Source organism: Epinephelus fuscoguttatus, linkage group LG6 (assembly GCF_011397635.1).
Source record: "Epinephelus fuscoguttatus linkage group LG6, E.fuscoguttatus.final_Chr_v1".
Lineage (NCBI taxonomy): Eukaryota > Metazoa > Chordata > Actinopteri > Perciformes > Serranidae > Epinephelus > Epinephelus fuscoguttatus.
Window position 1 is genome coordinate 39,551,441 of NC_064757.1, and position 252,662 is coordinate 39,804,102.

Sequence of the window (252,662 nt, forward strand, 5' to 3'; positions counted from 1 at the left end):
ACCATCTCACTGTGTGACTGCTGTTACCACCTACGTCTACTAACCAACCGATAGAAATGCAGCATGAAATGATGCACTGGTGCTAAACCCAAACAAACAGATGGATAGCAGCTTGACATGGAGGCAAAACGTGCTAAAAGAAATGTGTGGGATTCCAGCAAAGGGGAAAACATTGTGGAGTTGTGGCGGCACAAGCCATGCCTGTATGATGTGTCCTCCAGCTCTTACCATGATTGCATAAAGGACAATGCATAGATGGAGGAGTTGCAGTTTATTAGATTCATGTCGCACAGTGTAGCTGCACTAAACTTATAAGATTGCTAAATCTCACAAATCTACTTTGTTTAATTCTTATATTTCTTGTTTTTTCTCTCATATTTAAAGCGCTTTGTAACTACTGTTTTTAAGAAATCAACTTACTCACTGTCATACAGGCTCAGATTAATGACAGGAAACAATTTCCAAAAGACTGATGTATAATGAGATCTGATTAGAAGATTAAAAATCACATCATTGTCATTCTCTTGTCGTGTCTCTTGTCTGGCTCTTTTGCTGTAAACATAAAAATGAAGCATATATGCGTTAGATAAAATACCCTGATCATCATCTCTGAGCAGTCTGTCTGCTCAACTGATGTAAGGCTAGTTTGATCTCCTTTCATGTTTCCCTCCATGTATGCTGGTGCCTTTAAGCAAAGCCTCTAAACTTTGAACAAAGGCGCCTCTCACCACAGCTGCATAAAAGACAGTGAAGTACAACTAAATCTTTGGTTTAATGTTAAGAAACCAGAGAGATTTCTTAAAGAGTGGAGGTCAACTCTGTCCATTTTCAGCTTCAGTTATTGACAGGGAAGAGTTCAGATCAGAAACAAGCATCTACAGTACGAAGTGCAAAGGGCAAAGGTGAAAATGCACTGACAGCGAGGAGCATCTCTTTATATGATGTACTTTACGGGGCCTCCAGAGAGGTCAGTACTGTTATAACCCTCAGGTGAGGGCACAGGGTCAGCTGGACCACTGCAGGAACTGGTGTTACATTTTGCTCAAGGGTATCACAGAAGCAGGGGTGGAAAGCAACTGAGTATATTAACTTGAGTAAACTACCCTACCTTACCTTTCATACTGTGCTTCCTTATGCCTCTATATTTTGTTTAAATATTGCACTTTTTATACTCCTCTACATTTATAGCTGCTTGTTACTTTTATATTTGACATTAACTTATAAAACTCATCAGACAACATTGAACAAATTATCCAACTTTAGTTCAGTTAACTCGCATTTCACCTCTGAACATCTGGATTCATTTGAATAATTATTCAAGGCCAAAAGAGGTAAAATTATTTTCTATTAACAACAAAAATCAATACACATATTTATCCACTTAACTATCTGATAAATCATCTTACCACACCTCAAATTGTTCTTGTGATCCTCTGATGGGGGCCTGACTCTGAGTTTGGGAACCTCTGGACAAAACTAAGTGTATACACTTAGACTCACAAGTCAGTCTTTAGACGCTTTGCTTAACTAAAGACTGATGTCTTTCTCCCTGATTTTGTGTTTAGATGGGCGGATACAATTTCAGAGTTTAAAAAAACTCCCTACGTCGCAGAACCAATAGTAAATCCGCAGGGCGGTCCTTCGGTGGCTCGCTGAACTCTTGTGCTCGTAAACACAGTCCGACTGCGTTAAAAGTTTTAAACAAAGTCGCTGTAAGTCCTTCATTTCCACAATCTTGTGGACTGAGCACACATTTGATAAAACAGAGTTAAATCTCTCGGCATCCATTTTCAAGCTCTCTGTGTGTTTGTTTCCTTGCGGACAAGAAAAGCGGGAGCGCACATTTCCAGAAGGGTGTGTCCTTTTAAAAAATGCAAGAGGCGTTACTTTGTTGCCAGCCGTTTTCTCCGGTGTATTAAACACACTTTAGAAAGGAGTGTCCCCAGACTATCAGAAGGCGGAGATCTCTGATTGTCTGGTGGCAAGACTAGTATACACTAGACATGTCCCGAACTCTTGTTAAAAAATACCTGCTTGCATTGGTCTCTATCGGTGGGCTGCTGCTGTCTGCTGCTTGGCAACCGGTTCGCCATAGTTTCACACTCTCCAACATCCCATCCTCCTCCTGATGAAAAACTCAGCTTATGTACATGCACAGTATGAAACAGACAAATGTAACATATCTGTGACTTGTGACATGGGCACAGACATTTCCAGTTGCCTCTCTGTTGGCTCAGCTAAATTTGTGCTGACTTAATGCTCTTATGTCTGTATTTGAAGTGTTGGTAGTGCTTTTTGTGGTTGGCTTTTTACGACAGAGGCGTAAGGCTGCGAGTCACAGGATGAGGAAATCAACTCACCAGTCTGTAAACTGTCCTCTCATGCAATTCTGCTAGCTGGACAGGTCACGGATTTCAAGTGTAAACATCAGTAACATGGAGAAAAAGATGGAGAAGATGGACATCAACTAAAATCCCAACCACATGGACAAGCAAGACCATCTCTGCATTCATATCTACATTAGAGGCACAGGAATCAAACACTGACTGTGATCCAGATTGCGTTCATCTTTCTGCCAAACTAGCATCCTGCTAGCCATTGTGCAGGCGTTAAGACATTAAATTGGATGACCTCAGTGCCCACATCATTTTCCAACAAGATATCTGTGCTTTATGGTGAATAAGGACTGATGTGAAGGTGGGAATGTGAGGTGCTGTCCTGTTCCTGCCCTGGACCACTGCTACATACCGTTCAGAGGCAGCTGCAGAGAGGAGTCGGGAGGATCTACCATGCTGCCTTTATGTTGCAGTCAACAAAGTACGACATGCTTGCAGTGATGCGAGAGACAGAGCAAACCAGAGACTGGAACGTGCTCCCAAGACACAACTATGAGACTTCATCAATGACATCAGTGAACACACTGAGTCTGTGGTACATCTGTACAGGCAATGAGGAATAAACTGACGATCTCCGTGTGGCATCACTTTCCAACGGTATATCAGGAGCTGTAATATCCTTTGATTGGCCAAAACTTGGCCTCATCCTGGACAGTGCCATTTAACCAGGCGAGCAGAGGACTCTGGTGAGAGATGGAAAGGAGGCGTGTGATTTACGGTGAATAAGGACTGGTGTGACTGTGGGAAGGAGGTGCTGTCCTGTTCCTGCTGTGGATCACTGCCATTCAGAGACAGTTGCAGAACAGTGCTGTCCATTCTCATAGGGAACGACCACGCAGCCGTCTTGTTGGGGTCAGATTGTGTGGACAGTTCATTCATTCCACAACCAGACACCATAGCCTACCAGAACCATTCGGAAACAGGGGCAGTTATAAAGCAGCAGCCAACAATGACTGTGTTTACAAGGTCTTTAGTATCCCGGTTTTGATTGGGTTTTTTAAGTATCCCGTTTTTGTGTTTGTGCATGTAAACACCATATCCCGAATTCAGAAACCGGGTTATGCCCTTTTCCCGGTTTCAAGAAACCCGGTTTTGCCACCTGGAGTACTCCGATAGAAGCCGGGATACTGGAGCATGTATACGCCTTATCTCGGTCTGTGACGGCTGCCTGATGTGTGCGCAGGCGCCAGAATGACGCACCAGATATACAAGCAACATGGCAGCAACGAGAGCTTCCCATTTTTGGAGCGACAAAGCCTGAAAATGATGAAAGAACTCAACATAACTACGTGTTTAGACGGCAGAAGACAGGTGGCAGTGACAGCCGAATACCTATCAAAGTTGGTGACATATTCAATATTTGTTGTCGCTCTCTCCTCCCATTGCTGAAGATGAAGTGGATGAGCCATAGCTGTAATGTGACGTGAGTATTTACTAACACGAAGCCTGCTAGAAGCCACAGAGGTCTCATTTATGTCTTACTTCTAAATATAATAAATATATCATATTTCCTGCTCAATCTGTTGTAAACAAAAGACGTAAAAGACGTAACACACACCTGCGCAGATAGGATGCAGTGATCAGAAAATGGGTTACTGGTATTTATCATGTATACAGGGATATGAATAACCGGGTTTCTCTGTGTTCCATGTAAACATCATATCCCGGATATGCTCAAAGCCAGGATAAGCCTCAAAACCAGGATACTAAAGACCTTGTAAACACAGTCAATATAAGAACACACAAGATACGACTAAATTGCAATGCTCACGTTGAAGGAGCTGCAGGATCTGTGTGATTTGTGATCTAAGACAACAAATAAATGATTGATTGATTTGCAGAAACATACAGTACAATATCAACATTTTAGTCTGGTGACTGCTCTGCTATAATAACATATCTAAAAATAAGTCAGTCTCAGCAGCCAATTTTCTGCAGAACAAGTTGATTGATATTTGTAGAGGAGTCTTTTTCGATTGTTTTTCTTTTATTTGAAGGACCCGAGTACTTCCTCTCAGTAGTTACCTGCTGCTGGGAAATCAAACTGGATCACTCCACACCTTCCTGCTGCCGTCTGAATTCCACTCTGCAGGTAGGAGGTGTTTAAACTTCACGTGTTTGTGTGAAGGCACCAGTATTTATAAATGTCATTGCTATTTAGAAAGTGTGGGCTTCAGCCATTTGCCTGCTTGTGAAGTCGGCATCCAATGGAGACATTTACGCTAATGTATTCCCCCCCAAAGGTTTACACATCTCTCTGCTGCTCTGGTCAGAGGTGTCCCCGAGTTGTATGTATTAATATTCAAACACTCCCTCTGAGCCATTCTTGTGAAGTCAGTGCATTTCTACCTGGGAGAACCCTGACATGAAAAACAGAGAGGGAGAAGCAGAGACTGTGCAGTCAGTAATGAGGCAGAGTAAAGTTCATATCATCGCAGATTGCTACACCCCCTCCTAACCTGGTTCTACATGCAGCTCTCGCCCTCTGCAGCTTTCAAGTCAGCTGAGAGGGGAACTCTGCTGCTCTCACACAAATGGTTCATATGAGATGTATCCAGATGTTGGAATATTTTAAGACTCACAGTCAGATACATGAGAAATGTAGCTGAAGAGAAAACTTAAACTATTAAAATAATAATCTGTTACGAAACAAAAGTAACTTCTGCCAAACAGACACAAAAGTTTCCACCAAAATTCAAAGTATGTTTTACTTATTGTCAGTGTATAACTGTCTGGATTTAATAATGATTCATGTATATTTCATAGAGTGCATGTTTTGCCTCCTTACCATCAGTATATGCTCCTCTTACTCTCATCAGTTTGGGTGGTGGAAGTTGAGTGCTTCTCCTTGTTCTCCTGTCCCACCATGTGTTCAGATGAGGAAGGGTAGGCATTAGAAATATTATCACCAGCAGTACTGATAGAGGGTTGAGACCTTACCCAGGGGTTACAAGACCGATAAAGTCATCTTGGAAAATTATGATTTATACAAAATTGTGTTTATTTTTTCCTCATTTTTCTTCATTTTTTTTTTAGCATTTAACTGGTTAAACATTAAATCCATCTTCAGGCCTATAAAACCCATCAAATGAAACAATCTAAGGTTGGTTGAACAATTAATCTCACAACTAGAAGGCAATAACCTGTGATGATGATGCGTTCTGAGGCAACTTTAAGGCATACCAAACCCGAACACTTTGACAGTGATGACACCAGAGGCTCAAACTAATGGCCATCAGAGAAAGAGGAGTATTGGTCAGAGTGCTCATTTCAAGTTTTTCGATTCAAGTGTGTTTCAGCCCCTAATCTCTGTTCCTCTTCTCTTTAATAATGTCAGGACAGTGAGGCTCCACATCTATACAATAATAATTATGAGGGTGATGGGAAAGGAGAGGACATTCAGATTTGTTTTTTGAAGATTTGACAATTGAAATACAAGTGAAAACATAATATTTGTTCTTCCAAATTATAGGAATGAAAAAGAGATAAATTGACAGAAATTTGATTTGGTTTTTTATATTTGTTTGCACAGTTAAAACCCTCAAAGCAAATGGACTGTTGATGTTTTCATCAGCACTGTTACACTGTGCGAGATGAACCTAATAAACTTGGGTACAACATTAAATTTGATGTATGCAGACTGTACGATGACAGCGCCTCCTGAATTACAGGCTACGACGTTATGCCACAGGTGTGTGCAGTTTAGTTGCCTCTGTATTCAGCACTTATAAGCAATGATTCAGAACACACCATAAGGAAATTGTTAGCTAATTTAGAATACATTCAGGTGTACATGTATTTATCCACAACTGGTGTAGATTGATTATACATGCTTAATCATATATAATAAGATAGGGTACATTGCTGTTAAAAGATACAGTCACACGTACAGTTCCTGCATCTTTACAGTCTACACACACACACACACACACACACACACACACACACACACACACACACAAAGCTGTGGCTATTCACAATCCCACACACTCAGTACCTACAGTGGTGCATGTACAGACTGCAATCAGCCAACAAACTGCACGCTATACCCTCCTGTCAGTGGTTTGCTCTTGTGTACGGTCAATAAATGTGTTGTTCCAAACAGGCTGTGCGGCTTTGTTCATGTCTGTAATCTTTGGTGTGATTAAAGCAATAAGATTAAAGCTACACTGTCTTATCAACTATTTATTTATTGTTTGTTCTTTGTAAATTAAAGATGCTTCACAGGAAGAGGTGGAGTCTTACATTTAAATCTTTACTCAATTGAAAGTACAGAAGTCTTAGCACCAACATGCACTTAAAGTACCAAAAGTAAAAGTACTCATTATGCAGAATGGCCCATTTCATGATAATGCAAATTATATTATTTGATTAGAATTAATGTGTGTGTGTGTGTGTGTGTGTGTGTGTGTGTGTGTGTGTGTGAAGCTGGTAAATGTGGAGCTCATTTTAACTACTTGATGTACTGCTGGGTAGTGTGTGAATGTCACAAAGGGATCAATAAAGTTTTATCTTAATGTATAATATCAGGTTACATCAAAATTTATCAGCTGGTTATATTCTGTATGATAGATTTAAACATTCAATTTAACTAAAGGTATAAAGTAAATGTAGTGGAGTAAAAGTACAATATTTCCTTCTGAAATGTAGTGAAGTATGAAGTAGCAGTTAAGTAAAGTAAAAGTACTCGAGTAAATGTACTGTGTTACTTTCCACCACTGCTTATGAATGGTTTAATAAAGTTGCACTAATGCTCTGTCTGATCCTGTCCTGTCTGGGATGAGGTTTTGGGGAGAGGGGGTTCTTCCTCCTCCTCCTCCTCCTCCTCAGTCCCTCCATGTGTTTGGGACTCGAAGACAGGGCGGAGTGACGTCACGCAGGGCTGGTCTATGCCGTTTATTAGCCAGGGGAGCCAAGTGCCAGGTTGCAAGAGCTTCACACTGCAGCTCTGTCCGGCCAGCGGCAGAGGGGATGTCCTTCTAACTTCCACCAAAAAACTTTCTAGAAACTTTCAGTCAAACAGAAAAACAAGCACTGACTGACTAAGTGTCGCAACTCGCCTCACTCCTGTTTTAATGAAACTTTGAATGTGTTTCAGTCTTTGAGCTGAAACAGAGGCTGCACATCCACTCTGATCACTTCTGAATGAGCCGCTTCCCGACTTCTTTTTTGGTGCTTATTTTAATTTGACGTTTGGATAAAGTTTTTTTTTTTCTTTATCACTTAAAGACTCGTGATGGCTGTCCTGTCACTAGCGTTACTACTTGTAGGATTTGTAATGACTTCAGCTGACAAGGTAAGTGTCCGCACCGCTTCACAGTCGCCTCATTTTTACTCTCAAGTGTGCGCAATGTTTGCCTCCGCCGTTCAGATGAAATAAAGCGGAGAAGCGGTGCCCGGCTCTGCAACAGGTTTTAAACAGTGTCTGCAAACTCTCTGCCTGTGTGAATGCGCACACTGCGTCCTCTGTGAAATGCATGTTGACACTGCACACGCATGGGTTTAGCCTGTTACATAAGACGCGTGAAATAAAGGCATTTTTGTTAAAATTTACAAGCAGCTTGCAGTAAACTTTCTGCTGCTGGACATCTCACTCTGTCAATTTCCTTCTGGCTTCTACCGCAATTTAACGAGCTTCTTTCTCTCTCCTCTTACAGGCTGGTGGAGTAGATAAAGAGGGTAAGTCCTGTTTATTTTCGCTTCATCTTGTTATTAATTAGATGTAAGTTGTGTGAAAGTAGAAGAGAAACTCAGGAGAGCAGCCCTGGTGCAGTGAGATCAAAGTGGGAGGGGAGTTTGTGTGTGAGGAGCTCTGTAATACACCCTCCCCTTATACCCTCTGCTACCATTCCCCCCACACATACACACACACACACACACACACACTGTCCTCCACACACACTTATACTGCATGAGCAAACTGCTTCAAGGGCTTTGTTATACAGGAAAGAAAATTCCACTTCTAAATCCCGCACATCTGTTATCCATTCTGAGGTTAAGAAACAAGTGAGCTGCAACAGCGTCCACGTAGGATCCTTTTACACCCGCCGTTATCTTCTGAGCACCTCAAGGGCCCTCACACAGCAAGATGACAGCTGCCAGTTGGACAGCGGCGGAGCGCTTCGCTTGTAGTCTGCCACCGTTGGCCTGTCTCTGGGCCCATTATCAGCCTTGTAAAGCAGTTATTTCACCCATGTAGTGTGGTTTCTCTTAAATTTTCCACCTCCGTCTTTCCCTCTTTTTACAAGTTAGAGTCAACGGGCCTCATGCAAGAACCACTTGTAGGAGCAGATTTTGTTCCCAAGTGGTTTATGAGGACTTGTTGCGAGTTCTCTTTTGGAAAAAGGACAAAATGCATGTCATGAACAAATACTCTACCTTTCTCCACACTAATCTGATGATGTAATGATTCAGATGTGCACATTTTGTTGGCATATTTAGGCACGAGAATTTACATATATGGTCAGATAGTTGTCCAACAACTTATAGGTCTTTATGTAAGTTGCGGTGTACCATCAGTTAGCGTATTATACTCTCTTAGGGCAGCTGTGGCTCAGAGGTAGAGTGGGTCGTCCACTAAGATCTCGTGAGATCAGCGGTTCAGGCGAGATACTGAACCCCAAATTGCTCCCGATGGCTGTTCCGAGCTTGTGAATGGTTACTGGGTAGCGGGTGGCGCCTTGTATGGTCGCCTTGGCCACCAGTGTGTGAATGTGTGCGAAAATGGGTGAATGTGACAAAGTGTAAAGGCGCTTTGGAAGGACTTGAAAGGCGCTATACAAGTGCAGCCCATTTATCATCTTACCTATTTCACCTTAGCAGCAGGTGTTTATTTTAGCTTCATGTCAAAGCATTTGCTCTTTATTTCAGTCAGCGCTGCTGCTCTGATGACACGTTGACACCTCTATTAACATTTCAAATGTTCTTATTCTTTACAGTCTCCTAATACAACCACTGACGCTGCTAATTTTGTTGTGATGTTGTGTGCTAAGAGAAGGTCTTGAAGCTCTTCCTTCTCCTCATATTTGTGAGCTAAACCTTCCCACACATGGAGGAGGCAGGAGGAGCCCTTATATAGCCGTTTCAGGGGAGTTAACTGTTTGTGCTGATGATCACATCCCATGAGCACACACCTCCTCATGAACAGGGGGCAGTCATCAGTTTGAAATGAGCACTTAACATTGAGGTTGAATTGTAAAAAGAGTTTGATGAGTCAGACTGGGAAATCTCATAGGAGCAAGAAAAAATAAGTAATTTGGGAAAAGTGTATGAAATAGTTTGGGTTAAAATGACCCTTTAAATTGTAAATTTCTGTCATAGTCTTAACTGTTATCTGAACGTCAGAGAATCCAGTAATCATGCCCATTTTGTGTAGCAATTGGTCAGGTGTGTACAGGCATGAGAGAATGTTAGAAACACACATGAGAGTTCTCCTTTCATGTAACTTCAGCATCTTCATCCACCCCGGTGGTCAGCTGGTCATTGATGTAAGCCTTTGTGGTTTATTCAAGTTCACAAGCTTTTAAGTTGTGGTGATGCATCACTCAGTCATATGCTGTGTTCAAGCGACTAGTTCGAGAGAAACAGAGTAGATGATCGATGTGAACCGCTGCAGTTTTGCTTAAGTGCTCATTGACGTAGTTCTGTGGTCATGGGCTTGTGTGTGTCCACTACTTGCAACAAAGCACCGTGACTGAACATCATCTAAAGTTTGTGTTTGGGCAAAAACAAAGAAAAGGTTATCTTCTTTTGATCAATGTTTGATCTACATTTTAACATCACATTTCACCGCCCCAGTTAGAAACAAACACATATGATTTGCATCATTGGAGAGCTGTAAAAAGTTGAAGACAGCTCAACTTTAATTTGTAGCGCATCACGTCCATCACACAGCGACGAGTGTCGGGTGTCATTGTTTGGCTTTATGTCACCAGCTTGTTGCTTTGTCACTCGTAGTGTAATCACAGCTGTAGTCAGCGCTAGTCTTTTTAAGGCAGCTGGGTATGTCAGGCGGTGCAGTGGTGCAGTGGTTAGCATTATTGCTTCAGAGCAAGAGGGTTTCTGGTGAGAACCCAGGGTGGGGGTTCGAAACCCGGGGGTGGGGGAGCCCTTCTATGCAGAGTTTACATGTCAGACAGGTTAGGTTAACTGGTGATTCTAAATGTCCCACAGGTGTGAATGTGAGCATGAATGGTTGTCTGACCTGTGCAGGGTGGACCCCACCTCTCGCCCAACGTCAGCTGGGATAGGCTCCACCCCCGCACAACCCCTAACAGAATAAGGGGTTATGGAAAATGAATGAATGAATGAACAGGTATGTCAGGGGTCTAAAGCTGTCACTATGCTTCAGCTGAAGTGCTTGATGGATGCTTGAATATAACTGGGTGTATTATCCAGCCTACCCCACTTCCTTTTGACATTTTTTTGCAACCTTCTGAAACAGGCAATCTGCAAATCATGCCCACTTTGACTAGCCACGTGTACTGAGGTGTGAACGTATACACAAAGCTGCTTCCATCACTTATGCATCATACAGACTAGTTTCTTGGAAACATTTTGACTCTTAAGCATATGATGAGCCTGTGTGGTCATATTCATGGTGGCGTGAAGTTGGTTTGTTGGTTTTGTCTTCCCCCATTGGTCTAAAAAGTCTCTTCAGTGTGTTCAAGGTCACAAGTTTTCAGGTTGAGGTGAAGTATCAGTCAGTTTTTGTCAGGGCTGGTTCTTTGAGGTGTCCGCACAGATTGGCAACAAACTAAAGGAACGACTCTCTTCGAGGGATGAACAACATTCTCCCATAAAATATTCCCCCATTTGGTGTTTTGATGAAGGTGGTGGAGAGTTGCGTTGCATATCGCTCCAGAATAGCCCACTGGGATGAGATGTGGTGATTGTGAAAGCCACAACATATGATTCAAATCATTCTTTCCTCATCAAACCATTTAGGTACCCTTCATTCTCTATATGGAAACATACTTAAGTTTCTCCACCCAGGCTATTCTGTTACTTGTCAATATGTTCTTCATCATCATGCATGAAGAAGGTAAACACAGTTTAAAACCTGTTGAGTAAATGTGAGGTTGTAGTCTCAGACCCTCACAATCAAAGAAGCGCATCTTTGGAGAGCTGCTCTGTTGGCATCGATGTTCACCAATCATGTGGATGGAGAAATCCATCACAGCAGAGGCAGAGAGGCCAATTTCTTCTCTCACAGGATCAGAAAATAAACCCTAAGGGGCTGCACTTGTAGTAACGGATGCCACTTGTGCATTTGCTCTTTGTCTGCACACTGGCTCTGCAATCATGTACTCTATGATTTTCACACACCTTTGATACTGTGTTACCACTTGATCTCAAGCAAGGAAAAATATTCATAGGCCAGTGCACTGTTTATATAAAAGAACTGGGGAAAAAAAGTTTATGAGGATTCATCACTGACATTTAGCTCCAGCACAACCTCCTGATCTTTGATCATATTGTCTACCTTGCAAACTCCTGTACTAATGTACAAAATTACCTGCAATTACCACCCACTTCGCCCACTGACAGCTTCACTGTGCTCAAATAACATCAGGCAAACAAGAGCATCTACCAGAGGACTGTAGTGCAGCACAGGTCCATATATATATATATATATATATATAATAAATAATAAATATTATATTTATATAATAAATATAATATATATATATATATATATATATATATATATATATATATATATATATATATATATATATATATATATATATATATATATATATATATATATATATATATATATATATATATATATATATATATATATATATATATATATATATACATATACATATATATATATATATATACATATATATACATATATATATATATATTGGGCGGCACGGTGGTGTGGTGGTTAGCACTCTCGCCTCACAGCAAGAGGGTTGCCGGTTTGATCCCGGGCGTGGGAGCCCTTCTGTGCGGAGTTTGCATGTTCTCCCCGTGTCAGCGTGGGTTCTCTCCGGGCACTCCGGCTTCCTCCCACAGTCCAAAGACATGCAGATTGGGGACTAGGTTAACTGGTGACTCTAAATTGTCCGTAGGTGTGAATGTGAGTGTGAATGGTTGTCTGTCTCTATGTGTCAGCCCTGCAATAGTCTGGCAACCTGTCCAGGGTGTACCCTGCCTCTCGCCCGATGTCAGCTGGGATAGGCTCCAGCCCCCCCGCGACCCTCAAGAGGATGAAGCAGTTAGAAGATGAATGAATGAATGAATATATATATATATATATATATATATGGTATTCAGTTCCATCATTTGTATGGAGCAGTATATCAAATGGAAAGTTCTTTTAGCTTTGGCCAAGGCAGTGATTAGTCTCTGTTCCCCTGTCTGAATTAGTACATTTGAGACTACTTTTTTTTTTTTTTGTTGGACAGTGAATTAAAGTTCGCTATCTAGCTGACTCTTGGACAGTCAGTGACCAACTATTGTCCCTCTTGAATAAACAAATGATTAGGGAGAAGGCTGAAATGACCTGTAACACCCTTAAAATAAGCTATATAACCAATATAAGGAAGCATTTCACTTTCCATAGTTGACCAAAAATAACAAATAATAGTTATAAGAACACAAGATTAATCACCTCATTAGTCTGAGGCCCCTCAGTGAGCACTGCTCGTGTGGACCCAGACCCAGGATGCATCCCAGGCAGACGGAGGCAGCTTCCCAGAGGAAGAGAGGCTTTGCCCAGTCAGGCTCTGAGATAACATTATTGATCTGCCTTCTGCTTAGAGATGGTGAATTTACAGCTCACAACGACTTAATACGATTAGTCTCTGGATTTGTGTTTTAAATATAGTGTTGGCAAAAAAATTGCATATTTGTGATTCGTCGGTCACATAGTAAGCCTGAATTAGCTCAGTGGGCTAACTTTGGTTGTTTACTATGTTACATGAACGTCGCGGTCACCCTAAACATCCCACTGAACCCTGTTCAAACTCAAATTAAATTGTCTACAGATAAAAAATGATGAGTAGTTGAATGTCCATATTGAACAGCCAAAGCTGATTCCACTGAGGTAATTGTGAGTCTGGCACAGTTTTACAAACTGAGACTTGCATTGAGTTACATACAGAAATAGACAATAACCCTAATTAGTTGTAATAGCAATGAGTCCTGGAGAAACCCTAAATTAAATCTGGGGACATAAAATCCAAATAAGGCGGATTAATTATGCCGCAATTTCAAATTAGTCAGAATGAATGACTGCTGTCTACCCCATGACACTGCACAGTTCATGAAGGAGTTATATCAGTTTATGTTTCATAGGAAACCTCTGCAATAATTTGATTAATTCATAGGAAATGAAATGGTGTATTTAATTTGGGCATGCCGAAAATAGGTCAAGTGAAACATATTCATCCCACCAGGGGACATTTGGTTGCAGCCAGGTATACAAACACATTCATCCTTAAAAAACATAATCATGTAACGCAACACTCTAGACACATAACAAGGACAAACAGTGCAAATTAGAGATCAGTTTAAATGAAGACAGTACAAGACACAGCTAAGTGTTGAACACATGAAGTGCTTAGGTGCAATTTGGGTCTACTAATTGTTGCGCAAACAAAATAAGTTTTGAATCTCTTTGTCCTCTGAGCAGGAACTCTGAATATACGGCCTGAAGGTGAGAGGTCAAACTCCCTCTGCAGAGGGCGATCAGGACAGTCCAATATGGCCTGGGCCTTCCTCAGGACCTGCCTACACTAAAGGGCAGAGAGCTGCAGCTGACTCATCCCGATAACTTTGCTGGCCACTTTGAAAGTTGGATAAGCCTATTCTTATTAGCCAGACTCAGGTTCCCAAACCATGGCACAATACAGAAGAACAGAAGAGACTCTGAAACGTCTATAAAACAGAGTCATCATTGCAGTGAGCACACAAGTTTTTCTCAAGAGGTACTGATGTAGTTGGACCTTTTTAGAAATCTGCATTTGGTTGGAAGCTCAACTTGTTGCCAAACATTGTACCTTGTTCCACCAGTGTCATTCAGTTTCAGGTGAAGTTTGTAGGAATGTTGAGAATGAAAAATGGCACAGGATCCGTTCAGGTGAGCAGTGCCTTTGTCTTTTACCGAAGAATCCAGGAAGGTGTTCAGGAGTCATGAGCTCACGTTCTTTATAAATGACCACATGGTGGAGCTGTCTGCTCCAACTAGTAATCACGTGTTCTTTGGCCAAATTTTGCAAAAATCTCTCCCAACAAACAAATGAACTTACAGGACTGATGACTGTGGTGGAGATAGATATGACTCCATATCTGTAGCCAGTTTCTTTTGAGGGTGTGTTGTGTTGAGGCTGCAGCAATGAAATGGGTACCTTGATAAAGTAGAGATGTGTCGTTCTAAAGTATCTCAGACACAATCTACCATTTTAGCCCTTTCATTGTGAATTACAAATGTTCCTCTCAGTGCACACATTCAGTTTTTTCCAACGTGGATCAAGACATAGGTAAAAAAAAAAACATGAAATGTCAAGATAAAACCAATCATTTGCAAACTGTTCAGACGGTACTTTCATTGAATTATTATGCAACTCGTGTTATAATACGCTGTCTATCATTTAAAAATGTGTCTTTAGTGTTTGACATTTGAATGATTATGGTTTTAAATGGTTTGAGGTGGTAGAAGTTATTAACTTCTGTAACCATGAAAGTCAAAGGAGAAAGTAAACAACCTTTCAGAGAAACTTTTCTAGCCTTGTCCTTTGATTTTGACACAATGCATCTATCTGAATAGAGAGAGAGAGAAAGATACTGTAAGCGCATTATCTAAAATTATGAAATAACTTTGTAGCACTGGAGTGTACTTTTTCAGCTTAAGAGTTTTATGTGTACAACTACAGATCAGACTCTGTGAAGCGTTAGCTTTTGCTCTTTTTAAATAAAAGGGTTTAAAAACATATTCCATACAGAGAAAATCATATGCATTGTGCTGCAAACCCAAGTCTGCTCCAAGCCACCTCAAGTCCAAGGTCTATTCATAAATGTTCCTTTAGCTGTCAGGCGTCCTTTTCAGGTTTCATACCCTTAAACACTAAATGGGTAAGTGGGATATTTTTCCACCTGGACCTTGTTTTCCCATGTTTAAGTGTCTAACAACATTATGGAAAGGATCCTTATGGAGATAGATCTTTCTAATAAAGAGTAGCATCCTTTTTATTTAAACAAAAAAAGCCCCAAAATCACCATCGTCAATCCCACCAGACATCATTTATAAAACAATAATTTTGTCATTGTGAAATACACTTCCAATAGAAGCAAGGTAAAACTCACAAAAAATGTCTTGGTTTGAAATCTGATTACCAATTTAAAAAAATCTTGTCTTTGTTGTTAAATAGACAAAAGCATGAGAAAATAGGGTCCATGTTGAAAAATACTTAGGTAAAGCTTTCAATAAACAGCAGAGCAAATGAGTTTAAGGCAGAAATTTTTCTCTAAATTTGCTTTCTTCCCATTTTATTTGCGAAATCCGGCCCAAAATTTCAAGGATCAGTCTGTCGTAAAAGATTTTAGAACATATTTCTTAAATCAGCTTTTTAGTCTGACACGACCACACAATCATCTTCCAAAGTTAGATTGTTTTATTTTACGTGAGAGATTTCTAGATTCTTGTTTTTGGTCAGCGCTCTTCTTACTGGTTTGGCATGAGCAAGGCTCCAGTTAAAAACATCCACCTATCAGGATTTAGCAGCATTTAAATCAAATGTGATGACAGTTGCCTCCATCAGCCCACACCCACACAGTCCTGATGAAGCAATCAGATGAGGAGTTAAATTCTTGGCAACACCAATAGGTATAGCTTTTGGGGGCGACATCAGGGACATGTCCCCCTCCTTATTTAGAGCATGTGCATTTGTCCCCCAACAATAAACACTTAAAAGTAGCAGAGGATTTTTATTTTGATGAAATTAAAGACATTTTTACTGGAAATTGGTGCATGAAAGGTGCAAATTGGTGTGTGAAGATTCACCAGAATGCAGGGATTTTAGTGTTTGATGCTCAACATTTCCTGGAGAAGGAATGGTAAATGTAAAGCGCCTTTCTAGTCATCTGACCACTCCAAGTGCTTTTTCCACTACGAGTCACATTTGGCCATTCACACACAAAGGTGGCCGAGGCTACCATACAAGGTGCCACCTGCTGCTCAGATTTTAACACACTCACACCGATGGAACAACCATCAGGAGCAATTTGGGGTTCAGTGTCTTGCTCAAGGGTACTTTGATATGCAGACTGGGGATCGAACTGCTGAGCTTGCGATTAGTGGACCACATGCTCTACTTCTGAGCCACAGCCACCACAGAGGACCACCAAACTATGCCCTTGGCGATATGTGTGGTTACCATGGCAACAACAAGTGCCATTTGATGCTACAGAAAACAGTCCTGCAGCAGCTACTTTGTCAGAAATACAACAGAACAAGTTTACAGAGCAAACAAACTCACTCTGTCTTAATAAAGAGAATTAGTGTAGACGCGATCTGACTTCATGCTGCACACAATGCAAAATAGTTTCACAACTGCTGCCAATAAAAAGAGAGACATAATCATGATTTGATTTGAATTTGAGGGTTTAGAAGCTTTAAGAAAAGATTAAACTGCACCTGTGTTGTAGGTCTGAATAAAGAACTAGAACGCACAAAGTTCTGCTTTTTTTTCCCTTCCTCTAAGTAGAAGACATGGCTCTAGAGATTAGACCCGGGCCTCCCGAGGATTAGGCAGTGAAACCCCACTCCTTCAAATACTCACTAATGAACAGAGCTAATTCTTGGCTACTCTTTGACCCATGGCTCTATAACTTCTTCATCCCTTCAAGATTTGTCACACCAGCTTTTACTGCAAGAACAAACTGTGGGGGTAATGTGTAATACTTTTTCTAAACTTACATCAGTGCTGCACATGTTGCACAGGCTTTTGTGTATCCCTATCAAACAACAAACACTGTGTCATCCATGTTTGCAGAGAGTAAAGTTAGCGTGATGTAACTGTTAGGTATTTGCCCCATAAAGACGGCCTTTGATGTTTTTTTGCCCGTTAAAAATCAGACACGTGTGCTGCCTGTAGTTTACTTTAGTTGTGGAGATGTGATGAAGGTGCTCTGTGTGTCCTGATCTGTTTTAACTGTGATGAAGCTGCTTCCAAAACCCACAGCTTAACGTGCATCACTCTGTCAGTATCATTATCATTTTGTCTGTGTGATATCTGCATGTTTTTTTTCTCTAAAGCTCATCAAATGCACGGTTGTTACATCACATGCAGAGCGTGCACACTATGATTTGTAAAGTATGGCATTTCCTCAGACGTGTAATTTGAGTTCCACCACTGACACCTGTTTGAACGTCTTCTAGTCAAAACCTACAAGATAATTACAAGGTTTCAATATTCATGTTACATTTTTTTCCAACCAAAACCGACCAAAGATTTTTGAATGTGTCTGCCATCACACACATTTGGAAAAGCAAACTTAGCCTGGGTGGAAATTTCCTTTTAAACTGAATGTTCTCAAGGCCCACAGATTTCCTTGTACAATTGAGTTAGCCACAAATTAGCAAAGGAACAAGAGCCTGAGGGTGGATGGAGTACCATGCCAAGATGATATTGAATATTGATATGTGTGTGTGTGTGTGTGTGCTAGGTATTTACTTTGGACATACTGAAGGCAGCAACAGGTTATCAAGAACTTATAGAGGGAAGGTTTTCTTCTCCACAGTCTCTCACTGAAAGGCTTCAGCCTGTAGATGCATTTCCAGATCTAAAAGCAGTGTGTCTTAAAAGAGACATTGGCATCAGAGTTGATGAAATTCTGCCCATCTGTGATGGAGAACAAGGCCATGTATAGAACAGTGATAGCAGAGAATATCACAGCCTCCTCATTTCACAGACAAATGCTTCAGCACAACGCTGGTTCAAGAAACGGCAATCAAATACATGCAAGTTCAAACTCCAGGCAGAATACCTTGTACTGTTTATATGTGTGCTTCTCCAATGGTTTACCTCTCAGTATCGAGACAAAGCAAACTGTTGTTATTACAGCTTTCCAGCTTTGTAAAATATGCCTCAAGGGAGGATTAACGCTCGTGTAGAGTCTTTGCATCTTGAAGTCTTTAAAATGGACTTCCTGTTTTGTTATATAATCTTCTCACCTGTGCCTGTGGAAATATGCCCACTTTGAAAGACTTTATTTATTGTTCTTTAACAATGATAATGGTAGTAATGTTCATAACTGTAATAACACGTAAAGAGGAAGGACAGATCTGATGGTAAATGTGCTGAAGAGTTTTGTTGATTAATAAATAAAAACGGAAGAAATAGTTAATAGAGAAATAGATAGAAAAGCTTTGTTTTTCTCACATGCCTCCACAGTGAACAAAGAATCCAAAAAAAGGTGGACATTCTTCCTGAGTTAAAGTCACGTTTAACAACAGCAAAACCATGTTAAAACATCAGTTTACAAACTCACATACAAAGTGTGCAGTATAATCCAAGTCTCATTTATCCAGTCGTGTGCTCAGGTCTTTCAAAATACAAGCATTTCTGCTAAAACATCAACAATACAAACACTTCCACCAAAGAGTAGCATGCCCTGAGCGTGCCTAGGCACACGAGTGCTGCTTGAGCAGAGTTCAAACGCACAAGTGTGCCCAGGCACGCTGCCCGGCCGTGCATGACACTGTAATAATGTGTTTATATTGTTACATTGTGGTGAAAATGCATGTGTTTGGGAAGAACTGAGCACATGACTGGATAAATGAGACGTGGATTATACTGCAGGAGTTGTGTGAGAGTTTGTAAAGTGATGTTTTCATGTAGTTTTGCCGTTGTTAAACATGGTCCTTGTTCACTAGTTCATGAAGAAGGTTTGCCTTTTTTTAAATAATCATTGCTTTAGACTCTGGAAACTTGTGATGGGTTTTTTTTTTAACTATTTTGAAATGTTTCATTTGAAAAACCAGAGGATTGGTTAATAATGAAAATAATTATCACCTGTCACCCTGGTCAGATCCAGCCAAAAATAATGTGGGGCCCTGCTGCATCGAGCCACAGAGTTCTCAGCTTTATAATTTCTTCACATCACATGAACATTTGGACTGAAAAAGAAATGTTATTTTACAAACGTGCAGAAATGTTTTGTTAATTCTTCTCCCTGCTGCCTTAAATAAAACATCTCATTGTCACTGTGTTGTCTTACAGAGCGTCTGAGGAGCCGTCTGAAGGAATACGGCCTCGTCACTCCCTTCAGCACCGACTCTCATGGACACTACCTGTCACACCTGCTCTCTGCCACCCACAAGCAGCGTGTCAAGAGAGAGGTGTCTTCCTCTGGTGAGGCTGAGCAGAAACTTTTCTTCAACATCTCCGCCTTTGGTAAGGAGTTCCACCTCCGTCTGCGCCCCAACGACAAGCTGGTGGCACCGGGCGCGATGGTTGAGTGGCATGACGAGGTCCACGGCTTCGGGAATGTCAGCAACAGCACTGGTGACGATGCCAGTATGGGCGCCAACCAGACTGAAGTCACAGGCGGGACGGAGAGGATACTGCAACGTGAGCTGCTAAAGACAGACTGCACCTTTATCGGTGACATCACAGACGTGCCCGGGGCCTCGGTTGCCATTAACAACTGTGACGGACTGGTAAGTCCTCCTCAGCCATAAAGCTTCTCACTCCTCCACCCCCTCAAATCCTGTCTTTTCATTACAAAAGTGCCATGACCTTATCAACCCTACACTACTGCATTTTAGACATCCGTAACTCCTGAGTGTAGCCTTTCTTTACGTCAGCACTCGGCATTTTTACAGCACATTGTTCTTAGAGATATTCTTCAGGCGGAATAGGTTTTTGTACAGATGTTTGTCACGGCTGAGTGGCCATCCATTGTACCCACAAAACCCAACGGATTTTCTCCCAACCTCTTCCAAACATAAAACACGAGTTCTCTTTGTGCTCCACAATAGTCTGCAGTCCTGTCCTCCATCACCTCTCATAAAACACTTGAACAGTAATTGGGGAATGACCTGGGACAAAATCTGTGAGAGCAGGCCAGCGAGACTTCTCTGCTTTCAACAAAGAGACTCAGTTAGTCCAAAGACCTTCAAATGAAGTTCTCTGCTGAAATGCTGCAGACTTTTTTAACACAAAGGATGTACCTCATGACGCCTGATGGGCATTTACAATCTGGTAAAAGATAAAGCTGGTGTTATTTTATCATTTCATCATAAACCGCAGTTCTGCCGAGGAAACTGAACCAACAATGAATGTATTGTGCTAACATGTATCCTACTGTAACACTATCTGTAGCCAGATATCAGTCTAGTATACTTTATTTCATAAGAGGGAATTTCTCTAGAAGTACTATGTGTTTGTTTTCCCCAAAACAGACTCAGGAAAAAGGTCTGGATTTGGTGTTAATTTCAAATAAGGAACTGAAGCTGTTCTATCGCTCTCTCGGACCAGATCAAATGCCTTGTGTGAGAAAGCCGCTTTTGATTGGTCGGAATTTCCATGTGGGAAAAATCCAGGAAGTAAAGCAAACGTTGAAGAAGAGTACACTTGCAAGATAAATGTGACACTTTCTAATGTCACAATGGAGGGACAACTACACAGGTTGATTTTAGCGCTGCTCATCGTGGACTATATTGCTGTCATTGTTCATTTTAGTCAAACCATACAGTTTGAAAACGAGGCGCGGCTCCAACTAGAAAACAATGTTTTGATGCATTGGATGTGCTGAATGTGCATATTAAGGCAGTACAGGAGGAGGTGCACATTAATAATCCTCCAGGACTGTAACATGCTCATGTTTAACCCAAACAATGTGTCATGTGACTGCAGCTGGTTCACATCCAGGTCAGAACCACGAACGAACCGCACCAGAGTTTGTTTGTAACCGTACTGAGACCAGCTCTTCAAGAGGGTCTCAGTCCAGTTGTTTTGGTGCACACCCGAGTGTGATTGCTGTGTTCACACCTGCCCAAACAAACTGCGCTTAGAGGGCAAGCATACTTGAGTTGATGAACTGAACCAAACAGGGCAGGTGTGGAAGCACCTTTTAAAATGTTATAGCACCACTCTGACTACACAGCTTTAAAGAACTGTAACTTACTTACTTAAATGTATTGTTGGTTTCAGTGTCTGCAGGGGAATCTTTGATTAAAGTAAAAAGAGAAAGTAACACCAACCTTATTCTTTAAATGACTTGTCCTCTCTGGTATTCATCACACCTCAGTGTGCCATGACATTTAATCTGTCTGACTACAGACTACTAGAGTTTAAGATTGCACTCTTGCTGCTTTCATGAGGGTGTATTATGCTCATACCTGGCTGCAACATCAAGTGCAGCCGTCACTACTGCATATCAAAAGGCAGGACTTGTAAAAGAAATTCCATTGAAAAGACTGACGCATGCATAATGATAGTGAGAGCCTAAGGGACTTGGATCACGGTGAAACATGAATGAAAAACCTGGTGGTCTGCTTTTCTTAGTTTTTAGATGTGTGTGTGCATGTGTGTGTTTGTATGTGTGTGTGTGTGTGCCTCCTGAGTATTTGATTCTCAGCGGATGGCCACAGGGTGCACTGCAGGGGTTCAGTTTATTCTCTCCACATTACAACACTTGTAACAAGGCAGCACATGCAGAGAGAGATTCTCACTCGCAGGCATGGGAGTGTGATTGCTGCGTTTCTCTTTTTAAGGTGGTGGGAGGAGATTTCTGTGATATACAGGCTGACTTGCCTGGAAAAATTAAGCAGGTTGATTCACAAGAGGAATGCTGAAAGGTGTTGTTTGGTATGAAACCTGAGTCAACCACTATGTGACATGAAGGCTAAAATCTTAACAGTAAGCAGACTAAAAGATAAGACAGACAGCTGTCATACAAAAACAAAGGTTATAAAGTGCTTTAACACATACAAGACCAATCAATCTTAGTTAAACTAAGAGACAGGATGTCATTTTCAGCTAATTGGACCAAATGCACATAAAAAGTACATACTGTATTTAATACTAAAAGGAGTTCTTTAAGATTGTAACGATGGTGCTCACTTGAGGAAGCTCTATCCATGATTCAGGGAACCTAAAAGTAAAATTCAGGTCCACTCTGGTTGCAAAGATTGATCTGGAAATATCTGGGGACCCTTTTTGTTGCCACAATCCAAAACAAAATATAAAATCTAGATCTGAAAAACTATTTTAAAACTCACCGGAAAGCTTCAGCATTTTTTTTTTTTTGGTGTGAAAACATTCTTGGAGTGAGACAGGAATATAGAAAGTGGCGTCAGTTCAAATGAGAGATGACTGCAATGATGAATTAGACTTTTCCTGTCTTTAAAGATCTCATTGAACAGACTCTTGAACTTCCTGGAAAACACATCTTCAGTGTAGACTTCCTGCTGCACAAGAGGATGTAAACACACTGGAACAAATAAAGCCATCGCTATTTTTTTTCCGTAGAGCTCCAAGTTTAATAATCACCTTTTTTGTCAGCTCAAACTTTATAATAATCCCATATTTCTGCTGGTGTGAAATTAAACAGATTTTCTGTCTTTAACTAATTGTAAATTTTTGATTTACTCTTAAGATTGAAACCTTTTTAACTGCTGTCCCACCCTGATCTATTTAAACATTACATTATGGATGTAACAACACTATTTTATGAGCCTTAAAATCCAAACCTGGAAACAACCTAAACCCACTGAGCAGAGTTTAAAGGAAGACTATGCAGGGTTTGTAAACAAAACAACGAACTTGGCCCCTCCTTCTCGGCTCAACGATACTCAGAGAGCAGCGGTGACCAAGCTAGCTAGAGACTGAATGAAGAAGGGGAGCGGCGTTAACGAGAATAAAGCAGTAGATCTGAGAATTAAAACATTATTTCACACGGTTACATTCTGAAGTACAAGTTAACACACCCACACCTCTGCACAGAGCTGCAGGAAGGTGCTGCATTGTCACATTTTGTGTGAATTCAGCTGAAGGGCATGATCCCGTCCGCTTAATTGGCTTCTCTGCTCTGTGTGTGTGTGTGCTCAACCTTGCCCTCAATCAGTCAGACACAGAGACCTGCAGCTTGCATCCACAGACCAGAGGACAGAGATGGCTGGTCACTGCGTTTTGAGAGTCCCAACCTCACGCTGCTAGTGGCTGTTGGCTAACACCACTACCCAAAGGTTGACACCCAGAAACATCCCGAACAAACCAAAATAAGGAGGACATAGATGCAGATACAGACACTGCTACACACACCCTGGGATCATAACTGATGATTCAGAGGGATTACTTTTGCATGAGTCGATACCATTGGCAGCTGCTGGTGTTTCAAACAGGGGAAGCTCACTGTAAGGTTACATCATAAAATCTGTCATATTGTAGCGAGGCAGTAACTTATGAAAGGCACATTTAATTGAAGCCATTTTTCTGCCACACTCAGAACCACAGCAACACACACCTCAAAGATTTTCAGATGGGTTTAAACACCTGAACTGTGTACAAACGGCGAAAATGAGCTATATGGCTTATGGAAATAAGGAACTCTGGACGGCACTCTGTCAGAAGACTCCACTCGCAAATATTCGCATAGGACTGAGCTCGAAATGCGACAATGCTGGTGTGTATTTCCAAAGCACTGTCAATCACAAAGGGGTTCAGCCTTTTAGACAAAAAAACCCTGCTCAGTGCTGTATCATAGAAATGCTTGGAGGCTCCGCGTCCACCGTGCTGACACGAGAATGTCGTGTTTGAAAACTGGTGATTAACAGCTGACGTTTGAACATAGTCATGATGTTAAACGCATCCTAGCGCACGTTTAATGCAATGTAAATTCTTATTTTAATGTAAATTCAATAGTGCGTATTTGACCATTTCATCTATGAAATTTTAGGGGAAGTTCAGCCTCCTTTGTTGTCTCAGAGCAGTCGCCCCTGGTCTATACATTGTTTGCATAGCCTGCCTTTAGGTTAAAGTAAACTCTACCCAAAAATAACATCCAAGTTCCTGGCAGGAACTGAGTGATGCAGAGAGTGATGCAGAAGTATAAGTAATAATTCTGACTTCCTGTCCTTCATCTGAAAAAAGTCCTTGACATTTAAGTGCTGACTCTCAACAAGCAGCTCTCTAAGGAAGCAATTAAAGGACATTTTGTATTTCCAAGTAATATGACCTGAGCTAAGGGAGGGGGGGTATTTTTAGATCTGTAAATGTATGTGACAGACAAAAGACTCGAGTATTAATTAAACTTCACTGAATGCCTAATGTAATGTACTTTTTGCCTTCAGTGGCCTCAGCTCCGCCTTTAAGAACTGTTGATGTGTTCAATCACTTATATAAAGTAAGAGAGCCAGGATCACCACAGTACATTTCATACTAAACTGAATATGAATCAGGATATTCACTTTTGTCTTTGGACCCCAAACTTAAAGGAGCTCCTGTTTCTGTTATTGTTATATCAAACTCACATTAGATTAACTGAGCCAAATGTAGCCGCAGGAAACTCACTGACAGTAATATTATATCACTGTCAAACTTAAAGGTGAATTATCTTCACTGTCGGACAAGATAGTTACACGTAAACATGCTGGCCTGTGAAAGTGAAATTGAAAGTGAAAGCCAACCTCACACTGACTCTCGTTTGGTGTTTTGCCTTGTTGTGTTACCATTTTTCAGGGCTGTGTGTTTTGGATGGCTGCTTATGGTCTGGCAGGTGGTTGCCTCCTTTTTAAAAGCCCCAATGTCACCTGAGAGCTGTGGGAGTAAACGCCCATAAACTCATTACTCCCTGCCAACAGCAATTTGCTACACTACTTGTTATATTGCTTTCCCGTTACACCCCATGCAACTGGTAATTGTGTTTCTCTCCAAAATTCAGTTGTGTCAGAGTAATCACTGGTGAGTGTAGCTAAGATTAAATCACGTGAAAATGATTTTTTTTTTTTTTTCCTGGAGGTCTTCAGTCTCTAGTGACTGGTATTTTCCCAAGGCTCTGTCTGAAAGACGAAGAGTCACACAAGCTTCTTTACTTCATTACTTCTTTGTAGCTGCAGCTGCCCACTTTTAAAATCCAGTTTTGGTTGTTTAGCCAGTGCAGGGCTACAGCTAATGTCTGTGGCCGAGGAGGGCTAACCTTTGGTGGGGTGTATTTCCTGGAGCTTCACATTGTTGTGCTGTAGGTCGTAGCAGGTGTTTCAGAGTGGAGGTTTGACGACGTGTTTTTCTCAGTGGAAAGAGTTTTAGTCTGGCTTCCTGCAGAGACAGTGTTCTAGTCATTTTCCTTCTGGCAAAATTGGAGTAGTGGGAATATTTACAGCTGCTAAGGTAAGCGTTCCCTCTTCCTTATTAGCTTGCTGCTTTGTGACATGCCAGCACAGTGCAATGATCACAAAATGAGTCTGCTGATGTGATACGGGGGCCGGCTCAGAGGGTAGAGCAGGTCCTTTACTAGTTGGAAGATCAGTGGTTCAATATCCCTGCTACTCCGTTCGCATGTTGAAGTATCCTCGGGCAAGAAACCAAACTCCAAATTTCCCCTGATGGCCGTTCAACTGGTGTGTGAGTGCATGTGAATCGTTACTGATCAGCAAGTGGCATCATGTGTGGTACCCTCAGCGTCCAGCATGTGAATGTGTGTGTGAATCAGTGAACGTGGTGTGTAGTGTAAAAGTACTTTGAGTGGTCGGAAGACTAGAAAAGAGTTATAGTGTGTTAATGTGTGGTTCATTACCATCTGTAACTTCCTGTTGAAAGTAATGAGTCAAAGTGTCAGTTTTTGCGACAGTCACAATGAGTTTCTGTCTGTTTGGAAAATATCCTGGCTGGCTAACACTTGTCAGTCACAGTAACTCTCAGAGTTTTTCTGCTGGACTGTTTACTGCCCTTAACTTAATGGTTTCAAGATCACCATCATTTAATTGAACAGAGTTTTATTGAAGAGGGTTAAAGCTCCTTCTTATCTTCGTCGCTCATTGGACTATATCCTTATGATTCTTTGTTGAAGATGTAGTTTCATTTATTCCCTGAGATATTTCAGCTGTGTTCAAGCACAACTCTGTTTCCTGTTTCTCTCTCTTTGTTGTGCTGCATGTCTTTTATTATGCAGCAATATCCGAATGTCAAAGCTGCTGACCGTAAACTGAAAACATCAGTCTAACAACTTCATTCTCTCTGAACTGAACCACTGCAGTGTCTCCCTGTGAACTCCTAATATAATCTCCTAAACAAAGATAATGCCAGTGTGACCTTTAAGTGAGTCCTCTGCACTGCAGGATTTGGCCATTTCCTTTGATTTGAGCAGGAGGAAGCAGTTCATCACTTGATCAGATTCAGTGTCTCCAAGACATTTATAGTTGAACCTGGCCGGAGATACAGGGCTGAGAGGGGGCCACACAGGATGTGAGAGTTTTGCTTTGTAAATACTGTTGTGGCAGGATGTCACTTTGAAGACGCCAACAGCCATCAAAGGTCTGTCGCTCTGCCCAGTGGAAGAGTGATGTGAGAGGGCTGCTGCATGCAAACACTGTGTGATATCACTCTACACTTTACCATAACGTCAGTGTTTTTATTAATCAAAAAAAAAAAATAGTCTGACAAAATGCTGTCAGAAAACTAAATCTAATTTTAATTTTGTTGGTTTTTGAAGCTCAAGTACTTACTGATTTTATTATTTTTGGAAGGGACTCTGGCAGACACTCTTCACTTTCTGTTACCAGAAGCATTTTCTAACCTGTCAACATCACAAGAGGACTTATTGTACTGTGAACTGCAGTGACAAGTGCTCTGTTCCAACAGGAAACAACAAATCTAGGATATAATAGGGTATAAATATTAAGCACTGAAATAAAATCTGTGTTGGAAAAAAGTCCTGTCTTTCAAAATAGATTATTTTTGTTTAAAAATCAGAAAAAAAACCAAAAGGATTTTACCATACTGTACAAATACAAACACTTTTTATGAATATTGTATAGTCTTTTTGGTTTTCACAGATCTTTAACCAAACATAACCCACTTTCTTTAAAATACTTATCCTTTTTTGAAAAAAAAATGACGCCGCACATGCGAGCCACTGGTGGTGGATAAACAGGAAACAGCTGATAGCAGGAATGAGCAGCTAGTAGCAAGAGGGAAACACAAACCTGACAGACACTGTAAAGATGAGCAACTGGGGAGACAAGGAATTGTGCGCCCTCCTTGCCCTCGCAAACGAAGAGGCCATTAACCGTCAAATGATGATGGGGACGGTGAAGGACGGGCCAATTTTCGAGAGAATTGCCAAAGGACTGACCAGCCACGGCTTCCCTCCCACGTCACTGTTTACGTCACACGCTGAGCTACACGTTTTGTTACTTGCTCACGCCCCCCATTGCCCCGAAAAAGGTGCATTCTGTATAAACAAAAGTAGGCAGGTGCCATTTTGCTGCACTCCCTGATTTTGTTTTTGTACTGCTAATGCTGAAAAAGACTGATTGGGCTTTCCTGCAAATTTGCACAATTCCTATCTAAAAAGGGCTAGTGGGGAAAAGTCTCTTTGGGCCCAATAGCATCACAGGACAGACCCTGAAGTTGTAATTCCACTGTTTGGCCACTATGTCAAATTGTCTTCAAAGCCCAACACACTTCCTGAAGGGCTGATCTAAAGCCATGGTTTGTCTGTTGTGGGCTACTGTAGAACAACGTGGCAGACTCCAAGGAAGAGGATCCACTCCGTATGTAGATATAAATGGCTCATTCTAAGGTAACAAAAATACAAGTCTTATTTTCAGGTGATATTTGACGCATATAAACGGAGTTCTGAATTTTAAACGCTTTCTGCCAAAAGATGTCCCTAAATCCTACACACTGGACTTTGAATACTCATAAAATCCAGGAATTTATCAATGCAGTTACATTTTAAAACATAAACGGGGTCAAAATCTGACAAATGAACTAGTAATAATACAAAATGATGATAAAGTCTGCAGTTGGAAGCTAACTGACAATTACCCAGATGTCTCCTCCTCATTCTTGTAATGTTGACAGCTCAGAAAATACCTACATTAACAGAGGGTAAAGAAATACATGCTTAGAGTTCTTTTTAAAAATGATGTGCCTTTTAAAGGGCTATATGGTTAAAATGTGAAAACCAGAAGGGCTGTACAATACTCAGTGATGTGAAATGTCATTTTGAATCTACTGTTGGCACCTCAGACAAATTTCAGTGTGACCAGTTAATGTTTTCGGGCACTCAGTCAGCTCATAGGTGCTTTTGCTCCCCAATTTTTCTCTTCACTCTCTATGTGGAGGCAAACACGAGCTGTCAACATCACAAGAGGACCTCATTTACTGTAATGTGTCCTGCCAAGTGTCATGATCATGACTCTGTTACAGCTGGAAACAAAGTAGATTTTTTAATGTTTTGGGACATGAAATTAGGCACAAATCCGTTTAACCTGCTCTGCCTTTCTATAAAAAAAAGTGATTGTTTTTGAAAGTGAAAACCAAAAATGAATAACCCTACCAGATACTATAATACTAAACATTCTAAAGATACTATGCTTCTCTCTGCATCTTTACTCTTCTGTGTTCTGGCTGCTCGAATGCAAAACATGATCATCTTTTTTCCTCACATTGTTTGCAGCCTAAATGCAAAGCATGCAGTGCACTGCATAACTGGAGATCAAACACTCACCAAACCAGTGGTTGCTGATGAAAAAGCCTGTCGTTGAGGGCCAGTGGTCTTTGATCTCAAGTGGTAGCCTTAGCCCTTGCTAGGTGTGTGTTTTACTGTTTCTTAATTATAGCCAGGCTGCTGTCTGGAAGTCTTTACTGCAGCAGGCAGGCAGGCAGGCAGGCAGGCAGGCAGGCAGGCAGGCAGGCAGCCTGACTGCTAAATGCTTATGAGGCAGATCCTCCCTGTGCTTCAGCAGCAGCAGCAGCAGCAGCAGCAGCAGCAGCAGCAGCAGCAGCGTGGGGGTGAGGTGAGGGTGATGTTCGCTGGCCTGAGTGGGAGACAGCTTTCATGTTTCATGCATGTCAGAGAAAACAGGCAGAGGGGTGATTTTTTTATAAAAGCATGGAAAACATGTCGATGCTGACCCCTGTTTTCTGCCTCTTTTAGTCTCGTGTGGAGCAGAAACAAATCTGTCAGGGTCACAGCAGAGGCTACGTTCAAATATGGTGCAAAGCTGAGTCTGTTAGCCCCATGTCACATGTTCACTTCAGTGATTCAAGATTACTGCTACAAGACCTGAATCTTCTTCACCTCATTTCCAGAGTTCTGGATTTAGAGCTATTTTATAGCTATTAGAAAGTCAAAATCTCACGGATTATTTTATTTCACCAACTGGAATCCAGGTCCTATTACTCTATTACTTATCCTTTAACTCGTATTAAGCCCTTTGGGTGGTTTTCCTACATGACAGACACATTTATGCTATTTGATCATTAGACCCTTGCTGTTAATTTGTACATAAAGATCCCAAAGAATTTTTCAAACACTTGTACACACTACTTCTGTTTATGACATTTAGGTCAGTTTGTGTTTATGATCTGACACATTCGTCTGGAGTGCAGGAACTTTGTAGCGGATGAACTGATGTGCTAGTGGACAGACATCTTTAAGTTGTATGGCATGATGACTGATTTTAAGCACTGTGCATAATTGCACTTGAAAAATATTTAAGGCAGGGACGTTTTATTCAAAAGACCACAGTGATGGTAAAGATTAGACTTGAATCTATCGATACAAGTACAGCTTCGCTAATAAATTGCTTAAGCTATGTCATCTGATGTTAGCTTGTTGCAGGCATTTCACTATCAGTAAACATGTTGGCTGAGAAGTAACAAAGGATTGCAGCATAAAAGAATTAGACATGAGGTAATTAAAACACAGTGTCAACATCTTTCGTCCACTAAAGGACGAGAAAGAGTTTCATTCCCAGATCGTCACCTGCCAACGCCTTGTCACGCCCCTCGGCGTCTCATAGTGATGCACAGTTGAAATACTTGCATGTGTTAGGGGTGGGGAAAAAATGGATACAGTTTACTATCGCGATATTTTTGTGTGGCAATTGTATCGTCACACAGTGCCAAGTATAGATTTTTTTTAATTGCAGAAATTATTGCTATTACTAATAGAAATTAAATCTTAGGTATCCTACTAGAATGATATAATCAATTGCTTTTTCAGTCCACTACATACGTTTTGCTGCAACAAAAATAGCTGAGGTGAGATGAGCAGACTGAAAACTGTATCTTATTAGATATTTGCAGTTGACAAAAGGTCATTAATTGCAATATATCGCAGTATATTTTATCTCAATACTCGATATGTGACTTATCGTGCCATGGTGCCTCTGGTGATTCCCACCTTTAGTATGTATATCGTATATAATGTGGTTAACGGTCACAGGTATTGGCAACCAAACTGCTTGGTTAGGTTTTTAAAAAAGATCATATTTTGGTCTTTACTAAGTATGTTTCTTATGTAACAATAACGAAACGTGAGTGACGTCAGTGTGTCATGTCATTGCGTGATGCTCATGTATAAATGACATCACATGACATTAAACAAAGGCCATCTTTGTTTGATTAGTCCACCTCCCCTGCCTCATGCTTTCCACGGACATTCTCACTCTTTATACTACATCAGCACTCTCACCATCAAATGTTACCGTGAATGGGTTTACAACGTTTGAGTTAGTTGAAAGCCTGGTGCGTCTCACAGAGATGCTAAAGGATGCCTTTGGCATCAGTATCTCACGGCGAGCGGCGTGACAAAGCATCTTTATCTGACGATCTGGGGACGAGGATGGGCTGGTTCAGGTTGTATTTGAAAAAAAAAATAGTCTTAGGAATCCATATCAAAATTGATGTTGATGCCATGTGTTTTTGTTTTGAAACTTTACTATCAGCTGAAATATCTTAATCAGATTTTTTTGCGACTTCAATATCAGCCTCAAAAATCCAGTATCGGCTGGGTTTTAATCACAAGTTCATATTCATGTAACTTTTCTGGCAGTCTAGGAAAGTTTTTTGAAAAGCGATGTCAGTGAGGTTACAGCTCTGCTAAAATAATCATTAAAAAACACAACTTCCTGAATGCTGCCACATTCACTTGAACACATGTCTTTCCTAGTGGCTTCCTTTGAATTATCTCTGCATGGAAAGGAGGGACGCTGGTGCTCAGGTCTTGGATGAAATGAAAGTCTTGATGTCAGTGATTTTGCAGCAGCAGCAGCAGACTGGCTTGTTTGTGACACGCTGCAGCCTCTTGTGGTTCAGAAACTCACTGTGACACTATTTGAGATTTTAAGGTTAATTTTAAACCGTGAAGATCAATGAGACAGATAAAGATCCAAACACATAAAATGCCTGTACCCATGGTCTGTATGGTGTGCATGTAAAGATCAAAGAGCAGACATATAAGCTGGTGAAATCTTTAAAGCATGGGCATGTATTCAACTTTTACACAGTTTTTTGGAAATATGAGCTCCATGAAGGCATTTGCTTCCGTTTACAGGACATAATGACAGTGTTTGATCCCTGAAACACACCTGGTCTGTTATAGAGGTTTTTTTGTGAAAGGACGGTGGTTTTACGAGGACAGCACGTCCGTCGTAAACAGTCAGAGGGGGCCACTCAGCTGAGGATGGCTGCTTGTGTTGGTCTTGTTTCTTTTTCACATAGATGAAACATACAGAACACGTCTCAAGAAAACAGTGAAGGAATGTGACTGACCTTGACATGTCAAAGGGGTGTATACTGTATCATTCCCATCCTCCTCCTCCTACTCCTCCTCCTCCCACAACATGACTCCTAAGTTCATGTGCGGCCTCTCCTCGTGTACACTCATGTGCTTGGAGGGTTCCTCTGTCACGGAGTTGATGGTTCACATACTGCAGATGTTTTATTGTGGAGCCCTGAAAGGCAAAGAGGGGAAGCTTCTCATATCTAATGTATTTTTGGACTTGAGGAATCAGGACGTAATCTGTGTGTCTGTTTTTCGTCCAGCTATACAGAGAGAGGAAGATGATGGCAAAGGAAAAAAAAATAATGATCTGTTAGTGATGAGTAACTCCTTCAAGCTGCAATAGATGACATTAATGGTAACAGAGCCCCAGGCCTTTTTCTCTCAGCCTTCAGAGACAAATATCGAAGTATGTTAAGCCACCACTGAGCTTGAGTTTAGTATCGTACTCATGCATGGCTATTGCTCAATTACTATTTTAGATGAGTCTTAATATATCCTCTAACGTAAAACATGCACGATGCCAGTGTTTACTCACAGCGATGTTGAAATTTAGGACCTCCATTGCAAAACTCATCTGACATATGGTGTGAGTTATGTTAAGATGTGTCCCAAATACCATTTAAAGGAAGTCTTCACCCCCAAATGACCTTGTGTATATCAGTTACTCACCCGGTCTTAAATACTGCTTAATACTTTTCTAACAGTCAGCCCTCTCTGATGGGGAACTGAACTAAAAATGAAACTTACCTAAGCTCTCTTCTAAGCCAGTAATTTTACCTTGATGACCTCAGGAGCTACTGGCCTACCTCGATCAGTTAGTTTGTCTGTTATTGTGTGACTTTGGTGAGCCTGTGATACTTATTTAAAACACCAAAGTTACTCAACAACATAAAAAACAACTAACTGATCGAGGCATTTGCAAACCAGCAGCTCTCCTGTTCAGTGAGCTAAAATCCCAGTTTTTGTCAATGGAGTCTGGCTTTCAAGAAAGCGTCGGTAAGTTTCACTTTCAGTTCAGTTCCCCAATGGAAAGTCTGTTTGTTTGGAAAGCACTGAGCATACTACTGGATAAATGAGCGTTGGATAATACTGCACGAGTCGCCCATGACTTCAGTTCATCAATATTTTTTTCAGTTTTTGGATTCTTCATTCATCGCGGACACTTGCGTATTTTCTTTACAAATTCAGCGTGACTTGGGGTGAGTAACAGATATATAACTGGTCATTCGTGGGGTTAAATATTTCTTCTTGTCATCTGCTTACCTTTCTGTATGTTTTTAAGGAATGCTAGTGGTGTGACTCAAAGGATGGCAATGGTGGTCTACTCTTTTGATCCAGATTACTATATCTACACAACTGTTTGATGGGTTACTATAAGTACTGGTTCAGACATCTTCGTTTCCCATGACTCTTCATGACTGTGGTGACTTTCTTTCCTTTAGCGCCACACTGAGGTTGATGTAATATCTCCACAAGTTTTGGATGATTAACATGAAGTTTGGTACACACATCATATTAATCTTTATTTATAAAAACGCTTTTCAAAACAAAACTTTACATGTCAATAATTTAAACGGACAAGACATGAAAACAACATTTAAAAGAACTGATAAAAACACTTAAGTATATAAAAACTGAGGAAATATAAAAGTCTAAATAAACTTAAAACTCAAGTAAAATCAGGGAAGGCTCGATTTAAGTATGTTTTAAGTTTTATGTCCCCCTCAGGATGAGTGCGTCCAAATGACATTTCTGTGAGTTTCAACTGTACTTTGTGTTTAGTGCTAAGAGAATGTTAGCATGCTAACACCCTAAAGTAAGATGGTGAACATGAGCATGTTGGCATTGTCACTGTGAGGAGCATATTAGCATTTAGCTCAAAGTACCTCTAAATACAGCCTCACATAGCTGCAAGCAGACTTGGTCTTGTTATCTAATGCTTTTATACTAGTGTTTGCTGGACTTGTTGGAATGATAAGTATTCTTAAACGAATAATGCAATTTGTTTTACTCATTGTTTATTTGTGGCTATATTGAAGACTTTGTTCACTGGCTAGGTATCGGCTGTGGATATTTGTTGTAAGTCATTGTTTATTGTAAATCATTGTGTTGTGAGTATGTCAGCCTTTAGGAATACTCCATGAATACTGTAGAACCAGAGTTTGGTGGCATTTGGTTTGGTGATAAAAGATATTCGTTAACATGTAGAGGTTTTGTCATATCACTGTAGCTATACCTTTAATAACTCTGTTTGTATAGGGTGTGATGAAGTACATTAATATGGCAAAGACCAAACAATGCCTTTGACAGCTTAGAGAAAAGCTTGTGAGTAGAACTTTGAGTGAAGCCACCCAGTTGGCAGAAAAAATGTTCACACTTCACAATGCTGTTGTGGACGTGGAAAAGATCATATTTAGTTTTTTAGTACCCACTTTCCGTGGCACTATCCCAGCAGGAAATGCGATGTTGTGGTAAAAGATCACCTGTTTTTAGTGGTGTCATACCTGGTGGATAAACAACAAGAGTTCTCTTTAAACACACCAATCAATCAATCATTCTTTTGTCACATGGAATTATTCAAGCAACAACTCCAGTCAGATGTGTTTCCATCGGCTTCTTTAACTTGTGCACTGTAATTTAGTCCTTTTAGTCCCTTTTTCCCGTCTTCTGGCATTGTTGGCTGCTGCTTTATAATTGTCCACATTTCCGGATGGTTTTGGTAACCCATGGTTTTGGGTTGTGGAATGATATACCGGTCCACACATCCCGACCACAACAAGACGGCCGCATGGTCGCTCCTCCCGAACATGGGCAGCGCCGCACTGCAGCCGCCTCTGAACAGATGCAGTGATCCACAGCAGGACTGGATCATTTCCACTGTCACACCAGTCCGTATGCATCGTAAAAGCACTCAGCTCTTCTCCGTCTCTCACCAGAGTCCTCTGCTCTGTCGGATGAATAGAAAAAGAGCCACCTGGTTGAATCGTGCTGTCCAGGATTCAACGAATATTTGCTGGGTGAAAAGCCACTGGTAACGCAGCAATGACTCGCTAAAAAGCAACTGGTTTTGTTGTTTGTGGTCTTCAACAGTGGTCTCCAGTGGTCTGCAGCTTGGTATATCCATGAAATATATAATGCAGTTTTATTTTATACAGTGTATTGTGATCACGATATAAATGAAAATACATACCTTGATAAAAGGTTTATTCATACAGCTGATGCTTTAGGTCAGAAAGACTAATTTTATTGGCTAAACCACACACTGCTGCTTTCAAAGGTGAAAAACTGCACTTAAACTGAAGAAAGTTTGCCGGAATTTTGTCCAAAACAGATTCACTTTGATCTGCAGTGATATTACACAAAATACAGAAGAAAACAACACAAAGGATTGCAGGACGAAATACAAACCACCACAGAAAAGCCATGACGGAAACGTGTTCTTATAATTCAGAGCTGTTCAGGAATCGAACAATGTAGACGTGATTGGCTTTACAGTCACATATAGGCATGAATAAAGGCCTTTCAACACATGCTACAGCTGTGTGATTTAGGAAAATATGCAGCAATTATCATAGTAAAGGACTCAAAATAGGGACAAGAAATGCAAAGTGACATCCGTCCTTAGTGTTGTTGCATCACTGACGGATTGTGATTTGAGTGTTCAAAAAGAAATCTGTTTGATTTGGTGCCATATTTATCTGTGTGGCTCAGAGCTGACATCCAGGTTTTTCCAATTCCCCTGATTAGGGAACATTGTGTCACATGTGAGAGGGGACAAAAATCATCAGACTTTTGTGTACTTTCAGCCTGAAGCGCATGCATGCACAAAGTACCAGCCTTTTTTTCAGCATGACAAACAAAATGTAAGCTTCCTGGAAATGCCTTAAAGCGACCATGAAATACAGCTTCAGCCTCACTCGTTTGTTTCCATGAAGCAGGACAGCTGGAACAAAAAGCTCCTCTTACTCTGCGTTGCATGAAGGAGAATTTTCTTTCTTTCTTTCTTTTAAGCAGGCCTTGGCAGACGCACCGACCGATCGACTGACAGATACAGACAGACCGAGCTGACCTCAGACCAGCACCGACTGGATGTCTGACTGTTGATATTAACCTTAACCTCGCCAGCGGCTCTGTAAAACTTGGCCACCTCTTAATGTGTGTCATGTTGCATAATCGGCTCTGCCAGCCAAAAGGGTGAGGCACTTCTGTGTCTGTGGTGTGTGTGAGACTCGCGAGTGTAAACACTGCAGGCCTGATGGGTAATGCATCAGTTGGAATATCCTTTTCAGAGCACAAGCCTGCCTGTCGGAGGACATTTAACCAAAACTCTCTCCTGATGCTTCACTGTCACTCCCATCCGGGGAGTTTTTGGCGCCTCCTCCACCTCAGACTCCTCCGGCAAAACTTCGCCTCGGAGGAAACGCTTACAACGCTGAGATTCATGAAGAGTGACAAAATGAGCAAATAAGATACGCTAATGTTTTGCTAAGAGCTACGTGTGTTCAGTAGCCTAAACTTTTGGCCTTGGAGACATAAAAGGGCTCTCTGGACGTGCACAGCTCCTGACATATCTGGAGCTGCTCTGGATGGGAGGAGGGAAAAAAAGCAAAGAAAATATCCTATTTGATTAGAAAAAGAAAGTGAGCCAGTTCCTCTTTGCAGTGAACTGTAGTCGGGCACAAGAGTTTTATTCACTAATAGTTCTTAATGTTCTCTGTTGACTTAGCCAAGGCTTGTTGCAGAGGCTTGACCCCAGAGCTGTTTGGGTATATGGTTTGAGGTACAGGAGGGGAGGCACACCAAGATATGCAAAGCCAAGCTATTTCTTCCAAGTTTTCTCCTCCAGCAGCCGAGGCTTCAGTCCAGTGTGTGCTGCCGGGGTGCTTTTATTGATATTTATGTGTTTAAACATTTTTAATCATGACCTATATAAACTTAAGAGGAGCCCACATTTTCTGTTGTCGTAACAGTCGGACATTGAGAGCCATTCACCGGCGCAAGGTTTTATTTTAAGTTTTCAAGTGTGGACGCTTCACCGCCTCCTCAAAGCCGTCTGTAAATGTTTGCTCTGTTTGGCAGAGCAGCACAAAAAGACAGAACTAAGATAAATTCTTATATTGTTTCTCAAAGTGAAGCTAAGTTTTTATGAAAAGTTCTTTCTGTACTCTTTGTTTTTGACTTTTTAATATTTCAGAAACACTTAAAAAAGAAACTAAATCTGCTTAAAAACATCTGAACTTCAAACGCAGACAAGATAAAATGTCTTGAGGATATGGATAAGAGGATTTATGTTCATGTTAATTATTCTGAGCAAGCTTCTGATATATATTTATACATTTCTGTTTATTATTGCTGAGCATTCTCAAAAATAGTTTCTACATCTCCTGCAAGACTTTTAGTGCCCCCCTGCAAATCACAAGAAATTAACTTGTGTATTTTTTCCCCTCGGAGTTGCTTTAAAGGCTGGGGATGAAAATGGCAGGTAATGATGACGAAGGTTTGCTCACATTTTTGAAAGCAAACACACCTTTGAACAACACCGAGGGTGAAAGGTGGCAGTGTCCTGGCTGAATTCAGACCTTTTTTCAACGTTGCAGTACCTCAACTTTTTTTTTTTTTTTTTTTTTTTTTTTTTTTTTTAAACGAAAGCACGTTCATACCGACCTCCTTAAGAAGTTTAGACTGAAAGAGACTGTTTTTGAAAAACTGGAGCCCTTCAGCTGAATCCCATATGTTTTTTTTGGCAGACGAGTGCTGTCTGCTTGGCCGGGGCTGATGTTGGGGATATTAAACTGATGGAACACAGGACTCTTGATCCCCTTTTTTGAGGGTTGTGTTTAGGTACCAACTGGCTGAGCCTCTGTCAGACACCTGCCATTGTCTCCTCTGATATTGGATAACACTGAATACTGGGTGGCAAAAAATGTGCCACGAGAAACCTTCCTGCTGTCGAGCCAAACCTGAGATGGCAGAGAGGAGTTTTTTAGACAGTCTTGCGTAATGTTAAAGTTTTTAAAGCCAGTTGTTGCACCACTTTTTTACACTAATTATGGGATTGTTGCCAAATAATCATCCACAAGGCATTTTATCTTGCAGACTTTTCCTCCCAGAGACACAACTTCCAGCTGGAGATGTATTTTCCTGATGTGTTTTGTTTGTAAAAGAGATTCCTACGTGATAAATGTAAGTAGTTTGGATGGGGGTGACGTGATGCGTGAATACTGTGTGCGCTGGTGTCTTCAGATAATCACATGCATGCTTTGGTCCTCGCATCAGTTCACCTGAAGGTGACCTCGCTGATATTTGGCAGATTAAATTAAATCTTTAGTCATTAGAAAAACAGACTGGTTTGAGGTTATGTAGAGCAATGATTCCCAACTGGTCCAACCATGGGGTCCAGATTTCTACTTAGTCATTAGTTCACTGTCATACTTGTGTTTGGCTATGTTGTCGAGCTAGTTTGCTGTCTCTGTCATGTAGCTGTCCATTAGTCGCTCACTCTACAGCAGGAAACTGCACTTCAAAGTAAAAGCTTTGTGCTGGAAAGTTACTGTACGTAAAAATAATGTTTTTTACAAATGTGACGCGAGTCACTTGAGGTCCATTCAGAATGGTCCCGCAAGCCACTCTTGGTCCACGACCCACCAGTTGGGAACCACTGATGTAAAGTATCTTCTGTTTTCTTTTCTTTTTGAAATACAGCCTTATTAAAGTGGCAGTATGTCTGATTTGTACAGCCTTGTAGCAGAATGTGACCTTATCTTTGTAGGTTCCATCACTTCTATGATTATTTTCATCAATGAGTCCAGCAGTTTTTTGGTTTGTGACCTTTAAAACTAAGCCATCTCTTCTCAGGCCCGAGGCTCAGCAGGTAGAGGGAGTTGTCCATTAATCACATGGGTTTGTGGTTTGATTTCCAGCTCCCCCTATCCACATGTCAAATTGTCCTTGAGCTGGGGTGCCCAGTAGCTCAGTGGGTAGAGCTGGCGTCCTGTGTACAAAGATAGTGTCCTTGCTGCAGCAGCCATGGGTTAGATTCCAGCCCATGGCCCCTTGCTGCATGTCATCCCCCTCTCTCATGCCCAAACTGTCCTGTCATATAAATGTATAAAAAAGCCCAAAAACATATCTTTAAAAAGTGTCCCTGAGCAAGATACTGAGCCCAAACTGATGACTCCACTGCCATTGAGTTGTGGATGGGTGAGTGAGAGTCAAATTGTTTGTCTGTTAGAGCTATGTGAGAGCAGTTTATTGAACATTTCAGCTGACTGCACTTATTTCCAAAGGTTTTTGTCGTGAATTTTTATGTAGGTATTTTTCTGCTTTCCTGTCTTGTTAATCATCTCGTGACCCTTGTTTGAACACTAAATGTTTTGGGGGCACAGTCCTACCTTTAAAGTAGCACCAGTTTGGTTAAAAGCAACCATTTTTCTTTCTTCTATCGTCGCTGGAAAAACAGCACCTACACATCCACATTTGGTGCCTAAAAGGCCTCAAGAAAGAAGCAATGACTTGCTAAAAACAGCAGTTTTTGTTGTTTGTTGGTCTCAAACAGTAGTCTGCAGCTCAGCAGGGATCTCACAACATCCACCATTCCCTCCTCTTCTCGACGACAAGGTCCACTCATATACTTTGGCACTTAAACATACAAATGTAACACATTTGTGGTTTCCAGAAATGTACAATGCCAACTCTTTCTCCTGGCATTAGAGCTGGTTTTATTGGGTTATAGGGACTGGGTGTAGATCCAGTTGAGGAGACCATGGTCATGTGCTTGGTGTTGTCTCTGAGGGTTTAGGTGAGAGATGGATCTGACAGTGATAACATGGTGTAATCTTTGGCCTGCTCAGTGGGGAATGTTCTTAGCAAACCAGGCAGGAGTGCTGATAATCCAAAAATGATATAATAAATGAAAGAAATGAAGTTTATGGAAATGGAGTAGGGATTGTTTTGTGAAACAGCTGTTTGGATGAAATTATAACAGCCACTTCACTACAAATAGTGTTTTCGTGATACTGACATTTCTAACTTTGATTAAATACCTTAAAAAAACATTGGTATTCAATAGCAGTTTCGATACCATTGACAGCGACGACTTTTCTTTTCTCGGTCAGTAGAAGAGAACAGCAAGATGACTGCAGGCAACATTAACAAGAAGGGAGAGTGAGAAAGCACAGCTGGTATGGGTGTATTGATACTGCGGAAAATGAGTATTGAAACCGTTTCAAATATTCATAATCGATATTTTTAAAAACACTAATGTCAACAGATTCATCTCCTCAACAACAGCTCTATCCACTGATGTTAACCATGTGACCCAGTTGAAAAGTTACAGGAGTCAGTGGACCCTGAGTTGGGATTGTTTCGTCAAATTCTTTTTTGTCGCTTTTGTGAGAAACGTTTTCTTATTCCATTTCATGTCCTGCTGCAGTTTTCATTCAGCTGATCCAGAGTCTGTTGATTGGGTTCAATAGTTTAATGAGCCATAAAACAGTCCTGAGTGATTGTACGGTGGTTAAATGTCCTTTAAGTGCATCGAAATCTAATGACTAATGACAGGAGCTCTGGAGATTCGCTCTCAGGGGATTTGGAACCCATGACAGAGGCATTGTTGCTGTTTGAAGCTTTCGACTTTATCATCAGGAGCAGACAGGAGTGTTGGGAAACAACAGCTAATGAATAGCTGGTGTGCCAGCTCATCAGTTAGGCTGATGAACTAGTTGGAATAACACAAAGCCAGCTCTCTCAGTCAACCCCAAAGCTTGAAACTGCAACAATGCCTCCGTGCTGTATTTTTAGAGCAGCTCTACTCGTCCATGTTTTGAATATTTTAGAGGATCTCCTGTTTTTAGTTTCTTTAAAAATCCTGCGGGTGAGGAAGACCGTTGTATTTTATGTGCATGGATCGTTCACTTGATTTGTCACTTCCTGTGAGCCTTTTCGCTGTGAGGCAACAGCGCTAACTGAGAGCCTGAAAGAGTCACGCTGCACAGCTCTCTTATTTATAGATAATTACACTATGTTACGCCAGGTAGAGTAATCACTCAAGTATGTCCTTCAATTATTCATCCAGCAGCCATCCAAATGACTTATACATCAGCTCATATGTCTTTGTGAGTGAGAGATATTCACGATGCAGAAAGTGCAGGATCCTATTTTTTAATTTCATCCTCTATTTATTACTTTTCTTGTTGCGTTAATTGTTTGTCTGCTGCAGAAAGGTAACACACAGATGTTAAGACTTGTTGAGATTAAGATTCATCTGGGCTGCAATGATGCTACCTTTGAATATCTCTGAGTCACAGTCACTATTAAAGGAGCATACGTGTCTTTAGATTAGATGGGACACTTATCAGTCTGGTTGTGCGTACAGCAGTGGTGGAAGTACATTTAATCAGATACTGTGTCTAAAGGTCCAGTGTATGGGATATATTGACAGAAATGGAATGTAATATAATAAGGATGTTTTCATGAGTGTATAATCACCTGAGAAAAAGAATTGTAGTGTTATTGTTAATGTAGAATGAGCCGTTTATATCTACATCAGGAGCGGGTCCTTGTCTACAGAGATCGCCATGTTTCTACAATAGCCCAGAATGGTCAATCCAAACACTGGCTCCAGATATGGCTATTTATGTTTGAGCTGTGTCAGAGAAGCACTGATTTTATAACATAAACTTCTTTATTCAGTATTTTTACTGGTCCAAGTTACCAGGGTTATTTATTTTGGAGAGGAGGAGACCTCTGCAGATAATTCAGCTCCTGCTAAAAACCTGCTGAACCCCAGGGCCCGTATTCACAAAGATTCTGAGAGTCCTCTCAGAGAGCTCCTAACTTAGCCTAAAAATTCCTAGCAAGGAATCTTAGCTTAAGAGTGATTCGGATAGTTTCTGAGAGCAACTCTGAGCAAAGAGGGGACAGAAACTTTTATCTTAGTGAGGAGGTGAGGTTGACCCCGTTGCTAGGTATGAAGATTCAATTAATTGATACACAGCTTCAAAATGTTTGAACGTACCTCATTCACATGCTGATTATTATGTTGATTTGCTTATTGTTATGTTTACTCGCCATGCTGGTAATTTTACTACTTAATCTATTTGATATTAAGGGTGGACGCTAGGGCTGCCATGATTAGTCGACTAATCGATGACTAATCGACTATTAAAATAATCAGTGACTATTTTAGTAGTCGACTAATCGGTTTGAGTCATTTTTCATAGAAAAGTACTATAAAAGTATCCCAAAATACTCTTACTGCAGCTTCTCACGTTCAGATATTGGCAGCTTTACACACTCTCCCGTGACAGTGAAATAAAACCCTTTGGCGTGAGTATGAAACAAGACATTAGATGACGTAATTTTGGGGTTTGGGAGAGACAGGCCGACATTTTTCAACATTTTAATACATTTTTCGATGAAATGATTAGTCGACTAATCGAAGAAATAATCGACAGATTAGTCGACAATGAAAATAATCCTTAGTGGCAGCCCTAGTGGACGCAGACTCAGCAATTACTGTGATTGCTGGCCTCCTTGTAAAAAGCGGTTTGATTTGGCAGAATGACCAAAACAACGAACGAAATGGAGAAAAAAGAACGAGAAAGCTGAACTGGACAGAAGAGCAGTGCCTGCTGTTGGCACAGCTCGTGGAGGAGAACAAAGGAGTTTTAAGAGGGAAATTCGGTCCCGGGATTACGGCCAAAGAGGTAGACTTGGGAGCGCATTGCCCGACAAATCAATGCGTCATTCCCTCTCCTTTTACGCACAAGCGATGAGTGTGAGAAGCGCTGGTACGTGCTGCAATCCAAAGCGGGCGTTATTGCGTTACTACACTGGGTGGGAAAAGTAATCTCATCCCTGATGAGGTCAACCACAAACATTATCCCTGCACAATCAAGCTGGTAGCGTCTTATTAAATCACTGTCGTTCAATATACAGAGAATATCTCTCCTTCCTCTCTGTCTTTCCGTCATCTTCTCTGTTTAAGACACTCTTAGGCTTCTTAAAAGTCCTCTTCCCTCCTCTTAACAGTTTTTCACCTTAGGAGCTCTCTTAAGGCCTAAGGTGCTTTGTGAATAACTTTTATCTTACCAAGAGAAAATTCTAAGAAAAATCTTAGAATTCGAGGAATTCTAAGATTTTTCTTAGAATGACGTCACTAAGAGCTACTTTTAGTCTTAGGATGCTTTGTGAATACGGGCCCTGGATCTTAAGTTATCATAGCAATAAAGTGAGCACAAATTAGCATGTTTTGGGTGAGTGGCCCATTACCGACATGCCAAACAATGTTGGAGAAACACTGATTTGTAACATGGAACTGTTTTATTCAGTGTTTTTGCTGGTTTTAGTCTCATTTATAAAACAATGTGTATGATCCATACTAAAAATGCACAAATGGACAAAAGTCAAAAATGGTAGGTATATGCCAAAAAAGTTTTGACAGTTTCTACAATCAGGCTTCCACCTCACCACCTCACCATCTGTGTTGCGAATTTCTCATCTCCAAAATGTTCATAAGCATGGGTCAAAGTTTCTCCCATCAAGTCTGTCTTTATAGATTGCAACTTTTGCGTGGGAAGTGGCGTATGTCTCGTTCAGGCTGCGTTCAGGGTTAATGTTTATAAAAGAGACCCCAGGTCTGTTTGTTTTAGAGGACGTGACCGAAGGAGTTCTAGCTAAGAGAAGTTTAGCTGGTGTGGTCACTAGCAATCTGCAGGCTTCACTGAAGTTATTCCATTTTATTTGCTTCTTACTTCTGTTCAACATTACATGTATTTGATTAATTAGAGGTAGAGGGTCATGGGAGGATGTGAATGAAGCAATATTACATCAGTTGGCCAAAGGGGGGCGCTATAGCAACCGATTGAAATTGCAAACTTTGAATGGGCATATCTCATGCCCCGTATGTCGTAGAGACATGAAACTTTGCACAGAGATGCCTCTCCTCATGAGGAACACATTTGCCTAACTTCCGCTTATATAGATTTTCCGCCATTTTGAATTTTTTGAAAAACACTTCAAATGGATCTCTTCCTAAGAAGTTTGAGCAATCTGCATGAAACTGGGTGAACATAATCTAGGGACCAATATCTAAAGTTCCCTCTTGGCAAAAGTTGGAAAACTTACTAAAACTGAGCTTCTATAAGGCAATGAATATTGCGGAGGGCGTGGCTCATCACATAAAGGTGTATAACATCTCAAGGGTTTCACCCATCACCACGCAACTTTGTAGGCATATGACCACACATAATCTGAGGGGACCCCTCCATTATTGACCCCATCAAACAAAATGGGGGCGCTAGAGAGCTCATTTCTTATCTAGGCCTAACCGCCATATGGATTTTTACTAAACTTGGTAGATATGTAGAACAGGACGCCTCAAGGTGACTGGAGAAATTTAACTCTAATTGGCAACTGGGTGGCGCTATAACAACAGAAAAATGCTTCAAAATGGCTAAAATGCGACCAATCGCTGTGGCTCCCCCTGTGGACCAATGTTGGGGTTTTTTTTTTTTCATGGTATGGTATGCTGTACTCAATGGGTATGGACTAGTATAAAGTATTTAATATGAGCTTCACTCCTATCATCTGCAGAATTAATGTGATGGACATATAAATGTATCAGTAATTATAATCCAACATTTCAATCCACTGCACATTATTTTTGACAGTTTTGCACAGTGAGTATTTTCATTTTTGGGACTTTAAGTGTACGTTGATGCTAATATTTTTTAACTTTTACATAAGCAAGAGTTAAAGTTTAGTACTTTAACTTGTTCATTCATTCATTTTCTATAACCGCTTATCCTGCTGGGAGTTGCAGGGGGATGAATACTATCCCAGCTGATATTGGGCGAGAGGCGGGATACACCCTAACACATGAAGAGACAGACAATTTTTATTTGGAGCAGGGTATTTCCACACTGTAGTATTGCTACTGTGAGCAGCTTTATTAGCCTGATTACTAAAATAGAAAAATACAGAAAAGCTATTTTCACAAAATACTAAAGCAACCTAAAAAATGAACTCTCTGACAGCACACAGTTTAGTCTCAGAAACATTCATGGGTATCGTCCTAATGGCCAAATGCTATCACTGGTTATCTACAGTGTATAACTATAACTGTATCATGGAGCCAAGGCCACTGTGATCCGTCCACTACTGACAAATGTGTGATCGATGTTATTAAACCCAGAGGTCTCCGTTTCTGTTTACTGCAAAAACAACATGCTTCAGACACAGGATTCTTACATAAGGGCTGCTGACCTAAAAATATCTTATAATATTTCTACATTGAAAAACCCACAACATTAAATGTAACATTGCTGCTATGGTTGTCAGGTTTTTATAATCCACCATGAAACACTGCTTTCAGTTGCTTTTCTTGCATGTCTGAGTGAATTTGTTTAGTTTTCATGAAGTATCCAGTCATTCTTACTAATTGTTGGATGTGCGGCCGTGGTAATTTTAGTTGGCATATTTGGACTGAATATTGTGTTTTATGTCCCGAGGCTTACATGGAAAATCCTTCCAAACATGTACAGCCAAGTTGTTCATGAATCACCACAAACACAATTTATTTAAATAAAGAGCAGGGCAAAGTCAAGTTCCTTTATGTTGAACTAATAATTGAACAGTTTCATCTGCAGCAGCTGTGTGGCTTAAGGGATGTCTGTCTGTCCATTCATTGGCGTGTCAGTTGGTCGATCCAGACTAAAATATCTCAGCAGCTTTTTCAAAGATTGCTGTGAGACGTAGCGCAGACTTTCATGGTCTCCAGATGATGAATACTTATGGTTAAGTATAAATACCGTTTTATTTTGCATCTCTGGTCCTCCCCTTCATTGCCTTTCTCTACCTGTCCACCAGAGGCCCTCAGACTTTCCCACCTGACTCACATCCAGCCACTCCCTCTTGCACCTGCAGTTACTGGCTGCATCCAAATGTCCGCCCTCTGGACATGCGCACTGAGCCCTTGCGGACTGGCCAACTCCTTTGGATACATTTACTTGTTGCCCAGACTTCCTGTCTGAGGCCTGCACTACAAAGCAGGATTTGGTTTAGTGAGGTAATGTCATTAACTCTGGGTTTTAAGTACCATGAAGCTGGGTCACTTTTTCGTGTTTATGTTAGGTTGAACAGCTAACCTGCTCGGGAGCAGCTTGTGTTCAAAGTATCGGATCACACCTTGTCAGCACTCCAACAACTGGCCAATCATTGCATTGTTTCAGGGTTTGAGTTTTACTTTTAAAACGGGACTTTCAACAAACGGAGAGATCAGTTACAGTCTTAATATGATGATGATTTTAGCTGCATTCATACGCATGCAAATTTATTTTATCCTTGGATTAACAGCTGACAGCATGGCCATTTTGCACTCTGATTCCATCACTGCACCTCAAAATAACACGAGACACCTGTTTGATGAGAAGCAAAGATTATATTCATTAGAAAAAGTAAGCACCACGCCATCAATTGGCTCCTGTTGTTATAAATGCTAAATGTTGGTCAGATGGACCTAATCAACCCTTAACTAACTTCTTTTTCACCTTTTACTTTGGTAACAGACACGATCTGGCATTACTTTATTTAGGGTTGTTTTTTTATTTCATTTTCCAAATAAATGGCAAAAATACTCTCCTACTTATTTCATATAAATAATACCTTTATCACTCCTTGGCCTAATTTGAATATTTGGAAATAATTTCGAGTGTTTCTACATCTGTTGTATTCTGTTGTAAGATTATAGGCTAGTCCATCCAGATAACGATATGATATCCTCTGTATGTTGTACTGGCTGCAGGCCTCAGGTTTTGACCCTTACCTTATGATTCAGAATGTTTATAATTCTTCATGTTGGTCAATGAATCACTGACCTCCTCCTGTTTGCCTGGACTGTCTGCATTTGGGGCCTTCACTCGTTGATGTCGGTGGTCCCCCCGACTTCTCCAGTAGCACCACCAGGAGGTAAAAATGACCACACAATAAAGTTTATGTCAAGATATTAAGCTTGTTCAAGGCTACAAAGAGTTCAGACTGAAAATAATGCTTTGTTAAAGAAAAGATCAGTAGAACTATGGCAATCATATAACAAAGTCATCTCCCAGGAATAAGTGCACTTGCAAAAATTTGTCTATGCGTGCACCTTCCTACACATCACAGAGAATGTCACTGTACATTGCACATAAGCTGAACCGACAGAAAAAGGCTGACATTTTGCGTTTTGGTGTCCCCCTGGTGCCAATGCAGTGATCTTATTGAAACAAATGAGTGCACTAATGTCTGTCTAAACACAGCCGTAAAGGTCCCATTAAATGGTTTAATTGCTTTTTGTAATGTGGTCAGTGCAGGAGGACTCTTTACTGACCATGTGGTGTTTTCCAGCAAGATTAACGAAGCATACTGATGTGCTAAACGTTTATTCCTTTAGGTAACGACATGTGCTTTCCTCCGCGACACTCTTAGGTCATGAATGTAACTTTTTTTACCCTACGCCTGGTAATGATACCTGCATAATGAAGTCCCCCCTGGCCTTTATTATCCATTTGAAGGTGTTGTTTTCTTGTGTGTAGTGAGCGCAACAGCCTCGTTTGTCCACGAGGGTGACTGTGGGCTTTACGTCACGTTAGGATGTGTGAGTTCTTTCCTCTGCTTAAGTTGGAAGCATGAAAGGAGATAGCCTCCCTGTTGTGTTGTGCTTTTAGAGGGAAAATGTGAGGAAATGCAGACAGACACCTGCTGCAGTTTTGTTTAAGTATAGGGTTTAATCAGTCGTGATTGCGCCTCACCTGAAAGCAGTTTCAGCTCGTCACATAAAATTTGCAGTAAGCTGAAGTTTGTTTCTTTACCATGTCTTTTGAAGTGTTGAAAGAAGAAGAGAAAATTAGGCTTTTTTATGCAATGTCTCTGTTCAAGGATAGATGAAAAAATAATTTCAGGACAGTTGTATCCAATTGCTTATGTCTCTGTTCATTCATTCAAAGTAGAGACACTTCCTCTGGGCGACGCAGATTACTGAAACGCCTTGCTCATTGAGATGGGTGAGGATTTCTGCTTTGTTAAGAGACAGCGAGCGTGCTTCCGCTAGATATTCACATAATGAGCTCTTCTCTTGTCAATACTTTTTTTCATTATAGACATGCTCAGATAAAGGAGGGTTAAAAACTATGCAAACAACCACTATTGACTGAACTGATTAGATCTTTGCTGCACTCGTCCAGTTCTTATCCTCGAGTGCTGCAGGAAAAACTTAAAAAACAGCATCAGTAGGTGGCAATGCAGATAGTTAATTGATGTCTTACACAAAGAAAAGATCTTTGATATCTCTAGTGGTGCGTCATGCTGTGGAGCAGCGTTTGATCAATAATAAAATGTCAGCTTCGCATCTCATTACAGACACTCTTGCATGACATTGGTTTTTAAAGTTGGACTGTTTGCCTCAACACTGTGTTAACAAGACGGTGGCATTTTCAGCTCCTCAGATGGCTCAGAAACAGCACCACTGGACAGAATCACAACTTTCTATCCAATTATCTAGCCGTCAGTTTGTTCGCACAGCCTCAGAATCCCACCTCTGCCCGAAGAGAGGGGTTTTTAACACGCCTGCACTCTAATTGATGATGTGCGTGAGAGCAGAGATTCAGATCTTGTGTCTGCACTGCTGCTCGTTTTATCCTGAAAGAAGTCCTTCAGCTTAAAAGATGCTAAATTGAAGCCTGACCTGTTGAAGGCTCGGATCTCGAGATTTTTTACCAGCCTCTGATGGAGATGTTTTTCTTATTTCCTCTTGCTTACATGAAATCAATGAATGTGAGAGATGCTGAACTCATGTCAGTTTAATCCAAAATATGTCTCCAAACGCCTCCGGTGTCAGCGTGCCAGTCTTAAGGTGAATTTGTGTAGCTGCGAGTCAGTTTAGATGGGAGATGAGCTCATAGTTAGTGAAGGAAAAAAGATAGGATGTGGTTACGGGTGTAATGCCAGGATTAATTTAGGCTAGATAAGCCGCGCCCTTGTTTTTGAATACTAGTGCATGAGAGGAACTGGTAATTGGCACATCACGAAACAAACTGCATAACAGCCTGACAATGTATGCTGATATACAGAAGGTAGTTAATCTGTATCTGTGAGAGATGCCTGCAGGTGTAAGATAAATAAAACAGTAAGCAGAAAACACCTGCTGCAAAAAAGTCCCACTCGGGTCTTCTACCAGGGGTCTGGGAGTTTGAGGGTTCTGCGCAGTATCTCAGCTGTTCCTAGGACTGCATTCTACTGGACAGAGACCTCAGATGTTGTACCTGGAATCTGCTGGAGCCACTCTCCCAGTTTGGGGGTCACAGCCCCGAGTGCTCTGATCACCACTGGCACCACTGCTGCCTTTACTCCCCTCATCTTTTCCAGCTCCTCATTCAGCCCTTGGTATTTTTCAAGCCTCTCGTGTTCCTTCTTCCTGATGTTGCTGTCCCTCGGGGGTGCTACGTCTATCACCACTGCCTTCCTCTGTTGGTTGACGATCAACACGATGTCCAGTTGGTCAGCCATCACCAGTTTGTCAGACTGGACCTAGAAGTACCACAGGATCTTAGCTTGGTCATTCTCAATCACCTTAGGAGGTGTCTTCCATTGTGACCATGGGACTTCCAGCCCCTACTCAGTGCAGATGTTCCTGTACACGATGACAGCCACTGTAATGGCGTTCTTTGTATGCTCTTCCTGCCTGCATCTTACACCCTGCTGTTATGTACTGAACTGTCTCAGGAGCATCTTTGCACAGCCGAGAAACAGCCAAGATACTGAGCAGACCCCTCAACCTCCCAGGGCTCTGGTACAGGACCTGAGCTTGAGGAAGACACACCACCTCATTTTTTAATTTTTTAAATTTATACATATATATTTAACTGATGGAGAGTTTTATGGCAGCGGTATGTCATTTTTAAGCCACTGCGCCAGCAAGAGCCATTTATTTTCGGCCATCCGTACATTTGTACCATTCGGCACAAACGTCCACTTGGACTGACGTTTGAAGCATTGTCTACTGTCATGGCTACACACAACCACAAGGTTGTTATTCTAGTTACAGTCTGTTTTGCATTTGTGATACTGTGTGAAGATTTTTATGACAGCAGTGTGGCATTTTTTTAAAAAAAATACGAATCATCTTGATGCAGCTTTTTGTACCTTATAGTCCAGACTTTCTTTTGTATCCCTTTCTGACTGTAATCACGGAGATGCTGTTCCTTTTGATAAGGAAGAAGGGTCAAAGATCACCATATCTCTCTTTTTCTGTATTCATTACATCCATTCAGGCTCTGATAACCTCTAGCTGTCATCATAGCTGTCAAATCCAAATTTTGTTTCATATAATATGAACAGAATATCCTGCAGTAAACTGTCCCCAAAATTCAGGTTCTTTCCTTCTTTCCTCTCTGCTGTGCTATGAGTGTGCTGGCAACATGCTACAGACATTCAAAACAGTCAGCTGCACAAGCAACCTTTATTGAATGTTGCTGCGGCGAGGAGATATGGGACAGCATTATCTCCTCTCCTTTTGTAAAGGATGCTCCAGTGAATCCTATGCTTAAAGAGATAAGACAGGAAGCACTGAAGAACCTTTTCTTAGCATATAGAGAATTCGACCAGTGCTTACTGTGGCTGCCACTAAGATAGTTTCAGGTAATTTCACTCGGTTAGAAACATTCGTAAGCATAAAGACTATTTTGCAGCAGCCCTGGTCGTGATGCCATAAGAAATCTGGCCCTGTTGAACTGGAACAAATCAGACTAACACAGCACTGTGGTCACAAAGTAGCAATAAGCAGTACTGATTTGGGGGATGATCATGTCTTTTCTCCTGCTACAAAGAGCAGCAAAGGTCATTTTGATGCCGAAACCTTTAGTTTACTTTTACTGGCAGGCTGTTCATCTATGTGCAGCACACCTCGGGACATGAATATTCTGTTAATGTGTTCAAAGTTAATATAAACTTGAGTAAGAAGGTAAATTGGAATCCAGCCAGTTGTGCATGTAAATAGGAGGAGAGAGGGGGAAGTGTTTGGTTGACTGGGGACTATGGGAGTTGGAAACGAGTTCAGTGTGCATGTTGGTTGCAAAGCACCATATGTGCACAGGCCAACAGAGTGTTAGTGGTGAGGCCAGAGCGAGGTGAGGCCTGCCGAGGTGCAGCAGCGGAGGCCGGACCGACCGGCTGACAGAGAGCTGGAACAAATTTCTCTGGAGCTCTGTGAGAGGTGGCTCTGTCTGCGCACAGGTGCACAGTAGAAGCATTTTTGTTTACTGCCAAGAAAACTGGCTCTCGAAAGGTTGAACGTTACTGTTGAACATTAATTCATTATGTGTTCCTCTTGTCTCTCCGGATGCCGATGTTGTTCGCAGTAGAGTGACACGTGTTTTAGCACCGTACATATTTGCATTTTACACGTATGCCCTTGATGAATCAAAGCATCACTCAGAGCTCAGACTTCATTAGCATTCTGAGTTTATTAGCGGTGCACTTGTGATATTTGTGTAGGGAAAATGTTCAGTAATTTTCAAAAGTGTCTATAGTGGGTTAAACAAGATGCAATGCAAATTCACTTATCATGCTAACACTTCAACTTCATTTTGTCCCTACACTTTTCAGCCTTTCACATGTATGTCACCTACTTCAGCACCTAGATTTAATGAGCTGTGCATTCAGTTTGTGTGTGCATCATCATCATCATCATCATCATCATGTTTGCCGCACAGTTTGACCCTTTAATATCCGCCCTAAACAATGGGCATGACTGCCGTCTTATTGCAGAAATCTGAGACCAGCAGGTAGCGATCACAAAGCAATTTCACCCCAATGTGTTTCTAATGATGTGGAGCTTTGTGATCACCACCTGCAGCCGTCAAGGAACCTGCTGATCATTGCAAATTGATTGTAAGTCACTGGAACAGAATCAAAACAACATGGAAAAAATGCCCCATGGAAAGACCCAAATACATCTAAGCAGGCAGATAGTTCTTAGGAACATTCTCTCTTGAATACATTTCTAAATATTATATTAGCACATCTGTCTTTTTCACACCATAAACAAACGACAGCTGGCTCACCCCGACAGTGTGCACATGGTTGCTGGTGATTTTAATCAGGCAAACTTAAAGTGTCCGACCAGAGGGAATAACACATTATACAGCTCCCACACGTAGACCAGTCAGACCACCTATCTCTGCTCCTTACACACCTCTCAGAAGAAGGGCAACTCGGCTGATAAAGAGCATCACAACATGGCCTGAGGATGCACTTCTTCAGCTTCAAGACTGTTACGCTCACACCCAGTGGAATGTTTTTGAACATCAGGACCTGGCTGTACACACGGAGGTTGTACTATCTTACATCAATTTCTGTATGGGGAATGTCACGGTGGGCAAACGCACTGGGTGTTCCCCAACCAGAAGCCCTGGATGAGCAACCAGGTCAAGACACTCCTCAAGGACCGCAACACCACCTTCAGGTCAGGTAACAAAGATCTGTACAGTGCTGCTAGAGCTGACCTGAAGAGAGAAATTAGGAAAGCCAAGTTTGACTACAGGAGGGAAATAGAAAACCACCTTACAAACAACAACCCACGACAGGTGTGGCAGGGTTTCCAGCAGATCACCAACTTCAGGTAAGCACAGCAGAGGACTCAAGCATTGCACTAGCAGAAGAGCTGAACACGTTCTTCACACACTTTGAGGTCCCAACCCAACAGTCTGCAGCCACACCATCCAGCCCCAACCAGCTCCCAATCACTGACTGTGCAGGTTCAGGATGTGAAATGGATGCTAAGCAAGGTGAACCCGACAGTGTTCCTGGAAAGGTACTCAGAGCCTGTGCCGACCAGCTCTCCCAGGTCTTCACCACAATCTTCAGTCCCTCCCTGACACCTGCCACACCTGTTTGTCCTGCTGCCCTCTGGCAGGTGTTACAGGGCCATCAGAACCAGGACAAACGGGCTCAGAGAGAGCTTCTCTCCACAAGCCATCACTACATTTAACACACACACACACACACACACACACACACACACACATACACACACACACGCACATACACACACACACACTAACCCATTCAACCCATCACAAAAGGACATTGTGCAATACTGCAGTTCTGGTCTCTGTAAATCCACTCAACAATGCATATGGATGCAAACGCAATTATTACCTGTATTTCCTGTCTGCACCTTAGTAGTAGCCCCCACAACTTTGTTGTATAGGTAGCATCCTTGTGAATGTGCAATGACAATAAAGGCTTTCTATTCTATTCTATTTTTGTTGCGTATATATCTTCTTCATCTTTGCACATCTGCACAAGTGCATTATGAGGTCAGACATTACGCTGTCGTCTGTTTGTCTGTGTAATGTCCATGAAATAGATTTAATTTCCACCACAGGATAAAGATGTTGTCCCATTATATTTCTGAGAACCTTGCTGCATAAATTTACATAAACAAACAGATTTTCTTGAAGATACTGTCACAGCTCAATGCAATAGTTATCTTGGTTTGTGACCTCATTGACAGATGAATAAATGAATAAAACTGTTACTGTTACCTTACTTGTGTCATGCAAACACTTATTCCCAGCCCACACGGGCTTATAGAACACCATTAAATCAAACACGCCAGGACCAGAATGCAGCGTACAAATTGTCAGACAACAAAGAAACTGGAGGAAAAAATGATGACAGCATATTTTATAATCAAAACATCACTGAGTAGAACAGAATTCATCAATCACTCACAGAGACATTTACTATATTCTCGTAATATCATGGCCTCTTTTTTTCTAGGATTTTGAGACAAAATTAGAAAACTTACACATGTCAAAATGAATTGCCTTAGCATAACTGTGTGAATGCGTGTTTTTCCCGTGTCAGCGTGGGTTTCCTCCAGGTGCTCCGGCTTCCTCCCAAAGTCCAAACAGGTTAATAGGTGACTCTGAATTGTCCGTAGGTGGGAATGTGAGTGTGAATGATTGTCTGTCTCTACTGTATGTGTTAGTCTGGCGACCTGTCCAGGATGTACCCAGCCTCTCACCTAATGTCAGCTGGGATAGGCTCCAGCTCTACAAGACCCCCAACCGGATAAGTTGGTTATGATAGGTCGCTCTTTTTAGCAGTGTCCAGAACGGTCCATGCTTCGTACTCTTTCCTCTCAGTCCAGCAGCAGGTCCACTTGTTGTATGAGTACCGTAGTTCCACACACTCACTGGCCTGGTGTTGTGTTGCAGGCCGGGATGATCCGCACCGACTCAGACGAGTACTTCATCGAGCCACTGGAGAGAGGCACCCAGGAGCTGGAGGACCAGGGTCGGGTCCACGTGGTTTACCGCAGGTCGGCCCTGCTGCAGCCCCCCTCCGACATTTCAGTGGACTACCAAGGTAGGACGCAAAGCCACTGTGTTTACCGCTACTGGGAGAGATCGCAGACCAGTGGGTGTTATTAGCACTGCTGCTAATTCTGTGACCATGATGACTCTACTTTTGTAATTCCAATGGCCACTGTGCTGGAATTTGTTGTGGTTTAATCTAGGTAATCAATGATACCATGGCTATATGTGAAAAAAATCCTACTGACTTTGCTCAAACTGTTCAGAGAGGAAATAAAAAATCAATTGTCAAAATGGTGTCACAACCACAAGCTCCGTAAAAGAAATGAAATCAATAAAAAAAAAGATACGATAAAATAACTGCTGAAGGCCCTGCTGCTCAGATCACATTTTACACAAGTAATTTTAAGTACAGTATGTATATGTGACAAATGAATCCTTGGTGGGCGGGTGTAGGTGGAGCTACATAAACCTGACCGAAAATGCCACCAATCATATTGACTGCACACAACAACAACAAGGGCTCCTTTTATTCCGCCCCCATAGGAAATAAAAACTGTCCCGGCAAGTAGTTTCTCAAGCCAGACAAGTTCCTGATACTTTTACAAACTTCTAATGGAACAAAGGTTTTTTTATGAAAACTGGGTGTTTATGTCCGTGGGACGTGGCAGTCTGGTCCCACACCAGAATAAAAGACCAAATACTTTTGCATTGATTCATTCATTTCATTGATAGGTTTGGTGTTTATGGCTTTGTTTGTGAGATGAGGAATGGGGACATTGTCTTCCTGTGCCAGAGCTGGAATAAAAGCGACATTCATGAGAAGTAGAGTCAGAAAATTGTGACATTTTTGCCATGAGATTGATGCAGCTGCACAGGTTGTGGCAGAACTTTTAAGATTGATCATTATGGAAAACATTAAGTGCTCATAACCCACTGTAGCAGCTTCTATGGTCACTGAAAATGGCTGCAATGGAGTGTCAAACATAAATCAGCTCACATGAAAACATCAGGCTGGATATGGAATTATACTGCAACTTCTTCTGTGGTGGCTACAGAACTGTTGGTGATGATAAAGCAACTTCTTTTACTGCTAAAGTTCTTCTATAAGTGGTGTTACTTGCGATAATACCACTGCTACTGTAGCCACCATCACTGTGATTAACTTACCACTACTTGTACAGTGGCATGTTTAGTACATACACGCTTTCAGCCATGCTTGTTGTTGCCATGGGTAACAGTACGATATCAGTATGTCAGTAAGCTGAAATATTGCGAGTATCACGACATGTATTTTTAAAAATTAATAATATTAAAAATTGTTCAGGTACTATTGGGAATGAGATTATATGACACACCTGTACTTTGAACGAGAGCTGCAACGATAATATGAATGTTCGATTAGTTGTCAAGTATTAAATCAAATTTGATAATCGATCGAGTTTGAGTACATTTTTCAGGAAAAAAAAAGTCAAAATTCTCTAAATTTGGCTTCTTAATTGTGAATCTTTTGTGGTTTCTCACAGTAAACTGAAAATCTTTGGACAAAACAACACATTCAATGACACCATCTTGGGCTTTGAGAAATACTGATCAACATTTTTCACCATTTTTTTATATTTCATTGATCAAACAAATAAACGGCAGATAAACTGACAATGTAAATACCTATTAGTTGCAGCCCTACTTTCAACCACATCTCATGTTCTTGATTAGCCAGTAGGATTGGTTCAAGAGACCCTCGCTCCACACTTCAAAATGGACCCAGTTCCATTTCCCAGTGATGACTGAGACGTAGCTTAAAGCTCAGAAAAAGCCAGTGTGGAAATTTAAGTGTCTTTTTTTTGTCACACAAAGTACTGCTTTTACTACTTTCATCACTGATGCTGTCATTGTTAACAGCTGTCACTGCTCACACTAAATACCCAGCTTGCTCTCTGTTTATACCAAACAAATGTCACTTTTACTGCTGATGAAAACATGTAATGGGTCACATCCACTGTGAATCACTGTGTTTTAAGGACAACAAATGTTAGATATTCCATGAGTCGTTCTCTTTTATCAATAAGGTTTTAGGAGTCGTGAAAATGGAAATATATTCATATTAAAAGGTCTCATAGTATTGCTTTTCTTTCAATTTGAATGTGAAAGAAAACAATTAAAAACATACAATACAAGGAGAGGAAATATGTAATGAACCTTCCATTCTGTTGGTAATTGTACTTGGCTGTGTTGCGGTATGTTTGGATTCAGCTGTGGTGTAAACAGAGCTGAAATACTGGCCTTAATGGATGCGTAGTAGTGTGTGAACTTTGTCACAGCAGCTTCTGACAGACTCACTAAATGTTGCAGTTCCTTCGACATTTCTACATCATTATTGTCCGCCAGCAGAGAGATTTACCCTGATTGCTGTTATGTCTACCTTTTTCACGCCATCGCAGAGCTGAAACTTAAAGGAAAGGCAATCAGCTGTTCAATTTATCATTCCAAAACTACATTTAAGCATCTGGGGTTTTTTTTCCTGGTACACAAGCTGTGAAAATTTCTGTATTAATATTTATGTCCCCGGCAGTTTAGAGCAATCCCAAAGAAAGTTTTGGGTCAGTGTTGGCAGAAGTTGTAATCACATGTTGTTTGTTTGATACATTAAAGGGAAATTTCGGTTTATTTCAACCCGTCTCCTATCGTCCTAAATTTGTTTCAAGTCACTAGTGACATAGAAATAATAGTTAGCATGTTAGCTGTTAGCCTAGATACAGCCGTAGCGTCAGACCTGTTAAAACTTAATTGAATGGGCATCCTTTCAAGTGCAAAGTTAGTCCACTAAACAAGCTTTTTCTCCACAAAGACCGCCTCATATTGTTAGGATAAATGTCAGAGAACATATAGAAAATGACATGTAAACGTGTTGTCTTACCTTACCGGTGTGGTGCCATGTTTGTTGTTTACCAGTTAGCTAAGGCTGCAACCGGTCCCATTCCTTGCAACAGAGGTATTCCTCTTCTGTGGGCACTGGGGCACAGCATTCACAGGTACACCACCGATCTCCAGAGCTAAAGCCTTCCAGCAGTCATTCCTCCTCTGTCATCCTCTACCTGTTGTGCCTCTCTCTCTCTCCTCCTCCGTTCTTCAATTTCAGGAAGCTCTTCGTCAGTGTATTCTGGCTCAAATAAATAAGGGCGGCCATAAATCTCTGCAAAATCAAATTCCTCCTCCACAAAGTCGAAGTCTGGCAAAAAGTCAGCCATTATTCTATAAATCTTTCATAAAATAAATGAATGAACCTTTCAGGCTACTGTCCGGTTCTGCCTTGCAGCTGCTGTGGCTTGTTCTCGCGAGATTTCAGACACGGTATGAGATCGCTGCTTGTTCTCTCGATATTTCGGCCGCGCTTTGGGAAGCAGAGGTAAACGGTAAACACACGGTAAGGTAAGACAACAACTCTGAAGACCACCTAAATGTGGAATGTTAGTATATAGGCTTTCCACATCGAGAGGCGATGGCTTTTCTATATGTTCTCTGACATTTATCCTAATGATATGAGGCGGTCTTTGTGGAGAAAAAACTTGTTTAGTGGACTAACTTTGCACTTGAAGTATGCCCATTCACTTATGTTTTAACAGGTCTGACGCTACGGCTGTATCTAGGCTAACGGCTAACATGCTAACTATTATTTCTATGTCACTAGTGACTTGAAACAAATTTAGGACGATAGGAGACGGGTTGAAATAAACCGAAATTTCCCTTTAAGGAGCATCTGAATTCATGAGTAGAGATTGAGGGGGAAAGGATACATTTGGTTCCCAAAATAATCTCCAAGGAAGATCGGGAGCAGACGTTAGTGCTCATGTATGGAAGCCCAGAGTGTTAAACGACATTATGAAGTAAATAATCATATAAATCAATCGTTGAAATAAGTGAAGAACTTATTAAAACCCAACTCGTTTTCATCATTCATTGTTATACCTTGTGTTTTGGGTTGTCCGTTCGTTGCATTCTCGTGAACGGGATATCTCAAGAATGCTTTGATGGAATTTCTTAGAATTTGGCACGAACATCCACTTGGACTCAAGAATTAGAATTTGGTGGTCAAAGGTCAAGGTCACTGTGACCTCAACAAACATACTTTTGACCATAACTGTAGAATTCATACGCTCATATTGACAAAATCTCACACAAAAGTCTAGTAGAAGAAAATAATGAAGTGATGTAGAAGGTCAAAGGTAGACTGTGGCCAAAGCCCTGTTTTCACCGTGCTGTAAAGTACGATTCCGTTCTGAGCATTTTTTTTTTCGTTTCCACCGTGAAAAGTTGTGGATGGTACCGATGGAACTGTTACTAACTGTCCCCATGTTTGGTCCCCCCTCTGTTGGGGTACCTAGCACACAGATCTGGTGCTAAAAGGTGGAGCTGTGAACACTGCAGTCTGATTGGTCAGTAGAGGACGGTCACTCTGCTCAGGGCTGAGCTGTGTCTGGTTTTGAGGCTCATGTAACCACTGTTCATACTGTGGAGAGTTTTTTAGTTACGTAAACTGTAACTATAAAATGAAAGGATGTTTTGCTGCCTCTTGCAGCAGCTGGAGACTGAGAAGAAAATATTTTAATTAACTGGGCTGACTACCGGCGAGTTTTAAGGTGGAACGTTAACTTGTAATGTTACTCAGTGCATGAGATGACAAGGTGAATCCATCAACACACCTGAAATTTCACTTTGACCATCACTTTAGTTTTTATATGACATACACTTTTAGTAATGAGTGGATCTTCAAGCGTTTATATATATATATTAATTTCAACTAGATTATGTAAACTGCATATATTTCAGTCCTCAATCTGAGGAAAAAAAAAACGTTGCAGAGTGTCGTTCCTGTGGGCAGCCTGTTCTATTTTGCTCTGGAAATGTCGGCGTGCAGCCTCGTTCTGTGGACGATTAACAGACTGATACAAGAGGAAATACAATGAGTGTTGGACTGAGCCGTGAGGGGCAACAACCCCGCCCACATTTAAGAGTTTGCAGTGGAACAGCTAGGGTCTAGGTACCATGTCTGAAGGGTTACTTTTGGTTCCAGAGGTACCATATCGAAAGTGTTGGAAACAAGCTTTAATGTTCCGCAAAAAACACTTCTCTGTCCATTATTCATTGCAGTAACTCAGGAGCAGATGGAGAGACATTTGGTCAGATACTGAATTGGTGACACTGATCTTGTGTGCTCACCTTGAAGCTGTGTTGATTGTTTAGATCGTCTGTGCTGCCTGATTGAAGTTGAGTGTGAAGCATTGTCAACTGTCATGGCTACATATGAGTCTGGGTGGGTATGGATGGAAACTGCAACTTCACTAGTTCAACGACGCATACGACTGCAAGGTGATAATCCTAGTTTGAAACAGTCTTTTGTATGAGACGTCATGTCAATGCATGTCTTAATATCACTTTTTATAGCAACACATTTTATTTCACTGCCTCTCTTCAGCTGCTCTCAAATTGAGCAACCTCAGCTCCTGTTGGTTAGTGCCAGAGATGGGACCAAGTCACACATGTGCAAGTCTCAAGTAAGTCTCAAGTCTTAACCTTCAAGTCTCAAGTAAGTCCCAAGTCATTTTTTCTTGGGCAAGTCAAGTCAAGTCACAGGTTATGTCAAGTCAAGTCAAGTCAAGTCAAGTCAAGTCAAGTCAAGTCCTGTAATAGGTCAAGTAAAGTCCAAGTCAAGTCACCTTATTATTGTAATTTTACCTGTAGAATCTGATTTTAATAAAGTGAAAAGACAAGATATAAGTAACTGTCAGTAAACATTGACTTCATCGCTGCATTGTTTACTTTGCAGGGATGACCCACACACACACACACACACACACACACACACTAACCAAGGCAGCGGCCAAAATCACCCATTTAGCTCATTTAACCCTGTGTTGCTCGTTCATAAAACGTACAGCCGGTCTTGTGATGAACCGGTTGGAATGTTCGCCCACGTTTTCCGGGGTTAATGTTAGCAAATAAATTAAAAAACAGGTTCCACCAAACCGACCCACCCCCGTATCGTATCAAGCTAACGTTAGCTAACTACCGACTAACCAGATAATATTAGCTAATTGACAAGCACTTACTGGGCAGAATGGCTCTTCAAATGACGAACAAAGTTTGAAGTTGTCGCCTGGCTGTCTGAGATGTTTATGCCGCATGTCTTGCACTGTGCTGTTCGTCTTTTTTGTCGTAATAATGGTAATTCCGAAAGCCGAAGACGATGACTCTCGGTACCCCTCCCGCTGACATGTTGATGCCTATCTGATATAAGAGGGCCTGTTTCTCCAATAAACACGTAAGGTACGTAGAGAGGGCATGACTGATTGACAGGGTAGTGATCCAATCATGACAGCGCCATTCTCAGCCTGCGCTCCTACCGGGTAGTCAACATTATTTTTTAAATTAATTTATTAATTTTATATTCTAACCGAAAACATGATGTGAATAACACTCAAGTCATTCAAGTCATCGTGTCTCAAGTCAAGTCAAGTCCCGAGTCTTTAACTTCCAAGTCCGAGTCAAGTCTCAAGTCTTTTATTTTTTGTCAAGTCAAGTCACAAGTCATCAAAACAGCGACTCGAGTCGACTCGAGTCCAAGTCACAATGACTCGAGTCCCCATCTCTGGTTAGTGCAACAGTTTGTTGAGTGCTCTTTTCTTTTCCTGTATTTGTTTGTATTTTGGCAAATTAGCACCATTAAAAGTACGCCAAATCAGCTACTGGCCCTTCCTGCTTGCAATGTACCCATGGATGTGCATATGACTACCTCTGGATTACTTTGATACTGGAGAAAACTTAAAAACATGATGGTGCTCAGGCAAGTTCTGGACTTAAAAAGAAGGTCTTTTTTCTGATTTCTTAGCAGCTGTAATCCAAAGAGAGTCACACACTGAATCTAAAAATATGTGCATCATATCTGTGAATTAAGAGTTCTGCCTCTCAGAAGAGAGAGTATGATTTTGACTCAGATTCACCTAACACAGCCTCTCCTTCAACTCTCCCTCTGTGGATGCTTTCCTGAGTAATGTCCATGTCTAACAGACCACATCCTGTAATTTCCTGGTGGTTAAACTGCTACAGAATGAGGAGTTAATTTACCGCGGAGCATATGCTATGATTTTTATCCTGTCTGAATGTGGTTTAAGTTAGTTAAGTTAGTGGTGATGTGGGAGGCTCTGACTTGGCTCTGTGTCTGCTCTGAAGCAGACAAGGTTCTCTCTTCATTAATAAAATGTGCCAGACTCTCTGTCTATGAGAGTGCTGATAAGCCTGAGTGCTTCTCAGATTTTCAGGTCATTTATTCTCCAAAAATCTCCAAGAGCAGAGAGCAAGACAGGGGAACGTTTGTCCGAGTGAGGTGGATAATGGAATTATCATGACACCAAATCAAACTCTGTCATCATTAAAATGAAATGACATTTCATGAGTTCAGTTGGACTTATCTCTCCAACTATTTTACTAATTCATTTGTCCACTATATTTACCACAATTAATTCATGTGATTTATTGTATAATGTTTTTTTTCCTGGGTTATTGAACACTTGTGGGTTCCATCTACTCACAGTATTTCTTAGTCAAATTTCACTTGGATACACATTTTTTTAACTGTAATTGACTGAAGTGTCATCCTCATTTAAATGTAGATTGTCGGCTATGTTGGCCATTTATGATCATCTCAGCAGGGACGCAAGCTTTTAATTTGATCAACTGGAGATGACAGGACTCCAACAGGGAGGACTGAGCAGAATCCTGGTGGAAATAAACACAACGAGAGCTGTCACATGTGACAAGAGACAGTCTTGTGCTCTGTGAATGTTTCTGCATTTGAATTATTGATGGGAAAAGATTCAGTGTGAAGCTGCACTGATTGCAGTGATCACAGGAGGTTGTTAGTGTGAGCAGTGTTGTCATCAGATTCTGTTGAATGTATATATGTAAATGGAAAGGAATGATTTTAACAACCGCAATCAAGATGCTGCGATGTAGAGAAGCTTTCCATCGTCATAACTGATGGGCAGGGGATCAGCTGATTAGTGTGAATGGGGTGGATCTGATTCATAGACTGCAGCGATGCCTCGCAGACAGCCTGTCACTCAAAGCAGCACCACCCTTAAATATGCGTAACTTTAAGCCTCAATAAAATATGAATAGATAAATTATATAAAGATTCAACCCTTGTGCAGTTGTCATGAATGTTAAATTAGCTATAGAGGCCACAACCATGTTAATTTCTGCTGTTAAGTTGAGCATTTTAACATGATGGTCTATTACGATTGATCACTTTTGCAGCCACCCCCAAGTGGCCATTTTCGAAACTGCAGTTTTTGGCACTTAAACGTTGGCTTCATTTTTCAGCCCCAGAGGTTGCCACTTGGCTTACACCATTAAGAGAAAGCTGGACTCCCTGCTGTCACTTCCTCCCCTTCTCTCATGTCTTTGACATGCAGCAGCACAGCACAGCCGGGGGTGGTAAACAAGGTGTGCAGTGATAAACAACATGTGACACCCATAGATTAATTCACTCTTTCACTCTGTTAAAGGATAACTTCAGTATTTTTCAACCTGGGCCCTATTTCCCCATGTGTATGTGTGCGTATGATTCATAGGTACAACTAGGTACGTTTTAAAATTGTTTCAGTATTGAGGGAGGCGGATGCAGCCGGGAGCTCCACCACCACAGAAATGCTTAGTAAAGCCTAGACTTCACTGTCTGTTCTTTTTTTTTTGTTATGAGATGTTCGTCTTGTGTTGTCTGTTGTTTACATGGCTGAAAGCTTTCAAAATATGCGTATTGCTGATGCTGCATTGGCTGTGATAGACAAATCCATGTACACTTCCTTTTGGACCAATCACCGTACATTCACATCACTCAAGGTTCCTTTTGTAAATGGTCCTGCACTTGCATAGCACCTTTCTATTCTTCCGACCACTCAAACTGCTTTCTACACTCAAGTCAAATTCACCTATTCACCCACACACTTATACACTGGCGGCTTAGGCTGCCATACAGGGCGCCACCAGCACTCACTCACACACCGATGGAACAGCCATCCAGAATAATTTGGGGTTCAGTGTCTTGCTCACGAATACTTCGACATGCGGACTGGAGGAGCCATTGATGGAACCACGATTTTCCGATTAGTGGACAACCCACGCAACTTTCTGGTTTACACTGACATGATGAACTGTAGTGGAGCCAGCCGCCCCTCTGTGCTGGGAGTGTAGCAACCACAAAATAGGGAAAGAGGGTGTTTCTAAGAACTACGATTGAGCCTGGTTCTTGAAGTGCCAAAATGTTCCTCTAGTCTGAAAGAGCCTAATGTCACCCTGTGTATCTAAAAATGTGTTTTTTTTAAGTTGTAGTTGATATGATATGTAGTATGATTTTAATTGTTCTATTTGGCTACCACCTGGCAATGTTAGCCAATTTTGAAAAGCTTCCCCGCAGACACAGGGAAGGCCAGAGGAGAGTAATGTGGCTCAGACTCACTTGTCGTCACAGTATCTTGCACTCCATGAGACCATGATGGCATGCTGCTTGTGTCAAAGCAGCAAAACTGGGAAAACCAGCAGCAGGTAGTGAAGATGCTGTGGTAAACTCTAATTTTGTTTTTTCACAGCCAGCAACATTGCAGGAGTCAGGCACCACGAGCAGTGTGAAGTATGTCCCAGCAGCAGTGTATGAATGAACCACACAGCACAAAGAATAATGCAAAAGAATCCTGTTAATACATAAAACAACAGTCTATTTAAAAGTGGTTCAAACACATTTTCAGAATCTAGGTCAGTTTCGGATGAATTGAGCAACAATTTCACAGTGTTTTGTTCCTGACTGCATTGAAGTCAACATTCTGAAGAATGCTACCGCTCAGATTTGTGCTTCTGGCTGGCGCCCTCACCGTAGCAATCGCTGCTGAGGCTCATGGATATCATGGTGTTCGGAGCAATTCACCACATCAGACTGATGTAAAACATGAGAAATCTCAGATGTAAACTATTATTTTTTAACCAGTTGCAATAGTGAGGTTGTGGTGTAAAATAATCAAGGCAAGTCCTCTGTTTATATGATAATGTTCAGATAGTTTAGATATAAATTTACATTAGAGAAAATACTTCAATTACTGACTTAGCTGTTGTGTTTATATCAAGTGGGAACCTCTGGGGCTTAAAAAGAAAAGCCAATACGGAAGTGCCAAAAACTGCCGTTCTTTGAACGGCCACTTGAGGCTGGCTCCAGATACCAGTCAATCCCCACAGTTACCCATGTTACCAACTTTACAGCTGAAGCATGTTTACAGTCTGGTCTTTCAACAATTTTGGTCTCTGAATTTTCAAAGAATCGACCTGTTTACATTTTATTAGGGCCAGCTGTGATGCCAAACTTGAGGCTTCAACACGGTAGTCTCCAAACCAGTGGGTGACATCGTACCAGCTACGTCCACAATTTTTACAGTCTATTGTTAACATTGACATGAACTGTAGTGGAGCCAGAGCTGGTGGGATATTCCCTGGGTTCAGACCTTTAAATCTGCCCACTCCACTGAGATAAGGTAGACTGATACGACTGTCAGTGTGACACGAAACAGCAGTTTGTCTGCTAAAATAAAAAACAACAAATGAGCACAGTGGGAGTTCTAACGATTAGCCAATCAGTGCCACAGGACTGTTGCTGATGTCAGCAATGGCTACTGCCAAAATAGATGCTGCTATAGAGGCTGTGCTAAACCAACGAGTCTTCTTAGTATATCCTGACATTGTAGTTTGTTTTACTTTGCTCCACTACATTTTTAAAACCCCAGGAAAACAGGTATGTTGGCATGGCTACGCCTCAGTGTGGACTTTAAATGACGTTAGATCCAGGCAGATGCGTTGGTCTCTCGTGATTGGTCGGGGAGTGGACCCAATTTTAGACTGAGGATGGAGACAGCATGTGACGCATTGACAGTTCTGTCTGATATGAGGCATGGAAGCAGAGTGAACATTTTCGTAGATGTAGAGCACAGTTTCAGTATTAAACATGAATATAGACCAGCAGTATGTAACAAAGAAAGCCATCTGTGGCTTGTGCAGCTTCACCTTCAGAGGATATTGAATGAAATATTACATTCAAACAAACAATGAAAAAAATATTGCACCCTCTCCTTCTCTCTCTAATAAAGGGTTAACATCGATCTTGGTAGGTGCCGCTGTGAAAAATTATTTGCACTGTGCAGCAGAGCCATCACTGCCATCCTGGCTGTGCTCATCTCTGGTGATTTTTTTGGTGTTGATTGGATATATGCGTCATACCTTGAACCAATCTGGTCTCTGTCACGTCCTTTGATTAGAGGATTGTAAAACTGGTTTTCCAGACTCCCTCTGGGCGATAACACTGAAGGAGTGATTGCTCTATAACGAGCACTGCTAGAATTCCTCTGAGCAAGGCACATCCTGCCTTTCAGGAGCTGCCCTGCTGTGTGGAATTGCCTTAGCAGGTGTCATGTGTGTTACTTAGTAGACTTTGAGGGCATTTTCCCAGAACTTTACTTCACGTTACACTTTTTCTGACTTTTAGATCAATACATGTGCATTGACTTTGATGACTGAACTTGACTGAAGAGCACATTTTAACATTTTCATCTGTAGTATTGATCACACTGCAGAGACAGCAGCTGATGATTTGCAGCCTTTGATATTGTTGCATTTAATGTTAGTGATTCTGGAACCTTTGAGTGAACTTACACTCACACGGTGCTGCTTTTCCTGCAGGCAGTGTTTGAGAACTCATAATCTACTTGTAAAGGGCTTCACAGGGGAGACAGAGGAGGCTCAGAAAGCACTGCTGTTTTCAAAAGTACCTTTTTTTCTTTAACTTACAATACTGGTGCATAGAAAGACACCAGATGGCCAAAAGAATGTAGACACTTAAAATGTAAGATATAATATAAAATATTCTCAACTCTAAAAGTAAAGTGGTGTAAACTCACAACGCCACATCATAACAGTGGGTCATATGTAGATCATCTCTGTTCAGTGACACTTTAAACCCTTTCCAGTGATGCTGTGACTAGTATTGGTTTGAGTATCACAAATGGCTGAGAATGTCTGCTCCTGTTGCTCTTTAGTCTCTTGTCCAGGTGTCCTCCATGTTTCACCGATGTAGCGTCCACCACAGCTGGAAAATATATCATATAGCACCCCAGTCGTCCTCTGCCGATCAGCCCAGAGAGAAAGCTTTTAGATTAACCTTTAGATTAGAATATGTTGTCACAGATAAGTGTCCCTAAGGTTAAGACTGAATCTCTATGCTTGAAACGTACCTCATGTATGACATCAGTCGGGTAGACCTGGCTGCAGGGATTTGCTCCTATTTAGCCACAAGAGCATGACTCCAGCTCAGCTGCCAGAGGAAAATGTTGGATTGTATGTTTCTGCAAACTATGGATAGAGTACATTTGTACATTTCATACGTAAAGGAAACTTAAAGGAAACCATTTCTGTGTTAGAAACCGTGGATAGGGCCATGGAAAGCAGTTGTTTTTTACTGAGACATTGCTGCGTTTTCAACTGCTTTTTAGCTAATTGAACTGGGTCAAGCCTTAATTTGATCTCTATTCAAACTATTACCAAATGTTTTTTGTGCCAAAATATAACCACAACGTTGTTGAAATATAACATTTGAATGTATCTGCTATACAATGACGTACAAATGTGAGGTAGCTGTGGTTTGCATAAACCTGCAATGCCAACATTTATTTTGGGGATTAAGCTGATGGTGCCGTCTCAATCAGCAGGTGGAGTTTTCCACTTCTTTCTGAGCACTAAGCACTTCTCCTACAAGTTGTCTTAAAGGGTTTAAATTGTCCTGAACTTTGAAAGTGCAGAACAACAATTTTAATCTCAGCTGCTTTTTCCAGGGTAATGAACAAACTTTGAATCTTCAGTTTTGGAATTTGACAAGCCTTCAAACTCATGGGCCAAAGAAAGTGGTCTTCTTCGGATGATTTTCTGTCAGTGTTTCAGTTCATGCCACAGGTGTTCAATGGGGTTGAGGTCAGGGCTCTGTGCAGGCCAGTCGAGTTCTTCCACACCAAACTGGGACATCATTTTTTATGGAATGTCTCTCTGCACAATGGTATTGTCATGTGAAAACTGAAAAGGGTCAACAAGACTGTAGAATTGGTGGATGTCCACATACCTTTGGCCATATACTGTATTTTCCAGCATGGTTTTGATCAGGGTTGATTTCTCCTCCAGCTGATGGTGAGGGAGCGTTCTCAACTTCTGTTAAGGTCACCTTGACTGTGGGAATGTTGCCTGCCGCAGCCTCGCCCATCACAAAAATTCATCCCGCCGTTTGTGGAACAAGATTCTGAATAAATAACTCTGAACGTTTTTGCTTAATTTCCCAGTTTTAACAATTCAGTTCGTAGAAACTGGATTCTGCTGACACTCCTGCAAGTTAAATAGCCACGAGCATTTTCTGTTTTTCTATGAAACATTTTTTTGTGATATGAGATGCCAAAGAAAGCAAACAGAAGAAAGAGGATTACACATGGAAAGGTGCTAATAATCATCCAGGACATTGTTTCTTTACAGAGCTCCGCTGGATCAACAGTTTGATCCATGGAAGAGATTTGTATCTGCAAAGAACTCTTACAGATTGTGATGATGTCCAAGATTGAAAGTTAAGAAATTTACCATAAAGGCGTCTCTTGAGGGACTCAATGATGTATCCTCCAGTACTTTTAATGAAGTTGAAAAGCAGTTTAGTTCCATTAGAAGGTGCTCACTTTTATCTTGTAAAATATAGACAGCAGTATAGATTCCACAAATTGAAAATATGAAGTCAATTAAGTGAAACGTTTGAAGTTATTTAGATTTCATGCCGTTTGAGTTTTCTGCCTGTATGCTGACAGGTTTCTAACACAGGGTAAACATCTACAAGAATGGATAGAGGAGAGTGTCCAGAAATATAAGAGCCATGCTGATGTGGATGTACTGAGCTGTAGTAAGATCAAACCAATATATTAATCGTACAAAAAGGGGACAAAAAGTTTATTAATGCATTTTCCCCTCTTGTTTTTGTTGTTTCTGTTACGTCTGCCAAGTGTAAGGTTGTAGGGGATCATGCATTTGGTTGTGTATGTGCGTGAGTGTGTGTATCTGTCTGTCCGCAGCTAATCTGAGGCTTAAAGTTATAGCTGCTGCACAGCGATGGGTCAGGTCCGGGCATTTTTAGGCAATTCTGAGCAACCTCTGGAACCTAAGACGGTCATCTACCGCTCTGAGCTAATTGGCAAGTTGCAACTCAACAGTGGCTTCACAAATTGAGTAAGCCATTCACTGTTGTGTAGGAAAGCAGCCATCCGTGCATGGAAAGGCAGATTTGAAACCACTGTAAAAAATTCAGTTATTAAGACAAAAATCTGAAAATACACATTTAGACAGCGTGGAGATGGTGGTAATTTGTTTGTAACAGTGATTGATTTGCTTCATAAGTGAAAAACTGATGTTTAAAACTGCCATTTTTACATTGACTCCAATTGTTCACATTAGAGCAAAATTCAAAATGCTGTCAAAAATTCAGTTTTTGAGATAAAATTCTTAAATTTGCCACACATCATCTTCCATGACTCTAGAATTTTGTCTTTTTTTCATGAACATTGAAGATTTATTTAGCAAGAATTTGCATGTATATGTTTACAGTACCGTTTACAGTCAAACATTTTGATGCACTGTTGGCTCAATTTTTGATAAATCAAAAATCTGAGAAACGTAGTTTTTGTAGGACAGTCTGAAGATGCTCTGTAGCAAGTTGTGGGAGGAGATAGGTTTAAGAAGTTTTACAGATTTTGAAAAAAAAACAGTGATGAACTTCATAATTTTTAATAGGTTTAAATGTACAAAAGTTTCTTCAGTATTGGGGCTACAGTTTGATGAAAGTTGTGAAGTTGTAGCACGTATGGTTGATTTGTTGTGAATTTTCAAAGTTTTGAACTTTAGACGCTTGCTGTAGCGCCACCATCAGGACTACTGGCTTGAGTTTACAGCTGAGGATATCTGGCGTGAGACTGGACCTTTGTGCAAAGTTTGGTGAGTTTTCACCCATGTGAAGTATGATTTCTTCGGAACAAGAAAGAAGAAGAGTACCTACGATTACAATAGTGATCCTAGGTATTATAATTAGCTTAATGTTTTCACATATACATGACTGTATGCTCCAGGATCCCTTGTGGTTGAGATGATTCATAACTTAAAAAATTGAAAAACTTGTTTTATTGGCTGTTTTATACCGACTCCTCACTCCTCTCATCCTGTTGGTAGGGGCTGCAAGTTTTTCGGGAAGTGTCTCAGCTAAAAACAGCAAACTTTACTCTATGCTGCCGGCCATATTTTAGGTTTTGTCATGGCTCAAAAACTGACATCTTTAGAAAAGTTTGGTTTTATTTTGAATTGGATCATCTGCAGATAAATTACCATATCCAATATGTTATGATCTAGTAAAGTTAGGCACGATACCAGATGAATTAGTCTCCGAGGGACTGTTCAGCCGGGCACAGCTGCACTGCTTTTTGGGGGTTCAGATAACTCTACATCTGAGATGTTTTACTGTCTAGACCGTCAGATTTTGTTGATTTTGTCATTTTTTCCTTGATATTTGTGCGTCTACCTCGTGCGTCTCTAAACATGATTATTTTATTAAATTTCTTTTTTGTCAAACTTAGACCACAGAGATAAAAACTGCTGTATTACTGAAAGAAACTTCTCCAGCAAGGTCTGAAGGTCTGGTCTATAGAGCATCTTTTTTTGTATGATCACAAAGTGGATTAAGGATGTTTATCCCCAATGGATGTCAGAGATGTTGCTTCTCCAGGAATTGTGAGTCATGCTGAAACTAGACATATGCGTGCTGTGTCTATTTGTGAGTGAATTATGTCTCTGGGCTAAATGGTTTTTACACAAATTGCTTTGGTCAGACGCTGAGCATAAAGAGAAACATATATGAGTGTCCTTAAAGTGCTTAAAAAAAGTTGGAAAGCTGCAATTGTGTAACAACCGAGTAAACTCCAAATTAAATTAGCATTTCAGCAGAAATCATCAATTGAAAAATTGCAGACTATGTCAGTAATGATTCTGAGATAAAACAAATCCCACGCCTCAGCCCTGCATCCATCCTGACAAAAATCAAACATTTCCATCTCTCCCTCTCAGTGTGTATACTGCTGATCCCCCCTGACAGCTCAAAAGAACACTCAAGCAACAGCAGAGAGATGCTCACTGTGAGCAAAGGAGTTTTCTGCAGCCAAAATGATGCAGGTATAAATAAATGGAAAACGTGCCTGGAATCAGAGTGGGCAGGAGTATGATTGTGTTAGTGGTAAATTGACACATCTGCTCGGTCAGTGTCATCTCACCACTTTCTGTTCTCCTGTTTGGAGGAGGAGGAGAAGTCTCCAGGGTCCAGGTTTCCAGGTTTCTGCTGCATGTGGCCGTTCCTCCAGGGAAGCTCAAGTAATTTCCACAAACTTTAACATGTTTCTAAAAAGTCACAGGATGTTTGGGGAGAGAGAAGGCATAAATGCTCATTCAGCTGTGGAGTGGACTTAACCCCTTTGTTGTCTATCTACAGAATGTCTGCTTTGATAATAATAATAAGACTTGGTTGAAACCTAGTACATGGCTGGACCGTGTATCGTCAATGTGTATCGCGTAATTGTAACAGGGATAATCAGCGGTAATTAACTGAAACGAGACTGTCCTTCTCCAAATTGCAACCACACAGGGCGTTTTTACAAGCAGAAATTACAACACCTGTATATTTTTTGTTCGGCGGCAACCTCTAGTGGCCGTAGTCATTTAAACAAAGGTGGAAGTCAGACGATGTTAAGAGGGTGAAAGTTGATGTAGGGTGGAAGGGAAGGAGGGCAAGTGGATGGGTCAAAGAAGCACTGGACTTAAACTCAGGAGACCAGTGTTTGTGTCCTGTGTGAAAACAAAAGTAAATGTAGAGATATTTTAACAACGACACTTAAAAGTCAAAGTATGTCACGTGACATTTATCACGTGTGATTTCATGTGTTGTATGTCACTAATGATACGTTATCTTACCATAGTAACATTTTAAGCCAAACCATTATGTTTTTCTAAAATAGAGGAATTTTTTTTGCAAAACCTAACCATGTAGTTTCATGTAGCTGCAACCGTCTCATAGCGTCACCAACATGGTTGAAGCTGTGACCGTTAACAGTCATACTAGCTATTCCATTACCCAGTGGGAACTACACTGAACATTTACTACCACTTGACAGCTCTACTTTTCCTCTCTGCTCTGATCATCAACACCAGTCTGGTGTGATTCATCATTAATCTCTCCAGCTCACTCGACCCGCACTACACTCTGAGCCATTCCTTAAAGGTACACTGTGCAGGAATTGTTGGTTATTGTTTGAGAACACAACAGTCAGACTTCACTCCTCCTCTGTAGACTACACTGCAATCTAGACCTCTAGATTTTTGTCTAAATCTAACAATTGCTTTCATTAACAATGAATCTAGTAATTATTTTATGATCTGTTCATTAATAATTTATTTTTTTAAAGTGCAGGAAATGAAAAAGAAAAAAAAAAAGTCCAATCAGAATCCCACGTGTCCAAAACCAAATGATATATCCCGAACTGCTTTCTTCCACCTCCGCAACATTTCCAGACTCCTCCCATCACTGTCCCAGTCCAGCACTGAAGCCTTGGTCCACACCATTGTTAGGTCCCGTATTGACTACTGGAACGCAGTTCTCTCTTGCCTTCCCACCAAACTCATTAACAGGCAAATCATTCAAAGGAGTACATCCCCTCCTGCCCCCTGCGCACTTCCTCTGCTGGTCTCCTGAATATTCCCACCTCATGCCTCAGCACAGTGGGTGCCAGGGCTTTCAGCCGCTCCCCACCTTTTTACAGTCTTGCTGATTTTATTATGTGTCTGCCCAATTCACATCTCTTGTTCTGTATGTTATTTAATGCTTTGCTTTAATACTCTTTAAATCAAATTTAGTATTATTACATTCTTTTTATAAATTACGTAAGCCATTAATTTGTTGTTAAAATTGTTGGTGAGTGACTTTCTGTTGGTCGACTGATTGATTAATAAATAAATAATAGTTTCAGCTGTAACAATTTAAAGAGGTTTAAATGCTACCTGGAGCACCTTTAATAGTCAGGTTATCACACACAAAGACAATCAGGCAATATATCACATGTAGACGAGCAACCCACGTACTGTGCCCTCACATGATGTAAAGGTGAGGGTATATTTTTCATTCTGACACACACACACACACACACACACACAGTCATCACAGTCATGCTGACGGATGTGTGTGTGTGTGTGTGTATGTGTGTGTGATCCCAGGGAAATGAGGATTACAGTGAGCGTAAATGTGTGGACGCCTCAGTGTGCCCCTGAGATCTGATCTCCTGTTATCTGGCCCGACGCCCAGGTGAGGGATTCACCCTCTGCAGCACTTGGATATTAGGTTTTATTTTCACACGGTAGTGAAAATAGAGTGAGAAACTAGCAAAAGGCTTCACGTCTGACAGAGACACAAAAAGAAAAAAAAAATATTCTCAGCGAGTGAGGAAGAGATCTAAATGGTGAGAGGAAAGCAATGATTTATATTTGTCACATAGATGTGTTAAGCAGAGTGGGGGCTGGCTGAGTGTGGAGGAATTTGGTGAGCTGGCAGGAATGAAAAACATTCAGGGGAAAAGGAGACACTAAAGCAGAAGAGAATAGTCTGGAGTGTATAATCCTGCTATATTTGCAGGAGGGAGTAAACTGAAGACTCGGGAAGTGTAATTGGCAGCAGGAGGCAGATGGGAGTAGGATGCTTTCACCGCTGCCAAGCCGCTTGCTGCTGTAATTATTAAGCTAATCACTATTACAGCAGACAGTTCACCAATGCGGCTGAGACAGAGGCAAATCTCAGGAATGTTTGGTGCTGATTAAATGCAAAAAGTTACTATTTCTTTCTGTGAGACTTACTGGACATATCTCGATGCAGCTCAGAGGCATGGTCAGAAAAGTTAAGTATGCAGAACACATTTCAGAGGCTGTGAAGAAACAGAAGTGGGGTCAGGTAATTACTTCATATATTGTAGTTAGCTTCATCTTGAATTGTCTTTTGTCCAGGCGGAGGGAAATGAATGACGTGAGCTGCTTGGTGGATGTGTGCAATGCAAAGTAGGGCACCGCTAAACGCAAGCATGTGTGCTCAGCAAACCTTGTGCGAATGAAAAGGTTTTTGCAAGGTGCCTGAGTGCAAGGCTCGCTCTTTATGCTTTTGTGTGGAGCTTGAGCGTACACCGCCTGTCCGCCAATCCTTCCCACCTCCTCACTCAGAGTGCAGATACTGTACTCTGTTGTGAGAGGATCAGCAAAAGCTTTTCTTTTCTCCGGGGCTCAGGATTCCTTTGATTTCCAGGAGAAAAAAGCACCACAAAAGCTTCCAGAGGTATGCATCAGACCAATGGTGTCTGTGAAAGATGAATGCTGTTTGACCAACTGTTTCCAGGTGAAGCAGATGGAAGGTTTTGTGTCTACCACTGAGCTTATGCCAGAAGGAAAACTGGAACATTGTGTCACTTGCTGGCTTTTGATCAAGATGGTACTCTGTTATATTTATGGTCATAAGTCACAAGATAAAAGATGACTCCAGGGGGATTAAAGCCATAAGGCTAAGTGAACTTGTGAGGATCAGCAGTGGCAACAAGTGACACAACCTGCAGGAAGGATAAGCACTCACTTCATCTCTGAATTACCTTTTTAAGTGTCACCAGCAGCTGTTGGAGTGGAGCTTCTCAGTGGTTATTAGTAGGATACGGGTTGCTTCAGCTTGCTCCATGTGTTGGTAGGACCCAAATGCCATGTTCATGTCATGTAGGATTCATTGCAAGAAAGTGCCCCTAGGAAAGGAGTTCATGTACCTTCGACCTTAGTTCACAAGTGGGAGTAAAATGGAGCAGATTGGTGCAGGCTGCAGGCTCATGCAAGTTGTACTGGAGCGTTGTAGTGAAGAGCAGGGTGAGCCAGAAGGCAAAGCTATCGATTTACCAGTCCGTCTAACCTTCACCTCTGGTCATGAGCTTTGGGTACTGACTCACTGAATTAGATCGTGGATACAAGCAGGCAAAATAGGTTTTCTCCACAGGGCTGCTGGGCTCACCCTTAGGCTGCACTCACACCAAATCAGGCGTTGTGGCAGTTAGCCTCAGGATTGTGCGCCAGTGTGGGAGTGTTACTTAAATGGCCCATTTGTAGGGGAGTGGAGGGTGGAGACCAACTCTAAAAAAGCCAATCTTCTCATCTGAACGAGCATGTTGGCATAAAAGATCTGTAGAAAACCTGTGGATTATTGTTACTGTGGTATCTTTAGTGCCAGAGAGCTCTTCTTTGTAGGATAGTAGCTGTTAATACATACTTTGTTTTTTCTTTTACTCACTATAGTATTAAAAGAGACTGTGTTACTCGTTCTCATCGACTGCAGGTGTGTGCAGTTCTTTGCTGGTTATGTTATTGGCCACAGCAGCTTGAGGTCAGGTTGCATTTCTGCAAAAGTTGATTCTGTTTCTACGTTTTGCTGCATTTTTTTTTCTGCATCCACTGTGGCCCCACAGCTGCAGCCTAGACGCACTACTTGCAATTGGTTCAAATAATTTAGAGGACCTGGATTTTCGCTGCTTTATTTGGTGGATAAAGAGGTGAGGAGCTCAGACATCCAGAGGGAGCTTGGAGTCACAAGGAGCCAACAGAGGTTATTCGGGCATCTGATCAGGATACACTTGGGCACATTCCCCTGAAGGTTTCCAGGGTTAGTCCAACTGTTAGAAAAATTCAGGGTAGACGCAAAACATGCTGGAGAGATTACATAACTCATCTAGCTTGAATAGGCATCCCCCAGCAGGAGCTGGAAAACATTGCTGGGGAGACAGTTGTCTGGATTACCTAGACTTTCCAACAGTCAGAGTTGACCAGTTTTATGCATCACTTCTTTCCCTATCTAATGGTGAACCCACAAAATCTCAAACAACCTTGGTCATGTTTCATGTCTAATGCTTTGACTCAGCTGCCAGTGATCATTATACATTACAATCATAAACAGACATGGCGTTATTTTTTCTTAAAAGAGCGGGGGTGGCTGTAAAATCAAGTGTATTAACATGTCAGAACACGCGCACACACACTCGTGGGATATACAACTGCCTTCCTCAGCGTAGCTTCACTAGAATTAACTATAGAAGAGAACAAAACTCGGGGAATTAAACAAAAATGGCTGCTGATAAATAAAAAGGGCTATGACACTGGGACAGGTGAAAATCTGTCTCTCTCCACACCCCCAAAGAAAAACTAGTTTTCTCATTATTCTTTCACAGCATATCACCAACTCAGCACATCTACAGCCAGTGACTTAACATCACTAACCACCACAGACCACCCACAGTTACCAGTTTAAGATCTCCTATCCAAGTCGGAGCTGCAGTTGTTGGTGTGCAGCCAATTTTTGGTGCTTCACAGCTGTTTTCTGTTGTTTGTTGCCAGCTGTTTTTCTGTTTGTACCCTGATGAATCCTGAGCACCCTTAACCTGTATCACACCATCCACAGCAGCTGTATTTTGCGGCTAATTGTCGTTGTGTACTTTGGGCAGATAAATGCTTTTTGTGTGTGTGACAATGCTGAGATCCAAAGTTTGTGTATTTTCTGCTCTGGCAAGCAAAAAAATGTAGTAAAAGTAATTCACTGCTGTGTCTGCTGAGCTTTATTTACTGAATAGCTTGTGTTCTGACACCTTGTGATCACAAAGGAATCCTCAGAAGAAGTTAATGGCTTTTCTTATTTTACCCTCGTGTTGTTTGCTTTCTTGGTACCTGCTCCTCAAATCATAAAGAGCACGCATCTGCAGTTTTCAGTCCCTCCTTCAAACATGATTGAGCTTAAAGAATAGAAAAAGGTACATCGCCATCTGATTTGTATTGTTGGGATGTGAGGCGTGTGTTCTGAATACAGTATGTGGATGTGAGAGGTGTGTTTAGTGATAGGAAAAGCAATTTACCTTCAGTGATTCAAAACATTAAAGGTTATCAGGTGTTTGTTTAGTGAGGACGTTCCTCCAATGTTGTAAACAGCCAATGTAAGAATAATTTTTGTGATGTCAGAGGTGACGGGGAACACTTAGTCTCTTATCCCGTGTGTGTGTGTGTGTGTGTGTGTGTGTGTGTGTGTGTGTGTGTGTGTCTCAGTGATAGAAAAACTACTTAGATACTTTACTTTAAGTCACAGCCCGTGGGAGCAACATGAGGCTCAGCGCCCCACCCACTATACACCACTTCACTGACTAGAGGAGCTGGAGATCAAAGCGCCAGTCTGATTGGCAGATGATCTGCTCTACCGCCTTGGTGACAGCTACCTATCTTTTGAGAGATGGCAACTTTTTTGTTGTTGAGTGGCACTCTATTACCCCTGTGTTTCACTGATACACCCACAGCACTTCCAGAGGGTTCAGCAGTGATTCCTGGCGTCCCAGGTTCACTCTCAAAATGTCATCTGCTCACTTTTGGGGCCCAGGTGGAGTCGTTTCTGCTCATCTATAGCCTGACTGCTCTTTTCAGCAGCTCTGGAGAAGTAGACGAGAGAGACGACTGGGTGCTGTGTATGTACAAATGTAGATCAGAATCTTGTGTCGGGTGCTCGTGGAGAACGGGAAACAACAGGATCCACGGGAGGGCAATCCAGGCACTCCAGGAAATATTAAAAAGCCTTTAAAGAGCCAACATGTTCGGACCACTGCAGGGCTTTCAAAACGTACAACACAGGTATGGCCCCACCTATTTAGTGGCAGGAATCAATCAGAGGCCATGGCAGGACCCATTTAATGGCATGGCAGGTGAACCAAATAGACAAGAATGAAAAAGAAGTTAATAAAATACAGTGACATGAGATAAGATACCCAGAAAAAACACATTTAAATTATACGCACTTATATTAACCCATAGGCTGTGAGAAAAATAGTGAAGCTAGTGAAGTCTATATCCTGATTGAGAGGTGTTTGACTCCTTTCCTTGAACTCCCATTTCCTGGAGTTGCCTTGATGTTGATTTGGCTGTGAAGTCTCTGCAGATACTTTGTGCTACTGAGTAGAAGAGAAGCATGAAACTGCATCATGTAAGCATGTTGGTTTTTATGTAACAAGGAACTAGCTGCTATAAGAGTCAAATAAATGCATTGGAGTAAAAAGTATATTTCCCTCTGAAATGTAGTGGAGAGGAAGCATAAAGTTGCATCAAATGTAAATAGTCGAGTAAGTTACAAGTACTTGAGTAAACGTTCTTAGTTACAATCCATCACTGGTGTGTGTGTGTGTGTGTGTGTGTGTGTGTGAGAGAGAGAGAGAGAGAAGCTTTGAAGTCTTATGCAATGACTAAGTGCTCAAAATCAATGCAGCATGAATCCAAAGATAAAATACAACCACACACACCCCTTCCTCTGCAGTGTGATCAGTTAAGTACCTAATTCTATAACAAAGCTGATCTCATGCTCCGTCTGATATTTCTACCCGTCTCCATTTAAGAACAGGCACATTGGGAAGATTTTATCCACATTGCCTCACGTCTCCAGAAGAACGAGCCCTGAATGCGCCTGATGAGTTCTTTCCATCTGAAACCTGGTGATAATTAGTGACTCCGGCCCGAGCCAAGGATCTGGAAGGAGGGTGGAAAAGATCCTTGGAAGCACTGACCAATATTTTGAATCGAGAAACGCTTGGTTGTGTGTTCTCTCCTGACTCGCTGTGATTCATCCAGTCCTTTTCCAAAAGTCACATGGCAGCTGGAAGGGGCTCATGAGCACCTCTTTCTTCTTTCCATTCAGTCTGCCTGCTAGCTGGAGCCAAATACCTCAAATTCTTGTTGCTTGTTGTGATACTACGTCCACTGTGTCCTTTATAGGGAACCCAAAAATAAAATAAAAAAAAGAGAGAGGATTGCAGCTGTTTATGAGACACAAAAATAAGATTTGTGTGCTTGGCTTTCCCCAGTATTGCAACACTTCAGCTTTCATCGCCTGACTTGAATGTTTTTGCATTGTGTAAGAATCTGAGAGCTGCAGTAACTCTGCCCACATGTCTGGAAATTACACCATCAAAGAAATAAGCCAGAACTTGTCTTGTGATGAAGTGTTGTTGTTGTTGTAACAGTTGTTTGAGGGGTTTCATCTCAAACACTGCTTTCTGCTGGTTGTTTATGATCAGTGACGGGAAGTGAAGGGTTTATACAGCCCACATTTATTTCTACTTTTTGTACTTACATTACCCAGTTTTAGCTCTTCTGCCTGACCAGGTTATCATTTAAGTAGAAATTTGTTAGTGTCAGACTGGAGTGACTTATATATGAACATTCAGTCTTTTAGGAAGGTTAACTATTCACCAAAAATTTAATTTATTGTTGTACTTAAAGCTGGTTGTTAACATGATGCTCACTAAATTGACATCATAGTATGTCCACCTTTTATTTACAACTCCACTGCACTGTTCTCATCATTCTTGAAATACTTGTTCTGTGATTTATTGATTGATTTTCGGTAGAAAAAAGAATTTTTACACACTGCTAATTAACTGTTTTCCAGTGCTTTCAGTTACAGCTTACGTCGGGTTCACACTACATGATATCAGCCCGATTAAAGCCGACACAACGTTGTACGGTGTCGGCTCCAATTGTAAATGACGATGAGCGTGTGAATGAGTGTGTGTGAATAGTGTGAAAGTCAGGAGCCCTAACTTTGCAGCAAAATGTTGGGACCAAAACAAAGCTGGATCTGGGTCTGACCAAGGCCCAGTCCCATTTCTACCCCTTAAATCTTCCACTTGGTATTGAGTGCCCTTGTTTGCGAGATAACCCTTGATGAGGGAAGTGAGAAATATTAGGGTAGAGATCTTTCCCTAAGAAATGAGACACCACTTAATGAAACTTAATGCATACGTCACACGTAGTAGCGACGCAAGATACAGGTAGTCATTCAGGATTGAAAATGCCAGCTCCAGCACTTGTGTTACAAGACACGAGACTGGGTTCTTCACGAGTGCCTTTGCATGCGCATAACTATCCCATATTGAATAGGATAATGGTAGGCTCCTATCTTGTAGGCTCCTGTTGGTGTTCATGTAATCACTGCAATACTACCCAAAGAGGTGCATCGATTGCAAACAGCGATTTACGAACATTCATATTCTAAACCAACAGTATGAAATTCCTTGTGTGTGCATCAAGCAAACATAAACCAACACGTTTTGACATTTTTGCATGCTTATTGGCGGAAATATGTATTTACAACTATACTGTTGCTTTTTGGTGGTGCCGAAGTTGCTGACTTCGCAAGGTGTTCTGGGAAATTTCATCTTCCACTTCATTGAAAGTGTGGGTCGGGGCTCCCTTGGAATCAAGGGCGAGTTTTAAGTGTTGGAAACCACTTCCACTACCTCAATTCTGTTTTGGGACGCCACTAGCCTAAACGTGAACGCGCACAACCAAGTGCAAGTGGGTATTTCTAGGGGAGATGTGGATACTGGGACAGGCCCCAAGACCGGCTGCACTGTCATCTCATATAGAGGCATCAGTATTAAATTGAGACTATGTAATTACTGGTTAAAACTACACATGAACTGTACTCAAGACCACCTTTTCAAGTGGACTTGAGTATGTAGAGGCGTACTGTGCCCAGGTACAGTACCCAGTGTTCACCCTGATCAAATGAACTGGACTTTTGGTTGGTTTGGTTGTACTCAGATCCAGGACCTGGATCTCTTTAAAAGAAACTAAATGTTAATTAAAGTAGGGTGCATTAATAATACAGAGATTTACATATAATTTATCATGACCATGGAAGGCACAATAACTTGTTTCATCATACATTATATGTAACATATCAAATACTATATGATATATGATCACGCTTCTGAAATCAAACCTACACTCTTGAGTATAATTTGAAATAAATGTACATTTCAGCTCGTTATATCTGTACTGAAGTATTGAGAGAAAGCTCTTGCTTTTCACTACATTCACTACTAAACCCAGCGACCATGCAAGAGAGCAGAAAACGTTTGGATTGACAAGAGGCGGTGCTGGTGTTGGAAAAACCTGCAGACTCCCAAAATTGCAGTGTAACATTTTCATTATTCAATTAGTTGGTCAGTTAGGGAGGTTGTGGGCATGATCCCAGTTACATTGGATTGTAACATAAGAAATCAAGATAAGAGATGAACTAAAAATAAAAACAAAAAAAGAAACCTCTGCTAAAACTCTACAGTGTTAAAAGTTTGTTGTTTTTTTCCAAATAACTTTATTTATCTGCATCCAGAAGAAACATAGTGATAGACAATTATGCAATATGTGCCAGATTCAAGTAAGTACAGTAGTGCATGAACTAAAACTCCAAAGTTTTGTTGTAGTTTTCAAGACATTCTGTCATCTAAAATAAAGAAACAAACAGGGCCAAAAGTTTTCATGGTGGAGGTAAAAATAGGCTCCATTCACAATCTTACATCACCTCTAACCTTTGAGTCATTCTTCAGTATTTCAGTTTCCTTCATTCCTGTATTTTATCAGTCATGTTGAGCAGGCAGAGAGTGGAAACAGTTTGTCACTTGACCTTTTCCACGATGACATTGGGTTGTTTGTTCTTTGAGAGAAAGAGAGAAAAAAAAACGGATGCAGGTCACCAAAATATATTGAACTCCCTGAAAGGAAATACAGTGAGCATTTCTTCCAAAAAGGCAGTTCGCACCCCTCCATGAATGAAGCCTAAGTTTGGCTGCATGTTGTAACTGACCGACCCCAACAAGGCCCGCCGTTGTCTGCATCAGCTCTCACTCTCTCTGCCTCTCTTAACTCGCACACAAACACACGCCACACCAGTCTGATAGTCTGTTACTCAGCAGCACAACTGCAACAACAGATAAGCACATTTTCAACACAGAGACTCTATATGAGTGTAAACAGGTTAAAGGAAGAGTGCAATTTATTTGATCTTTTACTGAAAGTGAGAGAAGATTGATTTCACTCTCATGTTTGTGTGCGTACAAAGCTCAAGTCAGGACATGGTTAGCTCAGATTAGCATAAAGACTGGAAGCAAAGGGAAACAGTGAGCCAGGCTCTGTCCAAGTAAAGAAAAAAGCTCAATATTTAACATGTACCTTGTTTGTTAAACCTGAACATGAACGTGAATGCAAAAACAACAATTTGTGATTGTGATTTTCCTCGAGTAACAGGAATAAAGTAGGTCTGGGCAGCGTGTCAGGCGTTAGTGCTGGTTGCCAGAAGCAGTAGGTGAGCACAGGCAGGGAAGCCCTCAGGCCTGTTCAGGCACAAAAACTACTTGGTTATGGTCTGGAAAAAGATCATGTTTGGCTTAAAATATCCAGTTTTGGTGACACAGTCCCTGCTGGAAATGCTGTGATGAATCGCTGAATGAATCGAATTGTTTAATTTGTGGTCTAGCCTAGCTGTCACTTCATCCACTGTCCCCTGGTTCCCAACCGATGGGTTGTGGTCCGAAGTGAGTAACAGATCCATTCTGAATGGACCTGGGTAAAAAAGACACACTTTATTTTGAAGTACAGTGAATCTCCGGTGCAGAGCTTTTATTTTGAAGTGTCGTTTGCTGATGAAGAGTGAGTGAACAACGAACAGCTTCAGAACAGAGACAGCAAACTAGCTTGATGACATGGCCAAACGCAAGTATGACGCTGAATATATTAAACTGTGTGGACATTGAACAAATGACAAAGGAGAAATCTGGAGACTTTTCCCCTCGCAAAAATTTAGCCCAAGTTTGAAGCATATTTTAGCCCCCTCCTGACACGATTGCATGACTTGATTAATACCAATGGATACCTTAGGTTGTCTGTGTATGTATGATACCAGTATCTTCACTCTAGCTTTAAAACTGAGCCCATTACAGGAAGTTTTATTCGCTATTCTGCCCAGCTCCTTATTCATGTTCAGCTTTGCCTCTCGTACCTGGTGCTTCTTAAAAAACATTTTTTTGGCCTGAACTTCAGCCATTGCCTCCCTGTACCTTTCATTTTCTTGTTCTGTCTGTACCCTGGCTCTTCTTTTTGAGCCCTCATTTTTGGTGAGGTATTTTAGCCTAGACAGTTATGCAGTTTTTGGGGTATCAGCTGACAAGTGAAAATATTTTAATGATAACAAGGCATTTATTTATCATGTCAATACATGTAATGTTGTGTTCACACCAAACGCTAGGCAAATTTTCACATCACATTACTTGCGCGAGTTTGATTGCTAGAATATTTTGTGTTGACCTGCTTCATCAGCACAAATAACTCGCATCATACATGCATGAAATTGCTGAATTGATGAATGAACTTCCACTGGTACGTCCTATACATCATACATCCCCAGAAAATTTCAGTGCAAATTGGTTGCTGAAGTTCAGAGTTCAACTCTTGCGAATTAGCGCATGATGCAAAATCTCCTAGCTTAATTAGCGGATTTTGTATCCTTTTGCATCATGACAATCATGTCCATCACGCCACCTGCCGAGAATTCACGTCAAATTGCGTCAAATTATTTGTGCCTAGTGTGAACACAACATAAATTGTATTGTCTATGATGTAAGTCAGTTGTTGTACTTGATCCCATTTAAGGGTCAACCATGGACTTGTAAATGGGCTCCCCCCGGGCCTTGGACATCCGTACCCTTTGAGCCCCCCTGACGGCCCGAGCACAGGTTTTAATTCTGATGCCATTAACTCTTCTTGAGTTTGTCCTCCAAACAAAAGTATCATGCAAACATGATCACTCCGTCTTACAATCAAGGAGCCTTGAGATGTTCTTGAAGTTGAAAACACAGCTCACAAAAAAGGAGTCGCTCCTTAGGTGCTCTTACTCATAACAAAGACAACAGAGTTAATGGTTTACAACACAAAACGCAGTTGGTGTTTTAGAAAATTATGGCCTGCCTAAATAACAACCTGCAGTAAACTTTTTGTGTGTGTTCTGCTTGAGAGAAAAATGTTCTTTTCTGTCATGTGTTTTTAAGTGTTTTGAGAAAAGTCAATGTCAAGTGTGTCAATGCAAGCTTCAAAAAGAGTCTAAAATCCTCTAGGGCGAGTCAGAGTCAGACTTCATGAGCACAATGCAACTCTGAATCCTAACCACTGAAATGACATTTGGACATTTTCTGTCAAAGCTGTTAATAGTATTTATAATTGTTCCTGTATTTCATGAAATGATTTAACCCAAATCCTTTTAACGTACAGGTCTAATAATTAAAAGATAATTCCAGTTTATAACATGAAGTTGGATCTTATTTTTGGCCATCAGTTCTATGAGTTATGATAACTTTGTTCCCACCAAAGTAATTGCTGAGATCTGGGAACAGGACGGCATCACTAAAAATAAGTCAAGACAATTCACAAAGTGAACTAAAGGGCTTTGCTTGTTGCTATCTTGATTAGTTTCAGTTCCTCTGAGACATTATCAGACCCAAACCTGATACTACAATGTCAGAGGTCAAGTCAAGTCTGCAGGGAGTCGAGTCCCACAGCAGTCAGGTCCAATTAAGTCTCAAGTTAAGTCTCGGTCAGGTCCGGGTCTCAGTTCTAAAGCTCAGGCCAATAACAACACTTTAATTCCGGCATCAATAATGAAATAACTTTTTCTTTATATGTCATTAAAACAAAACACAGTCCAGGGTATCTCTGACTCAGTGTAGGGCTACAACAGTGGTTATTTTTACTATCAGTTAATCTGCCAATACATTTTTGGCTTAATTAACTGATGAGTTGTTTGGTCTATAAAACATCAGCTAATACTGGTCAATCTCTCGTCAATGGTGACATCTCCAAGTGACTTGTCTTCTCTGTTTTGCCGGCAAGCTGCGAGCGTTTAGACACACAGAGCCGGATTGGCGAGTTGATACGAGGTGCCCAATTTTCCGCCTCATAGGGTAGACATATTGCCGGAACCTTTTTGGTTTAAAAAGACCGAGACACCCTTCCGCCATGGGAGGGGCTGTTGATGACTTGTGGGAGGAGCTGTTGATGACGCCGCATGTGCGACCCACTGGCGGTGGATAAACAGGAAACAGCTGACAGCAGGAATTAGTGAGCAGCTAGTAGCAAGAGGGAAACGCAAACCTGACAGACACTGTAAAGATGAGCAACTGGGGAGACAAGGAATTGCGCACCCTCCTTGTCCTCGCAAACGAAGAGGCCATTAACTGTCAGATGACGGGGACGGTGAAGAACGGGCCAATTTACGAGAGAATCGCCGACCAGCCACAGCTTCCCTCCCACGTCACTGTTTACGTCACACACTGAGCTACACGTTTTGTTACTTGCTCACGCCCCCCATTGCCCCGAAAAAGGCACATTCTGTATAAACAAAAGTAGGCAGGCTGCATTTTGCCGCACTCCCCGATTTTGTTTTTATACTGCCAATGCTGAAAGAAGACTGATTGGGCTTTCCTGCAAATTTGCTCAATTTCTGTTTAAAAAGGGCTTCTGTGTCAGCCCTGTGATAGTCTGGTGACCAGTCCAGGGTGTACCCCACCTCTCGCTCCCGGCCGCCAGAGACCCTTTACAGGACAAGCAGTTGTGTTTCTGGCTTTTAGAGAGAGTATCTCCTGTTCCCAAATATTGATTCAGTTTTCCTAGACCATGGAAATAACATATTGAAAGTCTTAATTTAGGTGGTGTTCCCCTTTAAGAAGCCTGTACCAGTAAATATTTTACCCTTTATGCTTTAGAAAAAAAAGCCACATAGTTATTATCAAAATTGTTGCTGATAACTGATCACTCTACTAATTGTTTCAGTTCTGCGTTATTGTTTTATGTTGCTTTTACATGAACAGCTGTAGAAGCTTTGTGAGGACCATTACCAAAATTTAATTCAAGGAACAACAGATTAAGAAAAGTTAATATGACTATATAAATCTGTTCCAGAATTCAGTGTGTGTCACTCACACTGCCTCAAACTTAAGTATGATTATAAACTGGCTCATGTTCCGGTCATGACTACACTTTGACACTTCCACTGGAACAGCAGTCAGGCTTTCTTTACATTTACATAAACGATTCACTGAAACATGAAAGTGTGAAGTAAAAATCCTTTATCTTGGATTAAAGTTCAACAAAATTAAATTAAAGCAAAATGACCAACAGTCCCTGTTGAAGAACAAGTATCAGCTGTCATTAACGTTGTCGTGATGAGTGGCAGCTCTTCAATCTCATCACATGGATCACTGCTCATCGACCTGATATGGAAACACACCGTGAACCTGAGACATTGTTAAAGCTAGCTGTAGTTATTGGCCTTTTCAGATCACCACACTCCCAGTGTCAGTAAGGGAAGCATGAAATGCCCTCAATATAAAAACAAAAGGTTTGCTTTGTAATGTTCTGAGCAAGTATTCCAGATTAGATGTTTGCATCACTAAATACATTAGTAAGATATATCTGCAGCAGATATGTCTCTTGGCATGACATATCAAAGCTGATGTAAATTTCAGATAACTCACTGAATACTGAAATGGATGAACAGTCTTTGTTTTGATATTTTACTTTGGTAAAAAAGTTTTCTTCCACATGAAACCTTCAGTTTCTCTGTGCTGTGTCTCCGCTGTGACCAGCAACATCCATGAGTTTATTTTCCAGCTCTCAGGAGTGCAAAATTACTCCTTTCAAAGCAGGTGCATTGGCTGATTGTCAGACACCACCTTGGTCTGTTTGCTTCAGTACATATTAAATGTCAAATTACTTTTTTAATGTTATCAGTTTTGCCTGCTGACTGTTAACTCCTGTGGATGATTTCACACTAAAATGTGACATTTTCTTCCTGCCAGAGAGGCATGACTCCAAAGATCTTGTTCAAGCAGGATAATAGAGCAGCTCATGGAGATGGCTCTGACTCCTCTGGCAGGTGGCCAGATTGAAATTTAATGAGAGTGAAATTTTATTTTAATGACCTCCTATTTGTGTGTTGGTTCCTCTTGCAGTCTAGCTTTGTATGTGTTTATATTTGCATGTTGGAGTCTCGAAACTACGGACAGTCTGATCCAGAACTGCTCCTGAGGCGCAATAATCTGATGTGATGCATCTTAAAACACATTGAAAACATGGCATACGTTTCATCGAACGTGGCTGCAATTTAAATGCCTTGCTCTGAGGATGTTTTTCTTTTTCTTGTGTACACTCTTTTGCTCCCCTGAACTGTGTGAGGACATGTCTTATCCATAGCCTCAGGACTGGACTCTGTATCACCCATGTAATGTTCTCTTAAAAGATCAGTTTGCCCGGAAGACCACTTGATGTGGGCAGTTTTTTGTTGTTTTTTTTAATGTGTTAAAGAGTGGGTACTAATGTTCAAAATTGTTATGCAGTCCAAACAAAACAAATCAGCCTTGTTGAATCTTATCAAAGTGGCACAAACATATCCACCGATGCTGTCCAGGTGCTCTTCATCAATGGCAAAAACTTGTGTGCCAGAAGTGCTGAACTTCACCAGAACTTAAATTTTGCGCTAAGTATCTAACTTCCCTGGACCGGTAGCAGCTAGTATGGCTAGTTTGAAAACTAAAGATAAGCTGTATCAATGCAGTTTATTGTGTTTCCAGTAGTTAAGGCAGTAGTATTGATTGTTTTTGGCCACTTGGGGGCAGAAGAACAAGCTGTAAACTCAACACTGGCATTATCATTAAAAGTTGTTACACTTATGGTTACATGATGGCTTCTCATTCGGAATGAAATAAATCTGAATGAAATCATTCGGAAATAAAGTCTTTCCAGGTAGGTTACATGGGAGATATTCATTCCGAATGAGGGTTTACATGGGAAATCAGTTTAATCGCCTTTTAATCGCCTTTATTCGGGTCTGTGCAAGGTTTGGGGCAGGGAAGGTTTCTGATTGGATAGGGGGCGGGGTGGATGTTATGTTTTTACGTTTACCGGAAGAAAACACTGTAGTCCTCATTCCGGATAACAAGATGCTTGATGACGCCGTTCTTAGTGCCTTTATCAGGCTTGTTTTGCTTATATTCTTGAAGCAGCAGGACGACAACAACCTTGTTCTGCTAATGCTTCGTCTCTTGAGGAGGAGAAGGGAGGTAGAAGGTCGAAGAAGGGAGATAGAAGACCGCTCGGGACCGTGTCTTGTTTGTAGAAGCTGCCATCTTGTCGCGTGCGCTATATACGTCATCACACCAGAATGGCAAGGAAACGAGCATGCGCAGAAAGACCGAAATGAACTTAAAGAGGAATGAGTGTATACAAGTGCGAGAAATTCTTTCATTCGGTATTAGAAACGGAATATTCCAGCCCCTTACATCGGAATGAATTTTCAATCACATTGGCCATTTTCATACCAGATTAGGTGTTTGCAAGATCAGTTTTAATAGCAATGAACTTTCATTCTGAATGAAAAGGGAATTAAACTGTCCATGTAAACGCACTCCATGTTAGCGAACAGTTGCCTATACACAGCCAGCAACAATAGCATTCTTTTGGAGTGGTGTTTCGGACCACTTTACAAATATTTATTCTCCTTTTAGCTCTGTTTTTGGTTTCCACCTGGGAGATATGTGGCAGCAGTGAATGAAAAAGTAAAGTTGTCGGCCATAGAACTGAAACAATGAGCTGAAATATACTTAAAAAGCAACATAGAGTTATAGGATACATAGCAGGTGATAGTGGTCTGTGGGTTTCTGTAGGAGCGACACTGTTCTCATCAGCATATGGTGATTTGACCTGTTGTTAAAATAAAACAGTTGGTTGGAGCAGGTTATGCCAGCTGTACACCAAACGACTTTTCAAGAAATGTCATTGTCATAGACAAATTTTCAATGTTGGATCGGATTCAGGAGAGTTCTACCTCAGTCGGTCCCATGACCATCCCATGATTTCAATCTCTGGTGTAAGGTGGTCATAAAACTCAGTCCTGCAGTGAGTCTTTTTCTCGTCCTGATGTTACAACAGAATCAAACATATTTAGTTTTCTTGTTAAGTTCTTAGTCTTGGCTCATGGATATGGTGAAGTTTCATTATGTCAACATACCCAACAATCATTGGTGTGCTCTCTGTAGCACCAAACAGGAAGCAAACACCAAACACTGAACTGGGTGGACGGTAACTATGGAGGGGACTCTTGGGAGGTGCAAGAACTTGAACAAGTCTTGGTTCTCTTGCTCTGTGGAGAAGGAGGAGAAATTGGTGGAGTTGTGGAGTGAATAAAAGTCTGTTTCATTCTGCGTGTATCTGATCCTCAGGTTAATCAACTCAGGCTGGTAGCACATTGAGGCAACAAAATCCAAAATGTAAAATTTGTATGACATATGTTGAATTGACAAGAATACAGTCGAAATATAATGCCTTTCATCTGGTGTTTCTATGAGAGTTATGTGTTTTTGCAGACACATAAGAAGTTGTTTATATGTCATATTTCTTAAAGGGAGTTTGGTGCAATATTTTCCACCAGGAGCAGGATGTGAAATAATGTCAAACGGAATCTAGTTGTAGTCTTGCTCATAGTGACTGATCCTCAGTCTTTGCAAAATGAATAGTGTGTGACTAAAAGCTCACTTTGTCTTTTTATGTGAGACGGTGTCAGATTTTAGTTTCTTGTTTGTGTTCTGTGCAGTAGTGGTATATGGTGCAGCATTCTTCATTGACAGTATGGGTAAAGCATCTCTGACAAGCTTTTTAAGGAACATTTCTGTCATAAATGATCCTTCTGCTGTGAAAGACTCTAAGTTTGTTTTCTGAGGAGCAGCAGCCAAGATTTAGAAATCATTAGTAATGCTTTAATATAAGGCCCAGTGGGAGCAGGAGTGTTGGCTTCATTTTTATGCCTAAACCTCCCCACGAGCCTGTTAATAGTGTTTCAGAAGCTTCGGGTGGGCCGCGGAGAATGCACATAGACACAAGCACACCTTAACAATCTCCACCACACTTCAACACATAACCACAGACCTGTGTGGCGTCTCTCTGCCATGTGAAATGCCTCGGCCAGCATCTTTTCTCCTGTTGCGGTGTGCTGCTGGTAATTAGGCCTCTGTTGTTGCTGCTGTCACCACTCATTTTCAACTCTATCGAGGCAGGGGGAAGAGAAAAAAAAGGCTAAAACAATATTGCCTCAGTCATAAAATCCAGTGTAATTATCCCAGGTTTTATGTGCCCTAGGAAGTCAAAAATTCCCTTACATGACAAGAAGTAAATTGCCAGCACTAAATCAGCTGCAGCTTGAGAACACCTTGCTACTGGAAGCACCACGCTAACATGATAAAGAAAGATTTTATGCAATGTAAAGGTGGAATTTGTCTTGTTTCCCTGATTTCAGGCAGTTGTTTAATATTCACTGAGGCATTCTTCTGTGAAACTCACATCCAGCCCCAAACAGGATGAAATTGTGCAGAAACAACAAACATTATTCAAGGCTACTGTAAAATGGGATGTCAACCAAGAAAGATTTGTGGCAATAATAGCTTTGGTCATACACTGCTTTCTCCATACAGACTAATAGAGGACATGCATCAAACCATTTGGTGTTTCACATAAAGAAATGAAGGACGAAATGAGACAACCTTCCAGCGTTAAAGCTGACCATGCACATATTAATGTCAGCTGCCTGTGGTTGTTTGATGGAGAGTGCCGTCCATGATAGTGTTGGTGGTGTGTTGAAATTGGTGTGGCCAGACTATTAGCATTGCTTTACCTGAATATATACAGTATATATTACAATTCTTATAATAGGACAGGGAACATGATGCTTATACAGCCATTGAAGAAGATTAAGTACTTTATTAGTCGGGTACACACACACACACACACACACACACACACACACACACACACACACTCACACATAGGTACCATAGATGTGCAATTGGAGAGATGTTAGAGAGATTGGGCTGCCCATGGTGAGGCGCCCCATGTTCACCCATCCGCGTTCAGCACTTGGTCCGTGCAGGACTTGAACTAGCTACTCTCCAGTTCCCAAGCCATGTCCCTACTACTAGCTATTGCCACCCCCAAAGTGTGCTTTGAAGTTATGAAACAAAGTGTGGCACCTTTATCTTTATCTCAAAATAAAGATTGAGATTGACCTTGAGCCTCACCCCTCCCTGTATTGGCAGTGTTGAGGTTAGAAGATGTTGATAATAACCCTTAAGGCTAGTTCACCCCGATTTTGCGTCGCGGAGACTGTTGTAATCTTTTTCAGTGTTCATACCTGGCGACATGTGTTTCTGTCATCGGGAGTCTGACCAACTGCGTTGCAACCTGTGTTTGTACACCACAAGATTTCCCCAACAAGTCCTCACTGACAGAGCCCCAAATAACGCGGTGATGTCACCAAACTACGTTTTTTTAACTTGGAGATGGCACATCGTAAAGGCATGGATATTCTTCCCAGTGTTGAATCAGATCTGCCTCCAGGGCCTGGGTCCAAACACAACGCGCTCCCCGTCATCCTGTGGACGCCGCCATTGTTGCTGTTGCTTGCCGGTTTGTCAGTGTTGCTAGATCTTGGGAGAGAAACAAGCAACTGGGGCTATGGAAACAAGCCCAAAAGAAGCGACTTCCGACATACTATCATGTGTTTAAATAACTTAAACGGCTATACATAGAGAAAGGCGACGTTTAGAGAGCAAGCCCAAATAAATCACTGGCATTGCATTTCATTTCGACATGTAATAGACTTTGAAATATAGTCATTAAATAGATCTGAAATGATCAGTGAGTTAGCCGATCTGCAACCATTATGGTAATCCATTAGTCGATTAATTGATCACGCAAAAAATGTCCCTAATTCCAGCCTCTTAATTGTCGGGATTTGCTGCTTTTCTTTGTCATATGTCCACCCTTTTCACACCATGAACTGATATTATACTACAACCTGTTTGCTGATTGGCCAACAGAGAGGGAGCTTTATCATAACTGAAATAGACTTTACTTCACCCACCTCCTATAAAAAACCTCCAGCTGGCGATAGCCACAGCCGAAGACATTTTATTTTCAGGATGTCTGTCCATCCTACCCATTTCTGTGAATGCTATATCTCAAGAGCACCTTATGGATTTTTTTTGTTTTTTCAATGTATGTCAAGAGCGCCTTGAGAGATTTTCCTCAAATTTGGCAAAAACATCTGCTTGGACTCAAGAATTAACTGATCAGATTTTGTTCGTCAAAGGTTAAAAGTCAAGGTTACTGTGACCTTGCACCTCATAAATGTGATATGTTTCAAAGACCTTGAAGGATTTTTTTTTTTTTCAAGTTTGGCACAAATGTCCACTTTGACTCAGTTATAAACTGATTAGATTTTGGTGGTCAGAGGTCAAGGTCATTGTGATCTGGTGTCCTTCTCATTCTCGTGAACATAATATCTCAAGAGCACCTTCTGGGAATTTCCTCAAATTTGGCACACCCGTCCACTTTGACTCAAGGATGAACCGATTAGATTTTGGTGGTCAGTTGTCAAGGTCACTGTGACCTCATCTGTCTCATTCTTGTGAACGCCATATTTCAAGAACACCTTGAGGGAAATTTCGCCAGTTCATGTCCCCGTATGGATAAAGTATGGAGTGTGGACTGGTAGCTGGAGAGGTGCCAGTTTGCCTCAGAGGAACTGCTGAGGGGCCCTTGAGCAAGGCATCACACCACCAACTGATAGGGGTGTCTGTCCATGAGCTGCCCCCTTGCTTGGACATATTTCCGTTAATGCATTTGTTTGTGCATGTGTATGTAAATTGGCCCTGTGTGTAAATAACAAAAAACATACTTCCCCTTGAGGGACCAATAAAGGAATACTTGCTTCCTTTCTTTTAGTTGCCGTTTAAAGTTGTTAAAGCTCACAGCCCATAAACGTGTTAGTTTCTTTTGATGAATGATATAATTTCCTATTGCCCAATAAACAAATGTTCCTTAGTCCAGTTTTGGTTTGTTGGGAACCCCTGATTTACAGCAGATGTACCAGTTTGATTCAGGACTCACTTGATCAATCAACCTTTCACCTTGTGTGCTTTGAAATCAGTTGTTGTCACCAATGTTTGGATGAGGTGTATTGTATCCTGTTTCATCTACTGGACACCTTTGAGATTGCCTCCTTTGAACAGCCGCAGTCAGGAGGATGCCCTAACCTGCTTTCCTGGCACCCATGATCTCATCTTTGTCAGTCAGTTAGATTGCACTCTGAGCTCGTTTTTACTTATCTGCTCATATGGGAAGCAGATGTGAAATGAGAGCTGTGTGGCTGACACCTGTTTATGTTGCAGTATATGTAAATGGTTCAGCTCCTTTTGAAAGAGCAGTTTGAGTGCACAGGATATATTTAACTGTCTTTCTGGAGTTTGTCACAGAGAGCAGTGTCTCGACTGATGAATTCACTGTTTCTGATCTTTGAATCTTCTCTTGTAAGAGCTCCATTAGTTTATCAAACTGCAGTTTAAAGCCTTATTTAGATCCTCAGTAATTAAAAATAATGTCTGGTATCATAGTTTTGACTATGAAGCTCCTCATTAAGTATAAAATCGTCATCATTCCTCTCACAAAATGACTGTAGAAATGTTAAAGATCCAGCATCCTCCCTTTTTTGTCCCACTTAGTTTGACCCCTCACTAGTCTTCCCACATGAGACAAATTACACTCAGCTTACAAAGTAGATTTCATGCAAATCCCATCCCTCAAATCTGCATTTCCTTATCATTTCAAACACAAGGTGCAGTATGTAGGCCAGTCATGCAGCTTCACTACAGAGCAGAAACAGATACAACCCATATTTTTATGCAAAATGCTGCTTATTGTTGCTGTAATACCCTGCATACTAGCTGGGCATTTTCCATAAATAAAGATCTTTTTTGTCAGATGTATTAACATTTATGATTAGAAATATAAGGATGTACATGCCCACAGGAGAAACTTTGCTGTAGTGTATTCTATACATCTGTGTCCTCTCTCATCATGGGGATGCAGGAGTGTGAATGCCAGTGAACCGTGGAGTGTGGATATTAATGGCGTCACAGCAGACACAGTAGATTTCCACTCTAGGCTGATGGCGAGTTGCCTGTCGCCTACCTCTGTGCCATTTTTAGCCTGTGGCGGCTCTGGCTGCCCTCATTGCCACCTTACTGCACGGTGCCACGTGTGGGCAGGCGCTGGCCGGGGGCCTCTCCCATCTCCTGCTGCTGCACGGTGGGGCTCCCATGGGACTGGGCTGTGGGCCGGGGTGGGGCAAGGCGGAGGAGTGGAGGGGGGGGTGGGGGAGGGGGGGCGGTCACCACTGACTGAAGCACACTAGCGGTCTTAAGGAGCGCTGCTGAGGGGAAGTCCTGTGCGTTTGAAGTAGGGACCTCAGAAAGCCTGTTTACTCAGGAGGGGGAGGGGGGAGCTGGCCCGCTGCACAAGAATGCCTGTGTCATGACGGGAGCGGCGGAGAAGAGGAATGCACTCCACAATACCAACACTGTAGGAGCTGGGCCACAGCTGAGGTGGCAGCCATTTCTTCCTATTTATTTTAGCTCCCTCTCCACTCAATCACTGGCCCTGTCTGCGGCCCTAAGCATCCCTGGAAAAATGAAAAATGGCCCACGCTTTTATTTATGGCTTGAGATTTCCAACTATTTACCAGTGCAGTATCTTCACCCAATGTGGATAAAATACAGAAACTGTGATTTTTTTTTTCTGGCTTTAAATGTCTGTTTATTCAGAGTGAAGGTCACATAGCACAGAGACGCTCTGCCTTACCTTTCCTCAGGTACAGGTAGTCATACTAAAAAGATTTCAGTGGGATCATAGTTCAGTCTTGTACACTAAATATGTTCTGTGTGGTTTGCAGGAGAGTGTCAGTTAATTTGACCTGGTGAGAACTCCCGAATGCTGTGAATGCTTTTATCATCTTCCAAGAGGGCTGCGCTGTGGATCAGCACCAATACGTATGGCTGAATGGTTATAAATAAATGCTTATATTCATCTGATTCATGTCATCTTAACTGGCTTAAACACCAGAGAAGGTTAATACCAGCGCTGATCTCCGGCCCTGGAAGATTTGTTTTGACTCACACTGCTGCCAATTTTCTAACACGGCAGGACGAGAGTTCACCAAAACGTCTTGAATACACAAGCTACTTCTGAGTCCATGTGACCTTTGTTTACCAACCCTGGTTTGTTTGTAAATGGGCTGTTTGAACCGACATGAACCCAGTTTTTCGTTGAAGGCCTGTAATGTGTCGCTGGCAGGACATTACCAAGTGAAAGATGGCCTCCCTCGCCTTCAGTATATATTTAGTTTAAGGATCACAATGAAGATGAGCTGGTCTGGGGCCATTTACACACGCACGCAGCCAGGAAGTCTGCAACAGCATTTATTCTGAAAAAGTTTGCAATTCTTTAAGTGAGCGCCATTTGCACCAAGCTGCCCGAACATACACCAATCAGCCAAAACATTAAAAGCACTCACAGTTGAAGTGAATAATATTCAGTGTCTAGTTACAATGCAGTATTCTGCTTGGGTAGTGGCATTCATGTAGATGCTTGACACACACTACTCACCCAAACATTGGTGTGAGTACCTCCCACCACCAATGGTAACGGCACTCTCCGATGACAGTGTGCCAGGCCACACTACAAACACTGATCAGGAATGGCCCGAGGGATGTGATACAGAGGTCAAGGCGACAACCTTGCCTCTAAATTCCTCAGTAACCAATATGATCGGGCATCTATAGGACATGGTGGTACCCCACCTTGCAACCCACAGGACACCCCTAGAGGGTATGTGTCCATGCCTCACCAGGTCAGAGCCAAGTCTGATCCACAGTGAGGCCTTTGAACTGTCAAAGCATGGACACAGGACCTCTGGGGTACCACCACCTCCCACGGATGCTCGATCAGATTGGGATGTGGGGACTTTAGAGGCCAGGTGGCTGCCTTGAGCTCTTTGTCACAATCTCAGGGCTATTCCTGAGCAGTTTTTGGATGTGGCACGGTGCATTGTCCTGCTGAAGGGGCCACTGCCATCGGGGAGTGCAGTTGCCATGAAAGAGTGTACTGGTGGTCAGTAATGTTGTTTGGGTGGGTGGATTGTAACTGGTGGCATCCACATTTGTGTCAGGTCCAAAGGTTTCCCAGCAGAATAGTGCACTGTCATGAGATGATCAGTGTTATTCACTTTAACTATAAATGGTTTTAATGGTTTTGCTGATCAGGATATACAAGTGTGTGCATTAGTCAAACATTTAAGCTGTCAGCCTGTGGATATGTAATTAACGCCAGCGTAATTACTGAATAATTATAGCTTTCGTAGAGTGCTAATAATGTGTAAACAAAGAGCATTACGAGGCTAAAAGCCTGCGGTCAAAGCAAGACTGACATTTTGTTTCTTGCTATTTCTCTTCTCTTGATTGATTATGCATATTTGCAGATGGATCTGTGATGACTGACAGAGAGCTTTTGTCAGCAGTTAATGAGATATTTAAGTGAATTTCATTGTTTGATGCATTATATATTCATATCATATACATATTAAGTTGATTCTTTGGTGTGTGGAAGAAGCTAACGAAGAAATCTGAGGTCTTTCGCTTTGTTGATGGAAAATTAACGAGATTCAAATCGCAGTATTTCTTTCAAAATGAAGAGCTTCAGAGTTTGATGAACTGTGGAATATAATAAGATGTAAATTTGTGCTTGAGTGATGTTGTGCAGGTTGAGAAAACATTTAAGGAACTTTTAAACAAAGTTGTGTGCACTGGAGGTTCAGACTCTTCATTCCAATTTGCGATTACCCCAAACAAGATTAAAATGAATGAAATATAGAACTAACAAAAAAGTCCAATTTTCGACTGCCGCTGGGACCAAACAAAACAAACAGAAGGCGTAATCACAGCCTTACTGTTGGCCTGCAGCTCCAGCAAAGCAAAACAGTCTCTGATGATTCATTCATGGGCCAAGTTGTTCCCCACAGAGTTTTCAACCTGCAGCTCTGGCTGCTTTTATGACCAACCAAGCTGCTGCTACCTGAAGGATTCAGCATTTTCCAGTTGTTAGAGTGGGAAATCGAATCTCTAGTACGTCCTGCTGTAAAGCAAAGTGTAAAGTAAGGGATCTATAAGGCCACCTGATCAGTTCTCAGAGCAGGAGTCTTGAGGCTTACCATGGGGACAAGATGAAGGATTTCATATCAGCAATGAGACGTGATGGCCTCGTCCCTCAGAATGTAAAGATAAGCAGTATTAAGATAGACGTTAAGTACTTGTGTGCCATTCTGTCAAAAAGGGAAGTATTAGCATTTTTTCATGGTCTAGATCAGCAGCATTTAGTGCAGAGGGGACCGAATACTGTCAAATCTTCATTTTCATATCAAGTGGAGACAGAAACTTGCTTTGAAGTCGAGTGTGACTTTTCTTTTATTTAACCTCAGCAAATAATGTTGATTGTAAAATCCCTATAAATAACTATAAAGTTTTTTGCCCTCACTCTCTTACTGGCAGTGAGTCATGCTGCATGTCTGTTAGGCAAGAGAGAGGGAATCCTCCTCAGTTCACCTTCCTGAGGTTTCTCACATTTTTCCCCATTAAAGGGGACTTGTTATGCTGTTTTGTCTCTTACATACAGATATATAGGTGCAATTCATATACTCAATGGCCACTTTCTAAGGTACACTACGCATTTAATCACACCTTTCTCAGTTCCCTAATTTCTGGCACACCAGTAACACTGATGCACACACTCCGGCCCGGTAAGTGGTGGTAATGCACCTAAAGTTCATTTGCCTGCCGTGATGGAAGACGAGACAGCATTGCTTGGCTTGTTGAGCAGTCCCGATGGCAGCTTGCGTAAGAGCATGGTTGTGTGCAAATTGTGCAACAAAGATTTTTCTTATCACCGGGTCAAGTGATCAAAGATGGAGAACAGAGGAGTCAAGGAGGGATATTGGGATGAACACAGGTGCTAAAACAAAGCATCTCAGACAAAGGGTGAACACAGGTGTTCCAGCACTGACAGTATGAGGAAAATAAAGTGATTTTTGAACATTAAAGCCTGTACACATGTTTTAGTCTAAACCCAAAATACTAGTTTGAACCTGAAAATGAACATAATCTGTCCTCAATAAAGGGTTTTTGGGGGGAGTTTATTCAAAGCTAGGGTCAACTAACCATAGGAGGTGCTGTATAGAGATGGTAAAGCCTGATGATTACGTGATTCATGATAGCAACAACACTTTTTGTAAAAGAAAATAAAAAATAGAGCCACTGTTTGAAGGACTGCTTGAATGCTGTTTTCACTACAGTGTCACAGAGCTATTATCTCACACTCAACAGATTACAAACACTGTGAGCTCAAGAGCCTTGAAGGTTTTTCCAGAGACTTTACCTGACAAAGCACCCCAAGGCTTCATTAACAGCCCCGTGCGAACGATAAGTAAACACAGGAAACATTAGCTGGATGTGTGTGGAACGGTATGTCAATGATGAATTTAAATGCACACTGTATTTAATTTACTTTAGGCCTTGGATGTAAATGCCCACTAAAGAGTGACAGACAGAAGGTTAAACTGCTACACGAGTGGTTTTGTGCCACTTAAACTGAATGAAAAATACATTCAGAATGCTACAAACTTAAGAGTGATATTTGGTTGATAAAGTTCATGGCTCTAATCATGTTGAAAGAGTTGTTTTTCTAGTTGGAATCAGCTTACATCAAAACTAATAGAATAAAATGATTTTTTTAAATAAAGTCAAACACTGATTTTTTCAACAACAAAAAAAGTAAACTTGCAAGTGTTGTTTGGCCAACTTTATGACATCTCAAATGCATCATTTCTTTTTGTGTGTGTTGTACATAGATTCAGTTTTTGTAATCAACATTTGGACTGCAACTAACAGTTATTTTTACCATTGATTATTCTCTGAAATAATTGTTCGTCAATAAATAATCAGAAAACAGTTTTCATCACAGTTTCCCAGAGCCCAGGGTGTCATCTTCAGAATGCTTGCTTTTTTCAACTAACCCTCCATAACCCCCAAAATATCCAAATTACAATGATAAGAAACAGAAAAAATGCAGCATACCCACTCATTTGAGAAACTGGATCCAGAATATGAACCTGTTATTTTTATGCCCTCGCACCAGTGACACCCGTGGCCGGAGACATTATGTTTTCAGGTTGTCCGCATGTATGAGGATGGCAGTCAAAGGTCACTGTGACCTCACATAACTCTAGAATTCATACCCTAATTATGACAAAATTTCACACAAATGTCTGAGGATAAAATGCTGAAATTATGGCATTTTATGTCCGAAAGGTCAAAGTTTAATTTACTGTGACATCATGATATTACACAGAACACTTTTCTGGCCAATATCATAACTCCGGAACAGAAGGGAAGACATTCGGTCAGTTACTGTGGCGATTTTATTTATCTTTTGTGCTGTTTCATTGAAGATTTGTGTGAAGCATCCATATTTTGCCAAAAACACTATACTTAATTTAAAATTCCTTCACTTCATATATTATATGAGTCTGGACAGACATGGATGTAAACTGCAGCTTCACTGCTTGGCAGAGGCATAAAACGGTGAGGTGATAATTCTAGTTTCTAATGGCTGAGTTGTTTGTTTGCAGTCGTCAAATATAAAATACCAAGAATATTTTTTCTTCTCTTGTCACTCTTTATATTATATGACTAAGAATCACAGGTCATCCTAAACCAGCTGGGGTGGGGAGGGGAGGGGAGGGAAGGGTGAGACAATAGGTTAGTTATTTCAGTAACGCTTTACTTGAAGGTATCTACATAAGGGTGACATTATACTGTCATTACTATGACATGACACTGTCATGAACTTGTCATAAACATTATGTACATGTCATAAACGTTTATGACTGCTGTCATTAAGTGTCAGTCGGTTTTTGTAATGACAAGTTGACATTGTTTGGGTTGTCTTGATTATGACAGCTAATCATTAATTAAAGTGGCATTATCAGAAGTTGTCTTTGTCATGACAAGTTGACATTAAATTTGTTTGGGATGTCCTTATAATGACAACTTGACATTAACGTAAAGACATCTTCTGGTAATGTCATCCTGGTTAATGTCAAGTCATAAACGTTTTGACATGTACATAATGTTCATGACAGGTTCATGACCGTGCCATGTCATCATTATGACAGTGTCATGTCACTCCTATGTAGATTACCTTGAAGTAAAATGTTACCGTTATTTCTTCTTGAGTTTCAGTAATCTCAAAGTTTGTAAAATATGGGGACACGTATGGATGAGATGCAGCTATGTATGTATGATTTATTACAAATACTGTGCAAGGAAAGTAAATAAATATTTGATCAGACAAAACACTGAGTAACCACCAGAATTAAAGCTCTAACACACAGTGACCCCTGGTATCTAAAACATTTACATAATGTGGAGAAGACCTGCAGCTACATGAATCACTCATTAATATTGATTTAACCCTCTGACAGCCTCAGTGCTGTTGTCTTGTAAATAGTGTAATTGTTTATGTAATGAAAGATTGAGGTATAAATGTATTCAGTAGAATTTTAACATTAAAGCCCAAAAGATATCGTTGTAGACAGAAGCATTTGTGTTTCTCAGGTAGTTGCATACGATTTTTTGTCTTGTTAATTCTCACCTCCCCTGTCTTGATCCTTGCACAGAACCGGAGCTGGATGTACCTGGGACTCTGGACTCTGTAGCCCGACAGGTCAATGAGACTGCCCGCAGACGTCGGCGCCGAAATGCCGGGGAGGACGACTACAATATCGAAATCCTGCTGGGAGTTGACGACTCGGTGGTTCGGTTTCACGGCAAGGAGCACGTGCAGAATTACCTCCTCACTCTCATGAATATCGTAAGTCGCTGCCACTTGTTTTGTCACCAGTTTGAATAGTCCTGTTGCAGAGGAGTTCACTTTGAAACTTAATTGTTCTTTGTGCTGCACAGAGTTTAACAGGCATCACTTGATACTGAAGATCTTTTCCTCAGAGCACTGCACTGTGGGTCAATACCAATACACATGGCTGAATGGTTATAAATCTGTGATTTATTAGGCATGGTAGAATGTATTGATGTCAAAGCAAGAAGCTTCTCGGGATAAATACTGTGACAATCCTAATATAGAGAGCCATAATCCTCACACCATTTTCTGTCTGGCATCTGTTCCACCGTCTGTCTCCTTGAGCTTCTCCTTCATCAGTCTCTGAAAAAATAAACGTGTTCCTGAGGATTATTTTCCATATACCAAGATAAATGAGTATCTAACGGAGTTCTTGCTTCGAGGGGTTGAAACATTGCATCATCATAACTTAGTTTCTCTCAAATCCATGATATCCACCAACACTTCTACTGTGTTTTTTACCTTGTAGCTGTAATCTCTGCTGCTTTAAATTGTTTCTCTTTGATGTAGCTCCTCTGTCTGCAGTCAACACTCTGTTACCTCACTCAGTGTCCTGCCCACAGCACGGTCTGATTGGTAACACATGAGTAATAGTCTGTGTCAAAATGCAAAGGAGGTATAAAGATGGGACTTCGTAGCGGCTTTGTAGCGCAATCTCTGTGTAAAATAACAGCTATGGTTAGTAAGTGACTGGATGGTGAAAGAAGGGAAACATTTAGTAGCTGATAAGTCTGAAATTTTTCTCAGGAACTGAAAGAGATCAGAGCAGTGCAGGATGAGAGTGAATATTGGACTTATATTTTCCATTCACTGAGGCAAAGGAAAAACTGTTCTTTGACCAAATGGGCAAAAGAATCAATGAAACATAATTTATTTAAAGCTGTAAAGGAGGCACATTTATTTCTTAAACCATACCGGATTAAAGTTTTCAACATAAAACCACAACTTAACTTTAGTTTTTCATTTCTCAGTAGTTTCTTTCATGTCTTCTGAGAGCTGAGTCAGTGTTAGTAAGCACTCAGTTCTGTTTCCCAGGGCCAGAAACAATACAGAGGAGGTTACGCTGCCCTCTAATCTGCCAAAACAATCACATACTGATTGTAAGTGGTCATGATCTGAATAAATGAGCCGTCGGCGTTAACAACAGCCTCTCTCCTGTGAGACCTCTGCTGTGGTTCAGTGTTATATCGACAGATCTGGAATGATCATAGGCAACACACAGCTGGAGAGGGAGTCTCATGTGTCTGTGTGGCATTCTGCTCTGTTGTCTGCACCAAGATACCAACACTGCTCTCTCTGGAAATGATTACCTCCATTTAGAACACAAAGAAGTGTGCCGTTACATCTCAAGCAGGGAATATCCCGCCTTCTGTGTGCATCTGTCTTTGACGTATAATCAAGATGCTCTATGTTGGATTTGATAATCGATTCAGACGGTCTTTTGCCTTCAGGTTGTAGATTACTAAAGCAGTGTTTACTCATCACAGATGCCACAGAGAAGCCCTTCTAGTGGTGGAAGAAACTGCAGCTGAAGTTACCATTTGCTGGCTGCATTTTAATGCCCCCCCCCCTCCCCCAGCTCCTATGGAGCTGCCGTTAATCAGCAAGAAGTCTGCTGATGATCGAAGCCCCCCAGAGGGATTGGTTGGAGAAGATTGTGCCACGCATACATATATACAGTACACACAAATTCTGACAGGCATGATAATGTTTATGTAAACCACTGATGGAGGAGAAGACTTGAAACGTTAAAGCAGGGAGCTCACCCAATCAGACAAACAAAGCTAACTTCTGACAAGCACGTTATGATTTCAGATCAGGCCTGTGTTTATCAGCAGGAGAAATATGAGCCAGCCATGAAGAGGACTGTGCTGTCATTGATTTTATCAGAGTAATATAGAATCCGACGCAGCTTCAGCTCGCTTTCTGGGGACTGGCTGTAATCCTGAATACTTGTCATGCATTTCCTGTGAAAGCATCGTCCCAGAAATATTTTTTAAAAATCCTTTAAAGCCAGCGGTGCAATCCATAATCTTTTCAAATGCATATGTTCGATAGCATTGATTGTATAATTTTGTTTACACTCTTTTGTGGCAGTCCTTTACCTTTTGTTTCTTTCTGTTTTGTCTGAGAATGTGGCAAAGCACAATTTGAATCACAATACTCAACCCTGACTGCTTTCCACAATTATCCAGATGAGGTACATCTGAGTGGATCAAGGCTTTCTGCTTCAGACAATGCAAACTGGTCTGACTGGAAAGATGTCAACTTGTTTGTTGATGGCAGCCAATCAGAGCCCCAGTCACCAGACTATCACAGGGCTGACACATAGAGACAGACAACCATTCACACTCACATTCACACCTGCAGACAATTTAGAGTCACCAGTTAACCTGCATGTCTTTGGACTGTGGGAGTTTCATCGTTCTGTTTGTTGCAAAAATCAGCAATACAAGACAAAATGAAAAGACACATTTCCTCCTTTGCCTCTCTCCACTGGAATTACCTATCTGGCTGTCATGACTCCCTCCCTGTCTTTCATTTGGCACCACAGCTGCATGAAGGGGCGGAGCTGTCCTCCCTGTCTGTCTCACTCTCTAGCCCTTTTTAAATAGGAGTTGTGCAAATGTGCAGGAAAGCCCAATCAGTCTTTTTCAGCATTGGCAGTATAAAAACAAAATCAGGGAGTGCAGCAAAATGCCAACTACCTACTTTTGTTTATACAGAATGCGCCTTTTTCGGGGCAATGGGGGGCGTGAGCAAGTAACAAAACGTGTAGCTCAGTGTGTGACGTAAACAGTGACGTGGTCAGTCCTTCCGTGATTCTCTCGTAAGTCGGCCCGTCCTTCACTGTCCCCGTCATCTGACGGTTAATGGCCTCTTCGTTTTCGAGGACAAGGAGGGCGTGCAATTCCTTGTCTCCCCAGTTGCTCATCTTTACAGTGTCTGTCAGGTTTGCATTTCCCTCTTGCTACTAGCTGCTCGCTAATTCCTGCTATCAGCTGTTTCCTGTTTATCCACCGCCAGTGGGTTGCACATGCGGCGTCATCACCAGCTCCTCCCACAAGTCATCAACAGCCCCTCCCACAAGTCATCAACAGCCCCTCCCATGGCGGAAGGGCACCTCAGTTTTTTTAAACCAAAAAGATTCTGCCAGTATGTCTACTCTACGAGGCGGAAAATCGGGCACCTCAGATCAACTCGCCAATCCGGCTATGTGTGTCTAAACGCTCGCAGCTTGCCGGCAAAACGGCCCAACGTTCGCTGAAAATCTGGCAGTGTAAAAGGGGCTTCTGTGTGCTGTCCACATCCTCCTCCTCTTCATCAGCATCCACCTGAATATCACTATCTGACCTGTTGAAAGTGAGCTGAGTTATGAAATGATTCTGTGTGCCCCCTTACTCTGTCTTGTCATGGCTGTGTCCCACCGCCACATTTTCTTCACTGATTCTTAGTCCAACGTCTCAACAGGCTCTTACGGATGCGAAAAACGCAGAAAATTGAACCTGTTCCAAAAAGTTTTAATGACAGACAAAAGTTTCAGACTCAGTGTGCGAACATGATTTGTACAATGTTAGGTCGTATTTATTTTTAGATGTGGGACAATTTCAGATGAAAAAGTGGACTCAGTGTGCAAAGGCCTTAAGATGTTATGAAAATTTAAAATTAAACTTTAAATATTAATATGTTCTTAAGTTTGACTTACCTCCTCATAACTTTGACTTACAGAAGTCACCAGTATCACCTACTAATATTATTAGTAGCTTATATTTTGGAATTACCAACTCATAACTGAGGCTACTTAAATCAAGGATTTGACTTTTATTATTTTAACTCAGTATCTCATTTTTATTATTATTTTTTAAGTAAATAGTTTGACGTTTTATTTTCATTTTGCAATTTTGACATTATTTCCTTTTTTTCATCTAGAGATTTTTAAATTTTGACTCAGTATGTCCAAACTAAGGCTTTCTATCCTCCCAGTTTGATTCACTCTAAAGGCTAGTTCACATTACAAGATTTTCACCCCGATTTTGCGTCGCAGAGACTATCGTAATCTTTTCAGTGTTCAGTGTTCATACCTGGCGACGTTTCTGTTTCTGTCATCGGGAGTCTCGCCAACTACATTACGACCTGTGTGTGCACACCACAAGATGTCTCCACCGAGCCCTCGCTGACAGAGCCCCAGATAACACGGTGATGCCACCAAACTACGTTTTTTAACTTGGAGACAACACATCGTAAAGGCATGGATATTCTTCCCAGTGTTGAATCAAATCTGCCTCCAGGGCCTGGGTCCAAACACAACATGCTTCCTGTGATCCTGTGGATGCTGCCTTTGTTGTTGTTGCTTGCCGGCTTGTCAGTGTTGCCAGATCTTGGGAGAGAAACAAGCAACCAGGGCTATGGAAACAAGCCCAAAAGAAGCGACTGGACCTGGCAACCCTGAAAGAAATAGAAATATAAAAGAAATATAAGAAATAGACTCCTGGGGTTTGTGGACCATGAGCCACAACATCCCTGATTTCTGTCTGGCTGAGGGCCTTTGTTGCTGGTCATTCCACATCTCTGTCTCATTTCCTGTCACCTCTCCACTGTCACTATCTAATTAAAACTCAATTTAAATTCATCCTCTTTAAAGTCTGCGCATACATGTACAGATATTTATACACACATACCCAGAGGTGTTTCTGAGTGATTAACTGTGCAGAGAAAAAATGTGAAGCCGTGTGTATCTCTCCCACTTTCACTCACTTATTTATAGTGTTTTCCAGCAGAGGTCCCGGCTGGCTTCGACTGGCGGCAGCTCGGCTCAGTCTCTGAATGCTGATTACTATGATTGACAACAGTGTCCACTTCCTGTCTGCCATGTCTGTTTATCTGGACCTCTGCTGCTCTTTCTCTGTCTCTCTGTGGCTCTGTTCTGTCTCCTTTACCCTTTCTGGTTCTCTCACACTCACCTACAGACTCTGCTCTCACATACACCTTTATTTCACTGCCTTGTCTTCACCTCTCCTCTACTCTTCCATGCTGTCTTTCTGTCTTCCTCCCCTCTGTCCCTCTGTCTCTGTCCCTCTGAATGGTGAATGGCTAGAGCCTTTTTTCCCACAAGGTGCCGATCTGACTAGGAACAGTTTGGGGTTCAAACCACCAACCCTGTGATTAGTAGATGACTCTCCTTGCCTCTTCACTTCTGTCCTTTTGTTCTTCTTTCTCTCCTCTTGTCTTCTGTCCTTTCCTCTTTCATTTTTATCCCACCTACTTATTCCATTCGACCCTTTGAGTCTCCCTTTCTCCATTTTGCTTTTCTCCTCATCTGTCTGCTCATCTTTTCTTACCTTCTTAATTTTATATACTTTATTAATCCCCCTGAGGGGAAAATCAATTTTTCACTCTGTTGTCAATTACACACAGGACCGAACACACACATGCACAAACTGGACCTATACAGGCACTAAGTGGAGAGATGTCGGAGTGGGCTGCCCAAGACAGGCGCTCTGAGCGGTTGGGGGGGTTCGGTGCCTTGCTCAGGGGCACCTCAGCAGTGCCCAGGAGGTGAACTGGCACCTCTCCAGCTACCAGTCCATGCTCCATATTTTTGGTCCGGACGGGGACTTGAACTGGCAACCCTCCAGTTCCCAGCCCAAGTCCCTATGGACTGAGCTACTGCCGCCCCCTGCCTGTCTACTAATTTGCAGGTCAGTGGTTTGATCCCTGGAGTCCTTGCAGTCTACATGTTGAAATGTCCTTGGGCAAGACATCGAACCCCAAATCGCTCCCAAATTCGTGTGTGTGTGTGTGTTGTAAAGGGCTTTAAATGGTCACTAAGACGAGCGCTGTATAAATGCAATCGATTTACTATTTCATGGCCTCCCTCCTCTCAGTCCTTCTGCTCTCTATTCTCTTTGTTTACTCTCATCTTGACCTCTCCTCTCCTCTCCTCTCCTCTGCTTACCCATTCTACCTTATGTTCTCTTGTCTTCTTTCTCTTACCTCTCCCCTTTTGTCCTCTACTCCTTTTCTTACCTCTCATTTTGCTGTCATTCTCTACTCTCATCTTCTCTTTTTCCTTTTATTCTCCTCTCCTCCTCTCTCCTCTCCTATTGCCTTCTGTTCTCTCTACTCACCACGTCTCCCTTTTTTCTTCCTCTCCTCTTCTCTTCTATCCATTCTCCTCTCATCTTTTTTCCTCATTGCCCCTCCGCTCTATTTTATGCCTCTGTGCCAGTGCCAGCTGTGACAGAAGGCATTATGTTTTTGGGCTGTCTGTCCGTCTTTCGTTCCATTCCCGTGAACGCGACATCTCAAGAACGTCTCGAGGAACTTTCTGGCCAAAATGTCCACCTGGACTCAAGAATGAACTGATTAGATTTGGTTGGTCAAAGGGTAAAAGTCAAGGTCACTGTGACCTTGCACCTCATGAACATGGGATTTTTTTTTTTTTTAATTGTGGCACAGACGTCCATTCTGACTCAATTATAAACTGATTCAATTTTGGTGGTCAGAGGTCAAGGTCACTGTGACCTTGTGTCCTTCTCATGCTCGTGAACATGATATCTCAAGAGCGCCTTAAGGGAATTTTCTCAAATTTGGCACAAGCACCAACTTGGACTCAAGGATGAACTGATTAGATGTTGTTGGTCAAAGGTTAAAAGTCAAGGTTACTGTGACCTTGCACCTCATGAACGTGATATGTTCCAAAGACCGTGAGGGATTTTTTTTTTTTTTCAAGTTTGGCACAAACGTCCACTCTGACTCAGTTATAAACTGATTTGATTTTGGTGGTCAGAGGTCAAAGTCATTGTGACATTGCGTCCTTCTCATTCTCGTGAACATAATTTCTCAACAGTGCCTTGAGGGAATTTCCTCAAATTTGGCAAAAAGGTCTGCTTGGACTCAAGAATGAACTGATCAGATTTTGTTGGTGAAAGGTTAAAAGTCAAGGTTACTGTGATCTTGCACCTTGTACCTCATGAATGTGATATGTTTCAAAGACCTTGAGGGAATTCTTTTTTCTTTTTTTTGTCAGTTGTGGCACAAACGTCCACTTTGTCTCAATTATAAACTGATTCAATTATGGTGGTCATTGTGATCTGGCGTCCTTCACATACTCATGAACATAATATCTCAAGAACGCCTTGAGGGAATTTCCTCAAATTTGGCAGACGCCAACTTGGACTCAAGAATGAATCGATTAGATTATGGTGGTCAAAGGTCAAGGTCACTGTGACCTAAAAATAGACATGTTTGTGGCCATAACGCAATAATTCATGAAGTAATTGCATCAAAATTTCACACCATTGTGTCTCAGGAGGACATGATGAAGTGATGACATTTTGTATCCAAAAGATCAAAGGTCACCTTCACTGTGGCCATTTCTGGCCATTACTCAACATTATAACTAACAGGAGACATTTGATCAGATACTGAACTGGTGACACTGATCTTGGGGATCCACCTTGAAACTGTGCCGATTGAATGGATGTTTTGTGCTGCCGAGTTGAAAATGTGTGTAAAGTATTCATGTTTTAGAATATTTGGCTTCTTTGCAGCAACATCCACATTTGAAGCATTGTCAGCTGTCATGGCTACATATGAGTCTGGACAGACGTGTATGTAAACTGCAACTTGACTGGTGAGCGGAGGCATAGTTTCCTTTAGTTTTCTCTTCCCTTCTCTACTCCTCTCCACTTACCTTCTGCCCCTCTATTCTCACTTTTCTTTGGTCATCTTCTCTCCTTTTCAATTTCCTTTTCTTCTCTTATCCTCCCGTATCTATTTTCTCTTCTTGTCTCTCCTCTTGTCTTTTTTTGTACTCTTTCTCCTTTGCTTTGCTCTCCCCTATAAACCCCCTCCTCTCATCTTGTCTTTTACCTCATCATCTCTTGCTCTCTGTTTAATTTCTGCTGCTCATCTACACAGATCCTCTACTTCACTATTCTCACCCTTTTTGAGAGAGTTGTGACTGGTTGTATGATTTCATGAGCTTGTTTGCATGTACTCTAGTTATGAGTGTGTTTTTGCACGTGTGTGTATTTTCATTAGTGACACTATTGTCAACAGTAATGTAGTTTTTAGGGAAACTCTTGCAGACACACACAAACCTACACACCTTATTTATCTCTTTAGCGCTGCTCCAGCTCTACATTTGGTCCCCAACCTGCTACAGTAAAAGAGATTAAGAACTAAGTCCCTTCTTTTAATGCCACATCCTTCATCCTTAATGAGACTCCATTAGTTTAGCCGAGCCTAGCACAGACTTTTACTGCTGGAGAGAGTCAGGCAAGCAAGTAAAGTTTTTGGGACGATATGTCTTCATAAAATGAGCGATCACAGCTGCCAGCCCAGACACTCTCCTGTGTACTTTTTCTCTCATAACATGCATGGCTGCTCAGCACATTCAGCTGTATTCTGCTATCCAATTTAGTTAAATAAATGCCTCATTCAGTTCTGTGATGCTCACAAGTTAGGGGGAATTAGGGGTTGAGACCAGACATCTTGAAAATACATCAAGAATAATTTTGATTTTCTAGGCTGCTGTTTTTGTTACATTTAATGCAGATATTTTTTGCCATTTTTTGGCATACTATTTAGACCTGTCTGGGATATGGATATGGATCTTTTTCCACTGGAGACGTGAGTAAACATTGTGCCTGCTGCTGGTGGATCTGTTTCTGTCTTTGGTGAACACATAAAAAGACACAGACAGGAATGAAAATACTTCCTCTGGTGGCATCGGCTTTCCCTCTCAGGCTGTCAAAGATCAATAACAACTTTACATTTGCTGCACATTTCTCATGAAAGTCTCAGAGGGAAACTATTAAACATCAACTCATTCACCATAAAACGCTCTGATGAGAAGTTACGCCCTGCTCAGACATTACACTCCCAAAAAACATCAGCCTGTCAACATAGTAATCTGCATTTGAGCAATCACAATCAGGGGAAAGAAAAATTGTGCACATATCTGAGTGTAGTTGTGTGAAATTATCAATATAAAACTCCACTGGATCCAAAGCCAGAAATGTTAAAAAGTAGTAGAAACCACCCACATCATCATGACAAGCTGGAAGCATTGGTTCCACATTACTGTGTTACACTAATGAGTCCTCTTAATGGGACACATGGTATCGCATGACTTTTATGGACCTCTGTTGGTGACATTGGGGTACTGCAGCAGCATTTACATGTAAACATATACTGAGTTAGGTATTACAGTAGGTACCTGTGCACTTCGACAGCTGTGACATAAACAGCAGCTTTGTGATTTAAAGTGTTCAGCTTGACACTGTTTAAGAGAAGTGTTCATTTTTTGTGCACAATGTCAAGGCTACACTGCCATATTCTGCATTGAAAGGTGTTTTTCACGTTTTATTCTCTTTATTGGAGTCCAGTGCAACGCAACATCTCACTGCAGGCTCAAATACTATTGTAGCGTTAAATCAGCACTTCTTCTTTAACGGAGTGTCCCATTAAAATAAACAGTACAACCGTCACAAAGTTAGAATTTATTGCACGGTTGTTGAGTTATATTGCACTATAATTCTGTACATAATGCAGGAGAAAGTGTTGCATGCTCGCTGTTGTAGACCTGAGTCCCAGCTAAATATAGTACTTTTCACAGCAGGTAAACAAAGCACTAAGGTGGTGGTAGACATAAGTATATGCACACCTGAACATTACACCAATGTGTAATTTTTGAGAATCTCACAAAATTAGGGGTTTGTATCTGCAGCTAAAACAGTATGGGGTTTTAGACTTTCCATCAGATGTTTGAACCTGAAGAGTTTTGATGTAGATAGGAGTCTGATGGAAATGATAGGACTATCATGAAAATGTTTCCTTCTGCTTTTATCGAGTTTTAACATTGTGTGTTGGTTGAGTAATCTGAGCCTTAAAAACGAGAACAAGCTGGAAAAAGTGCTTGTGCCGTACGATCACTGGTGTTACTATTAATAAGCTCCAGCATCTGTATGACAAGAGCCTCAGACTCTCAGCATTCCCTCCATGAGCTTCAGATGCTTCCATCAGGGCACAGGTTTTGCCTCCCTAAATGCAGCGCAAAGCATTACAGATCATCTTTTGTCCCATCTGCTATCACTTTGCAGTGACCATTTATGTCCATGATTTACCCCTGACAGTGTGTGATACTGGATACTGTGTGTTATATATTGTACTGTCTGTTTTGTTGTACTCATGACAACTGTCTGTATCTCAAATTGCCCCTTGGGGACATTAAAGTTAACCTTACCTATCTGCAGGGATTTTCTCCCTTTCAGCCACAAGCTCTTCAGTGAGGTCCAACCCTTATGTTGGGTGATAAGGTCTGGCCTGCAGTCAGTGTTCCAGTTCATCCCAGAGGTGCAGGATGGGGTTGAGTACAGGGCTTTGTGCAGACCAATGAAGTTCCTCCACAACAAAATGGGAAAAACCATTTCTTTGTGAGGCCCAGCTTTGTGCATGGGATGGCAGCAAGTCCAAAATTGTTGCTAAAAAGTTGCAAAAACAACATTGTCTTAAAACCACCAAACCGTGCCCCAGACCAAAATACACTAAAGCATGTAGAAGAGGGTCCATATACTTTTGGCCCCATCACATATACTGAACAGTTGGGCACTGTTGTCTTCCCTCAGATGAACATGTTTTTGAGGAAGACTATGGCTGTGTCTAAAATCACTCACTATTCACTAGTCTACTATTTAGTGAGTTTGCTATTTTGTAGTGCTGTCTGAATGTTCAGTGAGAATCAACATACCCTTCCTTATCCGCTGCGAGGGTCCTAAGGACAGAGGGATGTCGTATGTTGTAAAGCCTTGTGAGGCAAATTGTGATTTGTGATATTGGGTATCCCACAACCAATGGTCACTAACTAAGCACTACATGCCAAAAAAATGGCAGGCGGATGAGAGGAGAGAGCAGCCCAACTGACACCTGTTGAACAAATGATTGATATTGGGTGGTATTTCCACAGAGCTCTAAAAGAGTATCATTAAGAGGTATTTTCTACTGTATAGTTTGTTTTTCCGAACGACAGACATATGACAAATCCATGAATGTGCTGTGAAGTCCTTTGTATTTTCAGTGTCAAAAAATGCATCGACTGTGACGTCACTTGCTGGTTTGTGAGCCACCGTTTTGACGTGAGTTTGGCATTTTGGCCATCACCATCTTGTTGAGCCAGAAGTGGCCATATTTAGACAAAAGGGTGGAGCTCTGAAGGAGTGAGGGGTTGATCTGACTGAGAACCTGACCACACTGTTGTAGTAGAGTACCTGTCAATCATAACATAGCCATGCCCTAAAGCATACCAGACTTTATCATCTGTTTTACTCTAAATGGGACCATAATTTACAAACTGAACGTCATGCTACATTGAAGATGACTTCAGACTAGCAATTGAGGGCATAAACCTAATAGGAAAATGTTTACTGAGGTATAATAAATCAAGTGAGAAGTAGGGTTACTTTCTGTTTGTGACTAGAAATAATTCAGGTTAAAGGCACTTTCACATTGGCTTCACCTTTTTAGACCCAGAGGTTGCTGCTTGGAAAATACGCTCAGTAAATGCATGTTGGTATTTATTGTGGATGGTCCACCAGCTGATGTTGTTATTGTCTGACAGTAATGATATAATTATTGAAAGAGAACATGGCCTGAGTAGAGTCTGAAAGTGTTTTTACTTTTAGCCGATATCACTATATAGTCTTATACATAGAAATCCATAGATAGTAAGTAGGGAATGAGCGATTTTCTGAGACATGTATGTTGCATACTTTAAGGGGAACTTAATCTATTTGACACAGCAAAGACAAGTTAGCAACTACAAATTTCCAACCAAACTGTTGACAGTTAGAGCTGTATGGAGGTGATGTAACTGCTGGGTTTGACAAATTAGAAGAATTAATTCATTCGTTCTTTAATTTACTTTGGGACCTGGGGTCTTTTAAATGATGTACCTTTTGGAGCACATCAGCACTGACAGCCTTTATGCAGTGTAAGAGACACACGTGTAGACTCTCTTTGTGTATCTCTGTCAGCTACTCCTCGTTTCTGTGTGAGTACTGTGCAGCCAAAGACAGCAAGAGTTAGAGATAGAGAGAGTTTAGCTGTGATGAAACACTGAATTATAATTTAAAAATGTAATTTTATTTAATCATTTGCCATATGAGATGGCACTGTGGGAGGCAAATCCTGCTCTCGGCGCAGTAATAATAATCAGCTCAGATTAATGCATCAGTGTAGACAGACCTGCCTAAAAACCTTTAAGATTAAATAGAAAAGTTCCAACATGAAGACAGGGGACAAAAGAAAAATACTGCCATTCTTGAACAGAATACACACACAACTGTACGTTTTTCGAGTGGACATGTCAGCTGAGTAATCAGTCAAGTCAGTGGTATTTATCGGTTACCCTATTAGTCCCCTGCTTCCCCCTAAAGAGATGTATTGTGGCAATTATAATGTATGGAGCAGTGTACGTGAGCTGGATGATCAAAATGTGAAGCACAACACACAAAGCAAGAGGAAGCGATTCCTATAGTGTAAATGTGGGGGAAGCTGTTAAGAAGTAGCTGTTATGTCGAGTTCATTCTTATGATCAGCCTTTGCAAGCAAGCAGATCTGCGTGTGGGAGAAAGATAACATATGGTGTCATTTTAGTTGGCGGTGCAGCTAATGCTGGTGGAGCAGCGCTGCTCTGCCAGTAGATACAAGTTCAGGATCAGCAGGGTTTGTCTTTTGTCTTTTCAAAATAAAGCACCCATGTGCGGCGCGGTTCCCTTTCAGCCAGATTGTTGCCTCATACAATCAAAAAGCAGTGAGTAATAGAATCTGCTGGACCTGCAGTTTGGAGTTTTTGCTCTTCTTGTCCAGCAAAGTGGCGCCCCAAGAAGTTGATAATGGTGCTCCGAGTACAGTTTAGCATTCTGATAATATTCTGCTGGAATATTTTCATCCACCTCCTCTACCCTCTGCGGTAAACACTGACATATTGTGTAGTGAGGCAGATAAACTCGATGAGAAATCACTGGCCCAAAAGCAAATGAAACCCACTGTGACGCCGCCTGTCGCTTCAGCCCAAATGCTCCTGGTATGCTAATAAGGTCTTCTCTTACGCAGTGTCGGAGAGCTGGACATGAGGCTGACGCTGTTCACTGATTTGTGGTGCTCACTGACAGCTGATCAGTCAGTCGCAACACAACAGTGATAAAGACAGGGTGAGGGGCGACCATACACACATCACACTGAGCCTTTTAAAGGTCAGCTGTCAAAGTGAGTGTTTTTGTTTACAGTGGTGATGTCTGTGAAGAGTTTACAATATGGTGTAAATTATTGTAGAGGCAAAATTAAATCAGAAGTCCAAACATGGGTGGTGTGCTGGTAGTCTGATGCTTTATTAAAGGAATAGTCCACATTTTGGGATATAAGCTTATTTGCTCTCTTTCAGAGAGTTCGATGAGAAGATCAATACCACTCTGATGTCTGTTTGGTCAGTATGTATCTATAGACAGTATGAAATAGAGGACATAACCACCATGATGTCACCCATTGGTTTGTAGGCTCTTGTTTGAACCTGGAAGACTGGCATTTTGGCCATCGCCATCTTGGATTTTTGGAGCCAGAAGTGACCATATGTGGATGAGAGGGTGAAGATAACCCTAATGCTAGCTGCTAGCTTGGTTAGCACATGGCATTTACAGCTACGGTTAACTGTGATAAGGCTAATGCTAAACATTACAACAAACTTTAAGATCTGCAATCATACAGCTATTGTTACCGCCAATTATCTGTGACTCGGGGGTTATGGCATTACATTACCTAACCTGTATTGTCTCCGTTGTAGCAACTTGTCAACAGCTTGCACCCACCTCACACTCAACGCGGTCATGCCCTTAGTTACGCATAACTTTAAGCCTCATTAAAATGAAAGGGGTAAGTTATAAAAAAAATCATTCCCCTCTGTACAGTAGTCATGACAGGGGAGCTATAAAGACAAAACTGTTTTTTGTACCAGGCTGTAAACAATTGTTTTCATAAAGTTGGGCATTATAACATAGGGGGTCGACAGGAATTGACTCACACTTGGAGCCAGCCTCAAGTGGCCATTAGGAGAACTACACTTTAAGGCACTTCTGCGTTAACTTTATTTTTCAGCCCTGGAGGTTGCAGCTTGGTTTGGAGATGGAGGCAGTTAGCCTAGCTTAGCACCAAGCTGTGTCCAGAATTCAAAATTACATTTACCAGTTACTCTCAAGCTCTGAAACTAACATGTTGTGTCTATATACAAACAGAAATGTAATGTGAAATGTGATGTAACTTTCTGTTTCAGTTTCCGTCACCTGTAACGTAGCCGGCCGCCTTTTTAACTAAACAATCACATTTTACTGTTCTTCTAGAAATGTGAGATACAGCATCACATACTCAAGTTTCAAAATATTAAATCAATGTCCAAGTTATTCTCTCAAAAATTTCACAGACCTATTAAATAACACAGCGCACAGTAACAAACTCACCTCAATGGATCTTTACGTTTTATTCATCCTTCACCATCATACCTCATTTATTGTCTGCTTTGCTACCAGCAGACTAACATGGAGTCACATTGATGAAGCTGTACATGGCATGTACATCACTATTTTTGTCTGACATGAGTGTGCATGCATGTGGATGTTGGGGGCAAGGTTTGTTCTCCCAGCAGAATCTTCATTGCATAATATATTCATAATATAATATAATATAATATAATATAATGGACTATAATAGAATATAAGATAATATAATATAATTTCCATTATTGCTGTTCTATTATAATACATTGGATATTGTCTGACAGGGACTTCATATGACGTTTAACTGAAAAGTGAAAATGAAAAGACTGCTCATACACTCCACATCTTGAGGGCAGATAGGTGAACATGCACATGAAGTAATTTAAACAGAAAAATCCATCAGTGGATTTAATATGTCCCAGATACTCACAGATATAGTGAGCGATGCTGATCCCTGAAGGGGAAATTTGATCCCTGCGGCTGATTAAAAACACACAAGAGGTCTGTGGAAGATAAAAGTGTTGAGGAAACGAGGTGAATCAGTGTGATGACTGCCTAAAAACGGGGCCACGGCTTAAAAAAAAAAAAGACTTTACCTTTCCCCTCATATATAAGCTGATTGAAAAAAGTTAGTCTGCCTATCTGCAGAGAGTCCTTCACTGGCCAGGCTCACGGAGTCGGCCAGTTTACATTACCTCTGAGGCTGCAGGTAGCGACACCAGTCTGAATACTAAACATGCTTTTTTCTTGCTCTCTGTGTTCCTCTATGCATCTGTTTTTCAGCCTCATTTTGTAGGTGATATTTGATGTTTATTTGAAACGTGTAAGAAAAAAAGAAGACACGAACATGCAAACAAGCAGACAGACAGAAAAAAGTATTATTTACAAATAATGAAAGCAACTGTCACAATGTCACGGTTCAGTGTGTGCCATTCACTGGTATTTGTCCAGTTCCTCGTTATTTCTGATTACCAGTACTTTGACCTCCTCGGTGTTCCCTTTAGTTTAATGTATATCTTGCAGATTGAAGCTCAGTTGTTTAGAATTTTTCTCTGTTTCTTCAGATAACGTGCTCTTCTGGTAATGTCGGCATTGTGTTCTGTTAGGTAGTAGTAGTAGTTAATGAAGACATTTGATCTTCTAAGTTTCCTTCCTTGTTTCAGCAGTGCGGTCTTGTGTTTTCTGTTGACAAACCTCATCTGAAGACCGGTTTGTTGCTGGCATTTCTCCATGGCAGAGAGTGGCAGTCCAATTGAAATTCAAATGAACAATATGTCATTTTCTGCTATTAACTCTCATATAAATAAATAAAAGACAGAGCAAGCCGTCATTGGAGTCAGTTAGGATTACCTCAGTAACATAAACATAAACACTGAATAAAATTATTTGCAAGGGTCTCTTCCTCTCCAAAACAAACAGACTTTGAATTTAAACCAGTAAAAAACTAAATGTAGCAGTTTCATGTTAAATATCAGCGTTTTGCTGACATGGCAGAGGCTAGAACCAAGTGCACACAAGAAGTTCTCACTCTCCAAGAAAGCCTTTTCTGACAGAAATCTATTAATTATAACTGAAACCACGCATTTTTCCCAACCTGAACCGAGTCCATGTCATTGGTCCAACAGCCCATTGGTTCGACATCCCATTAGTCCGACTGTCCGCGGTGCTGAACGGCTCGCGGCGGGCGTATGGTGCGCCACGACCGGCTCTGGGTCAGCTGGGAAGGCTTGAGGCGGAGCAGGCTCACGGCTTATGTGTTTGTCTCTTTCTTTTTTATTTTAACCCACACCATGATCTTTTCCTGACCCTAACCAGGTGGTTTTTGTGCCTAAACCTAACCAGACCTTAACCACAGGGCATCATGATGATTTCGGAATGGACTTCAGAACAATGAGTTTAATATGGTCGGAACAATGGGATGTCGAACCAATGGGCTGTCGGACCAATGCGCAGTTCCCACCTGAACCAAGGTATAGGAAAATTTCTCCCAACTGTGAGCTGAGCTGCTGCTAACGTTAGCTCATCTTGTTTCTCTGACAATAAGATTGGGTGCCTGTTGGCTTAGTGGGTAGAGCAGGCGTCCCATTTACAAAGGCAGTCCTGCCGCAGTGGCCACGGGTCCATGTGCATGTCATCCCCTCTTTCTCCTTTTCATGCTTTGACTGTCCTATCCAATAAAGGCAAAACAACAAAAAATAAAACTTAGATGTCCGATGACTTAAAACTTTCACCTGGTTTCACAACCCTGATGCATGTGCAATGGTTATATGACAGCAAATAAACAACACGATGTCCTTGTTTACATTTCCATATTTCTCTGGGTTTGAACATAGACATATCCTCCCTTGTTGTAACTACGTGTTTACATCATGCACTTTAGTTTCTGTGAATGTCTGAATCTTAAAACACACACGCACGTACAAAACCCAAAACCAGTGAAGTTGGCACGTTATGTAAATCGTAGATAAAAACAGAATACAATGATTTGCAAATCCTTTTCAACTCATATTCAATTGAATACACTGCAAAGACAAGATGTTTAATGTTCAAACTGAGAAACTTTATTTTTTTTTTGCAAATAATCATTAACTTAGAATTTAAAGGCAGCAACACATTGCAAAAAAGTTGGCACAGGGGCCTTTTTACCACTGTGTTACATCGCCTTTCCTTTTAACGACACTCAGTAAACGTTTGGGAACTGAGGAGACCAATTTTTGAAGCTTTTCAGGTGGAAGTCTTTCCCATTCTTGCTTGATGTACAGCTTAAGTTGTTCAACAGTCCGGGGTCTCCGTTGTCGTATTTTACGCTTCATAATGCGGCACACATTTTCAATGGGAGACAGGTCTGGACTACAGGCAGGCCAGTCTAGTACCTGCACTCTTTTACTATGGAGCCACGCTGTTGTAACACGTGCAGAATGTGGCTTGGCATTGTCTTGCTGAAATAAGCAGGGGCGTCCATGAAAAAGACATTGCTTGGATGGCAACATATGTTGCTCCAAAACCTGTATGTACCTTTCAGCATTAATGGTGCCTTCACATATGTGTAAGTTGCCCATGCCTTGGGCACTAATACACCCCCATACCATCACAGATGCTGGCTTTTGAACTTTGCCTATAACAGTCCGGATGGTTCTTTTCCTCTTTGGTCCGGAGGACACGACGTCCACAGTTTCCAAAAACAATTTGAAATGTGGACTCAGACCACAGCACATTTTTCCACTTTGTGTCAGTCCATCTTAGATGAGCTCGGGCCCAGCGAAGCGGCGGCGTTTCTGGGTGCTGTTGATAAATGGCTTTCGCTTTGCATTGTAGAGTTTTAACTTGCACTTGCAGATGTAGCGACGAACTGTAGTTACTGACAGTGGTTTTCTGAAGTGTTCCTGAGCCCATGTGGTGATGTCCTTTACACACTGATGTTGGTTTTTGATGCAGTACCGCCTGAGGGATCGAAGGTCACGGGCATTCAATGTTGGTTTTCGGCCTTGTCACTTACGTGCAGTGATTTCTCCAGATTCTCTGAACCTTTTGACGATATTACGGACCGTAGATGATGAAATTCCTAAATTTCTTGCAATAGCTCGTTGAGGAATGTTGTTCTTAAACTGTTCGACAATCAGCTCACGCATTTGTTCACTAAGTGGTGACCCTCGCCCCATCCTTGTTTGTGAATGACTGAGCATTTCAGGGAAGCTGCTTTTATACCCAATCATGGCACCCACCTGTTCCCAATTAGCCCGTTCACCTGTGGGATGTTCCAAATAAGTGTTTGATGAGCATTCCTCAACTTTCTCAGTCTTTTTTGCCACTTGTGCCAGCTTTTTTGAAACATGTTGCAGGCATCAAATTCCAAATGAGCTAATATTTGCAAAAAATTACAAAGTTTACCTGTTCGAACATTAAGTAACTTGTCTTTGCAGTGTATTCAATTGAATATAGGTTGAAAAGGATTTGCAAATCATTGTATTCTGTTTTTATTTACGATTTACACAACGTGCCAACTTCACTGGTTTTGGGTTTTGTATATCAAATCAAAAGCTTCTTTTCTGGCAAGACTGGGAAGTGCACAAAATTGGCAGGCACCGTTATTAAGATGCCAATTAAGACCCCTTTTTACCATTTTACTGCTGTGAGTTTGTGTCTTCTGGGTAACAAGAACATAATGATAGGACACAACTCCTCGCTGCATTCAGTGGCTCTTTCAAAAAGCCACAAAATAGTGGTTGCACAGGTCTGTGATTAAAGTCATTTATGGAGAAATTTGTAAAGAATGGTTTGTTTCTCTCACTGACTTCTTCTGAGTGGAAAATAGAAGCCTGGGAACAACATAACATGATGTGTCAGACGCCTTCAAAGAACTGTGATTCGTGTTAGCTGTGCAACTCTGATTGATTTCGTCTTTCCCCTGCTTTTCAGGTGAATGAGATTTACCACGACGAGTCACTGGGAGTACACATCAACGTGGTCCTGGTGAGGATGATCATGCTGGGGTACGCCAAGGTGAGTTTCACACTCCATTTCTTTCTGATTTATGTTGGTTTTGGAAAACAGAAAAGTTTGAAAATGAGTGCAAGATGATCGGCATGTGGGAAAAGACTGTACTGTAGCTGAGAGACAGAAAAACAGTCTTCCACACTGAGTTAGATCACATCACAAAGAAACTGGAGTCTCAGCCATAATACAGTAGAGGGAGGGCACACGTTACAGCACAAGTTTTTGTCCATCAGTACCATAGACTCTATATAATGACAGACATGACAGCTCCTCAAAAGTGAAGCCAACCCACAGATGAAACAATAGAGAACAACAAACATCCAGTCCACAATGAAAACGCATCCTGTGCGTGTCTAAATCAACATCATATTCATTATTTTAATGACCCAGCATTCAGGAGATTAATATGTCACACACACAGTTAAACTTGTTACACATGTTACAACATTGTTGATGAACAGTGTATGTGTTTTTTGCATTTGCATTTGCATTTTTGCATCACAGCAGTCAGTGGGAAGTGGATGATGGTGACCAATATCATTTTGCTTGTTTAAAGTACAAGTTTTAGGGAAAAAAAAAAACAGATTCAATTAAGGTTTTTATTCATGGAAATATTTTATAAAGTTGCCACTGTGGAGCTGTGCTGGTGTTGCCTCTTGAAACTGAATATTTATTTGAAAGTAAGTGCTGGTGCCGGAACAAGGGTGGCATTGAATTTGTTTTTTAATTTATAATAATAAAAAAAATTGGATGCAGTAGATGTTTTACATTTTGCTTGATAAAAGGCTTAAATGATACACCCGTGTTGTACAGGGAGTCAGCTACTGCCCATTCATGAAGTTAACACAGGAGAAAACCGTTTTTTATTTTTGAATGAATGAAATTCAATTACTTGTCCTGCACTGACGTCACCAAAGTAAATTATTGCTTTTTATGCCTCCACACTGGCAATAGCCGCAGTTGGAGGCATGTTTTTGTGTTGTCCGTCCATCTGATTCTCCTGGACGTGATATCAAGGAGGCCTTGAGGGAATTTCTCCACATTTGGCACCAATGCCTACTTGGACTTGATGATAAAGTGATTTAAATTTGGTGGTCAAAGGTCAAGGACACTGTGACCTTGGCCTCTAGTTTCGCAGACCGGGCGAGGCGGAGGCGCAGCGCACCTGCACTTCGCAAACTGGGTGTGGCCAGGCGGATTTTGCAAGTTTGGCACACTGTGCACGCTGGCGCAGCTACTCCTCTTTCCCACCTCCGTCTCTCCTACCTCCGCAAGTCGGAAAGAGGGAGGAGAGAAGGCGTGGAGTGGGTTTTACACAGCCGATTCACACCACACCAATCAAATGAGCCCCTCTCCTCGCCCTTAAATGTGCCGCGTGAAGGCGTAATGAGAGTTTACTCAATTCGCCATGGCAGAAGAGAGCAGCAGTGTCAGACGGCCAGACTTCTCCCAGGAGGAAACTTATGTTTTGGTCTGGGAGGTCCAAGCTCGCAGTGTCCGAATATACGGAACTGCGAGCAGACCTCCACGGGTTTCCATTATGCGCGCCAAACGGTGCCAATCCCCTTTGATCTGACATCAGATGTGACGGGACAGTCAATACAGAGATACATTTATGTGCTGATTGCAGATAGTTGCATTGAATTGTGTTTTTTGTGGGTAGGCTATTTATTGCGTTGTCAATGTGCCTGACATTCTGGAAACCTGCCTGTGAGGTTTTGGTGACATGTGCGCACTGTCCGCCGGTCAGCCAAACTTCCACTTACACCGGCTGACAGTAGACCTGGTTTCAGCTGGCGAGCTTTTAGCGCACCTTTGGCACGAAACTGTCACTGTGCCAAGCTGCATCTGTCGACACTTCCCCCTGCTGCACCGCCACAACCATCTCAGCGCACCGCGGTCTGCCAAACTACCAAACTGAGTGTGCCTTGGGTTGCGCTGCTCAAAACTAGCTCTGCGCGCCACCTGTTCGCCACCCTGCGCCGCGCTGGGAAACTAGAAGCCCTCGTGTCCTTCTCATTCTCGTGAACATGATATCTCAAGAAGGGCATGAGGTAATTTCCTCAAATTTGGCACAAACATCCACTTGAACTCATCAATGAACTGATTAAAATTTGTGTTCAAAGGTCAAGGTCACTGTGACCTCACAAGACATAGTTCAAGCCATAACTCATGAATTCATAGACTAATTATGACAAAATTTCACATAAATGTCTAGTAGAATAAAATGATGAAGTGATGAGATTTTATATCCAAAAGGCCAAAGGTCAGCTTCACTGTGACATTATGATATTCTGCAAAAACACTTTTCTGACCAAGGGGAGAGATTTGGTCATATACTGAAATGGTAACTCTAATCTTGGCATGCCCTTCTTGCTGATTATATAGATCTTCTGTGATGCTGGGGGGAGGATGTGTGTGAAGCAGCCAGGTTTTAGAATTTGTAGTTTCTTGCAGCAACATCCATACTGGAAACATCGTCAACTGTTGAGGCTACGTATGACTCTGGGCAGACATGAATGTTAACTGATTTCGGAAAGTTCTCAAAGCAACTCTGAGCAAGGAAGAGACAGAAAGTTTTATCTAAGTGAAAGGGTATGGTTGACCCCGCTGCGATGTGTGATGCTTGTTTTTAACAGATGTGATTGGTTATCAGAGACACACCTTTTTGTGATCCTTTATGAAATGAAATGCTGAATGTGAAAGTGTCGTCATTGTTAGTGTGATCACTCTGCTGATGGAAGGTTTAGATAGACCCAAGTCATCCCTGCTGCACTGATACATTTTTCCAGTTTTCCAAATATCTTAGTGTTGTGATCACTTTATTTCTGGTGTTATAGCATTGGATGAGATCAACCACAGATATTATCCCTGTACAGTCTCATCTGTTACATTTCATGAACTCACTTTCATCCAGCATTTGGAGAATATTTCTCTTTCGTCTTTGTGTTTCCACCATTTTGTCCTCTGCTTAAGAAACTCTCAAACCCCTTAAAAGTCCTCTTCCCTTCTCCTAACAGTCTTTCGCCTTAGGAGCTCTTTTAAGGTCTAAGATGCTCTGTGAATAACTTTTATCTTAGTCTAGTCTTAACTTTAAGAGGAAAACATCACAATTCTAAGAAATTTCTTAGACTTTTTATCCCAAGGAGCAACTCTTAGCACTAGAAAGCTTTGTGAATATGGCCCCTGAACTCTAGCTGCACAAATCACCTTAAACATTGGCCAAAATGTTACAGACGCCCTGGCAAAGAGCAGACAAACATTTTGTATGATTTTGGAGATGTTGCTGCAGAAGGGCAGCACAAATGCTCAAACTCCCCTCTCCACAGTTTTTAGTCTGTGCACAACAATTTGTTGTGTTTGCTGTGGAGAAACAAACCCACAGGTGAAGCAGCAACCCATCATCGCTGGCTGTTAAAGCAAACAGTGAGGAAAAGAAAGTCATAAAAAGTTCTGCTTCAGTTGGATAAAGTCTAAAGTTTCATCTCAGGAGTGCACAAACACAACCATTACTTTTACAGAGCAATACACTGTCTGTTTTCAAACTCATATTTTATCTGTCTTAAATGCTTTTATGCTCTTATAGTCTGGCTCTTGCTGTTAATAATCTGCTGTCGTTTTTATGCAAATTCACACTAATACCAGATACAAACACACAGTATTCAGTCCAAACATGTCATCATTCTCTTAGCAGTGATGCTTTTTGTTCTCATGCTGTTATGTATGTGTGTAATTGCTTCAGAAAATAACAAGCCATTATTAATGGAGCAAAGATGCTAAGTAGGGAAGTAAATGTATGCAGATGTCAGGGGTCAGCTCTACTGTCTTTCACACACTCTGTAACAACACATTATGTATGTTCATTTGGCCTTTTCTGTATTTAGACTGAAAAAAGGAAAACCAATTGCTATGCATTTATTAACACCACAGAGCCTCTATGTTTAATCTGCTTACACTGCATGCTACTCATACCCATCAGGATTTACAATCTGTGCTCTTTTGGACTGCTGAAAGAAAACTAATGTGTTCAAATTGAAGTTTAGTTTATTGTCATAAACATTAAAAAGTACGATGTACATTGAAATCCAATGCATCTGCTCCGGGCTCTCTTAACTTAAGTACTTAAAACTACACACAGATAAACCAAAACATTAAAACCACTAACAGGTGAAGTGAATGACATTGGTCATCTCATTACAACACAGCTTTACTGGGGCACCTTGGGCCTGTCATTCACCCCCCCATGGCAACAACGTTTGAACTGGAACGTTTAATTGGCCTAAAAAGGTTCTTCACTAAGCTGGTTTAAATCGTCTTTATCTGATCATTTTCAGTTTGTTCATGTTCATGATGAATCATCTCTAAATACTAAAGTTTGTTTCGGAGTTCCACAAGGTTCTGTGCTAGGACCAGTCCTATTTACTCTATACATGCTTCCCTTGGGTGACATCATAAGAAATCACTCTGTAAATTTCCATTGCTATGCGGATGATACACAGTTGCATTTATCGATGAAGCCAGAAGAAACTAATCAATTAACTAATCTAACTTATCTAATTAACTAGATACAAATCCAATCTAGCATCCTTTGGACACTGCCAGTACCCCACCTCACAACCCACAGAGGTTAAAGCCAAGTAAAATTTATAATTGGGCCCCTGTAATGTCGAGGCATGGCCACAGTAAGTCGGGGGTAGCGCCACATCCCACAGATGCTGGATTGGATTGGGATCTGGGAAATTTGAGGCCAGGTTGATGCCTTGAGCTCTTTGTCACATTCTGTGGGCCAATTCTGAGCTGTTTTTGTGGTGTGGCATGGCGCATAGTTCTGCTGGGAGGCCACTACCATTGAGGAGAGTCGTTGTCATGAAGGGGGGTACTTGGTCTGCAGCGGTGTGTGGGTGGATGGAGTGTGTCAGGTAGCACCAACATGAATGACAGGACCCAAGGATTTCTAGCATAACATTGTGTTCTAATGAGATGATCAGTTTTGTTTTCATCATCTGTCAGTGGTTTTAATGTTTTGGCTGATCGGCGTAAGAATAAATGAAAGGCAACAATAATGAAGAATCCTGCAGCACTTTTAACCATGAAAAGTGCTTGCAGTTTATGACATTAAAACATATAACGTGCGTGTTCCGTGTGTCCTTAAACACACAGGAAAGTGTTTAAAGTGTTTGCTGTTCAGTAATCTAGCCGTTCATTCACACAGTCATGGTTCAGTGGTAAACATTTCTCTCCCTCTTTTGCACCTGTCAGTCCATCAGTCTCATTGAAAGAGGAAACCCATCACGGAGCCTGGAGAATGTGTGCCGCTGGGCATTTGTGCAGCAGAAAGGCGATCCTGATCACGCAGAGCACCACGACCACGCAATCTTCCTCACTCGCCAAGGCTTCGGCCCCACAGGGATGCAGGGTAAGACCCCCAGAGGACACGCTGACATCGTTCAAATGAATGGGTTTCCCGGAGCATTTTAACCTTTGCGGTTAATCTGAATACAATTACAGGAGGTTATCCATCATGACACTCAGCAGTAAAAGCAGCTTGTTTTGTCTAATATCTAACTTGTTCTCTCTGTGAGTCTGACATAAATGGTTGTGGGGCTCAGAGTGCCCTCAATTAATTTTGAGGGATTACACATCGTGTCATGATGTTAAAAACTATAATGCATATTTTATGTTGCACTCTTAAACCTAATAAGGTGACAGCTGGCTGGAGGGAGAACCCAAGGAAGCAGAATTTATTTGGTAAATGAGCACTGCTAATAACAGCCTACTTGCTGTTGGTTATATTGTGTGTCATTTCCAGTAAATACCACAATATAAAATGTGCATATAAAAGGTGCAAAGGTAGAGAGATAGAAAGAACCCACCAATTTTTTAAGTGGTGACCGACCCTACATGACCCTGCACAGTTTCTGTCTAAGTCCGACCTGAGCCCGACCCACTGCACAAGTTTTGGGTCAGAGCCAAATTAAAAACCTGAATTTCTACTGTAAGAGAGTTATATTTTCCTTCTAGGACATTTATTACAAGCTAAGAGCTAATGTGTTTCCTCCCTCTTCTCCTCCTTCTTTTATTTCAGCAATCTGTTGTCTTGTTTTCGACAGGTTTGGCAGAATAGTGCATCGCAGTTTAAAGGGATAGTGCACCCAAAAATGAAAATTCAGCCATTATGTACTCACCCATATGCCGATGGAGGCCCTGGTGAAGTTTTAGAGTCCTCACATCCCTTGCAGAGATCGGCGGGGGGAGCGGCTAGCACACCTAATGGTAGACGGCGCCCCAGACTAACGTCCAAGAACACAAAATTGAAAAAAATTGAATCTACATCTACATAAGTATCTCCATACTGCTCATCCATAGTGATCCAAGTGTGCTGAAGCTGCAACATAAAAAGTTGTTTGGAAAAACGTCATATGAACTCTGTTTTTAGCCTCACTGTAGCCTGTAGCTCTGACTGCTTCTCTGTACTCCGCGCTCACATGTGCGCGCTGGCGCGAGACCAGCAAAAGCATGAGCTTTGCTCACCCGTGTTTACATCATGTGACACGTGCACCGCAGGGAGAGACAACGTAACCACAGAGCTAAAAGATAATTTGCACTATGGTTTTAGCACTTTTAGCAAAGGACAGCCCAACATGTCTGAAGATGTTGAAATTGAGGAGGAACAGCATTTCTTTGTTGAGCCGTATTTGTTTGAGCCTGAGTATACACACGGAACTCAGGCTACTGGACGAAGCAGCCACCGCAGCTCATGAGCCTAACCCTCAGCCAGCCGCAGAATACCGGAGTCGAGCACTGGAAACCTGGTGGTGTAGTTGTTTCAAATGCAAAGCAATGCCAACTGATGAGGAAAGTCTTTGCTGCTCAGACTGGGAATTGGCGATGCCTGCACTTGAGAATCTGGACATCAGTACTGACGAGACTGCTGCTCTTCAGAGATCACCGATCACCCTGAGCGTGCACACGTGAGTGCAGAGCACAGAGAAGCAGTCAGAGCTACAGGCTACAGTGAGGCTAAAAACAGAGTTCATATAACATTTTTCGAAACAGCTTTTTATGTCGGGGCTTCAGCACACTTGGATCACTACAGATGAGCAGTATGGAGATACTTTGTGGATTCAATTTGGGGCGCTGTCTGCCATTAGGTGTGCTAGCCGCTCCCCCCGCCAATCTCCGCAAGGGATGTGAGGACTCTAAAACTTCACCAGGGCCTCCATCGGCATATGGGTGAGTAGATAATGGCTGAATTTTCATTTTTGGGTGCACTATCCCTTTAAAATATCCAGCATCATACTTGCATTTTGCCATGCTGTCAAGCAAGTTTGCTGCCTCTGTCAAGTAGCTGTCTTTAGTCACTGACTCTACAGCAAGAAACAGCACTTAAAAATAAAAGCTCTGTGCCGCAAATTCACTATACTTCAAAATAAAGCATGTTTTTTTAAAAACTTAACATGTTTGAAAGTCACCTGCGGCCCATTCAGAATGGACCCGTGACCCACTTTTGGACCACAACCCACCAGTTGGGAACCACTGGTCTACTGCGCATGACAGTCCATGGCGGTGTGGCGCACAGATGATGATCACCACTCTTTGCTGCATGTTACGCACATCTCTTCCACTGCTGGGGAGGCAGAGTGGAAGTCCCCGCTCTGTCTCTCTCGTTTTCTCTCCTCCTTTCCAGTTCTTCACTACATTACCCTGCTGTTCATCACTTTCCCTCTCTCAGTTGGGCTCGGGCAGAGAATCAGAGCTCTACTCCAGTTGAGCGCACAGCTGATAGGTAGCTTACGTGGTTTGTTTACATTATGTAACAGAAGTGCATATTTAACAGAGTCAGTGCAGACAGAGAGTAACGCTTGCTGTAAGGACACAGTGTAAAATCATATCGGGCACGCATTCTCCATGAACAAATTTTTAAAAAAGCGTGTTAAGTGCACCTGCTACATGACAGTGGCACAGGAGACGCACAGCCAGGACACTGTTGTGTGTTTTTGTCATGGAAATATAAGACCCTGACAAATGAGCTGAGGAAGACACGGAGGTGCAGTGGTATGTCAAGATGGCCTCAGTGGTTAGCGTTGCCACCTCACAGCCAAAGGGTCCCTGGTTTGAGCCTAGGGTGGGGGCTTCAAAGTCTAGGGTGAGGGAGCCCTTCTGTGTGGAGTTTGCATTGTGCAGACACAATGGAGACCTGGAATGGCTGGAGGCTCAAGGCAATTTACACTGTCAGCCAGGTATCGACTGCTCGCCTCTCTTCTTATTTCCTTCACAGCAGCCAAACTGAAACAATGGGTGCAACTGGCTGTCCAAAATCGATGCTATTAAAAGCCCATTCAGCTTGCTTTATGCCTTTTTAAATTCCCCATTTGAACACCAGCTGCATTTATCTTTCAGTTGGAAGTAAAGATTGTGCGCTTTGGCTTCGGTTAATCTGCTAATTCCTTTCTTTTTGCCATTAAAATGTGACACTCATTTGTGTTCCTGTTCGCAGAATGATGGATAACAATCTGGAACTAAAACTCAACTCAACTGAAATCACGTTATCATAAACTGGTTTCAGTCTCCTATGGCTCTAACACCAACAGCCCATCCAACCAGCTCATGACTTTATATCAGCCCCACCTTTTTTGTAACTCACACCTCAGGTGTTGTTTGCGAATGCTGTTAAAGTTTGAAGCCACTGCCATCAAAATAGCCGCTGCCGGTGTCTCTCAACTTGTGACATGACAGGTTATTAAAACTTTGTCTGATAAACAGGCTACCTGTGACTTCGACATTTAATTTCCAAAGCAGGGGGCAAATTTAATTTGGGAGAGTCTGTGAACAAATGCAACAGATCACATATCGTGCTTTTGACCAAATACATGTGGTTACATGTTTTTAGCTTGTTCGGGCATAAAATGGAGATAGCAGCAGAGCGCACACAGTCGGAGTGATGCTGCTGAGGTTAAAGTGACCAGTGACTCAGTAGCTGTCATGGGAATAAGAGCCAAGGTACATGAACAGTCTACTAGTGGCTGGCTACATCGAAAACATGACCCAAGCTCTATAGTAGCATGCAGGCTCAGACTCCAGGGGTAATTATTTTCTGGTGTGTTGATTCCGTCACAGCATGGGGTAGCGCTGAAGAAAAGATTTATTGTCGTGAATATGGGAATTTAAAAAAGCTGTGGCTATATCAGCTTCCCGCAGGCTACAACATATACTGAGTTTCCATTAAAATGACTAACTGCCTCTCACAGATCAGCTGTCATGCTGTTGTGATTTCAGCTGCAGGTTGAACTGTGTTTAAAAGCTTTTTGCCCTTGCACACGTGGACAGATTATGCCCTCTAGGGGCCTGCAGGCAAGCAGTGTTCATGGACATGATCCTTCTCCTTCACAAAGACATGGAGTAGATCTTTATGAGGGTTTGGCACTGGAGTGAGTTGGTCACATTAATACACGGGGGGTAAATCACAAGTTTCATCATGATACAATATCATATCAATTCTTTGGACAACAATATGATATTTGATGACATGATGATGTTTGAACGGTTAAGAAGATGTGCTTGGACATAGGGCTGTCACGATAACTGCAGTATTACAAATTTCTTGACTGAAAAGCCAACGGCAGGAGATGGCCAGCAGCCTCCACTTACGCCGTTCATGTTTTTGTCCTTTTTCATAAGAAGCACCACGTATTGCTGTATGCTACAAATGCCAGCAGCATGACAAGACGCTGAGAGTGTATTTTGCACCAGGTACTACACGATTGCTGTTTTTTCTAATCGCCAAGATCCGCGAGAGCCGCGTACATCCATATAGTGGGAATGATCGGGGCACCGACAATGAGGCTCTAAATAACACATTATCTGCCGCGAAACTCATTCATTTCACCACGTGAAATGATATCACGTCTGTGGACGTGATATCAACTAGACTTGGACGTCCACAGACGTTGCTTGCTCAGTGGGCACTAACAAGTTGATGCATTAAATGATATTATATGGTGACGTCTCTACAATTATCAGTCAAGAACAGTAAGTTAAATCCATTCTTGACAGATGTGTTTTCACAATTCTTAATGATGATATATTATCTTTCACCACGTAAAAAATTCAGTTTGTTTTAGCCTAACACACACTTCTCTACTGAGCACTGAGCTGCAGTGATTAGCCTAAATATCAAGATTCGTATTAGCTGGAGATACACCTTTTTTTTTTTCCCTGACTACAGATAGATCATAAACCCTTGAATATAAAAATGACTCATTGCAGTCAGTTGAGTAATATAAACATTAAAGTGCTTTTTAGGTTTTATTTGACACTCACACTGACACCACTACTGTCCCTCTCTGCCTACAGTTTGGCTCCGCCCACAAAATATGTCATAGCTGTTTACAAAACCCAAAAAGGCTCTATTTGTATTAATGATTTTGCTTAGCATTGATGATATTGGATTGCTGATTATTAAAAACAATACATTGATCCAGATTAATGCATCGTTATACCCCTAATTGATGCCATTTATACGTTTATATCAAGGTAGCCATTGCTTTAATATCATTGGTTTTGAGGCAATGCTGGGAATCACTGAGCTGGAGATCCTTACGGCAAAATTTGGTTGACGCAATTTTTTTTAGGTGGGATCTAAGTGGGGTAATGTAGTGCTATGCTCTCCATACACTTACATGTTTTTTTTATCTTTTTCACCCTTGCTGTCACCTCATATGTAAATGATGGCATTAAGAAAAATACCATAAGGAATCCATGAGCTATTTTTTCTCCCCACAACACCTGGCACAGATTTTAAAAAAGGTCAGTGTATGTATTTCAATGTGCAGCGTGAAGCTACGGATTTATTTCACAGGAGTGCACAGGAGAATTGAAGCATCAGTGACAGCTGAAAGATCAGCTAGTGACTCCTGCACTTTATAAAGGCCTGCAGACACTATATTTTTGTGGGCCGTTCCCAGCAGGGAAGCTCTGTAGTGGAACCAAGTTCAAAGCTGCATCAAAACATTTTACCTACAGGATTAAAACCATTCAAGCAATGTCTTATTGCTTTCACTCAGAGCACAGTGGGCTTGTTTTTTGAAGCTAGCTCCTGCAATCTCTGGCTGTCTCTTGCCTCATAGTTCTGAAAAGTAAGTTCAATAAACAACAAGATCAAGCAAAGGGATCATAAAAAAAAAAATCTAATTACTAGCACAATGTCATTGTAGGTTTTTCATGTTAACGAAGTCCTTTCATTTCTCATGTGAATGTTCACACAGTGAGGCCATCTTGACTGTGAATTTCAAAGGCTCAGGCTGTCAATCCTTTTGGGGCTTCGTTTCTCCAAACAGAAGGAATGTGCACATCAAATTAGCAACAATGCTAACCTAGCTAGAATATAAACAGAGCCATGGACATATATATTTTGTTAAAAGCAATCTTTTATGGCGGCCCAAGGAGTGCAAAATTAGATCAGTTTAAAAAAGAAATAATAAATAATGGAACAAATGTACATTACAGACAAAAATATGTACAATATAACCAAGGGAAAAAAAGATTCACTTTTTTTGTTTGTTTTACTCACTTCTATGAAATGTTAGCATCAGCCAACATTTTTTTTATTTAAATGTCTGTATGTCCCTTTTATCATTCTATCATTTCAAATTCTGAGTTTTTTGCTGGATCATGAACACAGCGCAGGTGGAGCTCCCCATGACTTCTTTTTTTTTCCTCAGCAGCAATTTGTGTGGGTGGATAACTGATCTGCTGAGTCGCTCAGAGCTGATCAGATCAGAGAGGAGCGGCTGCTGCAAATGAATCAAACTTTTAGAGCCAGCAGAATGAACAGTGTTCTTCTGCTCCATCTTTGCTCCAAGTGGGCTCTGCACTCCGACAGTGTGGTGCTACAAATAACCAAATGTATATGTATTCCAACAGTGATCCTAAGAATAGAAAATCTATTTATGACAGCAGATGTTAAAATAATGGCGGATCACCTTAAGAACGTAAATGTGTGGGAAACCCTGATGTTATGTCATGGTAGTTAACGCTTCTTTAAAGACTATGAGGTATACCAAATATATTGTCAGAATGCAGGATGCTGTGTGTCACTTACAGACCAATCCTGTAACCAATCGGCTATCGTCTGACAATGATAAAGACTCTGGGGTGAACGGCCAATATTTCTGATATTCAGGCAAAGTTCTCTTCTGTGCAGTTGATAAGCAGCTTGAGACAGGACCAGACAACATTTTGGTTAAACTCTATAAACAGATCACTTCATCAATGGATGATCGCTGAAGGGTTTTGGCCAAAATGTTCTGCTTCTTATGCTCTCCAATGCAGGCAACCAAAGCCCGCTCGAATGTAATTAGTCATCAGTATTCAGACTACAAACGGAAACCAGAGCTCTTCCAATGCAAAAGTCTTGTATCCTCAACTACAGATTCTGTATATATATATGCAAATATCTGTTTATAAGGATTAATACTGACTCTAACTAGTATTTTTTTTTTCACTTCCGTCTTGTCTCTTTATGGATTCATACAGACTTCCTCCTAATCCAAACAGAAGTTTCTACAGTCTGTAGCCAACTAATTAATTAAATTTGTCCCACTCTAATCAATAAAACAGAAAGTTACATGCTGTGTCTGTTTGTGGAGCAGCTTTTTTAATGAACCAGAGAGGCAAACAGATGTTTCTGTGCTAGACTTTTTTAAATTATTATTATTATATTACTATTGGAGATTCAAATCAACTTTGAATTTAAGAGCTGGGGTCGTTTGGTCGCACCAGAGCGAAAAAATTATAAATTGCTGCGTTTTAGTTTCAGTTCGGTTCCTGTTCACACTGACTTTTTCCAAATGAACCAAGAGGAGTAAACATGAAGTTGAAGGTAACTCGGTGATTGGACAGTTTTGGTGATTGTCATAATTCTGGGTACTGACATTTGCAGCAGCATTTTAATGCTTCTTAAGTGTTTATATTTGTGTTCTTTGGTTTCACAAAGAGCTCACAGAGAAATAACTGAGTGCAAGTATTGTTAGTAGGCTATTATTAGACTGCAAATCAGTCACATGCTGTAGATAATGACTAACATAGAGACAGGATGAAAAGAAGGCGTCTTGTACAGCAATGATTCAGGGTTTTATACTGTGGGATCACTGTCACACACTTAATAATGGACTTGATAAACAGATCAAGTACACAGAGTCAGATATAATCGTGACAGTTCAAACAGCTTTTTTATCAGGGAAAATACCCACACTGACGTGCATATGTGTTGCCATGGTTACATGAATGCATTAGCGAAAGTAATCGTAAGTGCTAATATCGTAGGCAACTGGACTTGCTTGCGTTTCTTGAAGATGTTTCACCTCTCATCCAAGAAGCTTCTTCAGATGCCATCTATGGGACCATCAATGCCTCACTCCAGCATGTTCTGTCGGGCTGCAAAACAGCACTGACACAGGGTCGGCTCAGATGGCGGCATGACCAAGTGCTCAGGAAGCTGGCAGAGGTGCTGGAAAAAAGTCGGCAGGAGGCAAACAACCAGAGTCCATCAGAAAGCCGATGCAGGATCCACTTCCTCAGGCAGGGGAACCCACAATGCATAACAGCAAGAGACCACCTGCCATGCTATTAACACCAGGGGCGGTGTGGAAGATGGAAGTAGACCTGGGTAGGCAGCTCCAGTTCCCACAGGAGGTATGCAGCACCACCTTAAGACCAGACGTGGTGCTGTGGTCTGCAGCCGTGAAGTCAGCAATACTGATCGAGCTGACGTGGAGCCACACTGAGCAGATCCACCAAAGAGCTCTCTGAGGATAAACAACTGAACCTGGCTGAAATGACGAGACAAGGCTTGGGGAGTAACATCCAAATAGGTTTTGCTGCAGGGGGTGTCAGGGAGACGTCCCTGTTCACTGCCCCGCCACCAGGAGATGTTCTGGGATAAGGGGTGAAACGTCAATGAGCGGTGGTCCCCAGCTGAAGACCCTGCAGGAAAACCTTGTGGTATGCGGTCAGGTGTAGGCCTGCCTCAGGGAAGAGGACGTCCCTGCCATGCACAGTCCACCACAGGCACCGTTGGAGGTGTGACAGGCCTAAGGCCCAGCATAAAGACCACCTCGCTGTAATGAAAAATACGTCAAGCTGGAACAGCCATCGTTAAACAGAGGGGGTGGCTACGACACTACTTATCCCCCATCTACAATGCAGTCTTGGAATCCATCCCCAGACGACTTCACACCCATTCACCCCTGGTCCCACCTGACCCTAATGACTCACATGGTGGCCAGGTAGGTCAGTGGCTCACACTGTGACCTTAACAACTCTGAAACTAAGAGCTCACGTGACCCCTATGACTCTGCAAGGGTTCCCACCCACACAGGGTTTATAGCCTGCAACTTCGTACCAGTCATTTAGAACTGAAGAAGCTTCTTGGATGAGAGGCGAAACATCTTCAAGAAACGCAAGCAGGTCCAGTTGCCTACGATATAGCACTTATTATTATCATGACCTGGATGACTGAGAATCTTCACCAACATTAGCATAAGTAGGTTATGGGATATACGCAGCCTTTATCAGGATCAATTATGAGATCATGGACAGATTTCACAATCAGCAGATGAATTTATTATTGGTTTAGCTGTTTCTAAAATCACATATCTGCTATCATAAAATCCTGTGGTTGGTTCGTTTTCTTTCAAACCACAAACGAACCACACCAGAGACTTTGAAGCGAACCAAGACCCATCTTTTCAAGCAGTCTTGGTTCAGTTGTTTGGTCCGCACCAGGGTTCAGTTAACAGCTTTCACACCAGCCCAGACGAACAGTACTAACCACAGAAATGGTCCTGAGTTTGTTTTAACCAAACCAGACAGGGTAGGTGTGAAAGCACCCTCAGGAATAATTGACACCACCACCAAAGTATTGTCTTCTACCCTGCTGTCTGTCTTTTATTTTTGTATTAAAAAAACAAACTTTTATTGCCTCTTCTTATTCCCAGTACAGCACAGACACAGGAGAGGAGATAAGTACTCGTATCCACAGCCAGCCAACACTTATTTCTCAACAGTGAAGGGAAAATGAATCGCTGAATGGATTTATTTCCGTTTATTGGCTGGCTTACTGTCAGGCCATTTGTACTGCAGGCTTATGACTGTATACAGAGGAATTTTTAATGGTATTTACTCTACCTACTGCATTTTATTGGTTTCAAGCTAAAATCTATTGGAACACGCCAGTAGCTGCTGCCTGGATGAAAATCAGTCAGATATGACAATTCCCACATTGAGCAGCCTCAGTCAACAAGGACATAAAGACATGATTGGCTTCCTGTAGGACTCCACTCGTCCAAGGCAGAATTAATTCAGTAACCTCTGGGGTAAATAAAAAAAGAATCTTACAATTACATCCCTGCAGTCCTCCCTTGAGTCACTGTTGTATTTTGTAAGCAAGATGTCTTAAAGCTTCTCTGTTTGAGTGTGACATGTTTTGAAATCGGATCATTTTCACAGGCTGAAATAAACAAGGCAATTGACCAGATTTCACCCCAACAATAAGACAATAAGAGGTTGATAGAAACTGTTGATGGTAAAGATGGACCAGTCCTGCCTCCCCTAATCGGCGAATCTAATCCATCAAGCACAAGAGAAGCAAACAAAACCTCTTCCAGCTGCATTACAGTGGCTCTTTTGTCAGTGTTGTGATCCTGCATTTCCTAAGCCTTCAGTCAATCTGCTCTCACATTACCATCAGATACCCTTCCCTTCTTTCTTATTACACAATGGAGACAGTCCTCTCTAATAAAAACAAGCAATTTAGGTTTTTTTTGGCCAGCTTAAAGCAACCTGTTTTTAGTACTTTGATATATGTTAACCGAAAGGACGGCAGATCTGAAAACCCTTGGTGCTGCTGCTGTCTCAGTAGGAGCTCCTGTGCAGAGGACTAGGTGCTTTAAAGTGAGGCATCTCTTTCTTTAAAATGGAAAATATCTATTTAAATGGACGGAGAAATGTGCTTAGAAATGAGGCAGGTCATTCTGTCAAGTGGAGAAAGCTTTCATAAACCTGAAAAGATGATTTTCCTTTTTAAAGCACATTTACATGTAAAATGGTACGGAGCTTTAAAGTGCAAGTTATTTTGGGTTCAAAGGGTTCCAGGGGTCAATTCACGTTTACTTCACAGTGACTTGTAGATGACTGGCAGTTAAATTAATATTTGGCTTCATGATTTAAGAGTCAAGGGTCAGTAAAAAGGTAGAAAAAGTATGACAAGAAAAGTGAACTGTGATTGCTAAGACGCATTTTAGTAAAGAAATAAAAGATCAAATTGACTAGTATTATATTTTGCTATGCACGCTGCTGACAGCAAACAGAAGCTTCACTTTATAGAAATCTGTTAACACATTCATGAAATCAGTTCACCCTCAGATTCTGGGTCACTCTGAGGTCACATTCAGCAGCCATAACATCAACAACATTGAGCATTTCTAAATTTAGTTCAACCTTTTCCGCAATTTGGAATAAATGGAAGCGATGGGCGTCCCACTAACTTATAGCATAGTTAAATTAGACACATGCCTCTTGTCTTTATATCATGAATTTCTTTTTTTTTAATGGCAATTTTTTTATTTAGGAAAAAATAAAAAATTTGGTTACTCCAAACCTTTACTCTGATATCTATTTCTTATACATGATAGTACTTTTATTTAAAACATAATGATACATGATTGACATCATTTACTGTAAAGCCAGCGTGCGTCAAATCAATTCACCACATTACAATACATTGACCAGCATTCTATACCTTCCACTAACTGTAAGTGAAGTCCATGTTTCATGCTTTACCTGTATATTTTAAATCGTCTTTATCTGAATTTCTCCCAGAAATGATCGTAGATCATATTGTTTTTGTGTATATCTGGCAACAACAGTTTATTTGTGATTTAAGTATTACACATCAAGATAGATAGATAGATAGATAGATAGATCGTGGATGGATGATAGATAGAAGGATGGATGGATGGATAAACATAGATAGATACATTATGGATGATGGATAGACAGAAGGATGGGTGGATGGAAAGACAGAAGGATGGATGGAAGGATATATAGATGGATGGATGGATGGATGGATGGATGGATAAATAGATAGATAGATCGTGGATAGATGATAGATAGAAGGATGGATGGAAGGATATATAGATGGATGGATGGATGGATGAACAAACATAGATAGATAAATTGTGGGTGGATGGATGGATGGATAAACAGATAGATAAATCATGGATGGGTAGATATAGATGGATGGATGGATAAATAAACAAACAAATAGATAAATTGTGGATGGATGATAGATAGGTAGGTAGGTAGATGGGTGGATATATAGATAAATCGTGGGTGGATAGATGGATGAAAAGGTGGATGGATGATAGACAGAAGGATATATAGATGGATAGATGATGGATAGACAGAAGGATGGATGAATGGATGGATGGATGGATAAACAGATAGATAAATTTTAGATGGTGGATAGACAGATAGAAGGATGGATGGATGGATGGATGGACGGATGGATGGATGGATAAACAAACAGATAGATAAATTGTGATAGATAGATAGATAGATAGATAGATAGATAGATAGATAGATAGATAGATAGATAGATGTAGAAGGTACTTAGAAGTAAAAGGTTAAGACAGCTATTTATTTGAAACCTCTGTATTATATATATTATGAATTAGTGTATATTTTCTGGTCTAGCTGTTACAGGTGGCAGAAGATGCCTTCATACATTACAATATTCTTGATTTCTTTTTAAAGATATGTTTTCCCAGAGCCTTCTCTCTGACCCTGGCTTGAGATAAGAGTTGATCCCTCTTCATGTTGTTCAGTATAATTGTAATTATTCCAGCATATTGACCCAACCTGTCAGGTCCATCCACCAAATAAAATAAGTGGAATAATCTAATAAGTCAGCTTGAATTCAGCATGAGCTCTCAGGCACAATTGTCCATAGTCATATTCAGAGGGAAAGGCAGCTATTGATGAAACAGGAGAGAACAATTTTAAAGTACATACCGTATTCACCTTTAGTACTTCTGACAGCCAAGGTCATCTATTTTGTCAGCAAACTTTCATTTTGAATAGACTTGCAGAAACATTATTATGGCTTTTATTATAAAAATAATGGATTTCAGTCTTTCTTTCAATATCTCAGTCATACTTTTCTTTAAAATCAGCTTGTCCTCCTGTCCTCTGGAACACTATTTAATCTCATTTTTCTCATTCTCTCCTCATCTTCAGCTTCTCTTTTACATATTAACATCAATCATTAAAATGCAGCTATACGGGCTATCGCTGCATTTTAATGATTGATGTTAATATTAGGACTGTGTTTTTAGGATGCCATTCACAGTGAAGGAGCCTGAGAGGCAGTCTGCAGGCACTGAAATGATCCCAGGTAGCTCTCTGTCGGAGCTTTTAGCCTGAATTCAAAGATAAAATGGGCCATTAGATAAACGAACATGGACATTTATACACTCACAGAATGTTCTCTTCTAGACTGTGGCAGCTGGACCAAAAGAGATTCACCCAGTCTGTAAATGCAAGGGGAACAAAACTAAATTTGCAAAGTGCACCCACCAATTCCCTGAGTAAATAGCGCCCTTGGGAATAAGGCATGAATAGTCAATTAAATTTGTCTGAGGTTGCACCGAGAATGTTTCCCCTCCTGGATGCCGCACAACATGGTCATTTGAGGGTTTTATTTCTGAGGTTGCACCGAGAATGTTTCCCCTCCTGGATGCCGCACAGCATGGTCATTTGAGGGTTTTATTTCCGTTCCAATACTCATTCAACTTTCATTCTCTTTCAGTCTTCATTTAGTAGTAAGACTTTTTGTTTCACTTCAGTGTCAGTTTAGTCTCCTGTTGGTTTTATTTTCTTGGGTCAGTATGTTTTTTATCTAATTTCCACAGGTATATAGCTTTTGGTGTGATAACAGTCATGAATTGGAAATGATGTTGATGGATTTTTAAATTAAACTGCAGAAAATCTCACTTGAATTCTCTGTATGAACAAATAGACCAAAGTTTAAACTCTGAGATGAAACTTTAAAACCCAAAGCAAAAACTCTGGAGATAGGATCCATCACCTCGTGTAAATCTATCAACATTTGTGGTTTGGCACCAAAAAAACGAACAATCTTTGTTCATTTTGCAGCTACAGTAAGTGTTATACCGTCAGAGTATCAAAATAACAGCGTGCAGCGAGGGCTAAATGAGGAAACACGTGTTTATTCTAAACTTCAGGTTCGTCATTGTCGTCGTCTGTAGCTTCCAGACCGTCTGTTACACCTGGCAACAATGTGGCGACTGATACAACAAATCATCACAATCATGATGCACATGTGACACAGATTAAACGCACAGATCTGTCCTACCTAAAGGATAGCTTAGTGCTAACCATGCAGGTATTGTCAGTTTTATTTGCCCAGGGTTGGAGATACCTGTCTGTGAAATTTCAGCAGAGGTGAATGAAAGTTCTTTTGTAGAGCTCGAAGCAGTGGGGAAAATTATATATGGAAAAACATAGCAGTAACACCTCTATCTGGAAACAGTGCCCCAGTTATGCTGAATAATCTACAGACATTAGAGACTTTTTCTTTGGTAGGGAGTGTTTTCACTGAAAACTGCTGATATGAAGGTCTGTTGAATATTCAAAGTAACCAGGACATTGTCTTTTGGGGTAGAAGCTGCTGTCAAGTCCTTAAATGTGATTTTCAGTGCTTTGATCACTGCACTGTTTGCATATTTAGTATCTGGGCAACAGCAGAAACCTCAGAACCTTCAGAGATAGAAACAGAATCTGCAAAGGTGCTTTAGATACCGCCAGAAATAAGTGTGGGGTGTCGGGAGATGGGTGACACTCCATCTGCAGCACGGAACAAACCTCCACCAGCTCTGAAACATGGAGAGACCTTGGCTGGAAGAATATAATTTGATTTTTTTTTTATCACACCATATGCAAAATACAAACAATCAAACAACAGTCAGCAGTGTTGTAGACTCTGTGGGCAGGTGAATACCAGTCACCCACATATATTTTGGTCATGTATAAAACTACAAATATTCTGGGACGGGATTATTCTCATCGTTGAGAGTTTTAGTTTACAAGATCCCAAGGCACTCACGGATTGTGTTTTTGGGATTAATACCTGAGGACATTATTCATAAGATCTATCTGTTCCAAGTCCTTATACTGGCATGCAAAAAAGCTGTTACTAGGAACTGGCTGAAACATGACCCTCCATTTCCAGGACAGTGGATGGATGTTGTAGTTGTAGAGGAACTATATTCCATGGAAAATCTAACCTTTCACCTGAGGACTAAAGCACGGATACATGCAACGCTGGGATAAATGGACAGACTGTAACAGAAATGAGGTGTTATTTAATCAGCTGGTCTGAAGACATGTATCAAGCCTGATCAAAGGATAAGTGTGGAAGAGCACAAACATAAGGAGTATTTTATCATGTCAGCCTTTGGACTGTTTTCTTCAGCATATCCAAGTGGTATTAGTGTTTGCGCCGCTGTCGCAAAGACAACCAGATCACTTCAGTTTTCCTCAGACCTGAGCTATTACCAACAACGCAGGACAAACTACATATTGTTTGCCACAGTTACTTTGGTTGTTTCACCATCTGCTATTTCCCCTAGTGGGGAAAGGAACTGCAGAGAACTTACAGTGATGCTCTTTGGTAACTGGGGGTAGCTGCTGATAGCTACTGAGAAAAATAAAAGCTCTTTCTTCTTCCTGTTTTGGCTGCTCAATAGTTGATGCACTGTCTTTGTGCTGTAAAGTGAGTCTTCATTTTCCTTGGAGATCGTACCCAGTGGCAGACAGAATCATATAGTCAATGCAAGGCTTTTAGGGAATTAACAATCGACTTTCACTTCATAATGATAAAGAACAAAACTTTTTTTCCCATTTGAAAAAGAAGTAAATTTGATGTGACTTTTCAAATTTAATAATTTCTTACGATAACCTTCATCCTTTCACCTGATGTCCTCCAGGTTACGCTCCAGTCACAGGAATGTGTCACCCAGTCCGGAGCTGCACCCTTAACCATGAAGACGGCTTCTCCTCAGCCTTCGTTGTGGCTCACGAGACGGGACATGTGTAAGTTCTTGTTTTGTTTTTCCTTCTTAGCCATTGTAGGGGTTTGGAGCTCACAAACACACATATTCAACTTCCTAGTGTGACACTTGACTGTAATACAGAGAAATTATTGTCCTTCCACGGCCTCAAAAGTTAAGTGTGAACATTTACCCGGGGCTTTGTTTGTCCCTGTGATCTCTATGTTAACTGACATGGGGGACCTTTAAGCAGAAGGGCCTTCAGCAGTCTGACAGTGAACATGTTGGTCTTTATTGAATTTCAGGGTTTGTTTATTGAGCACATGTCCAGAAACACAAGCACTCAGCTGCTGTTTGTCATCACGTCCCCCTTTCTCTTTTCCCAACCTTGAACACATCTTAAACATTGACCGCAATTCCTGAAACATATTTCACCTCTAAAGCAACAGATCACAACGACACCACTCTCACACAGGGACACCAGACACACTCACGTGAGCTGGGAACGCATCAGAAATATCAGAGATTGGCACAATGACACACTGAACAACTGGTAGACTATGTTTAGAGTCACGCCACTAGGCAACCCCCAGCTCCGGTGTATATGCAAATTGTTCAACATTCAACATTTAAAATGAGATTTAGCAGATCTGAACACCATCTGCAGAGCGGAATCTGCCTGACACGACCACAAATTCAATTTTGTGTGCGTGTTGAAATTCAAGTGCCTCAGACATGGAGGCAGGGAGATGGTGTAGTACAAAGTGAGGATGTCCTTCAGCACGTGCAGCAGGTGTTTGACAAAGTCAACCAGCTGAGACAGCAAGGATTCATCCTGTTTGAATGTCCCCAAGCAAGACACCGAATCCTCCAACTTCACGGTTGTTGCTCTGCATCTAATGCTGGGGGGGCCGGTGAACAGGGATTAATAGACTTTCCCTGGAAGAATAACATATAAAAACAACATGGAATCCCAGAGGTGTAGTGTACACACACGCAGCTGCTGTGAGGGGATCCAGAGACAATTCTTAGAATTCAATTACAAGATTAAATCCTTGTAAAGAAAAAAAATCCTTAGACAGCAGCTAAGCCTCTGAACTGAAGAACAGCTAACAGAAGCAAGGGTGATGTCTGAAAATCTTAAGTGCTTCCTAAGATGAGATAAATGGCTGTACAGGAATAAAGATCTTTAAATGCTGTTTGTTAAAGCTGTGTAGGGGATATTACTTTGTGGCTGATTTTGATCACAGGTTTGCATGTCACAGTCAGTAATCAGTGTTTGTTTGTTTTTTCACAATATTGGGTATGGTTATTTTTAGAGTGTCTCATGAGCCATATCTCAATGTCCTCAACAGCCCTGCTGTTCAGGGACAATAGGGATTACAAGTGTATCAGTGAACCACACTTCACTGTCTATGTGATTATAGAGAAGGGGCCTCAAACTCACATTGCCTGAGGCCCACTGGAGAGGTTGTTCTGCTAGGGAGGGTACATGTAGCCCATAGCCTGTAAAAACAATCGACGTAGCTACTGTGACGTCACCCATTGGTTTATGGACTCCCATTTTGAAGCCTTGAGTTCGGCAATTTGGCTGTTGCCATCATGGTTTTTTGGAGACAGGCTGGTTATGCGGAGGAGCAAGGGGTTGATCTGACTAAGTAAATGGGTGAGTTATATAAAAAAATTCACCCTCTGTACAGTTATCATGATAGATAGATATTGTCATTCTATATTAGATATAATGAGATTAAGGGTGCCATTCCATTAGTTCTGTAAAAAATAGATAGACAAGACAACCAGCTCAACATGACATAAACACAGCTGTGTAATAGCTATAATATCAAATGATAAAAATAGATATAACAATAAAAGACAGTGGTTAAAATATTGCACAGTGTAGATATTGTGCACGATTATTGTTTGGTTAGTGTTCTTACAGCCCAGGTAAAGAAACTGTTCCCTAGTTTGGAGCTGCGAGCTCTCAATGACCTGTAGCGCCTGCCTGAGGGCATCAGGTCAAACAGATGATGTGCTGAGTGGAACCTTCTGGTCCTTCTGAAGCTGGGGATCTCCTCCAAGGAGGGCAGAGGGCAGCCAATAATCCTCAGGGCTGTGACCCTCTGCAGAGTCTTCCTGAGATGTGAAGGCCCCAGTTAATGTCGAGAGGCGCGTGGTCAGCTCTGATCCCTCTGCAGTCTATGGTGACCTCCTTGGTTTTTGTGGTGTTCAGCAGCAGATTGTTGGCCGAACAACACGCTGCCAGTTACTGCTGAAGGGGGAAATTAGCTATAGAGACCAAAAAACATTTTTTTGTACCACACTGTAAACGTGTTTATTACTGATGTAAAGTTGGGCATTTTAACATGGGTGTCGCCTCTGGAGCATGCCTCAATTATGGCATTAGGGAAACTGCATATTTTGGCTCCATTTTTCAGCCCTGGAGGTTGCCACTGTTTCATTTCATTAGCTCAGGGGCACTCCACCTTTAAAAGGACAGTTCACCCTGAAATCAAATCAGTCCAGGTTGTTTCAGTGTGAGTTGCCGAGTGTTGGAAATGTCAGCCGTGGAGATGTCTGCCTTCCCTCCAGTGTAATGGAGCTACGTGTCACTCGGCTTGTGGTGCTCAGAGTCCCTAAAAATACATTTTAAAAATGTATGGTTAGCAGGTGTTGTTCAGTGGAAAGTCTCCTGGTCTCCTCATTTGACTCCTACACGATCCTCAGTGACCACTAATAGAAGATAAACATCCAACAGCATGCACATGCCCTGTGTTTTTAATTAACCTGTTGCCATGGTAGCGACTTTTTGTTAAGCACGACTTCTTGACAGATGTGAATCAAGGCACCCCTTGTTTCTAGGTAACTGAAGTCAGTAATGTGACCACGGATCCAGACAGAGAAAAATATTAATGTAAATTTTAGTAAATATTTACGATGTGACTGTAGAGTTCCTACAGTAAAGAGCTGTCCCTAAATACTTTCATTGTGTTATATATGTCACTGTGAATATTTTATAAACACTGTATGAGGTTTCTGGAAGTGTGAACATATATACAGTATACTTTGATTATATCTGAGACAAACTGTCATAGCTGTAGAATACAAAGTATAACAGAGGCTCTGCAGCCTCCAGAGGAAGAGTCCGAGGGGATGATAATTTAATCAGCAGCAAAGTGATCAGAATACAGACGGTGTGACATTGAAGAGACACACTGAGAAAACCAACAAAGAGGAAGTCATGATCAAGATGTTTCAGATGCACTCGCCCACACATCACACTGCATCGACAGCAGGCATGTGTCTGGGTGCGAAGTTGATCCTTTTTTTGTGAAAAGGACAATCTGTCACCACCATATGTAAGATATCGTGTTATAACATATTACAGTGATATTTCCAAAAGTGACAAATGGATTAAATGGACGAGAAAGATGATATGAGCCCTGTGACCTGAAACAGAGTTCAATATTTCATGTATTTGATAAGGGTGGGAATCTCCAGGCACCTCAGGATTTGCTTTGATTATGATTCAGAGGGCAACAATTCAATGATAAAACGATTATCGTTTCTATACATGATTTATTTTACTTTATTTTAATTTACTTTTAAAAGCAGCATGCAGTCTTAGCATACTGTGATCCACAATTAAACAAATCTGCTTGAATACAATGTGTCTCTTAGGCCCCAGTCACAGAGGAAGCTTTTAGCAGCTGGAGGCGGCTTTTCATTTGAGTTTTTAATGAGAAGCTTTTTGCTCGCAGTTTTTGCAATGCAGTGTACCTCGCGTGTCTGCGCTCTCTGCATCTCTTCTTTCATGTTTTTTTTCCCCATAGTCTAATGGGATGATTTGAGTTGGTGCGTTGGTGGTGAGTTGGTTGGAACAGTTGGTGAACAATGGAGGAGAATCTGGTGGTGGTGGTTGCCAGATACCCAGAGCTATACTGCCTGACGATAGACAGCAGGTTGTCAAACTGCCCCCTGGGTCATCCTAAAATATGCCTGGAAACGGCCATCATGGAGGAGAAGCTCCTGGACCAACTGGTGGTACTCCCCATGATCCACCCTCTTTTTTAGGGTCTCATGTACCCATACAGATCTCTGTTTATCTGCTGACAGCCTCTCACCCTCAACCAGAGCTCCAGATAGTACCCTCTGCCTCAACATGTCAGGAACTAGATACTGATTACTGTGGAAAAAATAAATAAACAGTAGATTGATTTCAGGAGAAGAATAGTGTAAGGATGTGATGGGGAAATGCTGTCTCTGTGATCGGGGCCTTATACAGGTCCCTCTTCCCTTTAGCCTTGAAGCCATTATGTTTCCATACCGAGCTTTATAACCAAAGGGACGCAGTCTGATTGTTTCCCGTTGTGGCTCCTCATGCTCACCCATTGTGGGATATTTACGCGGAGGTAGTGTCCAGTGCTTACACGCTGTAATATTTCAACATAAATACTATGAAACTCATGTACTGTTGAGTAATAACTGGTCTAAAGCCTTTATATCTTAAAAGATTAAATTCAATAATAAATTAATTAATGATTTGCAAGCAGGTTACAGTCTCCTTCCTGTAGGGATATGCAATATGATTAAAAATAAAGCATATTTTAGCATGAAAATTCATTCCTGACGTGTTAAAAAAATAATGATAATTCAAAGTTCACTTTCCAGCTTTTTTTTATTATTATTATTATTTTGGGGGGAACTTTCAACAACATCTCATAATCTTGATCAGCTGATGTTTGGAGGTCTGTCAGTCGAGCAAACTCTGTTAAAGGTTAGATTTCCCCCCAACTTCAATTGGTGATCGCTGATTTTGAATTTGTAAGCAGAACTGAGTCACTGCACTACATCTTCAGATTAGTGGCAGCTGCTGGTCTTTCAAACAGGGGAAGCTCACTTTAAGTTTACATCATAAAATTTGTCATATTGTAGCAAGGCAGTAACTTATAAAAGGAACATTTAATTGAAGCCGTTTTTCAACCACACTCATGCCATAGAACCACAGCAACACACACCTCAAAGATTTTCAGATGGGTTTAAACACCTGAACTGTGTACAAACGGTGAAAATGAGCTCTATGGCTTATGGAAATAAGGAACTCTGGACGGCACTCTGTCAGAAGACTCCACTCGTAAATATCCGCATGGGACTGAGCTCGAAATGCGACGCGTTGTCAATCACAAAGGGGTTCAGCCTTTTAGACAATTCCTCCAATCATCATGCAGACACCGAGCGTCCTCTCCCGCCTACCTCTCCATTACCTCTCCATCATCACTTCCAGGGAAGCTGAGCCTCCCTGGAAGTGATGATTTTGTCACAATTATCCAGTGACCGTCTCGCTTTGCTGCATGAAAAAAAACCTGCTCAGCGCTGTCTCATAGGAATGCTTGGAGGCTCCGCGTCCACCGTGCTGACACAAGAATGTATGACAGGGAGGTCGTGTTTGAAAACTGGTGATAAACAGCTGACGTTTGAACATCATAATCCTGATGTGAAACGCATCCTAGCGCACGTTTAATGCATTGTAAATTCTTATTTTAATGTAAATTCAATAGTGCGCCCTGCCTCAGATACATCTGAAAAAGTAATGAAACAAGAATGGGTCAAAACCTAGTGTATGGCTCGACCATGTATGAAACACTAGAGGGCTTTTAATTTGAAATGATAAGTGAATGCTATATATCCAGTCATGGACTTTCATTCTCCTTGATTTTCACTTACAGCCCCGTTGTTATGGTCCAGCCCAAAGTTAATTTTAATACACCTTAAAATGAAGAACAGTACACTGAGACACAGTAACACAGCAGAGGAGATCTACTTTCTCTGAAGCTGCACCCACTGATTATTTAACACAACCTTCCCCCCTGTACGTCCCTGACTGGTGGAGGCTGCGCAGCCATCGGCCACTGTCAGAGCCAAGTTCTGCTGATAATGACAGTTTGTAAAATGCCCTATCAGTGCAAAGGAGAGTTTTGTCATCTCTTCTGACATTTTAACATGTAATATTCACTTTGATTTTAATCAGTGTCTTATTTCCACTTTTTCCTTATAATGGTGGCGGCACTTGTTCTGACCATCTTTGGTGTTGACATTGTAACACCCAATACTCAGTAACGTTTAAATAGATGTAAGGCTTGTGTCACACAGACACGGCTGTTCCTCAAACAAAGCTGATGAGGTGATCCTCTTTCCTCTGTCCAAAACTGCCATTTCGTCCACAGCTGGCTGATTAGTTAGCTAGCTTGCAGAAAAAATGAGCAGAATGACAATATCAACCATCGGATGATAACAATTTGCTTTTCTACGCTGTGAAGAGTGTGTTGATGAAGCATTAAGTTGTTACATTTCACTCATGTAGTGGCTGGCTAGGTGGCTACCTAGTTTGTTAATTCCACCATGCTATCAAGTGACACTGATTGCAGAAAATGAGGAATACAGTAATTCAAGACTGTCAGCGTCCACGGCTCTGTGAGCCCATCAGCACTCATTCATTCAAAAGAGCAACAGCCAGTAGGATAACACTAACACTCATGTCATCAGTCACTCTGCCCAGTGGTTTAACTTCATCACTCACTCACTCACAGACAGACTTTTGTGTGGCCTCCACTTTGCGATCCAGAATGTGGCATCAAATATCAATGCTATGCGGATGACGTCCAGCTGTACATGCCACTACAGCCTGATGACCTCTCTCAGACCTGTAATCTAAATGCATGTGTATGTAAAATTAATCTCTGGATGAGTCAGAACCTTCTCATGTTAAATGCTGCCAAGACTGACCTAGTGGTGATCAAGCCCTCTAATTACAAGCAGTTGTCTCTAAAGTATAAGAAACTTACGAGTCACCTTTGACCATACTTTATCTTTTTAGCCTCATAAAAGCGAGATCACCAAATCAACCTTTTTCCACCTCCTTAACATTGCTAAAATCCTCCCTGTTTTGTCTCATCGCAATGCTGAAATCGTCCTCCATGCTCTTGTGTCTTCTAGATTAGACTATTGTAATGTTCTTTTCTCTGGCCTCCCTGCATCTGCTACTCGTAGTCTTCAACTTGTGCAGAACACTGCCGCTAGAATTTTGACCAGAACCAGTAAATTCAGTCATGTAACTCTTGTCCTAGCTTCTCTGCACTGGTTGCCAGTCCATGCCAGAGCTGATTAAGATCCTTGTTTTAACTTACAAGGCATTACATGGTCTGGCCCCATCCTACCTATACAGATTACTCACACCCTATACTGCGCCTCGTCCCCTGCGCTCTTTGAACTCTCACCTTCTGGTCATTCCCTCGATATATAAAAAAAATCAATTGGTTGCAGGGCCTTCTCCTACCGTGCACCTTACTTATGGAATCACCTCCTGCTGCATATTAAAGAATCCACTTCCATTGCAATTTTTAAAACGCACCTTTTTACCCAATGTTTTGGAGAAATTTGGGGTTCTAATTGTTATATTCTTGTCTGTTTTTCCTTTGTCTTTTTGTGTGTTTTTGCTTATTTGGCTGTCTACCCTTGATCGTTTTTTTGTGATTCTGTAAAGTGTATTGAGACCATGTTTCTACCATGGTGATTTTACACTCTAAATAAAGGGTATGAATGATTACTGAGTACCATGGATGGTAGCCTCGGCCACTATTGTGTGAATGGATGAATTTGCCATGAAGTGTAAAAGCGCTTTGAGAGTAGAGGAAGAGTAGAAAGGCTCCATACAAGTGTGGTCCATTTACCGTTGTTCTCATTCCTGGTGAAAATTTGCCTCACAAGACAAAATGCACATATAAAGCAGAGAGATAACGACACACGCTGATACAGAATCTCCAGAAGGGCTTCAACACTTCATGCATTTTTAAAGACAATTTAATGTGAAGTATCAACAGCTCCTCTGCTGACACAAGTGTTTACTGATACTTACTGTGTGTTAGCAAAATACAACCGCTTATTAAGAGCAAGGGCAGTATAGGATGCAGAGCATAGCACATTAAACACATCAGCTTCTATGCAAGCCTCTTTTTGTTTCAGCTTCCTCTCACTGTTCATCCAGGCTGTGTGATGTGTTGTAGGTTGGGGAACAACAAAGAATACTGGCTAAAAAGCCAGTATGTTGTTTTTCAGGAATTAGAAAAACACTATATATCTCTATAAAACTTTATAATAGTGCTTTTTTCCAACAATGTGTATGACCCCAGAGGCAGCTATTGGAAAGAGCAAAACATGAAGACAAATGATGCAGAATGATTGCTCATGCCCAAAAGAGCCTCATGCAGTAAAAAACTCACCAATGAAAAAGAAGTACGCACCATCTGTCAGCTTTAAAAAAGAAAAAAAGAAAAAAGCTTTCGTAGCTGTTTAAGGCAGTTCATTGTCAGTTGTTTGGTATTTATATCAGTTACATTAACGACCGTGTAAGTTCACGTAGGAACCCAAGTCCTCTGGGTTTAATTACTTTGTAAAATATCAGTGCTCTGTGTGCATCAATAGACAAATGCAGTACATGTTTCTGAGTTTCCTCAGTTTGAATCCTCCTCTGTGGGGTTTATCTGCTAAAAATCTGCATAGAACACTTTTTCCATCAAAGCAGAGCAGAACATCAAGAAATTCATAGAACATTGTTATTGATTTCAAAGATGCCCAGTATTCATCTCAGCTACTCTGCATGACAACATTTTAAAGTATGAACGTTCATCCTTGACCTTTGAAAGTGTTTTACCAAAACAATCCCACCTATAATGAGCTTTCCTAAACTTTCTGAGACATCACTGTCATCATCAGCAGATGGAGGATATTTTTTAGGATTTTATCCATTGCACTTTCTGGAATACTCTTCTTTTGTTAAGCATCAAATTTCATTTTTGACCTTAGAGATTCTGCAACACCAGGGGTCAGCACGCCCCCGGGCCCCTGCCACCCGGCACACATTGCACTGAACCCTGATTCCTGTCCCTGCGGGTGGTGGGCCCACAGGGCGACAACTCCATGGTATTTTTTTGGGCTGAATTGCCCGACCAGGCCCAATGGCCCAAGGCCCGGCTACCAGACGCTGATGTCCCCATACCGGGAAAGGTGCTCAAAGTCTAAATTGTCCATTTCATCATGGCCATCTTGAATCGCTCTTAGTCTGGCCCCTCCCTGGGGCCACTTTGCCTTGGGAGATCCTACCAGGTGCTATGGGCCCCGGACAACACAGCTCCCAAGTTCACAGGGACATGCAAGCCCCTTTACCACGTTAAGGTGGCGCCCTACTGGTAGGAGGCCCCGGGGCAGACCCAGAACACACTGGAGAGATTACATATCTCGTCTGGCCTGGGAACACCTTGGGGTCCCCTAGGAGGAGCTAGAAAGCGTTGCCGGGGAGAGGGACGTCTGAGGTGCTTTGCTTGGCCTGCTGCCCTTGTGACCTGGCCCCAGATAATTGATGAAAATGGATGGATGTACTTTTGAGATTGTCGTTCAATAGAACAAATCTCCAACCAACTCTCCATCCACTGGTCTGTAATACGGTTAAAAGCAATGAAATAAGCAAGTAAGCTTATGACCATTAACTTTAGTGTTCCCAGTTGAGTTTGTATCTTATTTTCCGTTCTTTTCTGTAAGTGAAGTACATTAGGTTCTCTAAATCACATCCTAATAACACCTTAATAGGATTTCAGGATGCAGGTTTTAAGGCGCCAACCGTTGTTGCTGGCACTAGTACTACTGGTAAAATCATTGTTTGGTCTAGCGCAGGCGTGTCAAACACAGCTCGCAGGCTAGAACCAGCCCACCAAAGGGTCCAGTCAGCAGCTTCAGCACAAAAGAATCTGCATCAGACTTCTATCTTAAAACAGTATAGGTTGAACCCTATCGCCAAGGCATTGCCAAAACATTAGATTTGTAAATGGCTTGTAAGGCAGAGGATAAGTTAACCTGCTTCCTCAATAGCTTCCACTTTAGTTTGGTGTGGTGATGCCAGCATTACTACACAGAAGTGGAAATGTATGGAAAAATTGTAGATGTGAATAGCAGACTGACTTAATACAGAAAAACTGAGACATATGGTTGGAGTTGCTCTTATTTCTTTTAAAGGCATCTCAGGCATTTGTTCATGTTTTGTAAATGATGGACCTTTTCACAATGTACTTCCTTACACTAAAAGAAAGGGCTGTATGTGGCCCATAAAATAATGTGAGTTTGACACCTCTGAGCCAGAGGATTAATTGCCACTGAGCCTTGTGGCTGCGTCTGTGGCACCATATATATACTTAATGCCTATGGAATGCCATTTAAGTTAGTCTTAGATGAATACAAAAAATAAAATAAAATATATGAAGACAAGAAATTGATCGATTCAGTGCTCTTCTGGTGCTGTTGCTTTGGTTTGGATCTGTGAGAAAACAGCAGCACATTTATTTGATTGAAACAAAAAGGGCTGAGAAATAAATGTGGCACTAGGAAAGAAAATCAGCCAAGTAACGTCCTATATTTAACCTAAAGTTGCAGCATACTGGTTTCAAGGTATACCATGCTATGAAAATGAAAGGTTACTTGTCTACAGTATCTAAAAACATACAACTAGACGGAGAATCTCAGCTTTATTTTAGCGATTTTCACAAGGGAGATGTTTTTGCACATACTTCCATTTAAAAAACGGTTTCAAGTTTTAATTATAGTAATGAAATTTTTGTTCAGTCCTTGAGGTGTTTGTAGTAGATTGGAGGTGAAGAGGAGCATTTTCTATCCTGCACCTCATAATCCATGGACAGCCCAGAGTTGAAGTGTTACACTGCATCATTTAAATGTTTAGAAGACATTCTTCAGAAAAAGTTATTACGCAAATAGATATCTGAATGCCAGTTTTTGTTATTCATGAGCTTTGAATTTGACATGATATCTCCTGGTTAAACAGAGATCGAACCATATCTGTTTTGCAAGTCTGTAGCAGGACGCAGCGCTCAACATATGCACAGCGCTTTACTGTATGTGATGCACTCTGTTTGATGTTCCCCTCTTCTTATAGTCATGCACACAGTTTACCATCATTCCTTTAACTCAATCAGCTCAATCATAAATATAATATCATGACATTTCTCACTGAAAAGAGGGAAGTGCTGCCTTTTGTTTGAGGTCTGTGATAGATTAAAATGAACTTTGGGAAATCATTTGTAAGTTAAATACTCAGATTGTACAGTACAAATAAATCAAGCCTAAATGACCCAAATGCCTCTCTAATTAATTGCAAAGTGAGTTTAAATAAAGGTTATGGTTTCTAAAAGGTGCCTGCAGATGTAATGGACATTTTCTGTGATTTCCTCAAGGTACATAAGTGAATTAAGATTTATGTTAAATAGATTTAAATGTCAGCCCACAGATGGGAAGGTTTTGTGAGAGGGATTTTTTTTCTGTAGGGGTGCATTTATTACTAACCTGTCTGCTCTGGTTTGGTTCCATGTGACTGGTGCAAACCAAACCACCAAAGAAAGAGCAGAGCAACCACAGGACTGTGTGATAAAAGATGTGAGATTTCAACAAGAATTCAGAGGCTAAAATACTTTTAACTACATTTGCTGTTGATGCGAAGAGGAGGAATCTGTATGTGTAATCTATATGATCATTAGGGCTGTCAGCATTAACATTTTAATAGCGCGCAATTAGGTCAGAGCTAAATGCACTAATTATTTTTAATGGTATGCTGCTATTATGTCCCTTCATTGTAACCTTACCTAAAGTCAAATTACCGCAGCGGCTTCCTGCTGCCTCAGTGATGAAATAAAGAGTGATGCGTCTGAACTTTTGTGTGGCTCCATTCATCTTTTAAAAGACCTTAAGGGCTCAAATTATAAGCCAAAGTTAATGGGAGCTTGTGCACAGCTCAAGGCAGCAGTTCATTTTATTCGCTGCCATGTTGTTTCATGTATGGAAAATACAGCTGTCCTATTGAAATGTAACACCCAACTCACTAGCGGTGCAAATTATAAACTAACAAAAATGACAATAATCGGCATAAACACTAACAAAAAGTGATGTTTGTGCTTTGAAACATAAAACTTAACTGTAAACTACAAATGACTCAGTCCAGCACAAGGCATGATGGGAAATGCTACAGTACAGCTACAGTAATAATATGAGAAACTCCAGCTAGCCACTTGGCTAATTTATACAATGTAAAATGCCATAGGCTTGTGCTAATAAAGTTAGCTTGTTGTATTTGTGTGTTTTAAACCAAACATTACAGCACTTCACAGAAAGTCCACCGCTGACTAGTGTTTTGGAGGTGTAACTACAGAGCAACGCAGACCAGAGATGGGGGACTCGAGTCACATGACTTGACTTGAGTCAGACTCGAGCCGCAAATATGATGACTCGAGACTTGCTTGACTAACGTTGATAAAAGACTTGACTTGACTTTGACTGTGTATTCATGACTTGAGACTTGACAGATGACTCAAAAGGACTTGGCTTTAATTCAATATTAAAGGCACGCTAAGCACCACTGGGCGTCACTTCTGTTTACGTTCAACAATGTTATCAATCACAGCGGAGCTAGCCCTCCCCTCCCCCCTCGTCCTCCGTGACTCTGTCATGAACGAGCGATAGCTGCTAGTTACCCTGGATTTACACACCTGTTCAAGGGATAGTGCACCCAACATGAAAATTCAGCCATTATCTACTCACCCTCATGCCGAGGGAGGCTGAGGTGAAGTTTTAGAGTCCTCACAACACTTGAGGACATCCAAGGGGAGAGGGGGTAGCAACAAGAACCTAATGGAGGCTTACGGCGCCCCAGATTCAAACATCCAAAAACACATAATTGAAACCACATAATATCTCCATACTGCTCGTCTGTAGTGATCCAAGTGTCCTGAAGCCCTGACATAAAAATTTGTTTGGAAAAACGTCATTTGAACTCTGTTTTAGCCTCATTGTAGCCTGTAGCTCTAACTGCCTCTCTGTGCACCGCATTCACGTGTGCGCGTTTGCGTGAGACCGTGAGACATGGGTACCGCGTTCATGTGTGTGTGTGCTTGCTTTCGCTGGTCTCGTGCTGGCTGGTCGGTACAGCCTGGACCCAAAGGTTTTTGTTGCCATTTGCGGAGCCTGGGCTGCCTACAGAGACCAGACTTTTTCACAGCATATTCAGAGGACATATAGCTAGCGGATCGTGAGGAGATGTTTGCTGTATGTGACATATGACTTGACTTGTGACTTACTTGACCTGAGCAATGACGCAGTTTGACTTGCTTGACTTATAGCAGGGACTTGACTTGACTTGCTTGATTCTCACCACAGCTAACTTGGGACTTGTTTGAGACTTGAAGGTAAAGACTTGAGACTTGCTTGCATGCATGTGTGACTTTCCCCCATGTCTGATGCAGACACAACTCTGTACAATCATGTATTAAGGGGACGTCCTCAGGTTGGCATGTTATGACCAGTCACACGTCTTACTGTCAGGGGGGAACAATAGTTTCACACATACAGGACCTGTATGAATCAGAGAAAGCAACTAAACTGGAACTGGAACTGCAAAATGCTGTCACAGTTAACCAGGGATGATTGGATGTCAGTAAATAATCAAAATGATATCAGAATAACTGCACTTTGTCAATGTGGAACAGTGTAATCCTTTCAAAATAAAATTAACAACAAAAACACTATATCTCACAGAATAAGCAATTTGAAGTTGTCTTCTAACTCTGAGTCATGGTTTCCAGTCCACACTGTTGTAGCAGTGCATCACTGACTTAATAGGAAAACCAAAGTGTGCTGAGTTTGTTTTCTTTTCCATGTGTTCTGGGAGCCCCTTAATAAAAACTGAGTGACTTATGTACTGTACTTTGTTTTGTCGGCTGATATGTTGTGCTGCTGACACTGTGCACCGAGTGTTTCTTTTCCACAGACTCTGGCTGTGTCGCCATGAAAGTGAAGTGAAATGAAGTGAAGGTACACAGTAACTGTACCCCCGTAATATTACATCACAAGCCGCCTTGTTATTTATGATGTACGAGGTTCGCTTGCATTTTGGACCAGTGATGCTCATAATCAATAATTTCATTGTGAGTGTTGTGACAATGGAGAAGATAGATTAACATATCAGATGCAGTAAAGTGCAGATGACCTACTGAAATTGGCCGCCTGCATGGACAAACATTTATCTAACCTGCCATGGTGTGCTAATATACAGAGGGATAAAGTAACTATATATTTATATATATCATATATTGGGCATGTTTGTGGATGGCTACTAAAAATGGCCAGTAGTAAGAATAAAAATGTCTCATTTTAACTAGAAAACACTGTGTCTCCTAGAAAAAATATGACTTTTAATTTTTGAATTGATGAAGGTGATATCAGCAGTAATTATGTGCATTACTTAAACCTTTTATGGTGCTTGAAAGAAGCAGATTTTTCAGACCTTTTTAAAATGTACTAGACCTTGAGATGACAGTGTGACATATTTCCACCCAGGCTCGCATAGCTCATAAATAGAGCTGTGAGAGACTGTGGAGTCAAAGTGAATATAAAACATCTGACAGAAATGGAAAAAGTGCATGTACTTAAGTACATATTTTTGAGTAAATATATGAAGTTATGTTCAACTTCTTTCCACTGAAAGATAATACAAGATTTTGCATTATGAGTCAGTGGCATAAAAGAGGCTTATTGACTTAACTCCTTGGGGATTGGTGCATCTTGATATCCTGCAGTTTTGAAAGACTTGCCTGTCTCTCTCTGTTTCAGGCTGGGCATGGAGCACGATGGCCAAGGCAACCGCTGCGGGGACGAAACGGCGATGGGAAGCGTGATGGCTCCCCTGGTGCAGGCGGCCTTTCATCGATACCACTGGTCCATGTGCAGCGGACAGGAGCTGAAGAGATACATCCAGTGAGTTCATGTTTGCAGTTACTAATCACTGTAAAATAAGTGGGTGTTATGGACATATGTAGATGTGGAACTGTTTTGAATGCATCATTCAAAGAGTTGGAATGCTGTTCTGCCAATGCTGATATTTGACTTCATGCTGCTGCTGTCCTTTAAAGATGGAGGAACTGCAGCCTAAAAAAGCTGAAATTGTAGGATATGACAGTTTTCAGGGCCGCAGGCATCCATGACAAAAGCATTGCATTATCTAGAAAGCACTCAGAAAACTCACACCTCTACCAGAGGCACACAACTCCCCAAATTGGATTTTTTCAGTGCTTGAACATGTTTAGATGTTTTTCTTCTTGATCTGCTTAAAATACACTTAAAAATAGACAAACATGCTGAATGGCCACTGTAATGTTTTTTTGAGAAAAGCCAAATCCTTTCTGGGAACATAAGCAAAATTTCAGCTGAGTCAAACTCATGATCATTAATTTATCATGTTGCTTTAACCATTTACTAGATGTGTGCACCTGCCATCACAATTTTGGGCAGTTTAATGTCCAAAGAGCCACATATGGAAGAATTTGGCAACAAACAGTATTGAATCATTTTGGCAGCCAACAAAAAAACTTCACCAGATTGAGACAGATTGGAATTTGTATGTGAAAGAGTGTTGAAAAAGTTGTCTTACAAAAAAAAGGATTAAATGTATGTGATTCTCAAATGTACAAACTGCATTTAACACTTTACAGTGAAGTGATTTTTGAGATATCCTGTTCACTAGCCTACAGCAAATGGCAGATAGTCAGTAGCAATCTTTAGAAATTATACACTTATTCTTCATAAACTATAAAACCTATGAATAAACTATTTAAAAATATATTCAATCAGATAATTCCTGATTCAATGTTTCTGTCATATACAGGTATGCAATGATGATTCTCGGGCAATATGTATGTTGATGTTGCCTCGTGTCAAGTTTCTATATGATCATGTGACAAGGCAATATGATAAGGAAGCTAGTTTAGGCATAAAATCTGTCAAGACTGATAAGCTGACTACGTTTACAAGTCCAGCGAGCAGTCACACCTTCAAATATAAAAGTGGTGGTGAGACAGGACAAAAAAGAACTGGAGGAAAATCCAGCAGAGCTCCTTATAAACAGTTGCCAGTGGTGTGTGTGCAGGCCTTATAACTAGTAACCAGCATGCACTAGGGCCCGCCATGACTACCTTATGCCATAAGGGATAGTTCTGATCTTTTGAAGTGGGGTTGTATGCAGTACTTATACATAGTCAGTGTATTACCTACAGTAGATAGCGGTTGGCATGCCCCGAGTTCGAAAAAGCAAGCAGGACTTCCACCATGGAAGCTAAGCAACATTCCTCTGTGGACGGATGAAGCAGCACCTCCTATAACCCCACCTAATAAATCAATGTCACTTTAACTGTTTGCTTTGTTTAGGATATTTTCACCACTTTACCTTGCTGTCAAACAGGTGTCTCCAACAGGGAGCTGATGTCTCGGTGCTGCTCTCTTCAAAGCCACCAAAGAAGATTTTTACTTTGCAGAAAGCATGAGTTGCTGGTCTGCTGCTGCCTCAATTGGCTAGTTATGTATTATTACTGTGTGACTTTCAGATTCAAATTAACGTGGCATCCACAGTTGAGTTTAATCAACTTCCATGGCGGTTAGTGGGTTAGGGAAACCTATGTCAGGTCATGTGGAAAAACTTTGTTAGAGGGGCTTAGAAAAATAGCATATTGATGCTAAAACATACATGCTTCGATCAAAATTTAAAGTTTTGAATTTCAGTACATTAGTAACACAACTTGGAAGCTGCAGATCTTTATTTAAAAAAAAACAATAATAATGGATCTGTCCTTTAAGTTAGGTGAGAAGAATTGCATCCTGCTGGAGCTCATGATGCTTCTCAAAGCACTGATACTGTTGCATACACTTCAGCATTTGAAATATGTTCCTTGAACTAAAACTGCATCAGGCCATCTCTAAACAGAACATCGAGTTTTTCGCTTGACTGTATAAGAATCAAATTCAAACTGAAGAAGAAGTTCAGTAGAGCGACAACAAACCGCTGTGACATATAATGATAGCAATGTGCAATCAGTCACCATACAGCACGCAAAGACTAGGTCCAGGCTGTTAAAAGTAGATCCACTGCAGATAAAAATCAATACACAACATGAAAAGTGGAGGAAGTAGGATCATGAACATGAAAACTTTGGTTCTGAGAGGAAAAGGGAAAACTTGGTGAGGCTGCTGTGATGATATATGAGATGTTTAAAATCATTTTACACAAAGCCACAGTTGGCTTGTCTGTCTCTGAGCAGGGATTAGCTGTGCACCCTCACCTTGGAAAAAACAAACTTCAAATCTTGGACTGAGTACAGCTGAGCCACTTTTCAGCACCTGGCAACTCGCGTCCAAAATCTGTCCAAATATGAATGCATGACTAATATTTAAAAAATAATAACAAAAGTAGTCACAGATTGTCTCTAAAAACTTGAGCAGTATCCATTATGAATATTTAAAGGTATCACAGTGGTGGTTTGGTTTTATGGCTCATTAATTAGGTGGTAAATTAAAATGTATAATGCAAAGCTCAAAGCCCAAGCCGACTGAAGTTAGAACATACAGTAAATACTCAAGTAGGAGTAAGTTTTCAGTGATGGTCAGGTCTCAAGTAATGTTACAGTAAGAAACCTGAAGGGGTTGAAATTACCTTTACAACAATGGCTTTCATTGTTAATTCCAGCAAATGTTGACTTCTGCATCACTAACTTCACCTGTACGATAGCATACATATCTGCATAACTGCTTTATTTACACAGTATTAAGAGACAGATAATCTGTGAAAATAATCATATTCCTCCGCCCACTCTGTTGCCTTGTAGCGCTTCCAGTGGCATTACTACATGTAAACAGAAATAACCAGTCAGAGCTGAAAAGTCTTTAACGCAGCTGTCAGTCATGTCAATCACTTTTTGTAAACTGCAGTCAGACTAGGCAGCTCTGATCAGATTTGAATCAAGATCCTGACCCGCAATTTCCACATACTCCGTTTGTGCCGTCCAGCACAGCTGCGTAGCAGATATGCTCCCATTCTAGTGAATAGATTCATTTCTTCCAGAAGCGCCACGACGCTCCGCTTTCTCGGAGATGCCCGCCAGGTCTATTTTTCAGCAACTGCGCATCCATAGCACGTAGCCACGTAGCTCAGATCGCACCAAACTGGAAATGGAAAGCACACAGCATCCGGTAAATTTCAAAATACAACACAATGCAGGGACTACAGATTGTAAACTCTCAATTTTTTAAAAATCACGTCACATCCTGTCGCACAAGTTGTCAATCATTTTGTATGACATCACACATCCTTTCTACAAGGATACAAACCGAAAGGAGAAGACGTGGTGTGAAATTGCAGGAGTTTTGGGAGTGAATGGTGCTTTTTATCCCGTAATTTCGCAATTCCCACATGAGCTTGCGGTTTCACTATGCGGCGCGGTACTCCAGAAACACATCCAGTGAGCGAGGTTGCACGCCACTGGTCACTCCAGATCCGTGGCGCTGCGCAGCTTGGCGCACACTGAGTATGAGGAAATTGCGGGTTAGACTGCATTGTCTTTTCCTAACCATAGATGTTTTCAGAAGCATATCATGGTGTACTGTTTAGCTGTAAAATTTTAAAGTTTGTCTCGTAGGTGGTTCTTGGTACTTAGGTCGACTATATCCAACTTGGCTGTCAGGTCACAAGCTTTCACAAGCTGGCTGTCATCCAACTCCATTGTAAACCCATCTGCGTCATTATTAGATGCTAGCAACAACAGATGTAGTTTGAGGAGCTCAAGAGTCTTCTTAGGGCAGGTGGGAGGGGAGGTGGATGGGTCCAACGAGCACAGGACTTTGACCCACAAGATCAGTGTTCATGTTCTGTGTGAAACTAAAAGTCAGCATTCAGTTATGCAAGCAGCTGCTTAAGTGTCAAAAGAATGAAAGGAATGAAAGCAGATTTAATGCCGTGGAATGTACCACATGCTGGATTTTTCAAGGCAACAGGTAAACACAGAGAAAACAGGGAGGCTTTTCATTGAAATTTGATCAAATACACGTATAAAGCAGAGGAATTATTGATAAAAGTTTGTCTCTAATATTCAGTCACAGTCTGCTCTCCTCTGCAGTTGAGGGAAGTAAAGACCCCGGGCCACAAATCCATCCAGAAAAATTGGGTGTCATCTTTGAGTCCTTGTGTAATCTCTTGTTCCATTCCCCAACAGCACATACGACTGTCTCTTGGATGACCCCTTCAAACATGACTGGCCGCAGCTTCCTGAACTCCCCGGCATCAACTACTCGATGGATGAGCAGTGTCGATTTGACTTTGGAGTGGGCTATAAGATCTGCACCTCGGTGAGTACGGCCCCTCAGGTCTCCATTCAGTGGATAGCTGCAACACTTGCACAGTTTGATCCCTGTCACCATTCACGTCTGTAAGTGATATTCAGCAGAGAAACAGAGCAAAAGTCAATTTACTCTCAATGGGCTCAGAGAGAAATGGTACTTAAGATGAGCAGAGCAGAGAAGATGTGGTGAGCTTTTTAAACAAAGATGTGCAGGAGATGAGGATTGAAGAGAAACTGACGTTGAAACATCAGCAGACTCGTACGAGCAGAGCCAGATGCCAGAATAGTGAGTACTTCAAACAGACATCTGCTTCCTTTACTGCAGTCACACCTGCCGTCCTGCTAGCTTTCTGCAGATGTTTGAAAATCCTGTCACTATTTTTCTATCATCTGCAAAACTTTTCTTCATCTCTCACTGGTCACATCACCGTGAGCTACTCTGGCTTATAACTGACGGAAGGCATGAAAAAAAGCTAATTAGATCCTGGATCTTACAGAAATAAAAAGTTCTCTCATTTGCTTATTTGCTTTGATGGTACGTCTTTAAAGGGTCAGTGTGTGTGGGATTTAGGGGGGACATATTTGCAGAGATGGAGTTTGATACAATAGCTATGTTTTCTTTAATGTATAATTACCTGAGAATAAGAATCATTGTGTTTTCATTACTTCAGAATGAGCCTTTAATACCTACATAGGGAGCGGGTCCTCGTCTATTGCTGTATTTCTACAGCAGCACAGAATGGACAAACCAAACTCTGACTCTAGATAGGGCTATTCATGTTTTTGCACTAGCCACCATGGTTAGAAGCCCCCCTTGCATTGAGAGCAAAAGATAAACACTGATTTTTTTTATGTGAAAGTGCTTTATTCAGCGTTTTTACAGGCTTAAATTGTTGGTCTGTTTGGACCTGTTGGACCTCTGCGGATAATTCAGCTCCCAGTTTACACCTCCTGAACCTCTGGATCTTATGTTACCAGAGAAAAGGGGAACTTTAGGAGGTGCTAGGCTACCGGACCTTTTCTGACATGCACCATGGAATTGCTGTATTCAGTGTTTTACCAATTTAAATCACCGGGTCCATTTGTTTTGGAGAGGAGGAGGCCTCTGGGGATAATTTGTCTGGTGGTAAACATCTGGATCAGAAATAAGGGCACTTGTGAAGTTATCGATGAAAATAGGTGAGCACACGTTAGCAGGTCCTGGGCTGGCTGTCTGCAACATGCCAAACAGCATCGGTGAAACACTGTTTTGTTACGGGAAGCTGCTTTATTCAGTGTTTTTATTGGTTTTAATCACCAGGGTTTGCATTTATAAAGATTGCGTATGCACAAAATGAGGCCTTCCCACGCAAAAGTTGTGATCTGTAAAGGTAGACTTGACGAGAGAATCTTTGACCCAGGCTTACAAACATTTTGGAGACAGAAAATTTGCGACGCAGATGGTGAGGTGGAAACCTGATTGTAGAAAGCGTCGAGTAATTTGTGCTGCACACCATTTTTGACTTTTGCCCGTATGTACATTTTTAGTATGGATCCTACACACTGTTTTGTAAATGAGACCCCTGGTTTGTTTGATCTGGAGAGGAGGAGACCTCAGCGGATAGTTTGACTCCAGGTTAAAACCTCCTGAGCAATGAACACTGAAGGATTTCTAACCAGGAGATGTTTATGCTGGTCGCAATCTACAATACGCACTGCTGGACAGATGCCATTAAAACCATCTACATCTTACACGCTGGACTTTCAAGCCTTTATTTCCCTGAACAGGAATTATGTTCCAAACAAGAGTGCAGGCTTCAAAAGTGCATTTTAAAAGAATGGAAAATGGCAGCACTTGATGTGTTACTGATTTGATGGGAAAGTTGATGATATCAGGTCATGCAGAAAACATCATGCCCTTTCAACAAGACCTGTGTCTGTCATTTATCAAGTTCAGAAAAACTCAAAACTTGAAGGGGATGAGTCATCATGCATTGACATTTATGCCACAGAACTAAAGTGGGGTCTTTTCTCAGAAATTCAACCCAACAAGGCATTTTGAGTCTCCACTTAATATGTGAAGGATTTGCCAAAGTAGTGTAATAACCTTGTTTCTGTTCACCTCTGGAATAAATTGTCACTGAAAAACTCAAATGAGTTAAAACCATGCTGGAAACGAGCAAAATAATGGCAGCAGATTTCTAACATGTTTAAAATATTTAAATCAATGGCAAGACTAAATAGATTGTGAAGCCAGGGATTTTGCAGTGTAGAGGCGATAACTAAAACTATGCATTGATTTTATATTTGAAAATTACATTTAGTGTCTTTGATTTCACATTCAACAAGCAGCTGACTGTTTCTTTTCAAACAAACTGAGACGACCAACCGGCAATCACTGATCACTGGCCTGCTGCAGCCAAGCGAAGAATTACAACCACACAATCCTTCAGCTGTTTGCTCCAGTCACCGCCCTCACACACATAAACACACACCAAATTGGGTCCAGAATAAGCAGTTATCAAATGTTTTATTTATTTATTTTCTCATTGTTATAACCAAAATATACCACAGTCTTTTCTTATTACCATAGATATAGAAGTCTTGTAGCATCTGCAATGTTTGGACTAACAAGCTCAGCCTTCCTTCTTAGTCTGAAGTGGCCAATATGCACAAGCTGTTTGAGCAGGAAGTTTCCCAGTTTCATATGTAGAAAAAAAGCCATTCAGTCCATCTAATTGTCGTGTGTTGCTCTGCAAACAAAGAGCCGCCAGCCTGAGCCACTGAACAAGATTGGAGACTTGGCTGCTGCAGACAGACATGTTCAGAGAGTCATATTAATCCCTGCAGGATTCAAATGTTCAAGTGTTTAGTTCTTACTGTCAAATCCTAATAAGTGAGATTGGTGAACTGGACACTAATTGGCCCTTTATTTGATGATAAACGTTCTGTCTCCATCTAATACAGAATTTCCCTGTTATGTCACTATAACATATTCACCAAAAACATAATCCTTCTCTAATGATAACTGCACTATAGTGCACGGATATGATAGAAAGAAAAACATTTTGATTATTAAAAGTATACACACATATGTATGTAAACAGTTCATTTTTGCAGTACCTCATCCAAAAATGTCAAAGGTGAAAATCGTATTTTTTGCAAAAGTAAAAATAGTAGCGCATACAATTTGTCTTGCAACATGAAAGCCTCAGTTTTCCCAGACATTTTGTTTCTTAGCCTCACAAGTCAAGGAGTCCTCTCTAGCGTGATTGTAAAGAACCTGTAAATGTCCACGAGGTGGCAAAGCTGGATGCCGGTCTACACTAAAAACTGATTACTGGTTCCTTTAAGCATAGCCTAACTCCATCCATCCATCCATTTTCATTTGCTTAATCCGGAACCGGATCGCGGGGGGCAGCAGGCGAAGCAAAGCACCCCAGACGTCTCTCCCATCAGCAACGCTTTCCAGCTCCTCCTGGGGGACCTCAAGGCCAGATGAGATATGTAATCCCTCCAGTGTGTTCTGGGTCTGCCCCAGGGCCTCCTACCAGTGGAACATGCCCAGAACACCTCTAACAGGAGGCGCCCAGGAGGATCCTGATCAGATGCCTGAACCACCTCAGCTGACCCCTTTTGATGCAAAGATACAGCGGCTCTACTCCGAGCTCCCTCTGGATGTCCGAGCTCCGCACCCTATCTCTAAGGCTGAGCCCAGCCACCCCACGGAAGATACTCATTCAGCCGCTTTTACCCACAATCTCATTCTTTTGGTCACTACCCAGAGCTCATGACCATGGGTGAGGGTTGGGACGTAGATGGACCAGTAAATCGAAAGCTTCGCCCTCATGGCTCAGCTCCCTCTTCCGGTGCAGCGCCCGCGTCACTGCAGATGCTGAACCAAACTGCCGATCCATGTCACACTCCATTCTACCCTCACTCATGAACAAACCCCTAAGATACTTGAGCTCCCTTACTTGAAGCAGTAACTAACCAAACTTCCCCCCAGAGTTCATTAAAATTTGTTGATTTGTTTTTGAGATACCCTTCTGCAGCTTGATGGAGGCCCTGTGAAGCATCAGCTGAGTTGTGCAGCTTTTGGTCATTTGATTCTCAATAAACTGATGCCTGTAACAGGTGTGTCATACAGACAGAGGAAGTAGCCGAGGTACAGCAAATGGGATGTGCGGCGGATGTTGCAATCTCGACAAGGTCATCAAGCCACTGCTGGTGTACAGGCTTACAACAAAATGAGTGCAGGTGTTTTGGTGCATGTTATACACCCACGGTGTGTGTCGCCATAAAAGAGGAGTCAGATTCACTTACTAAACGCCAATGAAAAGAAACTCATAAAAAACTATGTGGCAGAGATAGTTGCATAATCGTTAGGCACCCTTCAGAATGAATTGTTTTGCAGTGTTAGTGCTGGGTTGTGGAAGAAAGATCAGCTACAGTAATAAAATCAGTTCAGGATATTCAGGCTTTGCTGCAGCAGTGGCAGCTTCAGCAGGAAAACAAGAAGGGAGAGAATCTAATTATGCACATAGAGTGGAAAATGAGCTCAGCAATCAAACAAGGAGGGTGATTATTGAATGAAAATTTTGTTAAGCAATTTCAGCGCCTGGCACACATTTTAAGATTGAAAACTATGGAACAACATGAATACGTAAAATGTATAGAACCAGTAAAATAATTACATAACAACGCTTGAGTTATTTCATCTCCCCTCTTGGTCCGGTGTAGAAGAGTACCAACTGCAGTCTGAAAAAGCTGCAGATGAGAAAGTGATTCACGACTGAGAGAACAGTGTCAGCCAGAAAAGGAGAGAGATTGACCAGTTTGAGAGATTCTTCCCGACCTGTTGAAAGGAACAGGCCTTAGAGGTAATTTAAAGGCTCGTGCTGTTCAAAAAGCCTCCCGGTATATATATATATATATATATATTTCGGGATGCTCAAGGCAGCTGAAAAACCCATTGTTGAGTTCTCTTAAATCAGTCTGATCTGTTCTAATCCTTACAAAAAAATAAAACATCCCACCACTTTTCCCGGAGAGGAGGTTAACAATAAGCCGTTCCCATAGAAAACCTTAATCCACTCGGCTTTGGCGCCTGATGGTGCAGCCAATAACACCTGTAAACAACGTTTAGGTCTGCAGTGTCAGCTGTCTGTTAGATATAGACGACTGCGGCTGTGGAATACTTAACAACCTGTTTCTTAGTGTAACTGCTTCTTCCTAGATATTTTAATATTTTCTTTGTCTTCCTTTGTTTTCAGTATCACATACTGAGCCTTATTTGCATCTTTGCAGAGTGGGTAATAATGTTCGGTTTTTATGCAACCCTTAATGGAGGCATTTTTGAATGTCACAGCTGGAATTTCTTTTTGATAACAGTATAAAAGTTATGTAACACAAAGACTGAGAATATGTTGAAAGAAAATTTGATGGATGACATTGGTGTTTTAAGAGAATATTTTCCACTGCTGCCTCTCAGTCGTTCGGTAATGCATTACTATGTGTCACATGCTTTAATTTAATTTTCATTTACAGTACCAGTTCAGATTTGCCTTCACAAATGAGTTTTCCTCTTTTCTGTGTTCCAGTTTCGAACATTTGACCCGTGTAAACAGCTGTGGTGCAGTCACCCAGACAACCCGTACTTCTGCAAAACCAAGAAGGGGCCACCCCTCGATGGGACCGAGTGTGCTCCTGGAAAAGTGAGTTTGTCTTTTACATGTGGTACTACATGGCCAAAGGTATGTGGACGCCTCAGGACTCAGAGTTTAGATAATAACACAGTAGTTTACACAGCCATCCCCCTTCTGGTAAGGTGTCCCACCAGATGTTGACACCTGGCTGCAGGGATTTGCTCCCATTCAGCCACAATTACTGAGGTCCTACACTGATGTTGAGTGATAAGGTCTGGCTCACAGTTGGTGGTCAGAGCTCTGTGCAGGCAAGTCAAGTTCTTCCACACCACACTGGGAAAACAATGTTTTATGGACGTGGAAAGAACCCTCCTCAAACTGCTGACACAGTTAGAAGCACACCGTTGTCCTAAATATCACTGCATTATGTAAGATAAAAATTCCCCTTAACTGGAACTGAGGAGCATAACCCCAACCTTTAGAAACAGCCTCAGACCAAAAGTACTCCTGACCACATACATTTGGCCGTGTAGTGTATTCTCATTTTTTCCCTCCATTGTCATCAACTGAGTCCAGAGAGGAGGTTTTTTTTTTGGCTGACTTTTTCCTCTCTCCCATCATCCTCTGCAGTGGTGCTACAAAGGTCACTGCATGTGGAAAAACCCTAATCAGGTCAAACAAGACGGCGTCTGGGGCTCCTGGAGCAAATATGGCTCCTGCTCGCGCTCCTGTGGAACTGGGGTTCGCTTCCGGACACGCCAGTGCAACAACCCAGCGTGAGTGGCAATAACAACAACATGATTTGATTCTGTGAGGATGTTTGGTGTTGTACATGTCCGTGTCCTGCCTAATACTGAGTTAAGGATTCATACTGTAGTACTGGTTTTGATGAGGTGCTCTCTGCCAGGAAAAGGAAAGCATTGTTTTTTTAATCAGACACACAGGGTTCAAATAACACCACAGCTTTGAGAGGAGGCCTATTTTAAGGGAGTTTGTGCCACAGAAGGAGCACACAGTATGTTTTTTGGACACAAATGATCAGGAATCATAACGGGAAATACTGATTTATCCAGAAACTAGAATTGCCACCTCACAGTTGAATGGTAAATGGACCGGCACTTGTATAGCCCATTTCTAGTCATCCTACCACTCAAAGTGCTTTTTACACCACGAGTCACATTCACCCATTCACACACTGGTGGCCGAGGCTAACACTCAAGGTGCCACCTGCTACTCAATTAACACACTCACACACCGACGGAACAGCCATCAGGAGCAATGTGCGGTTCAGTATCTCGCTCAAGGATACTTCGACATGCAGACTGGAGGAGCTGGGGATCGAACCGCTGATCTTCCGATTAGTGTACGACCCCCTCTACCTCCTGAGCACTTACAGTTTACATCGATGTGTGTGAAAACACGGATGTTTCACACGTGTCTTCCCCCCGGCATCACAGAAGATCTATACTATCAGTTTCACAGTTTCAAGATGTACACTTAAAATTAGCGTCACCAATTCAGTATCAGACCAAATGTTTTTCCTTCTGTTCCTCAGATATGATGTTGACTAATGGCCAGAAAGTGTTTTTGCAGAACATTATGATGTCACAGTGATGACCTCTGACCTTTCGGATATGTAATGACATCACAGTATCATCATCTTGTTCTGTTAGACAATTGTGTGAATTTTTACATGATGAAGGTGTGAATTCTTCAGTTTTTGGCTAAAAACATGAACACTGTGTGAGGTCACAGTGGCCTTGACCTTTGACCTTTGACCACCAAAGTAGAATCAGTTCATCATTGAGTCCAAGAGGACATTTATACCAATTTTAGCTGGATTGTTTTTATATACTGTGTATCAAATAAATACTCACAGTCTGATCAGCTCTCATGTTCATCTGTTTCCGGCCTCCAGGCCCTCCAACGGCGGCCAGGACTGCCCAGGAGTGAACTATGAGTATCAGCTGTGCAACACTGACGACTGCCCCAAACACTTTGAAGACTTCCGAGCCCAGCAGTGCCAGCTCCGCAACTCCCACTTTGAGTTCCAAAACACCAAACACCACTGGCTGCCATACGAGCATCCCGACGGTAAGCCAGACAAACACCAACAAATTATTTTGTCACAGTGAGAGACTGAAGTGTCTCTTTACACCAGAAAAGGACAATGAGAGTCAACGAGAGCAGGAGATTTAGATTCTCACAGCCAAGACTGAAGAAAGGTATTGTATATTCAACACCAGGGATGTTCCCAGCACTTTTAGACAGTTTCAACAGACAGTCCAGACTCTTTTGTGCAAAGAGAACGTTTTCAGTTGTTTTGTGTCTGCTTCTCTCTTTACTCTATTACTTTAGCTTTCTCTCTGCCTTTTTTTTGGTCTCCTCATCAAAGTGCCAGCATGCAGAGTTTAAAACCATCCAAGCGCAAAATGTGCCCTTTCTACTGAGGTGATGGATCCCCACAGTGCAGATACAAAAGTTATATCCTATTTCAATCTCCACTTGCTCAGACATTGCTTTTATCTGACTTTGCTCCATGGAGCTGTGTGCCGCTTATTGCACCTAAATTGGTCGAGCTTTTCAGAGTCAGCCATGTAGAAGAGAAGCAGGAAAACTGCAGGGAGGCGAGATGGTAAAGTGGGAACTCATTGTTCTGTTGAAGCTAAAGCGCTTTTCTATCGAGTGTAGTGCATTTTGAAAATGAGGTGTGAGGTACAATGGAAAGTACATGTGGTTATACAAGGTCATATATATATATACTGTATATATATATATATATATATATATATATAAATATATATATGAGTCAGTGTTTGAGTGTATGAGTTCAGATTTTTCTGTTTTTGAAATACAGTAGGTGCAGTGTTGAGCGAGAGCGCTGGAGCCTGCAGCTGCTAAACAGGCTGCAGTGAAACCACTGGGGCATTTGTGCATGGTCAATTTACGTCTACTAAAAGAGCTTTTTATGGCACTTAGGTGAAAAAATTATTAATCTAAGTATCTGACAACATTATGGAAAAGATCATACAGAGATAGACCCTTTTGTTAAAGAGTAAAATGCTTATTGTTTAACCAGAAACAACCCCAGTATCACGACTGGAAAAGCTGTCACACTCCATTTAAATAAACAGTAATTCAGGTGTGTATAGAGCCAGCATACTGTCACATCTAACTGGGTGAACAAAGGGTTTATTTCAACCAAACAAGAGTTGGTGATTGTTGGACCAGTTGAACAATGAAACAAGATGGCTTTTGTGAGTTTTATTTTGTTTCTCTTGACTTAAATGATGTGTGTTTATTTTAAATGTAGCCTAGAGGCTTTGGCAATAGCAATTTAACGTCTGCTTCTCGTTTAACAAAAGGATCTTACTGTTTAACAAAAAAGGTCTGTCTTTGTAGAGATCCTTTCCATAATGTTGTCAGACACTAATTATGTACGCCTGTCAGTGGTAAACACAAGCACTTTGAGTGAATGTACATTGATGGTGCACAATGGCTAATTAACGTTACATTGCAGCCTGTTTAGCCGCTGCAGGCTGCACCACTCTCACTCAATACTGGACCAGTTTCAAACAGTGCTGTCTCAATTCGTCACCTAGACACAAAACCATGGGAAAACAGGGTCCAGGTTGAAGCATACTTAACTTACCCTTTAAGTTCAACTCGTACTTTAACTGTATGTTTCTTGCTTTGTCACTGTGAAACAACAGGACCACAATATATATATATATATATATATATATATATATATATAAATATATTTTTTTTTTATTTGCCCTCCTGTCCTCACCATTGCAACATTGTGTTCGGCTGTTTTAAAGGTATGATTTGAGGAAGGCAGTGTAGGAGCTATACCTGTAATTAATCACAGCAACCTTTGATTTCTACAGTATTTAACTCTTAAGGCTTTTACAAACTGAGGCTATCTTTTTCCAGATGCCTTTTTTTTTAACCCGTCATCTGAAAAATAAGTGGCACACGGAGTCCGATGCATTTTATTGTTCTGTTCATTGCAAAAATTCTCAGTATGAGACAAAATGGAAGGACGTTTAATCTCCCCGGCTGTCGTCACCGTCCTCCCTCCTCTCTGCCAGCAGTCCTCCCTCTCTATCTGCACACTGTCACTCTGTCTTTGTACGGTCTTCATCCTCTATTACGTCCTCCTCTTCGTCAGCATCATCCTCCTGAATGTTACTATCTGAGCATTGAAAGTAGGCTTCCTGAGCTATGAGAGGATACTATGAGTCCCGTTCCTCTCAGTTGTTGCGGATGTTTATGCCATGTTTTTGTCACTGCTTCTTGGTTTAACAAATCTCTCAAGGCTTTTACGGATGTGGATCCCAAAATGTTTACTGTTAACAGTGTACTAACACAATTGACACACTATAATGTACCAGTTTAAATGGGGTCTTTATTGTTTAACTGGGGCTTAATTCAGTTTTATTGAGAGCTTAGTAAGGCCAAGTAAGTTAGAGCCTGCAATTTTTTTTTTTTGCAGGCATTTGGTGTGTTGGTTTGGTGTTAGTTAGTCTCTATCGTATTCCCTGCAGCAACAGAAATGGAAAAGTGTGTCAGTTTTTTGTGCAAAAAGACCAATAATTTAGGTCATTCTAGCAGTTGGCAATTAAAAAGAAAATAGTACATGGATGCAGAGCTATAAACTGGTATAGCCTGACACAAATTAATGTAGGCTTCCTGCTTTTCATTGTTCTTTCTTTAGTATGTGGGTCCGGATCTTTTAATGTTACAGTATATTGAACACAACACAATCATATATGAAAAAAACTTATTATATTCTTGTTTTTCCAAATTAAATGTTCCACCTAATAACTCTCAACAATCTAATCCACTATAGCCAGCAAGAGATGCCACTTGTACTGCCAGTCAAGAGAGACGGGAGACGTGGCATACATGAAGCAGCTGGTGCATGATGGGACACGATGCTCCTACAGAGATGCGTACAGTATCTGCGTGCGTGGAGAGTGTGTGGTAAGGACGTGCTTAAACTCCATAATGTTGACACATAAAAGCTGCATTAGTAAACGGGACTCATTAGCAGCTGCAGCCTGTTTGAGTTCTGTGAACTTTAAAGGACGTTATTGAATTACAAACTGCACAATCAGTAACAGGTCCAGCTTGTAACGTGCTGTAATTAGATCCAGAGTGCTGTTTTCGAAGCAGCATTATTATACAGCAGAAGCTTTATAATGATGTTTTGTTTACTCCCAAAGTGTCCTGAGACCCCCCTGACAACAGGAATTAATTTACGCAGACTGTCAATGTACACTAAGTACATAACTAGGTACATGCCGTTTCTGTTCCACAGTGTATTCACAGGTTATGGCAGTTTAGGGAAAATACATCACAGCTGCAAGAATTTGGCAACTAACAGCCGTAGAACAGTTAGGCTAATTAAAAGCAAAAGTTAAAAGCAAATTATTATGGCATGGCATGTGCAACTATGTCAAATGCCAAATTTGGAGAAGAGCAGATGCATTTCCAAGGAGAAGGAGGGTAAGAAAGTATTTAAAATAGGTGTTCTATACTTCACAGTACGAGAGTAATGAGTCAACATAGTAAGTACCCAGAGGTGGAGGAAATACTTAGATCTTTTTTCTTAATAAAAGTAGCAGTTCAACAGTGTAAAAATGTAAGTAAAAGTCACGACTTTGTGTAAAAGTACAAACGCATTAGACTCAAAATATACTCAAAGCACAAAAAGTAAAAGTACTTATCATGCAGGCTCATTTCAGAGTAATATATGTACTATAATAGTATTGTAATTATTGATGCATTTATGTGTATATCACTTAGATGTGGCAGCTGGTGAGGGTGGTGCTAATTTTAACAAGCGTACGTTAATATACTGCTGTGTTACTTAATGTATGATAATACATCATAATTAATTTGTTGATTGCATTTTGTGCTTCTAACGCTAATATGTAAAGTAACTACAACTGTAAAAAGTATAATATTGGCCCCAAAAATGTAGTAAAATAAATCTAACACTTCCAGTACCAAAAAAGAATCTCAGCTCATCTGTCTAATTGTTGTCTTGGTCTGCAGAAAGTCGGCTGCGACAGAGAGATTGGCTCCAACAAAGTTGAGGACAAATGTGGCGTTTGCGGTGGGGACAACTCCCACTGCCGCACCGTTAAAGGAACTTTCACTCGCACACCAAAGAAACCAGGTAAGAATGCACGGAGCCAGCGTGAACAATGTCTGCAGACAGAAACTTTTAAAACACAAAGGATTTTATGTCTTTACACGAACGATTTAACCGTTTTTTCCCTGCATGTTTTCTCAACTCCAGGTAACGAATGTTTCTCATCTACAAAACACTTTGAATGAATGATTAACCTTGATTGGACTTGTACACACTGCATAGTTGTCTTGCTGTCATAATTATGTTATTACTTTAATCACTTAATAAGGCTAATATGAGAAGATAATAGACAAGATGGAGGCCAAGCTTTAGCGCAAAGCAGCGTGGCATTTTCAGCCCATTATTTTACATTTATATTAATTAATTTGACAGATGCAAAGAGACGTGCAAGTGAACAAATTTAAGTATCAGTATCACCTCAGAACACACACCATAATGTGTTGATTTACATTCAAGAGATGAGGCTGATATTATTCTCTAATTCTTTCATTGCCAAGACCGAAACATAAAGTGTCAGTACTTTGTGACTTCCTGAGTCTGTGTAAGGCGCTAACCTCGAACATGAATCTTAAGAAATAGCTCTCATGTACATATTTAAACAGCAACCATATTCACAACAGCAGGAATGATGTATTTGGGACTGAGTCAAAATAAACTACAGTGTTCATGCTTATAGATGGCATCTGTTGACAGTAAGAGAAATCACTCCAGCCTTATCTTTAAACACTGATTCTCATTGATACTTTTTAGTCAGTTTAACCTGTGGTTGATTTAATTTCACTGGTGTGAGCACTCTGGTATTGTAGGATATAAGGCATCAGGGTTGTTCCTATGGTACACCTTGCAAACTGATTTTTGGACAGTGGTTTTAATTGATTTTTTTTACAAACACATGAATTATTTAACATGAACAACAGAAAGAAAAATTAAAAGAAAATACTGAAAACTCCCACCCAAAATCAATAACTGTAATATACAAAGAATTAAATTTAAAAAACAAGACAAGTGAGTCTGTATCTCTGTAGGAAGGAGTGTAAGGGTTTCCTAAGTCTCCAAAATTTGTCCAATATATGATTGAGATCAGAAGTCAGTCTCTCCAGATATCTGTGATATCCACGTACTAAACATGAAGACCTGTGGAGCAGACAGCAACGGCAAGATGAGCGCGTTTTAGCCAGAAACAGCAGGATAATAAACTGAGTTTTCATGTCTGTATCAAAAAGATTTTCTGAGGAGACAGTATAAACTGTGAGACTCTCAAGACAGCACTGTGACCTGCAGATGGAGGCAGCCAAAGGAATCTTGCTAGCTTGTCTACTTGTACTAAGAGAAAGTAATCAGTTAAGAAGCGCGTAACACAACTGTACTTTCATATTTAGTAAAGATTGTCTCCGTTACAGTTCTGTTACTGCAGAATGTGGTCTGTCTTAAAAAAAACAATGTCCACTGGCTCTGTTCAGAATCTCCAGCTGGAGAAATATAACATTCATTTTTTGTTCTATATTCAGGATTCACATTAGTTGACTGCTCTTCCTGGGGACCGCACGAAATGTGAAAACAAGCCAAGATAATAAATTATCGCATTGTAGACAATTTACAACATCGACCAAATTAGATAACAACAAAACAAGAGACAGCAGTAGTTCAGTCAGGAGAGATAGTAAAAATATGTATTAACATGTGCACAAAGGAATGAAAAATGTGGAAAGTCTCTGGCGATTAGACGCTGTAGAAATGGTATGATTTAAGGAGGGTGATGAATCTGTAGTCGAATAGGGAACCCTCCCAGAGTCTAGATGCTGGTGTTGGTAGAGGTGGTGAAGATGAGATGAAGATGGAGAAGTGCCGATGATCTGGATGAGTAGAAGGATGAGGCTTTGTTGAGCTCGTCCTGGACTCTGGATACGATGGCTGGAAGTAAACAGGGCGGAGGAGGGCGCAGAGATTCTGCCTAAAATGATGTCTGAAAGCAGCAGAGGAGAGAGCAGACTTAAAATTTTGCAGTGGCATCCTGATAAGCTGAGAGAAATCGTGGCAAAGTTTGATTGGATAACTAGAAGAATGAACACCCATAGTGAGGTGATTATAGAGGAAGCAGTGGGAGAGGGATGGAGAGAATTGTGAATGGATGAGCACAAAGAAAGACTGAACTCACGCTGAGCTTCATTTATCTCACATTTACTATGTCACCACATCAGTTCATCATCAAAGAAATACCAGATAATGCAGAGGGCGCAGGACAATGCTGAAAACGTTTAAGATAATAAATGTAATTTTCAATAATCACTTCCTCTAGAAATGCTCTGTTTTTTTGCACAAAGACATTTATCATAATGGAACACACAGCCAGTGTGCTCTCTAAGATACTGTAACACTCTATCTGTAGTGCTACTGTAGCTTCAATCACCTTGCAGGTCAAAGTGTTTCCTTGAGAGTCTCACGAAATTGTTGCCAGGATCTGAAGTAGACCAAAAAACATTCCTCCTCTTGCAGAGTACCAATTTTAATTCAGTAAAAAAGTGCACTTAATGTTAAAAGGATAACTGTTGAGTGGCCTGTAACAGCAACTGGAAACATCTGCAGTTTCCACATGTGAGATTTGTGTGGTAAACCACCGAGCAGAGGGCTCATGGATGTGCCACTGGACTAAAATGAGGAATTTACCAACCGATGTTTTCCTGAAATGAAAAAATAGTGAGGAAGATATAGAGGGAGCTGGCAGATGACTCTGCAGTGCATTCATGCAGCCGGGAACAAATACAATGATGACCCCCAGGAACATGATCGTCCTGACAACTGCAAAATGAGATGGAGAAAAGACGATGATTGCACTGACGTCACTTCTCTGCCTTTGCAGGATGCAGGAGGTGGATGCACCACACAGAGACCAGTGTCTGTTTAGTTAAATATAAAACTGTGTGCGCTCTGAATGTAAATGCAGTTTAACAGACACTGGGTAGTTCAGGATGTCTTCTGCCTGAGCAGTGGCTGCTTGAAATGAAGGAGGAAGCCTGCATCTGATGTCTTGTCACAGTGCTGTCGTCTCCTTGAAGGGGCTCTTAAACTACAGTTGTGTTCCAATCCCACACTGTGTTCTAACCTCAGCAGGGTTTGATTCATTCTTGACCTTGGAAACAATAATTTGACAAAGCATCCAAAAAGAAAATGTTTGATTATTTCTTTCTGAGCTCTCAGTCATATCTTATGGTTAGTGGATGGAGTTGTTATCATCGCAGTATTGTCATGTGACATCAGGTGGTCTTCTCTGAGTATTTTGATTATATCGAATGGTAAACAATGAGTATATTCAAACAGGACTAATAGTCTGCAGTCTTGCCAGCAGCTCTGTGAGGCTGTACTTGGGCACAGGTGAGCTGAATGCTAACATCAGCATGCTAACATGTTTGTAATGACAATGCTAAAATGCTGATGTTTAGCAGGTACAGTTTTTGCTGTGTTCACAATCATAGCTTTGCTAGTTAGCATGCTAATGTTTGCTAAGTAGCAATGAACACAACCTAGCCAACATTTGTATGTGGGTAGTAAATGGGCCCCAATGGGATTATTAGTGGGTTCCATATTTGGCCCCATGCTCCTTGCCCACATGGGTTGGTTTACCCAAGTTGGCCCCACTTGGGTTATGCTAGTGCTACCTAGGTACCAAGACAGTATGGGTCCAAAATGGGCATCTTTTCTTGGGTAAACCCATCTATGTTGGTAAATGGCATCATTGGGGTCAATATGGAACCTGTGGACAATCCCATTGGGGGCCCATTTTTCAGCTCATTTACTACCCACATGGGCCCTACATCCAAATGTTGGCTGGGAACATACAGCTGAAGCTGAGGAGAATGTTGTTAGTTTTGTAGGATTAGTCATGAGCCAAAGTATTGGAAAAACTCAGATGTTGACGTGATGATAGCACTGGATGAAAAGTGAACGAGTCAGCAGAGTTATCACAATTCATCCTGAGGAGCTCATGCGTATCGTGCTAAATTTCCCAGCAGTGCCTCCAATAGTTGTTGAAACCAGAGTCCTGCATCAGGTGTCTAGCAGTAATGAGCTTTGCAGGTGCGGGGTTGTAAAGCTAGACTTATGCAGGACTCTAGTAAAGACATTTCACTCAAAACCACAAATGTCAACCTCAGGATGGTGCTAGAGGAAAAGTCAGGTGGATCACCAACATCATGAGGATTCATCCTTCTGGAAACATGTCTGTGCAAAAGTCCCTGGCAATCCAACACATAGTTGTTAAGATATTTCAACTTGGACCAAAGTGGAACAGTGATCGACTGCTGCTAGCTTGGCAAAAAAAGTCAGTTTGAATTTAAAAACATGTACATTGTACATGTACAGTGCAAAACAGTATATACTGTTACAGTTAGTGTAAAATGCATACTAATGTGTTTGCAGTACATTTATAGTTTGGAATTGGAACACAGCTTATTAAATTATGTTGATGGTCTCTATCAAATGATTTACAAATGCAGTGTTTATTAGTTATTTCAAAATGATCTGACTCAAGACATCTGGCACTATTATTTAATTTAATTTAGTTAAATTAATTAATTTATTTTTTATTGTATTTTATTTTATTTATTGTATTTTATTTTATTAATTTTTGCTGTGTTGTTAAATACAGAACGACACAAGTTAACAACATGGTAGTCTGCAATGTTTAAATGGAAGTTAAGATATGAGACGATAAATTGATTTTGCACTGATTGAGACTTAGTCTGGTCTTAAAATTACATTCCTGTCAACCCAGCTGTCAACCACCACTCAACCTGGCTTAATCTTAATCTAAACATCAGTGAGTCCAAACACTTGAAAAGATTTCCGCTCACTTGCATCTAAGCATTGACACACTGCATTGATCTAAGTGTGCAGAAATCCTTCCAACCTGACTGTAATGGAAAACGAGAAAAGCATGACGGTAAGTGTGTACAAACATAGGTGCAATCGTTAAGTGGCCACAGATGTTATAGTATTTTTGATAATTCCAGAAAAGACGTATTGATGAAAAGCCCCACTGAGATCATAGAGGCTTGAATGAAATCCTGTCCACCTCCTGCAGATCCATGACATTTCTACTGTACTTGCTCAGAATTGTCATTCATAGCTTATAAAGGAGTCTGCAAGGAGAGATGAGAGTGACACAGAGCTGAGCTGAGTATCTGACAGCTGTCACAGCTGCCACTCCGAACAGTCAGGGTTCATTTGGATTAAGAGACCCTTATTAATTAGAAGAGAAATAATTAAGTCCCTCTTTTTATCATTTGTTAATGTAGTTAGTCTTTTTTGAATCTAATTTGTAAGTTCAGAAACAAAGTGTGTCTCCAGTTCATTTGAACCTTTTCAAGTGAAGCAGGTTATCTCCACTCTGCAGCCACAAAGCCACACACACACACACACATCCCACTGTGCAGTGTTAAGCTGAATGAGTGAGTAAGTGGTTAATTTCCTTCTCTAAAAAATTTGTCTTCACTTTAACCACCAGCATGAAGAATAAACGAAATGACCAATGCATTTACTTTAACGGTTTCATGAGCCTCATCTGTCACCAATAACTTGTCATTAAGTTTAATTATTAAGCAACCAGATGTCACAAAGTCAGTATAGAGCTTCAGAGAAAAATGAAAATTGACTTTCTGCAAGCCTGGACGTGACAGCTTCATCAAACCGTTTCAGGATTATTGAAAGTGTGATCATTTCTTTCTTTCTCTTTTAACCACTGACGTTTTTTAACAGGGAAACAGTTAAGCAAGAGAGCCCAAAAAGAAACCCCTTTGTTGGAAAACACAATATGCAAGTATCCAGTGTCACTGAATCCCTCACAACTTCTTTCCTAGCGTTGTATGTGCAGCTTGTAGTGCAGATGGATGCCTAATGCTGTAGAGACCTAGAGACATGAGTGACGTAAGCTGCTGTTTCTTCTGCTCCTTGTTACTAATTCAGTGTCTATGTAGGTCTGACTTGACTGTCGTAACTGTGACGGGCTCTCTATCCAGTCAAGTCTCTTAAACTCTCTTGAAGTTTTTTGGTCTTTTATTATAAATAATAACAATACATGCTTTAACAGCCTAACAGACTAACTTTAAAGTGTTCATGCAGACAAAAATGTCTGGGATGTCGTTGGCTATTTCCAGTCTGATTGATTGAACCTCGACTGATGCTCAGTTTAACCCGAGCATCCACACCCAAAGGGACTTTTTAGACGTCTAGCACTTAGACTCTGTGATCAAACTGTAATCCCTATCGAGCGGCTTGTGGTTGCCAAAATTGGCTGCCATCACAAAATGTTATCTCAGAAGTGAGAGGGGCATTTTTGCAATTTTCCAAAAGTTAGATTGCAGTCTATCATCTTTAATGTACTGCAGAGTGAGCAGCCACCTGTTGTAACCTCATGAGAACCCCTGGGACAGCGTGCAAGTGCATTTATAATCACCTCAGCTAGGCGCTGCATCTGCCTCAGGAGGCACCCGAGTATTTGGGCCTGCCTGTCAAATCTAGGGGCGAGTAATTACAGCGCTGCAGCTCAGTCCTAGTGATTGGCAAGTGCCACCCCGCCAGCAAAAATAGTTTGCCTCCTTTATCCGATGTGAATTCCTCTGGTCCCTGCTATGCTAATTAAACATGCCTCCACTGTAGGTGATGTTGTTGCAGAGAAAAATGAGACGGAGAAACGGTGAGGAGAGGAAAAGCTGCAAGACGAACTAACTGATTCATTTCTCTTTGAAGGGAAGACCAGAGGAGCCTTCTCTTTGCCCAAAGGAGCGCGAAATGTGTTTTTAAATGAAACGGAAGACTCTAGAAATGTACTGGGTGAGTCATGGTAGGTTTGTGAGTGGTGGACATCCCTGACAGAAGGTCACTTTGCTGCTCTGTAGTCTGAAAAACCTGTTCCTGATGCCTCATTGAAACATGGCTGAAGGCATTCACATCCTGTCTGCATATAATCAATGTGAGAATAAAGGAGGGGAAGTTGCAGTTCATTTGAGAGAGATGTATAATAGCAGGATATTACTGATATCTCTGAGAGTCCTTTGACACAACGGATGTGAGTGTACGGCTGTTTCAATGAAAGTTTTCTCCGCAGGCTTCCACAGCGAGGAGGAGAGCTGACATGTAGATATTTTCTTTAACCTCTTCAAACATCTCTGTAGAGCAAAGAGAACCAAACTTCTGAAACAAGCGTGATGTCCACCACTGCAAACAAACTTATTATTTCTGTCTCTGCTTAACCTACCTCTCTCTGTCTTTATCTTTCCTAACCCTCCGTCTTCTGCTTCTGCTGCGGCTGCTGCTGCTGCAAACTTGGCAAAGGTTACCTTAAGATGTTTCTCATTCCTCCTGGAGCTAGACATGTCATCATCCAAGAACACGAGGCCTCCCCTCAAATTCTTGGTAAGTGTGACTTCTTAACACATATATAAAAATCAGAGGAAAAATCCTCCTCATGCTTTCCTGGAAGCATGATGGGAACATATGCTGTCAAACCTTAAATAATAGACTTTGCATCATTTATTCCTCGTCACCTCTTTGGCAGAGAAAATTAGTCGTCATATTGCTCATTTATTATTTATCAGTCCATCTAAGAAAGATGTCTTGATTATTGGGATCTCTCTATGCTGCAAAAATGGGACTGCAGTTTTTTCAGGACTGCATTTTTCTTGAATACATTGAGGTGAATTCAGAGTCATAGTCGAGCCCATTCAGAGAGAGGCAGCATTTTTCATGACCACAATAATAGACACATGGCATGAGTCAGAATAAAATACCATCATAATCATATTTAAGTGTAACTAAAATATGATAATGAAATACCTTCATAATCATATTCAAGTGTAACTACTGCAGGGTTGTGTGTAGAACATTTTGAACACAGAGTCAGAGGAAAAGAATCGTGAATTGTATGAACAGTAGAGAAAAACAACAGCCCAGCACTGGCATATGTTAATATGTTGTGTAAATGTTCACATGACCGAAACCTGTAGTGGCTACAGGAGTTATGACTGTTGTCCTTTCGGAGTAAAAGTGGAAGAAGTGTGGTGTTATTATAGAATCACAAGGTCCTTTAGAGAGGTGACATTCATGTGACCAACAGACAAATGTAAGCCTTAAAGGGCTACTTGTCTGTAGCCTTGTTAGCTTGTCAACTTGTAGTGTAAAAGAAGATAAACAGTGAAGAACACAAATAACAACTGTATTTGCAAAAAATTGGTAAAACTCTCTACAGTAAAGAAAAAATGCAGTAAAGCCTGTAAATCGACCTGCTGAGTTCTTCATCTTTTCATAGACAGTATATAAAGTTTTGACAACTTTTGAGTTGAGCAATGAATACATTTCCAAATGTCTATTTCAGTCTGGGCCACTTTAGTCAAAGAAAACTTTATTTCCATTTGCAGAATTATATTAGGTGATGTGACTCTGTTCTGGGGGCTCTCTGCCTTTCCTAGGCCTACACAGAAAGCCTAAGGCAGGGAGAGCACACCTCTCTGCTCTTCCATACGCCTACATGGAAAGCCTAAGGCAGAGAGAGCAGCAGCAAAGACCCCAGGAACAGAACAGAAATGACATTGATATGTCAGGCACAGCATGAAAAGGAGGAGCTGGGGTGGAGGCAGGTTGCAAAGCAGCTTGCAGAGGAAGCACCAACAGTAGGCAGGCCAGAGCAGTTTGAATAGGGCGCCCTGAATGAGATTCACCAATTGGTTGCATAGAAAGGAATCATGTGATCTATCAGCTGACTCCCTTTCATCTGCTAGTCTCTAACTTTGTCTCCACAGTTTGGTGTTAGTTGTCATTTTATCCAATGTCAGAGTAAGAAATACTGATAAATACAGATAGAAATGAACAAACTGAACTTATAAGACCTACAAAGTTAATTTCTACCAATATCACAGTAAGTTAGCGCATCAGCGTACAACTCAAAGTACAAACATGACTGTTCAGAAAAACGCATCAGAAAAATATTTATTCTCTTTAAAGAAACAGCTGTCAGATCTCTGTAAAGGACTTTGTCAGACGGATGATTGACAGCATGAAAGAGGTGGCTTATCTTTTTGTTTCTTGTTTTGCGAGTGGCCCGAGGAAAGTATGTTTTATTCAGCATCCATGAGGTGAAACAGGTCAGCATCAATGTCCTCAGCCAGGGGCGGTGTGTTTTCTTCAGTTTTAGAATCAGCAGTACAGTGTAAAAATACTTCGTTACAAATAAGGGTCCTGCTTTCAAAATCTGACTGAAATAAAAGAACTAAAGTAATAGCATCAAAATATCCCTAAAATAGCAAAAGTAACAGCACTGGTTGCCCATTTCAGAATCATATTATTATGTTATTGGATTATTATTGATGCTTTCATGTGTTCATTACTTCAAGGCTACAGCTGGTAAATGTGGCGCGAACTGTAATTATTTGTATACAGCAGGGTAGATAACATTTAAAAGTACATTTTAACTTTACAGTAAACTTACTAATACATGATCTGAAGTCTACAGATCTACAAAATGATGCACTTTTGTTTCTGTGTTGCTTTTTCTAAAGTCAAGGTTGCACTTAATGAGCCTTTAAACATTTTGTAAAGGATTCCCAGTGCTAAATTGAGTAACACGTTTGTCTAAGGTACAGCAAATCAAATAAAGAGCAAAAAAAGATCTGCTTTTATTCTAAACTCTGATATGATAGCCAAAAGTGGAGGAAATATTTAGATCATTTACTTAAATACAAGTATTAAAAACACACAGCAAAAGTACTTAGAAGTAAAAGTCCTGTATTAAAAATCATACTTAAGTGAAAATACAGTATGTAAGCGTAATCAGGAATATGTACTTTAAGTATTTAAAGTCAAAGTACTAATCAGGCAGAAAAATCATCCCCATGACGGATAAATTGAAATTATTTTAATTGATAAGATTGATGTTATATTTTATTGATTGATAATTGTTTCTTATGCATTAATGTAAGCAGGATTTTACTGCTGTAGTTTGTTGAGATGGAGCTCATTTTGAATTATTAACTAATAATAATTGTCATTATTAGCGTTATTTTTTTCATTAATTGATTAGGTTTGGTTTGTGAAAAGGTTTGTAAAAGATCTGAAAATGGGTAGAAATGCCCAAAGTCACACTTTGAAAGAAAAAGCAGCAAATCTTCACATTTGAGAAGCTGGAACCATGAAATGTTTTTGCAGGAAAAACAGCAATTATAAATATAGTTACTAATAGTTTTATGTCAGTCAACAAATTGATAAATTGAGTTTTTGTTCCAGCTGTATTCGTATAAACTGTTGGGTCGTTTAATTTATAACAAAACAAGATTTGAAGTAGGAAAATACTTATTTGTACCTAGGTACAATTTGAGGCACCTTAACGTCTATATAGTAAATGTACTTAGTTACATTTCACCACTAGTACCATTATCTTGCCTCCAAACTCTCATATGGAGGCATGGATCGGTTGGGGTGGGTGAAATGATACATCATTTATGAGGAAAATATAAATTACAGTCTCTAAAATGTGAACCTGGCAGAACTGTCCAACTCCCCATTAAGACAGATGTGTGCATTAGGCACAAGGAGCAGTGCTACTTGATTGTTTCAGAGGCTAAATGTTTCGTTCTCTTTCCTCTGTCAAGTTTACAGTTTTTAGTCTTGCTGCTAAAATGTCCCACGATATTTGCTACAGAGGCATCACTGCTCTTGCTGCATTGCCCTCAGCAGGAAACCGCTCGTTCCTCCAATTTGCCAAATCTGACCTGTAAATAGCAGTGTGCAAGCTGCAGGTGCACCTGGCTTTTAAAGGTAATGGGAGGTGACATTTTGAGTGGTTGAATTCATGTCAGACACACCTGTGATTAAATAGGGGACTAAATAAACCTGTTTGCCCCTTGTACCTTACTGTGCTCCCTGATAATGTGCCATTTAACTGGCAAAAGTGGGGTCTGACAAGCTGTAAATGCACTTGCACCATGTGCTATAGAGCTTTTAACAGGGGCCCTTGAGCTACAAATCACCCCATACAGCTTAAGCATGTGGAGACATTCAAATCTTGATAGCGCTGCTGTGCCTGATTACAGTTGCTAAGCCTTGATTGGATAATTGCTGATCATGGAAAAGATTTAACAAACCAACAATTGTGTTTTTCTTTTTTTTAAAAAAACAAGAGCTTGTCACATATGAACGTCATTCTTTGAAATAGGACCTTTTTCCCCTCTCTGAGTATTAAACTCAAGCCAAGCCAGTTTTATTAATATACCCAAAACTAGCATATCACAAATGTGTCTCGGGACTTCAGGGCAAGCGAATGCATCCCTTATGTCAGTAAAAATAGTCCCTCCACTCTGAGTCACTTTATATTTTTCATGCATGGGAGTGATAATAAGGAAGTGTGTCTGCCCGAAGCCATCAAAAGCGTCTTTTTATTTCCTGCTCTGGGATTATTATCTGATATAAAAAACTGATGGAGGAGCTGGTGTGTTCACCACATTCGTTAATCCACAGCCAAGCCATTCACCTTCCATTCATGCATAAATCAAATTTAGGTCCAGCAGGATGCGTTTCAAAGCCTTATTATAAGGTCTTGACCCCTGCTGATTAGGATGAAGATTATGTCAGAAGCTCAGAATTATTGATGATTGCCTCTAATTTTCATCCTTCTCCTCCCCTGTCTATGGTGCTCTTGATAAACGTTGACAGGCAGAAGAACTTTTCCAGCTCAATCTCCAATCAGACTCAATCATAGGCTGTTGAGCAAGTAATTCTAGGGCAGTACTGGCATGTATGGCATGTATGAGGGAGAAGATGATTAGAATAGAAAGACAAAGGAAGCCTTGAGAGAACTTTGGCGTCCCCGGCCAGTACCCTTTCCAGGACTCCCCCCCCCCCAGACTCCAAGAAGGCCGGGTACTCCAAACTGCCGTTGGGTTCATATGCACAAACAACAGTCAGAATCCGCCTCTAAGTGACTCATAGTCGCATCGAGGCGACCCTCTCGTTCCCCGGGAAGAACTCCAACACAGTGGCGCTCAGCCGGGCTTGTGAGCATCCCCGCACCCACCCAGCGCCTCTCATCCTGAGCAACTCCAGCCCCTGGCGCCGCACGTAGAGGTGAGCCCAACTATATCTAGTTGGTACCGCTCCACCTCCCACACCAGCTCCAGCTCCAAAAAAGTGACTTCCCACATCCCCCGAGCCAGTCTGCGACACCAGGGGTCAGCATGCCCAGGTGCCTGCCACTGCCTGCCACCTGGCACACAATGCACCCGGCCCCAATGCCAGTCCCTGCAGGTGGTGGGCCCACAGGGTGAGGGATTTATTCAAGTTATTTCAAGCTGCAAATGGGTCTAACACCGGGAATGTTCTTCAGGTTTATAACCCTAAATTGTTAAAGAAAGTGTATATGAGCCATTTAACAAATTTGGAATAAATATTCATCACGTGTTGCCTTATTTTAAAAACTGCACAGCTGTTGTTACACTTAAAAGACTATTGTTGACAGCTGTTTTAGATTTCAGTAACTTTTGTTTCCAGTGTAAACTTCACGTGTGATGGCAGAAATAACCTCACCATTTAATTGACTCCCTACTGTCAATGAAGGCTTTTGAATCTGTCCTGGATTACTTCGAAAAAATACTTTCAGAAACAGCTTCATCAGCTTGTTCTAACAGCTGAGTCATGGCGCGAGGTCGATGTACATCATCTTGAACGTGCAGAGCACTCAATAAGGGAACAATAGTTGTCTCATCAGTAAAGATTCATGCTACATCAGCTACAGCATGCCTGAGAGGGAACACAGGTCTGTGAGGTCGGCTTTAAGGCTGGTGTTATTCTGTATTTTTCGTATTTTCAAAAACTCTTACGACAAGACAAAAACCAACGATGTGTTAGTCCCTCTCTCATTGCTTTGACTTCCCTCCTCTGTCTACTAGTATGATAACATCACAAACTTTATCTGGTGATCTTTTTGAGGGGCCAGATCCCACATTGGGACAAGGATTTAAGTATCTTACTGTATAAAGTACTTAAAACTACCTCAACCTCCTATAACTATAGAATGCTGCTTATACATTGGTGTCATAGTTTAAATAATGTAACGATGTTAAAACAATGGGTCTTTGTTTCCTTCAGCAACAATCGCACGTGGTTATGTTTGCAACAAAAGCACATGGTTGGATTGTTTTTAAAAAAGGGCAGGGCTTGGCTTTACTGTCTTAAGGGAAGCACATGTATCATGCCGACGTGAAAGGACGGCTTTTTTTGTCTGTGTCTGGTGCTGGAAGTCACTGACCAAGCGCCTGTTTTTGACGACTTTGGAGTGAGACCGGGTTGGTAAAGGATCTGAATACTTTCTCTATCACTGATGCTATAGAAAGATAATTTTAAAGTCTGAACATCCTCAAACAAGCTAATGACAAGTTGTATTAAAACGATTACTTTCTTCTCTTAGCCTGCTACCATTTCTAAAATTGGTCAAATTGCATATCAGTGGCATAGAAAACTACAACCATTACTTATCATAAATAAACAAGTTTCAACCATTAGATGTGATCAGGTTTTGGATCTTGTCACCTTTTGTGTTGGGATCGGCAGCAGACTGACTTCGCAGAGATGGCTGCCACCTTGTTTATCCATTAGATCAGTGTAATGTGCTCTTACTGCCACTAGATGGCACACAAATTGTCCACCAAGGAGGACAACAGGTCTGAGTTGGGTAGAATAAAGAAGAAGAACCAGCAAACCCAAAATGTGATGTCCTCAGATGAGGACACAGGGTCTCAGGAGGATTTAGACTGTTTGAAACAAAAACATTGTATTGTATTTTTTGTGACATTAGTGGACGGGCCGTAAACATGGACCTAAGCCTAGCAATGCTAGCAATGTAATTCCAGTGAAACAGTATAAAGATAGCAAAACAGAGCGTTATAGACAAAGGGTGGTTACAGATACATTCAGACAGACAGTATCAGGAAAATAATGTGGGTTTTTTTAAGATTAAGACAAGAAGCCACACTCTCAAAATAGAAACCCAAAATACAAGTATAAACCTGAATATGAGTATAATATTGGACCTTTGAAAGTGCAACCACAATACTACACACCCTTCTGGAGCTGTGATTGTCTGTGATGGAGCATTCTCCTGCTTTTTCATAAAGCTGAAAGTCCTAGTGACCGGTCAGTGTGAATGTTAGCAGCTGCTGTGGAAGAAATATTGTCTGTGTGCTTCAGGAGAGAGCTGGGCTGTGCCAGATGAAATTGCTTCTATCATCACAGAGCATCAATCACTGAGAACCGTCTGTGAGACCTGGTCAACCCTTATTTTGACCAAATTGTGCAGCTGCGGAAGAAAAGAAAGAAACTCTCCACTGCAGAAGCGGGAGTGTAAAAATACACAATGAATGGGTTTTATATAGATTGTACAGAGTGTACATCTGGCTCCTGATGAATCTTACGCCGTCAGTTTTAGCATCAGACTTTTTTCTCTGCTGTAGTGTTGTAGACATCATCCATCCTTCTTGTCACTGTCATTATCTATGAGATGATGACATGAGCTGATGGATCACTTTGAAGATTTTTCTGACCTTCTTACTTTTCAAGGACTAGTGGCTCTGTAGTTTCCTGCTGTAAGTCCTGCATCTCTGTCAGTTCCAATACTTCATATATGTACTGTGGACGAGCTGAGTATAGGGAATGTATTCATCGTGACTTCACACAGACACAAGTGTGATTGTAAAGACTTGAATTAGAGCTCGGGTTTTAATGGAAAAGAGCAAGTTTGCTGCACTTCAGGGACTCACCTTTTAAAATCCTTTTATTCTGGTGCTCCAAGCTAACACTTAACTGTGCTCACTGATATGAGATACAGTTCAACACTAGATGCAGATGTAAAATGAGAAACAGTTAATGATCCTTTTTGTTTTTCATTTGCAAATGCATAACCACAGTTCCCATTAATCTCCTGCTTCATTACAGTTCTATAACTTTGTACTAAACTTTTCCAACTGCTGACACTAAGTGCTAAAGTAAAGTTTTTTTGATAGCAGCAACAATTAAGTTCATTTGTGGGCAGATGTTGGAAAATAATGATGCATCTAAATGCTACAGTTCAAATTAAGTACAGTGTAAGAATAGTGTCAGAAAGCCGATGAAGGGAAATGTTGCCACTTTTGTACTTAGTAATTAAAATTCCAATTGCTCCTAAAGCGGGATTCATACTTATTCGTCAAGTCAACGCAGAACCTACGGCATAGCCTGACCTGCACTTCCCCAGAAATGTAACTACACATCGTGGGGACGCAGACCTCCTGTCTATTTTTGTGAGCTGAAACCATTTCCCTCAGTGGAAACAAAGCTTTATTTATTTTGATTTCACAGAAAAGAAACAATAAATGGTTGATTTATCCTTATACAGTGTAAAATGCCATAGGCTTGTGCTAACGTTAGCATGTTATATTTGTTTGGAAAACATATTTAGTGTGTACCTTGACCACTTTTGTGTCTGGATCGGCTGCAGACTGACTTGGCAAAGATGGCTGCCATCTTGTTTAAACGTGGATTAGTGTATTGTGCTCTTACTACCACTAGATGGCACATAAAGTGTCCACGAACGAGGTGAAGTGAGTGAAGTCAGATTAAGTATAAGGTCAAGTTAACCCAAAATGTGATGTCCTCATATGAGGACACAGGGTCTCAGGAGGATATGTGATCAACAACCTTAACTATAAAAACAAATCTTAATATATTTAAGTATTGCATGATCCAATTTTTATATAAGCAGTTTTATTTTCATAAAAATCTGCAGGACATTAAAAAAGAAAAAAAAAAACCAAACATTTAAAAAAGACAAAGCTGGTTCTGTAAGATACCGCAGGTGTAAGTGTAAGACTTGAGCACCAGAAGGAATGATGTGCAGCACAGATGTGGGTCATTTAAGCATATTCTAATTGACACTCTTTTGCTTTAAAATGCATCAGGTGTATTTAAAGCAGCCGGCAAACGAGCTCATTTTCATCTCAGCCTGTCACCTCTGACAAGTTTTGTCAGCTTGTTTAAATTGTATCAATTACAGCATTAGTCAGACATAATGTCATTACCCATCATAATGTGCCAGGGGTTAGACAGATCCCACGAATCAACCTTTCTAGACACAATTCAATTTTTTTTTATCTCAGTGAATAATTCAGAAAGTTTGTAATTCATAGAGCAAAGCCATTTGTCTGTCAGTGACTCATAACCAAATGACTGATTACAGCGATCAAGAATCAGGCGACAGGACATTACATTCTCAACGGGAAAGGAGAGGAGGTCCAGTCCAGAAGCTTCATTGACTTGGGCGTGGAGTGGCACTACATTATCGAGGAGGACGTGGAGACGCTGCACACTGACGGACCTCTGCATGACCCTGTCGTGGTTCTGGTAATGAAACCTACTCCTTCTTGTTACATTATAATTAATCTAAAGGCTTATCTGCTTGACACTGAGCACTGTATAAAATAAGAAGGTCAGCAGTTCACTTCAGTCTGTTAGTCTCACTAATTTTCTAGAACTATCTATAGATAGTAATTATACATTGTAATTATAGCCTTTTGAACAGCTTTTTTTAACAGTAACAACAACCGTAGTATCAGGCTCATAAGTAGTTTGGAAATAACATTCACTTGGCAGCTATTTTAGATTTAGTCTCTGTCTTGACACGAAAAAATGTGTTAGTTTTTGACACATTTAAGTCAGATTTATCTTTCATAGTTTTAGTCTGGTTGTGGTCAACTCAAAAAAAGTTTTAGTCAATGAAAATTCATGACATTTAAGTCAACTTTTAGTCATAACTTTCTGTCAAGATGATTTTTTTCTCTTTAAACTAATCAATCAAGCAAATACAGATATTATAAATTAGAATCAAGGTGAGCAATTGTATAAATATTTCATCAGGCCAATTTTTTTTCTACTTGTAACTAGTGAAACAAGTAGATAATTTGTCATTACAAATCATTTCCAAACATTTACAATCATGCATTTCTGTTCAAACTCCACAAATTCATTCAAAGGCTCCACCGTCCACAGTCAGACACACACGACTGCTTATTTACCGCCAAGTTACAGCCCATAACTCACACCAACGTCTGATGTTGTGCAGGTTAGCGAAACATTCTGGTGCTGACTATTTACTGGAGTTTACTGCTCCTGCTGCATTAGAAAGTAATTGCAAGCATGCATTTTGAATGCTCTACAGGCAAAAGAACAAAATGTGTATTTTTGACTTTGGAGTGACCTGTCCCTTTAGGAGCTGTTGTTTCACTGCCTCAAGGGCCAAGGTAGACTCAGAGAGGATGAAAAATTAAACATGATTCACATAGTTGAGCAGTAAGTCACTTTTGACAATGAAGAAGTCAGAAGTCTCATTGAGGTGAAGAGAGAGAAAACGCATGTGAGAAAACAAAAAACATTCATCTTCTTTGATATTTTTACTTTTTAACTTATAACTGTTTCCATGAAGAGGCTCTTTCTGCAACGGTCCTGCCAAGTCTGAATAAAGCCACAACGTTACATTTACATAATGGACACAAACACTGCTGTTAAAAGCTTGAAATCTCCTGCCATGAAACACTTGATGGGCCCAGTCAGACAGCTGAGAGGTTTACTTTATATTTGTGAAAGCTCTTTATGCTTTTAAAGTGTACAAAGTCCTCTTTACAAATAGATGTTATTTTGAATTTGACTGACAATTAAAACAGAGAAAGGTCCTTCTGAGCAGCAGTTCGATAAAAATGGAGGAAATCACCAATCATTGGTGAAAGAAACTGAAGGCTTAGCATCAAAACGTGTGCAGATTTACAACCCTGATTCCAAATTAAGTTATGACGCTGTGTAAAACGTAAATAAAAATAGATTTGCAAGTGCTTTTTGACCTATATTGAATTGAATACAGAACAAAGACAATGTATTCAATGAAAAAACTGATAAATGTTATTGTCTTTTTTCCTTTTTTTGTAAATATACACTCCGTCTTAGACTGATGTCTGTAACATGCTCCAGAAAAGCTGGGTCTGGGGCATGTTTATTACCATGTTACATCACCTTTTCTTTTAACCACACACAGTTAGTGTTTGGGAATTGAAGACATTAATTGTTAAAGTTTCAAAGGTGAATTTTTTTCTCAAGATTCACAAGTGGGCGCCCCAAAATCTTCAAGATTCAAAGACTGTGTGTGTTGAAGAATGAGCCAAAATCCCATCTGAACACTGTGTGAAATTGGTTTCTTCATGCAGGAAGAGTCTTGAAGCAGGCATTGCAAACAAAGGCTTCTACAAGTATTACTTTTTTTTTTTTTAATACGTTTTACAAAGTGTCTAACATTTTTAGAACAGGGGTTGTAAATGAAACAAGGTTCCTGTGTCATTGTCAGGCACACAGTGATGCCCATAACAAGCTGGAATTGTCCCCAAGGGCAGGGGCTCTTCAACGTTTTTCAGGCCAAGGAACCCTTTGCCGAAGGAGAGATGGAGAATGGATGCCCTACTACATATATTGTAGTAGGGCATACAACTACACATATATTGTAGTTGTATTATATGTATATAATTGCCTGTAGCTGTTGTGACAGCAGCAGTTGTAGCATGGCGAGCTGCATTAGCCTCACCTTCTGCATTTTCACCAGTGGTTTCTGAGGTGGACGGTGTGTCAGAGTCTTTGAAAAAATTACAAATTGGGTCATTTTGGCTCATAAGAATGTCTGTACACTTGACATACTGGTAACAAACAGCTAATTGGCCAATTTTTGGTGAAAAAAAAAGTGCTGCACAGTGATTTAGCGCATAGTTTTTTCATGGATAACAGGTCATCATTAATGTTGTACTATACATTAAATAGGTTTAATGAATATGACAATTTTTCTTCACTAATAATATGCTGGATTCATGTTAATGCGTATTTTTAGACACATTTTACTTTCTAAAGAATAAAATCTAAATCAAAACGTTGAGAAAATTATCAAGAGGTAATTCTGTGGCCCCGCTGCAGAAACTCTGAAGACCAAGGACCCCCTGTCAAGGACCCGGGGTCCAGGGTTCGCACTGTTGAACTATCAACTGAACACACTATGGACCGACCGTGTCAATCTAACCACTGAGTAGACTGCTGAGGGCAGAAAAACAGACAAACTAAATATTCAGAGCCCATTTGCACAGTTGTAGTTCAATAATGTCCGAGGGTCACTGATTTTTTTTCTGGACTAAAAATCAAATTAAATTAACAAGTTCAGGCTGTGTTCTCCCCTGTCTTGCAGCACTGTGGGGAATCAGCATAATGGAAGTTAAAAGAGCCATTATTGAAGGAAAGAAAAGAAATGTCGATATAACAGGTGTTTACAAACATTTGAACCATAGTGTGTGTCTGACTGAGACAAAAGCACTTTATCAGATTGATGAAACCAAGAATGTCACAAGTTAAATGTGTGAAAGGCCTCTACTGTCCTTCAGTCACCCCGACAGGGATGAGGACAGTTAATTCGGTAAAATGGAAGACAATGCCCAGAACACCCAGATTGTCACAAAGAGGGCCATTTAGTCTTTTAAAAAATGCAGTTTCCCCTTTAACAAATCCCCCAGCTCCACGGGGATTCCTGAGAAAACCATGCCTGAAAAAACAGACACAGAAAAAGCCGTGAAATCTGAATTAAATAGTGAATCTACCCATGGCACTTTTTATGCATTATCTTTCACAGTGGTGTAAAATAATCTGTTTTATCATGAAATCATTTTTGAAGTGGAAACTTCAAAGGTTTCAAAAGGTTTTTTTTTCTTTCAGTCATGCAACGAAGTAATTAAATGATACAGTTATATCAAACAAAATGAGCTTTAATAGGAGTATTTATTTCTTTTTGTCTTGTTTCTGTTGAGTGGTCTCTTTGACGCGTCAATGTCATGAATGATTAATGTCATAAAAATATATTTTCTTTTTGATTAAGTGTTTTTTCCTTTATAGAATATTGTTTTCCCCAGGGACACCACCTTTAATTCCATTACATCAGAAAGATTTTCTAAATAACCATTCAGTGTGCATTAACTCTCCATATTATGAAGGGTAATAATTACAGACATTTTGTTTCAAACATACTGCGGATAATATCAGATCTGACAGAGGTTAATATACAGTTCTTATCATGAACAGTGTTTCTCTGAAAAGCAATCTCATGAGAGGAGTAGTTGATTAAAAAATGGAGGCGAAATCCTGTGGCTTCAGGAGTTTTCTGCTTCTTTGATGAATCATTTCAGTAATTATTATTCATATTCAGTTTGGCAGCAAATTGGAGGATACATGTAAATTGTAATGTTACAAAGCAGGTCTATTTCAAATGGCAAAATTAGAGCAAATGTTCTATTCATGGGGCATTCAGTTATAATCCATTGTTCATGAATGATGTATTTCAACACTGATATCTGGTGAGTTGTCTACACTATTGAATTGAATGTTCCATTACACACACCCAGTTAATTTCTGCTTTCATTTCACTGATGGATTAATAATGATCTGTCATTAAATCATGTCCTGCTGCATGACAACATATCTTTTGTGTTTTTAGTGAATGTAGCAGAAAGAAGTCACGACAGAAGATTTCTATGAAACTAATCTGCAAAATTTATATAAAAGATCACATTAGATTAACATATCAATAACGCGCTGTATTTTAGAGAACGACACAGACTGTGAACAGCCCAGGTTAGCTCCCCTGCTAAATTTGATTTTTATCTAATTTTGAGACATGAGCACTGTTCTTCTGCGTCTCTGCTGCCTGAATAAGCGACCAAACAAACATACACCCGGGGAACGTTCACTGCTATTGTCAGTTTACGAGCTAGTTAGCAAATTAGCTAGTCAGTGGTAGCACATAATGATGAAAAATTTGAGCTAAACTAGCTTGAGACTCTGTTGTATCATCTCAACCATATGCATCTAAGGGTGTTTTTACACTTGGTCCTTTTCAGCCCTCTAAACAGCCTCGGAGCGGTGACTCAGAATTTTTTGCGCACATGTGAACACCAAGAGAACTCAGATCATGTGAAGCAAACCGATCTCGGACCACCTCGGGAAGTGGTACAGTATGAGTTCAGTTCGCTTCAAGTCTGTGGTGTGGTTCACTTGACCTGAGCCTTGTAAACACAAGTGCTCCAGGTTCGCTTTGCTCTTTGGCGTTGTATTCGGCCCTCTAAATCACATGTTGGTGGACTGGGACGCTTGAAAAACCAGACGAAACTACGTCAGCCTGTAAAGCTTGCAAGGACACAGGACGAGGAGTAGTTTGGTCCACAGAATTTACTGAGGAATGTAGAAAACATCAAACGGCAACAGTCTACAGCACAGAAACACTGAGCTGAGTTCATTTTCTGTTGGTCCACCTTTTGGTGCATTTAAGAAGACAGAGATCAGTTCATTTAAAAAGAACTAAATGTGAAAACACCCTTAAAGTGCACCAACAGAAAAAGGACTCTGTTTTTTTGTGTGTTCACATTGTCAGTTCATTTGAAAGAGGACTGGGTTCTCTTTCTGGTCAACTTCAGCTCTGATGGGGTCTCAGTCCTCTTTCTGTTCACACTATATATGAGATGTATATTGATATAGTTTTGTTTTTACTTTGACGTGGCACATCGCTTTCAGATGTACTTGATATTGTAGGAAAACCTTAGTGTCTGTGCTGTAGACTGTTGCTGTTTGATGTATTCTACACTCAACATCTGGAGACGTGCAGTATCTTCCATGGACCAAACTACTCCTCATCCTGTGTCCTTGCAAGCGTTACAGGCCGACGAGGTTTTGTCTGTTTTTTTCAGGCCAGGTCAACAGCATGTGATTTAGAGGGTTAAATACAACGGCAAAGAGCAAAGTGAACCCGAGGTGCTGAGTTCTCTTGGAGTTTTCACTTGTGCACAAAAAATGCTGAGTCACTGCAATGTCTCCGCTCAGAGGGCTAAAGAGGACCAAGTGTGAAAACAACCCTAATGAGCCACTAATTTAAAAAACTTATTATGGTATATGGACTGCATTAAAAAAGCGCTTCTCTAGTCTTAGCAAACACTTAAAGTGCTTAACACTACAGGCACCATTGACCCCATTCACACACTCCTGCTCATCAGATAATCATTCATGCACACTTACACACCAATGGCACATCCATCTGGAGCAATTAAGGCTCAGTATTTTGCCCAAGGATACTTTAACATGTAGACTGCAGGAGCCAGGGATCAAACCGCCAGCCTTTAATTGGTAGACAGCATCTCTCTCCTGAGCCACAGCAGCTTCATAGAGGCTGTTGTATTGACTGTGGTCCTGCAGCGTTATGAGCTGGGAGGATGTGCATGCTGGAATTAACTCACGTTTGAGAAAGATAAACCTTTAAAAATAAATTGTCATATTGCAACAACAAAGAGGAGAGGGAGGTCCTCGTGAAAACAACAGTGATTGGTGATTGGTCGATAGGGACGCACAATAAAACATATTGAGTGTGTGTTTGGGGGGGGGGGGGGGGGGCAAGCCTGAAGAGGTAGGTTATAAAGGTTTTGGCATTTTTGATCTGGTTAGGCAGTGAGTTCCACAGAGAGGGGGCAGCAACTACAAACACCCTGTGTCACCTCTCATCCAAGAGGCTTCTTCATTTCGAACGGACTGGTGCGTAGTTGCAGGCTATAAACCCTGTGTGAGTGCGAACCCTTACAGAGTCATTGAGATCACATGAGAGTTGTTGACCCACGCGGGCATCGTCTGTGTCATTAGCGTTAGATGGGTCAAGGTGTGAATGGGTGTTAAGTCATCTGGGAAGGGATCCCAAGACTGAACTGTAGGTGGGTGATAATTGGTGTCATAGTCCATCTCCTCTGTTCAACTATGGTTGTTCCAGTTTGACGTAGATGGCTTCTTTCACGCCTCTTTCAAACCACCTGTCTTCTCTGGCCAAGACAAAAACATTGCTGTCCTTGAAAGAGTGTCCCTTCTCCTTTAGATAGATTTGGTGTTTTGTCCTTAGGGTGGACAAGCTTCTGTCTCAGTGTGTTGCTGGGTATGAAGTGCACAGGGATGCAGTGTTTGTTGAAGATCCTCCTGAGTTTCTCAGACACTCCTGCGACACAAGGAATAGCTTCTTGGAAGAAACTCAAGCAAGTCCAGTTGCCTACGATAGAGCACTTATGATTACCATGACCTGGATGACTGAGAATCTTCACAGACATCCCGTCCACCCATGTTCAGCGCTTGGTCCTGGGGATTTATAGGAGGTTGGTGTCAGCAAAGTGGAGACAATGAGAGCAGGTGTGCTGGTGTAGGAGGTCAGAGAGATAAGGGGGCAGCAGGTTGTTGAGGGTCTTTTAGGTCTTGAGTAGAATCTTGAAGTTTTTCCTGTGTTTGACCTGGAGCCAGTGAAGGTCGTGGAGGAATGGGGAACTCGGCAGAGTTCAGTACACACTACAGTTGGTTTCGGACGTTGTTTCTGCATGGATGAGTGTTTCTGCAGCAGAAGGGGGCAGTGAGGGTCAGAGACGGGCAATGTTACAGAGGTATAGAACTCAAATTTTGCAGATTTGGGTGGAGGGATGACGATGGAGCCAGAGCATGTGAGCGGAGCGGGTGGAAATTTCTGCTCCTCGCTCGCAGACCTTTGTGCTGCTCGTCCGCTCTGCTTGGTTCTGCGCATTCTTCGCTCCGCTCCATCATAAATTTTATCCCGCTCCACTTGCTCACCACTCCACTCAAAAAAACTGTGTCGTACTACCCTAACCTGTAATCTTCTATTCACAAATAAAACATGAGCTTGGTAGATTCTCCGGGGAAGCCCTCTCTCCTCTCCCCGCAGTTAGGGACCGTTCACAACAGTACCGCTGGCAGGGTGGAAATAAGTCAAAGTGTGGAGGAGACGGACCGGGTTAAGCGGCCGACCTCCGGGGAAGCCCTCTCGCCTCTCCCTGCAGTTAGGGAACGTTCTCCAAGATACTGCTGCTTCTCTTCTCAGTTTTCTTTTCTGAAGTACACAGTAAACTCCATAGTTTTGAAAGAAAATAATGTGGGTGTGCGCAGGTACAAAGATGCATTCTGGGTGGGGCATGAGCGACCGGAGTGAAATTGGAGCCAGAGATAAGGCTCCGCTCCACCTTTTAAAAAAAATAGCTGCTCCTCGCTCAACACAAAATCCTCCCGCTCCCCGCTCTGCTCACATGCTCTGGATGGAGCCTTCAATATTGGTTGCAAAATCCTGTGTGGGGCATAACTGCTTATCCTGTTTGGGGGTCGCGGAGGGGTTGGTGCCTAGCCCTGCTGACACTGGGCAAGAAGCGGGGTACACCCTGGACAGATCGCCAGACCATCACAGGGCTGACACATAGAGACAGACAACCATTCACACTCACATTCACACCTCTGGCCAGTTTAGAGTCACCAACCACCCTAGGTTCAAACCAGGAACCTTCTTGCTGTGAAGCGACAATGCTAACCACGCCACCTGAGTCTGGGCCAATAATTAAGATATTAGACTTATTCCATTTGGGTTTCGAAAAAATTCTGCATCCAGGTTTTAATGTCTGTAAGGCAGGTGGTTGAATAATAATAAAACAATGTTAACAATTAAATAAAAAATACTTCAACATTATTTTTGGATGACTACATGTAATATCAGTTGGACCATAAACCAGCTGAGGGTATTTTCAGCGCTGACTTTGATCCACAGCTCACAGATTATACCATGAATTATTAGATTATATGCATCACATAATGATATAAAAAGTATACAGTCCACATACAGTTTTCTGTTTTTTTTCTCAGCCTAAATTGACAGTTGAAGTCTGTGTGTGTGTGTGTGTGTGTGTGTGTGTGTGTGTTAACCCTTCAAACATATTACCCACACCAACACCTGTTCTCACGTTCTTGGTTTCATTGCTCCTGCAGGGGGTTTTATTCTGCCTGAAGTTTCCATTAGTAATTGAACTCTCTGATCCACAGTGCAACAGTCTTTTACCTGGGGTAAATCTGTCTGATCCAGAGAAAAGCTCAGATACAGCAGATCAGAGAGAAAACATTTCTCAATGCCCCCGTGGGTTCAGTCATATCTTGTGCATGAACTGTTCTACTGTCTGATGATTCCCTGTCCTGTCTTTAACCAATTACCCCCTCGCATTGACGCCATGTTCTAGTTGTCACGGAGACATGAGTTGAAATTATGGAAAGTGCTCCTGCATTATTTTCCTGTCTCTTGAAATTCAATACAACGCTTTTATTTGCAGTAATTTGCACACTGAGTGTTTTAATGCAAATACTCTGCATAGAATGTGATGCTATAATGGTAATGTGTGGGGTTTTTCTTCCCTCTGTTTGCAGATTATACCCAAAGACAATGAAACTCGCTCTACTTTAATGTACAAGTACATCATCCATGAAGATTCAGTGCCTGTCAACAACAACAATGTGATCCAGGAGGACACGTACGAGTGGGCTCTGAAGAGCTGGTCTCCGTGTTCCAAGCCATGTGCCGGAGGTAATGAAAAAATTACCATCGAATTACAATAGAAGAATAGAGGAGAATTTTTATTCCTCTACTTATCAACTGCGATTATCTGAATATTATACTCGTTGCTTTTGTTGTAAATAGGCAGCCTTTAATAATGCAGGTCCTTGTTGCTGTTTTAAGCCAGGACATATCATGAGTCATCCACATTTAGCTCCCTTTCTTGCAAGCTGAAGCTGTTTCTTTTGAATTTTAAAGGCATTTAAAAGTAATTATTTTTGGTTTATGTCCTTGAAGTGTGATTTATTAAACAGCTGTGCTAGCATATTTTTATCATTTAAAAAACAAAGGTGCTATGTTGTAATATGTTAATATGTTAATATGTTAACATATTAACATACTTCTTTGTATAATAGGATGCTAAAATGATGAGCACCACTGGTTTTGTGGTGCCTCAGTAGGTAGGTATGCTTTGAGCAAGAGACAGTTGTGTCATTCATTCATTTTCCCTTGTCCGCTTATCCTGTTGGGGGTCGCTGGGGGGCCTGGAGCCTATCCCAGCTGAGATTGGGCAAGTAGAGGGTTACACCCTGGACAGGTCACCAGACTATTGCAGGGCTGACACATAGGGACAGATTCATGTTCACACCTATGGCCAATTTGGAGTCAAGTTAGAGTCACTAATTAACCTAACCTGCATGTCTTTGGACTGTGGGAGAGAAGGCCTGACTATCCAGAGAAAACCCACATTTACACGGGGAGAACATGCAGACTCCACACGGAGGGGCTCCTCCACTCTTGCTGTGAGGCAACAATGCTAACCACTGCATCACTGTGTCGCCACAGTTGTTTCAACTAAACAGAAATCATTTGATACCACTCTGTGAAGCTTGCAAACAGCAAAGGAAGGGACCTCTTTTCCCCAAGTGTGTCCTTTAGACAGCAGTTTTAGTGGATGTTTTAACCAAAAAGGCTTTACTCTAATTTAAAGACAATAAATCAACAAACGTCCTTGGTGGGATGTGTTGTTTTAGGTATTGGCTAGATGAGGAAATACAATCTAGAAAGCCAGTTTATCAGAGTAATACCGTAGAACTTCAATTAAAAGCCTAGTCCCTCTTACTAGCCCGGTGTGGCTACACATTTTGACAAATAAACGCCTGTCTCAATTAAGCCCGGTTTCCACTGAGCAGTACAGTTCGGTACAATTGAGTTCAGTACACTTTTATCCATTTCCAATGTGAAAAGCTGTGGATGGTACCAATTGAACCATTCCGTACCATCCCCATTTTTGGTCACCCCTTTCTTGGGGTACCTAGCACACAGATCTGGTACCAAAAGGTGTAGCTGTGAACACTGCAGTCTGTTGATTGGTCTACAGCGGATGGTCACTCGTGCTCAGGGCTGAGTTGTGTCTGGTTTTGAGGCTTAGACGCCTGGTCCGGTTGTCAAATAGTCAATTTTTTAATAGAAGTTCTTCAGATGTATAAAAGCAGGTTTTTGGCTACCTCAAATTACGTGTCCATTCCTCGATTACCCTTCATATTGCTTTAGTCCATAGGGGTCCTCAGATCAAAGGAATCAAAAGATTTTCTCATAAAAATGAGCAACAGTTTTGTGTGAAAGGAATTAAAGGCCTGTCCCATATAGACGGCAAATAAAGCCCCATTGAGTTCAGTGATTGTAGTAAATAATAACCCAGGATATTAATTGGAGTTTTACGGTACATCCATGAGTCTGAGGACTTCAGACAGACACTTAAATGAATAGGGATATGAGAAAGGATCTTCCTGGAAGGTCATCATGTTGACAGTAATTCTATCTTTCATCACTAAGATCATCCGATAAACAGCAGAGTTACAGTGTTAACATCGTAAGTTATCTTGGAAAATGTGCACTTGCATGTATTTGATTAACCAGTGCAGGTGGCAGGATGACGGTGCATAGTGTTCAAAAGTTGAGCCAGGTTCAGTCTTTCCGCCAGATTATCCCTCTGTGTCTTTACCCCTGCTGCGTGACCCCATTGAAATGTATGGGTGTAGCTGTGTATTTAAATGCAGTGCTGTTGTATGTCTGAACATGGGCTCTGGGCAACGTTGTGTGAGAGGCTAACGTCGGAGAACAAACAGTTCTTTGAAATTCAAGCATTAACTTTATTGATGCTGATTTTTTTTTTTCTCCTTTTGAACTGTTTTTAACAAGCCTCTGATCCAAAAAAAAATTGGTTTTGTGGTTTTTGGAGGCTATAGTAGTATCAAGTATCAAAATTGCCTACAAAAGTCAATGGCAAGTGCCACACAATATTAGGATGGGGAGCATTTTGGGCTGTGTTTTTCACACTGGGTACAGATCTGGATAAGAGAGGTTGCAAGCTGTGCCTGAAGTGCCTCCTGTTCAAGACTCCCTTTTCAGGGATCTGCGGGGTTCTACAGTCAGGCTTGAATTTTCAGCCAAGCACTGATGGCTCCAAGGACAATGGTGTGCCAAAGAATGTACAAACTGATCACACCTGAATCAGTTGTTCGTCTCAACAATGAATGGCCAGCTCACATGTTGGACTTGGTGGATTTGTCTCACCGGGCAGCATTTTCAGCTGGTTGTGGACAATCAAAAGTGTCAAAAGTCGGTTGTTGTACCACCTCACAGCAAAGAGGTTGTGACTCTGTAAAGCCTGACTTATGGTAGGGAGCTTGACCCTTTTTTTGATGACTGTTCCAACACTAAAAATGTTGCTTGACACTTTCCTTACACCTGGAGAATTTTGTTTTGTCATCGTCATATTTTGTCACGCAATATAACTGGGTCATCACAGCGAGCCTCTCTGACATCTAACCTCAGTGGAGTTTTGTGTGTCCCAGTGTGAGCAACAAAAGGCTGGATCCAGCTGACCAGATCATCGAAACAGTTGGCAGACATCCGAAAATACAGGAAGTGCATCTGTTCGTCCATGTCCCACATTTGTTGGACCAAAACATTTTCACCCTGTAGCTCATTTGTTGGTCTCATTGACCACCTCTTTTTCATGCGCTCTTGTTGTCTTCTCAGTAGAAGTAAATTTAAAATCTCTCCCACCTTAGTTAACTCACTGATTCAATCAAATCCCTCCACTATCAAATATAGATGCAAAACCAAAAGCTGCCAGAAGGATATATCCTCCAATCATGGTGATAGAATGTGTCGAGGTGGTGGTCTGGCAAACACACAGGGCATACTGTTACCACAGAGTGGATTTAACGCTGAAAGAGTTTGGTGAGTAGAGGCACAGAGGCTAAGAAACTGTCTGCAAATACCTGGTAGATTTGTCTTTCAGGAAGCGCCAAAGCAAGCCTCATGACTACATCCCCTGATAATCCAAGCTCAGACTTGGATTATCACCCTGCACACTCCCCAGCTACACATCAGAGTCATAGAGTGCCTGAAACTCTTGTTCTCACCCGAACCTTAAAGTCCAGGGATGGGGTTTCCTGCACATGCAGCGTCTGATTCTACTGAACTTCCTCTTGAAAGGAATCATCGTTTCATCTTCAGAGTTATGCTCCTGTGCCACTACCTGTAGGCATATCTCTCTGAACACACCCAACCATGGCCTAACCTCCAAAGTCTGTCCTTCATCTCTTCATCTGATGTATCAGGATAATCACTCAGTGCTCAGGGAAAGAATACTGGCAGAGCACGGTGGCCTGTATAGACATTACAACAATTCTTTATTTAGAGACCACAGGGACAGTCAAATGGCTTTAAATTATTGGAATTGAAATGACCATTACACTGGGGAAAGAAGAGGCTTTTCGCTGCAGGGTGTGGGGGAAAAGGAGAGATGACTGTAAAAGCTGAAAAAAAAACCAGCCTCATGGAAAGAGTGGCACCCCAGGGAAAAAGCGGAGTAAATTCATTTTGACTTGGATGTGAGCAACAGTTTTAATTAAAGTACACAAATACAATTCTTGGCAGTACATCAGTGTTTACTTTTGTTGCCAGACAGCCTGTTTTCAGCTAACATTTTTCTGTAACACTCACTAATTTATTGCTTATCCACAGAACATTTTGTTTGTACACTGCCTGATGTTTCAGAGCATACTGCAACAAATAATGTCATGCATTAAATACAAAGATGCCACAGTGTCTCACACTATCATAAACAAAGATTTACTAGGTATTACATCAGCTACGGGGTCACAGTGTGTGTCAGCTTCCCAGTAAATCTTGACACCAAGCATTTGTACTACATGCCATCATTTGTTGTAGCTGTTAAACGGATATGTCAGCAAGAGTCTCATGTTTTTGGAGACCGTACTCATTGCTCTTGACTGTCACATTCTGATGCATCTCTCAGAACACAGAGAGGGTTTGTATTTGTGCCTACGCAAGTGGTTTTCAGAAGGTAATAATGACAGGATCCCACTGTAAAGTACAACTTGTGGAGCAAGGTGAAAGGTAAACATAATAATGATAATAATAACTTAAAATTGTGTTTCACAATAAGGGAATTATAAGCACTGAGTGATTATCCAGATATGTTTCTAGCTTTCTTCTAAAAATATTTAGCAAGCTGGCTTCCCTGATATCTACAGGTAGTGTGTTCCATAGCTTTGAGGCATAATTGACTGCATAATTGCTAAGCCCCGCCCCTTTGTGATGGTCCAACAAGCTGTCGCAGTAAACATGGAGCCCACACTGTAACTAACTGCACTCCCTGAAGAAATATTATAATATTTTTGGACAAATGAAAGAGAGATTCCAGAGAGAAGCAGACAGAGGGGTCTACAGTCTGTGTTTGAAGGATATATCCAGGATGTCAATCTGACTCAGCAGCAACAACAGGTTAAAAAGACAAAGATAGTTAGAAGCTAAAGCCGAACTATAGGCTACAGATCACAGTGTAAAAGTGAACCACCACATCACTGCTGATCGCCACACAAGACAATGAATATAAAGGGAAACTTTGCTGATATTGAACCAGCTGTGTGGCATCACAGTGTGTGCACATGAACCGTGTTCAGCTTCGCCCCCGTGCCGCTGCCAGCACCCGGACCTCCGCCACCAGACAAGGAGGGATCTCTGGAGGAAGTCAAACAACGTTCATCTGCACACAGTGCGATGACACACAGCTGGTTGAATATGAGCAAAGTTCCCCTGCTTCCCTTCACTGGTTCCTGTACAGCAGGGTCGGTCTTTGTTTCACTGTTATAATCATTAAAAAGCAAAAGCAGCATGTGTATACATTCAGTAGGCTATATCTTCAGTAGCTAGCTAACCCTACACTTTTCAGGGTTTGATTTTGGTTTTGGAACAGGGAAGAAACGTATATCTTTTTCCAACCTCTCCAGGTAACGAGTATCATTAATACACGACGTGCCCCAGGCACAACATTTAGCTCCAAACCCACAAAACCAGCCTGAAAATGAAGGAAATCTGAAACGACTGCATTAGAGTCAATGGAGCACAGCTGTGTTGTTGTCAGACCCTGGTCTGTGCCTACATGATGCTATGTTATGATTGGTCAGTCCGCATCCGAGAGCGGGACTTAGCAAAGGGTCAATTGCCAAAGGCTGCATTCCTGATCTTCTTCCAGCTGTTGCCAGGAACCTCCAATAAACCAGCAGCAGATGATCACAATGTTCTTAGAGGCAAATAGTTGACAAGGGAGTTAGCGATTCAGCTTGGTCCCAGCCCGTTTTGGGCTGTGTATACAAGGAGGAGGAGCTTAAAATCAATTCTAAATATAACAGGAAGCCAGTGCAGAGCAGCTCAGACTGATCTGATATAAGACAGAAATGATACCTTAGCTTCTACTGAAAAATATTTCACTTGTTTCACTACTTTTTAATGAAGAAGACCGATTGTTAAATGTTAATTCCTAAAGTCAAGTTGGTCTAAAATTGACAAAATTGTCATTCAAATTTAGAAATGGTCAGAACAAATAATTCTGATTGATTTTTTTTGTTTTGTTTTTTTTTTTTAAATGTTCACTGTCTCTTTTTACGAATTACACAAAGATTTCATAACAGAAAGTCTTCACCCGTTTCACAGGGTTTCAGTACACCAAGTATGGATGTCGAAAGAAAGGAGACACAAAGATGATCCATCGAGGCTACTGCGACGCCAGCAAGAAGCCAAAGCCCATTCGCAGGATGTGTAACCTTCAGGACTGCACTCAGCCTCAGTGAGTACAGATTCTTGAAAGAGCTAATAAGATTCAAGCTGGGACTTAGCTGCACTCTATTAAGATACAAAATGTTAACGTGGCTTTTCTCAGCATGAGTTGAATTTGAATTAGCTTCTCTTTAGCTACAGTGTGTGTGTGGTACAGTGGGACTGGACTGAAAATAAGTGCTTAAAACCTTAAAAATCTGTTCTTCATCAAGATGTGAACTATGGCTCACTGTGTGATTTCACTTCAATCTTTTTTTTAATCAGTCTTTCCAAGCACTTAACAATTTGGCTCATAACTCTTATTTCTTATCCGTGGTTTCTTTGCTCTTTACTGATCTGTCAGTGTAGCTGACACCTAAAAAGAGTGGTTGAAATCCTCTGTCACTGCATATCTCATTATATTGCAGTATTGATGTGCATCGTGTTACAGTGCATTTTCTGGGAAATCAGTTAAGAAACTGGGAATGGATATAGCAACCAGATGAGGTTGTTGTTGTTTTGGCTCATTCAGCAAATTGAAAACAAAGACAAAACAAAGAACGGCATCAGATTGATGCAGAATCAAAACCATGAAGGAGTCCTGCTCAGTGATTTTCTACATCACCCACAGTGGTGTTGAAAACCCAGAGATATAAACGGAAAGGTACCACAGTATAAACAGTAATTGATGTCATATTCATATTGTCTCAAGGTAAACAGCACATTATCATATTTCCCATCCTGACACCTGAATAAGTTTGTCTCTTGTTTTAACTTTTCCTACCACAGTGGAAACTTCCTATAGTGAGCACTTCTGTCCAGGTCAAATTGATCACTGCAAGCAGATGATTATCCTAACGAGGCCTGCCCCCGACTAAGATTCACCCGAGTCGACCAGTAGTCGTCATTTAGGGCCATTAGTCGACTAGTCCCCAGCATGTTTACGATATGAATGTAATGATTAAATGATATATTTTGGTGGTTTGAGTTGAAGGTGTGAGAAAGAATAGTATCAGTAACATTGTTAACACTGTGCTACATTACAGAGAAATACAAAACCGTACTAATGAACCTTCATTAATATAGGCCTATATTTTATCTCCAAGTGCACGTCACACACTGAGCGAGCCGCCTGTTAATGACGCTGTGGGCTAATGGGCATGTAGCTACTTCCATGTTTCAGATGATACGCCATGTTTGTAGTCGACCAATGAAGATGAGTTTACATATCACCTTGGGTTCGTCCTTCACCTTCTCAAAATGATCCCACACTTTGGATTTCCTGCCCGACATGTTATTAACTAGCCCGTGGAATAACCGCAGGTACCAGCCCTGGAAGTTAGGGGCCGTACACATGCTGCGTCTTTACCTGCTTTGAAAATGCGAGGTCTGGAGCAGGTTGCGTCTGAGGTTGCTATGCAACCTTAACAAGCATCATATAGCCTATTTAGATGAAATCCTGAGTGCAGAGCTGATCTTCTTCCAGGAGCTGTTTATAAGTGTGTAGGCCTATTGTCTGTGGGACAGATGTAAAGCTCTGGGTAGCCCTGCACTAACATGATCAACTTTTCTGTATTTATCAGACTGAATATTTACAGAAGAAGGGAAAGATATCTGTTGGCTGTGATTGGTTTCTAACCTGACTCCTGTCTAACTGCTGAGCGTGGCCTGTTCCTGTGTCTGTCCTTTCAAATGAAGGTTTTGATTTATTTTGACAAGGTGCAGCTCCTCATAGAGTTTCGCATTGCTGTTTTTTCCTGTGACTAAGCGACCAATGAAATCTTGCCAACTAAGACCTTTCTGGTCAACTGATGTTTGGTCGACTATTAGAGGGCAGCCCTTATTCTAACTGATTTTTAATTCTTTTTTTTTTCTGTATATCTCATACAGATAACCAACCAATTTACACTTATTACATGAATATAAATTAATGCTACTTACCGAATTTTACTGACTGTTTCAAAATACAGTAGAGCTGTTTCAAGTGCTGCTTCTTCCTTTTCCTTCACCAAGGGCCCACTCACACATTACATGACTGGGCATTATCACTCCACTTCACAAGGGCGCTTCAACCACAGGTGCTTTCTCAGTACGCATTCGTTATCCATCTCCATCACCAGCAGCCACGACTCTTTCCCGTTGTTGCAGCCTGAGGAACACCAAGTTTCACTGCTGCTTCTCGTTGGCCTATTTTTTGGCTGTTTGTCATAAGCTTTTAGGAGACTATGTTTTTCATTGAGAGAAAATTATTTTCTTTTTCCCGGCATCACCTTGTGAGCAGCATCAGCATCAGATAGCCAGCTGGAAGCAGACAGGTTAACACGAGGTAAAGTATCATGGGAGTGACCTTTAAAAAATTGAATTAGCATAGGTTTGAAATTGTTTTTCAGTATATTGTCCTGTATGAAAAGAATTAAAATGACCACTGTAAGCAGACCACTTGATAGATTGTATTTGAAGACTTACTGAACATTACTTAAAAACACATTGATGGGTTGTGCTGAAAGGCTTGAAAAAAGAACAGTGTGCCCACATCTTTTGTTGTTGCACAATTTCCCAGCTTGTATCCAGAAATAGGTTAATCAAATGCATTAAGAATACACTGATCGTACAATCGTTTTCATTTTTCTTCAAACTTGAAAACCAGTGCCAGACTGATAGAAGTGCTTGTTAATCTATTTTCTCTTTTATAAAGAACAACGTACTGACTTTGCCCGTAGTTTGTAATAGTGAATGAACCAAACCAATCAGATTAGCTTTTGCTTTTAATTTTCCTGCACAGCCTATTACTTAGTTCGTGTTATACATTGTGAGTGGTCATTGAAATTTTATTATGGGTCCTTGAAAAGTCATGGGAAAGTTTGGAAATTCTGGCCATGAAAATGTATGGAAACCTGCAAAAATGTGGGGTTTAGGATGATTGGAATTAAAGCTGCAGCATTTACTGTTAAAACAGCAAACGAATACTGTGTTATCTAATTATCTCCCTGCCCATGAAGGCCTGACTCCAAACACCCTGGTCAAAATATGCATTTTGTCAATTGTGTTTGATCAAATAATAATATATGTAATAATACATTTCATTTATAAGCACCGATCAAGACACTCTAGGTCACCCTACAGGCAAAGATGGAGAAAATAACAGCAGATTAAAAATGTCAACGGGAGAAGGAGTAAAGTAACATTCAAAAAAATTAAATAATAATAAAATAACAACAAATAAATATTAAGCAAAACAAGTTTACAATGAATAAAAGTCTGTGTAAATAGCGGCAGTGGAGAGAGAGAGAGTTGAGTTTCAGAGGTGGGGGCAGAGTGGTCAAAGGCTCTAAACGTCATAGTGGTCAGGCAGGCTGGCGGGACAGTGAGGTGGAAGGAAGAGGAAAACCTGACAGTGCAGGTGGGGGTGTGGATGTGCAAGAGTTCAGAGAGGTACAGAGGAGCTTGGTTGTGGATGGCCTTAAAGGTGAGGAGTAAGATCTAAAAGTCAGTGTTATATTTAACTGGGAGCCAGTGAAGCTGCTGAAGGACAGGAGTGATGTGACTGAGGGAGGAGGTTCTGGGGATGATTGAGTTCTGGACCAGCTGAAGTTTGTGGATGGACTTGAGAGAGAAACCAAAAAGGAGCGTGTTACATTCATCTATGCAGGATGCAACCAGGGGGTGAACAAGAATGGCAGTACTGTGAGGTGTGAGGGACGGGTGAAGGCGGTTAATGTTGTGTCATAACCATTTGTTAAAAAAAAAAACACACCACACGCACACACACACAAACACACACATCTGAGTATGTGAACAACCAGTTTTTTATGGTAGCAAGAAGGGGCCCTGCACAGAATTTATGACTGAGGGCAGAGCAATCACATTTTGACTCATCTGAGATACTCTGTGTGTTAATATTATGGTTCATTGTCAGTTGTGTAAAACTTTTTGATGAGATAATAAAGGTTTAATCAAAATAATCAGAACAGTCAAGTTCTAATCAGGAACAAGAAATGAAGAAGTCATTAAATCTTTAAATGAATTTGGCACGAGGACCTGTAATGGAAATTAAAAACCAATGAGTGCTCAAATAGGCTGACTATTGTATGGTATGGTATAATAATATGAGGAAGAATCAAGTCAGTGTTCAGTAGTTCAGGTGTATATTCAGCAGCTATTTACTTCTGCTGTGCTGCATTTGAGCAGCAGCATAAATCTTAAGTTAAACTCGTCTCTCAGTGTTTGTTTTAGCCTTTCTTTTAGTTCCAGAAGCCTCAGAGACTGAGCCAAAACCAATGAATCTGTAAATGATTTTACCCTGTGCAGCCCTAAATCTGCTGCCCCACGAGCCAGGACAAGTCTACTTTTTATCAATACGTCCCTCCAGTGTGACTGGTTAGGAGAGCAATGAATTGTGTTGCAAGAGATCCATCATAGCAGCGTTTCCTCCAGAATCATTTAAAAAGCGAAGACAGCCACGTTAGAGACGAGATAACGGGGTGAAAAACGGCCTCGCTGGGTGAAAACGCACTCAAGCTGTTAGCAGCAGCAGCCTCTCTCAAAACAGCAGCGGGGGTGTGAAAGTAAAAGAGAAATCTGAGGAAATTAATGTGTTGGCTGAGGTGAAGGAGTCTAAATGCAGAGCCATGACACAAAAGGCCTGCAGGTGACAGACATGGTGTGAAAGAAATGGATGCATAAGCTGATTTGGGGTGGAAAAGCTCAAAAACTGCAGAAATCATCCGTCCAGACCTCAAAGCTGCAGCATGAGACAGCTTCTTCAGGTTATCAGGCAACTTCAAAACTCAGGCATGATGCAACACCAAAGACCTAACATACTGAGTTAATGTTTATCCACCAGTTGTTCTGTTGAGCCTCAAACCAAAGGAACGAGAGAAGCGAGAGATCTAAAGCTGCTGTGATCTGACGCTGGATGAAATATCGACTCTGCTGTTTAGGAACTGTATTTCTCTCTCAAGGCCGGATTTACTTATCTTTGGGATGACTCCATTTGAACTAAAGAAGTAACTATCTTAGGGTCAGACTCTTCCTGTGTCTAACCTTTGTTTGTGGTTTTAGGCTGTAGCAAAGTTTTATATAAAAACAACACCTCCTGCATCCTAATGGACTTTACTTCCTTTACTTACTTTTGCCTTCTACCAAGGCCGGCAGCACAGCTCCAGGGATGGCAGCACTGATCAGTCAGGCCTCCACTTTAAACAGAAATATCCCAGAAACAATTAAGTTGGATTGCTATGAAATTGTTCTACCCATCATGGTTTGCATGTAGTTTTGAGTAAAATGTTCGGGGTGTATATCCCATAACTGTCAATTACTACATGCATTGTCATGGAAATCTGATTGAGATGCACATGAAACATTTGCAACACTCCTACATTTGAAATAGAAAAGAAGATATTGAGGATTGGAGGCACAAGCTCTCTGACGGCTTTCTTTTTCCTCTTTCAGTTTTTCCTTTGACTCTTTGCAATTTCTTGACTGAGTTGGTCATTGTGAGGAAACAGAAAGGAAAGAAAGGCAAATTCCCTCTATACCTGGCCTGATTTTTTATTTTCAATTGTTGCTACACTCTCTATCTTTGCTTCATGACTGGACTTGACTCTGCTTCCTTTAGTTCAGGAAATAAACTTAGATTTTTAAGGTTGAAGTGACACAAAATTATCTTACCTGTCGTGCTCTTCATAATTCTACATTATTTTGTTGTGAGTTGCCAAGTGTTGGCGATACTGACTTCTCTCCCATAAAATGGAAGTGTGTTGTCAGGTTGAAGTTTTAGTACCTCGACAAGTTGAAGTTTGAGCCGTGTTCAGTCCAATGATTCGCAAAGGGACAAAACCGTTGTAGAACGTTGCAGAAAAAAGTTGCGGCAGTGTGAACTAACTGGTCTGAGCTCGACTCCAGCAGGCTGATGGTGTCACCTGCAACTCAGCTGATCATAGCGCTGGCAGCTGGTTTTAGAACATAAAGCTCGCCACCTGTTTCAACAGCCAGTTGGCTTGTAGTGAAGTCCGCTGGTCATGTAAAAAAATGACCGCAGATGGCATGGTGTTCCGTCCACACCAAGCCCTCTGTTTCTGTCCTCATGGTGTCAGATGGTGGGTTGCTGCTGCTGCTGCTCACTGTATGTGCTAATGCCCCCTCACACACACACACACACTCTCTCTCTCTCTCTCTTACTGACTGATTGATCGGTGGTATTTTATGTCATTGTGGTGTATTTATTATGAATACAGTCCATCTGATGCTCCTTTTGTTTCTGTTTTCCCCTATTTATCACTACTACAAATGCAGCTGTAGCCAGTATCTCACTGTCACTATCCTCATTCATATTTTAAGAAGCTACAAATTATATTCAGCCACAAAATAAGCCTGAAAAGCTGCAATCAGAACGGAGGCACAGAGAGTTGTTGCATAGAGATGATACACCGTCTCGTCTATTTGCATTGGTGTGAACCGGCAGGTTTTTAGAAAGTTGCAGAAAGTTTCAACTCGTCTCGTTGCAGGTCTTTGGTCTGAACTGCGCTGCAGTGTGTCATCAAGTTGATTAATTTGAATTTGATTTTAGAAGAGATACAAAAATTAAAGCTGGAATAAAAACATGTAGACTACACATGTTTTTATTCAAGTTTTAATTTTCGTATCTCCTAACTTGAATAAAAACATGTATAGTCCTGTGGATACTTTCCTTACAACACGCTTGTGGCTCAGAAAATCTGTTTGTGAGTTTATCAGTTTTAACAAGGAGACTTTAAAAGGGTCAGTTCACCCAGGTCACAAGTTTTACTGTATGTTTCCCGATCCAGTGTAGCCACAAAGTTTATTTAATGTGCTGATCCACTAAGATTACTGGTACAATACATCATTTGCAGTGTTTAGAATAACCAAGAAACTAAATTTAAAAAAAAAAAAAAAAAAAAAAAAAAAAACTAAATGTAATTTAGGATGTAGAATACTGTCCAAACATTTCAGTATATCACAGCACCTCTTTAAATAACTCAATAAAATATGCATGACTATATATAACGCCCGCAGTGAGTTGGAATAAGTATGTATCTGTAATTTAGAAAATCTATCTTGTGGCTGATTAAGCTGCATGTTGAAATTATCTTATGGGTCATTTCGAGTGCTTCCAATTTTATATTCAAAGTATGCTCCATTATCAACACATCTTGTGTTGAATATTAATGCTCTCTCTCTCTCTCTCTCTCTCACACACACACACACACACACACACACACACACACACACACACTGTCCTTCAAACAGAAGACATACAGAAGATCTGTGATGACATGTTAATATAAGTGAAAATTAATGTAAATTTCTTGATCGGCTATATGAGATTTTATCAGTTTAATCATGGTTGAAATGAATTTAAAGAAACTGCCTGGACTCTTTTACTTTACATGTTAGATAAAGCTTTTTTACACTGAGCTGTTTCTTTATGTGGAGGAAGTGTAAGTAGAATTGTGGCTTTGCTAAAGGATGAGTCTTAGCGTCTCTGAAAAGTTTGAGAAGAGTCTGTCTGCTGTCAGAGCGCTCATCCTTTGTGTTTAGCAAACATGTCACCGCAGCATGCCAGCTGTTTGAAGGTAACTTCTATCCCAAAACAATGAATGCTGTTTTCAAAGCCATTCACACCGTCTCTTGAATCCCATACTCAGTTCTTTACTGGCCTTCAAAGGATCCTAAAAGACATCACTTTACATTGTGTTACATTTCTTTTTCCCTCCGTTCAGAACTCTCATGTTATTCACCAGCTCAGTGTGAGTTTTGTTTTTTTCTCACAAGGCTGTTGGAAAGGCTTTCAGGTGTAGATACAAAAAGGCAAAGCAAATGTATCGATATAGCACATTTCAAAACCAAAGGCAACCCAAAGTGCTGTGCAGATTACTCAAGTCAAATTTCATTCTAGCCCAATTACAAAGCATCATGTGCAGTGGCGGGTCCAGCCTACATGGCGCCCTGGGCTGCTGAGCCTGTGTTGCTTTCAGGCGTCGTCACGTAAATAACAAATTCCAGCACTTGAATAGGCCATAGCACAACACTGCCGTCATTCCTGTGGGCTACGTTAACACTAAACCCCTGAGCTTGCCTGAAAGGGACTAAATACACAAACCAGCTATTTTCAAATATCCCATGGCGAGAGACTCTCACTTTAGCGGGGCTAAAGTTATAAGTGTAACCATGTCAACAGTTTATAGGGTTTATTCTGCTGTTTGCCAAAAAAAGGGGTCCACCAAATCTGAAAAAAGCAGCATGAGGACGACCCAAGTAGAAATGTGGATGGTGTGTGTCCCAGTCTGTCGGAGAACCAGCAAGGTGTTAGGCAGTTGAATTATAGGATGGCGGTCTGATTAGAGGTTTGGTGGAACAGGTTGTCTTGCAGTGTGATGGCTTTCCAGATTCAGACTGACCTGAATCTGGCCTGTCATTACACAGCGAGATGACTGGGTTAGTGAGATAAGATTCAACTCCTAGGCTTCTGTTTCACAAGGATTGCTCACTTAAGACTGGAACATATTGTGTTCCCAGCTTTTACTGAAACTATAAAGGTATCAGAGGTGGATGAATGTAAATTGATTTTAAGGCAGGGTTTTGCTCCCACGCAGCAATTCTGCAAGCACAAATGCCAAACATTTGGTAGTTTCAGGTTTTCAAACATGGGAATAAGCTGCTCTTCTGGTTTTTATCAGCTACAGTTCCTCCTGAGAGGGACATGAATGTCTCTGCCAAATTCGATGGCAGTTCATCCAGCTGTTATTGAGACATTTCACTGAAACCCACCAAAGTCAGGGTCATGATGCTGGTAGAGGAAAGTCATGAGATCACTGAAGTCAGTAGGATGTGTCGACCAATTAACGTCTAGACTAAAGTTTGTTTATTCTGTGAGTTTTGCTCCAGTCGATGCTACAACGCGTCTATGTCTGTCCTTGAGGTTTTCTTTTATTGATATAATGTCACGGTCATTATTGACACAATGGTCTGTGGGTTCTCAGTCTGACGTCTATAAAAGACTCACTTTAATACAAATAGATATGATGTGCTGCTGCTGCTGAGACAGAAAGAGAAAAACAGTTAAATGCAATGTAGATCAATACGTCAGCATCACGCTGGTGTCTGTCCTTGCAGCCAGGTGTACCGGACAAAGGCTGAACAACAATTATGAAACTGTCACCAACAGTATCACAAGTAATTTGACATGAGAGAAAGGTGGGTGATTTCAAGTGTGTTTACTGAAGACATTTAAATGCTGTCATGCAGCACTAAGTGGAAATATCTTCCCTGCTGCGGAGACTGTGGAAGGCACAGAAAGATCAGATGATGGGGCAATTAACAGAATGTTTTATGAATGAGTTTTTGGCAGTGACACATTGATATTCTAATGTCAGTTCTGCATTTGTTTGTTTATTGAATTATGAAATTGAAGACTCGAGAGACAAAGAGAGGCTGTATTTATTATTTTGGAATGAAGATGTTTTTCACTCAAATTGACTGAAGTGAACTCTTGTTAACAGCTGATTGTAAACTGTGTTCAGGGCTCATTCACTCTAAATGAATTGATTTGTGGAGTGTTTGTTCTGTTAGTTTGCAGCAAGTGCATTCAACAAATGAACACTTGTAAATGTATCTTTAAGTTGTTTACTAATGATTTATTCATTCATTCATTTATTTGAATGTGTAGTAAAAGTTAGAAGCCCCAAAGTCCCCAAACCTGACATACTCAGTTAAAACCTATAATTCCTTGTTCCTTGTCTTTCCCATAGAAACACCACAGTCAGAAACCATTTTCTACACAATATGAAAGTCTTCCTCTTCAACAAATTTCATTTCAAGATTGGATTTTCAATTTCCTCCCTCAGAAAAAAAAAAACATAAAAAACATTTGAAAAGCATTCTTCAAAAATGGTCCAGGTCCCCGTGCAGAGCAAATTTGCTAGGGGCGGGGCATCTGGATTTCCAGGTTAGTACTTTTTACACTACAAATCACATTCACACATTCACACGCTGGTGGCTGAAGCTACAAGCTGCCACCTTTAACACACTCACACCAATGGGACAGCCAACAGGAGCAATTTGGGGTTCAGTATCTTTCTCAAAGGTTTTATCAACATGTGGATTGGAAGAGCCCAGGTCAAACCATTGATCTTCTGATTGGTGGACGACCTGAGGCCTGTACTACGAAAGCCAATTCAACTTACCCAGGATATCTTCTCGATATCTGGTTTGACTAACCCATCACACTGGCTGAGACTACGAGACAGTAAAATGTTTCATTGGATGATCATGCAGCTGCTCTGAATATGTCATATAAAACACGTTAAAGTGACACCAGATTGTTTCTGCTGAAGTAAAGAGTGGAAAAGTAGCCTCATTGATCACTGATGAGGTCTATCTGACCTGAGCTGATTAACAGTGTGTGGATTATTTTACTGATAAAATATTACCTGTTTTATTCTCAGCACACAGGCGTCTCACAGGTGTTATTCTGAGCTGCAGTGATGAATCAGAGTGTAAAAGTAGCAGCACTGTCGCTGCAGACTAAAGTAAACTTTGCACAAGTTCAAATCCTGCTAAAATCATGTGTTCAGAGTGTCAACGATCTCAATTTGTACGAAGCTCTGTTTTAAACCAGTGGAAATAGAGCCTTGGAACAATGAAATTATTCTACTGACCTATAACAATATGAAGGCCCCTCTTTCTTACCTGAGACTCCAGACTATCTTCAGTGATCTGTTTGGTCAGAGGTCGGGGTGTTGACAGGCTGTGATCCGATATTCTGAAGCTGTGGAGCAGGTTAGCTGTTGAGCATTAGTTGCCACGGTGATTTATCCCGATAAAAAGAGAACAAGCTTCGTAGAAAACCCAGAGTTAACCCTGAAGGTACCTTGCTAACTGCAAATCCTGCTCCATAGTACAGTCCTCTACTCTACCTCCTGAGCCACAGCCACACCTTTGCTCCCATCATAATTACTACACATACTAGAGATGTCTGCCTTAAATTAAATTTAGATTCGGGTTGTGTAAGTGGCTTGAACAAAGCATTTATTTGGTTGTATTTCCAAGGAGGACAGTCTCTTTCAGATTTTTAGTGACCCTTTGGAGGGACCTGGTTGAGAACCTCTCAACTAAACTACCAAATTGTATAGAAATTTGTTAAAACTGCTCCAGCTTGAGAAACTACACCAGTTAAATGCTGTTTACAACACACACGGATACATCTGTATTATCATGTAATAGCAGACGCTATATCAGGAGATATGCTGAACTCACTGTTTGGGTTTAGTTGCCCTCACTGTTATCATCCAGGGCGCTTGCAAGATAACACTATGAACTGATTGCCTTGACTGTTGTGTTAAAAAAAAATTGGAGTATTTTTACATTTACTTAACCTTTTTCCCCCTTTTTTTTTTTTTTAAGATTAGCTGTTCTTCAACGTGTACCTTTTTATGTCACAATCAGCTGCACCTGCTGTGTATCCTCAGTCATCTCCTCACTGTGATTTGTCCAGATGGATCTCAGATGAATGGGAGCATTGCACCAAAACCTGTGGCAGCCTGGGCTTCCAGATCCGGACGGTACGCTGCGTGCAGTTCCTCCACGAGGGCACCAACCGCTCTGTCCACAGCAAGTACTGCAGCGGGGAGAAGCCAGAGAGCCGCAGGCCATGCAACAGAGTCTCGTGTCCTGCTCAGTGGAGGACCGGAGCCTGGTCAGAGGTTCAGTATCCATGTAGTCTATCTGAAAGAGAGATTTTCCTGTGATGTTAACAAAGGGCTCCATTTTGTGCAGCTGATCACATTTCTATACTGTAGGTTCAAGTCTGTTCTTCTGTAGTCTGGGCGTGGATCATTTAGTGACAGATCCAGCTCATTGATTTCAATTTAATGCCATCTTGTGTCCAATTAACTGTCAGCTCACTCGCCACCAGCTCCATGTTTTTGTGTCAATGCAGCAGCAGCTTTCATGTGCATGATACATGACTGTGATTTCTCAGTTTGAAAAGACAGAAATTAAATATGAGACATCTGATGTTTAATTTAGAGCTGTGTTGCATCTGATCTGAAAACACGCCAGCTTTAGTTCTTCCATTTCACCAAATGAGACCTTTGAAACCGTCCAAAAATCCAATAAATCAGACGTCCTGCTGAGCTGTGGAGAGCAGAAAGAGCGAATAAGATGCACTTCTTCATGCTTATTTGTGTGAGCTGGGTTCAGTAGTGTTGATATCCATGGTTAAATTAAGCAATATCACATGAGAGGGAGTGATGTTGTATTGTGATATCGTCACGGCTGTGATTGTCTTCGGCACTCGGCCTGCGGCCTCGTGCCTATGACTGAGCTCGAGTGTGATATTGCTTTTATACAACAGTTCAACAGTTAAATAAGCAAGGCTGATTAAGAAATGTTGAAAAATGAGGACAAAATAGATAATTTAAGCATTTTATTTGTCTTCCGCCAACAAAAATAGTTCCCTCAGGACTCCGCTGTCACCGTTGCTATGTAACGCAGACGTGGTGCGCCAGGCACTCACTCTTTATACACATTTATCTGCACATTTCCATTAATTGTGCAGCCGGTGAAATAAGTCTGTGGTGACTGCATGGTGGACTGTGGCTTCACAGGCACAGCCGACTCTGCCTTCTGATCTGACAGTATGTTGCTTTTCTCCAAGTCATTGAGCTCCGCTGATGAAACACTGACAAACCTGGATGTGTGCTCAGATGGATTCAGCTTCTCCTCTCCCTCATCTTCCTCTGATGACCATTCATAGTTCAATTCAAAACTTATTTTAGGAAATAAATCCATATTTTTGGCTGTTTGACAGTGGATGAATTAACTAGCCTACAACGCAACTGCTGACCTCACTGACACTAACCGTCAGTTTTGATTTGATTGTTGATTGCAATCAGCTGTGAGGCGGAGTGATACATACACAGTGAAATAACCGTGATGTTGTACTCCAGTATCGTCACGGTTTTACTGTCTCTCGACCAATCAGATTGCAGGGCCGGAACTAACTGTTGTATAAGGCGTATTTTAGCACTCAGTAAGAGCAGTGGTGTAACAGTAGAATATTTATTTTTTTGATTTTGTTGAATTGTCTCATTATTCATTTGTGAATTAATAGTGTAGTAATAATAATAATAGTATTGATAATAATAATTATCTTATCTAAGGTTACAAAGTGCTTCATAAAGTGCATGAAAAGAAGACAAAAATAATAAAAAAAAAATTAAAAATGTTAAGAGCTAAGAAAAATAGTGTGTGTGTGTGTGTGTGTGTGTGTGTGTGCAGAGGTGAAAATAGAACAAAAGGAAATAAAACATAAAAGTTACAAACCAAAAAGTACAAATCAGGTTTTAAAAGGAAAAACTTTACTATAAAAATATGTTTTAAGCAATGATTTGAAAACAGGTAACGTGCTAGCAAGCCTAATCTCCTCAGGCAGAGATTTCCAGATGGCAAAAGCTCGGTCACCTTTAGTTACCAACCTCATTCTGGGGACAACTAGTGAGGGTAGGCTTAAGGATCTCAGGTCACGACTTGGAGCATAGGTAGTCAGAGGCTCAGCTATATAATGGGGGGCTAAAACATGCAGAAAGTTATTAAAAGAATCTTAAAATCAATTCTGAAGTTTAGTGGCAACCAGTGGAGGGAGGCGAGAAATGCAAGCTTCAGCATTCTGCACCAGTTTAAGTCGAGCTACTGAAGATTTACTGCGGCACGTAAACAGTGTGTCATACAGCGTGAGTACAAAAGCATGAGTAAGCTTATCCAGGTCAGGAAGAGACACAGCTGATTTAATTTTGGTAATATTGTGTAGGTGGAAGTGGCAGGATTTAATGAGATTATCAACAGTAGATGCCTGTAACATGGATTATTAATCATAAATGAATCATAAGAATGATCTTTTTTTTATTCATTAATCTTGAATCAGTCACAATAACTGAGAGGTTATTCAATATTAAGCCTTTTAAGATTTAGGGTGAATTGCTGTTTCACAGTCAGTTGAATTAGAGTTCTCACTGGGAACATTTGGGCTACAGCTGTTCTTAGTGTTGCCTCATTCAGGAGTAAACACACTAATTGTCTTCCTGACATTTTGGTTCAGTCACAGTTGTCGATGTCTGCAGGAGAACTAAATATAGCCGGCTAAGGTCACATCGAGACACAGATTCACCAAAAATTAATTGTTTGTTTGCTGCTTCGGCTTCATCCATCCTCTGATCGCCCCCAACACTGTTAGAGTGTTTTACCATCCTCTTCTATTTACATATCTAATCAAAGTCAGGATGTGCTCCTGACAAACTAGTTTACAACGTGGCGACCGATTATGTGCACATTGTATTCAGTCGTCAACATATTTGGTGCATAAAATATGTTGATGTAAGTTACCCTAAAGTCATTGTTTTGATCAGCAATAGAGTGTTACTGCAGTTTAAAGACAGTGCTTGTAGGTGAAACCTCTTTGACATGATCAGAAGTGGCACCTAAGCAAAATGATGTCTAAGGCTCATGAGGCTGACTGACTTAAAGATCCCCTCATTAAAAAATGTTTTTCTTCTGTTTATGTCCTTTAAAATGTCTGAACTTGACTATACCGATTGTGTCTGTGCAAAGTTTGTCACTAGAGACATGTTTTCACAGTCCTCTAATGAAGGAGGTGATGTCTGTGTTCTTCCCCAAAATATGAGATTTAAACGTACACCGGCACCAGTAAAGAAACCTGAAACCTCCAGCACAGAGCAGACTTGTCACTACAGAGAGCAGAGTCAGCATTAGCATAGTGAAAGTTTTGACAGCAGAGTAGAGTGCAGTTTTTGGATGTAAACTGAACCCTGGCGCTTCCATCCACTGTCTACCAAAAACCCCACCATAGCAGATATTGCTGTATGTTTCACAACCATTAGAGCTGTGATAGTCACTGCCACTTAGCCTACAAGCTAACAAACAACATAAATAAAAGATGCAGACTACATTTACTATTCTGATACGTCGGCTAGTCAGCAATTTTGGTGCACAATAGACTCCTCATCTGAGTCTGGGTCAGACTGAGGCTCAAACATGTACAGCCAAATCTCTCCAAAGTTTCCTCTAATGCTAGCTGTCTTGATGTGCCAGTCCTGTATCCACCTTATGTTTTAGTGCTGTGCCTGTACTGGAGAAAGTGAAAGTAAAACTTATCACAAGCAGCGGTAGTGGGTGGTGCAGAACTGCAGAATTTCTCAGTGAGGGAGAAAGAGTGGAGGTGACTTCAGCCCCTTTTTAAAAGTTTTTACTTTTCATTTGGGAAAACCATGTTAGATAAAATATTAATGATATCAGAGTATTTCACATACTTAATTAAACTGCCGTACATAAAACGTGTCTGCAGGGGATCTTTTTGAATTTGCTGCAAAGCTCTAATAAAATCCAGATTGAGATATAACATTAAAACATACTGCTACTAATGAAAAAAAAAAGATAATTGACCCCTGCTAAGTCTCGCAGATAGTCTGGATGCAGACTGGCCAATCATAACGTAGCATCGTGTAGGCACAGACCAGGGTCTGACAGCAACACAGCTGTGCTCCATTGACTCTAATGCAGTCGTTTCAGATTTTCTTCATTTTCAGGCTGGTTTTGTGGATTTGGAGCTAAATGTTGTGCCTGGGGCACGTCGCGTATTAATGATACTCGTTACCTGGAGAGGTTGGAAAGAGATAAATGTTTCTTCCCTGTTCCAAAACCAAAATCAAACCCTGAAAAGTGTAGGGTTAGCTAGCTAGCTACTGAAGATATAGCCTACTGAATGTATACACATGCTGCTTTTGCTTTTTAATGATTATAACAGTGAAACAAAGAGCGACCCTGCTGTACAGGAACCAGTGAAGGGAAGCAGGGAAACTTTGCTGATATTCAACCGTGTGTCATCACACTGTGTGCTGATGAACGTTGTTTGACTTTCCACAGAGATCCCAGTCCATCCGGCGGCGGAGGTCCCAGTTCATCTGTACACCCTGTGATGCCACACAGCTGGTTCAATATCAGCAAAGTTTCCCTTTATATTCATTGTCTTGTGTGGCGATCAGCAGTGATGTGGTGGTTCACTTTTACGCTGTGATCTGTAGCCTATAGTTCGGCTTTAGCTTCTAACTATCTTTGTCTTTTTAACCTGTTGTTGCTGCTGAGTCAGTTTGACATCCTGGATATATCCTTCAAACACAGACTGTAGACCCCTCTGTCTGCTTCTCTCTGGAATCACTGTTTCGGTTTTCCAAAAATATGATAATATTTCTTCAGGGAGTGCAGTTAGTTACAGTGTGGGCTCCATACTTACTGCGACAGCTTGTCGGATCATCACAAAGGGGCGAAGCTTGGTGAAATGTCAGTTGCGCTGTGATTTTTACAGAAGTCCGTTTGTGGACTTTATAGTCTCGCAGCTGTTTTGAATTTTACAGTAACTATACAAAAAATATTGCAATTAATACTTGATTTAACCCACTTTGTTATAGACCTGATTAACTGGTTGCAAAAAAAGTTATAAAACTAAAGTTGAGACTTCCCCACTTCAAAAAACTCTATCCAGTCATTTTAAACCTGCTGTGTAAAATAAATCTGGTGCAAAGTGAAAAAAACAACCAACAGCAAACTAAGCTTCCTGTTATCATGGACACAAAATGTTTTAGTAGTAAGAGGTAGACTTTATACACTTCAGATTCACCTGTGAGAAATCCACTCTAAAAGGGTATAAAGAAAAGTCTCCATGCTGATATTTCTGCTGGGTCAACTGTGCAGTCAGACGTTTTGTTTTTAGGTGGAGATTGAACTTTAAGTCTGCTTGTTATCCCACCCAGTTATCCTGACATTTACTGCTGCCTTCACTCCAAAAACTGTGTTCCTTTGCTGCATGTGAGTGAGTCTCTGTGTGCACTTTTCACAGTGCTCTGTGACCTGTGGAGAGGGAATGGAGAGGCGTCTGGTCACTTGCCGGATCGGAGATCAGTGCAATGGAGAAAAACCTGAAACAGTGAGGCCATGCAGACCGGGACCCTGCCATGGTAAGCATGTCATTTAGTAAGAACTGAAGGAAAACGAATACCTATTCAAACCAAACACTCACAACACAGATGCATTTCTTTATGTACATTTTGCATTCTTCAGAATAAAAACTGGTAGTCATCAAGCAAGTTGTTTGTTTAAAATCCTCCATAATAAACCAAAAAATACATTACCATTTCCTTCTGAAGGCCATTGTTGTAGGTTTCACCTCCTTAGCTACAGATCATGTATTGTCCCGACCCTCCAGGCAGCCATAGGCCCCGATCACACAGAAAGCGTTTCAGTAGCTGGAGGCGGCTTTTTGTAATTGTTCTTAATGAGAATGAAGCTTTTTGCTCACAGTTTTTGTGTTGCGATGCGCCCCACGTTTCTGTGCTCTAGGTGCCTGGCATTTTTGCCAGAGTGCTCTGAACTCCTAGAGTTGAAAAAACTCCATCTCAAGGCTGAAATCGCCCCTCATTGTCCAATCGTATAATTTGAGCCTTCTGTGGTGTTCACAAAACAAGTTCACAGTTGGTAAACAATGGAGGAGAAACTGGTGGTAACTGTTGCTGGATACCCAGAGCTATACGGCCTCACAATAGACAGCAGGTTGTCAAACTGCCCTCGAGTCATCCTAAAATGGATGGAAACGTCCATCATGGAGGCGAAGCTCCTGGACCAACTGGTGGTACTCCCCATGACCCACCCTCTTTTTTAGAGTCTCATGTACCCACACAGATCTCTGTTTATCTGCTGACAGCCTCTCACCCTCAACCAGAGCTACAGCAAATACCCTCTGCTTCAACATTTTAGGAACTAGATAGTAGTTACTGTGAAAAATAAAAAAAAAAACAAAAAACAGTAGATTGATTACATGGGAAGGTTAGTGTAAGGACATGATGAGGTGGTTGCCAGGCAGCAAGCGTTATTTTTTACTTGTGGCATTCAGTTTGCGGTCTATCTTCTGTGTGATCAGCGCCATAGGCTTCCATTCATTCAAATCAATCGGCAGACCCTTGAAACTCACTCGACAATTGTAATTTATCTGCACATCAGGTCTGCATTAGCTGATTTTAAAGTTCCATTATTGTTCGGTGACAAATGCAGTTCATGCTCAGATTTCCTGAAAAAAAAAGTCTGACCTCCACCTCAAAACAATAATACAACTGTGACTGTGATGAATTACTGCTACTCGACTCAAGCAGGTTTCAAGAGTCTGCCAGTTATTTTCATGAGCCACAGATATGAATAGAAAACTGCTGCCTGGGAGGAGGGAATATACATTACAAAATGTAAAACTCTACAGAGTAGTTTGCAGAAGAGTCATCAGTATATTGTATGTGTATTTGCAGTGAATAGACTGAGACATGCAAAGTGCAGACGTATGTCAATTTCTTTTTCACTCTTTTAATATTGCAGTAGAGATACAGGGATAAACTGGAATGAAGATGCAAATAAAACGTTCTCATTTCCGCAGGAGAGTTCATAGAGGACATGTATATCCAATACTGATCTTCATTACATGTGGCCACTGTAGGATATTATTTCTCAAGAACTATAACATCAATATGGCTGCAGCAAGTATTGACTAAACCACATCACTACATAAAAAACATTCAAACATATTATTGATATTTACTCATTTCATGAAACATGCTGGTGAGATGAGTTTCACTTACTGGAATACTGTTGTATATTTATGACATTAAGCTGAGATGAAGATTTAAGTTAATAAAAGGCTGAAAGTCTAGAGATGTCACAATAATTTATACCTTAGACTTGCTAATTATTACAGCATTTTTAAAGTCAGTATAGAATATGCACAAGTCTGTAGTCACAGTAAAGTGTTTTGTAAAGATACTTAAAAGTTTTGCACTAATAGGAAGCAATTCAGGATCCACTTATCACTGATATCAAAGAGAAAGCAAGATGTGTGTAAGTGAATGTATCTGTGTTTTCTTTATGTTTGCAAATAAGTTTGCCTCAGACAGCCCCTTGAGGGACAAATGAAGTATTTTTGATTTTTCAAAGGAATTAAAACTTATTTTTCTTCTCTACTCAGCCTCAGCTCTGTCTGTGGTTTCATTAAATATTTGGCACTGTAAATAGCTCCTCTACTTCTGCCGTGTGTTTCATTAATACAGCACAGTCTATCAACAGCAAACAAAAGAAGAAAAGTAAGTATTCTTTAAGTGTGCACACTGACTGACCTTCACTTCTCCTGTGTGATCAAACATACTCAAAATGAGACCCAGTTTGTCCCTCTGGTGTATTAGCCAGGCATTCCTCCCCCCGAAAAACCATATAAGTTGGTCTCCTGTGCAAGCTGCTTATTAAAAGCCATATTTAGGTATGTGGCTAGTGGCTGTATTGATTATGACGGGAATGAAGGAGGGAGTCAGGTGACATAATATAAAGAGCGACAAAGTTTGTACAGGAAGGAGGTTGGATGCATGGGTCAAACAAACACAGGACTTCGACCCAGGAGACAGTTGTTCATCCATCCATTTTCAATTGCTTATCCGAAGCCGGGTCGCTGGGGCAGCAGGCCGAGCAAAGCATAACAGACGTCCCTCTCCCTAGCGACGCTTTCCAGCTCCTCCTGGGGGACCCAAAGTGTTCCCAGGCCAGATGAGATATGTAATCCCTCCAGCGTGTTCTGGGTCTGCCCCGCGGCCTCCTACCAGTGGGATGTGCCTGTGCGCTGCTGCTCCTTCACATCAAAAGGGGTCAGTTGAGTTGGTACGGGCATCTGATCAGGATCCTCCTAGGCACCTCCTGTGATAGATGTTAATGTCCTGTGTAAAACCAGACGTTAACATTATCTTATTTTACAAAACATATTATTTTACGTCACACAGCCGATGTAGCGTATTTATTTTAACCCAAACCATGATCCAGCCTAACCAAGCAGTTTTGTTGCATAACAGCAACCATTCCTCAATGTAAACCATGTGTTTAAAACTGCGACTGTTAGCGTGAGCGCCTGCTATCAGTACTGTCCAATGGTCATGTATGTTGGAGCCTCCTCTAACCAGTGGGGCCTCCAAGGCTGGGTCATGGCCACCCTGGTAAAATTGCTGAGCCCCCCACTAGCGCCTCGTGGCAAAAATAATTGGAGGCATTTTTGTCTTTAGGAAGCTGTGGCCCAGTCATTTTTTTGAGGTAGCGCAAAGATAATTTTTTTGACTGATATTTGGGTATACTGTAAATGGCCAGAAAAAGAGAATTTGGGGGCGGCACAGAGTCCAGTCTGACAGAGACAGCGTAACAGAATGTTGAGCTCACATCATCAGGATGGTCTTACCAAGCTACCATCTGGCAACCCCATGAAACATTTACAGCAGGCACCACTGCTTTTAACAGTCTGGATGAAAGAAATTTCTGTGTACTGCACATTAAAAAAGATTTTAACCATCGGCTACTGTCTTTGTGTGCACCCCCATCTTACAGCTTAAAAATCTTTTCTTTTCATCCAAATGGTTAGAAATGTCTATGTGGATTCTGGACATACCATTTATTCTGGATAAACGGATGCCTACAAATGTTACCCAAATGTATTGCTAATGCAAATACATGAGAGGCACAAACTCAAACCCTGCTCACAGTTAGTCTGTGCAGTAGTGTGGAACTGTGACACAAGTTTTGTCCGAGCAGACTTCAGTTGAATAAGCGCCATTCTGCTGATTACCTAATGTGACTGAAATCCACTGCAGTTTTTTTTTTTTTTTTTTTTTTTTTTTGCTGTCAGTCTCTAATTAATAGCAATGTGACAGCGTTCTTTAATGCACCCACTTCCACTCACCCTTTTTCATAATCTTTCCAAGGCCGTCTCTCACAGCTTTTCAGCGCTACGTGACACGCTCTGAGTTCACACCGTATGCTTTTTACCTTTCAGATGAGCCGTGTAATGGAGACAAATCCATCTTCTGCCAAATGGAGGTGCTTGCGCGATACTGCTCCATTCCAGGCTACAACAAACTGTGCTGCGACTCCTGCAGCAAGCGCAGCGGGGCTCTGTCTCTGTTCTCCGAGGCGGCTGAGACGGAGGAGCATGTCCGCTTCGGGTCAGCCTCCCAGCTGCTTGAGACATTAACAGCCTCTATAGCGGCCAACGGCACTCGTGTTGGTAAACAAGTCTCAGGCAAAGGCTCCCCCTCATCAGGCAACGCTGTGAAACACGTCACCACCCCAGCCCCACTGAAGAAAACCCCATCAAAGATCACTACAGCACCACGGCGGGTCCCACGCCACATGGGTCTCACCGGCAGGAAGCTGCCTGCTATGGCGCCATCTCCCCTGGTGGATCCCACAGAGGGTCAAAAGTCAAACGGCTTGACAGATAGTCGGTGGCCTTCAGCGCGCTCTGAAGTGGAGAGATGAAAGTGACGCCCTTCCCCCTTTAGGACTCTTTATGTACAGCAGATAATCCAGCTTCATCCTGAGTCTTCTCACGCCAAAAAACACCACAGAGAGAGAAACGGAGAGACAGAAAGAAAAGTGCTGGTTCACTTTGTTAAGAATTTCCCTTCCCGTTTGCCCCTTCATATTGACTTTTAATATGATATCTTACAGGGAGCTTCCAGAGTATATTATTACTTTAACAGCCATGCTGCTTTGCGTTCATACATTTCATAGAAAGGAGAAAATAATTCAGTCATTTTGAGGTAAAAGGGGCACATGGTCTGAAGGGAATTTTTACCCATGTAAAATGAAAAGCTTAATGAAACACCGCTTCGGTAGTTCATAGTTAATAATATTAGGGGCACAAAATAGCCAAAGGACAGATTAATACTCAAAGGAAGCATCTATTTTACCACACTGGCTCCAAACTTATATCAGTAGATATTACAAAGAATTGGCTGCTCAGTTCCAAGACAAACCTTTTTGACCCAACAGGTCTTGAAGCTTTCTTTGATGTCACCTACAGTAACAGGTGCAGCAAGGTGTCTGATTGGTCTTTTCTCTGGTCTTGGTATTTAATGAATCAGGCCCCTTGTGTCTGCAGAGTGTTGTCAAGGATCCTCCGGCAAAACCTCAGCAGACAGCAAGAGGGAGAATGTCAACAGTTGCAGTCATTAGAGCTGATTCAGTTTGTGAAAATATATGCAGACTGCACCAGTAGAAAAGAAACAGACACAGGAAATGGTGTAGACATGCATGTTACACTTGTGGGTGTTAAAAAAAACACAACACATCTTAAGAGTAAATAGTTACCTTTGTTGCTCTGTTGGTGCATCCTAGATGCTTTGCATTTGATTAACATAGAATAGCGGCTTGATTGCAACTAATGAGATGCCGACATGTCAGATCTCTAGACTGTCACCTTCGAGCTGGATGAGAGGTTTAGTTTGCTATGAATCTATGAAAGAGGAAGATGATGGACAAAAAGGTTTAAAAAAAAAAAAATCATAAACGGATCATCTGAAAATCCCCTTTTTACTTGAACATTACAAACTGCCATTTTCTTGCCAAAAAGTGTAAGCCTAAAACTTGACTTAGAGAGATTTCAGCTGTCCCAGTACTTGAGGAGTCACTGCATACACAGAATCAAACACCGGACTTTGTACTGCCACATATGGAAAGTGGCCACACCAGTGAACCCATTGGGGAAATGGTTTTGGATGTATAGATTGTTTTTTTTTTGTTTGTTTTTTAAAATATATCCAGCAATGTCTGTTAAATGGCGCTCTACAGTTTCTATGGAAATGGGTATTTATAAAGGTTCCTGTAAATACTGTACATGAAAATATCAGTATTATTTTAAGAAGCTGAGGATACTTCAAAAACCATTTTAATCAATTATAATAACATATTATTCCTGATGTTTACAGTTTCAGCAGCGGTGTTAAATGGACATTAACAATGCACAATCTCACTCTAAATGCTGGTGCAAATTTCTCTTAGGAATGTTTTAAAAGACATATTTTGAGAAAGATGCATGATTGTTTCCCTTCCGAGAGTTAGATGAGAAGGTTGTTGCCAAGTCTGTATCTGCACGGTAAATCTGAAGCTTCAGCCAGGAGACAGTTAGTTAGCTCAGCATAAGTTTAAAAGCATACCTACCAACACCTATAAAGCTCACTAATACATGTTATTATTCCTTTGTTTGATACAAACAAAACCAAAGTGTGAAAACAACACAAAAGGATTTCTAGCCTGACTCTGTCACCTTTGGACACAGCCAGGCTAGCTGATTCCCTTTGCATTTATTCACTGTGCTAAGCTAGCATCTCCTGACTGATGATAAGGTGCAGACATGACTGGTATCAATCTTGTCTAATTTTTGGCAAGAAAATGATTAAAGCGCATTTCCCAAAATGTCAAACCATTCCTTTGAGAAGCATCGTTTACACATTACATCACCCAGCCTTTAAGTTTTAGCTAAATCAAAAGTTTCTATGGTGCTAGCCATCAACCTTTGACTTTTTGTTTTGCTTTCCTTGTCAACATTGTTGCTCAGAAAGGTTGAAGTTGTTAGGTCAAAGAAGGGAACAAATTTAATTTAATAGCAGGGGTGTAGTGCTGCTGGAGTGCAACATAAACAACACTCCACCACTTTTCCTCCAAGTGAGGAAATAGAATAAGCAGTTCGCATAATCTGAAATCCATCTACATTTTTGAAGCACCTGAAGATCCAGTCACCACGAAAGGGTATGTTATGAATTAATAGAATTGTCAGAGTTGTCATATCATCATTAAACATGCATAGAGTCACAACATCAACTCATGCAAGTGACGTGCAAGAAAGCATTCCACCATAAAGCAGTCGGTAGCTTCTAGCAGCCTTGATTGGCACAGTGATTACAGCAAGTCATTACAACCATGGAATTGCCCAATACTAGTTAGCTGGATGTTTGTCTGATGACTGCATAACACCCTCAATATGATGAAACTATTCATAAAGTTTATCTAGCGTGATCGTGTGGTCAGTTATAGTTCACTAATGTATGTAATCAAGCCACAGTTCAACTGAGCACACATCATAGAGCCTGTTTACACCTGGTGTTAGCATGCGTTTTGCTGGTCTGAACATAAGCCGACAGCAGAGACACGTCGCCGTTCACACCTGTATCTGTCATCTGTCTCAAGCTAAACACTTGACTTCAGATTTTGTCACTGCCTCTGTCACTTACGCTGCAAGGTCAAAGGGCCCCACGCACAGTTATCATGTCCACACTCTCGCTAGCTGCTCGCTAGTTACATTAGCGGATGTGTGGGTACAGCTGGAGACACATCACATCTCCTTCCAAAGGGCAAAGTGATGGAAAGTTGAGCAACTCGTCTTAAAATGGGCAAAGAGTGTTGGTACGCTGTCACCAAAACTACCACCACATCTAGAACTGATGATGTAGTCCTTGTCTGGGATGTATCAGGACGAAGTAGCTGTGTCTCAATTCAAGGGCTGCGGCCTTTGAAGGGCGTGGCCTTCGCGGTCGACGTCCGCCTCTTCCTTTTGAAGACCACATCAGCCAAACCAAACAGTCTCCGAAATAGAAAGGACTGGTCTGCGGAGGATTTCCTGGTTGCATCACCAGTTGCTCTCACCCCAACCCGTTGGCATTCCTGTTACCTAGCAACCAGCTGCGCTTTTTTAATTTTTTTTTTTTTTTTTTTTTTAATTTATCGCGAGAGGAGATGATTTACGGCCCAAGACACTGTTGTTTGATATATTACAGGTACCGTCTTCAGGTTAACTAGCAAATAGTAATGTTAACAACAGTCAACCGTTAGCTAGGTAATAACTGTTAGTTAACTTAACATATAACCTTCACCAGCGTGCAATACATCTTGGGATAGGCTGGGCCACGAAGGATTCATCCGTTGCTTCATCCAAATTCTGGGAAAGAAGGCTGCATTTCTCGGCCGCATTTGAAGGAGCCTTTGAAATGGGACAGCCTTGGTCGCACCGATGTGACACAGTCGTTTTTCAAATGTAGCCTTCAAAAGCTGCAGCCCCTGAATTGAGACACAGCTACTGTCATTTACACTGAAAGAGATATGTGGTCAAATGCATCCCAGACCATCTCTGCTAGTGGTTTGAGTGATCAGGTCACAATGTGTCTTAGCGGTTGTTTACACTTGTATTAAGTGCTGTCCAACTGTGATTGGATCAGCCAAGACATATATTAATAGCAGGTATAAACAGGCTCATAGATGGACTCAGGTACCTGAACAAACAGCACTACACCCCTGCTGATTACTGTGTGTTATATACAGTATACCCATGTTTGTCTTGAACAGACTAAAAACGGAAGTGAGTTTTTCACCATGCAACTGAAATATATTGTAAAATTTCTACTCTGATGTTTCCATGAAAGACGCAAAAACTCATCTTGAAAATGTTTAGCTCGTGATTTGCAGATTATTTTCCACAGTGACATATGCTGTCAAATTTCAACTCACTTAAAGCTGCATTAAGCGTTTTTTTACCACTAGGGGGCAGAAAGGCTCCCAAACACACTCACAGAAACAGAGCAACGTGAGAGTCCTATTTAATCATGTTACTGTCCACCTGATGAATGTAAGTCAAGTATTCACTCTCCTTTTAGCTCTGTTTTGGTCTCTACCAGCTCCTGAGGGAAACATCTGCCTCTTTCTTCACCAGCTACTTGTTTATTTCAGCCCTCTGCTGTTTGGTGCTAACATACACTCGGCTCTTTGATTTTTATCTGGGGGAGTTAACGAGAGCCAAACCAACGTGCTATAAGCTGTGAAGAGGTGGTCCAGCGCTGTGAGCGATCCTTTCATTTGATCCATTTTTAACATCAAAAATCTCGCTTAATGGAGCTTTAAGCACATCACACCCATTCACATTCAGTCTGAATAAGGTTTTATTGTACATGATGTGTTTGCAGGAACAAAGCCTCATTGTGAGCAAAAGAGTTTTACTGTATGTGGAACATGTTTTTTTTTTCCAAAGTATTTCCTAAATGGCTTTTTATGGTGGAAGAAGGTTCAGGAGAGAGAAAGCTATTTATTTAAAAAAAAAAAAAAAAATCCTCACAACCACCATGCATCTGACTGCAATAGCAAAGACACAGTTTTGTGTTTTCAGCAAAGAAATAACTATTCACACTCACTCCTGTGTGCCAATGTATAGTACATGTATATAGCATTGAGTACATAAATATTTATTGAAAGCTAAAGGGTTCTGCTTTGTTTTTACAGTATGCGTGGTGCCAGCTGGTCAATAAGCTGCAGCAGATAAACCATTGAATCACAAGTTTTCCAGCACATTTTCAAAAATTTTAAATGGATTTCTACTTTTAAAAAATGAAAAAAAAAAGAATGTGATAGATTAGGAATTACATTGTTTTTTGCAAACAATTAGATGTAAATATACATGCTCAATTTTGAGATGTTTTACTTGTCAGAAAGCTGTCTTTTCACAGCTGTTGTGTAGAAGTTGTTAACAGAGCTGTTGCATCACAGCGACATGTACTGACCAGACAAATGCTTTATTTTAACCAATAAAACATTAATAGTGTAGTACCAGTAAGCCAGTAAAGTTTGTTTTTATGCTGTTTGTAGTGTCAGTATTGTCTAACCATTTTACATTTCCTCCCTTGTTCTTTTCACATCTTTACTCGCTGCCTATACAACATTGCTGCTAATGTTATACAGAGCTAGTAATGATAAAATAGGGTAGTTGTAGATGTTACATTGACAATCCCTGAGCCTCAGACAGATATTACTGCATAGGATTCTCCATGTACTGTATCAATACCCCTGTGCTATCCGTGCATTGAAGTATTACGATTGTCGTGACTGTCAATCAGTCACTCTCTGCTCTATTCGCTTTTCTATGTATTTGTGTAGGTTGAAGTGTACACTACTGATGCTGTTTGTTGTAATGGGGAGCACATAGCAATAAAAGATATGATAACTACTCTGATTTCTTGCTTTTGGACTTCCTTTGCCATCAGTTCTACATCTGTGAGGTTCAGTTCAGCAGCAATAAAAAATAAAAACAGGTAAATCCAATCATGTATAATAGTCAAGTTTAAGATTTTAGCATTTTTATGTGACAGCTGTGGCCAGCAACATTATGTTTTTAGGTTGTCCGTCCCATTTTCCTGAATAAGATATCTCAAGAACACCTTGAGGGAATTGGGACAAACATCCAATTGGATTCAAGGATGAAGTGATCAAGTTTACTGTGACCTCGTCTGTCCCATTCTCATGAGTGTGATATCTCGAAAATACCCCAAAGGATTTTTTTCAAATTTGGCACAAACATCCACATAGACAAAACACTGAACTGGTAAGATTGTGGCAGTCAAAGGTTAAGGTCACTGTGACCTATCTTTTTAGAAGCTCTCGACCTCACCTGCATGCTGTGCCCAGGAACGTCTCAAACACAACAAAATAAGGTTTTGTCTGCAGATAAACTCACCACCAAACACTTCTAGGGGGTCATAAGTGAAGATTGAGAGAGGTATGAGTCTATGCATTGTTTTTTTAATCCTGCATAGAATACCTGTAATGTTACTTTAAGTTTTCTCAAGACAGCTTTAGTAAGCTCAAGGCTAACGCTAAAGCTATGATGTCACTTACATGCACAAACCAGAAGGAAGGTGTACTGTATTGCGCAAGATCTACTGATAAACAGTACAAAAACAACAATTGGCTATATTAACGCCAAAAACTAAATATATAAAGACATTTTTAAAACTAAATCAGTAGCAAATATTTAAAAGGACATTCACGCATCTAGTTATGGCCGGGCTCCACCGGGCAAGTCAGTGGCGTGACACGTCTGCAGCGCGAGTCCCGTAGCAGCTCGCCACCCTGTTAACCAATTACAGCGGCTCCACTGGCAACGGGAGCGGCGCGACAACCCCCGTCTGTCGCGTGACAACTCTCTATTTTACGCGGCTCTTCTATTTTTGTCGCGCTACGCTCCCCTACGCGACCCTCCAGCAGATAAAAACTACATGAAATAGTGTGCTAAACAAGCACAATGTGTTTTTAAATGAATAAACCATTATCAGAGGTGATATGTGATGATTTTTTTTCATGCATTTACCCATGTTTATCTGTGACATTGTGTAAATGTCCGTGGCTGACGTGGCACTTACGTTTGCAGCCAGTGGAGCCCGGCCATTACACATGCAGTTATAGCTAAATTAACGAGTGTTACCACAAGATCTAGGGGCAATACAAGGACATTACACGGTCAGGTGACACAGAGTACAGTCAGACTAGCATGCAGATAGTCATGCAGGCAACACACACACACTATGCAGAGCAGGTAATAAACATTATGTACAGGGACAAAGCAAAGCCAACTCACGATCATGCATTGCACAGGCAAGCACACAAGGAGACAGTCAAGAACAGTCAGGCAAGCGGGCAGGCATACAGGGTTGGGCAGCTGCAACGGGGCGAGTTAATCTCTCAATCCTTGACTTCCCAGCCCACTCTCTGAACCTGTTGGCCATAGCCTGATGATGGTAAACCCTGGGGGCATCAGCCAGTATTTCAGGAGGGTGCATAAAAAAGCACAGTAGTCACACACATCCATAAACCATTCGGGGCAGCTGCTGGACCAATTAAAGATAGCAATTAAACACAAAGACAGGTCTGCACACTGTAGCTCCCTTCAGTACAATTTATTAGCACACCCACAAGTGACTTTTCAAACTAATGCTCTACTTCAGACTTTGAGAAATACGATGTAGTCAGCCAAGACTTCCTTTTTCATGCAATTGTCAGTGTTTACAGTTCAGTTAGCAACTTGAGACAGGTCTAGACAACATTTTGCTAATCTCTATGAACAGATGAATGCAGATACATTTTTAAAAAGCTATCAAAATCAAAGTCATTATAACAGAGGTGGAGGTTACCTCTTGGATATTACTTTGGCTGGCTGGCTGTGTAACCCTTCAGATATCACTCCAGTTAGAGAGTATGGTGAAGACTTAAAGCACCTATGTTGAGAGGAAATAACTCAGGTGGAGGTGTCTGATGCAGTTCATGTCTTTTTACTGATGGTAGGATGGGTAGTGTTACCAGTGGTCTGCAATGAACAGAAATTACAAACAACATGCAGGATTTAGTGAGGTAACATTCTCTTTACAGAAATGATATTAAATTACACACTGGGTTAAATAAAAGTACAGTGACATTTCCACAATTTAAATAAAGTCACATTATTACTCCTTAATCATTAATTACCGTTAAACAACACAAAACAGTATATATGCACCAACCAGATAGGCATTTACGCCTGGCAACACTGTTTAACAGCCACCATCCACGAAGAAGAAATGAGAAAATCCGTTAGTGGGTGGGGCTTCCTGCTCTGGTACACAGGGGCTGTGTTGTAATCTGCCTAGCAATAGTGACAGCCTCCTTTCCATCCACGGGACTTTTGCACAGTCATTGTCAGAGAGGCTGATTTGTTCCAAGATAGCATTTCGGCCAATATGTTCCACTTCTTTTGCTCTCCACACACTGCTGTTCACCTGCAGGCAACCAAAGCTTGCACACATGTGATTGGCCGATAATACTACCGAAACCACAACACTTCTGATGGCAGAATCTTGTACCATTGCGCACAGATTCTGCATACATATACAGCTAACTTTTTATGCAATGAAGCCAACACGAAAGTGCCAAAAAAAACTGCAGTTCCTCTTCTGTCCACTTGAGGCAGCCTTGAGAAGTGAAACAATCCTCCCCATGTTAACTTTACAGTAGAAACAAACATGTTTACAGCCTGGTACAAAAAACAGTTTTGGTCTCCATAGCTAATTTCAACATTCGTGACAACTACACAGAGGGCCACGTTTTATATAACTCGCTTGTTTACATTTTATTAAGGCTTAAAGTTACACATAATCAAACGAGGGCTGCTTTGAGATGACAGGTTGTTTGCTGATGGTGTCCTTGGCCTCTCAGTCAGATCCACCCCTCGTTCCTCCACAGCTCTATGGTCACATCTGGCTCCAAAAATCCAAGATGTCGAACTCAAGGCTTCTAAACTGGAGTCCACAACCCAGTAGTCTCGCCACCAGACAATCAGAGATCTCCACGTCTAACAACCCAGTGGGTATATCACAGTGCCTGTGTCCATTATAGCCTGACTCAAGCCCTTTTATTTCTACAAAAAAACATATGTTTTTTTCTCTCAAACATGTTGATTGATTTTTAAAAGGTTCAATAACTTTAGTTTTTAGTAAACGTTTCTAAAAGTGGGGTAAATAATGATTTTTTGGGGGACTATTTTCTATTTTGGAATAATCCTCACTTGGAGCTGTAGTTTCCAGCGGCAGAGCAGTGTATGTGGGATGGACCCAAAATAAACTAAAGTGTGTGTGTTTATGGTAATGAGGGAACATTTCACCCAATGCTACATTGTGACTCACTGATGTATTTTTAATGGTATCTGGATGGAGCAACAATGGAGCTCTGCAGCACAGAAGGAGAGGATATGTCAGGCTTTGGTTACACTGACAGTACATGTTAGTCTGCTCAACTAATGCTGGTTCTGGTCCTTTTATTTGATTTGTTTAAGATGTCAGCGGTATACTTGAAATAGAAAGCAGCACTTGAGAGTGATAGATGTGCAGGGAAGTGTAAATTACATGTCTTAATTATTTACTCCAAGCCGTGGCCTCCCTAATTGTTTGTTGACAGTGTTATGAGTTTATTTAATTGCTGCTCTTCTGTTTTCTTGTGCATCAACACTGGATGTTTCTGCTTATGGTCAGCCATTTATTCCCAACAAACTGCTTCCACTGGAAATATAATGGACATTACTTCCTGTACATAAGAAGAAAGAAAGCAAATGTAAATGATTTCATCAAGTCCCTACACAGCTGCTTTAATCAGTGATTAGTCACGTACATCAGCAGTATGTGGTTAAACATATGAAATGTGAAGCATGATCACCGGAGCACCGTGTTATATTTACTTGAAAACTGAATGATATGCAAATAACACTGGTGCAGTCACAGACACAGAGCTAGTTCACCTTTCTCTATGAATTGATTCTTGACTGTTTATCTAACCCTGCAGCTTCACAAAGGCATTAATTACACCTTTACTTCCAGCAGCAGCTCCGGGTTAAACCTCATTTCCTTTCCGAACGATAAACACTTGAGTTCTGAATGACTGATACAAGATCTTTTCAGATGTTACAATAATACTACAGGGCTATCTAAATCTGTACGTGTGCAGCATGTTCATTTTCTTTCTGAGTCATTGGCTGCGTTTTTATTCAGATGTCTTCACAGAGATGCGGGTGCTGCATGTGGAGAAGATCAGGTGTCTAAATCAGGCTGTGGTACAGTTACAGCATGACAGCACGTTACATCTCAAATTAATCAATGTTATTTTGTGTAAAAATAGAGACAAAGCATCATGTTTGGTCCTTTACACCACAAGGACATATATTGTGGGTTGTATGTGAATGCTTTATTTTAATTAAAATCATGGAATATTACACATAATTACAATCATCACCTCCCTTTGCTTAATCAGTCCTCTACTGCTAAATCAAAGTTGACATTTGCTGCACTGATCACATCTCTGACTGATTAAGTTTATTGATTTTCACCCAACTATAGTTGTAAGGGCTCATTTGGAATCTCACACACTCTGTGTAGCACGCAGAGACACATCTGGGGGAAGATATTCTGAGGCAGAGGAAGGGGCGTGGCCCTGAATGCTTTTCAAAAGCCCCAAATCTATAAAATACATTCAACTTTGTGTCAGTCTCATAATTACATTCGTCCCTGTGGTTTATATTACTGTTCTGTTCTCTAAAGAAATCTTACTATGTATATAATGACAAAAACTCTGTGTGTGTGTCTGTTCCATGTTTTTCTCCTCACTGACTTGGTCAATCCATGTGAAATTTGGCACAGTGGGTCATGGGAGGATGCCAATGAAGCAATATTACATCAATTGGCCAAAGGGGGGCGCTATAGCAACCGATTGAAATTACAAACTTTGAATGGGCATATCTCATGCCCCGTGTGTCGTAGAGACATGAAACTTTGCACAGAGATGCCTCTCCTCATGAGGAACACATTTGCCTCAAGAACCCATAACTTCCGCTTATATAGATTTTCCACCATTTTGAATTTTTTGAAAAACACTTCAAATGGATCTCTTCCTAGGAAGTTTGAGCGATCTGCATGAAACTGGGTGAACATAATCTAGGGACCAATATCTAAAGTTCCCTCTTGGCAAAAGTTGGAAAACTTACTAAAACTGAGCTTCTATAAGGCAATGAATATTGCAGAGGGCGTGGCTCATCACATAAAGGTGTATAACATCTCAAGGGTTTCACCCATCACCACGCAACTTTGTAGGCATATGACCACACATAACCTGAGGGGACCCCTCCATTATTGACCCCATCAAACAAAATGGGGGCGCTAGAGAGCTCATTTCTTATCTAGGCCTAACCGCCATATGGATTTTTACTAAACTTGGTAGATATGTAGAACAGGACGCCTCAAGGTGACTGGAGAAATTTAACTCTAATTGGCAACTGGGTGGCGCTATAACAACAGAAAAATGCTTCAAAATGGCTAAAATGCGACCGATCGCTGTGGCTCCCCCTGTGGACCAATGTTGGTGTTTTTTCTAATTTTTGGTATGACCAAGTCATGGTATGGTATACTGTACTCAATGGGTATGGACTAGTATAATATTATTGAGTAAATGTTCTTCTGTTGGACCAATATTCAATTCAGAGTTTTAAAGACCACATTTACTTGGCATTGTCAATGATCCTTGATTAGCAATAAGGGAGTGTTCTTTACTTAACAGAGGAGGGATGTGTTTTTTTAACCCTTCCTGAAGCTACAAATCTCTTTTCTTGATCCTCCCTGAGTGACTGGCAGAAAATGCAAGACCCTCCCGCCATCCTGAATTAGTTATTAGATTTTTAAAACCTACCCATTGATGTTTGCTTTTTCAAAAGTTGAAGACAAATTCTGTTATGCTACGGAATTTGTTCTGGAGTTTTCTGTTTGTGTTCATTGTTTCACGTTATTCATTTATGTTTAATCTGCTTCCTGTTTTTATTTTGTAGATTCTCTCCTCATGTGTTGTGTCTGGTTTATTTCCTGTCTTTGTGTGTTTTCCTGCCTGTTTTCTGTCACACAATTCAATTAAATTCAATTTTATTTGTAAAGCCCAATATCACAAATCACAATTTGCCTCCCAGGGCTTTACAGCATACGACATCCCTCTGTCCTTTGGACCCTCACAGCAGATGAGGAAAAACTACCCCAAAAAAAACAAACCCTATAATGGGTTGAAAAAATGACGGAAACCTCAGGATCCCTCTCTCTGTCCAGTACGGACAGACGTGCAATAGATGTCGTACAGAACAGATCAGCTTAATAAATTTGCAATAATCCATATGACAACATAAAAGAGACAGAGAGAGAAACTGACACAGAGAGCTAAGCAGGGCAGACGGTAATGTCACCTGTCTCATTAGTCCTTCCCTGTTCCCAGTCTTCCCTTCACACCTGTTCTGTTTTAGTCTTTTTGCGCCACCCTAGTGTTCCCTTCCACACCCTTGTTAATAGCCAATCTCCATTTCCCTCCTTCTGCCCGTGTTCTTACTCTCAAACTGTGTCTCGTTACTGTGATTCTGTGTATATGTACCTGTGTGTTTCCCTTTGTTCTTTGTCAGTTCATCCTGCTTTCATCACTCTGTTCTTGGTGTCATTTCCTGCCTGGTGTCTTGTGTTTGAGTGACACATAAGATAAAGTGAGTTTGATGAAACATCACTATTTTAAGATCAGATTTGCTTATGTTTTCTGATGGAAGCATTCATCAGGTGTGTGCATGATGTGTCCAGGGACCGTCAGAAATATGAAAATCCAGTGATAATTTCTGTTTTTACTGTCTCTGGCTATGATAAATGGTCTAATAGTTTTCTTTGATTTTTAAAGAAAACATGCATTCTCAACCAAACATCTGCAGTACTTCAGTGACCAGCTGTCTGCAGATCTCCTGTTATGAGTCACCTCCACCCTCTGGTTCAAATATGGTCACTTCTGGCTCCAAAAAAACAACATGGCAACAGCCAAAATGCCGAATTTGAGAGCCCAGTCTCACTCCACAGTCATCTAAATCCAGTGCTTGGGCAGTGACTTGTGGCGTCAGAAACCAACAAAAAACGTTGGCATGTTACGTGGCTAGTTGCCGTTAAAGTTTAACAGCATCCGGCGGCTTCGGGGGAATCGCGGCAGGACAAGGATGAAAGTTAAGGCTGCAAAGTCCGAGTGGGGCGGGCAAGTGGGGTGGTGGATGGGTCCAACAAACACTGACTTTCACCCGAGAGAGCAGTGTTTGTGTCCTGTAAGATTCTAACGCCAGACCTGTTCTTTTTCCTAAACCCAACCGCGTGTTTGTTGTTGAAAGAAAAAAAAACATCAATTTGCAGTGTTGTACTGACGTAGTGCTTGTATTTTGAAAGAAACTGTATGTAAATGTTAAATTTCCTGTGAAAAGGAAGTGCATTTTTGGGGGAGGGGGGGGTTAGCCTTTAATGTATAGGACAGACAAGTGTGAAGGGGGGAGAGAGAGAGAGGGAGTGACATGCAGCAAAGGGCCACAGGCTATACTCGAACCCTGGCCGCTGCGGCAACAGCCTTGTACATGGGGCGCCTGCTCTACCACTAAGCCACCGGTGCCCTGGAAGTGCATTTTGAAAGAAAAGAAGACAATGCATGCAGCAGGCAGAACTTGACACGGCTTCTCAGAACATCTGTAGAAAGTCCATGACCATCAATATGTGACGAGGTCGGAGTGAGAATGTGTTGAACTTGAGGCTTCAAAACAGGCATCCACAAAGCGAAGGGTCCATTATTTATACAGTCAATGCCATGAACCCATCCAACACCTTTGGGATGTACTAGACTGTTTGTTTTTGTAGGGTGCGGAGCATGAATCAATGCCACATATGGATGTAATGTTCAGGTCTTCAGATACATTTGAACATGTGTCATGTTACTCATTTTAATTATATTTCTTATGTAAAACTTAAAATATTAAGCAGCGTTGCATAATTTTGTTTAGCAATGTGTTATATTTAACTGCTCTTCATTGAATCTGTGAATTACAAAAAAAACAAAAGTCAAACAGCAAAACAGAACATGCACATCTCCCTGTTTATATGCCTTTCTGCAGCATTTAATTTGTCTGCACGGCATGATTCAGATTCTGGTTATTATAATTCTGACAGCATCGACAAAAGCTCAGTGTGCCTGAAAGCTGTAGAGCAGCGACTATCTCCCCGGTTTTAAAATCCATTTACACTTTATGCAATTGCTTATATTGTACATAGTATGCAGCTAATATGAACAACAATAATCCAATAGTGGATAAGTCTGGTTGGCTATTTCAGCCTTTTAATAGGGATCTAGATTATTTCCAACAGCGATGTAATTCCCCCAATGCCAACACTTTGCTGGTTTACTGTACTGCTGCAGATTTTTTAACGCTCAGATCAATGGGATGAGCTGCAAAATGGATTTCTATGTGACATGATTAGGTGGAAAATAAGTCCAAATGCATAGGAAGTAAGTTTTCTGCCAAGTACAAAACCACTGTTATTCCAGCTCAGCATTCTCAATCTGCTCAGCAGTGCAGTGCATCTTTTCTGAGACGCTGAGGAGAGACATAGATAATAATAAAATCCTAGAAAAAGTAGCACGGCTGGAGACATCAGTGCATGTAAGCCTCTGAGCTCTCCTGAGAAATGGGATGAGACAGAGGAGCCCAGGACACAGAGGCAGAAGGAAAGGAGGATGACACACAGCCAGGGGGGCGGATTATAAGTGAGAACACAACGTCCAGTCTGATTAAAGCGACATAAAAGAATGATGTACAAAAAACGGCCTTTATTACCTTTTGTTATTTTTCTTTTTGTGTAATGAGGTTTCATGAAAAGCAGCACATGACGGTAATGAGCACGAGCAAAGAAACATGCAGCTTACGTGTGTGACTTACTTCCATGTGTTGCTTTTCCTACTGTATGGCGCTCACAGCGTCTGACACTGAGCCAGTAGCCACTGTGCATGTCTGATAAGGGCTGATCCTCTGAGCTGACACACTATAAACTACTTTGCACTTTGGGTGGTTAGTTTTGGCAAATGTTGCAAAAGTGGGACGTAAGCCCACTGTAGAGATGCCACATGCCTGCGCTGATGTTCCACCGCCTGGCTTGACATCTCAGCACGCTCAGACGCTTTTTAGTCTCTTCTTATCATTGGCTGATGGATCGACATGTCAGCTGCTCTTACCGTCAGTAAGGAAGTCTAGATTGTGCCTCAGTATTCTCTATTTCAATCACAGCTACAGATCATATGAGCAGTGCAGCCCAGTCGGCAGAAGGAAATGCTGGCATTTTATATTTCTGTAAAACAGAATTTGATACTTTCGCAGGTTTCTTATGTATCATGTCAGCGTATTTAAAGTGACAAAGTCTCTGAGCTGACTGGTGGAGGGGATGGCCACTTTTCCAGACCAACAACACCAGCATGGCAACATTACTGTGTTTCCTGCCAGAGTAGCTGCTTGAAAGAGGTTGTATTTTCACTGTATTTACACCGGGACTAGTGGCACAAAAACAGTTGTTTTTTACCAAGACATTGCTGAGTTTTCTGGCAGAGTAATGGCACAAAAGAGGCTGTATTTTCATGGAGATTTCACTGTGTTTACAGCGGGGCTAGTGGCACAAAAAGCGGTTGTTTTTTTATCAAGATATCACTGTGTTTCTTGCAGGAAATGTCTTGGTAAAAAACAGGTTTTTTTCCAATGAAAGCGGTTCTTTTTTATGGCAACATTACTGTGTTTCCTGCCGGGGTAGTTGCACGAAAGAGGTTGCATATTCACTGTATTTACACCAGGACTAGTGGCATTAAAAGCGGTTGTTTTTTACCAAGACATGGCTGAGTTTTCTGTCAGGATAGTGACATGAAAGCACTTGTTTTTTACGGAGACATTGTTGTGTTTCCTGACAGAGTAATGGCACAAAAGAGACTGTATTTTATGAAGACATTGCTGTGTTTCTTGTCAGGATAGTTGCATGAAAGTGGTTGTTTGTATGGAGACATTACTTTGTTTCCCACTGGAGTAGTGCCATGAAAGAGGTTGTATTTTCCACACAGACTGCACTGTGTTTACACCGGAAATAGTGGCACAAAAAGCAATTGTTTTTTACCGAGACATTGCCGTGTCTCCTGCTGATCCTACTGCAGTTGTATTTTTACTAAGACATGGATGACTTTTCCAGCTGTGATTGTGCCTCCAAAACCAGGTTTTTTAAGCCCCAATGTGACCTTTTCCTAATCGTAACCAAGTGGTTTGTGTGACTAAACCTAAACACACTTAAACCACAGCACTGATGAAATGTGAAGCTTCAACACATCTGCTTCATAACGTACACATGTAATACATTTGTGTTTGTCAGAAACATACAATATCAACATTATTTCTGGTGATTGGGTCAAGTGGAGTTACAGTTGCAAATAAATGCTCACACATTACGTGTGAACAAGCATACACATGTTTCTGAAGAAGGAACCATTGATAAATGAATTAATGACTCTATTGACTCTGATTTATGCACTGTCAATGGTGCTGAGAGTACCCACATTTACCTATTGATGTGTTTTATAGTGTGTGCTACTTTATACTTGCTCCAGTGCATTATCTGACAGCTATTGATACTAGTTACGTTACAGATTATTTTTTCAATTTAAAAATGCATTTGTTACATTTGATTAATGAAATGCACTTTTAAAAATTAAACCAGTGGTTCTAAACCTTTTTTGGCTCTTAAGATGGTTTCACTTCAGCAACTGCTCATTCCCAATGAGGTGATGTCATCTCACATTAACCCAAGGACAAAGATTAGAAACAAGTCCACAACATAAATGATTATAGATACAGCGGAACTTTGTTTCTACATCTCTCTTCTCACAGTAATCATCTCATGCCCTCGCAGATTTATCTTGTGACACCCTGAGAGGGACCCAACCCTAACTTTGAAACCACTGGATTATGCCAGGCAACCAAACTGTATTTGAAGTTGTTGAAACAAACTAACGTTTGTTGGTCTTGAACATTGCTCTGCTGCTTGGCAGGGATCTTGCTTTGGTATCACACTGTCCACTATCCCTTTGACCTCCAGATGACAAAAGTCAAGAATACTTCTGTAATTTAACTTGAGTAGGATGCTTACCTTGTACATGCCTGTTTGCACAGGTGTAGTGTAGATTTCCTTGTTTAGAACATGTGCGTTTGTCACCCTGAATCGAACTATGAAAATAGCAATGGACTTTTTTGTTGTTATTGACAAAATGAAAGAAATTTACACTAAAAACGAATGCATAAATCGCATAAGAATCACCAGAATACAGGAAATTATGTGTTTGATGCTGCTTTTCTGTCCAAGCACCCCAAACCCAACAAATGGTGAAACAAAAGCTACAGCCTTTGTCTGTAAGTGTTGTGGTACAGGGCTGTGTTTCATGCCTTGGACCTCTTAGTTCCAATTCATGGAAATTGTAATACACATGCAAGAGCTGCGTCATCATCATCATGACTCCATGGTTGCCGTGGTTACTGTTTGCATCCAGCCAGGGCACGGACGAGTGTTTTTGTATCAGCTAATTTTGCAGCGTGCGCGGCCAAAGCAGCAGTCCCGCCCAGTGGCGGGCAGGCAGCCAAATGTGGCTCAGCGTGTGTGAACATTGGTGTGACAATGTCTCTAATTGTGTAATCCCTTCTGAATGAGGGGTGAGCTTGCCAAAGCGTTTCCATGACATGGCTTGGCTTGAAAGACATGTGAGGGGCTTCTTGACAGACTCTTGGCCAAACAATGATGGTTACATTTGATGAACATCTGTGATTGACTGGTTGTGCTTTATGAGCTGAGAGAACAGCAAGTGCCAATCTCAAATGAATTCTGAGAGAAGCCCGTTTGTCCTAATGCAACAGTTCAGTCATGTTTGTTACTGTCTGTTCATGTGAGTTGAAAAACCAGTGATGTTTGTATGTAACTGTCACAAGGCGGAAGTGCTGGTTTTATGGTTGTCTTTTCTGTATGATTTTATATTTTGCTGTGCTTTTATGTGTTTCATGTTTTTGTTGTGCTTGGTTTTACTGCTTTTATTTGCATGCTCTTTTTTTAAAATCCTATGGTTGTTATGATTTTAGTAAGTTTAACTTCCTGCTGTGGTCCCACTCCATTAGTGTCAAATAACCTGCACCTGGCAGAAGAGTGTTTTACAGATGGACAATGAAGCCGCCCAACCAGACGAGACTGTTCTGGATAACAATTTGTGAAGTGGCAGAGAGGAGGACTTCAGCGACAAAGGTCCAGTAATAAAGAGGCAAGGTGAGGTGAGGTCGGATTGGGGGACAGCCAGGGAAAATAGCCTGACTGGACGGCTTGAGAGGAGCACCAAAACTGGAGCAGAAGAACCATGAAGGAAGCAGCACGGCAGTCAGCAGTCTATCCAGGGGTGGTCCACTGACAGAGGCCAGTGCAGAGGAGTGACCAGCAGCCACAGCACTAAGTGGCATCATAGCTCTTGAGTGAGTATCTCCCACCTCGACATAGGTGTTGAGGGTCATAGTGCTGTGGACCAGTGACTACTGGATGTCTCTTCCAACTTGAAGGAGTGGAGCTACAGTGTCACGACGCCATTTTGGCCATAGCCTGCTGCCAGATAACCCTGCCTGACTGAGATAATGGGTGCGGTTACATGATGGCTTCTCATTCGGAATGAAATAAATCTGAATGAAATCATTCGCAAATAAAGTCTTTCCAGGTAGTTTACATGGGAGATATTCATTCTGAATGAGGGTTTACATGGAGATCAGTTTTATCGCCTTTTAATCGCCTTTTTTCGGGTCCGCGCAAGGTGTGGGGCAGGGAAGGTTTCTGATTGGATAGGGGGCGGGGCGGATGTTATGTGTTTAAGTTTACCAGAAGAAAACACTGTAGTCCTCGTTCCGGATAACAAGATGCTTGACAACGCCGTTCTTAGTGCCTTTTTCGGGCGTGTTTTGCTTATATTCTTGAAGCAGCAGTACGACAACAACCTTCTTCTGCTAATGCTTCGTCTGTTGAGGAGGAGAAGGGAGGTAGAAGGTCGAAGAAGGGAGATAGATGAGCGCTCGGGACCATCTCTTGTTTTTAGAAGCTGCCATCTTGTCACATGCACGCTACATACGTCATTGTCAATTTTCAATCGCATTGGCCATTTTCATTCCGAATTAGGTGTTTACAAGATCACTTTTAATAGGAATGAACTTTCATTCCAAATGAAAAGGGAATTAAACTGTCCATGTAAACGCACAGCTGATTGTTTAATCCTCGAGCTGCTTCCCTGGACATTTTTAAAAACATTTTTACTTGGGCCTTTTATATATATATATATATATATATATATATATATATATATATATATAGTATTTATTATAAATACAGTGGATTCAATCTTACATAACACTTTTTCTTTAATTATTATTACATAACAAACCTGCTATCTCGCCTCTTGGTTACGTGATCCATGTCTTTCCTAGACCTGGGGAAGATAAAGTTCTCACTGCAGGGTTCAGGTGCAGAGTTCTTCAATCACTGACTGCTTTAAGAATTTATCCTGTCTCTCCTCTGATTAGTTATTTAATATCATCAAGATTAATAATCTCCTGGAGGGAAAAAACACATGCATAGCAAGATCTTGTATAACATGGCATATTCTGCCATATTCTGCCATTAATCTTTGTACATTTTTTTACTTTTTTATTAGTTTATTCTTACTATTTATTATATTTTTACAGTAAGTGATGTATTTCTATATATGTGTAAATATACATCTGAATACTGGGGTATGTGAATACATGTATAGGCTCTATATATGAAAATGCAAGCCATATATTATAGCACTATAAACTATGGTGAGCTACAGTAGCTCACAGGGAATAAGAGTGGAGAAGGATTTAGTAAGAGATGTTTGAGTCTTATAGGTTCAATATTTAAAACATTCCTTGTGATGCTAATGTCTCTGTTACTGTATTTGTCACAGCAATTGCCAACACCCACTCCAGGTGTTCTTGTAGATGAAGATATATAATAGATGCCTTGTGTACACAATAGACCAACAGCACAAAATTACAGTATAAAGACATTCAGGATGACAGAATTACAGATAGACTATTAACATATATGAAGATTATGGATCCAGTAGGATGTCAAGCAGCTTTGAGGCATCTCCAAACAGCCACACGTCCTCCTCTCCACCATGGACAATTAGTGTTCCCAGTCCCAGTGCTGTCCTGGAAATACAAAAGATTTACAGTTACACCAGCAGTCTGAGTAAATCTTCACTAACGCCATCAGCTCTGCTGGATGTGATGTGCTGACTCACCTGATGACAGGCCCTCTAAACTCAGGCAAACTTTGACAATCTGATATGACACATGGAAGGCACACAGACAGATTCGGCTCACTCTGCCTCACAGAGCTCCAAAAGTGCTGTCTTGGTTTTAATATGAGATCCACTCAGCACACCGCTGGATGTGTTTGCGACTCTGCAGGTGTTGGAAAATAATAATGGAAAACATATTTCATACAAGCTTAAGTGCATTCCTGAGTGGCACACAGTGAGTTAAGGTGACTTCCGTAAACCATTTTGCAACATTGTGGATTCTCTGACACTGAGCTGCAGCCACTCAGGGAGAAATCCTTCATGCACACAGCAGAGAAACTCATCTCTTCACCGAGCCCCAGTGGACAATGATGCAATACAAACACTGCGCCTGCCACAGTGTTCATTAATTATTCATATCCTCATGCATCAACATCGTATTCTAGCAGGTTCATTTTCAATCCATGGGAGCTGTCAAATTTCATTCAGGGAGATCAATGTGGGAAATCAGTAACTAATGTAGAAGTGGTCAGGTCTATAAAAAAAAAATTACAGCTCTTCATTACGAGCTCGATCATAGGCACGCTCTGCTGGTGACACCAAAGCGGCTGAAGATGGATTTTCATCATGAAAACAGAGTGCTTTACTGACAACAAATAAATCAATAAATGAGGAGAAGTTGTCTCTTGTTGCCTTTCAGTCCTCCACTGTGGTCTCTCACTGGTCACCTCCCTGTGGTTTGGTGGTGGGTCGCTGCATATCGGCTCATTCACCGCACTGAGGCATGTTGTTCCAGGGCTAAATTTGGTCCAGTGTCTCACCTTATTCTTTCCATCTCAACTGAAGGATGGGTTCACAATTTTTCAGGTCAGGTGCCCACATGAACAGATTTTACTTGCTGTAATCATTCCTCTAGTTCAGACTGGACAGTTAGAGAGCCCTCTCTGTGATGGGGGACAAACTGCACAGTGCTAGTTTGGTGCAGAAGTACACCCAAATTTGATCTTCCTTAGCAGCCCACGAGCTAGAACCAGCTGCCAAATGGTCCAATCTGGCCCACTGGATGACTTTACACACCAAATATTGATGCACTTCTGAAGGCTGAGAGGTGCCAGGTTTTAGGAGTGAGTTAAACAGTGAATGGTCTACTTCATAATAATGCAGAACGGCTGAAGGCTCTAGAACCCATGGTGGTCAAGCTGCAGATGGTGATGTGAGCTGGATTGCAGAAGAGGATCTAAGAGTATGGGAAGGTGTGTGGATATGAAGGAGTTCAGTTCAGACAGGTAGGAAGGGGTATAGTTGTGAAGCAGAATCTTGAAATCGATGCGATATTTAACAGGAAGCCGGTGAAGCTGCTGGAGAACAGGAATGATCTGATCTGTGGAGGAGGTTCTGGTAACGATACGACACTTGAGAGGGAGGCCAAAGTTGCAATAATCAATAGGAGATGTAACCAAAGAGTGAACGAGGACGGCAGCACTCTGAGGTGTCAGAGACGAGCGAAGACGATATATATTTCATCGATAAACGTATGCAGACCGAATGTGTGCCTCAAAGGACAATGTGATGCTTTAGAGACTTTTCCACCCTGACCAGAATACAGCTCTCTGAAATAACAACAAATACCTATTGTGGTCATATTAAAAGATAAAAATACATTGTGCAAAAATATTGAGTTTCATTGCAAACGAATCTGTATCATGTTGAAGAATTTTCAGAGCTGATGATTTAACAGTGGAAGAAGACCTCAGGAGACCTCGATGGGTCACACACAGTATTTAATGAAGACTTGATGGAGGAGAATCACAGCTCAACATACACAGTGTAACACTGTGTATGTTGAGCTGTGATTCTGACGGTGTCCTTCCAGTTCTTGCATTTAACCCAAACAGTTTTCTCTTTGTGAGTTACTCCACTTTCACAAATTGTTCTGTCCTGATCTATGGCTTTGTGTTGTTTCCATTGGTTACTAACTTTCAACAACAACTACTCTCACACGGCTCACACATTATGTAAAAAGAGACTTTCATCTGTTGAGCCTGGAGCACAGGACAATCTCCTCTTAACCTTGGGAGCTATAGCAACAGAGCCAGCTAGACACCCTTATCGGGGCAGCAGTACTCCCTCCGCCACAACTAGGAGACAATAGATGGAGTGCGTTCATAACGAGGTCAAGTAGCCTGACCTCGAGGCCTCTTTTAGTCCCTTTGTTGACCTGACTGTTACCTAAAGCATAACTATTATTCATTTCCTTTACTGACCAAAGCTAAAGGCTGAGCCACGACAATACTCCTTCACATATCACACTTAAAGCAATATTGGTTGAACCCTATTACTAAGGAACTGCTAGAACTTCAACTCTGTAAATGGTTTGTAAGGCAGGGAATACTTAACCTGCTTCCTCAGACATCCTCTTCATCTGTTTAATAAATGAATGACCGTTTTCAGGATGCACTTTTTTTTTACACTAAAAGAAAGGGAACATTTTGGAGGTGTTGTTATTTATAGGCTAGCAGGCACTGGTTTTTAGGGTCCGGCCCATTTGAGATCAAATTGGAAAATATTCGATCTTAAAAATAATTGACACCCCTGAGCATGGAGCAATGTTTTAATGCTATTGGGTTGCTTTAAGATGCAGTTTTTAGGAAGCATTTTTAACATAATAAGGCACCTAGAGGGTAGAGCTCAGATCACCTCTGTCTTCAAACAGATATGTGATAATCCTGATTTCTTACCAGGTGTAACAGACCCTGGCCTCCGAATTTGGGCAACAAAAGGCAACTCTAACCTTGGTGATTTATTTGGTGGATCCACATTGATGTTTTTTAATCAATTAATTGAAAAATACCATATTTCAGAACAGGATTTTTTCTGTTTCTTGCAGATAAATGGATTTTGTTGAGAAGGACACTACTCTCAAACCAGAGTCCTTCATGTACAAAGAGGCAGCTTTTCTTATTACAGGTGGGAAATTCCATAAACTTTTTCACGCATGGTACAATAGGCACCTGTCACTGGAAGGAAATGTTGGAAAAGGTGTTACGTTTGGTTTTGTGTTTTGGACCCAAAATGCAGAGGCGGAAGACAGTTTTGAAGAGTTTATTACAAAAACGGAGCTCCAAAAAACAGGGAAACAGGTGGCAGGTGAAGGCAGCGGTGGTTTGGCTGGCGTAGCTGGTGAAGCCGACTGGAAGGAGCATGTGACCGACGCAGGAACGCTGAAGCGTAGTCAGGCACGGCAAGGAGACACACTGGAGTCTGCATACAAAAATCAGGAAAGCGCATAAGAGCGACGAAAAAACATACGAGAGTCACAAGAGATAGAGCCGTTACTATACCGGTCGAGACGGGATAATCTGGCACAGGAATAGTGTCGAGGACCAGGCTTTATAGTGAGAGTGATTACTGGATGAGAACCAGGTGCGCCTTGTCAGGAGTCCAGTCAGCCACACCCACCACTGCACACACGCTGCCAGGGAGAGAAACAGGGAAAAGGGAGGGGGAAAAAAGGAAAACAAGACAACCCAAACACAAAACCAAATGCTTGACAGAGCATAACCATGACAAAAGGAGCTCAATATAAAAATGACAGATGATAAATGGGATGATGCCTGGGAAAGATTTTACACAGAGCTCATATATCGCCTTCCCAATGCCATAAGTGTAATACGGACTTCTCTCTTTTATGCCTCAAGTGCAAAATAGACACAATTAATCTCACCCACTGCCTGTGGTCTTACCGTAAGATACAGTAGTTTTGGGATATTATAGGACAGGGGTCCGTTTCACAAAGCAGGTTCAACAAACTCTGAGTCTAACCCTGAACTCTGAGTTGATCTACTCTGAGATAGGAAACTCTGAGTTTCCAGTTCCAGAACAGCTGATGTGAATCAGTTTAATCAACTCGGAGTAGTTTCACTTGGAGTTAAGTGCGTGCACCACAACTATAAAAAGCCAGCATCAATGGAGCCCCGATTCGACAAGTCACCATGGCAACGGGGACGAGGAGGGCTGCGTTTTTCACCCCACTAGAATTAGAAATCTTAATGCGCTCATACGGTGAGTTTGCACACGTTTTCAAAAAGAAGTGCAACACCGCTGCAGCTGCAAAAGAGAGGGAGACGGCGTGGGAGAACATTGCTGCTCGGGTCAATGCGTAAGTTTAAATGTAGCTAGTCCTTTGCAATCACAATAATATTACAGGGGAAAACTGCTTGAATGGTAGCCTATTAATTTATTTCATTTAGGTGCAATCCCGCGGGGGAGAAGCATATTTGGCAGCAGTTTAGGATGAAATATAAAAACATTGTTCAAACAGGTAAGACCTCGGCATAATCTCATGGGGGTACCTCATTTTGATCATGCTTTACATTGTAAAGTAAATATTAAGTGGCTGTTTGACTGTGCAGTTGTTTTATCCCCAACATAATGCTGTTTTCACACACATAAATGTCTTCTCATCTATATCATGTTCTGTTAAATAATTAAGCCTTTTTAAACTAACACAGACTTCTACCCAGCCAACAGAAAGAAGGCAGATGCCGTAAAACCAGCACACTTTTCTGACCGCCCTGCATACAGTTGCTTTACTCAAGTGCTCAGCATCTCCGACATTGTACAAAAAACTTCCATTTGCAAAGAAACGCAGGGCAACACAATATCTGCTGGGGTGTGAGAGCATGACTATGATTGGTAATGTTGCAAATGTAAGGACGGATTAGGTTGTGTAGATGATGGACTGTGACGTGAAACGGTACAGCTCAAAAATATAATTGTGTGGAAATGCTAGAACATCTATGCGCGGTCTGATAACCATCTCCCAACGAATATTTAATTCTCTGCGCAGTAATGCTGAATCCACGGGATCGTTATCAAAAGGACATGCCATGTTAGTGAAAAAAGTCGCCACCTACTGTGCCTAATGGACTTCAAATATACTGACTCTGATTTTTTTTAAATGACAGACGGCAGAACTAGGCTACGCCAAAACTCGCCTGCTGACTGAATGAATGAGGAAATCAAATGGAGTGTGTGGCTCTGAAAGAGGGCGGAGACAGAGAGAAACTGGAGGTTCATTGAGAAAAACCTGGTCCCGACCAGGTTAGGTTCATAGAGTCTGTTACTACGGTAACTGACCGAGAGCTTAAGTTACCTCTCTCTCTGAAACAGGCTAGAGTTACCCCTCTTTCTCTGGTTGGAGTTACCTCCCTTTTTGAAACGGAAAACTCAGAGTTTCCCTCATTTCAGGGTTAACAGACTGAGTTTTCACTAAACCTGCTTTGTGAAACGGACCCCAGGACATTAATAACATCTTAGCAACTGATCTAAGAAATGATCCAAAATACATGCTACTTGGTTTATGAAATGGTTTTATTACAAATAAGTTTAAAGGTAAACTCTATAAACTGCTAAGATGATGTGCAAGGAAGTGAATACTTCTGAACTGGATATCAGAATTCCAACTAAAACACAGTGGCATAAGGTTTTATATAAATATTTTTCTTTGGATTATTTGCCATGTTTCTTGCACTCAAACGATGATGTGTTTCATAAAACATGGGAGCCTTTTATGTCCTATATTGGATTGGATATTTCAACTGTTCTCACAGGAGGGTTTATGTCCTGTACTCCTGGGGGACTAACATGTCTTGTCATTTGTTTTCCTTTATTTTAGTTATAGTGTGTAATTCCTGAGTCTCTTCCCTTTAGGATGTTTGATCTGTGAGCCGAGTTGAGTTGTTTTGTTTGTATATTCTGTTGTATGTTATATGTATTGTTTTCCCCATAAAATAAATCAATATATGTTGAAAAATAAAAATAACATATTGTATGTGATTTTAAAACTGCATTTCAATTTTATTCTTTTTTGTAACATGGTTTGTGTTTTCTTTCTGATTTTGTTTGTCTACAACCCATTGTTACATCTCCTTATCTTCTACCAGATTCTCTTAAAAGGAGATTTAAAAAAAAAAAAATCTTGGCAACAATGGTGAAGCATTCCTGGTTTAATAAAGACCATCCACTAATTAAAAAAAAAAAAAAAAAAAAAAATAAGACATCCACATTGCATATAACCATTGTTGCAACATTGTTTGAACAATCACATTTCAATATGAAGCAACTCCTAACTGCACAAAGTAAAGACATTAAAATGCTAACTTTAACCTAAATGAGCCAGGTCTCACACCAAAGCTGTCGAAATCCTGTGACATGTGGCGTCAGACACTGATGAAAAAAGCCGTTCTTTAACGTCGGTATGATATGCGGCCGGTCGCCTTTCTTGGTAGCATCAGCGGGGAGACGCAATGCGACAAGGACGAAAGTTAAGGCAAATAAAGTGGTGGGTGGGTCCAGTTTTCCTAAACCTAACCACATGCTTTTATTGCCTAAACCCAACCACATGTTAGTTGTTGAAAGAATGAAAATGTCAATTTGTGTAGTTGTACCGATGCAGTGCTTTTATTTTGAAAGAGACTGTATGTAAATGATAAATAGCCTGTGAAAACAGAAGTGTATTTTGAAAGAAGACAATGCATGTAACAGGCAGAACTTGACACGGCGTCTCAGAGTGTCAACAACCAACGCACCTAGAGTACCTTTCACGTCGTATCTAGGCGTGAAATGTCCATGACCATACAGGGATGTGACGAGCAGCGATGTGACGAGGTCAGAGTGAGAATCTGTCGCCTAAACATGCAGCATCTTTTAACATGCATACAAATCAACATAACCCTGCTTACTGGGAAACAACCAGCCCTATCACTCTTCTCTCATTGTGAATCACGGCTCATCGAAGTGACTGTGTGGATGTGAACTCCACCAGGCCTGAGTGACTCAGTCTATACCGGAGTATCAGCTGTGTTGTGAATCCTGTGTGCATGACTCCACACCACTGGAGCTGGTGCTTTTTTCACTCACTCCATTAAGTCAGCCTCACTGGACCTTGACACTGTCCCCTGCAGCATGGCTTCTCTTCAATCTGCCTTATTAGTGGAGCTGTGGTGAGTCATGCCACTGTATTTAAGTGTCTTATGAAGCTCTACGACTAGGAGTAGTTCTGTGGAGTGATATCCCTGTGACACACTCAGAATCTACTCATTTTAGAAATAGTATGTTTTAATTATTCATTATTTGATTAAAGAAGACTGTGTATGAGAGATTTAGGTTGTTGTGGTGCAAAATAAATTGCCCATTTGAAGTGTGACTGAGTGACGTACATATTCATACAATTGTCCCAGGTGTGACATGTGATGGGAGTGAAATTAGTCAGATTAAGCTTTGTTATGATGTGCTTTTGATGTCAGCTATTAAGGTGGAGGTGAGCGATAAATAAAGAAACAAAGCTCTGCGGATCACACAGTAACCTGAGGCATGCAGAAAATCATATGACTAATACTGATTATGCAACGATGTCATCATTGCTCAATTTTAGAGAATATAACAAAATAAACAAACTGTCAAAGATTTGTTTGTGTTCAGGGGCTCGAACACATCACCAAAATGGCTGATGAACACTCATCTGAACTGTTATTGAATGAGACATTTGTGCTGTCTTGGGAAAAAGTTCAATTTACCCTCATTTAATTTCACCCCCAACCATTCCAAGAGATGTCAAAGGGCCTCACTAATGAATTAAATCAATGCTGTGGCTAAGACACTGGTCCTTCCTTTTTCTTTTTAAAATAGATTAATTTAGAATATTTCCTTTTCTAACAGTTGTTAAAACAGATTGTCTTTCATTTTGTCTGCATTTGTCACAGATTTGCCTTTAATCAAGCACTCAAGTGTAGGCTTATTGTTGATAATGTTGTAAGTATGTTCTTCTTGTGTTATTATAAATATTCTATGTTCAGTAAAAATTAATTAAACAGCGTGTACGTT

At 41.1% G+C, this 252,662-nt stretch overlaps 1 protein-coding gene across 1 annotated transcript; it reads left to right on the forward strand.

Moving 5' to 3' along the window:
• Positions 1-7,340: 7,340 nt before the first annotated feature.
• Positions 7,341-230,240, forward strand: adamts3 (ADAM metallopeptidase with thrombospondin type 1 motif, 3). The gene is made up of 22 exons (XM_049578474.1): positions 7,341-7,692; positions 8,054-8,075; positions 19,637-20,076; positions 54,416-54,566; positions 100,248-100,441; positions 119,452-119,535; positions 124,789-124,945; positions 140,598-140,703; positions 155,373-155,516; positions 159,797-159,929; positions 165,505-165,618; positions 166,180-166,325; positions 167,468-167,643; positions 170,408-170,541; positions 171,619-171,742; positions 179,045-179,125; positions 187,965-188,128; positions 197,063-197,219; positions 203,220-203,352; positions 214,837-215,044; positions 220,252-220,369; positions 224,251-230,240. The coding sequence occupies exons 1-22, from the start codon at positions 7,633-7,635 to the stop codon at positions 224,733-224,735; spliced, it is 3,531 nt and encodes a 1,176-aa protein (XP_049434431.1). The 5' UTR covers positions 7,341-7,632; the 3' UTR covers positions 224,736-230,240.
• Positions 230,241-252,662: the final 22,422 nt, after the last annotated feature.

Bases quoted from the DNA above. Each gene is read 5' to 3' on its own strand.
- adamts3 (XM_049578474.1), top strand. From the start codon at position 7,633: ATGGCTGTCCTGTCACTAGCGTTACTACTTGTAGGATTTGTAATGACT. The intron at 54,567-100,247 runs GTAGGACGCAAA...ATCCTTGCACAG, and splicing joins CATTTCAGTGGACTACCAAG to AACCGGAGCTGGATGTACCT. The intron at 220,370-224,250 runs GTAAGCATGTCA...TTTACCTTTCAG, and splicing joins CAGACCGGGACCCTGCCATG to ATGAGCCGTGTAATGGAGAC.